Consider the following 288,358-nt stretch of genomic DNA (forward strand, 5'->3'; position numbering starts at 1 on the left):
GGCAAAAGCAAGCCCTACCAAATCTACCATGTGAATTTATTGAGGCCCTGGAAAGACAGAGTCCCTTATGGTCCAAGTGCCCTAGGCCATGACTGCCGCAGGTTCTTCTTCAGTACCAGGGGTAGAAATCGCTGAGGCACTGTCAATAAGTCAAAAACAAGAGACCAAGGAATTTCTGCCAATAAATAGAGAGTTATTTTCTGATTTACCAGGGTTAACTTCAATGATAAAGCATGATATTGTGACCGAGTCAGGGGTGAAAATTAACCTAAAACCCTATTGCATCCCAGAAGTTCAAAGGAGATAAGTAGGATATTGGATCTTGATGTAATAGAAGAATCAAATAGTGAGTGGTGTAGTTCAATCTTCCTTATTCGCAAGCCGGACGGCAGCATCCAATTTTATAACGATTTCCGAAAGCTAAATGAGGTGTCAAAATTTGACACTTATCCAATGCCCAAGGTAGATGAGCTAATTGAGTGTCTAGGACATGCTTGTCATATCACCACCCTGGACCTTACGAAGAGGTATTGGCAAATACCACTTACAGAACACGCTAAAGATAAGACAGCCTTCTCTGCTCCTGAGGGGTACTGGCAGTATAAGAGGATGCCATTTGGCCTACATGGAGCACCAGCCACTTTTCAGCGGATGATGGATTGCATCCTTAAACCCCATGAGCCTTTGCATCTGCAAATCAATCAAATAGTAAGTGGTGTAGTTCAATCTTCCTTATTCGCAAGCCGGATGGCAGCATCCGATTTTATAACGATTTCCGAAAGCTAAATGAGGTGTCAAAATTTGACACTTATCCAATGCCCAGGGTAGATGAGCTAATTGAGTGTCTAGGACATGCTTGTCATATCACCACCCTGGACCTTACGAAGAGGTATTGGCAAATACCACTTACAGAACACGCTAAAGATAAGACAGCCTTCTCTACTCCTGAGGGGTACTGGCAGTATAAGAGGATGCCATTTGGCCTACATGGGGCACCAGCCACTTTTCAGCGGATGATGGATTGCATCCTTAAACCCCATGAGCCTTTGCATCTGAATATTTAGTTGAGGTGGTAATTTTTAGTGCAGACTGGGAGAGCCACTTGCCTAACGTGCAGGCTGTGGTTAATGCCCTCAGTATTGAAGGTCTGAGAAGTGTGCTGTGGGATTAGAGGAGGTCCCATATATGAGGTACATTATTGCCAGGGGGATAGTAAAACCCCAGGTTGCAAAAATCCATGCAACTGCCAAGTTTGCAAAGACCTCTTAATAGAAAACAGGTGATAGCCTTTTTGGGGTTAATAGGCTATTATAGAAGGTTTATCCCCAATTTTGATACGTTGGCTGCTCCCCTTACAGATCTTACCAAGGGGGGAAGTCCCCAGTGACAACTTGGACCCCAGAAGCTGAGAAAGCTTTCCAGAACATAAAGACAGCCCTGTCTTAATTACCCTGGATTTTACACAGGAATTTGTGGTGCAAACAGATGTGTCGGATGTGGGATTAGGTGCAGTGTTGTCCCAAATTGTGAATGGGGAGAAAAACCCCATAGCATTCCTAAGCAGAAAACTGACCCCCATTGAACGAAGATACACTTTTGTAGAAGAGGAATGTCTAGCCATCAAATGGGCTCTTTAGAGATTAAAATACTATCTGTTGGGGTGACAGTTTAGGCTCTTAACTGACCATGCCCCTCTCAAGTGGATGACCCAAAATAAGGAGTAAAATGCAAGAGTTACCAGATGGTTCTTGGCTCTACAGAATTTCAAATTTATAGTAGAACATAGACCTGGTAGCCAACAAGCTAACGCTGATGCCATCTCCAGAGTTTACAGTTTGTTTGCCCAAGGTGCTCAACCCCACGGGTTTGAGCAGCGCAGGGGGATATGAAGAGGTGAAGTGAACAATGGTATATATGTTCCTCCACGGATTGTTAGATTTGCAATATAAGGTAGCAGCAATGATTTCATAGTAAAGAAAGATAGTTCTTTCCCCTATGTTAGTAAAGCCTGTTCTGGGGCTTGTTTTACTGGGAGTCTGATAGAGCTCTGGGAGGGACAGGCGCTCAGTTCTGTGGACCGCATGTTTTCTGCCTAGGTCTTGATTAAGGCAGATGGTCCAAGCTCTGGGGGTGGTGGGTGAGGCAACTAGGAGCATGGCCGCTTAAAACTGAACTCGGCTGTAATTGTTTGCTTTGTAAAGGACACTTACCTTTAACCAAGGACTTTATCAGACCACAGATACAGTAAGGCATAGTAGAGCAGAAGTTTACTTTCTTATAAGTTATGACAAGAGGACTTTTCCTTCTGTTTTTGACTATCCTTTGGATTAAACATGAAACTGTGAGTGTGTCCCTACCTTGAGCCTGATTCCCTACAAAGCGTATAAATGTTAGGCATTAAAATCTGCAGTAAACTGTACACACCCTGTCTATTACTGAAAGTGCTGGGAGCTCATTAGTTAAAGCCCAGGGACTGTAACCATTGGAAAGGGGGTGGACTTTATAATGTCGTAACTGTTTAGTTAAGTTACTAATACAATTCATTTGGCGAGATGAATAAAAATCCCTTCTTTGAAATGCTGTGAGTTTAGTACTAACTACAAATCTTGGAGCTAAAAACAGGTGTACATAGAAAGGTCAGTCTTATTAACAATGCTGTTTTTTATCTTCATGTATTAACAGATGTTATGCATGCTTGATTGTTTATAATATTCCAAACTTTATTTTAAATATATTCTAAGAAGTAAATGTGTAGTTCACAATAACATGCAGTGACTGTTATCAACGTTTTGTTTAGTACTTAAACTGACTTTTATAACTATATAAAATAGAGAAAAAATAATTGTAAGATGTAAAAATGTAGTTGGAAAATAGATCCACAGTAGTAATTCTTGCACAAATAAGAAAATTGTTCTGACAAAAAAAAAACGATTCTGGATGTACAAGTTTTTGATATAACATGGTTCTGCCTAGAGAAAATGAATCTAAAGTGTTTTCGTCATTGTGACCATTTGCATACAAGGGTTGACAATAGGATAAGGAACTAGGTGTTTAATTAGGTATAGTCAGTTTGGTGCTTTTGCATCCTGTGGTGTCTTTACGTGAAAGCTGCCTAGTATCCAAGCCCAGTAGGATGTGTATACTTTAAAGGGAATGTATATATTTTTTGCATATGGCCAGTATTTATTATGTTGAGGACTGAACGATATACAGTATATATATTGTACATTTTGTTTTTAGTCAAGTAGACTTTCTATGCATTTTAAAATTTCATAAAGACATTACCTGCCAGTTTGTGAAGCTGTTCACATGTTTAGCTAGATCAAAATATAACTCAATAGAATAATCCTTGTCTGCTCTGTAAGGCTTTATGCAAAAAAATGTTCTTTGAAATTTTCACATCAATATGTTCAAAAACGAACATCAATTTGACCCCACTAAAGAAAAAAAACAAACAATTTAACAGAAAGTATATGGTGTTCTTACTGAGTTCTGAAGGAAGGCTTTCATGGTAGACACATTTACAGAGCCCTTATGCTTTAAATCAGGGGTCTTCAAACTTTTCAAATAAAGGGGCAGTTCATTGTCCTTAGATTTTTGGGGGGCTGGATTATGACCAGTGGGAGTAGAAAATGTTCGGTCATCAGTGGGAGTGAAAAAAATTGTGTCATTGGTGTCAATGGAAGGAATAGTGCCCCATCCTTGGTATAACTGGGGGGAATAGTGCCCTATCAGTGGTGTCAATGGGAGAAATTATGCCCCACAGTTGGTGTCAGTTGAAGGAATGGTGCCTCATAGTTGGCGTCTGTAGGAGGAATAGTGCCTCATATCATTGGGAGGAATGGTGTCCAAATGCCTGGATAAAGGCAAGCAAAGGGCTGCATAATGCCTGTGGGTTACAGTTTGGAGATCACTGCTTCAAATATGACAGAAATGTCAAACATTACAGTTTCTAAGAAAAGAATATACATTTAGCATTAGTCTTTCCCATACTCCACTTATTAATTCCTTTTTATTACCTTCTATTACAGGTAACATTTCTACTACTGCAACAATGGCTGCAATCACTCCTGTGCCACGTGACAGTAATCTGTACTGGTATAAAGGCTTCTGTTTCTTGAAGGAAATTATGTCACCAGAGTTTATAGACTCCCTACATGATTTTAAAATAAGAGATGATGATGTTTTCTTGATTACATATCCAAAATCAGGTGGGTTTACCATTGCTTGCAGAAATTCTAGAAATTAGTTCAGAAATAGTCAAATATAATTGATTGTATTCAAACTTTCTCTCTGACATGAATGTGTGGATTGCAGAAAGCAGAACCTATTAAAGTGCTTGTAAATCTTTATTATTATTATTTTTTGTTTAATAAAAAATAAAGTAAAAATGTCATACTTGCCTGCACTGTGTAATGGTGTTGCACAGTGCAACCCCAATCTTCTCCTTCTGGGGCCCTCTGCAGACATACTGTATCTAGCTCCTTCCCTTCGGCAAGTGCCCCCATAGAAAACTACTTTCTATGGGCGCACTCTTGCAGGCTCAATCCTAAGCTGTGCTGCTTGTGTCTATAGACACAAAAAGCGTGGCTTGTCCCTGCCCCCCGCTCCGTCGTCATAGAATTTGATTGACTATCAATCTACCCTGTAAGGAGGAGGAGAACGGAGTGGGCTATAGCTCTTGGGTAGAGCACTGGATTGAAATTGGGCTCCAGGAGTTTTGGAAGGGGGGCTGAGGGTGATCCTATGGCACAGAAAGTTTTTTACCTTACGTCTTTAGAACCACTTTAAAAGTCCATTCTATTAACACTGTTTTCAGAAGGACCCTCAGATAATTGTGTTGCGTTATTGTGATACAATTCTCTTTTTGCCATCTCTACTTGCAAGGTGAAATGGAGCCCTGCCTTACAGTGTAACTTCACTATATTTGCAGTTACTCATTTAAAGTACCTTGGCCCACCCCCAGTCCCCCTGCAAGTCTTATACTTTTTTGTCACTCTTCCAGTCAACAATGCCACTGAGCCACTTGTCAGAATATTCATATGGATTGCTACATTTTCCATTCAGTCCTAAGGAGTCTCTGTGCTTCTTTTTTTGACTTTTTGGATTAAACCCAAATATTTCAAATGGGCATGTTGTTTAACTAAATAAAGGAATGTGTTGTGAAATAGAACCAGTTTTCACTGGCTTGTTTAATCAGATATCTGAACAGAGTCCACACTTTGATAAAATTCTGACACACATAGACTTGTTAAAGCAAATAAAAAGGATTAGAAGAATTTACAATATTTTTTTTCTTAAATTTCTATCAAATTAGTGATAGTTACATTATAAGTGATACTGCATAGCAAATTGTTATAACAACATTTCTTGAGTCTAACTTTAGGTAAAATTAAAATAAAAAAGTTAGCACAAGGGACAGTACTTACATTTAATGAGAAGTATCCCTAGTTCTGATGCTGGCTGTCCTAGCTGAAATTCAAAGTTTTCTGCCTCCTCCATTCCCCTGTAGCCATAATCTTCCGGGCTGTGAGAGGTAATGCAAGTGCTTGACCTATCACAGGCAGTGGATGATTTTTTTTTCCCCATCTGTGTCCCATTGCAGAGATTTTTCTTCACCTCCTGTCCCATAGCCAAACAGGAAGTGAGAGAAAATCCCTACAAATCAAGAGAATTCCCTGGGGACACCCAGGTCACTAGAACTAGTGTCCCCATTGGAAGATTTCCCCTCTATTACTTTTCAGGGGACAACCCAAAATGTGGGATTTTCTTTTACTTTCCCTTTCAATGATCATGGTAAACAGGACAAATGGAGAGGGTGAATCTCCTTAATGGGGGCACAGACAGCAATGAATACTGACAAACCTTCTTCTCCCTCTCCCCTCTATCCAAAACTACAAAAAAAAAGTTTTGCCTTTAGTTATATTTTAACCTCTGCAACATTGGAAGTTTATGGCTGCAGGGGTATGGGATGGAGGCAGGGGCTTCAGATTTCAAGTAGGACAGCCAGCATCAGCACAAGGGACTCATCTCATTAAAGTGATATTAAATCTTCATAATTTATTTAATATTTATGTTCGTTCACAATAGCCTTTATTAAAAAGTCTCACCTATTTTTTAAAATATATTTCTTTATACTAATTTTCTTACTTTGTTTGTCCCATTTCCTGTAGTTTCATCAGTTAAGTGCCCCTTTAACAGTGGCAATCTGATGGAGAAGCCCATGCATGTGCGCTCCCACAGTCACAGGACTACATTCCTGCGTCGGCACACTACTTGTACCCACAAGCATGGGTATCCAGGCATTGGAGAACGCAGAGGACTCTGCACGTCGTCGAGTTATCTCTTGCACAAGCAAGGAGATGCACATGCGCATGATGGGACTAGAGATGGTTTACGTCAAAACTCTTAAATATCGCAAAAGTTCTGACCCAAATGATGAACCCCATTGAAGTCTATGGGACCCGAACTTGAAAAAACAAAAGTCCCTATTTTGAAGGCTTATATGCAACTTATTGACCATAAAAAGGGTATGGGGGCAAGGCTACTGCCTTGGGGGACATGTCCAAATGCAAAAAAAACTTTTAAAAAAGATTGTTTTTAAAGGAGCAGTGATTTTAATGATGCTTAAAGTGAAATGATAAACATCAAAAATTCCTTTAAATATATTGCCTGGGGGTCCACTTAGTCTGCCTGTAAAGTGGCGCATCTGTACCATTTATAGAACCTGCTGCAACAAAACTGACATTTATAAAGAAAAAAAAGATATTTAAATTAATTTTCCCTGCAAGCTTTCTTTATTTTGTAAACAATAGCTTGGGGAGCCAGTCTGTATGAAGAGGCCACAATTTAATGCACTTGGAACGAGATTTTTTTTAATAAATTCTGGTGGCAGACTTTGGATGGAAATAACACATTTTTGCACCACAGTGAGCAAGTCTTATGTGAAGAAGCCATATTAGTACACTCAGGCCAAGATTAACAATTTTTTTTTTAACTTTTGCAGACTTTGGATAGAAGTAACAGGTGTGAAAAAATTGAGCTTTAGGTGTTGGTGGTGCCTTCACACCGTAAACCTATAGAGGTACTCTTGATGAAAGCAAGAATTGGCCTTTCTATAAAAAATTTAAATTTGATGCCCCTGTCAAACAGTTGCAGAAAAATTGGTCTCTGGGTGTTGGTGGTGCCTTCACCCTGTAACCTTCTAGAGGTACGCCTGATGAAAGCAAGAATTGGCCTTGCTGCAAAAAATTGAAATTTGATGCCCCTGTCACACAGTTGCAGACAAATTGGTCTTTGGGTGTTGGTGGTGCCTTCACCCCATAACTTTATAGAGGTATTATTGATGAAAGCAAGAATTGGCTTTGCTGTAAAAAATTTAGATTTGATGCCCCTGTCACACAGTTGCAGGCAAATTGGTCTTTGGGTGTTGGTGGTGTCTTCACCCCATAACTGGTATTATTGATGAAAGCAAGAATTGGCCTTACTGTAAAAAATTAAATTTGACATCCCTGTCACACATTTGCTGAAATATTAGTCTTTGGGTGTTGGTGTTGCCTTCACCCCGTAACCTTCTAGAGGTACTCTTGATGAAAGCAAAAATTAGCCTTGCTGTAATAAATTGAAATGTAACTCCCCTGTCAAACAGGTGTGGAAAAATTGGTCCTTGGGTGTTATTATGTCCATGAAACCTATGAAACCCATGAAAAACTACTTCAAGATAAAATCATTGTGCATGTGCTAGTGTTGCAAACCTCACTAGGTTGCCAAATAAACTAGATATAAATAAATGTTTAGAAGTGATACAAAAAAACGTGATATTACAATAACAAAAATATAGGTTTATGAAAATAAATAAATAAATCAAATAAAAATCAAATAAAAATAATATATAGTTCCAAAAATGTAAGACAAATATAAAATATTAAAAAATAGTTGAAATTATATGAAACAACCCCAAAAATTTAGCGTGCCAAGTCCAAAAAATACATTAAAAAAATCAATCCAACCAAAGTCTTATGTGATAGGTGCTTGGTGACGATACACAGGAACAAAATCCAGGGGACTTTTAAGTGCACCCCCTCTTGGGTCCCCATTCACCAGCTCCAGTAACCCCTACAGGGGTATCTCGCATAGCATATAGGCTTGATGCACCGATTATGCAGCCGGGCTCCAACTTTACCAACCAGTATCCAGCTCCTATGGACCTTCCAAGGATATCCTGCAGCTGGATCGAATTGTGTGTGCAAAAGATCCTTCTCCAAGCCCAAATCAACCAGCTGTACTCCTCTCCTAATGCTCTCTCCAATATCCAGTATAGGTAAGGTTTTGATGCAAGAAATGAGATATGGGCTCCGATAGTGTAGTATTTAAATAAGGAAATGTTTTTATTCCAAAGTTAAAACAATAAAAAAAGAAAGACAAAAAAAGTAAAAATAAGAAATAAAAACAAATGTTCCATACTATGGAAACTCCTTACAAAGTCTTACAACTACAGGAGAAATGACAGCTTCAGACCCATGGTGTGTCTCGCTTGCAGCGTGCGCTCCAGCTGCGTTCCACAGGCTCACTGACCGCTATCACACCCGGAAATTATGTCAGTGCGTGACTCCGCCTTACGCACATTTCATTATCATACGTCTTCTGAGGCACTGCCTCAGAAGACGTATGATAATGAAACGTTCATCTTCAATTCACCTTTATACGGGCCTTATTGAGCCTTGCCACTGACCGCGCCAGGTGCCAAGTCGTCCGGGCCACAATGTCAGACCACAATACCAGCATGTCAGGAAAGGCCGTGCGGAGCCACAGGAAATCAAACTTGACATCTATAATTAGCTCTCGAATGGAACGAACCCTCAAATCGTTCCTGCCAACATGGAGTACCAAAATGTCAGGCGGCCGATCCCGGGTATCCCCAACCAGGGAATACACACTTCCCTCCTAGAAATACCCAGCTGCCTACCATCGGGTCTAACGTCAGCTTGTCTGGCCCCCCAAAAAGCATATGAGTGGCCCATAATCCGGACGAGGCGTAGTTGCACACCATCTGAAAGAAAAGAACAAAAACACCACAGGATAGCACCAAGACAAACAATGAACACACACCACACATGAAAAACACATAAAGACTTGCACCCCACTACAACCCCTCCCCCTCCATCAACGGCTATTCCAACAACAACTGTGGGTGAATGTAGGTACAGAATCTCTTGGATTCCCATCTACCAATCTGTTTTACAGCCGCCACGTCCAGCACGTACCGGGCGTCCTCCATGGCCGCCCTGATGCGAGGCATATTGTGTGTGATCCAAACCCACTGCCCCAAGACTCTTCCAAAAAACTGACACCAATTGAAACTTAGATAAAGGAGTCGCATCCCCATGTAACAAGAACTAACGCCTAGCATGCTGGCGCTTGGGTAGCTTCCGATACCCCTTTAAAGCCTGATCGACCCAAAAATCCTTTGTAAAATTCGCCATGCCCTGTAATTTGAAGAAAAAGGCCAAGCCAGCCAGTTTCCGCTCAATGGCAGACACCGACCCACCTCACTCCATGTTCCTGGAAACAAAGTAAAGAACCAGCAGCCTGACCTCCAGCCTGTCCTGTTCAACCCCGGCTTGCATAACCATCCCCAACCATTCCTGCCATACCTTGGCATAGGCCACCCACTTGGACTCACTCACCACTTCAAGGCAATCTCCCATAGCCATCCGGGACAAGGAACCCCCTCCTTCTTGGCCGCCGGAGCCAGCTCTCTGAACCTTTACCACTGAAACTGAGACAAGGAGTCAGCCAAAGTATTGTCGACACCAGGAATGTGGACAGCGTATAGAAAAATGTTCAGCTGCAAGCAACGCAGCACCGTGTGGCACAGCAGCTGTATTACTGGCTGTGACGACGCTGAGATGTGGTTGATGACTTGAACCCCTCCCATGTTGTCACAATTTAACTGTATTTTCAAGTTCCGACAAGACTCACCCCAGATTTCCATAGCCAGCATCACCTGAAAAAGTTCCAGGAGAACCAGGTTACGTAGAAAGCCCGCGTCTACCCAGGAACGTGGCCAAGGTTCCGCGCTCCAGTGACCCTGATAGAAAGCCCCATCACCTGTTGCGGCTGCGTCCGAAAACAGCTCCAAGTCGAAGTTACTCACCAGACTGGACATCCAAACCGATCGACCATTATAAGATTCCAAAAACGTGCCACACCCTCAAGTCCTTTCAATGTTCTTTATTGAGATGGATAAAATGGGTCAGGGCCTTAACCCCTGCTGTAGCTGCCAACAGCCGTCGGCAAAACACCCTACCCATGGGAATAATGCGACATACAAAATTTAACTTACCCAGCAGCGATTGTAGCTTCCGAAGCTGAATCTTGTGCTGTCTCAAAATCCCCCGAATCTCCATCTTGAGCGCCACCAATTTATCCTCCGGCAGGCGGCACTCCATAGCGACTGAGTCTAGAACTATGCCCAAAAAACTGATTACGGTAGTCGGGCCTTATGTCTTATCTGCAGCCAACGGAATACCGAATCTACCCGCAATGTGCTGCAATGTGGACAGAAGTATCGCACACACCCATGCAAAGGAAATCATCCAAATAATGAATGACGGAATTCAGACGTGATACGTCTCTAACTACCCATTCCACAAAAGAGCTGAACGTCTCGAACAAGGTGCAGGAAATGAAGCAGCTCATGGGCAGGCATCGATCCACATAAAATTCCTCTTGCCAGTAGAGGAAGCTGTTCCGATGGACTGGAGGCAAACGAAAAGCGGATTCAATGTCGGATTTTGCCATCAGCGCCCCTTTTCCATATAAGCGAACCCACCCAACAGCTGCGTCAAAGGAAGTATAAGACACCGTACATGCTTCAGGATCTATAGAATCATTGACTGAACCTCCCTTGGGGAAAGCGAGGTGGTGAATAAGGTGAAACTTATGCGGTTCCTTCTTAGGCACCCCCCCAGAGGCAAAATCACTAAGTCCTGCAAAGGCTTAACAGAGAATGGCCTGCCCATACGACCCAGTTCCACTTCCTTAGCCAACTTCTCGGAAACCACCCCAGGATGCTGAAATACAGAACGCAAATTCCGCGCCATAGGCGGGGACTGCAGCCAAAGAACATGGGATCCTAAAACCCTCCAAAAATCCTGCGCCCAATAGCCTTGCCGAGTCCCGGTCCAGGTACCTATTTAGGAAAGGTTACAACCTTCCCCCCTCACCTCTTATTAGAAAACTCTCCGGCGCGGCCCTTACCTTTGTTGAAGCAGTGGGACATGGGATGTGAACCTCCACATCCAGAACACCGGTGCTTAAAATGGCAGGAACCCCCAAACTTACATGATCCCTCATTGTATTACCAGCAGGGACCCCATTTTTTACCGGCCAGTTGCAGGGCCGGACTGGGAATAAAATCCAGCCCTAGAAAAAATTTCAAACCAGTCCCACAGCATTATTATACCAGCGCAACAGCATAATGTCATTATTTTCTTGTTCATGAAAGGGAAAACCATACATTTTAAAGCACATTTGAAGAGTGTATTATATAAAGATAAGACAGATATGAAATCACATAGGGCTTTATATATATATCTATATATATATATATATATATATATATATATATATATATAAGCAAATTCCAGTTAAAAGTGGTAAGTGGTCAATCATGAAGGGGGACCCCAGGAACTCAGAACGTGGGGGGGGGGGACCACCTTCCGCAGAAAGAATACACTAAGCTAAGGGGGGGTGGGTTACTGATATAAGGGGGAAACCCTTTATATCAGTGCCCCCTTAAATTTTCGTATTCACTCCCCCCTTACATCAGTGACCCCCCCTTCAGACTGGCCTGGTGGTGCTGTCACTGACCTCCTCTCAGGTGCACTGTGCAGGGCTCAGTCAGTCGGCTCCAGCTCGGTGGCTCTGGTTTTATCCTATTGTCTCCTCTCCACAGTCCACACACGTCTGACTTCTCCCATGACCCCCATCCTGGTGGTGCTCCCACTCTTGGCTCCTCTCCAGACTCCCTCAGAGACTGCAGACATGATACAGGAGCTCAATGCAGCCTCACCAGTGCCCATCAAATGCAGCCTCATCAGTGCCAATCAAATGCAGCCTCACTGTGCCCATCAATGCAGCCTCACTGTGCCCACCAATGCAGCCTCACTGTGCTCATCAAATGCACCTTTACTCTGCCCATGAATGCAGTCTCACTGTGCCCATGAATGCAGCCTCACTGTGCCCATCATTGCAGCCCCTCCTGTGCCCCATGTCCCAGTCTGCAGTCCCTGTCTGTGGGAAGGTGTGTTGTTGATGCTCGGTACGGTACCTTGCATGCCAGCAGGATATCCATGATGGCCAGCAGCAGGCAGGGTCTGTTCTTGTTTTGGATGGGGACAGTGCTCCTTCCAGAGGATCTATTTGCTGTGAGATGGAGTGGTCCCTGGCTACCTGCACCTTCAGCCGTCCTCATTTTCTGGCCCCAGTCAGCCTGTCCTCTGGTCCTGGGGAAGTAGAGAGCACTGGGTGGGAGCTGGAGAGAAGGGGGAGCAGAGAGTACTGGCAAGGTTGGAGAGCACATGCGTGGGGGCGAAGAGCAGGGGGGAGTGGAGATCACAGGGGTGGGGAGTGGAGAGTGCTGGGGGGGACTTGAGAGCACTGGAGGGGCCAAAAAGAACAGGGATGGAGAGCACGGGAGGCTGAGAGCACTGGGGGTACAAAGAGCAGGGGTGAGTGGAGAGCAATGGGGGGGATCTTGAGAGCAGGGGTGGGCTGGGCCAGGGGGCAGGGTGGCAATTTCCCCCCAGGCCGTTCCAACTTATATGCAAAACGGCCAGCGGCCGCCTGCTGCCCACTGATGATTTTTTTTTCTCTGAGGAAGTCGGCGGCCGCATCCACCGATGCCCAGTCTGTAGATCCGGCCACCACTGCTGCCCACAGCCAGTGAGGTGCCTGACCAGTGGCGGAGTGATCTGCAGCCTTGTGTGCTGCACCAGGGTCTGGGAGCCAGGATGTGTCACACAAGGGGAAATCCCACCCCCTGCCTGACCATGCAGCACGACATGCTGCCCAGACTCTGGAGAGGGGCGGCCAGGAGCCGAGGACACCATTGTAGGGGGAGAGTGTGGAGGAGTGTATGGCAGCCAAGGAGTGAGTGTCGGGGGTGGAAGGCTGTCCAGTCTCCTCATGCTGTGTGTGGAGGACTGGTGGCAGCCCGCTCTGCTGGGACTTGTAGTGCCCTCTGTGGGGGGCTGAGATATGGAAGCCTCCTATGCTGGGACTTGTAGTGCCCTAGACTGTGGTGGGACTGAGGATTCCTCAGTCCCAGAGAGGGCACTAAAAGTCCCATCAGAGTGGGCTGCCATTCTTCAGTCCCCTGTAGTGTAGGGCACTACAAGTCCCAGCATATCAGTCTGCTCTTACAGAACAGGAGAAGGAGCTGGGGGGAGGGGGGTTGTTCTGGGAGGGAAGAGAAGGAGGCACAGGTTCAAGATCGGGTGTATTTTTGCTGAGAGGGGGGATTTCTGCTGGGAGGGAGAGATGGGGGAGTATTTTTGCTAAGAGGGGGGATTTATTTTTGGAGAGTGAGATGGGAGAGTATTTGTGATGAGAGGGGGGTCTATGTTGGGAGGGGAATATGGGGGAGAATTTTTTCTAAGGGGGGGATTTATGCTGGGAGGGGGAATGTATGCTGGGAAGTGAGACGGGAGAGGATTTATGCTGGGAGGGGGAAATGGGGGAGGATTTGTTCTGAGAGGGGGATTTATGCTGGGAGGGAAAGATGGGGGAAGATTTCTGCTAAGGGGGGATTTGAGCTGGGAAAGGAGGTGGAGGCAGTGGTTTGTACTGAGAAGGGGGATTTGTACTGGAAGGGGTTATGTGAGGGTAAGGATTTATGCTGAAAGGGGGGATTTTTGCTGCTAGAGGGGGGAGATGGAGGGGGCGGGGGTCTATGCTTAGAGGAGAGGGGGGATTGGGAGCAAAATAATTTGTGAATTAAGGGGTTTTAGGGGGATTTATGTTGTAAGGGGGATATGGGGAGTAGGAGAGAAAAAGGGGGGGAGAAAAAAGATGGTCCGCTCAAGAACAGGCTGTTATAAACCTAAATAATTTTATTGTGTCATATTTACTACAGTGCAACTATCCACAAAACCATGTATTAAAAATAGGGCAACAGTCCTATTATGTGCAGGTGGCCACCATGAACATTCCACATTCATCCGTCACTCATGCACTCGCACCCTTATGAATCATGTTAGGGGAGACCCGGGTCTATACAGTTTCCTCAAAGTCCTGAGCAGGATAATTTATGTAATGCTGAACCTACGGTCTTTTCTCAATAAAGTGCAGGTGCTGGTGATGGATGAGAAGCCATTCAGATGTGATCCCGATGAACCAGATAAAGATACATATGTCAATACGACAAAAATAAGGAACTAAAAAGTCCCAATTTGATCAGTTAGATAGCGGCAGAAAAATGGGGAGTGAGGATTTGTGCTGAGAGGGGGGATTTGTGCTAGAAGGGGGTATATGGGGGTGAAGAGTTTGCCCTGGGCACTGGAAGATCTTTTCCCAGCATTGGCGCACTCTACAAATTGCAAGGGCGGAGCTGTGAAGAGAGAAAGCTGGGTGCAGACGTGAGGACTGGATTGGAAGCTGCTCCAGCCTGTACTGACGCGGTGGCCACTGTGGCGGCCGGGAATAGCAGACTTGTGAGTACCTGGTGGCCCTGCCGAGTGGAGTGGCACACACACGTGTTTCTTTGGTAAGAGAGCCCCCCAGCTAGTTCAGGTGTATAGAGTGGCAGTGTGAGTACCTGAGTCTTGGCCCTGCTGAGTGGAGTGGCGCACATGTTTCTTCGATAAGGAAGATGCCCCAGCCCAGGTGTACATAGTGGGAGTACCTGGGTCCTGGTCCTGATGATTGGAGTCACTCAGCAGGGCCAGGACCCAGGTACTCCCTATTTAACATTACCACATTCTGAACTATGTAAGTCATCTCAGGATCCACACCCCTTTAAGCCACGCCCAAAATTTAGTGAAACTTAAACCATGCCCACTTTTTGCAACAGCGCACTTTGCCTTTCACACTGCATAGGGGGGGGGCCCACTTTGGATCTCACACAGGGGCCCATTGATTTCATGATACGCCCCTGGTTGTAGTCCATGCGCGCTCAAGATCCCGGTGGGTGGAGAACTGTGAGCAGCGCAACACAGCCAGGAAACTACAACTCCCAGATCTTGGAGGCAGGCAAAGGCAGCAGGGAGCGCCATGGAGTCGGGACCTACGTGACTGGCTCAGGCTGCAAGTTTATTTGACCCCAGGACAGCAGCATCGTGCCCCCAGGACCAGAGGAGGCCATGCAAGGACCTGCTGAGCTGACACGGGCAGCTGCCATCGCTGAGGTGAGAGACCCTGACAACTGCAGCTAAACCCCACACCCCATCTACCCCCCCATACACCCTATTTACCCTGCCTAGGCCAGTGCTCACCCAGTAACCTCAAAATAGCCCTCAACACTGTGGGCCTGCTGGGAGCTGGCCATGGCCTGTTGATCCTGCTAGAAGCTGGCCATGGCCAGCAGGACCCACAGCCCATGGCCAGCTCCCAGCAGGACCCATAGGTCAGTGGCCAGTAGAACCTACAGGTCAGCAGGACCCACAGGTTAGTGGCCATAGCCTGTGGGGCCTACGGGCCACTAGCCTAGGGTGACCAGATGTCTCTGGTCTCCTGGGGCAGTCCCCGGACTGAGGACACTGTCCCTGGATTAAGTCTGTCCCCGGTTTTGTCCCCGCTGTGCAGGGCCAATCCAGGGAGGGTGCACCGCAATCTGGGGCATTGAGAGGGCGCCCAGGCCCGACCCTACCATGGATCCTGTTGGGCCCATTGGGCTGCCTCAGAGGGGGGGACGAGCACCGCCATATTACGCAGAGCGGGTATCTCCTGCATACCTGGCAGCTGCTATCATACGAAGTCTCACCTCATGGAGTGGCTCCTATGATAGACAACACACTGATGGCGTCTATCATAGGAGCCAGTCCAGGAGGTGGGACTTCGTGTGACATCAGCCATGCTGGGTAAGTGGGAGATCTCTATTCTGTGTAATCCAGCGGCTTTCCTCTCTCTAATCCCCATGCACTGAACAGACTGCATTGATGGGCACTGCACACACTGCATTGATGGGCGCTGATGAGGCTGAGCTGATGGGCACTGGTGAGGCTGCACTGATGGGCACTGGTGAGGCTGTGCTAATGGGCACTGGTGAGGCTGTGCTGAGGGGCACTGGTGAGGCTGTATTGATGGGCACTGGTGATGGTGAGCTAATTCCATAGTTCAATGGGCCACTTGACTGGAGTTGCCCCCCAGGCCTAAGGCTGCCAGCCCTCCCCTGCTTGAGTGCACCAGTGGGGGCCATAAAGAACAGGGGTGGAAAGCACGGGGGACTGGAGAGCATTATGGGGGGTGGAGAGCACTGGCGGGGTTGAAGAGCACATGGGTGGGGGCAAAATGCAGGGGGAAGTGTAGAGTACAGGAGTGGGGAGCGGAGAGTGCTGGGGGGGAGCTTGAGAGCACTGGTGGGGGAGCCAAAAAGAACAGGGGTGGAGAGCACGGGGGCAGAGTGCACTGGGGGGGGCAGAGAGAACAGTGGTGGAGAGAACTGGGGGGGGGACGGGGGGGAGCCAGGGAGCACAAGGAGAACTGGGAGGGGGCAGTAAAAGAAGTTGGATAGGAGGATCGGCAGGGGGGCCGCATATAGAGGAAATGAGCTTTCTATATTCCTCCATGCAGCCGCTGAATGCTTGATTCTCCTCCTCTCCCTCCTGCAAGCATTCAGCATCTACATGGAGGAATATAGAAAGCTCATTTCCTCTATATGCGGCCCCCCTGCCGATCCTCCTATCCAGGCACACAGGGCGGGCTGTACGGGCGGGCATTTCCTCCTGTGGATTACAAGAGCTGGCTGGGTCTGTGTTCGGCGGCGGTGGCGCTGTAACACGGCCCCGCCCCCTAGACTGGCTCATGTGATAGGCGGAACATTGATTCTATCTACTATCACATGAGCCGATCTAGGGGGGCGAGAACGTGTTACAGTGCCGCCGCCGAACACAGACCCAGCCAGCTCTATGATACACAGGAGCAGGAGAGAAGGGAGCACTGCAGCCGCAACTCAAAGCAGGCCCGAGGGCAGGCGGCCTCCCGAGAAATCTCCCGGTATCCAAGTAGGCCAGTCCGGCCCTGGACAGTTGTCTTGGAGAAGGTGCACCCCCGGCCCCCCCTGGAAAAAACTGACTCGGGGCCCGAGCTGAGGACATCAGACGCATACAGAGGCTAATGTCTTTGTGATCCCAGTGAAGAGACAGACGGATGGACGGCCCTGCGCTGCCAGAACTGCTCATCGTACCTTAGCCATGCTGATCCCCCTTAGACTTGGTGAGCCTCTCCGATGGTGCCCATGTAACAAGAAAGAGCTGAACAGTGTTCAGGGCTCTTCTCCCCTATAACGCTTGGCATTATGGCGAACGCCTGTAGCCAGTTAGCGAATGTCCATGGAATCAATCTGTACCTCCGCTTCTCCTCATCCTCCTTCTTGGAGTCGTCAGGCTTAAGCCTATCTAAGTTAGATTTCTCTAGGGGTAGTAAAGAGAAGATCTCCACATACCCTTGCAAATTTTTTCCCGGACTTCCTGTTTCAAATGTGCCCCCAAAGGCCCCTCAAAGCACACGTACACCTCACATTTTGCTGCATAAGCAATCCTAACCACATCCGTCCTACCCGTGACCTCCTGCAATGCTCTGGCCTTCTCCCCTGCCTTCGTACCTACCGACACCATGGCCGGGGGCGCTACAGTAAGCTCCGTAGGGGCCAGTGTGATACCTGTGATGGGGGTGGGGGGCCACTCTGTTCAAGCCCATCCCCCCGCCATCCACCATAGCCCCGCCAACTGACTGGACCCACGGTGACACCTGCCGGGGCTGGTCTCCTTTTCCTCTTGCAAATCGCTGCACTAAATCCCGAAGACCCTCCAGCAAGTCTTGTAGCTGCGCCTCTGTCTCGGAAGTGGCAGGCGGAGTGCCCGCCACTTGTGGGCCAGCCACCGCGGCCACAGATGCCTGTGGCACGGCTCTGGCAGGCACTGCAGCAACCCCATCCACTACACCCAACAACCCACACAGTGCAACATTAAAACAATTAGTAGATAATGCAGAGGACTTACTAGGCTGACCAGGAGTGCCCCCAACAGCCACCGCTCCAGAATCCATCGGTGCCGCGCGACCCTGCGCATCCTCTTCCTCCGAGCAGGAAAGCTCTCCTTCTGACCACTCATCTGGAGCTTGTTGGTCCGCCATCTGCAACATCCCATGCAAGGAGCGCCTGGATGCCGTGGATCCTTGCCATTTTTGCCCCGCCCACCAGCACCGGATGCGCCCTCCGCTGCGCAAGCCCCCTCGATTTGGGCCATGTTCAGCAGCCCACAATCGTCTGCCGCCTCTCTGCCCCCTGTGCCTCACTGCGGGAGGACCCAGCACATCAGTGAAGCCGCCAGCCTTGTCTAGTAATGGCCGGGCGGGCAAGCGGCCGTGGTTGCGCTTCTCCCTCACCGGGACTCCCCACACGCAGGCACCGCTGAGGGGGAGGAGTCTGCTGGCTCCTGACATGTGCGACGATGAGGAGGGGAGAGGCGTGGTCTTGGCCCGTAGCCCCGCCCACCAAGCTCTGCCGATTGCTGATGGGCGCTTCACCGGTGGGCCTGACGGGTCCCATGTGGGGCTCCTACCGGGGCGCAAAGTTCTGGGGGAGGGTCCCGGTGAGAAACACTCCGGAGGCCTAGACCTCCGATCCCGTTGAGACTCCTGTCCCCCTGCTGCTGACCCTTATGCCTGATCCTCGGAGCAGGGAGGACACTTGGCAGTGCAGCCACTCCGGTCCACAGGTCGCGGCAGCTGCCTGCAGCTGAGCCAGGATCAAATCTACGTCGGCCATTGCATTGACGTCCAGCAGCGTGGAAACTGCTTCCTAACCTTCTGCCCCTGCCACTTCTGCCCTGGAGCCCCGTCTCCCCCTTAAATAAACATAACCCCTCCCACTCTGTTCATTTTCACCAATCCTTATACTCCACTTCCTTGCAACAAATTCCCTGCTTTTAACCCTGTGTTGCCTCCCCTTTACACACTTTCATGCCCGGCCCTTCACTATTTGTCTCTTCTTTTCCTTTCGCTTCGGGCCTAGCTTTATCACTGGTAGTTTAGCACTAAAAGAAGATTGCGCAGAGGATACCTATTGACTATTTTTTCCAGTGGCTTCTGCAGTGCTAGAGCTCAGGGGCAATTCTAGCTCAGACCAATGTTACTAGGTTTATACTGTATCTGATCACCCACCCCCCCCCACTTGGAAGCTGGAAATCACTGTAGTAGGCATTGCTACTCCATTTTTTTCTGGGTCCTGCACTGAGTGGCTGCCTTGCTGCATTGACATCACCATCCCACCTCCCTACACTGTCCAAGAGAATGCTTTGCATTACACTGTGATTGCCTTTACAGTGATGAACACTGTAACAGCAATCGTTTGAATTGTCATGAATGTGTTTCCATTCATAACAGCTTGCTTTCTGTTGACATGATGTGATTTGCTACAGTTAATCACATGGTACAGGGTGCTGTAATTGACCCAGGTATCATGTGATAGCTGTGGGCCAATCACAGCACCTCAGCACAGCTGTTATGGCTGAAACTCATTCTTAACAGTAGTGTACACATTGTGATCATGCTCATAACAGCCGCGTACCCGGAACCGTAATGCACCATGTCCGCATGCACATGAGCTTATATACATTGCTGAGCCTGGCTGTCTGTTTACTTTTTTACTATTACTACCAGTGTTTTACTTTTGTTTCTCTTTAGTCTTGATAACTACAGCACTCTTAAGGCTCATACACACTATAAAAAAATCGGGCGAACATTTTCGTTCCAAGAATTTTTTTATGATTTTCGTATAGTATGTATACAACTTTCGATTGTATATATGTATATAGTATGTATTACAATTTTCGTATGAAAATTCCCAAAGGAACAAACTTTATGTTTATTGTGTACCGATTTTGTATGATTTTTGTACAAGAAAATCATAAAAGAAAGACTATGCATTATCAGAAACAATAAACAGCAAAAAAAAAAGCCTTATGTCATATGAGAATTTTCATACGCATTTTCGTTCATCGGTTGTGATTTGCTGTGAAACATCGAGGAAAATCGGAACATCGTTCGTCCGATTTTCTTATAGTGTGTACCCCACTTAAAGCTGGTTATAGATGGATCAAAATTCCCTGCTGAACTGGCTGAATTAAGATCCATCTATGGCTGTAGCCACTTGGCAGAAAAAGGATTCTTGAATGTTCTTCCCCGTCCCCCATCCCATCGGTCCCCATCTACCCAGGCTTTGTTTTCCTGTTGCTCTTTTTATACTGTTAATGATTACCATACATTAATTCTATGCTCCCCTTTTAAGAATTGAGATACTGACTTTTTTTTTTGTTTAAAAATTAAAGGGGTTGTAAAGGTAAATGTATTTTTTCTTTAAAATAACAAACATGTTATACTTACCTTCACTGTGCAGCTCGTTCTGCACAGAGTGGCCCCGAACCTGCTCTTCTGGGGTCCCTGGGCGGCTGTCTCAGCTCCTCCCCGCAATAACTAACCACCTTAAGGCGAGCTCTCTCGCATGGTGGTTAGTTATTGCGGGCGCGCTCCCGTGATACAGCCGGCGGCTATAGCCACTCGCTGTATCACTCGGCCCCGCCCCCGGCGCGCCGCGTCATTGGCTGTGATTGACAGCAGCGCGAGCCAATGGCTGCGCTGCTTTTAATCCATCCACTATAGCCAATCAGCTACCAGACTGATCGGCTGAATGGAGGTCGGGAGCGAGTGGCCGAGTTTCGAGGTGTCAGGTAAGTAAAACGGGGGGGCTGGGGGCGGCGGTATTTTCAAAAGTTTTTTCACCTTAATGCATAGAATGCATTAAGGTGAAAAAATTGATACCTTTACAACCCCTTTAAGCTTTTTCTTGCTCACACACTAACCCTTTTTTTATACATAAGATTGTATCAATTTTTCTTCATATATGACAATATCCCATGTTTTATATATGATTATATTCTGTTTATATACAGTATATGGTTTAAATGTAATCACATATTTGGATGTTGGTCCGTTGGTCGTTATAGTCCCACGGCCATGGACCTTGTGCTCCTCTATTTAAAAGAGAAGTATGGTTTTTCTTTTTATACAACTTTCGACAGTCGATTCCGACTTTTCGTATGAAAGTTCCCAAAGGAACAAACTTTATGTTTATTGTGTACCGATTTTGTATGATTTTCGTAAAAGAAAATCAGTAAAGAAAGACTATGCATGATCAGAAACAATAAACAGCAAAAAAAAAAGCCTTTGTCATACGAGAATTTTCATACGCATTTTCGTTCATCGGTTCCGATTTGCTGTGAAACATCGAGGAAAATCGGAAGATCGTTCGCCCAACTTTCTTATAGTGTGTACCCCACTTAAAGCTGGTTATAGATTGGATCAAAATCCCCTGCTGAACTGGCTGAATTGCGATCCATTTATGGCTGTAGCCACTTGGCAGAAATTGGTCTAACAATCAACTTCTGTCAAACGGGAATTTTGCAAAGCTTTTCTCGATCAGTCGGCTGCAGCCAATTGGCTGATTAGTGTATTCTGACAGAAGAGGAGTCCCGCTGTCAAAACACAATGGCATAGTGGGGAGGATTCCTCCATCCACCTTGCGTGGATCAGGTAATCCATTTGTTTCATTTTTTCGATCATCCCACTGGCTGAAAAAAAGTTAACTATCTATGGCCAGCTAAAAGTTGGCCATAGATGGATTGAAACTTGACAGTTCAGCAGGGACTGGCTGGATTTCGATCCATGTGTAGCCACTCCTGCTCATCAGAAGTTGATCTAACAAATTATCTTATCAGGCTGGATTCACACCTACGCATTTTTTGTGCTTTTTGCATTTTGCAGATTTGCACTACAGATCGTGTTCCATAGGAAACCATGTTAAATAGACTCTAGTGCAGATCTGCAAAATGCAAAAAGCACTAAAACTGCATAGGTGTGAATCCAGCCTCAAATGGGAATGTTAGAAATTTTTGTTGATCAGTGGCTGTAGCCGCTGATCAGGGTCCCTGCTGTCAGAATACAGTGGGGTTGATTTACTAAAGGCAAATAGACTGTGCACTTTGCAAAGTGCAGTTGCACTCTGAAGGTGCATTTGCTCCAGAGCTTAGTAAATGAGGTAAAACTTCACTTTGCAAAGAATATCCAAACGTGCAAGGAAAATGGAAATGTATGCATTTTTACTTGCACGTGATTGGATGATGGACTTCTGCTCTATACTAAGCTCTGGAGCAACTGCTCTTGTAGTGTGCAACTGCATTTTGCAAAGAGCACAGTCTATTTGCCTTTAGTAAATCAACCCCAGTCTCTCAGCAAGGAGGACTCCTTTATCCACCTCACTTGGATGGAGGAATATATTCATTTTTCATGCATCAGCTCACTGGCTGAGTAATCTATGGCCAGTGGACTGCTCTTTTTTATAGAATGTTGCAGATTCGACTGACAGGCATTCAGGAGGCTATACTAGCACCTCTTAAATGCCTGTTTTGTTTTTGACAGCTGGAGGGGCTTTTTGAATGGAAATAGTGCATCACAACTGCAAGCCTATGATTGGCTCGCTGTTGCAGAATGGCCCCATTCACTTGAATCAATCATTTTCAGCAGTGATACTGCTCACTGAATGCAACAGTGGGGATTATTTTTGCCGCTTAAGAGGGAGTGGTTGGGGCAGTAAAAATGTTTAATATGTAATTAAAGTATGGCGTTAGGTTAACAATATGACTCTTGTAAAACCACACCCATTTTAAATGAATGCCCTTCCCCTAATTAGAGTACATCCTCCACCTACAATGGCTTGCTGGACACACAGCAAAAATAGGTGTCTCTGGAAATTGTTTTGAAATGTTGGCAACTATGCACCCTATCATAGAGCATCCTGGAGAGATACAGCTAAGGCCATGTTATTGCATGTGTACAAATTAATGCATTTATTTCCTTTTCACACTAAAAGGAACCATCTGGTCTCAGCAAATATTAAGCTTAATATGCAGCGAAGGGCACCGAAATGGTACTGAAAAGATTGAAACTTCTGAAAGAGTGAAATGGTTTGAGTTCCGAACACTAAATCCGGATGTAGATTACAACAGTTGTCCTTCACCTCGTTTGTTTGTATCCCATTTGTCAGAAACTTTAGTACCCCGAGGACTGAAAAATACAAAGGCAAAAGTAAGTTGCATCATTTTGGGCTGATAATGTTACTGCAATGTATTAGCTAATGTTTATAGACCAAACTAAATAATTAAATAAATAGATTTTATTTGTCCCAAAGTAAAAATGAGAACCCTCTGACTATAGCAACCCTTTTCAAAGCCAGTTGGCACACATGTTCTGGAGAAACATGCCACTCTAGACATGTGCAATTTGTTTTGGTCCAAATATAAATTCTGACAAATTTTTGGTTATTCGAAGATTCGGATGTATCCGAATCTCCGAATGAAGTAGTAACGAATTTTGTTGAAATTTGTTAAATTTCATTTCATATATTAGTTTTCCAATGTATTCCAAATTTTCAGAACGATTCAAATTCGGATCAGTCGAAAAATTATTGACTGATTCAGATTCTGTATGAAGACTAGCTGGTTAAGGTGCGGGCCAGGAAGCAGGCCGCCACGTCCTTAACAACCGATGACTCATCATCTGTCAGCGGGCTTCCCCACTGACAGCAGAAATGTAATGAAAAATTCAGAAAAAAAACTGAATGGGGTTCCCCCCCATGCCAACAGGTTTTGAGGGGAACCCCATGCTAAAATGTATTTTAAAAATGGCTTAGGGTCCCCCTAAAACCCATACCAGACCCTTATAGAGCATGCAGCCTGGCAGGCCAGGAAAGGGGGGTGAGCGATCGTGCCCCCCCGAGCCATACCAGGCCACATGCCCCCCCTTCATCCCAAAGTACCTTGTCCCTTGTCATGTTGATGGGGGCAAGAACCTTTTCCCCACAACTCTGATCGGTGATTGTGGGGGTGTGTTGGCGGGAGGATTATCAGAATCTGTAAGATCCCAGCCCCCCCCATGTGAATGAGTATGGGGTGCATAGTACCCCTACCCATTCACCAAAAAAAATTAAAAAGTAAGTAAAGATAAAACAAGTTTTTGACAAATCCTTTATTAAAAAATAGAAAAAATGTCCCCCAGTGTAGATCCATCATCAATCACGACGCCCACCGCACTGCTGGACCTGAAAAAAAGAAGAGAAAAACCCTCTGGTCTTGTCGAAGGCTCCCGCCATCTGCCTGGTCCGCGTCTGGCATTTCTTAAAGTGTAGTTCCACCCAAAAATGGAACTTCCACTTTTTGGATTCCTCCCCCCCTCCAGTGTCACATTTGGCACCTTTCAGGGGGGAGGAGGGAGCAGATACCTGTCTAATACAGGTATTTGCTCCCACTTCCTGGCATAGATCACCGCGGAGCTTGCGGTGATCTATGCCACTTCCGGCGCCTCCCCCGTCCTCCCCCGCTGTATTCTGGGTGACACACAGGTCCCAAAACACAGCAGGGACCTGAGAGGAACGCGCAGCGTGACTCGCGCATGCGCAGTAGGGAACCAGGAAGTGAAGCCGCATGGCTTCATTTCCTTATTCCCTTACCGAGGATGGCAGCGGCAGCAGCCGAGAGCCGAAGGATGGATCGGCTTCGGCTGCCGACATCGCGGGCTCCCTGGACAGGTAAGTGTCCATATATTAAAATTCAGCAGCTGCAGTATTTGTAGCTGCTGGCTTTTAATTTTTTTTTTCAGTGGACCTCCTCTTTAAATAGTTAAGGGGTGGGGCTACCCAGCGATGTCACTGAGTGGCCCCGCCTTCTTGTGATGTCATCGACCGAGACATGCTAGGGCCATCCCAAACTGAAGCAGGGACCCCAAAAAGGATTCTTGAATGTTCTTCCCTGTCCCCCATCCCATCGGTCCCCATCTACCCAGGCTTTGTATTCCTGTTGCTCTTTTTATACTGTTAATGATTACCATACATTAATTCTCTGCTCCCCTTTTAAGAATTGAGATACTGACTTTTTTTTTGTTTCAAAATTAAGCTTTTTCTTGCTCAAACACTGACCCTTTTTTATACATAAGATTGTATTAATTTTTTTCATATATGACAATATCCCATGTTTTATATATGATTATATTCTGTTTATATACAGTATATGGTTTAAATGTAATCACATATTTGGATGTTGGTCCGTTGGCCGTTATAGTCCCACGGCCATGGACCTTGTGCTCCTCTATTTAAAAGAGAAGTGTGTTTTTTTTTTTTTTTTTTTATATTCATACTTAGCTAGGTGGATGCAGCATCAGACTGATGCTGCTTCTGTCCCCCACAGTCTCTGCACTGAGAACAGAGCCACCGAACATCACCAGTGGCTCAGTTCTCTCAACTCCCTGAGCGGAGAGATGCTGACTGTCAGTCAGCATCTCTCCTCTCTGCTCCTCCACGCTCATTGGAGTGCTAAGCTGTGGAGGGGCGGGTAGCGGCTGTCTCAGTGGCTCGCTGAGACTGGCATCAGTCAAGGCAGCTGGCGGATCCAGACTTGGGAAGTCGGGATGACACGCTGTCTCGACTGATGCCAGTGACGTCAGCATAGAGTGGACTTCGGACTGCTCTCCGCTGAAAACGGGTCACAGGAGTGCAAAACTAATTTCACTCCTGTGACCCATAGGAGAAGCCCAGCCTAAAAAGCTCAGGCTGTACTTCTCCTTTAAAGAGGTGTTCCAGCCTGGGGAGAAAAAATAAAAGTCAGCAGTTACAAATGCTGTAGCTGCTGGCTTTTATTATATGGATACTTACCTGTCCAGCGAGCCCTCGATGTTGGCACCCCAGCCGATCCTTAGATCGGCTGTCGGGTGCTGCTGCCACCATCTCCACTAAGGGAAACTGGCAGTGAAGTTTTTTGGCTTCACAGATGGTTCCCTACTGCGCATGCACTTTCTAATTGGCCTGGCGGCGTAGGAAGAAGGAGGGGGCCCGAACTTCCAAAGGACGGCGCCGCTGCACCATTTCCCGGAAGTGGGGACAGGGACCTGTCAAAAACAGGTACCCGTTCAACCCCCTTCCCCCCTAAAAGGTGCCAAATGTGGCACCGGAAGGGGGAGGAAGAAAATAAGGGAAAGTTCCAGTCTTGAGTGGAACTCCACTTTAAACTGCATTAGGCCAGTAGAAGGAGCTATGAGCTCTGAACGCATAGCCTGCAATTTCCAGTTCCAGCCCTGAGCTCCTTCCCTTCCAGTGATGTAATCTCCACCTGTGTGTTCCACCCTGGTCAACGTGAGACTTCCTAGACTTAAGCCCCGTACACACGGTCGGACATTGATCGGACATTCCGACAACAAAATCCTAGGATTTTTTCCGATGAATGTTGGCTCAAACTTGTCTTGCATACACACGGTCACACAAAGTTGTCAGAAAATCCGATGGAAAAAGTCCAATGGAGCCCACACACGGTCGGAATGTCCGTCAACACGCTCCGATCGCACATTTTCCATCGGAAAATCTGACCGTGTGTACGGGGCATTACAGTGGTGCCTTGTGCTTCTACTCTACTCCTTACAGTAAACGGTGACAACAACTTGCGGACCTCTCATGGCTGAGTACTTCATGATGAGCACAGTTACTTATTTCTTGTGAGTGTTTTTAATCCTATGATTATTAAAGTCCTACATTAATACTACACTCAGGTGGAACCTCCTCCCCCTATTCTTCCTTACAAACAAAAAAATATAAATGCACATTTTTTTACCTGCTAAAACATTTGCATTTATTATTTTTTTGCAAGGTGAACTTTTCTGTTAATGCTTTGGAAACTGTGTGCTTAATGCTGCAGTATAAATAAAGACCCTGCAGTTGGGAAGACCAATCCAGGCTGCAGCGAGCAGTGCAATCTGAGGAGAGACTGTCCTGCGTACAGAGCTATGTGGATTGTGAACTCCACAGAGAGGAAGGCCCAAGGATCCACCTGACACAGACTTGAGAAGAACCCCACTTATGGTGTTACCTCTTGCCTCCAAGGAAAAGGCCATTGACCCTTGGACAACTGAATGGCATTGGCGGTGACAGGCCTCTTTGTACTGACCTTGCTACTAGTTGCTTAGAGACTTTGCTGCTATGTGGAGAGTTGTACTGGGAGTTTTGGGGAATTCTCATTTGTATAATAGGTACTCTCTCTCTCTCTCACTCGCTTTCTCCCGAGAGAGAAAGAGAGAGTGCTCTTCATGGGCCCCAACGCAAGCAGACCCCCACAAGCCTTTGGTATAGTTAGGGGCTCAGAATTTTAAAAAAGGCAATATTGTTGTCCCTTAAATCCAGTTATAACTGTGTTTGTTTCTGAAACTATTATTTGTGGAGCTGTATTACACCCAAAAATAAAACTTTATTATATTGGAGCTCACCAGTTCTTAGATGTGGTGAGTGCATTTGTTTTCTTTTTAAGCCATGCTTCCTTTGATTTTAAGTTACTTTAATGGACCAAGCTATCCAGACAAAGTAGTCATAGCTCCCAACTGTCCCTGATTTCAAGGGACTGTCCCTGATTTGGAACAATGTCCCACTGTACCAATGTCCCAATGTACCTCATTCATCCTCATTTGTCCCTCATTTTGATCTGATCTATATAGTTGTATATAAAATGCACGTTTTAACTTTCAAAACGTGTTTTTACAGTGCTAAACCTTTCATCGGATTTCTAAATTGCTGCATTTGCAAATGTCAAAAGCCAATATAAAGAAATAGTAGTAAAAAAAGCACTAGTGGGTTTAACTATTTTTTTTTTTAGTATACTTCTCCTTTAAGGGGTCATGACAGGGGGTGTGTCCTATGCCTACATATGTTTGCTAATAGGTGTCCCTCACTTCTATCTCAAAAAGTTGGGAGGTATGAAAGTAGCCGTTAGAGGATTGAGGCAAACCATTTATCAATGCAGGGGATACTTATAGTGGTCAGCTTTTATTCATTTATGCAAAATCTTTATGCTAAAAAGAAAAAAACAGTTTGCTGTAACTGTTCATAAAGTGTTAGCTTGAGTGCAGCTTCAATTTGTTAGTCAAGTCCATCTCAATGTGTTAGTCTAACACTACCCTCTGCCCAGACTATGTGCTGTCTATGATTCATTGTCCGACTCACACTTTGCCTCACATGTTAAAACTATATAACACTTAAAGTGACATAAAAAGTTCATTCTAAAAAAAAGTAACAAAAATGTTATATTTACCTGATCTGTGCAGTGGTTTTGCACAGAGCAGCCCCGATCCTCCTCTTTTCGGGTACCCTGCTGGCACTCCTGGCTCCTCCTCTTTAGCCAGTACCCCCAATAGCAAGCCACTTGCTTTGGGGACACTGCTCACTCCTGAACCCCACTCTATGCGTTCATAAGACACACAGAGCTGCAGTTTGGCCCCACCCCACTCTCTACACATTGGCTCACTGGCTGTGATTGACAGTAGCAGGAACCAAGGCGGGGGGGAGGGGGGCATTGCACACAGAGGTTTTTTCATTCTATGCCTGAAGGTAAAACACCTTGAGCTTTTAAAGCCACTTTAAGGCAGGATTCCAGGTATATACAGATATACACTTTTAAACCCAGGTATCAATCATTCAAAACAATTATCAATAATTAGTGTAGACAACTGAAAAAATAACTTTAAACATCCCATTACACTCTGCCCCTACTGTGAGATATTCATGATCTGTTAAATTTTGCATTGTTGTCTTGCTGACATATTTCTGGCACTGTGAGCCTGGGTGAGAAAGGATCGGATAAAGAGAAGAGTAAAGGAAATACCTCACTAGTTGTTCTATATGTAGCACCATCGAGTTATATAGGTTCTAGAGGTTAGATTTTTTCATTGAGTAGGAAAATTTAGGCAGGCCTAGCTGGTGGCTAGGCCTGTTTGTTTTCATTCTGGGCTGGGAGTGGCTCAGGGCAGTGCTGGGTGACTCAAAGGTAGCATCACTGTCACCTCCCTCTTCTTTCTAGAAGGTACTAGAAAGAGAGAATGAGAGGAGAGGTGGAGCTCCCTGGGGTATTCTAAGGAGCCTTGACCAATCCCTAATTTGGTTTTACAGGGGGCAGGCCTCCTTAAATACTTAAGGTCAGCCCAGCTGGGGGGAGTTGTCGGGTGGAAAAGCTGGAGTGAGAGAATGTGGAGGCTGTCTGGGCCCACAGGGAACTCCCCAGTCTGGGGGGGTGACCTTGGGCCTGGGCTTGGGTGCAGCCAGGAGGAGAAGAGATCCTGGAGGAGAGGCACATGAGAAAGCAAGGAGAGGACAGTGAGAGAGAGAGCACTGCTAAAAGACTCCAGGGAGGACAATTGGTTGCAGCCAGGAGGGCTGGTGGCTGAACTACAGACAGGAGGACTGCGAAGGCACGCCTGAGAGAACTGGTAGTTTGCAGTTTGAGATGGGTGCAGAACCAGAAATGTGGAATGTGGGATGGGCAGTGGAAAGAGGAGGCTGCAGTCAATAGGGCTGGCAGGGCCTAGGCCAGATTTCAGCTGTGCATAATATATTGTATTGTTTTTATTCTATACATATATGGAATAACTGATGAGGTTTTTCCTTTGCTCTCCTCCTCAGCAAGTCCTTTCCCTACCCAGCTCACAGTACCATAAATATGTCAACATGACAACACTGTAAACTTTAACACATTATGAATATCTCACAATAGGAGCAGAATGTAATAGGATGTAATAGGATTGTGTAAAGTTATATTTCAGTTGACTACAGTAGTTATTGATTTTAAAATGAATGATAGCTGGGCTAAAAAGTATATGTTTATACATACCTGGAGTCTCAGTTTTAAACAAGTGAGTCAAAATTAAAAGTCAGACAATAGGTGAGTCATAGACAGCACATGCATCAGATTTAAAAAGTAATGTGAGTTTTGTCATTTTTAGTAGTTACCCCTAGTGTCTAGGCACAGTAGTATTACAAAAAGAAAGCAACTAAGTTACCTATTTAGAAAAAAAAAAGGAAGGCACGTGGCCTGATGCATAAATCATAATAAAGAGTTTATTATAATAAACAAATGAGTTAATACAGGGGTAGATACTACGTATTCAAAATTAAAATAGTAATAATAACTAACGACAATGTTGTCACTAGATGGACTGACATAAAAAGATACCCATACAAGGGATAAAATGAAATGAATACTTGGCTAACGCATTTTAAGGATTTTCGTCTTCATCAGAGCCTTGGTCTTGCTTGTTATAATTGAGAGACAACTGGATGGGTGGTATAATTCTAGTTGATGTAACCATGAGTGGAATATCCTTCACTGTAGGGATTTATCCTTCCACATCGCAGTGTTCTTATCACCATGGGGGAATAAACTCAAATGCAATTGTCTGTAATTTGTTTTTATTGGTCAGGAAGACCTAGTGATTAGTTCAGGTGTCTCAGCCAGGGATCCGTGCCTGGAAGTCCAAGTCTTTTCCTGTCTATTGTGGCAATTCATCTATCTAGGTGCTGTGCAGAGTCCACTGCTAAGTTGCAGCTGTGCAGCACTCAGTGTCGTTAGCTTGGACTCCAGGTTGTTAAGGAGCGGGACCAGGAAGCTGTCTGCTGCGTCCCTAACAAGGATGAGTTATCAGCTGTCAATGGGCTTCCCAGCTGACAGCTGAATAAAAAAATAAATCATTTCCGGCAATAAAAAAGTGAAAAAAAGGCATGGGGGTTCCCCCTCCCCCAATCCATACCAGGCTCTTTGGGTCTGGTATGGATTTTAAGGGGAACCAAATGGCAAAATTTTAACGAAAAAGATGCTTGGGCTCCCTCCCTAGAATCCATACCAGACCATTATCTGAGCATGCGACCTTGCAAGCCAGGAAAGGGGGGGTGAGCAAGCACCCCCCTTCCTAAACCATACCAGGTGACATGCCCTCAACATGGGGGGTGGGTGCTTTGGGGCAGAGGGGTATCTGCCACCCCTACCTCAAAGCACCTTGTGGGGACAAGGGCCTCCTCCCCACAACCCTGGCCGGTGGTTGTGGTGGTCTGTGGGCATGTGGCTTATCAGGGCTTGTTAAAGGGGGCTTCCAGATTCTGATAAGCCCCCTGCCTGCATACCCCCACAACCACAGGCCAGGGTTGTGGGGATGAGGCCCTTGTCCCCATCAACATGGGGACAAGGTGCTTTCTGGCAGGACACAGAGCCCCCCTATCCCAATGCACCTACCCCCCATTTTGAGGGCATGTGGCCTCATTTGGTTTAGGAGGGAGGCTTTTGCTCGCCCCCCCCTTTCCTGGCCTGCCAGGCTGCATAAGATAAGGGTCTGGTATGGATTTTTGGGGGGGACCCCATGTCATTTTAATCTCTTTTTACCTTGGTGTGGGGTTCCCCTTAAAATCCATACCAGGCCAGAAGGGGGGGACCCCACACCATTTTTTTTACATTTTTCTATTGCTGACAATAGTATTTTATTGCCCAAAATTTAAAAGTTTTTTTTTCTTTTTTCTTTTTGTCAGTTTTGACAAAAGTCAGGTTCTATATGCGGTACAGATGTGCCACTTTACAGGCAGACTAAGAGGACCCCCCAGGTACTATAAAGGTATTTTTCATTATTATTGTTGCACTATAAGCATCATTAAAATCACTGCACCTGAAAAAACAATCTTTTAAAAAAAAAAATGTCATTGATACATGCCTACCAGGGCAGTACCTGGTCCCTCATACCCTTTTTTGGCCGAAAACTTGCATATAAGTCTTCAAAATGGGGACTTTTGATTTTTCAGGTTTGTGTCCCATAGACTTTAAAAAGGGTTCGCTGTTCGGGTCAGAACTTTTTCTCTGTTTGGGAGTTCTGGTGCGAACTGAACAGGGGGCTGTTCGGTCCATTTCTAAATAAGAATAATTTATCCAGTATTGAATAGAGAGAAAAAAAACCCCACAGAAAATACCCAGAAACATTGTTCAGTCAATGCACAGTTTGTAAGCAACTTTAATAGGCTTGTTTGGCTAAACTCTCACAGCATAAAGAATATTTACTAAGTTCTCCCTATTAGAAATGTTAACAACTACACCAATTACAACATTAAAAAACAGTATGCTGGCTGTTTTCTCTTTTTTTTTCTTTAAGTAATCCATTGCTATGCAATTTATGCAACATTTTTTCTCTTATTTGAGGTTATTTACGTGATGAGGAATCCAAAGGATGTTATGAATTCATTTTATCATTTTCAAAAGATTGCTGTTTTATCGGAGAAGTCACCAGATTTTCAGCACTTTTTTGAGAAATTCTTGGATGGAGAAGGTAACTGTATTTCCTATGATAAATATGAATACTAATGCGCAAACCAAAATGTAGAGGTCACTGAGTGGCTGCCAACATGAAATGGTGTTCCCACACAATAGCAAATAAAAGCAATGTATAAATGTGGTGCTTACTCAATATAAACAGTATAAAGTGAAACAGCTTCCAAAGTGACAATGTAATAATATTGAATAATAAATGTGTATAATATATAAATGCTGGTATATTCAAAAAATGTGATCAATCCCAAAATAAAGTGTTAATAGAAAAAACGCGATCAGTCCAAAAAAACAAAAAAAACAAAAAAAAAACAAAAAAAACAAGGATGGATAATAAAATGCTTGTGTATATGTATATATAAATATGTATATTCAAATGTGACATCAGTGCAAAATTCAGTTCATATAGTGATCAGTTTCCATCCGTGCACCAATGATAAGCCCCAGCCTCTCACCTCAAATAAGACCCCTACAGGTCTAGTAGCGCTTCTGTTGTTGAATATCTTGAATATCCAGGCTCTTTTCCTTGGAGCATCCAGCCAGATCGAGTATGTTTTGAAAAGGAAACTCCAATGCAAATGTTATCCTCCTTAATATCCTCCACTCTCCTCCATTAAAGGCTCACATGGAATATAAAGGGATCTCCATAGTGCAGTATTCCAATAAAATGTAATTATTATAGCAGCAGCAAACTTACATATAAAAACAAGACAATCAGCTTCACATGACTTCCGCGACCGGAGGTGTCATCACCCAGCTCCTCCTGACGAGTTGTGTCACCTGTAGGAGTCTTAATTTGAGGTGAGAGGCTGGGGCTCATCATTGGTGCACGGATGGTGGAAGTCTTTTTTTTTTTTTTTTTTTTGGACTGATCACATTTTTGTTTTTGTATTAACACTTTATTTTGGGATTGATCATGTTTTTTGGATACACCAGCATTTATATATTCTTCACATTTATTATTCAATATTATTCAATATTATTGCATTGTCACTTTGGAAGCTGTTGCAAATTGAGTAAGGCCCCTTTCACACTGGGGCGGTGGGGGCGTCGGCGGTACAATAGCGCTATTTTTAGTGCTGCTGTACCGTCGTTCTTGCAGCTGTATTCGGCCGCTAGCGGTGCGGTTTTAACCCCCGCTGGTGGCCGAAAAAGGGTTAAAATCACTCGTACAGTGCGGCTATAGCCGCGGTATTGCCGCGGTATAGCCGCGCTGTCCCATTGATTTCAATGGGCAGGAGCGGTTTAGGAGCGGTGAATACACCGCTCCTTCACCGCTCCAAAGAAGCGGTTTATATATATATATATATATATATATATATATATATATATATATATATATATATATATATATATATATATATTTAAAATCACCTGATGGTGATTGAGTATTTGCAAGACAGAAAAGTTGTTTACAGACAGCTTACAAACGCCATCTTTTCTGAATCATAGGTTGAGATGTTAAAGGATAAGTTCACCTTTTTAGAGCATGTTACATATTACATCTGTATTAAGGGTATAACACGTTACTATGCAGCAGCTCAGCTCAGATTGTTTCTCTTACAGACAGCCTTCTATCTGCACACTGTGTAGCTGCCTGCTATGCTTCAGTTCTGACCTGTGAAGGTCCCAGATAAGTACAGCTGTGCAGCATAACATTTAGTAGATAGAGTCTGCCTGTAAGGGAATCGATCTAATCTGTCTGTTGTGTAAAAGGAGAAGGGGAAGGGGGAGCTTTGCTGCCTGTACTGCACTTGTTTACTGTTCAGGTGTGTGCCTGTTCAGTAGGTATGGCCACATCCCCCACTGGAGAAGGGCCTGAGAGAGGGAATGGTTTGCTGAAGTTGTAACCGCCCTCTCTAAACTTTCAAACAGCAAACGGACCGTTACAGGGACCTACATGATAGATTAAGGGCCCCTGTTGGAAAAACAGGAAATAAATAAATAACAGCTTTTTCATGATTATGGTAAGATTTGACAATTATTTAGCCTATTCCATACTGCTCCTTTAACCGTGTTCCACCCAGCCACTGTACATAAATGACTGGGTGGGACAAGTGCTGCACCGACTGCAGATACCTGTATGTCCTGTCAGAATGTGTGGTACGATCCAGTAATGGCTGTGTCCCTCAGACACAACTTATCACAGATCAGGATATGGGCTCTCTGATTGGCCTTCCAGATCATGTGATGGCTGTGTCCAATCACAGCCGTCACACAATGTAAACAGAGACACATGCCTCTGTGTCGGCAATCCTCCTGAGCTCAGTGAGTGGGATGGCTGCAGCCTGTCAGTGATCTCTGTGTAGCTGCTGATTTTACTGTTAAGCTACGCACAGATCATGCAGACTGCAGCCATCTCACACCAGTGCACCAAGCACCATCTGTCTATGTCCACAGTGCACATCAACATCTCTCAGAGTGTACAGTGCACAAAAATATCTGTCACAGTGTACCAAATAAAAAACATTTTTAAAGAAATATTGTAAAAATAAAATAAATATTTTTTTTAAAACACCCCATGCTCACGTGCAAAGGCGCACATGGTAATCACACCACACATGTCAGGTATTGCTGCTAACGTGGGAGCAAGAGCAATAATTCTATCACAAGATCTTCTCTGAAACTTTGGGGTGTGTCAGGAAAGGTTTCACCTGCTGGTGGCGCTGTCAGATCTTTGGGTCGTAGTACTGATGTCCACCAGCGGGTATCTCCTGGCAGACTGGAGCCCTTAAGCCCTAAACTGTGTTTGCTATCCTGAAACCTGTATGCCTGTGTACTGTACCTTGTGTCCTGTGTTCCTGAACCCTGCATCCATCCCTGGAGTCCTGTCTTGCAGACTGATCCCTTCCTTCTGTTGTCCTCTCCCTGTCCCATCCTGCTCCCTGTTCTATCTGATTTATCTCCCGTGTATGACCCTGGCTTGATTACGTTTATGAACATATTTTACTCCTGCATACACGTTTGATTTATTGTGTGTCACCGTGGTTGTTTGCTGGTTTGCTTTATTGTTTATGACTTATCCTTTTAATAAATCATACTATTATCACTTTAAATGTGTTTGGTCTTCCCTATTGCAGTCCACGCATCGGTTTATGACATAATATCAAGGCCAGTTCTGCTTAGGGAAGCCATTGTGGTTGTGTTATTTTTACTAAAATGCATGCGGAAGTAGTTGTCTACCTTTCTGTACTGGTGACAGAGGATAATAATTATTGCCGTCGGATATTGAAGGAGTGGGCCAAAGATCAACTTTCAGAGTGTATCCGTGTCAGGACTGGGCTCAGCCCTTCCTTCTCTGAGCTGGCCGCTCAGCTAATTGCCAGCTCCCATCTCTCTCCACAGTTACCCAACTCACTTGATCTCTGCCTTTGCCTTTGTCAACATCACAGAGACTTTCTCCTGTGTTCCTGTTGAAGACTTGCTCAGCTGACGTCCCTTCTGGCACCTGATCCTGCTTGCTGTACTACTACGTTCATCTCTGGCTCTCTGACTTTGGCTTGGCTGACTACCCGATCCGGTTACTGAACTCTGGCTTGTTTTGACCATGCTTACTCCGTTTACCTTTTTATTATTATTTTTATTAAACAAGTGTGATTTAACTATACTTCTGTCTCGGTCTGATTCATGGTTCCTGATAGTAGGCGAAGGCCATGAATTCAGAAGATACAGTCAATCCACTTGTTGGAAATATTTTTTCCAGATTGGATGAGCAAGATCACGCATGGATCAGTTTGCCATAGCATTACAAACGCTCCTGAGTCACACGGCTCACCTGGAATCTCCCACTGTGGCTGCTCCAGTACAACCTGAGTTGCAGGCCGTCCCTGCTGCTGCACCAGTCTCTGTGCAGGCACCCGCCTCGAATAATACCCCTATAAGAGGTATGTCTGGTTCCGCTCCACTTCCCCATCGATTTGGGGGCGATCCAGTTCACTGCAGAGGGTTTCTCAACTAGGCTGAGATATACTTTGAGATGCTACACAGGCGTTTCCCATGGTCAGAAGTAAAGTAGGTTTTGTGATATCTTTGCTTTCAGAGAGAGCCTTGGCCTGGGCAAACACTCTATGGGAGACGCAAAAACCTGTTGTCTTGAGTTACCCTGAGTTTGTGGCCTCCTTTAAAAGGGTATTTGACGTTCCTGCATGCTCTGCTTCTGCTGCCAAGTGCCTCATGTCCATCTAACAGAGTACAAGAACTGTTGCCGACTACGCCATTGAATTCCATACTCTGGCAGCAAAGGTTGCTTGGAACAATGAGGCCCTCATGGCTGCTTTTTCTCATGGTCTCTCAGATTCCATCAAAGATGAGATAGCAGCCCGAGATATACCCACTGAGCTGAAGAGGTTGATCACATTTGCCATCCTCATTGACTCCAGACTCAAAGAAAGACTCTCTTTTAAGGAGCGCTTGCGGAAGCCTCCTGTACGTTTGCCTTCGAGCTTTGCAGTCCCACCTGTGCCTCCCTCACCTCCCATGCCTCCTGGTACTGAGTTGGTCAGTGAAGATGAACCCACTGACTTGGGCTTCACGCATCTCTCTGCGGATGAGAGAACCTTTAGGAGGAGGGAGAGATTGTGCCTTTATTGTGGCCAGGCAGGTCACTTTTTGAAGTCTTGTCCTACCCGTCCAGGGAACACCCGAACCTTGAGGTCCTGTCATGGACAGACCTTAGGTGGCGTTATTTTGTCCCCAGTTATCCAGAAGGATAAGCCCCTGGTTTTGGTCACCCTTTCTTGGGCTGAGTCATCCATCGAGATACAGGCTCTAATCGACTCTGTGGCTGCAGGCCTGTTCATTGATGCTGCCTTTGTATCGCAGCACTCGATTCCGCTGCAGCTGCATGACACACCACTTGCCATTGAGGCTCTTGACGGGAGACCTCTACCACCTGCCCATGTGACTCATGAGATGGTTCCATTGTCCATGGCCATAGGAGCTCTTCACAATGAGATAATCCAATTCCAAGTTATTTCCTCACCTAGGTTTCCGCTGGTTATTGGTTATCCTTGGTTACAGAGGCACAACCCCTCTTTTGATTGGCTCCATGCTGAGGTTCTCTCCTGGTCACCACAATGCAGTGAGACATGCTTCCAGAAGGTAGCCAAGATCCCGTGCACCTCTTCACTCTCCTCCCTGCTGGAGGAGTACCACAATTTTAGCAATGTCTTTGACAAAGGTCAAGCCGGTAGTTTGCCTCCAAACCGGCCTTATGATTGCTCAATTGACCTTCAACCTGGTGCCATACTCCCTCGTGGCCGGGTTTACCCTTTGTCGGTCTTGGAGGATAAGGCCATGGAGGAGTATGTTGCATACGCACTTTCTCGAGGTTTCATCCGCAAACCCTTGTCTCCTGCTGGTGCTGGTTTCTTCTTTGTGAAGAAGAAGACCTTGTATTGATTATAGGGGTCTCAATCGTTTCACGTTTAAGAATGCCTACCCGATTCTGTTGATTACAGAGTTATTTGACCGCCTCAAAGGAGCAACGGTTTTCACGAAGCTTGATTTGAGAGGGGCATACAATCTCATGCGGATTAAGGAGGGCGACGAGTGGAAAATTGCATTTAATACCAGAACAGGCCATTATGAGTACCTCGTAATGCCTTTTGGCCTTTGTAATGTCCGGGCAGTTTTCCAGGAATTTATTAACGATGTCCTCTGAAATTTGTTGCAGTTATGTGTGGTGGTTTATCTCAATGATATCCTGGATAGTCCCTGGAGAGCCACCACACAGATGTCTGTCATGTGTTTCAGAAACTAAGAGAAAACAATCTCTATTGTAAACTGGAGAAGTGCGAGTTCCATCATGAACAGGTTAAATTCCTGGGCCTGTCATTTCCACTGCTGGTTTTTCAATGGACCCAGAGAAACTTTCGGCAGTTCTACAGTGGCCCCAACCCGTGGGTTTACGTCCTCTGCATCGTTTCCTGGGCTTTGCAAACTATTATCGGAAGTTTATTCGTAACTTCTCGTCTCTGGTCAAGCCCCTGACTGATATGACCAGAAAGGACGGTAACCCACAGAGTTGGTCTCCAGAGTCCATTAAGGCCTTTGAGAGTCTCAAGGCTGCCTTTGTTTCTGCTCCTGTGTTGGCCCATCCTGATCCTATGTTGCCTTTTATCCAAGAAGTTGATACTTCTGAGACTGGAGTTGGTGTCCTTCTGTCTCAACGTCCTAACTCTGAGAGCGATATGCATCTGTATGGCTACTTTTCCCAGAAATTGTCACCTGCAAAGTGCAATTACAAGACTGGTGACAGAGAGCTGTTGGCGATCATTTTAGCACTGAAAGAATGGAGACATCTCCTTGAAGGTAGCACTGTGCTGGTTCTCATTCTTCCTGACCATAAGAATCTCACATTCTTGTCTGAGGCTGAGCGCCTCTCTCCCAGAAGGGCGCGATGGGCTCTTTTCTTGTCGAGTTTTAATTACATTGTCTCGTTTTTACCCGCTACTAAGAATGTAAGGGCTGGCGCCTTGTCACGACAATTTTCCTCCACTTCCAAGTTGGAGTCGGTTCCGGTGATTTCTCCTGATCTTATTCTGGCTACGGTTCACACCAGTCTCACTTCTCCTTTGGGTGACAAAATTCTTGCTACTCAGGTCCATGCACCTCCTGAGAAACCTTGTGACCGCTGCTTTGTCCTAGAGAGTCTCCGTACTGCCGTGCTCCAGACTTACTATTCTCCCAAGGCAGCTGGCCACCCTGGGAAGAATCAACTCGTTTGGGCCATTTCCCAACAATTCTGGTGGCCTAGTCTACGGGCTGGTGTAACTGCCTTCGTAGCTGCCTGTTCTCTGTGTGCTCAGAGTAAGACTCCACGACACCTTCCAGTGGGCCTCTTACAACCCATACCCAATGGAGAGAGGCCCTGGACCCACCTGTCTATGGATTTCATTGTGGAGTTACCCAACTCCCAAGGCAACACTGTTATCCTTATTGTGGTTGACCGGTTCTCAAAGATGTCATTGTATTCCACTTAAGAAGTTACCCACTTCTAAGGAACTGGCTTCCATTTTTGCTCAGGAGATCTTTCGCTTACATGGGCTACCCAAAGTGATTGTCTCGGACAGGGGTAGTCAGTTTGTCTCCCGGTTCTGCCGAGCCTTTTGTGCACAGTTGGGAATTCAGCTTGCTTTCTCCTCTACGTATCACCTGTAGTCTAATGGGGCCACAGAACGAGCCAATCAGTCCTTGGAGCAATTCCTACGTTTCTATATTTCTGACCATCATAACAACTGGTCAGACCTATTACCATGGGCAGAGTTTGCTCACAACAGTGCCTTGAATTCTGCTTCCCTATTGTCCCCGTTTATGGTGAATTATGGTTTCCAACCTTACAAGTTGCCTGACTCATTTGTTCCGCAAAGTTTTCCTGCATTATCGGAGCATCTCTGTGGTCTTCGTTCCACTTGGGCACAAGTTCAGGAGGCTTTGCAACATGCTAACGATAGGTACAGACTCCATGCTGACCACAGACGCCTGCCTGCGCCCTTCCTACCAGATTGGGGACAGAGTCTGGCTGTCGTCTCGCAACCTCCGAATTCATGTTCCTTCTTTGAAGTTCGCACCTCCGTTTATTGGGCCTTTCCGTATCCTTCGCAGGATTAACCCAGTGGCTTACACCTTGGACCTTCCTCCTAGTATGCGCATCCCAAATGTGTTTCATGTCTCCTTATTGAAACCTTTGGTCTGCAACCGCTTTACCACCTCGGTGCCACGATCTCACCCTATACAGGTTGAGAACCATGAGGAGTATGAAGTGCAATCCATTGTTGACTCCCGTAGGTTCCATGGGCGCGTACAGTACCTGGTGCATTGGAAGGGGTACGGTCCGGAGGAATGCTCTTGGGTCTCATCCTGGGATGTACATGCCCCTGTCCTCCTCCATTATTTCCATAGATGTTTTCCCCTCAAGCCTGGTAGTCCTCCGAGGGGGAGGGGTAATTGAGGAGGGGGTACTGTCAGGGCTGGGCTCAGCCCTTCCTTCTCTGAGCTGGCCGCTCAGCTGCCGGCTAATTGCCAGCTCCCATCTCTCTCCACAGTTACCCAGCTGTTGATTCTGCTCGTCAGTCCTGCCTACTTAAAGCCGTCCAGCTCACTTGATCTCTGCCTTCGCCTTTGCCAACATCACAGAGACTTTCTCCTGCATTCCTGTTGAAGACTTGCTCAAGTGATATCCCTTCTGGCTCCTGATGCTGCTTGCTGTACTACTACGTTCATCTCTGGCTCTCTGACATTGGCTTGGCTGACTACCCGATCCGGTTACTGAACTCTGGCTTGTTTTGACCAGGCTTACTCTGTTTACCTTTTTATTATTATTATTAAACAAGTGTGATTTAACTATACTTCTGTCTCGGTCTGATTCATGGTTCCTGATAATCCGTTTTGCTTATTCTCTAGTTCAGTGGTCATCAACCCCGTCCTCAGGGCCCACTAACAGGCCAGGTTTTATGTATTACCTTGGGGAGATGCAGACTAGAATACTGCAATCACTGATCAACAAATGATATCACCTGTGATGTATTTCAGTTATCTTGCAAACCTGGCCTGTTAGTGGGCCCCGAGGACAGGGTTGATGACCACTGCTCTAGTTGATCAGGGCAGTATGCTGTTTGAAAATGTTCAGCCTTTGATTCAGGTGTGTGCAGAGCTAGCTTTGTCCAGTATTCCTAAAGGCAGTGATGACTTTTCTCCTCCTTTTCAGCATGGCTCAGGTAGAATCATTAGTGTGGCTTTTGGAGGATGACTCAGCTTATTTCTTTGAGCACTATTCAGCATGTTCCCAACAGGTGCTAGTGGAGTGTGTTAATGCAGTGCAGTCTCTTGTCAGACAGGCAGCATGTAAACTGAATTTTGTTCAGCCATTACTACAGGCATGGTCAGATATATTGCACTCAGCCTCACTCAGCTTGCAGCAACCCATCCCTGCTGCCAGACACCTGCCTACTCAAATTTCTCTCTCTCCATCACCCATGGCAACCACAGTATCAGCCCAATATACCCTGTTACCAACCAAGTATCAGTACCCTGTTTCCACTTGCTGCACCTACCCTGCCTTTAACCCATCTGCCTCTTCTCTGTTGCCTGCAACAATCCCACAAAATCCCCCTTAGCCACTGCTCCCTCTTCTTTACTGTACTCCAGTTTTTCTCTTCAGTTCACTGCACCCCCTATTTATAGCCCTGCAGTCACTTGCAGAACTTCAGTGGCTAAACCAAAGAAGAAACAGAAGTTTTTCCCAAACCATACAATCTTGCATTGCTCCAGCCTGCTTCCATGTCAGCAGATCTGCTCCAGTCTGCCTCCACGCAGCTGATCTGCTCCAGCCTGCCTCCACGCCAGCCGATCTGCTCCAGCCTGCTCCACTATTTGCTGTTCATCCTGATGTTCTGGTGCCCATGTTCCAGCCTGATGTTCCACTGCCCACGGTCCAGCCTGAAGTTCCAGCTCCCGCCACCCAGCCTGAAGTTCCGGCGCCCATCACCCAGCCCAGCCTTGTGAGCCAGTGCCCATCGCCCAGCCTGCTGAGCCGGTGCCCATCACCCGGCCTGCTGAGCTGGTGCCCGTCACCCGGCCTGCTGGGCCAGTGCATGTCAACCTTCTTGCTGAGCCAGTGCCCTTCACCCTTCTTGCTGAGCCGGTGCCTGTTACCCAGCCTACTGGGCCGTTGCCCATTAACCAGCCTATTGAGCCTGCGCCCGTTACCCAGCCTGCTGATACGGTGCTTGCTGAATCGGTTCCTGACGCCCAGCTCGCCGCTGCCCAGCCTTTTGTTCCAGTGCCCGCTGTTCAGCCTGTTGCTCCAGTGCCCACTGCCCGGCCTGATGTTCCAGTGTCTGCTGTCCAGTCTGATGACCTGATGCCCAGCTCGAAGATCCAGTTCCTGATGCTTGGCCTGATGTTCCAGTGCCCGTTGTCTGGCCTGATGATCCAATGCCCGATGTCTGGCTTGATGATCAAGTTCCTGATGTCCGGCCTAATGTTCTAGTGCCCGATGCTTGGCCTGATGTTCCAGTGCCTGCTCTCCAGTCTGATGCTCAGATGCTTGATGATCCAGTTCCTGATGTCCGGCCTGATGTTCCAGTGCCCGCTGCCTGGTCTGATGTTCCAGTGCCTGCGGTCCAGTCTGATGATCTGATGCCCAATGCCCAGCTTGAGGATCCAGTTCCTGATGCCCGGCCTCATGTTCCAGTGTCTGCTGTCTGGCCTACTGTTCCAGTGCCCTCTGCCCGGCCTGATGTTGCTATACCAGCTGTCCAGTCTGATGATCCGATGTCCAGCCAGATGATCCAGTTCCTGATGCCCGGCCTGATGTTCCAGCACCTGCTCTCCATTTGGATGTGCTGCTGCCCAGCTTGATGTGCCTCTGCCTGCTGCCCAGCTTGATGTGCCTCTGCCCGCTGCCCAGCTTAGCTTAATGTGCCACTGCCCAGTGTGATGTGCCTCTGCCTAGTTTGATGTGTCTCTGCCCACTGCCCAGCTTGATGTGCCTCTGCCCACTGCCCAGCTTGATCTGCCTCTGCCCGCTGTCCAGCTTGATGTGCCTCTGCCCGCTTCCCAGCTTGATGTGCCTCTGCCCGCTGCCTAGCTTGATGTGCCTCTGCCCACTGCCCAGCGTTTTGTGAAATTTTATTCAATTTCTTGATTTTTCCAAATAAGTCCCAGTCAACTTCAAAGTCACACGACTTTTGCGCCATCATTCCAGCATGACTTCGGCACGACTTGCATGCAACTTCTTAAACAGAAGTCAATGCAAGTCATGCCGAAGTCAGACCAAAAGTAGTGCAGGAACCTTTTTCTAAGTCCGAGCGACTCAAGTCGCTCCTATTAGAATGGTTCCACTGAATGGGGTGCGACTTGTCATGCGACATCTGCTCTTAAAGTCACAGTGCATGTCTCACCAATGTGAACCAGGCCTAAGTGCGTGCAAAAATTACAACTTCAAAAAACTCACCAAGCCTCTTACTATATACCTCAGACTATCTAATTTCCCAAAAGGGGTAATTTGGGGGGTATATGTACTGTTCTGTAGGGATGGGCGAACGGTTCGGCCCAAGCATAATTTCAGGCCGGATTTCCGTTGTTTGGTGATAAAAATAAGTGTAACCTTTTTTTTGGATATGTGTGACTGAATAAATTGTGAGCTGCTAACCCCCAAACTAGATAGGAATTCTAGTGCAAGTGGAAGAGTATATGTGGTGGGGAGCGCTGAAACTATATATACAGTGGGCTAAATAGCATCTAGATATTTATGCTCAAACAAACTGAATGTGAACATTGCAATGTACCATACACAAAAAAATATAAAATAAAAATATATGTATCAAACTTGCATATTACAAGAGAATGACTACCATCCAATCTCTGCAAACATAGCACAATATTATTTTTGTGAAATACAATAAGAAAATTCAAATGCTGAAAAAATACTAAAATAAAGTCCACATGCAATTTAAAAATGGTGCACATCAATATGCATGAATCTTCCGCTCTATCAAAATAACACAAGATGAATGAATATAAGTGAGTCTTCCTCCGTGTGAATAAGCGACCTTCACCAGCTGAATAACACACCCTATGTGCTCTGTAAGTGGATGTCCGCTTACCAGAAGATGTTGACCTTTTTAATTAAAAAGAGGTCAATTATAGCTTTTAGCAAGAAAATGGCTTGCTACCATGATGTGGATAAGCCTTGTGGGTAGGGATGAGCTTCGTGTTCGAGTCGAACCCATGTTCGACTCGAACATCGTCTGTTCGCCCGTTCGCCGAATTGCGAACGATATGGGCCGTTCGTGCCAAATTTGTGTGCCGCGTCACAGCCCATAATTCACTGCGACATTGCAGTGCATTGCTGACTGATGATTGGTCAAGCATGCACTATGACCCGCATGCTTGGCCAATCATAGCGCCGTCTGAACAGAGAGCCGTAATTGGCCAAAGCCAAGGAGGCTTTGGCCAATTATGGCTCAGGGGATTTAGTACATGCCCCACACTATATAAGGCCGCCTGCACAGCGGCTCTGTGTAGTGTGTGTTCCGGCGTTGAAAGAGATAGACAGAGAGACAGTGTCATTTGATTTAAGTTAGATAGATTAGGCAGGACAGTCAGTGAGTTAGCTGCACTTACAGTGTATTGTGTATATATATATATGCATCCCAGGTGTTGTGTGTATATATATATATATATATATATATATATATATATATATATATATATACTGTATTCAGTATAGCTAGATCCGTTCCTGTTATCTTCCTACTGACAGGCAGGCTTGTCTTGTTACAGTATTTACATCTACCTGAAGAAAATTGCTGCTGTTCTTTTGATCCTATTAGTACCACAGTCAGGCAGCTAGACTATTTACAGTTAGTGTAGTGCGTCCTCCTCACAGTGTTCAGCTAAAGCTACAAGTTAGTTTAGTGTGACCTCTGCACAGTGTTCAGCTAAAGCTACAAGTTAGGGTAGTGCATCCTCCTCACAGTGTTCAGCTAAAGCTACAAGTTAGTGTAGTGCGTCCTCCTCACAGTGTTCAGCTAAAACTACAAGTTAGTGTAGTGCGACCTCTACACAGTGTTCAGCTAAAACTACAAGTTAGTGTAGTGTGACCTCTGCACAGTGTTCAGCTAAAGCTAAAAGTTAGTGTAGTGCGTCCTCTGAACAGTGTTCAGCTAAAACTACAAGTTAGTGTAGTGCAACCTCTGCACAGTGTTCAGCTAAAGCTACAAGTTAGTGTAGTGCGTCCTCCTCACAGTGTTCAGCTAAAACTACAAGTTAGTGTATTGCGACCTCTGCACAGTGTTCAGCTAAAGCTACAAGTTAGTGTAGTGCGTCTTCTGAACAGTGTTCAGCTAAAGCTACAAGTTAGTGTAGTGCAACCTCCTTACAGTGTTCAGCTAAAACTAAAAGTTAGTGTAGTGTGAGCTCTGCACAGTGTTCAGCTAAAGCTACCTGTAGAAGGTTGGTGGTGTTTTCCTGATCCTATTACTACTGCAGGCAGCTAAATAAGCTACAAGTTAGTTTTTTGCGAGCTCTGCACAGTGTTCAGCTAAAGCTATCTGTAGAAGGTTGGTGGTGTTTTCCTGATCCTATCACTACCGCAGGCAGCTAAATAAACTACAAGTTAGTTTTTTGCGAGCTCTGCACAGTGTTCACCTAAAGCTACCTGTAGAAGGTTGGTGGTGTTTTCCTGATCTTATCACTACCGCAGGCAGCTAAATAAGCTACAAGTTAGTTTTTTGCGAGTTCTGCACAGTGTTCAGCTAAAGCTACCTGTAGAAGGTTGGTGGTGTTCTCATACTACAGGCAGGCAGTTGATTTTGCTAGCTGCAGTATATACCTGTGTGTATATATATATATATATATATATATATATATATATATATATATATATATATATATATAAATATATATATATCCCAGCTTAGTGCAGCTACAGGCCATTAGTATGTCTGGAACAAGGAGAGGCAGACAGTCACAAGCCAATAAAAGAGGGCAAGCAGGCTCTGTGTCTAGAGGCAACAGTGCTGGTCATGGAGACAGTGCATCCTCATCAGCACGTGGCCGTAGGATACGCTTGGCCTTTTTTTTAAGGCAGCTGGCTGTGTTGAGCCGCAACATGCGGGAGACTTGGTCGAGTGGATGACCAAGCCGTCCTCATCCTCCTCATCCTCTCTCACTCATGCTCAGGGTACTTTGTCTGGCAAAGCAGCTGCCAGCGCAGCCTCTTCCCTCTGCTCAATGGCATCAGTGACTCCTTCCCTAGCCCCACCATGTCCTCCTGAGGACTCCCTTGAACTGTTTGACCACAGTGTTGGGTACATGCTCCAGGAGGATGCCCAGTGTTTAGAAGGCTCTGATGATGATACTGAGCTAGATGAAGGCAGTAACGTGAGCACGGACAGAGGGGGTGCCCAAGAAGGACAGTAATCTGGCAGTCATGCTCCCCCTGTTGCAGCATACTGCCAGGTTTGCTCCAGTGATGAGGAGGGAGGGGATGATGAGGTCACTGACTCAACTTGGGTGCTTGATAGGAGAGAGGAGGAGGAGGAGGAGGCACATCACCAACAAGGCAGAATGCCCTCCAGGGGCCAGCCTAAGGGCAGCACACTGACTGCATCACACCCCAAAGCTCCGCATGTGCAGGGCGCTGCTGTCTCTGCGCGTTATTCCAAAGGTTCTTTGGTGTGGGCTTTTTTGAGATGAGTGCATCAGATCGCACCGCTGCTATTTGCAACATATGTCTCAAGCGTATCTTGCGTGGCCAAAACGTCTCCCGCTTGGGCACCACATGCTTGACCAGACATATGTTGACCTGCCATGCAGTTCGTTGGCAAGCGTATCTAAAAGACCCACACCAAAGAACAAAGAGGACCTCTCCTTGCTCCTCATCAGCTGAGATCTCCAACCCCACTATACCTTCAGTCCTCTCTGAGACCTGCACTGAGAGGAATGAAGGTGTAGAATTAGGTGTGTCACAGCCTAGTACTTGTGGGCAATCTGCTTTCGGTACACCGACGTCAGATTGTACCAGGCAAATTTCCCTGCCCCAGCTGCTGCACCACTGAAAGAAGTTCGCTCCCAGCCATCCACATGCCCAGCTGTTGAATGCTAGCTTGGCAAAATTGCTAGCACTTCAACTTCTGCCTTTTCAGTTGGTAGACTCTGCCCCCTTCCGTGAGTTTGTGGAATGTGCGGTTCCTCAGTGGCAGGTACCCAAACGCCACTTTTTCTCACGGAAGGCGATTCCGGCTCTCTACCGGCATGTGGAAGGCAATGTCCATGCCTCGCTGGACAGGGCGGTCGCGGTAAGGTGAATATTACCGCTGACTGATGGTCCAGCAGACATGGACAGGGACGTTACCTAAGTTTCACCGCGCATTGGGTAACTCTGCTGGCAGCTGGGAAGGATGCAGGACAAGGTGCAGTAGTGTTGGAGGTTGTTCCGCCACCACGCCTCCAAAATGCCGCTACTAATGATTGTGACACACCTCTCTCCTCCACCCCCTCCTCTTCTTCTTCCTCCATGGCCTCTTCCTGTGCTTTGTCCTCAGAACCAGCGGTGCTCCGTAGCCGTCAAGGGGCTACGCCAGTATGCAGGCCAAAAGATGCCATGCGGTGCTTGAGCTGGTGTGCTTGGAGGACAGGAGCCACACTGGGGCAGAGGTTCTTTCAGCGCTGCAGGGGCAGGTTCAGAGGTGGTTGAAGCCACGCCAACTTAAGGCAGAAATGGTGGTTTGCGACAATGGCACCAACCTTCTCTCTGCCCTCTGACAGGGACAAATGACCCATGTGCCCTGTTTGGCTCACGTCCTTAACTTGGTGGTGCAGCGGTTCTTGGGCGGGTACCCGGGCTTACAGGATGTCCTGAGGCAGGCCAGGAAAGTCTGTGTGCATTTCCGCCGGTCATATAATGCCAGTGCTCGGCTGGCAGACCTCCAAAAGGAGTTTAACCTGCCCAAGAACCGCCTAATCTGTGACATGCCCATCAGGTGAAACTCAACATTGGCCATGCTGCAGCAGCTGCACACGCAGCAGAGGGCCATCAATGAGTACCTGTGCGACTATGGCACCAGGACAGGGTCAGGGGAGCTTGTTTTTTTTTCCCCATGCCAGTGGGCCATGATCAGGGATACATGCACTGTCCTGTCACCATTTGAGGAGGCCACGAGGATGGTGAGCAGTGACAGTGCATGCATCAGTGTCACTGTCCCCCTTGGCCACGTGTTGGAGCACACGCTGCGTGGAATAATGGAAAGGGCACTTGAGGCAGAACAGAGGCAGGAAGAGAAGGACTTCCTTAGCTCTCAAGGCCCCCTTTATCCAGACAGTGTTCCTGCGTGCCCGCCGATCACACAGGAAGAGGAGGAGGAGGAGGATTGTGTCAGTGTGGAGGTGGAGCCTGGCACTCAGCATCAGCAGCAGTCTTTAAGGGATCAGTCAAAAGAAACACATGGACTTATACGTGGCTGGGAGGAGGTGGCTGCGGACCATATCGTTCTTAGTGACCCAGAGGACTCCGGACCGAATGCCTCAGCAAACCTATGCTGCATGGCCTCCCTGATCCTGCAAAGCCTGTGTAAGGATCCTCATATTCGTGGTATCAAGGAGAAGGACCAATACTGGCTGGCAACCCTCCTTGATCCACGTTACAAGGGTAAGGTTGTGGACCTTATCTTGTCATCGCAGAGGGAGCAGAGAATGAAACATCTTCGAGAGGCCTTGCAGAAAGGTCTGTGCAACACGTTCCCAGAGACTGGGAGGTTACAAACTCCTGTTTCTGGACAACGTGTTGCTGAGGCTTTGGTCAGTCAAAGAAGAAGCAGTGGAGAAGGTGGCCGTCTGACCGATGCGTTCAGACAATTTTTTAGTCCGCAGCCCCAAGGTATGATCGGTTCCAGCAACCATCGCCAGCGTCTGTTTTACATGGTGCAGGAATACCTAGGGGCAAGATCTGACTTGGACACCTTTCCCACTGAAAATCCTCTGGGTTACTGGGTCTTGAGGATGGATCACTGGCCAGAGCTTGTATGCAATTGAGCTACTGGCCTGTCCTGCATCCAGCGTTCTTTCGGAACACACATTCAGTGCTGCTGGAGGCTTTGTAACAGGCTTTGATCACAGGGGGCGTCTGTCCACCGACTCGGTCGATCGACTGACCTTCATAAAAATGAATCAGTCTTGGATCACCACCAGCTACCAAGCACCTGATGCTGATGTAACCGAATAATTTTTTTTGAAATCTCAGATCCCTTCAAAGACTGCCTATGCTGATGCTGAGTGACTATCCTGAGTAATTATCCTCTTCCTCCTCAATGATCAAGCTGATAGCTTGTAAGAACCTTTTTGGTTCTCGGTGCCACCACCAGTGCCTAAGGCCCAATTTTTCAGCCCCTGTTTAACAGGGGCATGTAATTACAATTTTTGATGCAATACTTTGCAGCAGGGCTCATTCCTGCGTTCCAACTAGAGTATCTGTGAGGGGTTGCAGTGTTGTGGCACCAGCACCAGTGCCTAAGGCCCAATTTTTCATCCCCTGTTTAACAGGGGCATGTAATTACAATTTTTGATGCAATACTTTGCAGCAGGGCTCGTTCCTGCATTCCAACTAGAGTATCTGTGAGGGGTTGCAGTGTTGTCGCACCAGCACCAGTGCCTAAGGCCCAATTTTTCAGCCCCTGTTCAACAGGGGCATGTAATTACAATTCTTGATCTAATATTTCACAGCAGGGCCCATTTCTGCGCCCACCAAGAGCGAGTGAGGACTTACAGTGTTGTGGCACCAGCACCACCACCAAAGGCCCAATTTTTCAGCCCCTGTTTAACAGGGGCATGTAATTACAATTTTTGATGCAATACTTTGCAGCAGGGCTCGTTCCTGCATTCCAACTAGAGTATCTGTGAGGGGTTGCAGTGTTGTGGCACCAGCACCAGTGCCTAAGGCCCAATTTTTCAGCCCCTGTTCAACAGGGGCATATAATTACAATTCTTGATCTAATATTTCACAGCCGGGCCCGTTTCTGCGCCCACCAAGAGCGAGTGAGGACTTACAGTGTTGTGGCACCAGCACCACCACCACCACCACCAAAGGCCCAGTTTTTCTGCCCCTGTTCAACAGGGGCATGAAATTATAATTCTTGATCTAATATTTCACAGCAGGGCCCTGTGAAGGCTTACAGTGTTGTGGCCACAAAAACACCTGAGGCCCAAATTTCTGCTGAGTATATAGGGCAGGCCCCTACTTTCAAACATCCAACTTACAAACGACTCCTACTTGCAAACGGAAGGAGACAACAGGAAGTGAGATGAAATCTACCCCTAGGAAGGGAAATTCTATCCTGTAAAAGTTAATATGGGAAAAACATTTCTCCTTTCCACTGATGCTTTATCACCAATCCTTGTTTCACAAAAAACCCCAAATTTTCAAAAAACATTTGTCATTGGGACAAAAAGTGAGGTGAAATCTTCTGAAGAGGAGCACAGACAGCAAAACAAATGTCACAGGGGTGATAACCCTTCCCTATGTTTTCCAAAAAGCTTAAAATAGATTTTTTGGCTGGAGCTAAACACGTTAAAAATGTACCAGTTCAAAATTACAAACAGATTCTACTTAACAACAAACCTACAGTCCCTGTCCTGTTTGCACCGCCTGTATACTGCTGTTCAGAGTACAGAGCCTGTATACTGCTGTTTCCTTTTTTAATTTGAGTGCGGGGTTCCCTTTAATATCCATACAAGACTCAAAGGGCCTGGTAATGGACTGGGGGGTACCCATGACGTTTGTCTCACTGATTTTTATCCATATTGCCAGGACCCGACACTACTTTAAGGCCGCAAGCAGTTTTAAATTACTTTTTTTCCTTTAAAAATGACATTTTGTGCAGGGACTGTTCTAAGCACGGGAAACAAGCGCCACTTTACAGGCATACTATAGACACCCCCCCAGTTACGATATTTAAAGGAATATTTCACTTTTTTTTTCTTTTACTTTAAGCATCATTAAAATCACTGCTCCCGAAAAAACGGACGTTTTTAAAAGTTTTTTTTGCATTGATACATGTCCCCTGGGACAGGACCCGGGTTCCCAAACCCTTTTTAGGACAATACCATGCAAATTAGCCTTTAAAATGAGCACTTTTGATTTCGAACGTTCGAGTTCCATAGACGTCAAAGGGGTTCTAACGTTCGTGCCAATTTTCGGTCCGTTCGCAGGTTCTGGTGCGAACCGAACTGGGGGGTGTTCGGCTCATCCCTACTTGTGGGTAACCTCTTCCTCTTCCCCAGTAGAACGTCAGGCAATATATAGAAGGATACAAGAAAGTCCAATTTTGAGGCGTGCTTGGTCACACAATCTTCATCCCTTTCCGGTCCCTATGGTTGTCGGCAGCTGAGGGTGAAGCGTACGCCAGTTTCCACACGCAGAGCGGAGCTTTCATATTAGATGAGCGGTATAGCCTCAGTGCCGGGCGAGGGCACCTCCTAATGTAAGCAGCCATTTGGCTTTCTTGTTTTTAATAATTTTAATAAATGGGATTACACTATTTTGGACTTTCTTGTATCCCTCTATATATTGCCTGACGTTCTACTGGGGGAGAGGAAGAGGTTACCCACAAGGCTTATCCACATCATGGTAGCAAGCCATTTCTTGCTAAAAGCTATAATTGACCTCTTTTTAATTAAAAAGGTCGACATCTTCTGGTAAGCGGACATCCACTTACAGAGCACATAGGGTGTGTTATGCAGCTGGTAAAGGTCATTTATTCACACAGAGTAAGGGCTCCTTCACACGGACGTGTCCGTGTACGGAGCGCGCTCTGCTTAGTGGGGGATCGCTCCGCCGATCCCCGCTGAGCAGGCAGATGACAGGTCTGTCTCTGCACACTGTGCAGCGACGGACCTGTCAGAGTGCCGCTCTCCCCTATGGGGGATCGGATGATGACGGACCGTAGAGTCCGTCGTCACCCGATCCGATCCGAAAACGGATGGAAAAGTAGATTTTTCCTCCGTTACACTTTTTCAGATCGGAGCAGGTTGGATGTCAGCGGACATGTCACCGCTGACATCTGACGCTCCATAGAGATCTATGGAGGGTCCGTTCAGGTCCGCCTAAAAAACTGACAGGCGGACCCGAACAGATCGTCAGTGTGAAAGAGGCCGAAGACTCACTTATATTCATTCATCTTGTGTTATTTTGATACAGCAGAGGATTAAAGCATATTCGACTTCGAGGCTGCCTAGCTTTAAGGGTGTTCAATCATTTCATCTGGAAGAATGTTTTTGGTATAGGTTTCATGGGCACAATTAATACCCAAAGACCAATTTTTCAGCATCTGTTTGACAGGTGCATATGATTGCAATTTTTTTTGCCTTTATCAAGAGCACCTCTATAGGGTTAGGGTAGGAAGGCACACCAGACACACAAAGAGTAATTTTTCTGCACCTGTTTGACGGGTGCATATCATTGCAATTTTTTACAGCAAGGCCAATTCTTGCTTTTATCAAGATTACCTCTATAGGGTTACGGTGGGAAGGCGCCCCCGACACCCAAAGACCAATTTTTACGCACCCGTTATTTCTATCCAAAGTCAAAGTGACACCAGAATGTATCCAAAAAATCTCTAATCTTGTTCCCAGTGCACTACATTGTGGCCTCACCAGACACAGTGGCCCCCCAGCTGTTGCTGAGCAAAATAAAGGCAGCTTGCAGGGAAAATTGCATTTTTTTTGCTTTATAAATGCAATTATTGCTGCAGCAGATTCTAGAAATGGCACAGATCTGCCACTTTACAGGTAGACTAAGCCCCCCTCCCCCCCCAAGCACTATATTGGAAGGAATTTTTCATTTTTATGCTTTTACTTTAAAAATCAAAAAATCACTGCTCATTTAAAAATTACATTTTTCACAAACTTTTTTTTTATTGATACATGTCCCCAAGGGCAGGACCCGGACCCCTATAATTTTCACAAACTTTTTTTTTATTGATACATGTCCCCAAGGGCAGGACCCGGACCCCTATAACCATTGTATGCCCAATTACTTGCATATGAGCCTTCAAAACGGGGTCCGAACTTTCGCAGTGTTCGAAAGTTCTGGTGTGAACCAAACAGGGGTCCGTTCGGCCCATCCCTACTGTTCTGTCATGTTAGGGCCTCAAGAAATTAGATGTCTGTGCATCAGGTGTAATACATTTTCAATGATGGTACCATAGCTTGTAAACTCTATAACTTTCACACAGACCAAATAATATACACTGATTTGGGTTATTTTTACCAAAGCAATGTTGCAGTATAAATTTTGGTCTGAATTTATGAAGAAAAATAACTTAAATATAAAAAAACCCGGTGCTGATTAAATACCACCAAAAGAAAGCTCTATTTGTGTGACAAAAATGATAAAAATGCCATATGGGTATAGTGTTGCATGACTGAGTAATTATCATTTAAATTGTGACAGCTCTGAAAGCTGAAAATTGGTCTGGGCAGGAAGGGGGTGAAAAGTGCCCAGTATTGAGGTGATTTAATATTGCTTCATTTTCTGACTGATTGCCAGAATTGTTAGAAAAAACAGCATGGACAGCAGTTTTTTTACAGCACATATGTCAGATATAGTTTAGCCATGGAACTCATCATCATCTAGAATCATCTAAGTAATTTTGTTGCTTGATATCTGATATGTAATGTGATTTGTTATGTCTGCAGTTTATGGAGGCAAATGGTTTGATCACTTACAAGGATGGTACAATCATAAGGATGCATACAATATCCTTTTCTTAAAATATGAAGACATGATAAAGGTACAGTAAAGGATCTGAGATTAATTTTAATGCTAAATATGAAAGCAATAGTTTACATATGATTTTTATGATATTACAGTAATTGATAACCTAGGGTCGATGATCATAAATGAATGCTTATGAAATGGACATTTCTATTCAAATAGTGACATTCAGGGTAGATACTGTAACTTGCAAACAGACCATACAAAATGCAGTCACAGAGGAGAATTTACTAAGCCTGCAGCAGACAGAATTTTATCTTTTTTCCTTGTCAAAAGAAGTTTATTGAGTATACAATGTTATAAAGATACATAAAGTAAGTTTACAAGGATCTATAAAGTAAGCTCATTGTTTTACAGTAGGGTTTATATAGGTAAATATCATGAAATTTCAAATATTAAACATTGGGTTCACGTAAACCTAAATTAAAGATATATATCATTTCCTTAGTTACTTTTGTAGGTATTTAAATGATTTATACCTACTATACATATTGTTTACAAGTAGAGTGTATATAGGTCAAATAAATTCTGATAATGAGCTTTAATCGTAAGGTGGAGAAAAGGAAAGAGAAAGAAGAAAAAGGGTTGAAAGGTAGAGGTATGGTCCACAAGGTTGTCCCGCTCGTCAGTTTATTATTCTTTTTAGTTCTCTTTGAAGCCTTAGAATGGGTGTCTCTGTAAGTCATTTAATCTGTTACCATGGCAACAGGACAGAGTCATTGAAGTTTGACAGGAACTGTTGTTTTATCCAAGGATGCCAAAGTTTTTCAAATTTTGGAATTTGATTTTGATCGATGGCTACCATCTTAGCATGGGACATTGTATTATTCATTCTGTGAATTGTTTCTGCTAGTACCAATGTAGGAGATTTCCATGCCTTGGCCACTGTTTGTTTTGCAGCCGTTATTAGTTGGATCATAAGTTTGAATTGAGAGAGTGTTAACCATTCCGGTTTTAGATTAAGTAAAGTTAAATATGGATCTGGTTGTATTATTTTTTTAAATATTTTAGATGCAATCAAGAAGACTTCCTTCCAGAAGGTTTGGATTACTGGGCACGTCCACCATATGTGTAAATATGTGCCTATTTCTGGGCATCCTCGAAAACAAAGAGCTGAGGTATTAGGTGAATATTTTGCCACTCTAGCGGGTACAAGGTACCAGCGAGTTAGGACTTTATAATTTGTTTCCAGTGCTAAGATGTTGGGTGAAGATGACTTAGATGTGAGCCATATGTTAGACCAGTCCGTGTCTTCTAAAGTTCGTCCCAGGTCCTCCTCCCACCTCTGAACGTAAGAGGGTCTATTAAGAATTTTATCTTTTTTCAAAGCTTAACTGAACAAACTGAAGCAGAGGTGTAACTAGAATCTTCAGGGCCCGGGTGCAAGAAACCATGAAGGGCCCCCACCAGGGGCTTTGCTGGGTCTACAAAAGATCTCGGGCTAGAGCCCATAGCAGCGGGCATACACATGTATATAATACACGTGTGTGTGTGTGTATATATATATATATATATATATATATATATATATATATATATAGAGAGAGAGAGAGAGAGAGAGAGAGAGAGAGAGAGACCCCTTACATCAGTGTCCCCAGAGAGCCTGCACTTTACATCAGGGTCCCCAGAGAGCCCCTCCTTAAATCAGGGTCCCAAGAGAGCCTCCCTACTTATATTAGGGTCCCCAGAGTCCCCCTCATTACATCTGGGTCCCCAGAGAGGTACCCCTCCTTACATCAGGATCAGGGTCCCCAGAGAGCCCCCCTTACATCAGTGTCCCCAGAGAGCCTCCCCTTTACATCAGGGTCCCCAGAGAGCCCCTTCCTTACATCAGTGTCCCCAGAGAGCCCCCCCTTACATCAGTGTCCCCAGAGAGCCCCTTCCTTACATCAGTGTTCCCAGAGAACCCCCCTTACATCAGTGTCCCCAGAGAGCCCCTCTTACATTAGTGTCCTCAAAGAGCCCCCCATTACATCAGGGTCCCAAGAGGGCCTACCATTTGCATCAGGGTCCCCAGAGAGCCCCCCTTACATCAGTGTCCCCATAGAGTCCCCCTTACATCAGTGTCCCCAGAGAGCCTCCTCCCCTCACATCAGTGTCCCCAGAGAGCCCCCCCTTACATTAGTGTCCCCAGAGAGCCCCCCTTACATTAGTGTCCCCAGAGAGCCCCCCCTTACATTAGTGTCCCCAGAGAGCCCCCCCTTACATTAGTGTCCCCAGAGAGCCCCCCCTTACATTAGTGTCCCCAGAGAGCCCCCCCTTACATCAGAGTTCCAAGAGAGCCTCCCCTTTACATCAGTGCCCCCAGAGAGCCCCCTTACACCAGTTTCCCAAGAGAGCCCCCCTTTACATTCGTGTCCCCAGACAGCCTCCCCCCTTACATTCGTGTCCCCAGAGAGGCCCCCCTTACATTAGTGTCCCCAGAGGGCCCCCCTCTTACATCAGTGTCCCCAGAGCGCCCCTTCCTTACATCAGTGTCCCCAGAAAGCCCCCCCCTTACATCAGGGTCTCCAGACAGCCGCCTTACCCCCTTCCAGAGGTTCCCCTGTACCTGGCTGGTCTCTGCTGTCTGTCCACCTCCAACCCCCAGAACGTCTCAGAGGTGGGAGGTGGCGATTGGCAGCTCTATGGTGTCCACAGGTGGCGGGATCCCCCTGGGGCTTCCCCAGTGTATACAGTGGAGAGGGGAGGGGAGGGGCTTCTAACCCGAGCATGTATCAGCAAGAGTGTACAAGCAGAGCGACTTACTTGTACAGTGAAGAGTGAAACTGATACCTGCCTGGGTCAGAGGCCCCTCCCCTCTCCACTGTATACACTGACACTCAGTAAGAGAACTACAAGCCCCAGGGAGATCTTGCTGCCCACGGGCAACATAGAGCTGCCAATCGTCGCCTCCCACCTCTCCCCACTGCATTCTAAATGGACAGCCAGAGGTGCAGGGGGAGATGCCAGGTCTTGGGGCCCCCCCACAGCGGCAGAATGGCAGGGCCCAGTTGCAAGTGCGACTGCTGCGATCGTGAAAGTTCTGCCACTGAGCTGAAGATAGATGCTGATTGGCTGTCATGCACAGCTGCTCCAGAGCCTGTCTGCTCCAGTTTTGATCAATTCCCCATATAGTGTCAGTGTTTCAAAGCTGCTGTGTGCAGAGGCAGCTCTAGGCTTTGTGAGGCATACATACACACACACACGATCGGATTTTCCGACGGAAATGTGTGATGACAGGCTGTTGGCAGAAAATCCGACCATGTGTATGCTCCATCGGACAATTGTTGTCGGATTTTCCACGGACAGATGTTGGATAGCAGGCTTTAAAATTTTCTGCGGACAAATGTCTGTTGGATTTTACGAGCATGTGTACACAAGTCCGTTGGACAAAAGTCCAAAGTACAAACACACACACATGCTCGGAAGCAAGGATGAGCCAGAAGCGGTCAATCTTGTAAACTAGCGATCGTAATGGAGAATTAACATTTGTGACGTGGCAAATTATGAAATGTTGAAATGCAGCGCATATTCTCTTCTTCTTTAATGGGATAATAATGAAGCTGCTTTGATGGTGATACTGATGGAGTTCTGCCAAATGTATTTAAAAAGGCTTTTTTTTTTCTAGTGATATCAAGAATAATATTATTATGGTTTTTTTTTTTTTTGGTCAAGTTACCACAACACCATTATCCCGTCGTTTTTATATCAATGAAACAAATATGTTTGTGTCCCTTGTTAATTTTACATTGTATTTTTTTAAATGTACCTGCCTACTCCCAAACTGTCATTTGAAGTAAAACACATAGCCAAGTATTATTCGCCACAATTTTTTTTATTGTGCATTAAAAAAATAAAACAAATAAAAAAAGATAAGCTATCTGCCAAAAAGTGCATTCTATGCATCCATAAATATAGAAAATATAACAATTCAAGTCATTATTTAACCAAAAAATAAAATAAAAGCCTCATGCATGCGTCCTGCTTCTTAATATAGGGGGTCAATGATGCCAAGAGTTGGTGAAAGCAGGGGTCCGTCATCCGGAGATAATTCTGAAAATCATCCGGATTATTCTCCTGGAGCTCCCGCAGCAAAGGCATATGACATAATTGGTCACAATTAATAAAGCAACCAATTTTTGGTCCAAGAAATCCTGTTCCTGGACTGGACTTGGGTCAAAGCAATAACTCCAAGGCCAGTAATAAATAACACGTTATCTCCTCCGATTCCGCAACATGGCTGGTTGACGAACGGCTGTTCAGAAACAAACTGATAAGCACAAAATGAAAAGCGCTAAATGAAAAGAGCTAAATGAAAAGCACGAAATGAAAAGCGTGAATCAACACTCACCAAACTTCTACTAACATGAAATTAGCAGAAGGAGCCCAAAGGGTGGTGTTAAAGAGCTGAAAAACCACATAGTACGTCACTACGTTCGTGATTGTTGGCCAACAATTGTGTGCCGTGTGTATGCAAGACAAGTTTGGGCCAATGCCCTTCGGACAAAAGTCCACGGTTTTGTTGGCCAACAATCCAATCGTGTGTACGAGGCTTTAGACATGAGGCCCCACTCATGCCCAAAATGGGAAAAAGAATTAAAGCGATATAAATTAACTGTATAAATTGCATTTATTAAGAGCCTTAAATCCTATGAACTACCGTATTAATTCAGTTTCTGGAATTTTCTCTAACCAATTACTCTTCAATCAAAAATCATTAAACATATATATATATATATATATATATATATATATATATATATATATATATATATATATATATATATATATATATATATATATATCACGCACGCAAAAATAGATAACATTTATGCAGCTGCTACTAGCAATCTGGTTAAGTTATACCAAAAATCAAAACCATATTTCTGAAGGTCAGGTTAATATAACCCAGCACAGAGTTTCCCTTACATCAGAGTCTGCAGGATTCCTCCTTACAGTGCAAGGGGACGTTTGATGTAAAGGGGAATGCTGTGTATCATGATGTAAAGGGCAATGCTGCAGATTTTGGTGTAAATGGGAACTCTTATGCAAGGGGGGGGGGGCTCTGGTGACCAGAGCTCAGTCAGACAGTCTCCTCTGGGCTCCAGCTTGGTGGCTCTGTTTCCATCCAATATTATCCTCTCCACAGTCCACACACGTCTCGTCTGAATACTCCCATGATTCCCATCCTAGCAGCGATCCCACTCTTGACTCCTCTGAAGGCTTCCCCCAGAGACTGCAGACATGATACAGGAGATGGTCAGAATGTGCGCCCATAATACAAGAGATGGTCAGAGACTGCAGACATGATACAGGAGATGGTCAGAGACTGAAGACATGATACAGGAGATGGTCAGAGACTGCAGACATGATACAGGAGATGGTCAGAGACTGCGGACATGATATAGGAGATGGTCAGAGACTGCAGACATGATACAGGAAATGGGCAGAGACTGCAGACATAATACTAGAGATGGTCAGAGACTGTGGACATGATACTAGAGATGGTCAGAGACTGCAGACATGATACAGGAGATGGTCAGAGACTGCAGACATGATACAGGAAATGGTCAGAGACTGCAGACATAATACTAGAGATGGCCAGAGACTGTGAACATGATACTAGATGTTGGTCAGAGACTGCAGACATGATACAAGAGATGGTCAGAGACTACAAACATGATGCAAAGGATGGTCAGAGACTGTGCAGACATGATACAAGAGATGGTCTTATGGTAATGACAAGCCACAGCCAGGGTGCAGGCAGATGATCCTTCTATACACTCTTCTGTCCCCTACTACAAGCAGGAGAAACAGACACATTTGATTTGAGCGCCCTGCAGTGCATTCTGGGAGGTGTAGTCTATGCAAACCACAGGCAACGGCTAGTGTGTGGTGTAGAGAACTACAACTCCTGCCTTGCAATGTGGTGCCGGCTTTGGGAGAAGGCTAGGACAGTGGTAGAGATTGCTATTGGCTACAGCTGATGAGATGTTCTCCCTCTTAGGGGAGTGTTACAGCTGGCCCACTCACCCCAGCAGCCTGGGGACACCCAGGGCTGTCTTTAATATTGATTGGACCCTGCCCCCCACCCCTAGAAAGTTTGCTTTCCACCCCAACATCCCAAAAAACAAACACGTACATAGACTTATCTAAAAAAAATATTATGTAAACGTAAAGATCTGGTTCACACTCACTGACTGCTCCAAACTTACTGATTGGTTGCTAGAGGTTACTGCACAACATTCCTGCTCACTGATTCGTTGCTAGAGGTTACTGCACATCATTACCACTCACTCATTGGTTGCTAGAGGTTACTCCACAATATTACCACTCAATGGTTGCTAGAGGTTACTGCACATCATTACCGCTCATTGATTGGTTGCTAGAGGTTACTGCACATCATTACCACTCACTAATTGGTTGCTAGAGATTACTGCACATCATTACCACTCACTCATTGGTTGCTAGAGGCTACTGCAGATTATTACCACTGACTCATTGGTTGCTAGAAGTTAATGCACATTATTACTGCTCACTGATTCTTTGCTAGAGGTTACAGCACATCATTACCTTTCACTGGGTGACAGGGCCATATTGTGGTGTGTGATGCAACTGTTAGGGTACAGTTGGTTGGATGATAGGATGCAGTTTGGGGTGATGGTGGCAGCATTGGTGTGAGAGGCTGAAATCATGTCTCCCCTATAATAATTGAGGGTAGGGAGAGGTGGGGTACAGGAGGGGTGAGGATGTTAATGACAGGAGGCAGGGTGGTAGAATGCCAGAGGTGGGGTAGAGAGGGTTGATGAGGAAGTTGAAAATGAGTGGGGTGGTAGGATGTCAGCAGAGGGGGGTGATGATGAGAGTGGGTGGGGTTGTAGTAAGCTGGCAGTGGGGTACAGAGGGGATGAAGATAAGAATGATGATTATGGGGGTAGGATGGTTGGATGCTAGAGTTGGGATACAGGGGGATGATGGGAATGTTGATGACAGGGGTCAGGGCGGTAGGATGTCAGAGGTGGGATATGGGATGATGATAGTGGGTGGAGTGGTAGGAAGCTGGCAATGGGGTACAGGAGGATGAAGATGACAAGGGGTGGTGTGGTAGGAAGCTGGCAGAGAGGTGCGGGGAGGAGGAAGATGACAGGGGGTCGGGTGGTGGTATGCCAGGAACAAGGAGATTATGATGAGGATGGAGATGATGGTGACAGGGGGTGGGGTGGTGGGATGCCAGGGACAGGGGGGTGATGAGGATGGAGATGATGGTGACAGGCGGTGGGATGCCAGGGACCAGGGGATGATGAGGATGGAGATGATGGTGACAGGCGGTGGGGTGGTAGGATGCCAGGAACAGGGAGATTATGATGAGGATGGAGATGATGGTGACGGGGGCGAGGTGGTGGGATGTCAGGGACAGGGGGATGATGAGGATGGAGATGATGGTGTCAGGGGGTGGGATGCCAGGGACAGGGGGATGATGAGGATGGAGATGATGGTGACAGGCGGTGGGGTGGTGGGATGCCAGGAACAGGGAGATTATGATGAGGATGGAGATGATGGTGACAGGGGGTGGGGTGGTGGGATGCCAGGAATAGAGCTATTATGATGTGGATGGAGATGGTGACAGGGGATGGGGTGGTGGGATGCCAGGGACAGGGGGATGATGAGGATGGAGATGATGGTGACAGGCGGTGGGGTGGTGGGATGCCAGGAACAGGAAGATTATGATGTGGATGGAGATGATGGGGACGGGGGTGAGGTGTTGAGATGCCAGGAACAGGGGGATTATGATGAGGATGGAGATGATGGTGACACGTGGTGAGGTGGTGGGATACCAGGAACAAGGAGATTATGATGAGGATGAAGATGATGGTGACACGGGATGGGGTGGTGAGGTGCCAGGGACAGGCGGATGATGAGGATGGAGATGATGGTGACACCGGACGGGGTAGTGGGATGCCAGGGACAGGGGGATGATGAGGATGGAGATGATGGTGACAGGCAGTGGGGTGGTGGGATGCCAGGAACAGGGAGATTATGATGAGGATGGAGATGATGGGGACAGGGGGTGAGGTGGTGGGATGCCAGGAACAGGGAGATTATGATGAGGATGGAGATGATGGTGACAGGGGGTGGGGTGGTGGGATGCCAGGGACAGGGGGATGATGAGGATGGAGATGATGGTGACAGGGGGTGGGGTGGTGGGATGCCAGGAACAGAGAGATTATGATGAGGATGGAGATGATGGTGACAGGGGGTGGGGTGGCGGTTTTTCCAGGGACAGGGGACTGATGAGGATGGAGATGATGGTGACAGGTGTGGGGTGGTGGGATGCCAGGAACAGGGGGATTATGATGAGGATGGATATGATGGTGATGGTGGTGGGGTGGTGGGATGCTAGGAAAAGGGGGATTATGATGAGGATGGAGATGATGGTGACAGGGGGTGGAGTGGTGCGATGCCAGGGACAGGGGGATGATGAGGATAGAGATGATGGTGACAGACGGTGGGGTGGTGGGATGCAAGGAACAGGGAGATTATGATGAGGATGGAGATGATGGTGACAGGGGGTGGGGTGGTGGGATGCCAGGGACAGGGGGATGATGAGGATGGAGATGATGGCGACAGGGGGTGGGGTGGTGGGATGCCAGGAACAGGGAGATTATGATGAGAATGAAGATGATGGTGACAGAGGGTGGGGTGGCGGTTTTTCCAGGGACAGGTTGATGATGAGGATGGAGATGATGGTGACAGGCATGGGGTGGTGGGATGCCAGGAACAGGGGGATTATGATGAGGATGGATATGATGGTGATGGTGGTGGGGTGGTGTGATGCCAGGAACAGGGGGATTATGATGAGGATGGATATGATGGTGATGGTGGTGGGGTGGTGGGATACCAGGAAAAGGGGGATTATGATGAGGATGGAGATGATGGTGACAGAGGATGGGGTGGTGGGATGCCAGGGACAGGGAGCTGATGAGGATGGAGATGATGGTGACAGGCAGTGGGGTGGTGGGATGCCAGGAACAGGGGGATTTTAAGTTTGACTGTAGTGTACCTTTAATAAAATAATACTTTTGTACAAATGTAATCTTATGCAAGCCAGAAAAGCTGGATTGTAACAGGCTGGTGGGACAAGCCTCGTCCACTGTACTACAGAGAAAAGGAACAAAAGACTATTAGCCCCTCTGGCTCCTTCCCGGGTGGACACTTTGTGCAACGCATACACTGACCGCTGTCATCCTGGTACTCTGGCCGACTGGCTCCTCGATGATTGCCAGGCAGCGGCACCAGCTCTGGCAGGTCCATCCTGGAGAGGAGATCAGGGAGCTGCTTGGCTGCTACAGCTATCTGTGTTCTGCACATGGCAGAGAAAGAGCCAGAGACCAGTAGGTTGTGTTTTTGGTTCCATAGACATCAATGGATCAAAAATGTGTATCGAAAAATGCAAAATGCACCCAGAATATGCATCAGCTGCAACCTGCATAGGCGTTAACCTGTCCTTAGTAAGCTGTGCTTTACTTCTGTGAATTGCAAAGGTGAGGTACACTGCCTAGTGTACCTCCTCATTGTTCACATTTTTTTAACCCAAAAGTGCTTATTAAAGGGTAACTCTTCCTGCAGCTTTATGTCTGTACTGAGGTATAGACTTTCAATTAAAGAGCTGAAGAAAGTGTCAATGGACTTAAAGTGCGATTGCACAATAGTGGCTGAGACTTGTAGTTCATCCTTTCATAGATCTCTGGGAATGAATGATGCAGCTCTACGGGCAGAGCCCCACCACTTCTAGGTCTGACAGGGGGAGAAGAACCCCTGCATGCTGTCAGAGCAGAATCCGTTTTGTATCATGCAACATGGTCCTAAATTTGGGCATAGCCTTTAAGCCTGTTCTCATTAACCACTTCAGCCCCGGAAGGTTTTACCCCCTTCCTGACCAGAGTACGTTTTACAATTTGGCACTGTGTCGATTTAACTGCTAATTGCGCGGTCATGCAATGCTGTACCCAAACTAAATTTGCGTCCTTTTTTCCCACAAATAGAGCTTTCTTTTGATGGTATTTTATCACCTCTGGGGTTTTTATTTTTTGTGCTGTAAACGGAAAAAGACCGAAAATTTTGAAAAAAATTGATATTTTCTACTTTAAAAAAAAAAAAAAAATCCAATCAACTCAATTTTAGTAATACATTTAAGCCAAAATGTCTTTGGTAAAAAAAAGTCAATAAGCGTATATTTATTGGTTTGCGCAAAAGTTATAGCGTCTACAAACTAGCCTCCCTGGCGGTATGATTATTTCGGATTTTAGGTGCTGAAAGCGGTACAATTATTTTGCATGGAAATTTGGCGTTTTATATTGTAGGTCTGTAAATCTTAACAATAACACACTTAAATCTGTCCAAACCAGAGTCTAGTAGATATCCCGGGTATGATAAAGTTTGAAACACAAAAACATAATTTATAATATAATAAATAAAAATAAATAATTAAAAAATAAATAAATAAATAGTAATAAAATAAATTTCCACACGATTCACTATCGCTCAATTCTGCAAGTGTTCTAATTTAATATCGCTGTTTTCTAGCTGGTCTAAAGCCACTTTTGACGTAAAGGGACACTTTTTGGTTGCTATGGACAATCTCCAGTTTCCAGGCAGAAAGAACAGTATATATCACATAAAACTGCATGCAGGGCATGGGCCAAAGCACTGGGGACAAAAGGGATGTGAAATCATTTCATACAATACTGTAATCTGTAAGATTACAGTACTGTATGTGTTATGATTTTGAAATTTTTTTGAATTTGCCGCCAGGCTCCGCCCCCGTGCGTCGCGACGCTCGCAGGGAACGGAGCCTGGCATGGAGAGGCTTCAGAGGAGGATGGAGCCCTCGGACACTGCGGGGGACATCGCAGGATCCCGGGGACAAGGTAAGTAAGGAGGCACCAGGATCCTGCGATGTAATCCCGAGTGTGGCTCGGGGTTACCGCTAATGGTCCTGAATTTTAACCCCAAGCCACACTCGGGAAAACCGCCAGGGAGGCTACGGTACATTTTCTGGAATTTACACAGCTTTTAGTTTATGACTGCCTATCTCATTTCTCAAGGTGCTAAAATGGCAGGGCAGTACAACCCCCCCAAATTACCCCATTTTAGAAAGTAGACACCCCAAGAAAATTGCTGAGAGGCATGTTGAGCCCATTGAATATGTAATTTTTTTGTCCCAAGTGATTGAATAATGACAAAAAAAAAATATTTTACAAAAAGTTGTCACTAAATGATATATTGCTCAAACATGCCATGGGCATATGTGGAATTACACCCCAAAATACATTCTGCTGCTTCTCCTGAGTACGGGGATACCACATGTGTGGGACTTTTTTGGAGCCTAGCTGCGTGTGGGGCCCCAAAAACCAATCACCGTCTTCAGGATTTCTAAGGGCGTAAATTTTTGATTTCACTCCTCACTACCTATCACAGTTTCGAAGGCCATAAAATACCAAGATGGCACAAACCCCCCCAAATGACCACATTTTGGAAAGTAGACACCCAAAGCTATTTGCTAAGAGGCATGGTGAGTATTTTGCAGCTCTCATTTGTTTTTGAAAATGAAGAAAGAAAAAATTTTTTTTTTCTTTTTTCAATTTTCAAAACTTTGTCACAAAAAGTGATATCTGCAAAATACTCACCATACCTCTCAGCAAATAGCTTGGGGTGTCTACTTTCCAAAATGGGGTCATTTGGGGGGGGGGTTGTGCCATCTGGGCATTCCATGGCCTCCGAAACTGTGATAGGCAGTGAGGAGTGAAATCAAAAATTTACACCCTTAGAAACCCTGAAGGTGGTTCTTGGTTTTTCGGGGCTAGGCTCCCAAAAAGTCTCACACATGTGGTATCCCTGTACTCAGGAGAAGCAACAGAATGTATTTTGGGATGTAATTTTACATATGCCCATGGCATGTTTGAGCAATATAACATTTAGTGACATCTTTGTGCAAAAAAAAAAATTTCTTTTTCCCGCAACTTGTGTCACAATATAAAATATTCCATGGATTCGACATGCCTCTCAGCAAATAGCTTGGGGTGTCTACTTTCCAAAATGGGGTCAGTTTTGAACTGTCCTGGCATTTTATGCACAACATTTAGAAACTTATGTCACACATCACCCACTCTTCTAACCACTTGAAGACAAAGCCCTTTCTGACACTTTTTGTTGCATGAAAAAATATTTTTTTTTGCAAGAAAATTACTTTGAACCCCCAAACATTATATATTTTTTTAAAGCAAAGGCCCTAAAGATTTAAATGGTGCATGTTTCATTGTTTTTTTTTTTCATACAGTATTTGCACAGCGATTTTTCAAACACATTTTTTTAGGGAAAAAACACACTTTTTTAAAATTTTAATGCACTAAAACACACTATATTGCCCAAATGTTTGATGAAATAAAGATGATCTTAGGCATCGATACTAATCACGACATGCTTTGAAACTGCGCACAAATGTACAGTGGCGACAAACTACATACATTTTTAAAAGCCTTTAAAAGCCTTTACAGGTTACCACTTTAGATTTACAGAGGAGATCTACTGCTAAAATTACTGCCCTCGATCTGACCTTCGTGGTGATACCTCACATGCATGGTGTAATTGCTGTTTACATTTGACGCCAGACCGACGCTTGCGTTCGCCTTTGCATGAAAGCAGGGGGGAGACAGGGGTGCTTTTTTTTTTTTCTTTTTTACTTTTTTTTTTTTTTTTTTTGCTTTTTCATCTTATTTTTAAACTGTTCCTTTCATTTTTTTTTAAATCATTTTTATTGTTATCTCAGGGAATGTAAATATCCCCTATGATAGCAATAGGTAGTGACAGGCACTCTTTTTTGAAAAAATTGTGGTCTATTAGACCCTAGATCTCTCCTCTGCCCTCAAAGCACATGACCACACCAAGATCGGTGTGATAAAATGCTTTTCCAATTTCCCAATGGCGCTGTTTACATCCGGCGAAATCTAAGTCATGAAATGCCCGTAGCTTCTGGTTTCTTAGGCCATAGAAATGATTGGATATATATATATATATATATATATATATATATATATATATATATATATGCCGAAGCATGGGGGCATCCACCCGCAAAAGGTAGGAGCAAATCGCTCCTCCGCCCCTGCTGCCCCTATGATTCGGCATATATGCTCTTTTTTTTAACTGTGGTGGTGAAATCACCTCCGACAGCGCTGGAGTCATGGCTTTATGTATCGTGGGAGCAAACGCTGTTACTGTCAAGATAAATAAATCCGCGCTGCAACTGAATGGCGTACCTGCTAAGCAAATGATGGTTAACAATAAAACAAAGTAACATTACAGTATAACAGTAAGACATATCATACCTGCAAAGCAAATACAAAAAAAAATAGTAAAAAAAAAAACATTTTTTAACACAACCTGTGCCTAAAATATATATATGCCGAAGCATGGGGGCATCCACCCGCAAAAGGTATGAGCAAATCGCTCCTCCGCCCCTGCTGCCCCCATGCTTCGGCATATATGCTATTTTTTTTAACTGTGGTGGTGAAATCACCTCCGACAGCGCTAGAGTCATGGCTTTATATATCGTGGGAGCAAACACTGTTGCTGTCAAGATAAATAAATCCCCACTGCAGCTGAATGGCGTACCTGAAAACAAAAAAATGGTTAACAATAAAACACAGTAAACAGTAAAGTATAAAAAAATTACATACCTGAAAAGCAAACATGATAAAACACAATAACAATAAATCATTGCAGAATAGAATACAGTAAAAAAGAGCAAAAGAATAGAGAGAGAATAGAGAGAGAGAGAACAATAAAACGACAACTATTTTTGTTTTTTTTATTCCATATTTTTTTTGTGTATTTTTTTTTACACTTTTTTTGTATCTGTAACTTTTGTAACTGTAACCGGTTCCAGGTTCGGGTTTCTCAAAATGCGATGGCATCTTGGGAGATCCTGTGAAAGTGTGCCTAGTCTGTGCAATGCTGTACCCTACGCTAAAACTCAACTAGTGTATGGTAGTGCTCAAAACATTCACCAATGCAAATACCAGGATTGTCAGGACAGGAGGGACAATAATAATGGGTGTCACGCCTATATCGCTTTCTACAGACACGACATTTTCTTTGGGGGGCTCGTTGGGTAGTGGTACTCGGGAGGAAAATGCCTCTCATGCAGCCGGCTTACTGCATTTGGATTGGGAAGGTGAGGTGGAGCTCCCTCTAGAAACAGAAGGGCTCTGACGATCTCTTCCTGGAATTTAAGGAAGGATCCAGTCCGTCCTGAAGCTCTATATAGCACATGAGCGTTCAGCAAAGCCAATTGAAATAAGTATACAGACACTTTTTTATACCAGCATCTGGCCTTATGGGCAACTAGGTACGGCGCCAACAACTGGTCATTGAGGTCCACCCCTCCCATATTTTGGTTATATTCGTGGACACAGAGGGGTTTCTCCACAACACCAGTCGCCGTAGTAATTTGGACAGTCGTGCCTGCATGAAGTGAGGTAAGAACGAAAATATTGTTATCTCTCCACTTCATAGCGAGCAAGTTATTACACTTCAAGCAGGCTCTCTGCCCCAGCCTAAGACAGGAGTCTACAAGCCCCTGAGGAAAGCCCCAGTGATTAGATCGCACGGTGCCACATGCTCCAATCTGATGATTAAATAAGTGACTAAAAAATGGCACGCTCGTGTAATAATTGTCCACGTACAAGTGGTACCCCTTTCCGAATAAGGGTGACACCAAGTCCCACATAATCTTGCCAGCGCTTCCTATGTAGTCAGGGCAGTTTGTCAGCTCTACGTGACTATCTCTTCCCTCGTAAACCATAAAACTACATGTGTGGCCTTGTCACAGAGCTTATACATCTTTACCCTGTATCTGGCACGCTTGCTGGGAAGGTACTGTTTGAATGACAAGTGGCCAGAAAACATAATCAGGGACTCATCAACGCAGACAACTTGATGGGTAGTAAACAAATCTGCAAAACATTGGTTGAAGTGGTTTACGAGGGGTCGAATTTTGTAGAGCCGATCGTATCCAGGGTCTCCATGAGGATGACAGAGTTCATTGTTGTTGAAGTACATGAACCGCAAAATCTGCTCGTATTGTGCCCTGGCCATGGAAGCAGAGAACACGGGCATATGGTGAATTGGGTCAGTAGATCAATATGACCGCGACTCACTCTTTTTGGTTATGCCCATGAGGGCTAGGCCCAGAAAGATCTTAAATTCGGAAACCGTAATTGGCTTCCAATCTCTGGCAAGGGAGGACTAGGGAATAGTGGCGATGTGTTGACCAGCATACAAATTGCTTTGGTCCACAATAGATCTATAGAGATCTTCAGTGAAAAACAGTGAATAAAAATCAAGTGACGTAAAATCAACTGTTGACACCTGAATGCCGGGTTGGCCAGTGAATGGGGGAAGTACAGGTGTTGCAGAAGTGGTGGGTTCCCAATTAGTACTGGCGAATGCAGCAGGCACGACGGGCCTGTGTTTGTTTTCTTGGTGGCAGCAGGACCCACTTTGTGCTTGCCACCTCGCCAGCTTGAACTGCACTTATGGGACTCGCCACATCACCAAGTGTTACTGCAGTGCTGGATTTATGACCAGGGTGTACTAGGCCGCTGGTGTTTGCCAGTTCACCAGAAGGAATAGCAGCGCTAGTACTTCTCTGCTCTATACGAGAGCCCTGTGGTTCTTGCACCTCAACAGCAGAAGAAGATAGGGCTCTGGTATGCCTGAGCTTGGCAGGGACCACTACTCCGTCGTCAGAGCTATCTGTCATGGAGCCGCTGCTGTCTACAGGATCGTATTCTGAGCCTAAATCTGACAGATGAGTGACTTCCTTTTCACTATCTGTCATGCTCAGAAACGTGTAGGCCTCTTCACTACTGTACCTTCGATTTGCCATTTTGGGCTCTAAATTTAGTGGTACAGTAGTGAAACTCACAGGTAAAAAGCTCCTGATTGTTAGCGACTGTATCAAAATGCTGCCAAAAAAACGGTTAGCGAACACAGGGATCAGGGCTGACTCTGCGAACGCTGCAGTTATGTGTTTAGTGTTTTGTAAGTGACAGTGATTGATCAATACTGCACTTGGGTGGGCTGGGCTGGGCTGGGCTGGGCAGAGGTACAAAACGCAGGTGCTAGCAGGTATCTGGGCTGATCCCACTAACACTGCGTTTTTGGGAACCCTAAACTGCTGGGGACGCTAGTATAGATCTGATCAGATCAGATATTGATCCGTTCAGATACTATACCACTAAGGGAGGTGTATGCTGCGTGCGTGGGTGTTAGCGGTACTGGCACTAACCTGACGCTGCCTGGGGCGACGCAGACCCTATCTGACCCTAAAACTTATATCACCCGCCGGGCGATCAGGGGGTTAAACCTTTATTAGGTAATAAACGGCGGGTGCCCTGACACTATAAAAAACAAACTAACCAGCGTCACCCGTAACAGTTATACGGTGATCACTGGTGAAAGGGTTAACTGGGGGCAATCAGGGGGTTAAAACCTTTACTAGGTAGTATATGGGGGTACCTGATGCTATAAAAACCTGACAAACCTAAATACTTACCTACCTAACTAGCGTCACCTGTGAAACTAATACAGCGATCAGATAAACGATCGCTTAGTGACACTGGTGATGGGGGGTGATCAAGGGGTTAAAACTTTATTAGAGGGGGTTAGGGGGGTACCCTAGACCTAAAGGGGCCTACCACTAACTGCCCTACCACTTATAACTGTCACAAATGACACCAATGCAATAATCAGTAAAAAAAAAAAAAAATGCTATGGTGTCACTGTGACAGGAGGTGCAGGGGGGTGATCGGGGGGTGATTGGGTCGTGAAAAGTGTGCCTAGAGTGTTCTATTGTACATGTAGTGTTGGTGTAAACCTACATGATGTCTTCTCTCCTCGGAAGCTGGAAAGAAAAGGCTTCACAAGGAGAGATGATATCACTTGCTCTGCCGCTGTTTACTTTACAGCAGCAGAGGAAGATTATCATTCGCCAGGAGCAATCGTGAGGGGGTGGCCATGAATCAGTGGATTCCCCCGCAGCACGGATCGCTCCTGGAGCTAATCCGACCACCGCAGGCACCGGGGGGGGGGTCCAATCGGACCCCCCATCCACAGGCAGGCAGGGGCGTACAGGTAAGCCCTTATGCCTGCCCATGCTATTGTGCCGACGTACATCGGCATGCGGCAGTTGGCAACTGGTTAATAAAAAACTGTTCTACCACTTGCCAATTTCTTTCAAACCATACCTGAGGGCTTACACCCCAAAACTTTTGGTTAAAATAAAGATATTTCTTCACTAACAATGTCAAATTGTGGAGCCATTGGACAATTTTTATCAACCCATACCTGAGGGCTTTAGTTCTCATTTTTTAGAAAGACACTTCTGTCCCTTCCCACTCTGTATTTAGATCTGTTGTGACTGTTACTTCTAGCCTTCAAAATAAGCCTAGTAATAATTGATGAAAAACATGTGTCTCTGCTAACATCTGGAAAAAGCAATTTTTTACTTATATAATTTAAATAATAGATGATTTTGATATAGACGCTGCTGTCTTCAAGCAAAGCTATTTGTTAAAGTGAAAAAAATAGGAATGTAAGGGTACGCTGTCACTGATGCTGTCCCTGAATATCATACTGTTTTGTAACATCACATTCAGTTTTGAGGCATTTTCCAAACCTGTAATTCAGCACATTAGTGTATTTTCCATGTTGCTTTGCAATGCAATTCGCTCAAAAGTTCAGATTCGCTGAGCATTTTGGGGGATTGGCCAAACTTTGGACAAATCAAATCTTGCAAGGTTTTGTTTATCACTAATCTAATGGTGTTATTCCATTTTACCGCACTAGAAGTGATGGAAAATGATAATGTTTGCTCACTTACTAATAATAACCAGAATACCTCTTGACTCAAAATGATTTTCTCTGTATGGCAATAAGCTGTTTTTAAAGTGATTCCTGTTTTTAAGAGATAACAACTGGCTCTGCAAATCATTTATCCAAGTTGCCAAAACTATTTTAAACTATCAAATATTGATAATTATTATTATTTGCTAAAATTGTTTTTCTCATGTTTGTAGGACTTGCAGTCTGTAGCTAAGGAAATCTCCACATTTCTAGGAATAAAATTAGATGATAAGGCGATGGATATTGTGATAAAAAAAGCATCTTTCAAAGAGATGAAAACAGATCCTCTTGCAAATAAAGAATACGTGCCTGAGAATATTATAGATAAAAAATGTGGGTCATTTATGCGTAAAGGTAACGTATTTTAACTATACTGTAAAATGATTTAGTTCTTACATGTAGGGTTATATTTACTGTATATGCTTTAATGCTTCTGATAGATAGATAGATAGATAGATAGATAGATAGATAGATAGATAGATAGATAGATAGATAGATAGATAGATAGATAGATAGATAGATAGATAGATAGATAGATGCAGTATCTCACAAAAGTGAGTAAACACATTTTTGTAATTTTTTTATTATATCTTTTCATGTGACAAGACTGAAAAAATTACACTTTTCTACAATGGAAAGTAGTGGGTGTAAACTATGTATAACAGTGTAAATTTACTGTCCCCTCAAAATAACTCAACACACAGCCATTATTGTCTAAACCGCTGGCAACAAAAGTGAGTTCACCCCTAAATGAAAATGTCCAAATTGGGCCCAAAGTGTCAATATTTTGTGGACCACCATTATTTTCTGGCACTGCCTTAACCCTCTTGGGCATGGAGTTCACCAGAGCTTCAAAGGTTGCCACTGGAGTCCTCTTCCATTCCTTCATTATCATGGAGCTGGTGGATGTTAGAGACCTTGCGCTCCTCCGCCTTCCGTTTGAGGATGCCCCACAGATGCTCAAAGGGGTTTAGGTCTGGAGACATGCTTGGCCAGTCCATCACCTTTACCCTCGGCTTCTTTAGCAAGGCAGTGGTCCTGTTTGGGGTCGTTATCATGTTGGAATACTGCCCTGCGGCCCAGTCTCCGAAAGGGAGGGGATCATGCTTGACTTCAGTATGGCACAGTATATGTTGACCTTCATGGTTCCCTCAATGAACTGTAGCTTCCCACTGCCTGCAGCACTCATGCAGCCCCAGACCATGACACTCCTGAGCATGTGCACTCAACTGCTTTGGTCAACCATGGCGAGGCCTGTTTTTAGTGGAACTTTTCCTGTTAAACCGCTGTATGGTCTTGGCCACCATGCTGCAGCTCAGTTTCAGGATCTTGGCAATCTTCTTATAGTCTAGGCCATCTTTATGTAGAGCAACAATTCTTTTTTTCAGATCTTCAGAGAGTTCTTTGCCATGAGGTGTCATGTTGAACTTCCAGTGACCAGTATGAGAGAATAAGAGCAATAACAACAAATTTAATACACCTGCTCCCCATTCACACCCGAGACCTTGTAACACTAACAAGTCATATGACACCGGGGAGGGAAAATGGCTAATTGGGCCCAATTTGGACATTTTCACTTAGGGGTGTGCTCACTTTTGTTGCCAGCGGTTTAGACATTAATGATGTCTTAATGAAGGAGTGGAAGAGGACTCCAGTGGCAACCTGTGAAGCTCTGGTGAACTCCATGCCCAAGAGGGTTAAGGCAGTGCTGAAAAATAATGGTGGCCCACAAAATATTGACACTTTGGGCCCAATTTGTTTTGTTCCATATATGTTATTGTGTATCAAAACAGCATACATCATATAAAGTAGTAACATTAGAAAAGATTTGGTTTCAAAACCATATAGTATTACACAACTGAAATGAGATGCGTTTAATGTAATCAAAAATGCAATTTTGTAATATAGGGTCGATAACATGTTATACACATAAACATCTTATCTTAGAATAACTATATAAATTCATATTTTTAAAGTTATAATTATCTGTATTTGACTAATTTCTATTAGACTGATATTAAATTTAGGGGGTAAATAATATATGGAGATGAAAAAAAGGGGGGGGGGCAAATGTAATCTATTATTTCCTTCTCTCTCCTTTCCATTATCTTTTCCCTTCTCTTTCCATTTCTCTTATAATGTTATATTGCCGCTTGATGGTATCCAGTTATATCAGGTTGAAGTGAACTTTGAGATATTTTCTTGTGATATGCTGATTTTCTCAGTGTGATTGATTCTACAAAACTATTCTTTTTTTGAAGGAGTATTTTTTGACCACCAATGGTACAGTATACATGTCTTGCGGAATTTATCATAAACATAGGTAAAGATTTGAGATATTGTTTCTTAGATATTTAGTGTGGTGCAAGAGGTATTGCGCCGAAGTATAGCTTACATTTTCTGACGTGGTTGAAATAATTGTGTCGTGGACCATTTCCCAGAATGTCTGGATCATGGGACACGACCACCATGTATGAACCATGGAGCCTTCTTCATTTCCACATCTCCAACATCTATTAGAGACTTGGGGATAGAATTTGTTTAGCAGGGTGGGTGTTCTGTACCAACGTTTAATAATTTTGCATCCGCATTCTTGAGTTGCTACATTAAGAGATCCTTTGTGGGCATACATAAAAATTGTTTCCCATTCTGTTGATGTAAGTTGGATATTGAGGTCTCGTTCCCATGCTTGACATGACGTACTGGTGAAATCATTTAATTCCCAAAAGAAAGATATATATAAGATAGAAATGGTAAGTCTTTGTGGAGTTTTTTGGGAGCAAAGATTTTCTAGAGTAGTGAGAGGTCTTGTCCATGTGTGAGCTGCCTCATGTTTGGTCAAGTAGTGTTTTATTTGTATATAGTTCCATTGCGGTATGACATTCTGGGTAATTTCTATATTAATATCATCTCTTGATTTGAGAATGTTCCCTCTAAAGGAGTGCTTAGTCAGAATGTCTTTATGGGGCCAATCTCTCTAGAGAAAGTTTTGTTCTAGTCCTGGGGGAAATCTGGGTTGCCTTTCAGCTGAGTCAGGGGACCCAACCAAGATGTTGCTGGTTTTTGAAACTTCGCAAAAGATATCTAAAGTGTGACCAATTAGAGGGTGGGATTTAGCCGCCGATGGATGATGTTTTGGATGTATCCAAGGAAGGGTTTTTAAGGGTTGTGGAATTTGTATGTGTTCTATGGAAACCCAATCTTTAACCAGTTTGTGTATATTCCAATCCACAATTCTTGCTAAGTGAGCAGCCTGGTAATAATTTCGTAAGTTAAAAACGTCTGACATATTGGTAGGAATTTGAATTTCAAGATATGTTAAAGCATTTCTGAACCATGTGAAGGGGAAGTTTTTTTGGCATAATGTCATTGAGTCTGGTGTTAAATATTGAGAGTGTTTAATTTGGAATGATTCATTTTTAAATTTGATACCGATTGGTCATGCATGAGATTAGGGAGTGTTATGTGTGGTTCAGGTAGGAATAAGAGCATATCATCTGCAAAAGCTGCCAGTTTATATGTTTGATTGTGTACTTTAAAGCCTTTTATATCTGGATTTTGTCATATTTTATTTAACAAAGGTTCTAACGCAAGGACAACCAATAATGGGGATAGAGGGCAGCCCTGTCTCGTCCCATTGTGCAAATTAAAGGCGTTCGATAGGTGACCATTGACTCATACTCTTGCTGTTGGATTGGAAGATAGCGCACGGACACTTAATCTCATTTGGGGTGGAATGCCTATAGAGCATAACACTGCGTCCATGTAGTCCCAGGCCACTCTGTCGAAGCCTTCTCTGCATCTAGTGAGAGAAAGAAGCCCTGTTTCTTATTTGATGTTAGCCAATGATGAATATTGAGTGCTTTTATTGTGTTGTTCCAGCCTTCTCTTCTGGGAAAGAACCCGACTTGGTCTAATGATATAAGGGATGTAAGCAGTGGTATAAGTCTATTTGCTAGTATTTTGGCATAGATTTTTACGTCCACGTTTATGAGTTAAATTTGACGATAGTTTGTGACCTGAGTTTCATCTTTTCCATCTTTAGGGATTACCGCTATGTGTGCTTCTAAGAGTTGGGATGGTGGGTTTTTTCCTGTCTAAAGTGAGTAGAAGATTGCTAGGAAGCGTGGTTTCAAGATGTTTGAAAATGTTTTGTAATATTTTAAAGGGAAACCATCTGGTACTTGGGCTTTTCCCAGTTTCATGTCCTTAAAGTGACTGCAAAGGCCTTGTTTTTTTTTTTTTTTTTTAAATAACAAACATGTCATACTTACCTCCAGTGTACAGCTCGTTTTGCACAGAGTGACCCCGAACCTGCTCTTCTGGTGTCCCCTGGCGTCTCTCGTGGCTCCTCCCCACATTTGATAACCCTCTCGGAGAAGCGATTCCCCGAGGGGGTTACCTTGTGGGCGCACTCTCGAGTTAAGCTTTTGTGTCTATAGACACAGAATGCCGGACTCGGCCCCGCCCCCCGGCGCCCGCGTCATTGGATTTGATTGACAGCAGCGGAAGCCAATGGCTGTGCTGCTATCAATCTATCCAATCAAGAGCCGGGAGCCCGTGGAGAGAAAGACAGAATGAAGGGGTTCAGGTAAGTAAAATGCGGGGGCTAGGGGGCCGGTGACTGCCAGGTGTTTTTTCACCTTAATGCATACGATGCATTAAGGTGAAAAGACACGAACCTTTACAACCCCTTTAATTGCTTTGTCAAATTCCACATCACAGATAGGAGATTCTAATTCGTGTGTGGTGTCTACTGAGATTGGAGATGGGCTGTATTTTCGTAAAAATTGTCGAATGAGATGTGTCCTTTTCTCTGAATTTTGTGGACATTTGGGGTTGGAAGGAATATTGTATAGGGATTGATAGTATTGTTCAAATTGTTTGGCTATTTCTTCGTTGGATGAGTGAAATTTGTCATGTTTATCTCTAATTTGGTGTATCGTGGTAGCACTTTTTTTGTTTTGTACCACCTTTGCTAACAATTTCCCACTCTTGTTGCCTTGTTCATAATATATTTTATGTCTGAGGATATATTGCCTTTTCGTTTTATATTGAGTTCCTCTTCAAGTTGATCTCTGTCTTGAGTTAGCTCAGTGAGTGTTGAGGTAGCCATAGTGAGTTCATGTCTTTTTTCAAGTTTGTGGATTTGAGATATGAGGATGTTAATTTTAGTTTGGTGTTCTTTTTTTAATTTTGGCAGTCTTGGCTATAAATTCCTCTCTTATAACACACTTTACTATAAAAGGGACTCTGAGAATCTACCTTTGATAAGTATTATCTATAAAATGACTGCATAATCCATGCCTGCAAGTTAATAATATCCCATATATATAGCATTGACTTATTCTGAAAACTCGATCTGGGGTAACCCTTTTCCCAAATATATTTATTTATCCCTTCATAGCCCTACAATCATTTATTTTATCAGTAGTATACTGCCCTCCAGTGGCAGGAGTCATTATTACAGTTGAGCTTAGATTAATCTTAGTAAATTCTATCTAGTTAGTTAAACTTTTTTGTCATTATGAAAAATTTAATCCACCCATTAGTACAGGTAAACATATTAAATTTTGTTTGTATAAATGATTTAGAACAAAACCAACTAAGAAAGCCATAGAGCTAACATATTTATATGCGATCCATTCTGCTGGTCATGAGGGGTTTGATTCCCTGGATAAAAATTGTGTTAGCCTGACAATTTTTGGTATTGTAGTGTTTCACAGATGGAGGTGCAAATATCTCCATATGTGAAATGAATTGGGGATGACATAGATCATATCAGCAAAGTGATCATTTTATAGATTAGTCGACCACCAGGAGGGCATCGTTAGTTTATGTTTTCTATTAAGCAGAGTATTATAGAACATACATATAATGACCACTATTATAAGTAGGCCACACATACACCTTTATATGTATAGCCTAGGTATAGACAAAGAGGAGCAGTTCAGTATTATAAATGTATACATCTCTTGTGACTAGTATAATTGCTTCATCAATTCTGGGCATGGTATTATGTAAGATGAAGGATTTCGGAGTTTATGATTAAAAAAAGACTCCTCGTATGTTGAGATTTGTACGTCATACACATAGTACTCACGAGTATCCTATGATCGAATACTACAAGCGCATAAGACTTATAGATGTCCAGACTTCCCTTCCTTCTTCAGGGCAGTTCATCTGATATGCGCTGTGGATATGAAAAGCGAGAAGAAAACAAATAAGCATAAACAATTAATAAAAAATGGAGGCTGTTAGCTGCGGAGTGGTATTGGTGAAATCAGTGTATATTTGAGAGTAGACAGTTCCATCGGAGACAGCTGTTAAGGTGTCAGTGTTTCAGTTACTGGTTTAAAGGTGGAATATAAGGTATGATGGAGATATTGTCTTTAAAGTTATTCGGGTGTCTATCTGGTCAGCGTGATCCATACGATCCCTGCGGTGTGAAGGGGACAATCCAGGACTGTCCTGGCCTTCTCCTCTCCTATTTAGTTGGGCTGATGGTGATCTACAACGATGATCCCTGTGTCTTTGGGCTCTTGTTTTTAGTAACTTCGATCCACGTGTCTTTGAGCGAAAAATAATTATACCATTCGTGAACCACTAAGTAGGAATGTTTTGTGAATCGCAGATTGCTTGGAGGTCATCTGGAGTGTGTAATAGGGCAGTATAGCCTCTCCATGTGGCTGATAGGCAAAACGGAAATTTCCATCTGTATGGAATGCTTCTGGTACGCAGTAGATCTAGCAGCTGGCGTAATGCTCTGCGTTGCTGCAATGTTATATTTGAGAGGTCTTGGTACAGTTTTATTTAGTTACCATTGAAAATCACACGTTTTTTTTCTCCCTGGCCTTTTTCAGGATAGCTTCTTTTAGAGGAAAGTTGACTAAACAACATATACTAACTCTTGGGGGATCATTGTCATGTCCTCTTGGTCTGAGGGCTCTGTGAATTCTCTCATATTCTATGGGAGAGTCTGGTGGCCTGTCTAATCAGGGCCATCTTTTCGCATGGGCATGCTGGGCAGTTGCCTGGGGGCTTCACTTGCCTGGGGGGCCCCACCTGCCCAGCGACCCAGGGTCGTCTTACCCAGGGGCTCCAAGTACTCATGGGGTCCCATCAGGGCTGGCTCCGATCTAGGGGGATGCAGTACTCGCTCTCGGCTCAACTGCGCATGTGCAGTTCCCGGATGGAGCCGGCAGAGACCGAGAGTCTCCCATCATCTATCTGAGTGAGTGAATCTATTTGTATCCCCCCTTTCTTTCAGCGCACCTTATTCAAGTTGCTCACAGGAGAAGCTGAGAGGGGAGGAGTGGAGCCAGTCTGCAGTGGAGGACGGAGTTCAGCCTAGCCTAAGGTAAGCTAGCTGAACAACATGCAGTCCTGTCGGTGGCTTATCTTAGTGGGCAGGAGAAGGGGGAGAGGATGGGCTCTGTATAGCAGGCTCCTATCTCATGCTGTTACACTAGATCGTTTTTGTGTGTGGCTGTGAACTGCTCTGTTTCTAAAGGGAGCACGTTTTCTGAGATCTCCCCCCAATCTCTATTACACCTCCCTGTCCTTATCCATTATCTGCTCACCAGGCACAGCCTCCTCTCCTGTATGACCACCTCATGCGTCAGGCTGTGGCACCACAAATGCCAGCATGCCAGGAGAGGGGAGGCAGCAGCAATATCACAGATCAGGCTGGTTTTGTAGATGAAAAGTGCTGGTGTTGTATAGTGTGTTTTTTAAAACATATGATCATTATACATTTGATTATTGTGCTTGATGGTCCTAAGGTGTTTATTATTCATATTTTTTTTAGTAAGTAGTAAGTTAGTGTGAAAGCGCACTGGAGTATTTTTATTTGTTTATAATGGAAAGAGAGTAGTAATGATGGGGGAGATGGATGGACAGAGAGATGGAAAGAGTGAGGAGTGAGTTAGGCCCCTTTCACACATACACGTTCAGGTCTGTCTGTCAGTTTTTTTAGGTGGACCTGATCGGACGCTCCATTCACCTCTATTTAGCGACGGATGTCAGCGGTGACCTGTCTGCTGGCATCCAATCTGCTAATCCAGATGGATGGAAACCCTATTGTCCATCCCTCTGGCAGATGGGATGAAAACGTACAGGCAGATCTGTTTTCATCCGATCCCCCATAGAGGAGAGTGGAGCTCTGACAGGTCCGTCTCTCCACAGTGAACAGAGACGGACCTGTTATCCGTTGGCTCAGCGGAGCGATCCCTGCTGAGCAAGCGGAGTCCGTGAAAACGGACATGTGTGTGAAAGAGCCCTAAAGAATGGAGGTATAGACTGGGTGACAGAGAGATGGATGATGGGATAGAGCAAGGCATAGAGGGATGTGAGTGAGACAGAGAAATGGAATGATGAAGCAAAGGTTGGAGGGATGGAGTTATGGAAAGAAAGAGGGAGAGACAGAATACTAGAGGGATGAAAGTGATGGAGGATAGAAAAGGTGGAGGGATATAAGGCACAAGGAGTTGTGGAAAGATAATGAAGGGAGGGATAGAGTAACAGAGGGATGGAAGTGATGCAGGGTGAAGAGGTTGGAGGGACCCGCAATAGAGGGAGGGATGGAGACAGGAGGTCTTTAGAACTGGGGACATACATTCTTGTGATCCTGGTTGCTACCTGGGATTGGGTTGCGTTTGGTGAGCAGTAGTGCAGGCTTGTGGGGGCCCCAATGCATTACTTTGCCCAGGGGCCCACAATGCTATTAGGATGGCACTGTGTCTAATAGGTCATTAAAGATGGTTGAGGCTGTTTTTTCCAGAGGATCCTGATCGGTAGGCTCTGGGACTCGTCTTATGCGTATATTGTGGCGACAGCCGCGATTATCGAGATCCTCTAGGTGCCTGTGTAATTCTATGATATGTGACAGGTGCATGTCTGAGGATTTTTGTGCTTGCCTAATTGCATCCATATGGCTTGCTGAGGCCTGTTCCACTGACCCCATCCTGGTTGCAATAGACTGTATGTCCGTTTTGAGATCTGTGATCGCCACAGTCAGTGTGGATTTAATGTCCATAGCCACCATTTGTAAGTCAGCATCACGCTGTGTGCTGTTTCACTCAGGAGACCGTAGCTGCAGGGCAGCATGCATTTCTGCTCTGAGCTGTGTGGCCTTCTCCAGCAGAGATTCTAAACATTGCGGGGATGTTTCCTGGCGGCTGTGAACCCGGTTCGAGTTGCGGGTGGCTGAGGAGCTTCGCTCATCCTTTCCTATGTCTGGTACGCTCTTTGATATCCCTGTGGCTCGTTTTTACTGCTCCGGTGTGTGGGAGAACAGGAGTCAGGCATCCATGTTAGAACGGCTCCAGACCACGCCCCCCCAAATTTTCACTTAGGGGTGTACTCACTTTTGTTGCCAGTGGTTTAGACATAGATAGATAGATGTAGATATCTATCTATTTATCTCTAGATAGATAGATAGATAGATAGATAGATAGATAGATAGATAGATAGATAGATAGATAGATAGATAGATATGTATATTTTTTTTATATAGATAAATGATGAAATGCAGCATGGACCTTCTAGTCACCTGTAGCTTTGTTGCCAACATTGTAAAAATATTTTTAGGGACACTTTTGGCTGTAGGCGCATTATAATTAGGGGACGGGGCATGCATTTGTAGGCGTGGCATAGCTAAAATAAAAAATGTGGTGCGTCGATAAATGGGCGCACCACAATGGGCTCGTCATTTACGAGTTCAGGTTTTAAAGTGATGAAAGAGCTGGGTCTCATAGTAAATCCACACACATTGGAGGGCCAAAGTCTACACTGTCTGGTGCATAATTACCCAAAATATAGATTTATCTGATAAAATGGCCACAGAACCCTGTTTGTTAGTCAGTGATGAACTACCCATTGGGTGCCTATTGTTCAGCAAAAAATATGACCAATTATTCAAAGGTCTGAAGACCATTCCCATCTTGACGCACCTGCTTTTACCTGAATCAGCTTACTAAGGCACTTAAAGGAGAAGTATAGTCAAAGCTAGTTTGGCTGTACTTCTTCTGTGGATCACAGAAGTTCAGTTTGTTCTGCACTCCTGTGACCCATTTTTAGCAGACAGCGGGCTGAATTCACAGAGCCAGTCTAGTCTTTGGAAAGATTGTGACGGTATGGTCGGGACCAGCCCATATGCCTTGAGTGGCAACCGGCTCAGGATTTTAGCGAGCCACTGAGAGCCTGAGCTGGCCGCTCCTGTCCAGTGGGCAGTGGGGTGGGGCAGAGCAGAGAGCCGGTGACTGACAGGCACCTGCTCTCCGCCAAAGCGATCAGTGGTGTTGGATCACTCGGTTCTCAGTCTTAGAGCCGGCAGGGGACATTTTAAAAGAGAAGTGTAGGAATGTTTGTTTTTTTCTTTTTAATCATACTTACTTAGGTGGACCTAAGTAAGTATGATAAAAAAAAAAAAAAAACGTTCCCATACTCCTCTTTTAAAATCTGAAGAAGAATTTAAAAGTAAACAGTGAACAGTCCCAAAGATCAACTCACCAACCAGTCTGCCAACTGACCAAATAGACCTGTCCAACAGTCTGCTTTAAAAACAGGGGTTTAGTTAGCACACATTTGCAAACGCATGCATAAGCTGCAAGGCCTCTTCACTACACCCTGTGTATGTTTGCAGTCCTAATGCTACTGAATTTATAAGCATCTCCACAATGGAAACTCATGCATTGAATGGATAGATAAGGGGCAGGTGGATTGGAGGCAGCCCAATCCCCCTTAAAAGAACAGGAGCACACTGGACACCCAGCAAGAGCACAGTGGCAGCAAAGGTGTACAGTGTGTCCCCAGTAAGGATGAGCTCCGGGGTGTTCGCACAGCCCACATGCAGGGCCCGCCAGGAAGTTGGCACGGTGCTGCGCTAATCACAGGCAGTGAGACATTTTCCCGATGTGCGGCTGCAGAGATCGGGAAATGTCTCACTGCCTGTGATTAGCGCAGTGCAGTGAGACTTCCTGGCGGGCTCTGCATGTGGGCTGTGCGAATACACCAGTAACAAACAAATGGCCCCTGCCCCCACCTATAACTGGCCTTCAGAGCAAGGAGCACATGGAAGGTCAATCACATGAAAGACAAAAACAGAACATTCCATAGCTCAACTCACCAACCAGTCTGCAACTGACCAAATTAACCTGTCCAACAGTCTGTGTTAAAAACAGGGGTATAGTTAGCACACATTTGCAAACGCATGCATAAGCTGCAAGGCCTCTTTACGGCACCCTGTGTATGCTTGCAGTCCTAACGCTGCTGAATTTATAAGCGTTTCCACAATGGAAGCACATGCATTAAATGGATAGGTGAGGGACAGGTGGGCCTGGAGGCAGCCCGATCCCCCTTAAAGGAACTGTGAAATCTGCTTCCATTTTGGGGACACTTATAAATTCAGTAGCATTAGGACTGCAAGCATACACAGGGTGCAGTGAAGAGGCCTTGCAGCTTATGCAAGCCTTTGCAAATGCGTAGCAACTAAACCCGTGTTTTTAACGCAGGCTGTCATGTCAATTAATGTCATCAGGCTTTCTCTTCCTTAGCTTCATAAGAAAACTATATATATATATATATATATATATATATATATATATATATATATATATATATATATATATATATGATTTAAAAATGCAAGGTCACTGGGAAAATAAAGTTAATTAAATGACAGACGTAAGGTAGGTGCCAAAAAACTAAACTCTAGAACTTTCAGAGAGTTTCACACTACACAAGAGTCCTTTTCATATTCATCATCAGTGACTCTAATCTTATAGTAGTGAGCTATAATCTTATAGTAGTGAGCGCTAATCTTATAGTAGTGAGCTATAATCTTATAGTAGTGAGCTCTAATTTTATAGTAGCTCATTCGGCAGTTCATATATTCCAGCATGCTACAACAAGGCATCGTCAAGAAGCAGTCCTGATATCATTATTCATTTTTTATATTTATAGCAAGAAGCCATATGCAAATGTACCCCTTTTCTCTCACAGGGCCTCCAAGTAGGAATCTCAAATACCTTGCAAGAATCAACATCTTTAATGGCTTCATGCTCCAATCTCAGTGTGTATTTGTCAGTCTCATAATTATTTGCTTCATTCTCTTTGTCATAGTAATGCTTCCTGCTCTTCCCATATTAACCTTAAACTTCTAGGCTGTATATTGTACCAGGAAGAGTAAAGAAAACGTGCAGTTTGCCAGCAGTGTGACTGTTATTGGTGTTATTTGCTCACTCATTGCTCATAAAAGTTGAACACGAGGGATTTATTTGTATCATAGTCCAGATTTAGGGTTATACCAGGACAAATTACACTCATAATACACCTTCTTTCTATCTCATATTCTTTTAATGAACACGATGCTCCTACTCTGTTCTCCATCAGGAAATATTTCAGTTGGGCCAACTTGACTGGTTCTGTCAATAACAGTAATTACAAAGATGCTTTGCTTCCCCAAGACAAAATATATGGCACTAGCCAGGACCAGATTAAAAGCATCATGGGCCTGGGGCTGAGGATTTAGGTGGGCCTCAGATCTACAGCAACTGCACTTTCAGTGCAATTTCAAATGCACTTTGCACTTGTAGTTTGCACTTGTAGTGCAAAGTGTATTTGCCTTTAGTAAATAACCCCCTATGTATTTTTTATATAGTGACAGCGAGTTCAGGGAGAAGATTCTACTCTTGCTGTCACTAGATCCAGTGGATAGGGGAGATGCTGCAGTGGGAATTGGGAACATGTCACATGTTCCCAAAGGTGAACTTATCCTTTAACCACTTTCCTACGGGCACTTTTACCCCCTTCCTGCCCAGGCCAATTTTCAGCTTTCAGCGCTGTCACACTTTGAATGACAATTGTGCGGTCATGCAACCCTGTACCCATATGTCATTTTTTTCTTTTTTTTACACAAATAGAGCTTTGTTTTGGTGGTATTTAAACATCACTGGGGGGTTTTATTTTTTGCTAAACATGAAAAAAGACAGACATTTAAAGAAAAAAAAATTTTTTTTTCTTAGTTTGTTATAAAATGTTGCCATAAGTAATTTATCTTCTTCACTGATGGGCACTGATTATGCTACACTGATAGGTGGCACTGATAACCACCAATGACATGAGGCACCACTGATGGTGATGGGCATCGATTAGGCGGCACTGATGAGGCAGCACTGATAGGCACTGATGGGCACCAATGAGGCAGCACCGATGGGCATTGATAAGGCGGCGCTGATGAGGCTGCACTGATCGGCTCTGAAGAGCTGCACTGATAGGCAGCACTGATGGGCAATGATAGGTGGCACTGGCAATGATGAGTTGCATTAATTGGAACTGATGAGCTGCACTAATGGGCAGCACTGATGGGCTCTGATAGACGGCACTGACAGAAAGCACGTATGGGCACTGATAAGGCGGCACTGATGAGGCAGCACTATTATGCGGCACTAATGGCCTGCACTGATGGGCACTTATAGGCAGCACTGATGGGTGGCACTGATGAGATGCACTGATTGGTGGCACTGATGAGATGCACTGATAGGCAGCACTGATGGGCAATGATAGGTGGCACTGGCACTGATGAGCTGCACTAATGGGCACTGATGAGCTGCACTAATGGGCACTGATTGCAGCACTGATGGGCTCTGATAGGCGACACTGACAGGCAGCACTTATGGGCACTGATAAGGCGGCACTGATGAGGCAGCACTATTATGCAGCACTGATGGGCATTTATAGGCAGCATTGATGGGTGGCACTGGCACTGATGAGCTGCACTGATAGGCAGAACTGATGGTCAATGATAGGTGGCACTGATGAGCTGCATTAATAGGTACTGACAGGCAGCACTCATGGGCTCTGATAAGGTGGCACTGATGAGGCTGCACTATTATGCGGCACTGATGGCCTGCACTGATGGGCACTTATAGGCAGCACTGATGGGTGTAGTGATTTAATAATATATTTTGGGTGGATATTGTATAGTGGTATCGTGGGTATGAGAATTAATTAGTAAGTACTCTTCCGCAGCAACCCAATTCTTCCAGAGAGATGCACTTTATTGACTTCCAACACAGAACAAAGTCCAAAGTCCACAGATGACAAAAAAATCCGACAGAGTATATAATTCAGAGACCCATTTCCTAGGTCTGTTTGTGCATACACAGACAAGCCTAACTTAAACTAAATGCCAGCTTGAATGTCCTCTATGAAATACTAGTCCACTAGGAGGGAGTTTCTGCTAGGTCAACCCAAAATACTCTTTGATCTTATTGTTACCCCCTCAAGTCTAATTACCATCAATAAATACTTCTTCTATGGTCCTTTAAACAATGTACCCTTTGAAATGTTCAATTAGGTTTCCAGACCATACCTCACCTCACACACCTAGGTAGACTTGCCTAAGATCAACACATCAAAGAGTCTTCAGCTGTCCCCTTGATATGTTAAAATTCAGTTGACTTGGACAATTCTACTGAATTTCTGGTCAACATGGCACTCCAATACAATATTATACATAAATCGGCCAACATATTACAACAATGGGCACTGATTGGTGGCACTGAGAGGTGGCACTGGCTAGCTGCACTAATGGGCACTGATAGGTGGCACTGATGAGCTGCACTGATAGGTGACACTGGCATTGATTGGATGGCACTGATAGAGGGCACTGGCACTGAAAGGTGGCACTGATGAGATGCACTAATGGGCACTGATAGGTGGCACTGAGCTGCACTGATAGGTGGCACTGATAGAGGGCACTGGCACTGAACGGTGGCACTGAGATGCACTACTGGGCACTGATAGAGGGCACTGGCACTGAAAGATGGCACTCATGAGAAGCACTAATGGACATTGATGGGCTGGCTGCCTGCACTGATATAGCCATGCCCCCCCCCCCCCCCCCCAAAAAAGAAAGTTAACCATTTCAGCCAGTATTGGTACACACTTCTTCTGCACAACAATTAGGACTTATCTGTCTGACAGTGACTTCCCCAGCGGGCCAGCGCTCATGGCTTACTTACTTGAAGTTTTGTAGATCCTTTCTTCTCCTGGCCCTCACAGCACCGCCCGCACAGCACTCCTTTTGCAATCGAGCCTCATGAGACACCGGAGACAGCCTCTGGATGACGTCACGCCGGCCGGGACATCAAGCTACACCTACAGGGGAGGAGCACGCTCAGCCTTGGCGCACTGGCAACGCCCACGCCGCAAGAGGCTCTACTCTGCATGATAGCCACAGCCCGGCGCCCATGATTAAATGTTGTTCAGCTGACTGACTCAATGGGCCTACAAATAATGCAGCTGCCTGCTGGACAATGTCAATGTATTATATAGCGGCCGATGGTTGGCGGCCGATGGCCGGGCCCTGGCAAGAGAGTTTGGGCCTATATTATGATGGGGGCCTGGAGCTACAGCTCCAATAGCCCCTATGCTAATCCGGGCCTGGCACTAGCTTCTAACAAATCTTCATACTTAATGGTGAAAATATTCAAACTCACCACTTCCTCATGCTCTTATTCTGAAAACTATTCTTCAGAGGTGTAGAAATAAATAAAGAAACTCACAAAAGTGAGTACACCACTCACATTTTTGTAAATATTTTATTATATCTTTTCATGTTACAACACTGAAGAAATTACACTTTACTACGATGTAAAGTAGTGAGTTTACAGCTTGTATAACAGTGTCAAATTGATATCCCCTCAAAATAACTCAACACAGTCATTAATGCCTACATTTCTGGCAAAAAAGTGAGTACACCCCTAAGTGAAAATGTCCAAATTGGGCCCAATTATCCATTTTCTCTCCCCTGGTGTCATGTGACTTGTTAGTGTTACAAGGTCTCAAGTGTGAATGGGGATCAGGTGTGTTAAATTTGGTGTTATCACTCTCACGCTCTCATACTGGTCACTGGAAGTTCAACATGGCACCTCATGGCACAGAACTCTCTGAGGATCTGAAAAAAAGAAATATGACGTCAGAGGAAGGTGGGGTAGCCCATTTACGTCACTGAGTGGCCCCGCTCTCAGCTATAGAACAGCTGTCAGGAGAAGAAGCGTCACTCGGCTGGAGCCTCCCATGGAGGTGGAGCTGTTGCGGCTTTTTTTTTTCTTTTTTGGGCTCGTCTGCGGCGTGAAATGGATTTACATTGCGGAACATTTTTATTATTTATCTTTTAATAAAGGACTTGTCCCAAAGTATCTCCTGTCTTTTTTACTATTTTTTACACTTTTTGGTGTGAAATGGTAGGGGTAGAATGTACCCGTTACCAATTCACATAGGGGGGGAGGCCGGGATATGGGGGTCCCCTTGTTAAAGGGGGCTTCCAGGTTCCGATAAGCCCCCCACCCACAGACCCCCACAACCAACGGGCAAGGGTTGTGGGGTTGAGGCTCTTGTCCCCATCAACATGGGGATAAGGTGCTTTGGGGATGACTCCAAAGCATCCCCCCATGTTGAGGGCATGTGGCCTGGTACAGTTCAGGAGGAGGTGCTCTCTCGTCCCCCCCTCTTTTCCTGCGGCCTGCCAGGTTGCGTGCTCGGATAAGGGTCTGGTATGGATTTTGGGGGGACCCCTACGCCATTTTTAAAAAATTTTGGTGCAGGGTTCCCCTTAAAATCCATACCAGACCTGAAGGGACTGGTATGAATTTTGGGGGGGGACCCTTATATAAAAAAAAAATCGGTGCAGGGACCCCCCCCCCACACAATTTTTTTTTTAATTTTTGGTTCGGGTTCCCCTTAATATTCTTAACAGACCCAATGGACTGGGGAGGGACCCATGCCATTTTTAAAAATGATTTTCATCTATATTGCCAGGTCCTGACAATTCATTACAGCCGCGAGCTGTTTTAGATGACTTTTTTTCCTTTAGAAATGTCATTTTGCTTTGGTACTGTTCTAAACACGGGAAAACTGCACCGCTTTACAGGCATACTATAGACACCTCCAGGCACGATATTTAAAGGAATATTTCATTTTTAGTGTTTCACTTTAAGCATTATTAAAATCACCGCTCTCGAAAAAAAAAAAAAAAAACTGCCATTTTTAAACATTTTTTTGCATTGATATAGGTCCCCTGGGGCAGGACCCAGGTCCCCAAACAGTTTTTATGGCAATAAATTGCATATAAGCCTCTTAGGATTAGCACTTTTGGTTTTTCATGTTAATGTCCCATAGACTTTAACGGTGTTCCGCAGCTTTTGATTTTGCTGAGAACACCACATAATGTTTGCTGCTCAACTCGAACATCGGGCTCATCCCTACTTACCTCGGTGGATGGAACATTAGACCAATGCTGCGGCTGTCCCCCACTGTCTCTGCACTGGGAACTGAGCCACCGAACATCGCCGATGGCTCGGTTCTCACAGATCCACGAGAGGAAAGCTGCTGACTGTCAGTCAGCGTCTCTCCTCTCTGCTTTATTCACGATCACTGGAGTGCTGAGCTGTGGAGGGGCGGGGAGAGGCTGTCTCAGTGGCTCAGGGGCTTGCTGAGACGCTGAGACTGCCATCAATCAAGGCAGCTGGTGGATCCAGAATTGGAAGTCGGGATTACACGCTGCCTCGTCGACTGGTGGCAGTGATGTCAGCGGAGAGTGGACTTCAGAACGCTCTCCCCTGAAAACGGGTCACAGGAGTGCAAAACGAATTGCACTCCTGTGACCCATAGGAGAAGCCCAGCCTAAAAAGCTCAGGCTGGACCTCTCCTTTAAGTTTTTTAAGTCTAATTCTAATTCTGTCCTCTGTTAGCCATGAGGGTGCTTTCTGTGATATGTCATGAGGATAAACATTGCAGTTTTGGTTACTGAAGCCCCCCAATTCCCTTGTGAAGACTGAGGAGAAGAAAAAATTAAATACCTTTGCCATCTCTCGATCCTTGGTAACCAGATTCCCTTCATCATTCTTTATGGGACCAATATGATCTGACCTCCCTTTCTTACTATTTATGTACTTAAAGAATTTCTTGGGATTTTTTTTACTCTCCTCCGCTATGTGCCTTTTGTGTTCTATCTTAGCCTTAGTGATGATTCCCCGGGCTTGAATTTATTGAAAGCCTTCTCCTTTGCTTTTATATGTATTTTTATGTTGGAGTTAAGCCACCCAGGACTTTTATTAGCTCTTTTAAATTTATTTCCCATTGGGATGCACTGGCTAATGCCCTTTTTTAATATGCTCTTAAAGCATACCCATTTTTCCTCTGTGTTCTTTGTTCCTAAGATTTGCTCCCAATTATTATCTTCTAGCAAGGATCGTAGTTTAGGGAAGTTGGCTCTTTTGAAATTCAGTGTCTTTGTATTCCCCTTATGTTTCCTATTTGTGTGATTTATACTAAAAAAAATTGACCTGTGATTGATGTTTCCTAAATTACCCCGTATTTCCACATCCGTGATCAGGTCTGTATTGTTGGTAATCAGTAGGTCTAGTAACACTTTGCTTCTAGTTGGTGCACTTACCATCTGTAGCATGAAATTGTCCTGCAAGACATTTAGGAACTGGCGAGCCTTAGATGAATGTGCGGCTCCTTCCACCTAGTCTATGTCTGGATAAATAAAATCCCCCATTATTATGACACCTCCCATTCTTGCCGCTAATCTAGATTGTGATAGGAGGTCTGCCTCTGCCTCTTCCCTCTGGTTAGGGGGCCTATAGCATACTCCCAGTATTACTTTCCCCTTAGTTTCCTCCCTTTGTAGCTCTACCCATTAGGATTCCACCTCCTCCCTTGCTCCCTTAGTGATGTCATCTGTCACATTCACTTGTACATCAATTTTGATATACAGGTATACCCCTCCCCCTTTTTTACCCTCTTTATCCCTGCGATATAGGGAATACCCTTGAATGGTTGCCAGCCAATCATGAGAGCTGTCGAACCACGTCTCTGTTATTACTACACAATCAAAATCCTCCATGTACAACAGTAGTTCTAGTTCTCCCATCTTGTCCGCCAGACTACTGGCATTGGTGAACATGCCACGTAGTTTAGACTGGTCGCATACTATCTCCCTATTGGGTACTCTGGGGTTGCAAATAGGACTTGTTACTATATATACCTCGGGTTTAGGTGCTTTAAGCAACCTACCACTAATGCCCCCAATACTACCCTCTGGATAGGGATGAGCCCGATGTTCGAGTCGAACATAAGTTCAACTCAAATATCGGGTGTTTGCCTGTTCGCCTAACAGCGAACATTATGCGGTGTTCGCAGCAAATTCGAAAGCCGCAGAACACCGTTAAAGTCTATGGGACATTAGCATGAAAAACCAAAAGTGCTTATTCTAAAGGCTTATATGTATTGCCATAAAGTATTTAGGGACCTGGGTCCTGCCCCAGGGGACATGTATCAATGCAAAAAAAAGTTTTAAAAATGGATGTTTTTTTTCTGGAGCAGTGATTTTAATAATGCTTAAAGTAAAACAATAAAAATGAAATATTCCTTTGTTTAGAACAGTACCACTTACATTTCTAAAGGAAAAAAAAGTAATTTAAAACTGCTTGCGGCTGTAATGACTGCTTGCGGCCACTCGGTGACGTAAACGGGCGACCCCGCCATTCTCTGACGTCACGTCGCGTCAGGGGGTTGGCCCCACCCTCAGCTTTATAACAGCTGTCACCGAGAAGACGCGTCACTCAGCGGTAGCCTCCCATGGAGAAGGAGCTGTTGCGGCTTTTTTTTTTTTTTTTTTTCGGCTAGTCGACGGCGTGAGATGGATTTACATCGCAGGACATTTTTATTTTTTTATCTTTTAATAAAGGACTTGTTCCAAAGTGTATTCTGTCTTTTTTACTATTTTTTTGTGAAATGGTAGGGGTACTATCTCTGTTACCAATTCACATGGGGGGAGGCCTGGGATCTGGGGGTCCCCTTGTTAAAGAGGGCTTCCAGATTCCGATAAGCCCCCCGCCCGCATACCCCCACAACCACCGGGCAAGGGTTGTGGGGATTAGGCCCTTGTCCCCATCAACATGGGGACAAGGTGCTTTGGGAACCCCAAAGTATCCTCCCTATGTTGAGGGCATGTGGCCTAGTACGGTTCAGGAGGGGGGGCGGTCTCTCGTGCCCCCCTCTTTTCTTGCAGCCTGCCAGGTTGTGTGCTTGGATAAGGGTCTGGTATAGATTTTGGGGGGACCCCTACACCATTTTTTTTTTAAATTTGCCACAGGGTTCCCCTTAAAATCCATACCAGACACTTCGGGGCCCCTACGCCATTTTTGAAGGACCTGGTATGGATTTTGAGGGGTCCCCCAAGCAATTTTTTTTTTTTTAAATTGGTTCGAGGTTCCCCTTAATATTCATACCAGACCCAAAGGGCCTGGTAATGGACTGGGGCGGGGAACCCATGACATTTTTTTCAATGAGTTTTATCTATATTGCTGACAATTCATTACAGCCGCGATCAGTTTTAAATGAATTTTAGAAATGTCATTTTGCTGTGGTACTGTTCTAAACACGGGAAAACTGCGCCACTTTACAGGCATACTATAGACACCCCCCCAGGCACGATATTTACAGAAATATTTCATTTTTATTGTTCCACTTTAAGCATTATTAAAATCACTGCTCCAGAAAAAAATGTCCGTTTTTAAAACTTTTTTTTGCATTGATACATGTCCCCTGGGGCAGGACCCAGGTCCCCAAACACTTTTTATGACAATAAATTGCATATAAGCCTTTAAAATGAGCACTTTAGATTTTTCATGTTCATGTCCCATAGACTTTAACGGTGTTCGGCCAAATTTTTTGCATGTGCGAACCGAACCAGGGGGTGGTAGGCTCAGCCTTACCTCTGGAATATGTTCTGCGCTGACTATCTCTACCTCTGGTCCCTCCCCCCGTTGCCTAGTTTAAAAGCCCCTCTAACTTTTTGGCCATCTTCACTCCCAGCAGATCTGCACCTTCCCCATTTAGGGGCAGTCCGTTCCTTCTATAGAGCTGGTAACTGACTGAGAAGTCACCCCAGTTCTCCAGGAACCTAAACCCCTCCTTTCTACACAAGCTTCTCAGCCACTTGTTTACTTCCCTAATCTCCCTTTCTGGTGTAGCTCCAGGTACCTGCAGTATTTCTGAGAATACTACCTTGGAGGTCCTTTTCCTCAATTTAGCTCCTAAGTCCTTAAAATCATTTTTTTAAGACACTCCATCTTCCTCTCACTTTGTCATTGGTGCCAACGTGTCTTCTTCAGCCCCTCCCAGTAATCTGTCCACCAGATCCGTGATGTGCTGAACCCAAGCACCCGGTAGACAACATACAGTTCGGCGCTTCAGGTCTTTGTGACAGACTGCCCTCTCTGTCCTTCTAAGAATTGAGTCCCCTACCACCAGAATCTGTCTTTCCTTTCCCTTGGCTTTACTCCCGACCTCACTGGAGGAGTTATCCCCTGGCAGCTAGGGGAGTGACTCAGCTCCAGCAGTGCTGGTCCCTGACTGGTTTCACCAATGTCACTCAATGGGGCGCACTTATTGGGATGTTTCAGCCCAGGACCGGCCTCCCTGACTCTTTCCCCTATATCCTTCCTGACTGTCACTCATCTACTCTGCTTTGGTGCCTGCCCCTCTTTATCTCCACCCGCCTCTGTGCTGGCCCCTGCCAACACCTACCTGGTACGATCCCAACTCTCCTTTAGTATGGAGGGACTTCTCATTGTTGATAGTTGCTTCTCTGGATTCAGAACCTGGGCTTCCAGGGAAACAATGAGCTTACATTGTACACAGCAGTATTCGCCCTTGATCAGATGATCAAGGAATGCATACATGCCGCAAGATGTACACCAAGTTGAATCTCCACACCCGCCAGGCATCGTACCCATAATTTAATGGGGATTGGGGATTATACTCTGTCCAAATTAATTAACAGCTAGCTTCCTGACACTAATACTCAACAATACACAGGTTCTCAACAAGACAATACACAGGTACTCGCAAAACACGTGCACTCACAGCCCACGTGCACTCATAGTCCACGTGCTCTCACAGTCTCTTCATGTTTTAGACAGGTTTTGATTACTGCCTGAAGAATCATTGAGGAGATTTTTCCTCACTTTCTGACCCTGTGACAATTTGGTCACAGTAGGGCTAGGTTTACATTTGAGGGTGTGCGGGAAATCATGTAATCGGACACCTTCCCACACCCACAGAGAAAAACATCCCCCTGCTTAGGAGATGTGTGGGGGCACCATTAACCCTAATGGCACCCCATGCACTGAAAACTGTAGCATGGTTTCCCAGTGGCCACATTTTTGTAAATGGTGCAGGGACCTTTTCTCTATGTTTTCAGGAGGTACAGCATATTCAAATGAATGGGCTGCTTTTGCTGGGCAAATGCAGCCACTGGAAACCACAGAGATGTGAACCTGGGGGTAAGTGAGAGAAAATCTTCAAAGGGTACACAGGCAGAAATAAAATTATGATGCAGGGTTTTAGCCTTCCCCTATGCATTTTGTGGTCTCTGTATTCAAAATGCTGGATAAATTAGTTGTTTTCAAGTTGTGTAGGTCATATATTTAATTTCAGGCAAGCTGAAAACAATTCCCTTACATCATAGTAGGCTACTGTTCCTAAATAAATACTTTATTGTAATCAGTCTTAGAAGCATTTTGAAGGCATTATATGCAAAGGATCCATTTTTCATGTTCTTTTTTAAAAAAGTTTTTTTTTTTACAATTTTCCTCATTTTTGGCTATAATGTGTCACTATTTATGTATAATTTTTAATGTATGTATTACTATCATCTATTAAATGTATCTATCACTTATAAAACTCTCAACAGGTATTAAATATAAGAGTACCAGTTGTCATGAACTGAGCATAGACCGAGATAATGTCTGTCATCTGTAGGCATCACATGATACAACTAATCAATCGATAACCATGATTATGTCTAATGAAATCCGACCAAGCAGAGGGTTTTTTTTGCCTCATTTAAAAGCCTGTAAGATTAATATTTATTTTATAATGTATATAAATATTGTAACTTGGATTTGTGTTATTTTATCTTCAGGTCAAGTTGGAGACTGGAAAAACATAATGACTGTGGCACAGAGTGAAACATTTGATAAACTATTGCAGGAGAAAATGGGAAATTTATCACTAAATTTTACCTGGGAATTCTCAGAATGAACAAGAATAGCCTTCAGTTTTCTCTCATTTCACTTTCTTATCTCATGTCATGACAAAAATACAAATGCATTTTCCTTGATTTAAAGCAAGTGGTAAATATATAATCATAATGTATGTTATTATTAAAAAAATAGTAAATCAGAATTTGAATCTTTTCTAAACATGATAACCATTGTCTGTTTTCATTTATTGCATGTAACCAGAAATTCTGTAACTCCTAAATTCCTGGAGGCACATAGGAATTGGTGAAAATCTTACATTATACAATGGTCATACATTAGACAATTTTCTTGTACAATTTTCCTTTAGGCTTACCAAAATCATATAATTTGAGGTCAAACCTAAACAACTTAATTTTTTTTTTTTAAACATTCAAAGTTTATTAAATTTCAACAGCAGAATAGAAATGTATACAAACTTACATTGAAGATGTACCTTACACATAGATATATACGGTCTTTTGCATATGGTAACGAGTGATATTATATAACGTATCTAAACCTGTGCAATAGAGGTCGATATAAAGCGTCATACATACGTTTCTTGACTATCTGACATCTGTTATTGGTTCATTATCTTGGTAATTTGTAAATGAAATCTTTAACTCTGTTTCATTGAGAACCTATACAGGCACAATTAATTTTTAATCGGAATCATTCTATACCAATATATTTTTGTTTATAAAGATAAAGATTATAAAGTGATGAAAAGAGAAAAGATTAGGGTAGGATCAGGGGAGGGTATCAGATACGGGTTGCATGGTCTTTTAACTAGAGCATGCAATTCCAGAGGTAGTCAAGTGTTCTGTATCAAGAGAAGTAATTTAAGGATTTGCTCAACATCCTCTTAAGTCTCTATATGCATCAGAGTAGCGGAATTCAAACCAGGGAGTCCATGTTTTATGAAACCTGTCCACCCCTTCTGAGGCCTGTGCCAAAGTATCTTCCATTTCACAAATCTCTGATACTCTTGTTAACCACTGTGAGATGGTGGGGGTCCATGTGGTTCTCCAGAGGGAAGGAATGAATGTTTTTGCCGCGTTTAGCAGATGTTTGGTTAGTGAATGTTTGTATCTCTTTAATGGGAATGAGGTGATGTGGAGAAGACAGCATCCAATACGATCTTAGTTTCAGTAATTAATTTAATAGTGTCTCTGACCTGCTGACAAAACTTGGTCAAACAGGGACAATGCCACCAAATATGTATTAGCGTTGCGCCTCTACTCCCACATTTCCAGCAAATATTAGGGATCTGTGTGCACCAAGTGTGAAGTTTAGCCGGGGTAACATACCAGTTTGTAAGTAATTTGTAGGATGTTTCTTGTGTCTTTGTGCTTATAGAGCACCTATGCACAAGAATGCATGCTTTTGTCCATTGCCTGTTAGTGATTGTGTGATCTAGCGCCTGAGACCAATGCGTTTTGAATCTGTCATCTGTTTCAGTGATTGAGTTTTGCAGCCATTTGTATGTGATAGAGGTTGTTTTTGTCATCCGTTCACCCTCCCCACATACTTTTTCTAAATCAGTTAGCTGTCTAGAAAAGTGTCCTCGTCTAGATTTATCATTCACATAACTGATGTATTTGGAAATAAGTCCAGAGTGGCATGTTGTGTATCCCACTGTCTTTCTTTGAGGTCAAGTGATCTTTGAATTTCCCGTTTCCCGAAAACAGTCTCCTGCTTGTAATGTCTTGTTGGTGAGAGGTTTCCAGAGTAGTTTGCTGTTCACTCCGGGTGGGAAGTCCAGGTTATCAGTTAAGGGGGTAAGGGGGCTCAGCAGGGATGTCAATATGAGGTGTTTGTCTATTTTTTTGCATAAGGCTAGTGTGATAAGCTGTAATGATTGTTGTTGAATCTTAGCAAGTCTTTGCAGTCCAGGATTCCATGGAGAAAAAAGAAGTGGATAGGAGCTTAGTTTTTTTTCAAGTTCAACCCAGTCCTTGTCTCCCCCGTGACAGTGCCAGTCAACCACCCTCGTAAGGTGAGCTGCTTGATGATATTTTTTGTAATCTGGAAGTCCCATTTCTCCCATCTCCTTGGGTCTGGTCATAAGTGAGAATTTGATCCTAGCTTTTTTATGTGCCCAGAGGAAGTTTAGTGAGGTAGTGTGTAGTCTTCCGTAGATGTTTTGAGGTAGACTGACCGGCAGTGCCCGCAAAAGGTACAGGAGCCTGGGGAGTATTACCATTTTTAAAATGGCAGCCCTTTCAAACCACGAAAAGTATCTTGCATTCCAAAGTTTCAGATCCCTTTCTATTTTAAGTAGCAGGGGGGGAAAGTTAGCCTTGAATAGCATAGATACCTTAGGAGTCAGCCAAACTCCCAAGTATTTTAAGGCCTTCAGTTCCCATTTGAATGGGCAATTGGCTTGTGTCAATGCAGGGTAGAAGGTGATAAATTGATATTCATGGCCTCTGATTTTGTGAGATTTATTTTAAGGTTAGAGAGATAACCATAATGTGTGAAAGCTTTCATGAGATTTGGTAGTGTGGTGTGTGGGTTTGTTATAAAAAATAGTAGATCGTCAGCATATGCTGCTGTCTTGTATGTCTTGTCTTGTATGGTGATACCCTGAATTGATTCATCTTTCTTAATTGTTCTTATGAATGGTTCCAGCGAGAGGATGAACAGCAGCGGGGACAGGGGACATCCCTGCCTTGTGCCGTTCATCATCCCTACTTTTTCTGACAAGGAGCCGTTGACCTTTATCCTCGCTGACGGTGTCTGGTATAGTGTTGTGATCCATGCCATCATATTTGATTTTAAGCCCACATGTGCGCAAGTCGCAAACATAAAATCCCATGCCACCCTGTCGAAAGCCTTCTCTTTGTCGGTTGACAGGAGAAGACTTTCGACTTGCAGGGAGTGTGAAGCTTGTGTAAGAAGGAGCGCCTTGGTAATATTGTCCTTTGCTTCCCTGCCTGGCATGAAGCCTACCTGTTCAGGACCAATCATCTCCGCTAGCAGTGGTCGAAGTCTGTTTGCTAGGATTTTGGCTAGTAACTTTATGTCGATATTCAATAGGGAAATGGGTCTATAGCTCGAGCAATTTGTCGGGCTTGGGTATTACCGTAATGTGTGCGGCGAGTACATCTGATGGAATGGGTCTGGTGTCAGTCAAGGAGTTAAAGGCTCTTAGCAGAGGGTCCAGCAGAATGTCAATAAAAGTCTTATAGTATATGGTGGTGTAATTATCCGGTCCTGGGCTCTTCCTGGGCTTGAGTGCTTTGATAGCTTGCTGCAATTCCATTGGTGTAATTTGAGCATCTAGTTGAATTACATCTTCTGTTTTTAGTTGGGGTAATCCACTCTGTTTCACATACTCTTGTATGGCCTGTGTTCTGTCAGCTGAGACATCCGGGGGTCTCTGTTGGGTCGGCAGGTTATATAATTCTGTGTAATATGTCTGGAAGTGTCTAGCTATGTCTTCTGTTGTAACATCTATGGATCCGTTTGCATTTCTAATTCCCGAAATGTGTTTAGAGTTGTGTGGTTCTCGTAAGGCCCTAGCCAAAAGTTTGCCTGATTTATCTCCTGCCTCATAGTATACCTTTTTCCGGAAAAAAAGAAGGCTTTTTTTTAGTGTTCATAATTTGTTGTAAATTTTTTCTAGCCTCCACAAGGCTACTGGCAGAGGCTTCAGATAAAGATTGCTTGTGTTTTGTTTCAAGTGAGGTAATCTGTCTTAACAGTTTTTTGATTTCGGCCTCCTGTAGTCTCTTACGATGTGCCCCCATGCGAATCAAGTCACCTCTCAAGGAACATTTATGGGCTCCCCATATCAATAGGGGGTCTGCTCCGGGCATTTCATTCAGTTGGAAGAATTCTTTAAGTTTATTCTTAATTTTGGGTAGTAGTTCTACGTCGGTCAAGAGGGATGCATTAAGTCTCCGGGAGGCCGAATTAGTATTGGTTGGATTCTCTACTAACGTCAAAGATATGGGGGCGTGGTCTGATAGGGACTGAATTCCTATTTTGGCCTCTGTCACTCTAGTGAGGTCTCTTTGTGAAATGTATAAGTGATCTATACGGGAATATCGGTTGTGTGGGATGGAATGAAAGGTAAAATCTTTATCTGTTGGGTGTAAAAACCGCCACGTATCAATTAAGTTTAATGAGTTTAACATGAGCTTAATTTTCTTGAGTATTTTATAGGTTATGCAAGTCTTCCCTGTTGACGTGTCCAAAAGTGGGTTGAGTGGAATGTTAAAGTCCCCCCCCCAATATTAGACAACCCGTTGCAAAATCCGATAACGCCCATATCATACGGTGACAGAAAGTCACATGTGATGAATTGGGGAAATATACGTTTGCAAGGGTGATCGGGGAACCTGCATAAGTGCCCTTCAGGAAGACGTATCTTCCTTCCGGGTCTATCAGTTTGTCTGTCAAATTGAACAGAGCTTCCTTACTGATCAAGATTGATAATCCTTTGGTTTTGGCCACTGAGTTTGTAGCATGTATTGCTTCTACAAAATAAGGGGCGGTCATTTTTGGTATTTTGTTTGTTTGGAAATGGGTTTCCTGCAGGAAAACAAAGTGCGGCCTACCTTTCTTTAATTCTCTTGTCAGCGTGGATCATTTTTCCAGGATGTTCAGCCCTTTCACACTGTGTGATATGACCATTGGTCTGCAACCTAAGGAGGAGTAAGCCATCTGGAGAACCCACGGACACCAGTTCCTACGAAGAATCTGTAATGAAGGCTCAAAGTTGATCAAAACACTTTTGAGTGGTAGGGGTGGGAGGGGGAGGGGAGGTAATAGAAAGAAGAAGAAGAAGAAAAGGTGATAGAAAAAAAAGAAATATTCTACGGAGAGTAATCAGTTCACCTCAGAACGTAACTGTCGTCCTATGGCATGTAATTAGTGAGCCAGAGACTGCGTTTAGCCTCCAAAATCACTTTGAGGTAACGTAGCTAGGCTACTTCCAGGCAGCAGGGGTTGCCACTTAAACCCTTTAACTAGTCAATTTATAAAATCAATGAGATATACTAACAGTGACAACCAAATTTCACGTATTGTAAATAGCACAGCCAAAAAGTGAAAAAAAACGGAACCCGGCCTATAAAGTTACGTGAGATGTCTCACCCGCCGCGCCCAACAGGCACCACGCATGAGGCACCGCACAAAAAGAAAAATAAAGAAACCTTACAGTTGGTTTCAAATTGCAACTATAACAGTAGTAAATCTCCAGTTGCCCTCTAGGATTGTAATGAGCCCCTAGAGGCGACATTAGTGTATTCCATTGGTAGCAATCCACCAACCCTCCCAAATAGCGTTGCATAGCTTCATATAGTCTGTCAGACTCAAAGGCTGTTTCATGCACCTGATGAGTTGCGAGATCAGTGTCTCGATGTCTATGTCCTTCTACGTTTGGAGAGAAAGTAAAACAAAATAAACCCCAACGAAAAAGGTTGAATAAAGTGAAAATGAAAAATGAAAACCTTTGTCAGACTCAATTAGTGGCTCATTGTTAGATAGGTAAGTTAAAAAATTCCTCCGCCACCAGTGTGCCAATATTGGCAAGATGAGATGAGCCAACCTTCCTTATAAATCCCGAAATTTAAGAGAGGCATAAATTTATGACACAAACAGTGCCTGAGTGTCATTTCCAAAGGCATGTAGATCCCATGAAGTGGTAATATCCCTTGTTGTGTGCCATGGGAATCCTGGCAAAGAGTAGTGTTACAGCTCACCAGTCATTTGGGTCGGCTTGATCCTCCTCTAAGGCTTTTGGAGCAGCCTGTCTGGGGTTGGGTGTGCCGCCATGAGATCCAGATCCTCTGTTGTGTCTTGTCTTTTTGGACAGCCTCTTATCTGGTGAGGAAAGAGGTGATCTGTGTGGGCTCCCCTCAATTCTTGGAAGAAGAAATTCCTGATACCACTCGGGTAGTGCCACAGGTTCCATGTGCAGTGATTCAAAGAAATCGGGCAAATCAGAGGGGGTGCGTAAAACATGCTGCTTGCCTGCTTGTGTTACAGTTAGGGCAAAAGGAAATCGCCACGTGTATCTCAAATCACTCACCCTCAATTTGTCAAGGAGGGGTCGCAGGGCCCTGCGATTACGTAGAGTAATTTGGGACAAGTCGTGGAACAGCATAATAGTCTCTCCATTGAATACAATGCTGTCATTGCCTCTGGCTTTATTCATGATGGATTCCTTTAGAGGAAAGCTCTGTAAGCAACAGATTATATCCCTTGGGGGAGCGGTGTCAGGTCCTTTGGGTCTGAGAGCTCTGTGTGCCCGTACAAAGTCAATGGCGGTGTCTTCCTGTCTTTCAAGGAGAGTGTTGAAGACTCTCTGTAGGGCTGGTATTATCTGTGAAAAAAAAGGCAAGAAGCGCCAATCTAAGTGCAGTATCATTAGAAATTTAATTAGGTTATATAAAAACAACAGCTAAATGGCTACTCACAAAGAAAGGGTTAATAAAAGCAAGGACATATGGTGGGTCCAGGGACGTCCTCCTCAGATGTTGTAAAAGTGCATAGTGCAGGTTCACGTGGAAGCGCTGTCAGCGCTGTGATGTAGGGGTGGTCCGTGGGGTCTCTGCTGTGGGTGCTGGGCTGCCCCTTCTCTGGTGTACCAGTTATCACTGCATCTGAGGTAAGTGAATACAAGATAGTCCTACAATGGTAACAGAGCACTGCTTGTTGAGATCCTGTCAGGGCTGGGCTCCTGCTATTTACTAGCAGCTCTTTCTTTCAGTGCACAGAGGCTGCTCAGCTGTCAATTAATTACCAGCAATTAATTGACAGCTGAGCAGCCTCTGTACACTGAAAGAAAGAGCTGCTAGTAAATAGCAGGAGCCCAGCCCTGACAGGATCTCAACAAGCAGTGCTCTGTTACCATTGTAGGACTATCTTGTATTCACTTACATCAGATGCAGTGATAACTGGTACACCAGAGAAGGGGCAGCCCAGCACCCACAGCAGAGACCCCACGGACCACCCCTACATCACAGCGCTGACAGCGCTTCCACGTGAACCTGCACTATGCACTTTTACAACATCTGAGGAGGACGTCCCTGGACCCACCATATGTCCTTGCTTTTATTAACCCTTTCTTTGTGAGTAGCCACTTGACTGTTGTTTTTATATAACCTAATTCAATTTCTAATGATACTGCACTTAGATTGGCGCTTCTTGCCTTTTTTTCACATTATCTTTCAGAGTTGTTTGCTTCCACTCTCAAGTGAGCTGCCGCTGGTGTATAGTATCAGATTCCTGTGATCTAAATATTTTCATTGACTATTATATATACATATATTTTTTATTGACTATTATTTTCATTCTCTGGACAGTTGTGGCAGAGTCCTTATATATTTTTACTATTTTGATCTTGCATATTCAGGTTTTTTAGTCACATTCCCTGTTTTATCCTGGACTTTTTATGTTAATGTGAATTATTTCATTCAAGCTTGATGTATGTTCTTGCGCCATTTATCCTTTTTGTTTCTGGTATTATCTGTGCTGTGTCTACAGATTCGGAGATACCTCTCACTCTGATATTGCACCTTCTGCCCCTATTATCTAAGTCCTCGAGATGTCTATTCATTTTGATTAGGTGAGAGGAATGAGAGACTGCCACGCTTTCCAATCTATCCATCCGCCTGTCTCTGTGTTTCCCGTTGGCTTCTGCTGTAGCCAGCTTGTCAGTTAAAACTAGCAAGTTAGACTTCAGGTCGGTAATGGCGGCAGAGAACATGGAATTTATGTCCGCTGCAAAGCCCGACATATCGGCGTAGGTCAGGGGTTGGTTTGTCTGGGAGTAGCCCCTACCTGAATCGCCTGCTGTGGATAGGGAGTCCTCGCTGGAGTCTTCCTCCGTTCGCTGCGTCCGCTCCATTTTGTGCCCCACCATGCTGCCGCGGGAGATCTCTTGGTTTTTGAAGAGATCCGGGATGTTTCTAACTTGGGAGGCAGCGGTGCTACGTTTAGGGCGAGTCTGGGGGGTCTGGTATAGCTTTCTGCCCATAGCTGTGTCGCTGGAAGTAAGGTGTCTGGCTGCAGGCCGGGTTCCTTCACGGAGCTCTGCTAGTGTGCGTCCGTCGCCATCAAGCGCCAAGCCACGCCCCCAAACAACTTAATTTTTATGCAACAAAGGCCCTTGGACTACATAGTTGGAGGTAAATCTAAATAAAATATAATAAGAAAATTGTATAATGTATGGCCAGCTTTAGACAAACAGAATAACTGCTGCCTACAGAGGGTAGGGACATTAGCAAACAACAAAGTGTTGAGCCAGTCACCTGCATAATCCTGGAACTAAAGAAAAACACACCACTCCAGGCAATATTCAGGTGCAAAATTGATATCAGGTACAGACCTCGGCTCACCACCGTCCAACGCAAATAAGACTAATACCGCGTACACACGAGCGGACTTTCCGGCATAGTTGGTCCAGCGGACCAGAGTCCCGGCGTCCGGTTGGTTCTTCTCCGCTCCCTCTGGCCTCTTCTCCCGGTGTTCCAGTTCTTCTGCCGGCTCCTCCGCTGTCTTCATGCCGCTTTTTTGCCAGCGGAAGTCCGGACTTTTTGGGGGCATGGTCAACATCGCCCGGTGACCACGCCCCAAAAAACGTCACAGTCCCAGCATGCCCAGGGACTGCGACGTCACAAGGGGGCTGGGTCTCCACCTATATAAGTCACAACGGAGCGCTCAGAGAGCAGTCCAGCCGGAGAGAGCGTTGTGTCAACATCTGGAGAAGAGAAGAGGGAAGAAGACAAGAAGCCCAGAAGTCCGGACCTCCGCTGGCAAAAGAGCAGCATGAAGACAGCGGAGGAGCCAGCAGAAGAACTGGAACACCGGGAGAAGAGGCCAGAGGGAGTGGAGAAGAACCAACCGGACGCCGGGAGAAGAGGAACCAGAGGGACCCCCGAAGCCGGAAGAAGACCCCCGAAGCTGGAGGAAGACCCCCCGGAGCTGTTTAATAAATTATTTTAAAAACCTGTGTAGTGTGTTTTATTATTGACACTTTTTCCCTAGGTGAATGGGTAGGGGTACCATGTACCCCATACTCATTCACATAGGGTGGGGGGCCGGGATCTGGGGGCCCTCTTATAGGGGGCTCCCGGATTCCGATAAGCCCCCGCCCGCAGACCCCGACAATCAATGGCCAAGGTTGTCGGAAGAGGCCCTTGTCCTCATCAACATGGGGACAAGGTGCTTTGGGGTGGGGGGGCCCCGCAGGGCGCCCCCTCCCCCAAAGCACCCACCCCGCATGTTGAGGGCATGAGGCCTGGTACTATTCAGGAGGGGGGGCCGCTCGCTTGTCCCCACCCCCTTTCCTGACCGGCCGGGCTGCGTGCTCAGATCGGGGGCTGGTATGGATTTTAGGGGGGACCCCACACCGTTTTTTCAGCGTAGGGGGTTCCCTTTATAACCCATACCAGACCTAAGGGCCTGGTATGACCCGCGACGGCGCTCGCAATGTGTCAATCTCGCCGATAAAAGCGGCAAGATTGACTTCCTTTTCTAGTCCCGTCGTACCTGAGTCACGTTCAAAATGAACAAACTTGTCCATGTGTGGGCAAGTCCGTTCATTCTGAAAGTCCGCCGTAACTCTGGTGAAAGTCCGTCAGAAAGATGGGCAGACCTAGCCCGCCGGAAAGTCCGGTCGTGTGTGGGCAAGTCTGTCCATTTTAAAGTCCGGCGCACCTGGCGGACAAAGTCCGTCGGAAAGTGTGCCGGACCAAGTATGCCAGAAAGTCCGATCGTGTGTATGCGGCATTAGAAATGGTCACACTCTGAGATTTCCAAGACTTGCTTGATGTTACCTTTATTGTCACAAGTGCATCAGACAAACACAGGACAAGCAGTTGATGCGTTTCACAAGTGATAGCTTGCTTGTTCACAACAGCCTGTATAATCCTACCTCCAACAATTATGCTGTATCAGCAAGCAGGACAATAATATAGTTGGGTGGGACTTGCGTACTTCAATAAAAAGCCACTGAAAAAGCCATCCAATATGGAAATCTTACTGTATATATATATATATATTGTACAGGAAAAACTGACCAAGTAGCAAATTCAACAGCAGCAGAAAATAGAATATTTGTCCAATAGCAAAAAGTTATTTGGAGGGCTACAAAAAAAGGCCTAAGCCTAGTGTGCCTAAAACTTGAGTTCAGGGAATGAAAGGTTTGATAGACATAATATGTTCAGTCGAAAGGAGGAAGTAGAAAAATGAGAACAGAGTGTATATTAAGAACATCTAAGGGTGTTCTGAAATGTGGTAGACACACCACAAACCTATCTTCAAAGCAAGCTGCCTTCAAAATAACAGAGAAGGATTCCAGAATCCTCCATTTTATACCTTAAATGTTAAAACCTGTGCTGAGGAGTAAAGGGTAATAACCCTATAGATACCACTAGGAAGATTCATGTAAAGGTAGAACGGAAGAATCTATGGCAGGGGTAGGCAACCTTTCCAGGACAGTGTGCCGAAAAATGTTTTCAAAGAAATTGAGTGTGACGATTTTATAACAAAAAAATTTAAACTTCACACTCTCAATCACGTAAAGGATTTTTTATAAAGTAAATGCTGCAAACTACTTTAGTAGTGAGAAATTAACATCCTGAACACTCATGCCTCAGATCAGCCCCAATTCCTGCAACACCACACCTCAGATCAGCCCCAATTCATGCACCTTCACACCTCAGATCACTGTCCCCCCTGCACATCTGCCCCACCACTGTACTCAGAGGCATAACTAGAACCTTCAGGGCCCAGGTGCAAGAAACCATAAAGGGCCCCCCTGACCACCAGCCAGGGCGAACCCATGGTGCCAGAATGCCAGAGCTTAGTTGCAAGTGCGAACTTTGGGAACCTGGTAATACCACCACTGGTGTCAGAATTTTTTTTCTATTTTAGTTATTTTATTTGTTACCATTTTATTTATTTATTTATTTTTTCACAATTTTTTTATTTTTTACAATTTTTAGGAGCCCTTTGGGGGTGGGTCTTGGGTGAGATATCATATGTAGATATTCACCAGCACACCAAGGATCCTTAGTTTTATCCAAACTTTTTTTATTCAAGAAAGCTCACATCACAAAACAATGTAGTGCAACTTTTTGGAGCCACACAGGACCGCTTTGTCAGGCATGTGATAAGACATGCCTGACAAAGGTGTCCTGCATGGCTCTGAAACATTGCACTACATCGTTTTGTGATGTGATCTTTCTTGAATAAAAAAAATTTGGATGAAATTGATGATCCTTGGTGTGCTGGTCAATATCTACATATCGCACAGGTTCCAGTATCCAGCTGGCGGTCACTACAGCATCCAGTACCTTAAGAGCTCATTCCAGGAATGTGTGCAATTGGAATATGGATTGTGGGTGTGATATCAGGGGTCTAATCAGGGGTCTGATGTTTCATCTTTAAAACAGAGAAATGAGATTGAGGACACAGGCCACAATCTCTATCTCTGCAGCCTCAGCTGCACAGAATGAATGGACAGAAGTTGCTCCATACAGAGATTCCTGTTCATTCACAAACTGAATCATGGTAAACACAGTTTACTATGCCTCAGTTATAAATGAACTGGGCCAGTGATCCCTGCGGATCACTGACTCTATTCATTAAGACAAGGGAGGAGCCGGTAAATTACACATTTGCCAGCCCCTTCCCCACTCTCCATCCAGAAAGCATCCTCTGCAACAGCCGGGAAGGAGAGGGGAGGGGGGAACCCAGCAGCACTGTGGGGGCTGGGGGGGGAAAGAGTACACAGGAGCTTGGGGCAGCAGGTGGTGGATAGCAGGGGGGTGGCATATAGAGGAACCGTTTCCCTTCATTTTCCTCCTGCAGCAGCTGAAAGGCTGCAGGAAGAAAATTAGGGGGATTGGTTCCTCTATATGCCACCCCTCCTATTCAGGTCTACAGGGGGCTGCACAGGAAACCTGGAGCATGCAATTGTGACCCCTGCAACTCCTGTAGATACGCCCCTGCTGGTGGGATAGGATGAGTAACAGTGTTGGGAGGGGGAGTGACAGTGCTAGGGGGATGAGTGGTAGTGGGGGGGGATGAGTGGCAGTGGTGGGGGGGAGGGATAAGTGGCAGTGCTAGGGGGGTGGGATGGAATCAGTGGTGGTGGTGGTGGGGACTGGGTTCATTGGCAGCGCTGGGTGCCAGGATCAGAGACACTTACTTGCTGTCAATGTCCACTCGGTTTCCCCTGCATTGCTCCATGTCTCTCTCGGCTCCCTCCGCTCCACGTGTCTCTACTTACATCTGTTAGGAGATGGGGTCTCCTCACACAGCGGCCGTGACCTCCTGCAGCTCCTCCCCCATCACTGTACTGGGTCAGCTGGCACTCTTCTAGATTCAGCTCCCCAACTGCACACCCACAGAATTGTTGACATTTTTGCAGATTTATTAAAAAAGAAAAACTGAAATATCACATGGTCAGACCCTTTGCTGTGACACTCATATATTTAACTCAGGTGCTGTCCATTTCTTCTGATCATTCTTGAGATGGTTCTACACCTTCATTTGAGTCCAGCTGTGTTTGATTATACTGATTGGACTTGATTAGGATAGCCACACACCTGTCTATATAAGACCTTACAGCTCACAGTGCATGTCAGAGCAAATGAGAATCATGAGGTCAAAGGAACTACCTGACGAGCTCAGAGACAGAATTGTGGCAAGGCACAGACCTGGCCAAAGTTATAAAAAAAATTCTGCTGCACTTAAGGTTCCTAAGAGCACAGGGGCCTCCATAATCCTTAAATGGAAGACGTTTGGGACGACCACAACCCTTCCTAGAGCTGGCCGTCCAGCCAAACTGAGCTATCAGGGGAGAAGAGCCTTGGTGAGAGAGGTAAAGAAGAACCCAAAGATCACTGTGGCTGAGCTCCAGAGATGCAGTCAGGAGATGGGAGAAAGTTGTAGAAAGTCAACCATCACTGCATCCCTCCACCAGTCGGGGCTTTATGGCAGAGTGGCCCAACGGAAGCCTCTCCTCAGTGCAAGACACATGAAAGCCCGCATGGAGTTTGCTAAAAAAACACCTGAAGGACTCCAAGATAGTGAGAAATAAGATTCTCTGGTCTGATGAGACCGAGATAGAACTTTTTGGCCTTAATCCTAAGTGGTATGTGTGGAGAAAACCAGGCGCTGCTCATCATCTGTCCAATACAGTCCCAACAGTGAAGCATGGTGGTGGCAGCATCATGCTGTGGGGGTGTTTCTCAGCTGCAGGGACAGGACGACTGGTTGCAATTGAGGGAAAGATGAATGCGGCCAAGTACAGGGATATCCTGGAGAAAACCTTCTCCAGAGTGCTCAGGACCTCAGACTGGGACGGAGGTTTACCTTCCAACAAGACAGTGACCCTAAGCACACAGCTAAAATAATGAAGAAGTGGCTTCACAACAACTCCGTGACTGATCTTGAATGTCCCAGCCAGAGCCCTGACTTAAACCCAATTGAGCATCTCTGGAGAGACCTAAAAATGGCTGTCCACCAACATTTACCATCCAACCTGACAGAACTGGAGAGGATCTGCAAGGAGGAATGGCAGAGGATCCCCAAATCCAGGTGTGAAAAACTTGTTGCATCTTTCCCAAAAAGACTCATGGCTGTATTAGATCAAAAGGGTGCTTCTACTAAATACTAAGCAAAGGGTGTGAATACTTAGGACCATGTGATATTTCAGTTTTTCTTTTTTAATAAATCTGCAAAAATGTCAACAATTCTGTGTTTTTCTGTCAATATAGGGTGCTGTGTGTATATTAATGAGGAAAAAAATTAACTTAAATGATTGTAGCAAATGGCTGCAATATAACAGAGTGAAAAATTTAAGGGGGTCTGAATACTTTCTGTCCCACTGTATACATGTAGCCACCCTGTCATAATAGGTGTCTAGATAATTTGTATTTCTTATCACTTGGTTTCTTCATTAGGTTGAGGATTGCTGCAGTTACCCACTACCACAACCGGGACACAGGACAATAGTTATGGGGGGTGACAATCTTGTGCTTTGGAGCATTTATATCCCTTCTGGGAACCACTGGGAGGTTCAGGTCACAAAAGCTTGAGGAGTGGCCTGGAAAGATCTCTTCCCCCCCTACAGAGTAGGCCTGGAACCTGTTTGGAGCCCAGAAAAAGCAGTCTTTAAACTGCCCTGACTGGTCAAGGAGGGTACAGCTTTCAGAGTGAAAGAGCCAAAGGATGGGAATCCTTCTGAAGGGGGACTAAAGTCCAGAGGAACCTGGCAATCCCTTGGGTAGAAGACAAGTCTGGAGGAGTTTGAAGCCCTGTTGTACACTAAAGTGTTCTCTTCATTGTTTTGACTTGTTTTGACTTCACTTCACTGTGGCCATGGATCCACCCTGGAGTAATGCTATTCTTGTGCTGGAGTTGGTCATAAGAAATGTTCTGATGTAGGAAAACCTCAGGATTCTATTTAAAAAGTTGTTCCTGAATTTTCAGTAACAGGTTAGACTGATGGTGCAAGATACAGTTAAAAGACAATAACCAATAAAAATTAAAGATGTGTATGGTGTCATTCAGGAACTTAGCTCACAAATAGAGCAGTTGGAGTTAAATAGGACCTCCTTAGGAGCAGTAAACAACGACCTTGGAAACGTCTCATGGCATAATAACCTCAAAATATGAAGATTTTCTGACTCTATACTAGTCCAGGAACCAGCATCTCTGGTGAAATGAATTTTAAAATTGACCTGGAATGGAACTCTACTAAAATATTGGATATTAAAAGAGTTCATGAAATCAATAGAATGTTAGCCAGCAGATTAGGTCCTGAAAAGGAAATCATATGTACGGCAAATTTCTTTAGTTTCAAGGGAGAAATTATAAGTAAAGCTATAGAAGGGGGAGGGATATCATATACAAACTTGATGGTGTATCTCAAAGAACAATTATTCATATAATTTTATTTCCAATTACAAATCTGCTGCAAGGAAAGCATAACCCATACAGAAGGGCACTATAAAATGTATGCTGTATATTGTATACGAGATACCTATGCTTGTGGACCTATTTAATGTTTCTCAAATTAACAAAAAAAAAAGAAAAGAAAATAGCTGCAGCCCACCACATGTACCCTTGTACATGAATATGACTAAACTATAGCAGGAAAGAGCTGCACTTTCAAAAAAATAAAGTGCAACTCAACTTAAGTGCTCTGTGCTCAAAACTTTTCTAGTAAAGTACTAAATAAAAAAATAAAATAAATTATGATGTGTCATACAGAGTGTTGAAAAGGTATATAGAATGCAGTTTACAATCCAGAATGCAAACAAAGATAGTGACCCCTTAATATACTGTATGCACTCCAATTTTCATATGTTAAAGTATGGGGCTTCCCCAGGAACATTGGGCTGAGGTCCTTGCCCCCTTTTTGACTGGAGACCCATAGAGTGCTGCTGAGGCGCAGCAATACCGCAGTCTCAAAACAGAGATTCTGGCTTGTTTTGGGGTAACAATGGCCTTGAGAGACCAGCATGTCCATGCTTGGTAGTTTAAGGTGGACCAGCCTGTAAGGGCCCAGATGTATGACCTCATTCACCTCACATGGACGTGGTTACCGATGGAGATTGCCACTCCAGCTCAGATCATGGAGAGAGTCGTAGTGGACCACTTTTTAAGAGCCCTTCCAATCCCTATACAGCGGTTTGTTGGTAGAGCTGATCCTAAAGATGTCAATGAGTTGGTGGCCTTCGTGGAACAATACTCTTGTACTGAGGACTTTCTTGCAGTACCCAAAGAATCATTCTCTAAGAGCCAGAAGCCCACAGCTTGGGGAAAAATGCACCCGCAATAAAGTGGGGAAAAAGGGAGGCTAATGCAGTTGGGAACCTTGATGCACAAGGCGTGAAGAGACCTGCATTTTACAAGGCCCAATCGCCAAAGGGAGACCCAAAAGGACCAGGGACCTATAGTGTGCTGGCCGCCAGTTGTCCACTAAACCAGTAACCTATGGATTTCAGTATGACCCAGCAAAACTATTTTGTTGATACCCCAGAAGGCTCCCAACAGCAGCCAGACAGCACCCAGAAACAGATTTGTGTTATTAAAGTGGATGGTTGCAAGAGAAAACCTTGCTGGATTCCGGCAGTCTAGTCACTTTAGAACACGCCAGTTTGGTGAACCCTCACAAATTGCAGCGACAGCTAATGGAGGTTGTTTGTATTCATGGGGATACCAAGTGCTACCCCACTGCTAATGTGTCTATCGAATCTGCCTGTGACACCAGGGACCATGAGTGGTCCCAAATCTAATGTATAACACTGTCATTGGGTGAGGATTTCCTTTTTTCTGGGAATTATGGGGAAATGTCAAATGATCAAGGCCCCAAGCTGGATCAGACTCCTGCTGCCTAGAACTACTGGAGGAGCAGTATGAGAAGAAAGAGTCTGCAAATTTTCCCTTGAGGTCCTTGCAGGGGACACAGAGGACAAACCTCTGGAGATAGACCTACCGGACCTGCCCATAAGTTTGGTATGACACAGCTTACTTTAACCCGGGCAAGAAAACAGGTAAAAGTGGTAAATGGGGTGCCCCAAGAGCCAGGGGTGGAGGCTATATTCTCTCATTTTGCTGTGGAAAATGACCTGTTATACAGAGTGGATTAAAAACAGGGAGAGAGAGTGGAACAGTTGCTACAGTTGCTAGTACCACAACCCTATAGAGACATGGTACTAGACTTGGCAAATGCTCGTGTACTTGGGGGATATCTGGGGGTGGATAAGACTAAAGAAAGAATATTGGAACGGTTTTATTGGCCAGGCTTACACAAAGATGTAAATTTGTATTGTGAGTCATGCCCAGTTTGTCAGCTCACTGCTCCGATCTCCCATTTCCGGAGTCCACTGGTATGTTTACCCATCATTGAGGTGGCCTGTGACAGGCTTGCCGTGGATATCATGGGTCCCTTGGTTAAGTCCACTAGGGGGTACCAGTATATCTTAGTTGTCTTGGATATGCCACCAGGTACTCAGAGGCAATCCTGTTAGGTAATCCCTCAGCCAAGAGTATTGGTAAAGAGCTTTCTCTTATATTTTGATGCATGGGTATTCCTCGGGAGCTGTTAATTGATCAGGGAGGGCCCTTCATGTCGAAAGTTACTAAAAAATTGTGTATCGAAGGGACTGGGACTGCCTTTTGCCCTACCTCATGCTTGTTGTACGGGAGGTAAACCCGACTCAAAAGCATAATGGAGTATATTGTTCAAATGCAGGAGCGGATCGGAAAATTGATGCCCATTGTTAAATCACACTTACAACAGACTCAGCAGGCTCAGGCTAGAGTGAATAACCATTCAGCCAAGATCTGAACATTTAACCTCAGTGACAGAGTACTCATGCAGGTACCTACAGTGGAACGTACATTTCTAGTGAAATGGCAAGGGCTATATGAAGTTGTAGAACGGGTGGGGGAAATTAACTATAAAGTATATCAGCCTGGCAAAAGCAATCCCTACCAAATCTACCATGCGAATTTATTGAAGCCCTGGAAAGACAGAGTCCCTTATGGTCCAAGTTCCCTTGGCCATGACTGCCGCAGATTCTTCTTCAGTACCAGGGGTAGAAATCACTGAGGCACTGTCAATAAGTCAAAAACAAGAGACCAAGGAATTTCTGCTAATAAATAGAGAGTTATTTTCTGATTTACCAGGGTTAACTTCAATGATAAAGCATGATATTGTGACCGAGTCAGGGGTGAAAGTTAACCTAAAACCCTATCGCATCCCAGAAATTCAAAAGAGATAAGTAGGATATTGGATCTTGATGTAATAGAAGAATCAAACAGTGAGTGGTATAGTTCAATCTTCCTTATTCGCAAGCCGGATGGCAGCATCCAATTTTATAATGATTTCCGAAAGCTAAATGAGGTGTCAAAATTTGACACTTATCCAATGCCCAGGGTAGATGAGCCAATTGAGCGTCTAAGGACATGCTCGTTATATCACCACCCTGGACCTTACGAAGAGGTATTGACAAATACCACTTACAGAACATGCTAAAGATAAGACAGCCTTCTCTACTCCTGAGGGGTACTGGCAGTATAAGAGGATGCCATTTGGCCTACATGGGGCACCAGCCACTTTTCAGCGGATGATGGATTGCGTCCTTAAACCCCATGAGCCTTTGCATCTGCATATTCAGTTTAGGTGGTAATTTTTAGTGCTGACTGGGAGAGCCACTTGCCTAAGGTGCAGGCTGTGGTTAATGCCCTCCGTATAGAGAGTCTGACTGCTAATCCTAAGAAGTGTGCTGTGGGATTAGAGGAGGCCCCATATATGAGGTACATTATTGACAGGGAGATAGTAAAACCCCAGGTCACAAAAATCCATGCACTGCCAAGTTTGCCAAGACCTCTTAATAGAAAACAGGTGAGAGTGTTTTGGGGTTAATAGGCTATTATAGAAGGTTTTTTGATACGTTGGCTGCTCCCCTTACAGATCTTATCAAGGGGGGAAGTCCTCAGTGACAACTTGGATCCCAGAAGCTGAGAAAGCTTTCCAGAACCTAAAAACAGCCCTGTCTTAATTACCCTGGATTTTACACAGGAATTTGTGTTGCAAACAGATGTGGGATTAGGTGCAGTGTTGTCCCGAGTTGTGAATGGGGAGAAACACCCCATAGCATTCCTAAGCAGAAAACTGACCCCCGTTGAACGAAGATACACTTTTGTAGAAGAGGAATGTCTAGCCATCAAATGGGCTCTTTAGAGATTAAAATACTATCTGTTGGGGTGGTAGTTTAGGCTCTCAACTAACCATGCCCCTCTCAAGTGGATGGCCCAAAATAAGGATTAAAATGTAAGGGTTACCAGATGGTTCTTGGCTCTACAGAATTTCAAATTTATAGTAGAACATAGACCAGGTAGGCAACAAGCTAACGCTGATGCCATCTCCAGAGTTTACAGTTTGTTTGCCCAAGGTGCTCAACCCCACGGGTTTGAGCAGCGCGGGGGGATATGAAGCGGTGAAGTGAACAATGGTATATATGTTCCTCCACGGATTGTTAGATTTGCAATATAAGGTAGCAGCATTGATTTCATGGTAAAGAAAGATAGTTCTTTATCCTATGTTAGTAAAGCCTGTTCCGGGGCCTGTTTTACTGGGAGTCTGAGAGAGCTCTGGGAGGGACAGACGCTCAATTCTGTGGACCGCATGTTTTCTGCCTAGGTCTTGATCAAGGCAGATGGTCCTAGCTCTGGGGGTGAGAGTGTCTCCATGGATGAGGCAACTAGGAGCATGGCCGCTTAAAGCTGAACTTGGCTGTAATTGTTTGTTTTGTAAAGGACACTTACCTTTAACCAAGGACTTTGTCAGACCACAGATACAGTAATGCCCTGTACACACGGTCGGACATCGATCGGACATTCCGACAACAAAATCCATGGATTTTTTCCCACGGATGTTGGCTCAAACTTGTCTTGCATACACATGGTCATACAAAGTTGTCGGAAAATCCGATCGTTCTAAACGCGGTGACGTAAAACACATACGTCGGGACTATAAACGTGGCAGTAGCCAATAGCTTTTGTCTCTTAATTTATTCTGAGCATGCAAGGCACTTTGTGCATCGGATTTGTGTACACACGATCGGAATTTCCAACAATGGATTTTGTTGTCGGAAAATTTTATAGGAAGCTCTCAAACTTTGTGTGTCAGAAATTCCGATGGAAAATGTGCGATGGAGCCCCCACACGGTCGGAATTTCCGCCAACAAAGTCCTATCACATATTTTCCGTCGGAAAATCCGACCGTGTGTACAGGGCATAAGGCACAGTAGAGCAGAAGTTTACTTTCTTATAAGCAGGGCTCTTTTTCAGCGGGAATGCGTGGGAACGCAGTTCTGGCACCTCCAGCACTGAATGTATGTAATAGCATGGGGTGTGGGGTGTGCTGGAGGGTCTATTGATGTAGGCTGCTGGGGGATCTATTGTCACTGGTGGAGATCTGATCTTGTGTGAGGGCCTATTGTTGCTGATGGGGAATCTATTGTTGCTGGGAGGTCTTATGTTGCTGGAAGGGATCTACTATTGAGGGGGAGGTCTATTTTTACTGGTTGCTGGAGGATCTATTGATGCTAGCTGCTGGGAGATCTGTTGTTGCTGCTGGGGGGGGGGGCGTCTAATGTTGCTTGGGTGGATATTTTGTTACTGGGTGTGATATTTTGTTGTGGGTGGTTCACTGTTGCTGCAGGTAATCTATTGTTGTTGAGGTAGAGTCCATTGTTGCTGGGGGAGTCTATTGTTGTGTGGCGATCTATTGCTAGGATTCTATTGTTGCTGGCTGCAGGGGATATATTTTACTGCTTTTCTTTTTATCATTAACATGTTCCATACAAATGATTTAGCACCACAAAATGATACTTGGTTCTCTATTCTCTAAAAGGGGCAGTACTGGTAGGTGGGTAGGGGGTGGAATCAAGAGATGGAGGTCAGAGGTGGGTAGGGGGCAGAGACAGGGGGTGACTCAGACTGGGGGAGTTCCTGCACCTATTCTCAGAGAAAAAAAGCCCTGCTTGTAAGTTATGACAAGAGGACTTTTCCTTCTGTTTTTGACTATCCTTTGGATTACACATGACACTTTTGTTAAAGAAACTGTGAGTGTGTCCCTACCTTGAGCCTGATTCCCTACAAAGCATATAAATGTTAGGCATTAAAATCTGCAGTAAACTGTACACACCCTGTCTACTACTGAAAGTGCTGGGAGCTCATTAGTTAAAGCCCAGGGACTGTAACCATGGGAAAGGGGGTGGACTTTAGAATGTCGTAACTGTTTAGTTAAGTTATTAATACAATTCATTTGGCGAGATGAATAAAAATCGCATCTTTGAAATGCTGTGAGTTTAGTACAAACTACAAATCTTGGAGCTAAAAACAGGATTACATAGAAAGGTCAGTCTTATTAACAATGCTGTTTTTTATCTTCATGTATTAACAGATGTTATGCATGCTTGATTGTTTATAATATTCCAAACTTTATTTTAAATATATTCTAAGAAGTAAACAGGTAGTTCACAATAACATGCAGTGACTGTTATCAACGTTATGTTTAGTACGTAAACTGACTTTTATAACTATATAAAATAGAGAAAAAATAATTGTAAGATGTAAAAATGTAGTTGGAAAATAGATCCACATTAGTATTTTTTGCCAAAAAGGGAAAATTGTTCTGACAAAAAAAATTATTCTGGATGTACAAGTTTTTGATATAACATGGTTCTGCCTAGAGAAAAGAAATGTCATTGTGACCGTTTGCATACAAGGGTTGACAATAGGATAAGGAACTAGGTGTTTAATTAGGTATAGTCAGTTTGGTGCTTTTGCATCCTGTGATGTTTTTACGTGAAAGCTGCCTAGTATCCAAGCCCAGTAGGATGTATATTTTAAAGGGAATGTATATATTTTTTACATATGTCCAGTATTTATTATGTTGAAGACTGAACGATATACAAAATATATACTGTACATTTTGTTTTTAGTCAAGTAGGCTTTCTTTGCATTTTAAAATTTCATAAAGACATTACCTGCCAGTGGGTGAAGCTGTTCACATGTTTAGCAGGAGCAAAATATAACTCAATAGACTAATCCTTGTCTGCTCTGTAATGCCCTGTACACACGGCCGGATTTTCCAATGGAAAGAGTGCGATCGGATTGTGTTGTAGGAAATTCCGATCGTGTGTGGGCTCCATCTGACTTTTTTCGTTAGAATTTCCGACACACAAAGTTTGAGAGCAGGATATAAAATTTTCCAACAACAAAATCCGATCGTTTAAATTCCGATCGTGTGTATACAAATCAGACTCACAAAGAATGCTCAGAATAAATGAAGAGACTAAAGCTATTGGCTACTGCCCCATTTATAGTCCCGACGTACGTGTTTTACGTCACCACGTTCAGAATGATCGGATTTTCCGACAACTTTGTGTGACCGTGTGTATGCAAGAAAAGTTTGGCCCAAAATCCGTCGGAAAAAATCTGACGGATTTTGTCATCGGAATGTCCGATCAATGTCCGATCGTGTGTACAGGGCATAAGACTTTATGCAAAATTGCAATCAGAGACAAAAAAAAATCTGGTAAAAACAGCTTCTACTGTGCTGTCTCTTTAAAAAACTATAATGTATAATGACACCAGTGTCATGAGTGCACCTAATAATAAATGTTTATTTGTATAAATAATGGTTTTACACAGGGCTTTTTTTCTGAGAACATAGGTGTGTAGGTACTGCCCCCTTATGAGTCACACCTTGTCTCTGCCCCCTACCCATCTTCGAGCGCCATCCCTCAGTCTCACCCCCTACCCAACTCCCAGTACAGACCCATTTAGAGAATACAGAACTATGTATCATTTTGAGATGCTAAGTAATTTGTATGGAATTTGTTCATGATAGCAAGAAATACAGTAAAGTATATCCCCTGCAGCCAGCAACAGTAGACCTGCCTACGGCAACAAAAGACCCCCTCCAGCAATCTCCTAGCAATGCTAAATCCCCCATAGCAACAATATACCCCCTTCCCAAAACAAAGTACCCCCCGTAACAGTAGATCCCCTCTGCAACAATTACCCCCCCATCAACAATAGATCCCCTACAAACAACAATAGGCCTCCCCAGCAACAATAGACCCCCCCCCCCTGCAAAAATAGATCTCCACCTCCCCCCACCAATGACAACAGACCCTCCAGCACGCCAGCATCCTTGCCATTACATAAATAAAGTGCTGGAGAGCTGGAACTGCATTCCCCTGTGTTTCTCCTGAAAAAAAGTCCTGGTTTTACATACTGTACATGGTAGGAAAAAAGTCATAAAAGAATTTAAAACCTATAAATTTAAAAATAAAATAAATTGACAAAAAATGTTTTCCCATTATATGTGTCTTGCACAAGACAGATTCTGCTATGGAGTATAATATGTGCCCACCAGTCAATACACTGAGGAGCTAATGGGGACTGATATTATTTGTTACAGTACTTTCTGTTACCACCCTGCTCTGAATTTAGCTGAAAAGGAATGCAAGGTGCAGCATGCTTAAGTTAACCATACACTAGTAGCCATTCAAGAAAAAATTTCCATCCTGCTCTCTGCAATTTTCACATCAATATGTTCAAAAACGAACATCAATTTGACCCAACTAAAGAAAAAAACAAACAATTTAACAGAGAGTTAAATGGGCCTATGGTGTTCTTACTGAGTTCTGAAGGAGGGCTTTCATGGAAGACACATTTACAAAGCCCTTATCCTTTAAATCAGTAGTCTTAAAACTTTTCAAATAAAGGGACAGTTCATTGTTCTTAGATTTTTGGGGGGCTGGATTATGACCAGTGGGAGTGAAAAAAATTGTGTCATTGGTGTCAACGGATGGAATAGTGCCCCATCCTTGGTATCACTGGGGGGAATAATGCTCCATCAGTGGTGTCAATGGGAGAAATTATGCTCCACAGTTGGTGTCAGTTGAAGGAATGGTGCCTCATAGTTGGTGTCAGTAGGAGGAATAGTGCCTCATATCAGTGGGAGGAATGGTGCTCCAATGCCTGGATAAAGGCAAGCAAAGGGCTGCACAATGCCTGTGGGTTACCATTTGGAGATCACTGCTTTAAATATGACAGAAATGTCAAACATTACGGTTTCTAAGAAAAGAATATACATTTAGCATTAGTCTTTCCAATACTCCACTTATTAATTCCTTTCTATTACAGGTAACATTTCTACTACTGCAACAATGGCTGCAATCACTCCTGTGCCACGTGACAGTAATCTGTACTGTTATAAAGGCTTCTGTTTCTTGAAGGAAATTATGTCACCAGAGTTTATAGATTCCCTACAGGATTTTAAAATAAGAGATGATGATGTTTTCTTGATTACATATCCAAAATCAGGTGGGTTTACCATTGCTTGCAGAAATTCTAGAAATTAGTTCAGAAATAGTCAAATATAATTCATTGTATTCAAAATTTCTCTCTGACATGAATGTGTGGATTGCAGAAAGCAGAACCTATTAAAGTGATTGTAAATCTTTATTATTATTATTTTTTGTTTAATAAAAAATAAAGTAAAAATGTCATACTTGCCTGCACTGTGCAATGGTGTTGCACAGTGCAACCCCAATCTTCTGCTTCTGGGGTCTTCTGCGGACATACAGTGGGGACAGAAATTATTCAGACCCCCTTAAATTTTTCACTCTTTGTTATATTGCAGCCATTTTCTAAAATCATTTAAGTGCATTTTTTTCCTCATTAATGTACACACTGCACCCCATATTGACAGAAAAACACAGAATTGCTTACATTTTTGCAGATTTATTAAAAAAGAAAAAGTGAAATATCACATGGTCCTAAGTATTCAGACCCTTTGCTGTGACACTCATATATTTAACTCAGGTGCTGTCCATTTCTTCTGATCATCCTTGAGATGGTTCTACACCTTCATTTGAGTCCAGCTGTGTTTGATTATACTGATTGGACTTGATTAGGAAAGCCACACCCCTGTCTATATAAGACCTTACAGCTCACAGTGCATGTCAGAGCAAATGAGAATCATGAGGTCAAAGGAACTGCCTGAAGAGCTCAGAGACAGAATTGTGGCAAGGCACAGATCTGGCCAAGGTTACAAAAAAAAATTCTGCTACACTTAAGGTTCCTAAGAGCACAGTGGCCTCCATAATCCTTAAATGGAAGATATTTGGGATGACCAGAACCCTTCCTAGAGCTGGCCGTCCGGCCAAACTGAGCTATCGGGGGAGAAGAGCCTTGGTGAGAGAGATAAAGAAGAACCCAAAGATCACTGTGGCTGAGCTCCAGAGATGCAGTCAGGAGATGGGAGAGAGTTGTAGAAAGTCAACCATCACTGCAGCCCTCCACCAGTCGGGGCTTTATGGCAGAGTGGCCCAACGAAAGCCTTTCCTCAGTGCAAGACACATGAAAGCCCGCATGGAGTTTGCTAAAAAACACCTGAAGGACTCCAAGATAGTGAGAAATAAGATTCTCTGGTCTGATGAGACCAAGATAGAACTTTTTGGCCTTAATTCTAAGCGGTATGTGGGGAGAAAACCAGGCACTGCTCATCACCTGTCTAATACAGTCCTAACAGTGAAGCATGGTGGTGGCAGCATCATGCTGTAGGGGTGTTTTTCAGCTGCCGGGACAGGACGACTGGTTGCAATCGAGGGACCCTAAGCACACAGCTAAAATAACAAAGGAGTGGCTTCACAACAACTCCGTGACTGTTCTTGAATGGCCTCGGCCAGAGCCCTGACTTAAACCAAATTGAGCATCTCTGGAGAGACCTAAAAATGGCTGTCCACCAACGTTTACCATCCAACCTGACAGAACTGGAGAGGATCTGCAAGGAGGAATGGCAGAGGATCCCCAAATCCAGGTGTGAAAAACTTGTTGCATCTTTCCCAAAAAGACTCATGGCTGTATTAGATCAAAAGGGTGCTTCTACTAAATACTGAGCAAAGAGTCTGAATACTTAGGACCATGTGATATTTCAGTTTTTCTTTTTTAATAAATCTGCAAAAATGTCAACAATTCTGTGTTTTTCTGTCAATATGGGGTGCTGTGTATACATTAATGAGGAAAAAAATAAACTTAAATCATTTTTGCAAATGGCTGCAATATAACAAAGAGTGAAAAATTTAAGAGGGGCTGAATACTTTCCGTCCCCACTGTATCTGGCTCCTTCCCTTCGGGCAAGTGCCTCCATAGAAAGCTACTTTCTATGGGGGCACTCTTGCAGTCTCAATCCCAAGCTGTGCTGCTTGTGTCTATAGACACAAAAAGCGTGCCTTGTCCCTGCCCCCCGCTCCATCGTCATAGAATTTGATTGACTATCAATCTGCCCCGTAAGGAGGAGGAGAACAGGGAGGGCTACAGCTCTTGCGTAGAGCACTGGATTGAAATTGGGCTCCAGGAGTTTTGGGAGGGGGGCCGAGGGTGATCCTATGGCACAGAAAGTTTTTTTACCTTACGTCTTTAGAACCACTTTAAAAGTCCATTTAATTAACACTGTTTTCAGAAGGACCCTCAGATAAGTGTGTTGTGTTATTGTGATACAATTCTCTTTTTGCCATCTCTACTTGCAAGGTGAAATGGAGGCCTGCCTTACAGTGTAACTTCACTATATTTGCAGTTACTCATTTAAAGTACCTTGGCCCACCCCCAGTCCCCCTGAAAGTCTTATACTTGTTTGTCACTGATCCAGTCAACAATGCCACTGAGCCACTTGTCAAAATATTCATATGGATTGCTACATTTCCCATTCAGTCCTAAGAAGTCTCTGTGCTTTGTTCTTCTTACTTTGACTTTTTGGATTAAACCCAAATATTTCAAATGAATATGTTGTTTACCTAAATAAAGGAATGTGTTGTGAAATAGAACCAGTTTTCACTGGCTTGTTTAATCAGATATCTGAACAGAGTCCACACTTTGATAAAATTCTGACACACATAGACTCGTTAAAGCAAATAAAAATGATTAGAAGAATTTACAATATATATATTTTTTAATTTCTATCAAATTAGTGATAGTTACATTATAAGTGATACTGCATATCAAATTGTTATGACAACATTTCCTGAGTTTAACTTTAGGTAAAATTAAAATAAAAAAGTTAGCACAAGGGACAGTACTTACATTTAATGAGAATTATCCCTAGTTCTGATGCTGGCTGTCCTAGCTGAAATCCAAAGTCTTCTGCCTCCTCCATACCCCCGTAGCCATAATTTTCTGGGCTGCGAGAGGTAATGCAAGTGCTTGACCTATCACAGGAACTGGATGATTTTTTTTTTCCCCATCTGTGTCTCATTGCAGAGATTTTTCTTCACTTCTTGTCCCATAGCCAAACAGGATGTGAGAGAAAATCCCTAAAAATCAAGAGAATTCCCTGGGGACACCCAGGTCACTAGAACTAGTGTCCCCATTGGAAGATTTACCCTCTATTACTTTTCTGGGGACATCCCAAAATGTGGGATTTTCTTTTACTTTTACTTTCATTGATCATGGTAAACAGGACAAATAGAGAGGGTGAATCTCTTTAATGGGGGCACAGACAGCAATGAATACTGACAAACTTTCTTCTCCCTCTCCCCTCTATCCAAAACTACAAAAAAAAGTTTTGTCTTTAGTTATATTTTAATCTCTGCAACATTGGGAGTTTATGGCTGCAGGGGTATGGGATGGAGGCAGGGGCTTCAGATTTCAGATGGCCAACATCAGCACAAGGGACTCATCTCATTAAAGAGATATTAAATCTTCATAGTTTATTTAATATTTATGTTCATTCACAATAGCCTTTATTAAAAAGTCTCACCTATTTTTTAAAAAATATTTCTTTATACTAATTTTCTTACTTTGTTTGTCCCATTTCCTGTAGTTTCATCAGTTAAGTGCCCTTTTAACAATGGCAATCTGATGGAGAAGCCCATGCATGTGTGCTCCCACAGTCACAGGACTACATTCCTGCGTCGGCACACTGCTTGTGCCCACAAGCATGGGTACCCAGTCATTCGAGAATGCAGAGGACTCTGCACGTCGTCGAGTTATCTCTTGCACAAGCAAGGAGATTCACATGCGCATGATGGGACTAGAGATGGGCCAAACACTCCCCAGTTCGGTTCACGTCAAAACTCTTAAACATCGCAAATGTTCTGACCCAAATGATGAACCCCATTGAAGTCTATGGCACCCGAACTTGAAAAATCAAAAGTCCCCATTTTGAAGGCTTATATGCAAGTTATTGACCATAAAAAGGGTATGAGGGCCAGGCTACTGCCTTGGGGGACATGTACCAATGCAAAAAAAACTTTTAAAAAAGATTGTTTTTAAGGGAGCAGTGATTTTAATGATGCTTAAAGTGAAACGATAAACATGAAAAATTCCTTTAAATATATTGCCTGGGGGGTCCCTTTAGTCTGCCTGTAAAGTGGCGCATCTGTACCATTTATAAAACCTGCTGCAACAAAACTAACATTTATAAAGAAATGCTGTAAAAAAATTTAATTTGAGGCCCCTGCCACACAGTTGCAGACAAATTGGTCTTTGGGTGTTGGTGGTGCCTTCACCCCATAACTTTATAGAGGTATTATTGATGAAAGCAAGAATTGGCTTTGTTGTAAAAAAATTTAAATTTGACGCCCCTGTCACACAGTTGCAGACAAATTGGTCTTTGGGTGTTGGTAGTGCCTTCACCCCATAACTTTATAGAGGTATTATTGATGAAAGCAAGAATTGGCCTTGCTGTAAAAAATGTAAATTTGACTTCCCTGTCACACAGTTGCAGAAATATTAGTCTTTGGGTGTTGGTGTTGCCTTCACCCCGTGACCTTCTAGAGGTACTCTTGATGAAAGCAAAAATTAGCCTTGTTGTAATAAATTTAAATGTAACTCCCCTGTCAAACAGGTGTGGAAAAATTGGTCATTGGGTGTTCATTATGCCCATGAAACCTACACCAAAAAACTACTTCAAGATAAAATCAATGTGCATGTGCTAGTGTTGCAAACCTCACTAGGTTGCCAAATAAACTAGATATAAATAAATGTTTAGAAGTGATACCAAAAATGTGATACTACAAAAACAAAAATACAGGTGTATGAAAATAAATAAATAAATAAATCAAATAAAAATCAAATAAAAATAATATATAGTCCCAAAAATGTAAGACAAATATAAAATATTAAAAAATAGTTGAAATTATATGAAACGACCCCAAAAAATTAGCATGCCAAGTCCAACAAATACATCAAAAATATCAATCCAACCAAAGTCTTATGTGATAGTTAGGTGCTTGGTGACGATACACAGGAACAAAATCCAGGTGAATTTTAAGTGCTCCCCCTCTTGGGTCCCCACTCACCAGCTCCAGTAACCCCTACAGGGGTATCTACCATAGCATATAGGCTTGATGCACCGATCATGCAGCCAGGCTCCAACTTTACAAACCGGTATCCAGCTCCTATGGATCTTCCAAGGATATCCCGCAGCTGGATCGAATTGTGTGTGCAAAAGATCCTTCTCCAAGCCCAAATCAACCAGCTGTACTCCTCTCCTAATGCTCTCTCCAATATCCAGTATAGGTAAAGTTTTCATGCAAGAAATTAGATATGGGCTCCCATAGTGTAGTATTTAAATAAGGAAATGTTTTTATTCCAAAGTTAAAACAATAAAAAAAGAAAGACAAAAAAAGTAAAAATAAGAAATAAAAACAAATGTTCCATACTATGGAAACTCCTCACAAAGTCCTACAACTACAGCAGAAATGACAGCTTCAGACTTGTGGTGTGTCTCGCTTGCAGCGTGCGCTCCAGTTGCGTTCCACAGGCTCACTGACCGCTATCACACCCAGAAATAACGTCAGTGCGTTACTCCGCCTTACGCACGTTTCGTTATCAAACATCTTCTGAGGCACTGCCTCAGAAAACGTTTGATAACGAAACGTTCACCTTTAATTTACCTTTATACAGACCTTATTGAGCCTTGCCACTGACCGCGCCAGGCGCCAAGTCGACCGAGCCACAATGTCAGACCACAATACCAGTATGTCAGGAAAGGCCGTGCGGAGCCGCAGGAAATCAAACTTGACATCCATAATTAGCTCTCAAATGGAACGAACCCCCAAATTGTTCCCGCCAACATGGAGTACCAAAATGTCAGGTGGCCGATCCCGGGTATCCCCAACCAGGGAATACACGCTTCCCTCCTAGAAATACCCAGCTGCCTACCATCGGGTCTAATGTCTGCTCGCCTGGCCCACCAAAAAGCATGAGTGGCCCATAATCAAGACGAGGCGTAGTTACATACCATCTGAAAGAAAAGAACGAAAACACCACGGGATAGCACCAAGACAAACGATGAACACACACCACACATGAAAAACACATAAAGACATGCATCCCACTACAACCCCTCCCCCTCCATCAACGGCTATTCCAACAACTGCAGGCGAATGTAGGTACGGAATCTCTTGGATTCCCATCTACCAATCTATTTTACACCCCCCTCGTCCAGCACGCACCTCCATGGCCGCCCTGATGCGGAAGGAGTGCGAGGCACATTGTGTGTGATCCAAACCCACTGCCCCAAGACTCTTCCAGAAAACTGACACCAATTGAAACTTAGATAAAGGAGACGCATCCCCATGTAACAAGAACGGCTCCTCCATGACTGGACGAACCGCCAAGAACTCCCTTACCGCCCCCACCGGGCAAACCGGGGAAGCCGGCAGTGGAAACAGCTGCACCCTCGCACTCTTGCCCACCTGGTCCATCTTGGACCTGCGCAACATTAACAGAACCCTGTCCTCACTACAAATCACGTCCTGCACCAAAAACCCACCCAGAACCCTCTTAGAGGAGCTGACCAATTCACTGATCTGAAATGCTCCAAAAAAGGCTAAAGAAAATGCTGCTTTAAATAAGGAGACCTTGTAACTCCACGTACACAAAGACCCCAGTTGAACAAAAATGGCTTGCAAATTTGAAAAGGATACGGGCCGCCTAGCATCCTTGCTCTTGTGTAGCTTCCGATACCTCTTTAAAGCCTGATGGACCCAAAAATCCTTTGTAAAATCCGCCATGCCCCGTAATTTGAAGAAAAAGGCCAAGCCAGCCAGTTTCCGCTCAATGGCAGACACTGACCCACCTTGTTCCATGTTCCTGGAAACGAAGTAAAGAACCAGCAGCCTGACCTCCAGACTGTCCTGTTCAACTCCGGCTTGCATAACCATCCCCAACCATTCCTGCCATACCTTAGCATAGGCCGCCCACTTGGACTCACTCACCAACCGTCTGATCCATCCAGCGATAACTCCAAGGCAATCTCCCATAGCCATCCAGGACAAGGAACCCCCTCTCCCGGAGCCAGCTCTCTGAACCTGTCCCACTGAAACTGAGACAAGGAGTCAGCCAAAGTATTGTCGACACCAGGAATGTGGACAGCGTATAGAAAAATGTTCAGCTGCCAGCAAGGCAGCACCATGTGGCACAGCAGCCGTATTACTGGTTGTGACGACGCTGAGATGCGTTGATGACTTTAACACCTTCTATGTTGTCACAGTTTAACCGTATTTTCAAGTTCCGACAAAACTCCCAGATTTCCATAGCCAGCATGACTGGAAAAAGTTCCAGGAGAACCAAGTTACGTAGAAACCCTGCGTCTACCCAGGAACGCGGCCAAGGTTCCACGCTCCAGTGATTCTGATAGAAAGCCCCATAACCTGTTGACCCGGCTGTGTCCGCAAACAGCTCCAAGTCAAAGTTACTCACCGGACTGGACATCCAAACCGATCGACCATTATAAGATTCCAAAAACATGCCACACCCTCAAGTCCTTTCAATGTTCCTTATTGAGATGGATAAAATGGGTCGGGGCCTTAAGCCCTGCTGTAGCTGCCGATAGCCGTGGGCAAAACAACTATGCCCAAAAAACTGATCACGGTTTTATCCAACTGAACACTGAATCTACCTGCAATGTGCTGCAATGTGGACAGAAGTATCGCACACACATTAGAGGAAGGCGGCCCCATGCAAAGGAGATCATCCAAATAATGAATGACGTGATACGTCTCTAACTACCCATTCCACAAAAGAGCTGAACGTCTCGAACAAGGTGCAGGAAATGGAGCAGCTCATGGGCAGGCATCGATCCACATAAAATTCCTCTTGCCAGCAGCACCCAAGCAGCCGCAAGCTGTCTGAATGGACTGGAGGCAAGCGAAAAGCGAATTCAATGTCGGATTTTGCCATCAGCGTCCCTTTTCCATATCGCCAAACCCACCCAACAGCTGCGTCAAAGGAGGTATAAGACACCGTACATGCTTCAGGATCTATAGCATTGTTGACTGAACCTCCCTTGGGGAAAGACAGGTGGTGAATAAGGTGAAACTTATGCAGTTCCTTCTTAGGCATCCCCCCCAGAGGCAAAATCACTAAGTCCTGCAAAGGCTTAATAGAGAATGGCCCGCCCATGCGACCCAGTGCCACTTCCTTAGCCAACTTCTCCGAAACCACCCCAGGATGCTGCAATACAGAACGCAAATTCTGCGCCATAGGCGGGACTGCAGCCAAAGAACATGGGATCCTAAAACCCTCCAAAAATCCCGCGCCCAATAGCCTTGCCGCGTCCCGGTCCAGGTAATTATTTAGGAAAGGTTACATCCTTTCCCCCCTCACCGGCATCATCCATCTTATTAGAAAACTCTCCAGTGTGGCCCTTACCTTTCTTGAAGCAGTGGGACATGGGATGTGAACCTCCACATCCGGAGCACTCGTGCTTAAAATGGCAGGAACCCCCAAACTTACATGATCCCTCATTGTATTGCCAGCAAAGAACCCGTTTTTTTACTGGCCAGTTGTCCTGGGGAAGGTGCACCCCCGGCCCCCCCTGGAAAAAACTGACTCGGGGCCCGAGCCGAGGACATCAGACGCATCCAGAGGCTAATGTCTTTGTGATCACAGTGAAGAGACAGAAGGATGGACGGCCCTGCGCTGCCGGAACTGCTTGTCGTACCTTAGCCATGCCGATCCCCCGTAGACTCGGTGAGCCTCTCCGATGGCGCCCATGTAACAAAAAAGAGCTGAACAGTGTTCAGGGCTCTTCTCCCCTATAACACTTGGCATTATGGCGAACGCCTGTAGCCAGTTAGCGAACGTCCGTGGAATCAATCTGTACCTCCGATTCTCCTCATCCTCCTTCTTGGAGTCGTTGGGCTTGAGCCTATCTAAGTTAAATTTCTCTAGGGGTAGTAAAGAGAAGATCTCCACATACCCTTGCAAATTTTTTCCCAGACTTCCTGTTTCAAATGTGCCCCCAAACGGCCCCTCAAAGCCTTCGTACTTACCGACACCGTGGCCGGGGACACTACAGTAAGCTCCGTAGGGGCCGATGTGATACCTGTGACCAGGGAGGGGGCGGGAGGGCCACTCTGTTCAAGCCCGTCCCCCCGCCATCCGCCATAGCCCTGCCAACTGACTGTACCCATGGTGATACCTGCAGGGGCTGGTCTCCTCTTCTTCCCGCAAATCGCTGCACCAAATCCCGCAGACCCCCCAGCAAGTCTTGTAGCTGCGCCTTTGTCCCGGAAGTGGCAGGCGGAGCACCCGCCACTTGTGGGCCAGCCACCGCAGCTGGAGATGCCTGCGGCGGCGGCTCTGGCAGGCACTGCAGCAACCCCATCCACTACACCCAACAACCCACACAGTGCAACATTAAAACAATTATTAGATAATGCAGAGGACTCACTAGCCTGACCAGGAGTGCCCCCAACAGCTGCCGCTCCAGAATCCATCGGTGCTGTGCGACCCTGCGCATCCTCCTCCTCCAAGCAGGAAAGCTCTCCTTCTGACCACTCGTCCGGAGCTGGTTGGTCCACCATCTGCAACATCCCATGCAAGGAGGGCCTGGATGCCGTGGATCCTTGCCGTTTTTGGCCCCGCCCACCAACCCCCGGATCCGCCCTCCGCTGCGTGAGCCCCCTCGATTTGGGCCATGTTCAGCAGCCCACAATAGTCTGCCCCCTCTCTGCCCCCTGTCCATCACCGCGGGAGGACCCGGCACATCAGTGGAGCCGCCGGCCGTGTCTGGTATTGGCCGGGCGGCCGTGGCTGTGCTTCTCCCTCACCGAGACTCCCCAGTCTCTCAGCAAGGAGGATTCCTTCATCCACCTCACTTGTGTGGATGGAGGAATATATTCATTTTTCATGCATCAGCTCACTGGCTGAGTAATTTATGGCCAGTGGACCACTCTTTTTAGAGAATGTTGCAGACTTGACTGACAGGCATTCTGGAGGCTATACTAGCATCTCTTAAATGCTTTTTTTTTTGTTTTTAGCAGCTGAAGGGGCTTTTTGAATGAAAATAGTACATCACAACTGCAAGCCTATAATTGGCTCACTGTTGCAGAATGGCCCCATTCACTTGAATCAGTCATTTTCAGCAGTGATACTGCTCACTGAATGCAACAGGGGGGGTTATTTTGCTGCTTAAGGGGGAGTGGTTGGGACAGTAAAAATGTTTAATAATTAATTAAAGTAGGTTAACAATATTACACTTTTAAAACCACACCCATTTTAAATGAATGCCCCTCCCCTAGTTAGGGTACATCCTCCACCTACAATGGCTTGCTGGACACACAGAAAAAATAGGTGTCTCTGGAAATTGTTTTGAAATGTTGGCAACTATGCACCCTATTAAGAGCATCCTGGAGAGATACAGCTAAGGCCATGTTATTGCATGTGTACGAATTAATGCATTTATTTCCTTTTCACACTAAAAGGAACCATCTGGTCTCAGCAAATATTAAGCTTAATATGCAGCGAAGGGCACCGAAATGGTACTGAAAAGATTGAAACTTCTGAAAGAGTGAAATGGTTTGAGTTCCGAGCACTAAATCCGGATGTAGATTACAACAGTTGTCCTTCACCTCGTTTGTTTGTATCCCATTTGTCAGAAACTTTAGTACCCCGAGGACTGAAAAATACAAAGGCAAAAGTAAGTTGCATCATTTTGGGCTGATAATGTTACTGCAATGTATTAGCTAATGTTTATAGACCAAACTAAATAATTAAATACATAGACGTTATTTGTCCCAAAGTAAAAATGAGAACCCTCTGCCTATAGCAACCTTTTTCAGGCTGGGTTCACACTGGTGCGACACGACAGCCGTCCTACTTTGGATCCGACTTTGCCCTGCGACATGAAGCCGGCATGTGTCCGACTTTCAATGAACGGGGATCCGACTTGGATCCCCGCCAATGCCGGCACTGTGTTTGGTATGAATCTTTAGGGGGGAACTCCGCGCCAAATTTTAAATAAAAAACCGGCATGGGTTCCCCCTCCAGAGGCATACCAGGCCCTTGGGTCTGGTATGGACCTTGAGGGGAACCCCCTACGCCGAAAAAAACGGCGTGGGGGGTCGCCCCCAATCCATACCAGACCCTTATCCGAGCACGCAGCCCGGCCGGACAGGAATGGGGGTGGGGACGAGCGAGCGCCCCCCCCCTCCTGAACCGTACCAGGCCGCATGCCCTCAACATGGGGGCTGGTGCCTTGGGGGAGGGGGCGCGCTGCGGCCCCCCCACCCCAAAGCACCTTGTCCCCATGTTGATGAGGACAAGGGCCTCTTCCCGACAACCCTGGCCGTTGGTTGTCGGGGTCTGCGGGCGGGGGGCTTATCGGAATCCGGGAGCCCCCTTTAATAAGGGAGCCCCCAGATCCCGGCCCCCCACCCTATGTGAATGAGTATGGGGTACAGCGTACCCCTACCCATTCACCTAGGAAAAAAGTGTCAATTTAAAAAAAAACACTACACAGATTTTTAAAGCATTTTATTAGACAGCTCCGGGGGTCTTCTTCCGACTTCGGGGGTCTCTCCGGTTCTTCTCCACGCTCTCCGGATCTTCTGCCGGGCTCCTCCGCTCTCTTCTGCTCTTTTGCCGCTCTTTTGCTAAAGCGGAGGAGCCTGGTCTTCAATCTTCTGCCTTCTGCCCTATTCTCCTGATGTTGACACGACGCTCTCCCCGGCTGGAATGCTCTCTGTGCGCTCTGCTCTGACTTATATAGGCGGTGACCCCGCCCCCTTATGCCGTCACAGTCCCTGGGCATGCTGGGACTGTGACGGCATAAGGGGGCGTGGTCATCGGGTGATGACCACGCCCCCTAAAACGTCACAGTCCCAGCATGCCCAGGGACTGTGACGGCATAAGGGGGCGGGGTCACCGCCTATATAAGTCAGAGCAGAGCGCACAGAGAGCATTCCAGCCGGGGAGAGCGTCGTGTCAACATCAGGAGAAGAGGGCAGAAGGCAGAAGGCAGAAGATTGAAGACCGGGCTCCTCCGCTTTAGCAAAAGAGCGGCAAAAGAGCAGAAGAGAGCGGAGGAGCCCGGCAGAAGATCCGGAGAGCGTGGAGAAGAACCGGAGAGACCCCCGAAGTCGGAAGAAGACCCCCGGAGCTGTCTAATAAAATGCTTTAAAAATCTGTGTAGTGTTTTTTTTTAAATTGACACTTTTCCTAGGTGAATGGGTAGGGGTACGCTGTACCCCATACTCATTCACATAGGGTGGGGGGCCGGGATCTGGGGGCTCCCTTATTAAAGGGGGCTCCCGGATTCCGATAAGCCCCCCGCCCGCAGACCCCGACAACCAACGGCCAGGGTTGTCGGGAAGAGGCCCTTGTCCTCATCAACATGGGGACAAGGTGCTTTGGGGTGGGGGGCCGCAGCGCGCCCCCTCCCCCAAAGCACCAACCCCCCATGTTGAGGGCATGCGGCCTGGTACGGTTCAGGAGGGGGGGGCGCTCGCTCGTCCCCACCCCCATTCCTGTCCGGCCGGGCTGCTTGCTCGGATAAGGGTCTGGTATGGATTGGGGGGGACCCCCACGCCGCCTTTATCGGCGTAGGGGGTTCCCCTCAAGATCCATACCAGACCCAAGGGCCTGGTATGCTCTTGGAGGGGGAACCCATGCCGGTTTTTTATTTAAAATTTGGCGCGGAGTTCCCCCTCAAGAACATCTGAGCACAAGTCGCGTGCTAAAGTCGGATCATGCAAGACGGCAATCCGACTTTGATCCGACTTCAATGATAGTCAATAGGCTGAAGTAGGATCAAAGTCGGACCAAAGTAGTACAGGGAGCATTTCTAAAGTCGGAACGACTTGTGTCGGACCAGTTAGGACGGCTCCCATAGGGAAACATTAAATTTCACACGTCATGCGACATGAGCTCCCAATGTCGGAGCGTTTGTCGGACCAGTGTGAACCCAGCCTCAAACCCAGTTGGCACACATGTTCTGGGGAAACATGCCACTCTAGACATGTGCAATTTGTTTTGGTTCAAATATAAATTCTGACAAATTTTTGGTTATTCGAAGATTCGGCTGTATGAATGAAATAGTCACGAATTTTGTTGAAATTTGTTTAATTTCATATATTAATTCCAAATTTTCAGAACGATTCAAATTCGGATCGGTCGAAAAATTATTGACTGATTTGGATTCTGTGTGAAGAATAGCTGGTTAAGGTGCGGGCCAGGAAGCAGGCCGCCACGTCCTTAACAAGCGATGACTCATCATCTGTCAGAGGGCTTCCCCACTGACAGCAGAAATGTAAACAAAAGAATGCCGGTAATGAAAAATTCAGAAAAAAAAACTTAATAGAGTTCCCCCCATGCCAACAGGTTTTGAGGGGAACCCCACGTCATGTTGATGGGGGCAAGGACCTTTTCTCCACAACCCTGATCGGTGCTTGTGGGTGTGTGTGGGTGGGAGGATTATCAGAATCTGTAAGATCCCAGCCCCCCCCATGTGAATGAGTATGGGGTGCATAGTACCCCTACCCATTCACCAAAAAAATTTAAAAAGTGAGTAAAGACACAAAACAAGTTTTTGACAAATCCTTTATTAAAACATTTTAAAAATGTCCCCCAGTGTAGATCCATCATTAATTATGATGCCCACCGCACTGCTGGACCTGAAAAAAATAAAAGATAAACCCTCTGGTCTCGTCGAAGGCTCCCGCCATCTGCCTTGTCCGCTGTCTGGCATTTATTAAATAGCTAAGGGGTGGGGCCACCCAGCGATGTCACTGAGTGGCCCCACCTTCTTGTGATGTCATCGACCGAGACATGCTGGGACCATTCCAAACCGAAGCAGGGACCCCAAAAAGGATTCTTGAATGTTCTTCCCCGTCCCCCATCCCATCGGTCCCCATCTACCCAGGCTTTGTATTCCTGTTGCTCTTTTTATACTGTTAATGATTACCATACATTAATTCTATGCTCCCCTTTTAAGAATTGAGATACTGACTTTTTTTTTTGTTTCAAAATTAAAAATTTTCTTGCTCAAATACTGATCCTTTTTTATACATAAGATTGTGTCAATTTTTTTTATATATGACTATATCCCATGTTTTATCACACATATATATATATATATATATATATATATATATATATATATATATATATATATATATATATATTATTTATAAATATATTCTGTTTATATACAGTATATGGTTTAAATGTAATCACATATTTGGATGTTGGTCCATTCGCCGTTATAGTCCCACGGCCATGGACCTTGTGCTCCTTTATTTAAAAGAGAAGTATGTTTTGTTTTTTTTATTTGAGATTCATACTTACCTAGGTGGATGCAGCATCAGATTGATGCTGCTTTTGTCCCCCACCATCTCTGCACTGAGAATCGAGCCACCGAACATCGCCAATGGCTCAGTTCTCTCACCTCCCTGAGCGGAGAGATGCTGACTGTCAGTCAGCATCTCTCCTCTCTGCTCCTCCACGCTCATTGGAGCACTAAGCTGTGGAGGGGCGGGGAGTGGCCATCTCAGCGGCTCGCTGAGACTGCCATCAGTCAAGGCAGCTTTGAAAGTCGGGATGACACGCTGCCTCGACTAATGGCAGTGACATCAGTGGAGAGTGGACTTCAGACCGCTCTCCGCTGAAAACGGGTCACAGGAGTGCAAAACTAATTTCACTCCTGTGACCCATAGGAGAAGCCCAGCCTAAAAAACTCAGGTTGGACTTCTCCTTTAAAGAGGTGTTCCAGCCTGGGGAAAAAAATTAAAAGTCGGCAGTTACAAATACTGTAGCTGCTGACTTTTATTATGTGGATGCTTACCTGTCCAGCGAGCCTGCCATGTTGGCACCCCAGTCGATCTTCAGATCAGCTGTCAGGTGCTGCCGCCCGCCACCATCCTCACTAAGGGAAACTGGCAGTGAAGTCTTTTGGCTTCACAGACGGTTCCTTACTGCGCATGCACTTTCTAATTGGCCCGGCGGCGTAGGAAGAAGGAGGGGGCCCGAACTTTCAAAGGACGGCGCCGCTGCACCATTTCCCGAAAGTGGGGACAGGGACCTGTCAAAAACAGGTACCCGTTCAACCCACTCCCCCCTGAAAGGTGCCAAATGTGGCACTAGAGGGGGGGAGGAAGAAAATAAAGGGGAAGTTCCAGTCTTGAGTGGAACTCCACTTTAAACTGCATTAGGCCATAGAAGGAGCTATGAGCTCTGAACGCGTAGCCTGCAATTACCAGTTCAAGCCCTGAGCTGCTTCCCTTCCACTGATGTGATCTCCGCCTGTGTGTTCCACCCTGGTCAGCGTGAGACTTCCTAGACTTACAGTGGTGTCTTGTGCTTCTACTCCACTCCTTACAGTGAACAGTGACAACAACTTGCGGAGCCTGCAGGACCGCGGGACCTCTCAGGGCTGGGTACTTCATGATGAGCACAGTTACTTATTTCTTGTGAGTGTTTTTAATCCTATGTTTATTAAAGTCCTACATTAATACTACACTCAGATGGAACCCCCTCCCCCTATTCTTCCTTACAAACAAAATTTATAAATGCACATTTTTTTACCTGCTAAAACATTTGCATTTATTATTTTTTGGCAAAGGTGAACTTTTCTGTTAATGCTTTGGGAACTGTGTGCTTAATGCTGCAGTAGAAACAAAGACCTTGCAGTTGGGAAGACCAATCTAGGCTGCAGTGAGCAGTGCAATCTGACTTCAGAGCTGTGCTCATAGCAGAGACAGGGCAGTCGGGAGAGCCACAAAGGATTGCTGTGTTCTATGAGAGGAGAGACTGTCCTGCATACAGAGATATGTGGATTGTGAACACCACAGAGAGGAAGGCCCAAGGATCCACCTGACACAGACTTGAGAGGAACCCCACTTATGGTGTTACCTCTTGCCTCCAAGGAAAAGGTCATTGACCCTTGGACAACTGAATGACGTTGGCGGTGACAGGCCTCTTTGTACTGACCTTGCTACTAGTTGCTTAGAGACTTTGCTGCTATGTGGAGAGTTGTACTGGGAGTTTTGGGGTATTCTCGTTTGGATAATAGGTACTCTCTCTCTCACTCGCTTTCTCCCGAGAGAGAAAGAGAGAGTGGGAATTCAGGGGCCCCAATGCAAGCAGATCCCCACAAGCCTTCGGTATAGTTAGGGGCTCAGTTTTAGGCAATATTGTTGTCCCTTACATCCAGTTATAACTGTGTTTGTTTCTGAAACTATTATTTGTAAAGCTGTATTACACCCAAAAATAAAACTTTATTATATTGGAGCTCACCAGTTCTTAGATGTGGTGGGTGCATTTGTTTTCTTTTTAAGCCATGCTTCCTTTGATTTTAAGTTACTTTAACAGACCAAGCTATCCAGACAAAGTAGCCATAGCTCCCAATTGTTCCTGATTTTGAGGGACTGTCCCTGATTTGGAACAATGTCCCACTGTACCTCATTCGTCCTTATCTGTCCCTCATTTTGCTCTGATCTGTATAGTTGTATGTAAAATGCACTTTTTATCTTTCAAAAAGTGTTTTTACAGTGCTAAACCTTTCATCTGATTTCTAAATTGCTGCATTTGCAAATGTCAAAAGCCAATATAAAGAAATAGTAGTGGTAGAAAAAAAGCACTAGTGGGTTTAACTATTTATTTTTTTAGTATACTTCTCCTTTAAGGGTTCATGACAGGGGGTGTGTCCTATGCCTACATATGTTTGCTAATAGGTGTCTCTCATTCCTATCTTAAAAAGTTGGGAGATATGAAAGTAGCGGTTAGAGGATTGAGGCAAACCATTTATCACTGCTGGGGATAATTATAGTGGTCAGCTTTTATTTATTTATGCAAAATCTTTATGCTAAAAAGAAAAAAACAGTTTGCTGTAACTGTTTATAAAGTGTTAACTTGAGTGCAGCTTCAATTTGTTAGTCAAGTCCATCTCAATCCCCAGACTATGGTATGTGCTGTCTATGACTCATTGTCCGACTCACACTTTGCCTCACATGTTAAAACTATATGACACTTAAAGTGACATAAAAAGTTCATTCTAAAATAAAAAGTAACAAAAATGTTATACTTACCTGATCTGTGCAGTTGTTTTGCACTGAGCAGCCCCGATCCTCCTCTTTTCGGGTCCCATGCTGGCACTTCTGGCTCCTCCTCTTTAGCCAGTGCCCCCAATAGCAAGCCGCTTGCTTTGGGGACACTGCTCACTCCTGAACCCCGCTCTATGCGTTCATAAGACACACTCTCCTCATTGGCTCACTGGCTGTGATTGACAGTAGCAGGAGCCAATGGCTCCCGCTGCTGTCTCAGCCAATGAGGAATGAGAGACCCAGGGGAAGCTCAGATCTCGTACACATCACTGGATTGAGAGGAAGCTCAGGTGAGGCTGGGGGTGGAGGGGTGGGGGGCATTGCACACAGAGGGTTTTTTTTACCTTCAGGCATAGAATGGTGAAGTCTTCTCTTGATTGTTGACTTTGACACACATACTACCTCCTGGAGAGTGTTCTTGATCTGGCCAACTGTTGTGAAGGATGTTTTCTTCACCAGGGAAAGAATTCTTCGGTCATCCACCACAGTTGTTTTCCGTGGTCTTCCGGGTCTTTTGGTGTTGCTGAGCTCACCGGTACGTTCTTTCCTTTTAAGGATGTTCCAAACAGTTGATTTGGCCACACCTAATGGTTTTGTTATCTCTCTGATGGGTTTGTTTTGTTTTTTCAGCCTAATGATGGCTTGCTTCACTGATAGTGACAGCTCTTTGGATCTCATATTGAGAGTTGACAGCAACAGATTCCAAATGCAAATAGCACACTTGAAATTAATTCTGGACCTTTTATCTGCTCCTTGTAAGTGGGATAATGAGGGAACAACACGCCTGGCCATAGAACAGCTGAGCAGCCAATTGTCCCATTACTTTTGGTCCCTTAAAAAGTGGAAGGCACATATACAAACTGTTGTAATTCCTACACCGTTCACCTGATTTGGATGTAAATATCCTCAAATTAAAGCTGAAGTCTGCAGTTAAAGCAGATCTTGTTTGTTTCATTTCAAATCCATTGTGGTGGTGTATAGAGCCAAAAAGATTAGAATTGTGTTCATGTCCCAATATTTATGGACCTGACTGTATTTCTGGCACTGTGAGCCTGGGTGAGAAAGGATCAGGTAAAGAGAAGAGTAAAGGAAATACCTCACTAGTTCTATATGTAGCACCATCAAGTTATATAGGTGCTAGAGGTTAGTTTTTTTCATAGAGTAGAAAAATGTAGGCAGCCTGTTTGTTTTCATTCTGGGCTGGGAGTGGCTCAGGACCATGCTGGGTGACTCAAAGGTAGCATCACTGTGACCTCCCTCTTCTTTCTAGACTGTACTAGAAAGAGAGGAGGAGAGGAGAGGTGGAGCTGCCTCGGGTATTCTGAGGAGCCTTGACCAATCCCCAATTTGGTTTGGCAGGGTGCAGGCCTCCTTAAATACTCAGGGTCAGCCCAGCTGGGGGGAGTTGTCGGATGGAAAAGCTGGAGTGAGAGAATGTGGAGGCTGTCTGGGCACACAGGAAGCTCCCCAGTCTGAGGGGGGTGACCTTGGGCCTGGGCTCGGGTGCAGCCAGGAGGAGAAGAGCTCTATTAAGAGACTCCAGGGAGGACAACTGGTTGCAGTCAGGAGGGCTGGTGAGTGAAGTACAGTCAGATGGACTGGGAAGGCACACCTGAGAGAACTGGTAGTTTGCAGTTTGAGATCGATGCAGAACCAGAAGAGTGGACTGTGGGATGGGCAGTGGAAAGAGGCAGCTGCAACCAACAGGGCTGGCAGGGCCAAAAGAGGGTTTACTGGGATCAGTAACCAAGTTGAGGACAGTTATCACCAAACTATTTCTACATCATAGGGGCCCAAGACCCTTGCCCTCAAAAGGCAATTCACTGGAGCCTGGCTGGGTTTTTTTAAATCTCAAAACAAGTTTTTATTAACCATGCATAGTACACCCATTACTGGCTTCAGAGCAATACATTTTGTTATAAATTCACAGACCTTAGTTCCACATCATAGGGTCCCAAGACCCTTGCCCACAAAAGGCAATTTACTGGAGCCTGGCTGAGTTTTTTTTTTTTATCTCAAAAAGTTTTTATTAACCATGCATAGTACACCCATTACTGGCTTCAGAGCAATACACTTTGTTATAAATTCAATCCTATAGTTCCACATAGGATACTGAAAGTTTTAATCGAACATGTACAGTGTATACATCTACACATTAGAAGCAATAAACAGCATCAAGTGACATATGTGCAGAGATCTAATTCGGATCCATACAAAGTTGTACAAGTATCATGGCTCAGCGCCCCCCCTTTCCCGTTGAGCATGAGCTAGGGGCGCAGAAATTGGTATTGCCGTGGCAAAGTGATTATAGAAAATGGTCCAATACAAGTTCCTCCAGGGCCAACCCGGGCACGTTCAGCCACGGTTCCCATAGCTTGACAAACTTTGCTGTACTGCCCCTATGTTGGTAGATATATTTTTCTAGCCTTAAAGTGTTACCCATTTGCGCTATCCACTCCCGCACTGTAGCTGGTTGTGTCGATTTCCAGTGCTGTAATTGCCTGCCTAGTGGCCTCCTCCATCAAGCTATTGTCTATAATACTTAACAGACATTGTTTGGGATCCTTTTTAATCTGAACCTGGAAAGCTTGGTTAATAACCCCTATAACCTCCGTCCAGTAAACATGTCATTTGGGGCAACGCCACAGAAGATGTATCAGATCGCCATGGTCCCGCACACAGCGAGTACATGAGGGATCATCGTGCACTCCCATTTTAACCAACTTGGCAGGAGTATAATGGGCCTGCAGAAGTATATACAACTGGGACAGGTGCTGAGCAACGTTTAAAGAACACTGTGAAACCACCAATAGCGCCTCCTCCCATTGTCCCTCCTGAAAGGGCCCAACATCCCTGGGATGTCACCTTTTGGGTAGAATCTGGCAAGAACAGATTAAGTAGCATAGCGTAACTGCAGGATATGAAGCCCTTATAAGACGATACCTCTGACATGTAATTAAAAATAGGTGTAGTGTTTTGTACCCATGCATCCACATCATTTTGGGCTTTTATCACGTGCTGGAGTTGGAAGTAGTAGAACTGCATGGACATGGGGAGCTGAAATTCCGCCTGAAGAGCAGCAAAGGCATCCAGCTCTCCATTATGGAATATTTTATATAAGTAATTAATCCCGTATTGCTGCCATTTTTACCATATTGCAATTTCCCTATCTCAATGTACCAGTCATTTTGCCTTATAGGGCTAAACTTAGTAAACCCAGTGACCTGTTGTAGTGTTCTGACCTTATTCCAAATTTTTTTGCATTAAGTTATACATGGGGTATAATTTATTTGATTTACTGAACTGCAAGGCTTCCAATCCCTCAGCGACCCCCGTCCCAATTGTGAACCTAAGGAGTTTAGTTGTGGAATCCGTTAAGTTCATCTCCGGGGCAGGGGCTGAGGTAATCGCTCTGGCTAGGTGTTGTAGCTGGGAGGCCAGGTAGCACAGCCATGGATTTGGCAGTGCCAACCCACATGCTTCCTTAGGCCGCTGAAGCTGTTCCAGTCTCACTCTGTCCGTAGAGGAGTGCTATATTAGAGATTGAAACATAGAGTTAATAATTCGGAACTGTTTCAGTGGGATAACCAGTGGTGAATTATGTACACGTATAGAATTTGGGACATAGAAATCATTTTTATAAGGTTGATCCTACCTACTGGTGATATTTTCAACCTGGACCACAACTTAATCCTATCAGGACTATGATTAAGTAAGGGGTGGGATTTAACCTCAGATAGTCTAAAGGGTCTGGAGTGACCTAAATATTTGATGTTCCTAGATACTGGAATATCAAGGATCGTTGTTAGTTGATGGTCCGGGCTTTCATCAAGAAACATGAGTGAGGATTTAGTCCAGTTTACTACCAACCCAGAATAATGACCAAATGTTTGTACCACCCTCATAGCTTCATTTTGCGATGTTTTGGTATCCCCCAAAAGCAGCATGGTATCATCCGCATATAACATTAACTTTTCCTATAGTTCCCCATACTGAAAGCCTTGGATATCCAGGTTGGAGCGGATGAGAACCGCTAGGGGCTCAATGGCCAGAGCAAACAAGAGTGGGGACAAAGGACATCCAAGACTAGTGCCCCTGTACAAACTGAAATCTGAGGACACTCTACCTGCCTCTCTAATGGCAGCCTTGGGGGCATGGTATAGCAATTAGACCCAAGAAATAAATTCCTCTCCAAACCCAAATTTTTTCAATATGACCCACAAGCATGTCGACTCAATACTGTCAAACGCCTTGTGGGCGTCTAAAGATAATAGCGCTCTACCCCCCCTGTTGTCAGTCTTTGACTGTATATTGAGAAAGAGTCTACGCAGATTTATTGCCGTGGATTTCTGGGGCATAAACCCTGCCTGATTGGAATGTATATTAGAGGATATCACCCCGTTCAGTTGCACTGTCAAGACCTTTGCCAGGATCTTTACATCTTTCTGCAAGAGGGATATGGGCCTGTACAAACCTGGATCCAGAGGATCCTTACCTGATTTTAATAAAGTACTATAATAGTTTTGGTCATGGACAAGGGGAGGCTTTTGTTCTCCTTAGCTTCTTTGAACAGGGCCAATAGCTTTGGTAACATACTGCTAGCATATTGCTTGTATACCTCAATTGGATTACCATCCTCCCCGGAGCTTTAGAGTTAGGAAACATTTTGGTCACCTTCTGAAGCTCCTTCAAAGTAAGTGGAGCATTCAGTTGATTCCTAGCAGTAACAGATAAAGTAGGAAGGTCCACTGTCTCAAGGTAAGTCTGCAGGGAGTCTGCTGAGTAAGACTGTTTATATTGATATAGAGGGGAGTAGTAGGAGACCAACTCAGACATAATAAGGTCAGGTGCATTGATCACTGCTCCCGCCTGATTCCTTATTGCACTAACGGAAGGTGATTTCTGTTGTGAATGGGAAATTTTGGCTAACAAGCGACCGGTCTGTTCTACCTCCTTATAGTAAGCCAGTTTATTAAAGAAGCGTTTCCGCTCTTCCGCTAAGGTAGCAGGACGACTAAGTGCAGGTAGCCATGAGTCTTTGTGTTCCTCTGTGGGATCAGATATAAATTTTGCCTCCAGCTCACTCACCAGTTGCTCCAAACCCTCCCTTTGGGCACAAGTGGCCTGCTTAATCATGTGGATCTCCCTGATAAATGTACCTTGAAGGAAGGCCTTAAAGGTCTCCCACACATTCTCCATCCTAGAATGTTCCCCATGTACTAGTCAGAATTCCCCAATTTTGATTACTATCTGCGCATGAGATGAAAACAAGTTAAGCCAGAAGGCGTTTAGGCCCTAGACATAGTTGAGTTCGTTCTCACCTCCAGGCTAGTAATTACTGGCGAGTGATCAGAGATGCTGAGGATGGCGTAGGTAATCTCCGATACGTGTTTGGAGGCTTCAGCTGAGCAAATACTGAGATCTATTCGGGCTAGGGACATGTATGATTTAGAGAAGCAGGAGAAATGTTTTTCCCCTGGGTGTTTATAGTGCCAGAGATCAGTCCAGCCCACTTCCTCAATACATTTTTTCAAGGGCGTACGGTAAGAGCCAAGTGCCGTGCTCATTGGGGGATGCTTATCTAGTGCAGGGTCCAAAAAACAGTTAAAATCTCCTATGATGTATAGGGGAATATCCTGGTGGCACAACTGATATTCTAATACTACCTTGAGCACCTGGTGATTGTATGAAGACGGAACGTATACAAATGCAAGAATATATTTCACAGCAAATATATGACCTACCAATATTACATATCTCCCCTCTGCATCCAGCACACAATCTATCTCCTGGTAATCTAAAGAGTTGTGTATCATAACATGTGAAGGACAGATAACTCCAGTTTTCCCCAACCTATTCAACCATAACCTCCAAACCTCCCAAATACCCGATTAATGATGTGACAAGGTTTTGGAGTAAAATGGCCTTATGGCCTTTTATTTGACAAATAACATAACTTAAATAAATGACATTTAAAATAACCATCAACCAAAAACTTCTCTATACCTTGGTGGTCTTTGAGGGCAATGACACACAACTTGGTCACTGCGACAAATTTCTTTTAAAACTTAGGCCTCCAGTAGCAAGACACTGACTCGGAGACGGTACTCGACATCAGCAGTGACCTACATTTTTTACCCCTTCCTGGTTAAACCCCTCATTAACCACAGATGGGTCCCAACCATATTATATTCCAGCCTTCTTCTCTTCCTCCAAAGACCCACCACTGCCACAGCACGTGAGGGATAAAACCTTACCCTTGCGTGCCCCTCCACACCCTCAATGATCTCTGGATTCCTTCCTGCAACCCCAGGGCCCACAGATCGATTCCTACAGCATTAAGGTGCACCCCATCACTCCGAAGATACCTCTAGGTATCTACTTCCAACTCCCTATGCTGCATAGTCAGTCCCCCATTCCGAATCACAAACCTATGCACCTCTTTGTTTACTTTTAAGTGGGCCCTGTCAACCTTTTTAACCGACCAAGCCCACCTCCAAGACGTCCTGCCCACCATGTCAGACCACACTATAAACATCCCAGGGAAAGCCGTACCATATGTAGCCGCAGGAAATCAAATTTCACATTGCGTATAAGTTCGCGCATAGACCTGGCTCCCATATCATTCCCCCCCATGTGCAGCACCAAAATATCTGGTGCCCTGTCAAGATGGGAGAACCTGTGTACCTCTGGAATCACCCTGCTCCACAGCATACCTGGCACCCCAATCCACTGGACCTGGGCTTCCTGTCTAGGGATACCAAGCTGCCTACCGTTAGGCTGTACAGCTGCTCATCTGGCCCCCCAGAACACGTAGGAATGCCCCAGAATTCACACTAGACCGACCTCTTCACCTGTAAACAAGGAAATACAACACAAAACAGTAAGATCCCCCCACTCTACATACAGAAACAGATAACAGAACAAAAACCCACGCGCAACCTTACTCATGCAGCAAATGCGGGCGAATGTAGAGCTTAAATCTGTCAGAATCCCACCGGCCAATGCGATTGACTGCTTCATCGTTCAGGCCCATCCGGGCAGCCTCTGTGTCCGCCCCTATGTGGAAGGAGTGGGAGGCGTAAACCTTGGGATCGTAACCCACCACCGTTAAACACCTGCAGAATACAGCGATGAACTGAAACCTAGACAGGGCTGACCCATCCCCATGCATAAGAAACAAACCCTCCAACTCCGGTCGTAAGATCAGGAAGAATTCCACTGCCGGACATATGGTTGAATCTGGAATGTGAAACACATCAATTTGCGTGCCCATGCCGCCCTGGTCGGTTTTGGACTGTCGTACCCATAAGCTGACCGAGTCCCTTAAATAGTCTACCTCCTGGACCAGCAGGCTCCCCTGTGCCTGTTTGGAAGAGCTAACTAGCTCACTGATCCTCAACACCCCAAAGAAGGCAAGTGTAAAGGCTGCTCGGAATAAGGAACATTCGTAGTCCAAGCTACAAATGGAACTCAAGTGCATAAATAAATCATGCAACGTAAAAAAAAAAAACGGGCGCGGCCCGTCCCTGCTATTATGAGCTCTCCTGTACCCTTTAACTGCCTGTTTCACCCAAAATTCCTTCGTATAGTCCCCGCAACCCTGTAACTTAAAAAGGAAGGCCAAACCTGCCAACTTACGATTGATGGCGGATGCCGAGATCTTCCTCTCTAGTCCCATATTAAGCAAATAAAGGACTGCGTGGTCCACCTCTTGACCATCGGGGGCGATCCCCAGCCTGTGCAAAAATGCTAACCATTCCCGCCATACCTTAGAATAGGCGGTCCAAGTAGCTGTACTCACTGAGCATTGAATCCACTGTGCTGTGTTTCCAAAGCAATGTTCCACATCCAGTCGGGACAGGCGATCCCATGTTGCTCCGCGTCTGGTGTCAACTCCCAGAACCTGTCCCACTGAAATCGAGACAAAGCATCAGCCAGTGTTTTCAACCCCTGGAAGGTGTACAGCATAAATGAAAGCATTCAATCGCAAACAGAGCAGGACCAAATGACGCAGCAACTGAACCACTGGCTTAGAGGCCACTGACACACGGTTAACCACATGGGCAACACCAAGGTTGTCACAATTGAAGCGCATCTTCAAGTTGCAGAAGACATCACCCCATAGTTCCATTGCTACCACAATCGGGAAAAGTTTGAGGAGTACCAGGTTCTTCAAGAAACCAGCCTCCCCCCACGCTGGAGGCCAAGGTGCTGCACTCCATTTTCCAAAGAAAGCCCCATAGCCCGTCAGGCCTGCTGCATCTGTGAACAGCTCCAATTCAAAATTGCTGATGGGTCCAGACATCCATAAAGTCATGTCACACCTGCAAATCCTCTCTGTGTTCCCTATTCAGACTCACAAAATGAGTCGGCGCTTTAACCCCAGCCATCACTGCAGACAGCCGATGGCAAAAAACCCTACCCATAGGAATTATGTGGCAAGCAAAATTTAACTTACCTAACAATGACTGTAAATGTCGTAACTGAATCTTGCGCTTCCCAATAGTCCCTCGCACCTCTGACTGAAGAGCCTCAAGCTTGTCCATAGGCAACCGAAATTGAATCCTTATTGAATCCACAACAATGCCCAAGAAAACAATGGTTGACGTGGGGCCCTCTGTTTTTTCAGGAGCCAACGGAACTCCAAAGGAGCAGATTTTTGAAGCTGGTGGGCCAAAACATAAGAAGTCATCCAGATAATGAATGACAGTGTTGAGCCCCAAGACATCCCGTACCACCCATTCCAGAAAGGGGCTGAAGGTTTACAAACAAAGCACAGGAGTTCGAGTGGCCCATAGGGAGGCAACGATCAACATAGTATGCCCCATTCCATGTACAGCCCAGAAGACAAAAGCTGTCTGGACGTACCGGCAACAGCCAGAAGGCAGATTCGATATCTGCCTTTGCCATAAGTGCACCACACGCATAACGGCGAACTCAAAAGAAGTGTATGTCACAGTACACTCCTCTGGTGCTATCGCATCACTGACTGAACCTCCCTTCGGAAAGGAAAGGTGATGAATCAACCTAAACTTGCGTGGCTCTTTCTTAGGAACTACACCCAAAGGAGAGACTACCAAGTCCCGCAGCTGAAACGTAGGAAAGGGGCCAGACATACGACCTAATTTTACCTCCTTCAGTAGTTTCTCTGAGACTACTGAAGGATGCAGCAAGGCGGAATGCAAGTTCCTCACTATGGTCGGGACAGCTGATGGTGAAACCCGATTCCAACAACCTTGACGCGTGCCGGTCAAGTTACCTACTGAGGAAAGGAAGCATCCTTTCCACCCTCACTGGCATCATCCCTCTTACCCGCAGACTCTCCGCCATGGCCCTTCCCTCTTCTGAAGCACTTTGACAGCGCATGGGAACAGGCGTGCTTGAAGCGGCAATTTGCACCGAACTTACATGTACCTTCATTAAATTGCCAGCAGAAGCCCCATCTTTTTTTGGTCAGTTGTCCTGAGGTCGAGGTACCTCCGACCCCTCCCTGAAAAAACTGGTTGGGCACCCGCATCAAAGTCCTAATCTTCATCCACAAGTTGATGTCCTTGTGTTCTCAGCGCAGAGATGGTCGGATGGCCATCTGTTGTCTAAACTGTTCATCGTAGCCTAGCCATGCTACGTCGCCATACGTCCAGTGAGCCTCACTAATGGCTTCCAGGTAAACGAACAATGCCGAACAGTGCTCAGGGGTCTTCTCTCCTATAACACTCGCCAGGATGGCGAAAGCCTGTAACCAATTAGCAAAAGTAAGAGAAATTAGCCGATATCTGCCTTTTTCCTCATCCTCCCTCTTGCTCTCCTCTGGCTTCAATCTATCCAGATTGAACTTTTCAAGTGGCAGTAATGTGAAGATCTCCACATACTCCCCCTTCCAAATTTTTTCTTTAATGTCCGCTTATAGATGAGCGCCCAAGGGGCCCTCAAAACAGACATAGACTTTGCATTTTGCGGAGTCCGCCAGCCTAACCGACTCTGCTTTCTTATCCCCCGCTTTCTCCTGGCTATCCAATGCTGCAACACTAGCCGGAAACCCCTCCTGAAACCACCCCAGCTGATGTCGCCGGGCAAACCGCCCGAAACACTAGACACGCCGGCTGTCAGTTGGGGGACCGTATCGACCTGCTCCCTTTCTTGCTGAGGAGCCCACGCCGTCGTCGGCGATGTCCTGGTCCCATCGCCCGGCTCAAACCACTGGACCAAGTCACCCAAGCCCGTCAGTAAGTCCTGAAGGCCCACCCCACCTGTCTTGTGTACCGCATCTGCTGTCTGTTCTGCGGGGGACCCGTTACCTTCCACCCCTGCTGACCTACCCACCACGGGGCCCCCCCGCTACCCTGACCCAGCAAATCCTGCAATAACGAACATATAGATAAGGAAGAAACACACACACCGGGCTGCCCAGGACTGGGCCCACCAGCCACCATTTTGGAATCCCTTAGTGCCGAATGTCCCTGGTCCTCGTACACCTCCAACCCGGACAGTTCTCCTTCTGACCTGTCGCCACTCCCCACTGGCTGAACGATCACTGACTGCACCCCAGAAGGTACTGCCCTGGTTGCCGAGCGTCCGTGTTGCTGTTCCCTTCTGCTTCTCCATTCTGGAACACCAGACCTGCTCACTGCCCATACGGATGGACTCCTGATTCACCCCCTGGCATGGGCATCCACTGCGTGACCTCTGCCGTCATTCACCTCAGCCACAGTGTTCCTCAGGTTCCACCATCTGGTCACTGCAGGACCACTGGCTGCCCCAAAAGCCTAGCCAGCATCCCGAGCCACAGCTCTCCCTCGCCAAGCCGACTGACTCCTCTGGCCCTCTCCTGTAGCCATGGCCAGACACCCGCGATGAGCAGGGGGAGGAGCCATGTGCAGCGCTCGTCTCCCCCACCACTGAGCTCCGTCCTTGGCATGGATTCCTCCCAGCCTCACCTCTCACTGAAGCCAGTGTATGCTGGCTTGAGGGGGTCGGAGGGTCCCTGTCAGGCCTTCGGGGGTGACGCAGAGCTCTGGGGGAGGGGTCCGGACTAAATCTCTCCAGCGGCCGAGACCGCCAAGCTCATGGGATCACCTGCCCCCCTTCCCTCTCTCCCATGATCGCTGCTACCTGTGCTTGGAGCCAGTCAGCTCCTCGGGTGGCCGCCGTTGCTCGCAGCCGCGTGATTAACTGCTGTATGTCGGCTATGTGTGGAGTCTGTATGCTGCAGCAGGGCCGTCTAAGCTTCTCTACTCTCTGCTCACGACTGACCCAACTACTTCCTCCTTCCCACTAAACTTCCCCAGGGCCCCTCCCAGCACTTAACCACCCCCTTTCCTTAAAGGGGCAACAATTCCTAAACTACCCCTGCCTGTCCTACTGTTCACCTATGTCATGCCGTCCCTCAGCCCATTCTTTTCTATTCTTTTACTCTGGGACTCCCTGTACACTCACACCCCTTGAGTAAGAAGTGTGAGTGGAATGATAGGACTACCCCACCCATGACAGTCTCAAACAAGAAACTGAATCAGGAGTCAGGTGAGTCTCTTGCAATGAGCAAATGGCAGGCAAGTATTTGCGTAAGTAGGTAAATACCATGGTGTGCTTCAGGGAGTCATGTACCCCTCTAACATTCCATGATATCACCGGAACCGTGGCCATTTTAGATCCATTTGGGTAAACATAGCAAGGTAAGTATTAAGCACAATGTCCCATATCAAATCATCATGTAGATGCACAGATGCAAATGTTAACTTTGGGAAAATGTCCTGTAAAAAAGGTAAAGCTCTGAAGAGATGTACTAAAAAGAACAAAACGGAAAAGTGGCATGCCACTACAAACTCAGGTAGTTCAGTACAGGGAATGTGCCCAAAGGGCAGACCAAGAATCAGAGGCTGCCATTCACTGGCCCCCAGTCTGGTCCAGTGGGCCCAGCGATCGGTACCTGTTACAGTTCTAGGCACGTCCCATCTTCTGGTTGGACAACCGGTCCTTTTCTTCATATGCTGAGTAGGGATGAGCCGAACACCCCCCGGTTTGGTTCGCAGCAGAACACGCGAACAGGCAGAAAATTTGTTTGAACACGCGAACACCGTTAAAATCTATGGGACACGAACATGAATAATCAAAAGTGCTCATTTTAAAGGCTTATATGCAAGTTATTATCATAAAAAGTGTTTGGGCACCTGGGTCCTGCCCCAGGGGACATGTATCAATGCAAAACATTTTTTAAAAATGGCTGTTTTTTCCGGGAGCAGTGATTTTAATAATGCTTAAAGTGAAACAATAAAAGCAAAATATTCCTTTAAATTTTGTACCTGGGGGGTGTCTATAGTATACCTGTAAAGTGGCGCATGTTTCCCGTGTTTAGAACAGTCCAAGAGCAAAATTACATTTCTAAAGTAAAAAAAGTAATTGAAAAGTACTCGCAGCTATAATGAATTGTCGGTCCCGGCAATACATATAAAAGTCATTGAAAAAAACGTCATTCCCCCACAGTCCATTACCAGGCCCTTTGGGTCTGGTATGAATATTAAAGGGAACCTTGAACCAAAATTTTAAAAAAAATTGCGTGGGGGTCCCCCCAAATTCCATACCAGGCCCTTCAGGTCTGGTATGGATATTAAGGGGAACCCATTAATAACCATTTTTTTTTTAAAATAGCGTAGGGGTCCCCCTCAAAATCCATACTAGACCTGATTTTAAAGGGAACCCCGTGCCAAAATGTAAAAAAAATGGCGTGGGGGTCCCTCCAAAAATCCATACCAGACTCTTATCTGAGCACGCAACCTGGCAGGCTGCAGGAAAAGAGGGGGGACGAGAGTGCCCCCCCTCCTGAACCGTACGAGGCCACATGACTTCAACATGGGGAGGTTCATCCCCACAACCCTTGCCCGGTGGTTGTGGGGGCATGAGGGCGGGGGCTTATCGGAATCTGGAAGCCCCCTTTAACAAGGAGACCCCCAGATCCCAGATGGTATGTACCCCTACCATTTCACAAAAAAGTGTCAAAAATCAAAAAAGACAATGGCTGTTTTTTGACAATTCCTTCATTAATGTCTTCTTCTTTCCCCGCTTCTTCTTTCATCTTCTTCTGGTCTTCCTTCGGTTTTCTACTTCTTCCTCCATCTTGTTCTTCCCCCGCTTCTTCCTCTATCTTCCTCTGCTTCTTCCTCTGGTCCTTTGCTTCTTCCTCCGGTCTTCTCCTCCGGCATCTTCCTTTGGCTTCTCCTCCCCCGCTTCGTCCTCCAGACGATCTGCCTCAATGGGAGTCTCCCACTGTGTGACGCTTCTGTTCTTGTGACAGCTCTTACATAACTGAGGGCGGGGCCACCACTCTGACGCACGGGGACATCCCTATGGGGATAGACTTTTAAAGGGTGTTCCGCTGCTTTCAAATCTGCCGCAAACACCCCAAATTGTTCGCTATTCAGCGAACGGGCGAACAGCCAATGTTCGAGACGAACTCATGTTCGACCCGAACATAAAGCTTATCCCTAATGTTGAGTAGGATCCAACAGGGACCCAATTCCCACCATAACGATGAGTAGAAAAAAAACAAGGAAAACATTCCACTCGATAGAAAACTTTTACACTCTTTGTGGACAAAGGGTATGTATGTTCCTGTCCCATCACGCAGGCACATAAGTATCACAGGGTGCTGGGGCCTAACAAGCCTTCATGTGGATCTCCAAGGTGCATAAAGTGGGCTCAGTCGTCTTCCGCTGCCTACCTCCTGGCCCGATTGAAAGCATTTGCATTGGCATCCAACAATGCTGATGCATCCGATGCATTTTCAAAGAAATGTGCTTGCCCCCGTGCTGTGATGTGGAGCCTAGCAGGGTAAAGCATAGCGTATGGGGCCTGCAATTTTTGTAGATGCCTTTTGACTTCGGTAAAGTGGGCCCTGCGTTTCTGCACATCCGAAGAGAAGTCAGGATAAAAGGAGATCTGTACTCCATTAAACTGGATGTTTTGCTTTTCCCGGGCCAGTTGCAGAATAATCTCCCTGTCCCTGTAGTGTAATAGACGAGCCAACATTGGTCTTGGTGGATGGCCAGGTTGAAGGGGCTGCAGGGGCACCCTATGTGCTCTTTCAATGGCATACAGCGTGGTAAAGGCCTTCTTCCCAAATATCTCAATTAGCCACTGCTCCACAAAATCTGTGGGGTCTCTACTCTCCACTTTCTCAGGGAGACCCACAATGCACACATTGTTATTGTAATCTCATTCTATTTTCAAGGTGGTCAGCCCGCATAGCAACCATTTTAATCAACCTGGTGTTAGCTTGTGTTTCCCTGATTAGAGGAGGGAGTTTGTCCTCCAAGTCACTGATCCTGCTTTCAGCCGCTGTTGTTCTTTCCCTGATTTTTTGCAGGTCTTGTCTGATCAGGGGCACTTCCTCTTTCAGGCCGCCAAAATGATCTTGTAAAGTCGGCTAGTCGGTCTCCTCATCTCCCTCTATCTCCTCATCCTCAACCTCAGAGATGTGTGTCTCATGCTGCGTTGAAGTGGCTGCCTGTGCAAGGTCCCCTTCCACCTCCTTCTGCACTCTGTCCTCCCACTTGGCCGAAGCCTCCGGCTCTGCTATATCAGCCATGTCTGCCAGCCTGGAGAGTTTCTGGGCATAATACCTCATGTCCCTGGGTTGGTCACCAGCGGCTGTTTTAGGGGGTTTGGGCGGCTTACTCACTGTGTCCTTCTTCTCCGTGCCGCGCAAACCAAGCTGCTGAGGGGTCGTGGCGGCGCCATGTTGGATTTCGGACCGCTCGGTTACCTCCTTGTTTTTATGGGTAACCATCATTCCGGCAGGACTCCAAACAGATCTGGTAGGTCAGTGGGAGATCCAGAACCCTCAGGTACCAAAGAATCAGTCCTGCAGAGCAAGGAACAGGATCAAATACGGGTGACTGGTGGGAGCTCTGTCAAAAACTGCTGCTCAAATGCCATTCCTGGCCATGCCCCTTGGTGCCTGGCTGAGTTAGTATCAGGCCTAACTATGTGGTGCTAGCTGGTCCGGGAATCTGAAGCAAGTGATATGCTGGAGGAGTAATGGTCTGCAGCAATTGAAGTGCTGGAGGAGTAATGGTCTGCAGCTAGTGAAGTGCTGGAAGAGTAACGGTCTGCAGCACGTGAAGTGCTGGAGAAGTAATGGTCTGCAGCAAGTGAAGTGCTGCAGGAGTAAGGAAAAGGGTCTTAAGCAAGAGTTGTACTGGAGAGAAGACTGGAGTTAGGGATGAGCCGAACAACCGCCCGGTTCGGTTTGCACCAGAACCTGCGAACGGATCAAATGTTCGCGCAAACTTTAGAACCCTATTAAAGTCTATGGGACTCGAATGTTCGAAATCAAAAGTGCCTGTTTAAAGGCTAATATGCAAATTATTGTCCTAAAAAGGGTTTGGGGACGCGGGTCCTGCCCCAGGAGACATGTATCAATGCAAAAAAAAGTTTTAAAAACGGCCATTTTTTCGGCAGCAGTGAAGTGAAATATTCCTTTAAATATTGTACCTGGGGGTGTCTATAGTATGCCTGTAAAGTGGCGCGTGTTTCCCGTGCTTAGAACAGTCCCTGCACAAAATTACATTTTTAAAGGAATAAAGGTCATTTAAAACTGCTTGCGGCTTTAGACCCCTTTCACACTGGGACGGTTTGCAGGCGGTATTGCGCTAAAAATACCGCCTGCAAACCGCCCCTAAACAGCCTCCGCTGTTTGTTCAGTGTGAAAGCCCGAGGGTTTCACACAGTGCTTTCACACTGAAGCGGTGCGCAGGCAGGGCGGTGAAAAAAGTCATGCAAACCGCTTTTTTGGAGCGGTGAAGGAGCGGTGTATTCACCGCTCCTTCACCGCTCCTGCCCATTGAAATCAATGGGACAGCGCGGCTATACCGCGGCAATACCGCGGCTATAGCCGCGCTGTACGAGGGATTTTAACCCTTTTTCGGCCGCCAGCGGGGGTTAAAACCACCCCGCTAGCGGCCGAATACCGCTGCAAGAACGACGGTACAGCAGCGCTAAAAATAGCGCTGTTGTACCGCCGACTCCCCCACCGCCCCAGTGTGAAAGGGGCCTTAATGTATTGTCGGGTCCCGGCAATATAGATGAAAATCAGTGAGACAAACGGCATGGGTACCCGCCCCCAGTCCATTACCAGGCCCTTTGGGTCTTGTATGGATATTAAGGGGAACCCCGCACCCAAATTAAAAAAAAGAAAGGTGTGGGGCCCCCAGGCCCTATATACTCTGAATAGCAGTATACAGGCAGTGCAAATAAGACAGGGAGTGTAGGTTTGTTGTTAAGTAGAATCTTTATGTAATTTTGAACTGGTACATTTTTAAAGTGTAGCTCCAGCCAAAAAATCTATTTTTAAGCTTTTTGGAAAACATAGGGAAGAGTTATAACCCTGTAACATTGGTTTTGCTGTCTGTGCACCTCTTCAGAAGATTTCACCTCACTTTCTGTGCCAATGACATTTTTTTTTTGAAAATTTGGGGTTTTTAGTGAAACAAGGATTGGTGGTAAAGCATCAGTGAAGAGGAGACACGTTTTCCCATATTAACTCTTACAGGAGAGAATTTCCCTTCCTAGGGGTAGATTTCATCTCACTTCCTGTTGTCTCCTTTCGTTTGCAAGTAGGAGTCGTTTGTTGGATGTTTGAAAGTAGGGGCCTGCCCTATATGCTCTGAAGAAGTTGGGGCCTTAGGTGTTGGTGTTGATTGTAATTACATGGCATTGTTGAACAATGGTAGAAAAATTGGGCCTTTGGTGGTAGTGGTGTTGGTGCTGGTGCCACAACACTGTAAGTCCTCACAGTTACTCTTGGTGGGCACTGGGACGGGCCCTGCTGTGAAATATTATATCAAGAATTGTATTTACATGTACCTGTTGAACAGGGGCAGAAAAATTGGGCCTTTGGTGGTGGTGGTGGTGGTGTTGCCACAACACTATAAGCCCTCACAGTTACTCTTGGTGGGCGCAGGAATGGGCCCTGCTGTGAAATATTAGATCAAGAATTGTAATTACATGTCCCTGTTGAACAGGGGCAAAAAAATTGGGCCTTAGGCACTGGTGCCACAACACTGCAACCCCTCACAGATGCTATAGTTGGAACGCAGGAATGAGCCCTGCTGCAAAGTATTGCATCAAAAATTGTAATTATACGCCCTTGTTAAACAGGGGTTGAAAATTTGGGCCTTGGGCACTGGTGCTGGTGCCACAACACTGCAACCCCTCACAGATGCTATAGTTGGAGCGCAGGAATGAGCCCTGCTGCAAAGTATTGCATCAAAAATTGTAATTATAAGACCCTGTTAAACAGGGGCTGAAAAATTGGACCTTGGGCACTGGTGCTGGTGCCACAATACGGCAACCCCTCACAGATACTATAGTTGGAGCGCAGGAATGAGCCCTGATGCACAGTATTGCATCAAAATTGTAATTATACGCCCCTGTTAAACAGGGGCTGAAAAATTGGGCATTGGGCACTGGTGCTGGTGCCACAACACTGCAACCCCTCACAGATACTATAGTTGGAGCGCAGGAATTAACCCTGCTGCAAAGTATTGCATCAAAAATTGTAATTACACACTCCTGTTAAACAGGGGCAGAAAAATTGGGCCTTGGCCACTGGTGGCAGTGCCCAGAACCAAAAATGTTGATACAAGCTATCAGCATGAAAATTGAGGAGGAAGAGGATTGTGACTCAGCATAACAGGATAGTCACTCAGCATCAGCATAGGCAGTCTTGAAGGGATCTCACATTAAAAAAAAATCAATCGGTTACATCAGCATCAGGTGCTTGGTAGCTGGTGATCCAAGACTGATTAATTTTTATGAAGGTCAGCCGATCGACCGATTCGGTGGACAGGCGCACCCTGTGAACGGTTACAAAGCCTCCAGCAACACTGAATGTGCGTTCCAAAAAGAACGCTGGATGCAGGACAGGCCAGTAGCTCAATTGCATAAAGTGCAAGCTCTGGCCAGTGATCCATCCTCAAGACCCAGTAACCCAGAGGATTTTCGGTGGGAAAGGTGTCCAAGTCTGATCTTGGCCTAGGTAATCCTGCATCATGTGAATCAGACGCTGACAATGGTTGCTGGAACCGATCAGACCTTGGGGCTGCGGACTAAAAAATTGTCTGAACGCATTGGTCAGACGGCCACCTTCTCCACCGCTCCTTCTGTGACTGACCGAAGCCTCAGCAACAGGAGGACCAGGAAATTGTAACCTCCCAGGCTCTTGAAACGCGTTGCACAAACCTTTCTGTACGGCCTCCCGAAGATGTTTCATCCTCTGCTCCTTCTGTGACAACAAGATAAGGTCTGCAACCTTACCCTTGTAACGTGGATCAAGGAGGGTTGCCAGCCAGTAATCATCCCTCCCCTTGATACCACGAATACGAGGATCCTTCCGCAGGCTTTGCAGGATCAGGGAGGCCATGCAGCGTAGGTTTGCTGAGGCATTCGGTCCAGAGTCCTCTGGGTCACTAAGGACGACATGATCCGCAGCCACCTCCTCCGAGCCACGTACAAGTCCATGGGTTTCTTTGGACTGTAAATGATCCCTTGAAGACTGCTGCTGATGCTGAGTGCCAGGCTCCACCTCCATGCTGACACAATCCTCCTCGTCCTCCTCGTCCTCTTCCTGTGTGATCAGCGGGCACACAGGAACACTGTCTGGATAAAGGGGGCCTTGAGAGGTAAGGAAGTCCTCCTCTTCCTCCCTCTGTTTTGCCTCAAGTGCCCTGTCCATTATTCCAGGCAGCATGTGCTCCAACAGGTGGACAAGAGGGACAGTGTCACTGATGCATGCACTGTCACTGCTCACCATCCTCGTGGCCTCCTCAAATGGCGACAGGACAGTGCATGCATCCCTGATCATAGCCCACTGGCGTGGGGAAAAAAAAAACAAGCTCCCCTGACCCTGTCCTGGTGCCATAGTCGCATAGGTACTCATTGTGGCCCTCTGCTGCGCGTGCAGCTGCTGCAGCATGGCCAACGTTGAGTTCCACCTGGTGGGCATGTCACAGATTAGGCGGTTCTTGGGCAGGTTAAATTCCTTTTGGAGGTCAGCCAGCCGAGCACTGGCATTATATGACCTGCGGAAATGTACACAGACTTTCCTGGCCTGACTCAGGACATCCTGTAAGCCGGGGTACCTGCCCAAGAACCGCTGCACCACCAAGTTAAGGACGTGAGCCAAACAGGGCACATGGGTCAGTTATCCCTGTCGGAGGGCGGAGAGGAGGTTGGTGCCATTGTCGCAAACCACCATACCTGCCTTAAGCTGGCGTGGCATCAATCACCTCTGAACCTGCCCCTGCAGAGTTGACAGAATCTCTAACCCAGTGTGGCTCCTGTCCCCCAAGCACACCAGCTCAAGCACCGCATGGCATCTTTTTGCCTGCGTGCTTGTGTAGCCACTGAGGAACCGCACATTCCACAAACTCACGGAAGGGGGCAGTGTCTACCAACTGAAAAGGCAGCATTTGAAGTGCTAGCAATTTAGCCAAGCTAGCATTCAACCGCTGGGCATGTGGATGGCTGAGAGCGAACTTCTTTCGGTAGTGCAGCAGCTGGGGCAGGGAAATTTGCCTGGTACAATCTGACGTTGGTGTACCGATAGCAGGTTGCCCGCAAGTACTTGGCTGTGACACACCTAATTCTATACCTTCATTCCTCTCAGTGCAGGTTTCAGAGAGAACTGAAGGTATAGTGGGGTTGGAGATCCCAGCTGATGAGGAGCAAGGAGAGGTCTGCTTTGTTCTTTGGTGTGGGTCTTTTAGGTACGCTTGCCAAAGAACTGCATGGCAGGTCGACATATGTCTGGTCAAGCATGTGGTGCCCAAGCGGGTGATATTTTGGCCACGCGAGATACGCTTGAGACATATGTTGCAAATAGCAGTGGTGGGATCTGATGCACTCGTCTCAAAAAAGGCACACACCAAAGAACTTTTGGAATAACGTGCAGAGACAGCAGAGCTCTGCGGTGTGATGCAGTCGGTGTGCTGCCCTTAAGCTGGCCCCTGGAGGGCATCCTGCCTCATTGGAGATGTGCCTCCTCCTCCTCTCTCCTATCAGGCACCCACGTGGAGTCAGTGACCTCATCATCTCCTCCCTCCTCATCACTGGAGCAAAGCTGGCAGTATGCTGCAGCTGGGGGAACATGACTGCCAGATTGCTGTCCTTTTTGGGCACCCCCTCTCTCTGGGCTCACGTTACTGCCTTCCTCTAGGTAGGTACCATCATCGGAGCCTTCAAAACGGTGGGCATCCTCCTGGAGCATGTACCCAACACTGTTGTCGAACAGTTCGGGGGACTCCTCAGGAGGACATGGTGGGGCTAGGGAAGCAGTGACTGATGCCATTGAGCCAAGGGAAGAGGCTGCGTTAGCAGCTGCTTCGCCAGACAAAGTACCCTGAGCCTGGGTGAGAGAGAATGAGGAGGATGAGGGCGGCTTGGTCATCCACTCTACCAAGTCTTCCGGCCAGCTGCTGAAAAAAGGACAAGTGTGTCCCACGGCCATGTGCTGATGAGGATGCACCATCTCCACGACCAACACTGTCACCCTGGCTTTGGCCAATTACGGCTCTCTGTACAGACGGCTCATGCACTATGACCCGCATACTTGGCCAATCATCAGCCAGCAATGCACTGTGATGCCGCAGTGAATTATGGGCCGTGACGTGCCACTCGAATTTGGCGCGAATTGCCCATATCGTTCACAATTCGTTGAACATGGGTTCAACTCAAACTCGAAGCTCATCCCTAACTGGAGTGTATATACAGGATATGTAGTAGTCCCAAGCAAGTTAAACTGAATCTTTCTGGGCATCCCATTAATTTTCTTTCCCCATTCAAGTTCGATCCCCTCAAAAAAAAAAAAACGAAAGCTTATGGACTGTTCTACGTCTCAGAGTGTCTGAGAGATGGATGCCGGGCTGGGCAGGGTGACAGGTGAACCACAATATTCAGCAACCCCTATGGGGGCATGGCTACATTTGGGGGCTCTTCCGGGACCACCTGTTCATGGTTAACCTGCCAGCCATTGCCCCTAGCAACCGAAGTTGATCAAGCCGAGGGGAACTGTGCTTTGTTCTGCTACAAGTTGGGAAATTAAACTTTGAGGAAGGACTTATATGTACTTTGTCTGCTATTCAGTGCTATAGTAACAAGTGCCGTTGTCTATAGCAACCGGCGGGAGCTGCCTTCAGGTTCAATTCTATTGCTGCCTGCTCTCCCAGTTGCCCCAACCGTGCCTGGGATGGACACCTTTGCTAAAAACCTGCAACTCAGGAACCGTGTTACCATGTGCTGTCACCCGTGGAACCACCAGCGATCACGTCCATGGATTACTGCAGCTGCGGACATCCCAGAAGGCCAGAGCGGGCCTGGAGTTATCCCTGAAAGGCAGGGTAGAGTTTGAGCCTGGTGACTCCCCTGCGAAGACAACTGACATAGGAGAAGAGGAGTCTGCTGTGGCTTGTAGCCTGGTCGGGGGCCTGGTAAATGTAAGTACTGCCATGCAGGAGCCAGATGTCCCTGAAATGCTGGCTGCTACTATGCCCCTTGCTATGATTCGAAAGAGCCAGTGTTGGAGGGGGCTCTGCCCTCAGGTGATCTGGAAAGGGAATGCAGGGGCAGGGCCTTAGATTGGGGATCCCCCAGACTGCAAGCAGAGTTCGGTTCCCTGGAGAGATTAGCAGAATGGTCATCTCCTGACAGCTGCTCGGAGGAGGAATAGGAGACAGGAGGTTCCCAGGTCCTGGAAGTACCGTCCGAGAGGAGCCAGACTTTGCTGGGGAATCCGAAATGAGCTATAGGAACCTCCATCAGTAGCAGACAACTGTTTGTCCGAAGACCCTCCACCAAATAGACCAGAGCGCCCACTTAAAGGCAGTGGGTGAAGAGGTCCCCTGATAGCTGTATCCTGTCCAGGTATGGAAAACCTAGAGAGCTGCTCAGGTTTTCCCAGTTTCAGCGGGAAGATCAACGGAGAGTAATAAAATTCTTCCGAACCTCAATCAACCCAAAGCCTGATAGTTATCACTAACCAGCTGCAAGCATTACACACGTCTCATAAGCTTGTGCACATAGACAAAAATAGTAAATTGTACGCTGCGCTTTAGAATATTACACAATAAATGCGTGCTGAAGATTAAAACAAACACGTGTAGTGTTAATGTGACGTAAGTGACATATGTGACATAGATGGAATATGACCAAAATAAAAACAATAAATATGTTAATTAAAACATTAATAATAAAGCGATCATGTGGATCCAAGTGCTTTGTAACACAGATATAAGTGTATGCTTCCTCCTAGGCAGATAGACTGCCTGTCGTACAGAGGAAGCATAAACCATTCCAAAACCAGCCCCTGTAATATTTCATGGCATACACAGAGTGGTGCACGGACGCACCTGGTACATGTGAGTACCCCATTGGGGGATTGTTCTTATTTGTTTACTAAAACGCTTAAAGCGATTTCACACTATCGAGGCTTTTTATTCCCCATTATTCCCGAGATACTGCGTGGGAAGCCCAGGATCCTGTTACCATTTTAGAACCCAGGGGTGGTTCACAAGCGTGTTTTGACTGAGTGAGCGTAATTGCTAAGTCACACGCTCCAAGGTGAGCATTTAATACCTAGGGGGTCACTGGAATGAGAACACCAATGCATGATCTGCAACACCTGTCAATCATTTTTAGACGCATGGATTTATAAGCATGTCAGCAGTGCTATTACTGGATACCACACATATGCACTTTTTTCAACAGGGCTATCACAGCATTGTTTTATAAAAAGACTTGTTTTTGCACAATAGCACTTTTTGCTATTTAAAGTGGGACTAGTGTTGTTCCCTATATACCACCGGATACATATCTGTGTTACAAAGCACTTGGATGCACATGAGCACTTTATTATTAATGTTTTAATTGACATATTTATCATTTTTATTTTGGTCATATTCCATCTATGTCACATATGTCACTTACGTCACATTAACACTACACGTGTTTGTTTTAATCTTCAGCACGCATTTATTGTGTAATATTCTAAAGCGCAGCGCATAATTTACTATTAAGATCAATGGAGAGTTGCTCTGGAGTGGGGTCTTGACTTTACCTTTGTCCCTCCCGAAACCATGGACATCATCGAGAACTCACGGGGAGAGTGAGAGGATGACCTGGTTTGGGAGTACCTTCATGTCCCTAAGCCGTTGCGGGCGCCAGAGTGTGAGGGGCCTGGGCCAGCTTTGAGGACATTCGGAAGGAATGGCGGCTGGGGAGGTCTATCTACAAGGACAAAATGATGGTGGCCAGGATGGGACGGCCTACAAATAGTCACGCTGTCTCCATCAGGGAGGAAGGGGCTGGTACTAAGAGGTTGCCTGACCCATACTTTTATGCTTGAGAGGGATTGTTTGAGGTACAGCTGTTATAAATGTGCCCGCATGGACTGCTGAGGAGTTGCAGTGAGAATGTGTTCTTCTTCCCTGACTTTGCAGGATCAGACTGGCCTGCCACCCTGTTGTGCCCAATAGATGGATCCTTTCCTGTTGCAAGGACACTGAGGTGAGGTCTGTTTCCTAAGCCAATCCTTTTAGGAGCCTGCTTGCTCGGGGAGGGGCCCCTCACATCAGAAACTTCAAAAAGAAACTTTTGTTTGCTGAGCAATGTGTTTCTTCCCCAATGTTCTATGTATATAGGCCTATAACCCCCTTCTGACAGAACCACAGGTGAAAGATTTATTTTGAAGTGAACCATGTGTTTGGTTGGGATGTTATTTCTGTCAGAAGGCCTATAACCCCCTTCTGACAGAAATTTTGCAAAGTGTACCAGTAGTTGATAAGATGTTGTTTGTCTGTTTTGCAGGACCCTTCAGGATGGGATAGCTGTCTATCTCCAGCTGGCGCTGCGGATCCTGTGGACAGAGGGTTTCCCTTGAGGGGGAAATGCTCTGGACCTATGTATCTGCATAATTGTATGTAGTGGTAGGGCTTGCAGTTACAGTATCTCACAAAAGTGAGTACACCCCTCACATTTTTGTAAATATTTTATTATATCTTTTCATGTGATAACACTGAAGAAATTACACAGCTTGTACAACAGTGTCAATTTCCTGTCCCCTCAAAATAACTCACAGCCATTAATGTCTAAACCTCTGGCAACAAAAGTGAGTACACCCCTAAGTGAAAATGTCCAAATTGAGCCCATTTGGTCATTTTCCCTCCCCGGTGTCATGTGACTTGTTAGTGTTACAAGGTCACAGGTGTAAATAGAGAGCAGGTGTGTTAAATTTGGTGTTATTGCTATCACTCTATCATACTGGTCACTGGAAGTTCAACATGGTAACTCATGACAAAGAACTCTGAGGATCTGAAAAAAAGAATTGTTGCTCTACATAAAGATGGCCTAAGCTATAAGAAGATTGCCAAGACCCTGAAACTGAGCTGCAGCATGGTGACCAAAACCATACAGCGATTTAACAGGACAGGTTCCACTCAGAACAGGCCTCGCCATGATCAACCATGGTTGACCAAAGGAGTTGAATGCACATGCTCAGCATTATATCCAGAGGTTGTCTTTGGGAAATAGAGTATGAGTGATGCCAGCATTCCTGCAAGGGGTGGGAGGTCAGCCTGTCGGTGCTCATAACATACGCCACACAATGCATTAAATTGGTCTGCATGGCTGTCGTCCCAGAAGGAAGCCTCTTCTAAAGATGATGCACAAGAAAGCCCACAAACAGTTTGCTGAAGACAAACAGATTAAGGACATGTATTACTGGAACCATGTCTTGTGGTCTGATGAGACCAAGATAAACTTATTTGGTTCAGATGGTGTCAACTGTGTGTGGCGGCAACCAGCTGAGGAGTACAAAGACAAGTGTGCCTACAGTCAAACATGGTGGTGGGAGTGTCATGGTCTGGGGCTGCATGAGTGCTATCGGCACTGGTGAGCTACAGTTCATTGAGGGAAGCATGAATGCCAACATTTACTGTGACTTACTGAAGCAGAGCATGATTCCCCTCCCTTTCAGAGAATTGGCCGCAGGGCAGTATTCCAACATGATAAGGACCCCAAACACAACTCCAAGAGGACCACTGCCTTGCTAAAGAAGCTGAGGGTAAAAGTGATGGATTGGCCAAGCATGTCTCCAGACCTAAACCCTATTGAGCATCTGTGAGGCACCCTCAAACGGAAGGTGGAGGAGCGCAAGCTCTCTAACATCCACCAGCTCTGTTATGTCATCATGGAGGAGTGGAAGAGGACTCCAGTGGCAACATGTGAAGCTCTGGTGAACTCCATGCTCAAAAGGGTTAAGGCAGAGCTGGAAAATAATGGTGAACGCACAAAATATTGACACTTTGGGCACAATTTGGACATTTTCACTTAGGGGTGTACTCACTTTTGTTGCCAGCGGTTTAGACATTAATGTCTGTGTGTTGAGTTATTTTGAGGGGACAGCAAATTTACACTGTTATACAAGCTGTACACTCACTACTTTACATTGTAGCAAAGTGTAATTTCTTCAGTGTTGTCACATGAAAAGATATAATAAAATATTTACAAAAATGTGAGAGGTGTACTCACTTTTGTGAGATACTGTAGGTATGTCATGTATATGGTTAATACTATATGAAAAAAATACTGAACAGAATAATATATTATATTTTTAATGCATATTTATTTGAATATATGTCCCCCATCTAAGTTTGTTCCCTTTTTCCCTTTCCAATTTATTTTATGGGATGTCTTTGCTCCTGGGCTCAGGAGCTATATTTTCTAAATTTCCCCAGCCAGGTGCTGGCTGAATTTTGGTGGGTGGTGAGTGTAGCACCCTCTAGTTAGGTAAGTGCTAGAGGTTAGATTTTGTCATAGAGTAGGAAAATGTAGGCAGGCCTAACTGGTGGCTAGGCCTGTTTGTTTTCATTATGGGCTGGGAGTGGCTCAGGGCAGGGCTGGGTGACTCACAGGTAGCATCACTGTCACCTCCCTCATCTTTCTAGAAGGTACTAGAAAGAGAGGAGAAGAGGAGAGGTAGAGATGCCTGGGGTATTCTGAGGATCCTTGACCAATTCCCAATTTGGATTGGCAGGGGGCAGGCCTCCTTAAATACTCAGGGTCAGCCCTGCTGGTAGGGTTGCCACCTCATCTCTTTAAACCCAAACACATATTAATTACACAGGTTCTGTGGCTGATTGCGGTGGTAATTAAACTCACTTGGTGCCTTATCTGCATTTAATTAGCCTCAGAACCTGTGTAATTCAAAGGTGTTTGGGTTTAAAGGGATGAGGTAGCAACTCTACCTGCTGGGGGGAGCTGTCGGGTGGAAAAGCTGGAGTGAGAGAGTGTGGAGGCCACAGGGAGCTCCCCAGACTGGGGGGGTGACCTTGGGCCTGGCCTCGGGTGCAGCCAGGAGGAGAAGAGATGCTGAAGGAGAGGCACATGAGACAGCAAGGAGAGGACAGTGATAGAGAGAGCACTGATAAGAGACTCCAGGGAGGACAGCTGGTTGAATTCAGGAGGGCTGGTAAATGAAGTACAGTCAGGAGGACTGAGAGAACTGGTAGTTTTCAGTTTGAGATGGGTGCACAACCAGAATAGTGGACTGCGGGATGGGCAGTGGAAAAAGGCAGCTGCAGCCAAGAGGGCTTCCAGGGCCTGAAGAGGGTTTACTGGAATCAGTAGCAGACCAAAGAACAGTTAGCACCACAACAATTTCTACCTGCCCACAAAAGGTAATTCACTGAGGCCTGACTAAGTTAGTGTCAGGCTTAACCACATGGTGCTAGCTGGTCCAGGAATCTGCAGCAAGTGAAGTGCTGGAGGAGTAACGGTCTGCAGCAAGTGAAGTGCTGGAGGAGTAATGGTCTGCAGCAAGTGAAGTGCTGGAGGAGTAAGGAAAAGAGGTCTTAAGCAAGAGTTGTGCTGGAGAGAAGACTGGCCTGTATATACAGGAGTGTACTGTATATAGTTTTCCCAAGCAAGTTAAACTGAATCATTCTGGGCATCCCATAAATTTCCTTTCTCCATCCAAGTTCAATCCCTTCAATAATATAAAACAAAAAAACATAACTTATGGACTGTTCTATGTCTCTGAGTGTCACAGAGATGGATGCCGGGCTGGGTAGGGTAACAGGTGAACAACAGTATTCAGCAACCCCTACTGGGGCATGGCTACACATATGTATAGTATTTGTAATATAAAATCAACTGTACTTTGATACTACTATTTATACTAGTAAGAATCTTTGGATCATTTTTACCATTTTTTACTGTATATACAGTATATGCATTGACAATGAAGTCTTGTATACAATCTGGGATATAGATATATTTATATAGATATCCATTTTAATATCAATTTTATTTTATTCTATGTAGATTGTATACTATTCAGTTACCATTTACCATTATTTGGTAGTCATTGACTTTTGGGTACCCCTTGTAGTGATGCACATGTATGTATATATATATATATATATATATATATATATATATATATATATATATATATATATATACACAGTGGGGACGGAAAGTATTCAGACCCCCTTAAATTTTTCACTCTTTGTTATATTGCAGCCATTTGCTAAAATAATTTAAGTTAATTTTTTCCTCATTAATGTACATACAGCACCAGATATTGACAGAAAAACACAGAATTGTTGACATTATTGCAGATTTATTAAAAAAGAAAAACTGAAATATCACATGGTCCTAAGTATTCAGACCCTTTGCTTTGACACTCATATATTTAACTCAGGGGCTGTCCATTTCTTCTGATCATCCTTGAGATGGTTCTACACCTTCAATTGAGTCCAGCTGTGTTTGATTATACTGATTGGACTTGATTAGGAAAGCCACACACCTGTCTATATAAGACCTTACAGCTCACAGTGCATGTCAGAGCAAATGAGAATCATGAGGTCAAAGGAACTGCCTGAAGAGCTCAGAGACATAATTGTGGCAAGGCACAGATCTGGCCAAGGTTACAAAAAAATTCTGCTGCACTTAAGGTTCCTAAGAGAACAGTGGCCTCCATAATCCTTAAATGGAAGACATTCGGGACTACCAGAACCCTTCCTAGAGCTCGCCTCCGGCCAAACTGAGCTATCGGGGGAGAAGAGCCTTGGTGAGAGAGGTAAAGAAGAACCCAAAGATCACTGTGGCTGAGCTTCAGAGATGCATTCTGGAGATGGGAGAAAGTTGTAGAAACCATCACTGCAGCCCTCCACCAGGCGGGGCTTTATGGCAGAGTAGCCCGACGGAAGCCTCACCTCAGTGCAAGACACATGAAAGCCCGCATGGAGTTTGCTAAAAAACACCTGAAGGACTCCAAGATGGTGAGAAATGAGATTCTCTGGTCTGATGAGACCAAGATAGAACTTTTTGGCCTTAATTCTAAGCGGTATGTGTGGAGAAAGCCAGGCACTGCTCATCACCTGTCCAATACAGTCCCAACAGTGAAGCATGGTGGTGGCAGCATCACGCTGTGGGGGTGTTTTTCAGCTGCAGGGACAGGACGACTGGTTTAAATCGAGGGAAAGATGAATGCGGCCAAGTACAGGGATATCCTGGACGAAAACCTTCTCCAGAGTGCTCAGGACCTCAGACTGGGCCGAAGGTTTACCTTCCAACAAGACAATGACCCTAAGCACTCAGCTAAAATAACGAAGGAGTGGCCCTGACTTAAACCTAATTGAGCATCTCTGGAGAGACCTAAAAGTGGCTGTTCACCAATGTTTACCATCCAACCTGTCAGAACTGGAGAGGATCTGCAAGGAGGAATGGCAGAGGATCCCCAAATCCAGGTGCGAAAAACTTGTTGCATCTTTCCAAAAAAAGACTCATGCCTGTATAAGATCAAACGGGTGCTTCTACTAAATACTGAGCAAAGGGTCTGAATACTTAGGACCATGTGATATTTCAGTTTTTCTTTTGTAATAAATATGCAAAAATGTCAACAATTCTGTTTTTCAGTCAATATGGGTGCTGTGTGTACATTAATGAGGAAAAAAAAGGAACTTAAATAATTTTAGCAAATGGCTGCAATATAAAAAAGAGTGAAACATTTAAGGGGGTCCGAATACTTTCCATCCCCACTGTATATTATAGAAAGTTACATTCACCCTGCAAAAGTCAATAAATAGAAACTGACATTCACACATTACAAACATTACAGGTGTTATATGTGACTTTTGTTTGAATGCTGAGACATTTGCAAATAATTTTTTCTACATAGATCAAAACGTCAAAACGTCAGAACAAAATGTACAGAATTAATGCTCACTTTAGTAAGCTGCAATTTCAGAGAAGAAGACTGAGCTGAGCTGGTTTTAATCAATCAAATAATATAATACATTTGGTAAACGTGTGCTTGCTATATTTACTTAAAGGGGTTGTAAGTCCTTGAGGTTCTTCACCTTAATGCATTATATGCTAACCAGTGATACAGGAGCCAGAGGCAGGTGTGAGTCCTGCTGTCTGTCTTAATGGACCACAGAAAGCAGCTTCAGTGGGGGCACTCCAGAAGAGGAGGAGCCAGGAGCACCACTGGGGGACCCCAGAAGAGGGGGATCGGGGCCGCTCTGTGCAAAACCCTTACCTTGCACAGAGCAGGTAAGTATAACATGTTTGTTATTTAAAAAAAAAGAATAACCTTTACATTCACTTTAAGCTGCTGGATGCCAAAATAGTCCACAGCAAACCTTATGAGTTAGCTTTTATATTAGCCTATTAGATACATCAACAAACTACACCAATTACAAAATAAGTATAGGGTATGCTTGGTGTTTTAGTAAAACTGATAGACATCCATAAATCCATCTTTATACAATTAATAGTTTATCCCTTATTTCAGGTTATCTACGTGATGAGGAATCCAAAGGATGTGATGAACTCATTTTATCGTTTTCAAGACATTTCTGTTTTAACAGCGAAGTCACAAGATTTCCATCAGTTTTTTGAAAAGTTTTTGGATGGAGAAGGTAACCATGTGTGTCCTAACTGTTCATGTTATTGCTGATTCAGTAAAAAAGTAGTTTTCACTAGATTTGCAGAAACCTTTGTTTGTTTCGAATAAGTCTTTGGGCTCACAACAAATGTTATTTTTTTTTCAAATCACCTGATATTGATTGGGTATTTGCAACACAGAAAATATAGTAACAAGGTAAAGGATATGAACATTGTTTTACCTTCCTTAGCACAGTTTAACTAGGTTAGCCATGCAGCTTCATTTTATAGGAGTGCCATGTCTCCCAAAGTACTATAGCATCAAGACATCAATAATGAGTGGGACTTTAAAGGCACCACAGAAAAATGCTCACAATTTAAAATAAGTAAACTTTATTGTACAAAAATTGGAAACCTTCCATTAGTAATGGAACCCTTTGTTTAGTTTGAAATTTTGTACAATAAAATATACGTATTTTCATTTGTGAACATTTTCTGAGGTGTCTTAAAATCCCAACTATTATTTAGGTCTTTATGCTCCCTAAGCACAGTTGTTTACAGACAGCTTACAAAGGTTACCTTTCTGAGTCATACAGTAGTTTGAGATATTAATTTGTATTCACGTAAGACATAATTCTAATAATGCATTTTCCTAGGTTCATTTCCTTTACTTAGGGATGAAGGATGGTTGAAATTACAAAATGCAATTGTATTGCATTAACACAATCTCTCTCTGCCTTGGATGTCTATCCATGTATAAAAAATATTAATTCCCTATGATGAGCACATTGTTTTTGATAATCAGGGTAGTTGCATATGCTGTGTGACTGCATTAGCTGTACCCGCTAAGTTTCACAAAACATTTATTTCAGGACTTCTGGGCTTGAAAATGTATTTTGTTTGGCCGAACTTCCACAGCATTTCACATAATTGCACAGTTCCCCCAATAGGAGAATCATCGTCTTAGTTCTTGAGATTTCCTTAAAATCTAGGGGTCCTTTTAACCTTTTCATTGACTTCTCCAGGTCCAACATACACAGCCCTTTGCAGTTCAAATGCACATAGATTACCACCAGCAAAACCTCCCCTAATGCACCTCCTTTACCATGCAGTCCACTTGTTTGACCAGACACTGGCACTCTAACCTGCATTCTTGACAATATTTATCAATGCACTCACTGGAATGCACAGCATATCACATACAAAAAGCCCTCTTTGCTCTCACAGCTACTGATAGAAAATATGTATAATTTACTCTATATAACTATATAATTTGCTATCTTTCACTATCGATGTGTTAATCACGAAGTGATATTAAAGTTTTTTTTTGCTAAAATATGTTATACTTACCTACTTTGTGTAATGATATTGCACAGTGCTGCCCCTTAACTCCTCTTTTAGAGTCCCCCTGTCGGTGCTCTGCACTACGTTTTCCTCAGGGTGTCCCCATTAGCAAGCCTTATGGGGGCACCCATACTGGCATGTTTCCGAGCTAGGCTACATGTAGCCGTAGTCACACACAGTGTGGCTTGTCCACAACCCCCGCTTCCTCCTTACATGATGTGACTGGTAGCAGCAGGAGCCTATGGCTCCCACTGCTCTCAGAGTCTCCTGTGATACCAGGAAGAGAGAGCAGCAGCGCTGCAACCAGAACATCACTGGAGAGCATGAGTGGATTTGTTAAGGATTGGGGGGATAGGCTTGGAAGGTTTTTTTACCTAAGTGCAGAGAATGCATTAAGGTAAATAAAAACCTTTTGAGTCTAGAACCACTTTAACCACGTAAAAAAAAAAAAACATACACACTCATCTCTACGGCTGCAGAATTGCTGTGATGCTGCAGCTGTCCCTTGCCAGCTCTAAGCTAGAGAACTGAGCAATTACATGACAGCCAACCATTGTGTGTATTGTGAGTACCTGTGTATTGTGAGTACCGGAGTATTGGGATGGGCGAACGGTTCGGCCTGAGCATAAGTTCGTGCTGCAATTTGGTTGTTCGGATGTTCTGCGAACACCGAACAATATGCGGTTTTGGGGCAAATTCGAAAGCTGCTGGAACACCGTTAAAGTCTATAGGACACTAACATGAAAAATCAAAAGTGCTAATTTTAAAGGCTTATATGCAAGTTATTGTCATAAAACATGTTTGGGGACCTGGGTCCTGCCCCAGGGGACATGTATCAATGTACATTTTTTTTTTTTTAAACGGACGTTTTTTCGGGAGCAGTGATTTTTTTAATGCTTAAAGTGAAACAATAAAAATGAAATATTCCTTTAAATTTCGTGCCTGGGGGGTGTCTATAGTATGCCTGTAAAGTGGTGCATTTTTCCCATGTTTAGAACAGTGACACTGCAAAATTACATTTCTAAAGGAAAAATTGTCATTCAAAACTGATCACGGCTGTAATGAATTGTCGGGTCTCGGAAATATAGATAAAACTCATTGAAAAAAATAACATGGGACCCCCCCAGTCCATTACCAGGCCCTTTGGGTCTTTTTATGACAATAACTTGCATATAAGCCTTTAAAATTAGCACTTTTGATTTTTCATGTTCGTGTCCCATAAACTTTAACGGTGTTCGTGTGTTTTGACGAATATTTTGCATGTTCGGTATGTTCTGGTACGAACCAAACTGGGGGATGTTCAGCCCATTCCTACCGGAGTATTGTGTGTATTGTGAGTACCCATGTATTGCATGTATTGTGAGTATTGTGAGTACCTGTGTATTGTGAGTATCTTTGTATTGTGAGTATTGTGAGTACCTGTGTATTGTGAGTACCTGTGTTTTGTGTGTATCGCGAGTACCGGAGTATTGTGAGTACCTGTGTATTGTAAGTACCCAAGTATTGTATGTATTGTGAGTACTTGTGTATTGTGAGTACCTGTGTATTGTGAGTACCGGAGTATTGTGAGTATTGTGAGTACTTGTGTATTGTGAGTAGGGATGAGCTGAATACCCCCCCGGTTCGGTTCGCACCAGAACAGACAAAAAATTTGTGCGAACATGCGAACACCGTTAAAGTCTATGGGACACGAACATGAAAAATCAAGTGTTCATTTTAAAGACTTATATGCATGTTATTGCCATGAAAAGTGTTTGGGGACCCGGGTACTGCCCCAGGAGACATGTATCAATGCAAAAAAGGTTTTTAGAACTACTGTTTTTTCAGGAGCAGTGATTTTAATAATGCTTAAAGTGAAACAATAAAAATGAAATATTCCTTTAAATATCGTACCTGGGGGTCCCCTTAGTCTGCCTGTAAAGTGGCGCATCTGTCTCGTGTGTTCTACTGTGCCACAGCAAAATGACATTTCTAAAAGAAAAAAAGTCATCTAAAATTGCTTGCGGCTGTAATGTAATTGCCGGATCCCATATAGATTAAAAAATGAGAAAAAAATCACCCCCCCAGGCCCAGGCCCTTTGGGTCTAGTATGGATTTTAAGGAGAACTCCATGTCAAAATAAAATAAAAATGGCGTAGTGTCCCCCCCAAAATACATACCAGACCCTGATCTGAGCAAAAAGTCTGGCAGGCCAGGAAAGGGGGGGCGAGCGAGGGGTCCCCCCTCTGATGGCACATGATGTCAGAAGGTGCAGGGTCACTCGGTTGCATCATCGGGTGGCCCTGCTCTTGCCTATATAACAGCTGTCATCATGAAAAGACAGCAGTCGGGGGGACGCCTCCCATGGAGGTGGAGTTTTTTTTTTCTATTTGTCGGGCCCGTCGGCGCCATGATTGAAGATGGATGGACATTGCGGGAATTGTCAAAAACTGTGGGTTTTTACTCTTTGACACTTTTATTGGTGAATGGGTAGGGGTATAATGTACCCCATACCCATTCACATGGGGGATGGGATCTGGGGGCCCCCTTGTTAAAGGGGATTTCAGATTCCAATAAGTCCCCCGCCCGCAGACCCCCACAACCTCTGGGAAAGGGTTGTGGGGACGAGGCCTTTGTCCCCATCAACATGAGGACAAAGTGCTATGGGGGGACCCCAAAGCACCCTCCCCGTGTTAAGGGGAAGCGGCCTGGTATGGTTCAGGAGGGGGGGGGCGCTCGCTATTCCCCCCCTATCCTGGCCTGCAAGGCTGCTTGCTTTGATAAGGGTCTGGTTTGGCTATTGAGGGCGTGGAGTTCCCCTTAAAATCTATGCCAGACACAAAGGGCCTGGTATGAATTTTGGGGATGTCCCCCACGCCGTTTTTTTTTCAATTTTGGCATGGAGCTCTCCTTAAAATCTATACCAGACCCAAAGGGCCTGGTATGGACTGGGGGGACTCATGCCAATTTTTTCTTAATTCTGTCATAGGGTGTCTCCACTTCAATACACTGCATTATATATATATTTATATATACACTAAACTGCCTGCACACCACTAACTAACTTGCCTCTAGCTAACTTATCTCATTCATAAATACTATATACGGCTGCCGTGTAAGCAGCCTTATATAGTGTGGGGCGTGGACTTAGCCCCCTGAGCCATGATTGGCTTAAAGCACCCTGCCTTTGGTCAATCATGGCTCTCACAGGAGAGCGCGCTGTGATTGGCCAAAGCATGCAGGTCAGGTGCATGCTTTGGCCAATCATCAACATTATGGGGCATTCTGCGGCGCTATAAAATTTGCTGTGAATGCCCCATAATGTTCGAGATTCACCAAACTGGTGAACACCCAATGTTCGAGTTGAACTTACGTTTGGCTCAAACATCGGACTCATCCCTAATTCTGAGTACCTGTGTGCTGAGAGTATTGTGAGCATCTGTGTATGGTGAGTATCTGTGTATTGTAAGTACCTGTGTGTTGTGAGTACCCGTGTGCTGTGAGTACCCGAGTGATGTGAGTACACGAGTGCTGTGAGTACCTGTGTGCTGTGAGTGCACGAGTGATGTGAGTACATGAGTACTGTGAGTGCAGGAGTACTGTGAGTGCAGGTGTGCTGTGAGTACAGGTGTGCTGTGAGTACCCGAGTGATGTGAGTACACAAGTGCTGTGAGTACCCAAGTGATGTGAGTACATGAGTGCTGTGAGCGCACGCGTGCTGTGAGTACATGAGTGCTGTAAGTGTACATGTGCTGTGAGCGCACGAGTGCTGTGAGTGCACATGTGCTATGAGTACACGAGTGCTGTGAGTGCATTGTATTGTTGAGTACCGGTGTATTGTATTGTTGAGTGCCCGTGTATTGTTGGGTATTAGTGTCAGGAAGCTAGGTGTTAGTTAATTTGGATGGAGTATAATTCTCAATCCCCATTAAATTAGTGGGTACGATGCCAGGTGGGTGTGGAGATGTGACTCGGTGTACATCTTGCAGCATGTATGTGTTTTTTGATCATCCGATCCAGGGCGAATACTGCTGTGCAAAATATAAGCACATTGTTTCCCTGGAAGCCCAGGATCTGAATCTAGGGAAGCAACTGTCAACACCGAGAAGACTCTCCATACTAGAGGAGAGTTGGGATCATACCTGGCAGATGCCGGCAGGGGCCAGCACAGAGGTGAGTGGAGATAAAGAGGCGCAGGCACTGGAGCAGAGTAGATGGGTGACAGTCAGGAAGGATAGAGGGGAAAGTGCCAGGGAGGCCGGTCCTGGGCTGGAGCATCCCAATAAGTACGCCCCATTGCGTGACATTGGTGAAACCAGCAGAGACCAGCATTGCTGGAGCTGAGTGACTCCCCTAGCTGCCGGGGGAATAACTTCTCCAGTGAGGGTGGGAGTAAAGCCAAGGGAAAGGAAAGACAGATTTTGGTGGTAGGGGACTCAATTCTTAGAAGAACAGAGAGGGCAATCTGTCTGTCACGCCAATACCGAGGCCGAGATGCCGAGAGCGGCACCCGAACCCCCGAGGGTGATACAGGGGATCAGAGGCACACGGAGGCACAGGCTTTGGTAGTTGCAGGATATAGGAAGGTTTGACTAGGAGTCACAGTAGGTATTGGAAGGCACCGGCGGGTACCGTGCAGGACCGGGAGACTGAGAGCAGGAAGTCCGTAGGGCAGGCAGAGGTTAGAACCGGGGTATCCGGCAGGCGGAGAAATCTTTAAACAAGCAGAGGTCAGAGGTATCGGGCAGGCAGGTAGAGTGTCTCTTTAACAAGCAAGGTCAGGGGTATCAAGCAGGCAAATAGAATAGTCCGTTTAACAAGCAGAGATCAGGGGTATCAGGCAGGCAGGTAGAATAGTCCGTTTTAACAAGCAGAGGTCAGGGGTATCAGGCAGGCAAATAGAATAGTCCGTTTAACAAGCAGAGATCAGGGGTATCAGGCAGGCAGGTAGAATAGTCCGTTTTAACAAGCAGAGGTCAGGGGTATCAGGCAGGCAAATAGAATAGTCCGTTTAACAAGCAGAGATCAGGGGTATCAGGCAGGCAGGTAGAATAGTCCGTTTAACAAGCAGAGGTCAGGGGTATCAGGCAAACAGGCAGAGTAATCCTTATGGTGAGCAGTGGTCAGGGGTATCAGGCAGACAGGAACAAGGAACTTCTCAGGACTCAGGTACACAGGAGCAGCTGACGACAAACCAGCAACCCGACTGGGCGCTGGAGTCGTCTGAAGTAACCTCCCGGCGAGCGCGTCAGCATGACGCGCTACCGGGCACCCGCACGTGCGACGGCGCGCACACGGGGACCGCCGTGCACCCGCGCACGCCGCACCATCGGGCCGCGAATGGGTGCACGTCTCAACACTAGCCTGCTGCGCATGTGCCCCGCAGCCCGGCGGACGGAGGCGACCTGCGTCTCCTGACACTGTCACAAAGACCTGAAGCGCCGAACTGTATGTTGTCTAACGGTCACGCGTGTTCGGTACATCATGGATCTGTTGGACAGATTACTGGGAGGGGCTAGGGAAGACCCGGCTGTCATGGTGCACGTTGGCACCAATGACAAAGTCAGAGGAAGATGGAGAGTCCTAGAAAACGATTTTAGGGACTTAGGAGCTAAATTGAGGAAAAGGACCTCCAAGGTAGCATTTTCAGAAAATTACCGGTACCTCGTGCCACACCAGAAAGGCAGTGGGAGATTAGGGAAGTAAACAAGTGGCTGAGGAGCTGCTGTAGAAAGGAGGGGTTTGAGTTCCTGGAGAACTGGGCCGACTTCTCAGTCGGTTACCAGCTCTTTAGCAGGGACGGACTGCACCTAAATGGGGAAGGTGCAGATTGGCCGGCAACCATTCAAGAGTATTCCCTACATCACAGGGATAGAGAGGGTAAAAAAGGGGGAGGGGCATGCCTGTATATCAAAATGATGTACAAGTGAATGTGAGGGACGACACCACTAATGGAGCAAGGGAGGAGGCAGAATCCTTATGGGAGCTATAGGAGGAAACTAAGGGGAAAGTAATACTGGGAGTATGCTACAGGCCCCCTAACCAGAGGGAGGAGGGGGAGGAGGACCTCCTATCACAGTTTGAATTAGCGGCAAGGATGGGAAGTGTCATTATAATGGGGGACTTTAATTATCCAGACAGACTGGGCGGAAGGATCCATGCATTCATCTAAAGCTCGCCATTTCCTAAATGTTTTGCAGGACAATTTCATGGGTCAGATGGTAAATGCACCAACAAGAAACAAAGCGTTATTAGACTGTTTACCAACAATACAGGCTTGATCACGGATGTGGAAATACGGGGTAATTTAGGAAACAGCGATCACAGGTCAATTTGTTTCAGTATAAATCACACAAATAGGAAACATAGGGGGAATACAAAGACACTGAATTTCAAAAGAGCCAACTTTCTTAAACTACGATCCTTGCTAAATGATTCTAAATGGGATAAAATCCTAGGAACAAAGAACACGGAGAAAAAATAGGAGTGCTTTAAGAGCATATTAAATAAGGGTATTAGCTAGTGCATCCCAATGGGAAATAAATTTTAAATAGCTAATAAAAGTCCCGGGTGGCTTAACTCCAATGTAATGCATATAAAAGCAAAGGAGAAGGCCTTCAAAAAATACAAGGCTAAGGGTTCATCATCAGCATTCCAACTTTACAAAGAATGCAACAAGAAATGTAAGGGTGCAATCAGGGCAGCTAAGATAGAGCACGGAAGGCACATAGCGGAGGAGAGTAAAACAAAATAACAAGAAATTCTTTAAGTATATACAGCTGTGCTCATGAGTTTACATACCCTGGCAGAATTTATGATTTCTTGGCCATTTTTCAGAGAATATGAGTGATAACATAAAAATTTTTCTTTCACGCATGGTTAGTGTTTGGCTGAAGCCATTTATTATCAATCAACTGTGTTTACTCTTTTTAAATCATAATGACAATAGAAACTAGCCAAATGACCCTGATCAAAAGTTTACATACCCTGGTGATTTTGGCCTGATAACATGCACACAAGTTCACACAAAGGGGTTGGAATGGCTATCAAAGTTAACCATCCTCACCTGTGATCTATTTGCTTAGATCACAGATGTTTTGGGGATGTGTGAGCTACAAAGGCACAGGAAATTTGGTCAAAATTGATGGCAGGATGAATGCAGTATGTTATCAAAAAATACTGGAGGAACATTTGCATTCATCAGCTAGAAAGCTGTGCATGGGACTAAGCGCACGTGAAGTGTGTGAAACGCGTCTACCCAGCATTCTGATTCTTGTAGTTTTGGGATGTCCAAATAAAAAGGATTTTGATCTACAGTGGTGTGCGGCCATTTCTTTTATTCTCATTGTGTGCAGAGGCGAGTTGAGGCGAGCACTTACTGGATCATTAGGCTTCCTGGTCTCACCTTGTTCCATTGTGCATGGGACGTACTTGGACATTCCAACATGACAATGATCCAAAACACAAGGCCAAGTCAACCTGTCATTGGCTACAGCAGAATAAAGTGAAGGTTCTGGAGTGGCCATCTCAATCTCCTGACCTCAATATCATTGAGCCACTCTGGGGAGATCTCAAACGTGCAGTTCATGCAAGACAGCCCAAGAACTGGAGGCTTTTTGCCAAGAGGAATGGGCAGCTTTACAATCTGAGAAGATAAAGAGCCTCATCCATAAATCCCACAAAAGACTCAAGCTGTTATTGATGTTAAAGGGGGCAATATACGGTATTAACCACTTGACCACTGGGCACTTAAACCCCCTTCCTAACCAGACCAAATTTCAGCTTTCGGTGCTCTCACATTTTGAATGACAATTACTCAGTCATGCAACACTGTACCTATATGAAATTTTTGTCCTTTTTCACACAAATAGAGCTTTCTTTTGGTGGTATTTAGTCGCCACTGGGTTTTTTATTTTTTGCTATAAAAGAAAAAAGACAGAAAATTCTGTAAGAAAATGCATTTTACTTCGTTTCTGTTATAAAATGTTGCAAATTAGTAATTGTTCTTCATATATTTTGGCCAAAATTTATACCACTTCATATCTTTGGTAAAAATAACCCAAATCGGTGTATATTATTTGGTCTTTGTGAAAGTTATAGAGTCCACAAGCTATGATGCCAATCTCTGATGCCAATCTCTGAAAATTGATCACACCTGAAGTACTGACGGCCTATCTCATTTTTTGAGACCCTAACAAGCCAGGAAAGTACAAATACCCCCCAAATGACCCCTTTTTGTAGACATTCCAAGGTATTTAGTAAGAGGCATGGTGAGTTTTTTGAAGTTGTAATTTTTTCCCACAATTCTTTGCAAAATTAAGATTTTTTTTCTTTTTTTTTTTTTCACAAAATTGTTATATTAGCAGGTTATTTCTCACACACAGCATATGCATAACACAAATTACACCCCAAAACACATTCTGCTACTCCTGAGTATGGTGATACCACATGTGTGAGACTTTTACACAGCGTGTCCACATACAGAGGCCCAACATGCAGGGAGCGCCATCAGGCGTTCTTGGAGCATAAATTACACATATAATTTCTTGACTACCTCTTACACTTTTGAAGGCTCTGGAGAACCAGGACAATGGAAACGCCCCAAAAATTACCCCATTTTGGAAAGAAAGCAACCCAATGTATAATCTGTGAGGCATAATGAGTCTTTTGAACATGTCATTTTTTTCTACAAGTTTTTGGAAAATGCGTAAAGAAAATGAAAACCCATTTTTTTTTTTTTTACACAACATTGTCCATTTACACAATATTTCTAACACATAGCATGTACATACCAAAGATTACACCCCAAAATAGAGTCTCCTACTCCTCCTGAGTACAGCGATACCACATGTGTGAGACTTTTCCACAGCCTGGCCACATACAGAGGACCAACATGCAGGGAGCACCATCAGGTGTTCTAGGGACATAAGTTTCAAATCTAATTTGACTAACTATTACACTTTTGTGAGGCAATGTAGTGGCATGGATGTGGCATGGATGATAACTGATGTGGCATGGATGAGCATGGATGGGGATGGTTGAGCATGAAAGAGTATGGCTAGGTATGGTTGAGTACGGATGGGTATGGCTGAGTATGGCTGGGTATAGATGGAATGCCCGGGTATGGCTGAGTACAGATGGGTACGGCTGAGTATGGCTGGGTATAGATGGTACGGCTGGGTACGGCTGAGTATGGCTGGGTACGACTGAGTACAGCTGTGTATGGCTGAGTATGGCTGGGTACGGCTGGGTATGGCTGGGTATGGCTGAATATTGCTGGGTATGGCTGAGTATGGCTGCGTACAGCTGGGTATGGCTGGGTACGGCTGAGTACAGCTGGGTAAGACTGAGTACAGCTGGGTATGGCTGAGTACGGCTGGGTATGGTTGGGTATGGCTGAGTATGGATGAGTATGGATAATTATGGATGAGGGTGGATGGGATGGCTGAGCATGGATGGATGGATAAGTATGCTGAGTATGGATGGGTGAGCATGGATGAATGGATGAGTATGCTGAGTATGGATGGATATGCAGAGTATGGATGGGTATACAGGGTATGGATGGGTATGCTGAGTATGGATGGATGGATGAGTATGGATGGGTATGCTGAGTATGGATGGGTATGTAGAGTGTGGATAGGTATGCAGAGTATGGATGGGAATGCCGAGTATGGATGGGAATGCCGAGTATGGATGGGTATGCCGAGTATGGATGGGTATGCCGAGTATGGATGGGTATGCCGAGTACGGATGGGTTTGCCGAGTATGGATGGGTTTGCCGAGTATTGATGGGTAAGCCGAGTATGGATAGATGGATTGGTATGCAGGGTATAGATGAGTATGCAGGGTATAGATGAGTATGCAGAGTATAGATGAGTATACCGAGTATGGATGGCTTTGCCGAGTATGGATGGGTTTGCCGAGTATGGATGGGTATGCCGAGTATGGATGGATGGATGGATATGCAGAGTATGGATGAGTATGCAGAGTATGGATGGGTATGCTGAGTATGGATGGATGGATGGGTATGCAGAGTATGGATGGGTATGCTGAGTATGGATGGAAGGGTATGCAGAGTATGGATGAGTATGCAGAGTATGGATGGGAATGCATGGCTGAGTATGTAGAGTATGGATGGGTATGCATGGCTGAGTATGCAAAGTATGGATGGGTATGCATGGCTGAGAATGAATGGATGTATTTGTCACTGAGCAGCGCTATGGGCACTACACATCCAGCCCACAGTGCTGCTGCCACCGATCTCTCCCCCCTCCACTCACACTGGACGGAGAGGGGAAAGAGGAACCAGATATCACGCAGGTTTGTTTACATATGATCGCTCTGTCATTTGGACGTCATTTGGACGGAGCGATCACATGGTAAATGGCTGCTATCAGTGGCTGTTTACCGTGATCCGTGATGCGCCGCGTCCTCTGGACCCAACGGTCACGGATGTGTTCAAGTGTGCACCCCAGGGGGCATGCGAGAGCGGGATTCTGGGAGGACGTCACTGTACGCCCTCCCAGAGTTATGAAACTGCCCTGTAGCCGTCATTTGGCTATGGGCCGGTTGTTAAGTGGTTAAAGCCACGATGTCGTCACTCCCGCGCATGCGCGCGGGAGACTTCTGCCCGGCAAGCTCTGGAGTTTGCCGGGCTGTCAGCCGAGAGTCCCCTGTGCGCATGCGCCGCTGCAGTCAGCGGCTCATTGCGAGGGGAATATCTCCTAAACCTTACAGGTTTAGGAGATATTTTTTTTACCTACAGGTAAGCCTTATTATAGGCTTACCTGTAGGTAAAAGTTACAAATAAAGGTATACAACCACTTTAAGAACTGGGGTATGTAAACTTTTGATCAGGGTCATTTGGGTCATTTCTGTTGTCATTATGATTTAAAAAGAGTAAACACAGTTGATTGATAATAAATGGCTTCAGCCAAATACTAACCATGAGTGAAAGAAAAGTTTTTGTGTTATCATTCATATTCTCTGAAAAAGAAATCATAAATTCTGCCAGGATATGTAAACTTATGAGCACAACTGTAAATAGTAAGAAAGGGAGGTCAGATTATATTGGTCCCATAAAGAATGATGAAGAGAATCTGGCTACTAAGGATGATGAGATGGCGAAGGTATTTCATTTATTCTTCTCCTAAGTAAGGATGAGCCAAACACCCCCCCCCCCTTTTGGTTCGCACCAGAACTTAAAGTCTATGGGACACAAACCTGAAATGGGGACATGTATCAATGCAAAAAAAAAAGTTTTAAAACCGGCCGTTTTTTCGGGAGCAGTGATTTTAATAATGCTGGAGGGTCTCCTTGGTATGCCTGTAAATTGGCACAGTTTTCCCATGTACCACAGCAAAATTAAATTTCTAAAGGAAAAAGTAATTTAAAACTGATTGTGGCTTTAATTAATTGTCGGGTCTCGACAATATAGATAAAACTCATTGAAAATAATGGCATAGGTTCCCCCCCTCAGTCCATTACCAGGCCCTTTGGGTCTGGTATGAATATTAAGGGGAACCCTGAACCAAAATTTAAAAAAAAATTGCGTGGGGACACCACCAAAATCCATACCAGGCCCTTCAGGTCTGGTATGGATATTAAGGGGAAGCCTGCGCCAAATTTATAAAAAAAAAGGCATAGGGGTCCCCCCAAAATCCATACCAGACCGTTTAGGTCTGGTTTAATTTTTAAGGGGAACCCTGTGCCAACATTTTAAAAAAAAATGGCGTAGGGGTCCCCCTCCCGAAATCCATACCAGACCCTTATCCAAGCATGCAACCTGGCAGGCCGCAGGAAAAGAGGGGGGATGAGAGAGCACCCCCCTCCTGAACTGTACCAGGCCACATGCCCTCAACATGGGGAGGGTGCTTTGGAGTTGCCCCCCAAAGCACCTTGTCCCCATGTTGATGGGGACAAGGGCCTCATCCCCACAACCCTTGCCTGGTCGTTGTGGGGGTCTGCGGGCAGAGGACTAATCAGAATCTGGAAGCTCCTTTTTAACAAGGGGACCCCCAGACCCCGGCCTCCCCCCCATGTGAATTGGTAATGGGTACATTGTACCCCTACCATGTCACAAAAAAGTGTCAAAAGTAGTAAAAAAAGACAGGAGACACTTTGGGACAAGTCCTGTTAAAAAATAAAGGAATAAAAATTTCCAGCGATGTCTATTCATCTTTTATCACGCCGCCCGACGAACCGAAAAAAGAAAAAAAGAAAAGACACAACATCTCCACCTCCATGGGAGTGACACTTCTTCTCTGTTATATAGCCGAGGGCGGGGTCACCCGTTTACGTCACCGTGACATCAGAGGAATGTGGGGTGACCCACCAATGTAGCATCAATATTTAAAAAAGGGCCAAGATACATCCCTGGGAATTACAGGCTAGTTAGCCTAACATCATTAGTATGCAAGCTCTTGGAGGGGATGATATGGAAAGTTATACAAGATTTTAGTAAAGAAAACTGTATCATTAACAGTAATCAGCATGGATTCATGAAGAATCGTTCTTGCCAAACCAGTCTATTAACCTTCTATGAGGAGGTGAGCTGCCATCTAGATAAAGGAAAGCCCGTAGACGCGGTGTATCTGGATTTTGCAAAAGCATTTGACACAGTTCCCCATAAACGTTTACTGTACAAACTAAGGTCTGTTGGCATGGACAAAGGGTGAGTACATGGTTTGAAAACTGGCTACAGGGGTGAGTACAGAGGGTGGTGATAAATAGGGAGTACTCGGAATGGTCCTGTGTGGAAAGCGGGGTCCCCCAGGGTTCTGTGCTGGGACCAATCCTATTTAATTTATTCATAAACAACATGGAAGATGGGATAAACAGCTCAATCTCAGTATTTGTGGACGATACTAAGCAAAGCAGGGCAATAATTTCTCCACAGGATGTGTAAATCTTGCAAGAAGATCTGAACAAATTAATGTAGTGGGCAACTACATGGCAAATGAAGTTTAATGTAGAAAAATGTAAAATAATGCATTTTGGTGGCAAAAATATGAATGCAATCTACTCACTAGGGGGAGAACCTCTGGGGGAATCTAGGATGGAAAAGGACCTGGGGGTCCTAGTAGATGACAGGCTCAGGAATGGCATGAAATGCCAAGCTGCAAGATAAGCCAACATAATATTGGCATGCATTAAAAAGGGGATTATCTCCAGAGATAAAACGATAATTCTCCAACTCTACAAAACTCTGGTCCAGTCGCACCTGGAGTATGCTGTACACTCTCTGCTCTGAACAGAGAGGTGACTTTTACAGTTCACAACAATCCCAGCAGGAAGACTTCCCAACCAGGTGCACTCATGGTTACAACAATGTGAACAAGGCGGGTTTCTGCCAGAATGACAGCGTTTGTAGAGAGCAGCAGAATGCAGCCTGGCTGTCTCATGCCTGATTGGAAAGATGTCCAGAACAGATATGATCCTCTACTTTCCCTCCTTGTGAGGAACCTTTCCCTACTGTCCCTAACAGACGAGGTACTTTTCCCTGTACCACCCACTTGCATAAAGTGAGCCAATTCTGGGGAATCCAACCAGATGTCTTCCCCAGTGAACCAGAACACCATAGAGGAACCAAGTTTCTCCTAACTTCCTCTCCAGCTGCGGAGCTGCTGCAGTTAAGCGCCACCTGCAGTGGAGGAAACAATCTGCACTTTTTTTCTGTGGTAATATTCCTTCTTGAAAAAGACTAATGCCCCGTACACACGGTTGGATTTTCTGATGGAAAATGTCCGATCGGTGCGTGTTATCGGAAATTCCGACCGTGTGTGGGCTCCATCAGACATTTTCCATCGGATTTTCCAACACACAAAGTTTGAGAGCAGGATATAAAATTTTCCGACAACAAAATTCCGATCGTGTGTACACAAATCTGACGGACAAAGTGCCACGCATGCTCATAATAAATAAAGAGATGAAAGCTATTGGCCACTGCCCCGTTTATAGTCCCGACGTAGATGTTTTACGTCACCGCGTTTAGAACGATCGGATTTTCCGACAACTTTGTGTGACCGTGTGTATGCAAGACAAGTTTGAGCCAACATCCGTCGGAAAAAATCCATGGATTTTGTTGTCGGAATGTCCGAACAAAGTCCGACCGTGTGTACGGGCATAAGAGTGCCTAAATAACAGTACACACGTATGGGATAGGCTCCGCCCCTCACCCAATCAGAACTGGTTATACTATATTTAAGTAAGTTGCCTCCCCCCAGGTGCCATTCTCATAACTATACTCAAAAGCAAAGCCCACAAGGGAGGGACCTGTATGCTGTCATGCTTATGCATCAGGAAAGGAAAATTACCATCAGGTAAGTATAAAATTTTCAGTTTTCCTGACCCAAGCATGACAGCATACACGTATGAGATGTAGCATGCCCACAAAAACACAAGGGAGGGTATGCTGAAGTAATTTTTATTAATTAGCCACTCCGAACAGTACAGAATGACCAAACTCTACAGTCGTTAAGGCTGCCGGATCTACTTTAAAATGAGTCAAGAATGCTTTATATGTTGACCATGTTGTGGCTCTGTAAATTATTTCTGGGAATACACCCCTGAACTCTGCCAATGATGCTGCCAGGCTTCTTGTTGAGTGCGCTCTCACATTTGATGGAGGCTCCAGGCCTCTTGCTTCATAAGCTCTCTTAATGATCTTAACCAGCCACAATACCAGTGACACTGCTAGCCCTTTTCTTATCCCAGCTGAGATGATGAACAGGTTCTCCGCTCTTCTGAAAGAGCCTGTCCTTTGTATGTATGCTTCCAGAATAGTTCCGACATCTTATGCAGGGTACACACGGTCGGACTTTTCGATCGGACTTGTCAGATGGACGCCGACGGACCAAATCTGGCGGACAGTCCGATCGTGTGTGGGCTTCACCGGACCTGATTGGCCAAGCATGCACTATGACCTGCATGGTTGGCCAATCACAGCGCCGTCTGTACAGAGAGCCATAATTGGCCAAAGCTAGCATGGCGGCCTTGTGTAGTGTGTTGCGGCGGCGGAGAGATAGACAGAGAGACAGTGTCATTTGATTTAAGTTATATAGAGTAGGCAGGCGAGTCAGTTAGCTGCACTTACAGTATATTTTGTATCTATATGCATCCTAGGTGTTGTGTGTGTGTGTGTATGTATATATATATATATATATATATATATATATATATATATATATATATATATATATATATATATATATATATATATATATATATATATATATATATATACACACACTATATTCAGTTTAGATAGATAAGTTCCTGTTATTCTCTTCCTACTGACAGGCAGGCAGGTGTTTTTACAGTATTTACAGCTACCTGAAGAAAATTGGTGGTGTTCTTCTGATCCTATTAGTCCTATTAGCTAGAGTATTTACAGTTAGTGTACTGCGTCCTCTGCACAGTGTGCACCTAAAGCTACCTGAAGACAATTGGTGGTGTTCTTCTGATCCTATTAGTACCACAGGCAGGCAGCTGCAGTATCTACAGTTAGTGTACTGCATCCTCTGCACAGTGTGCACCTAAAGCTACCTGAAGACAATTGCTGTTGTTCTGATCCTATTAAAAACACAGGCAGGCAGCTACAGTATTTACAGTTAGTGTACTACGTCCTCTGCACAGTGTGCACCTAAAGCTACCTGAAGACAATTGCTGTTGTTCTGCTCCTATTAATACCACAGGCAGGCAGCTACAGTATTTATAGTTAGTGTACTGTGTCCTCTGCATAGTGTGAACCTAAAGCTACCTGAAGACAATTGCTGTTGTTCTGTGCCTATTAATACCACAGGCAGGCAGCTACAGTATTTACAGTTAGTGTACTGTGTCCTCTGCACAGTGTGCACCTAAAGCTACCTGAAGAAAATTGGTGGTGTTCTTCTGATCCTATTAGTATGACAGGCAGGTAGCTGCAGTATTTACAGTTAGTGTACTGCGTCCTCGACACAGTGTTCACCTAAAGCTACCTGAAGACAATTGCTGCTGTTCTGCTCCTATTAATACCACAGGCAGGCAGCTACAGTATTTACAGTTAGTGCACTGTGTCCTTTGCACAGTGTGCACCTAAAACTACCTGAAGACAATTGCTGGTGTTCTCATACTAATAATATTACAGGCAGGCAGTTGATTCTGCTATCTGCAGTATCAGTATATATATACATCCCAGCTTTGTGAAGCTACATCTCCTGCAGGCCATTAGTATGTCTGGAAGGCCAACAAGGAGAGGCAGACAGTCACAAGCCAATAAAAGAGGGCAAACAGGCTCTGTGTCTATAGGTTACAGTGCTGGTCGTGGAGACGGTGCATCCTCATCAGCACATGGCCATGGGACATGCTTGTCCTTTTTTTTGGCAGCTGGCCGTGTTGAGCCACAGCATGCTGAAGACTTGGTAGAGTGGATGACCAAGCCGTCCTCATCCTCCTTATCCTCTCTCACCCAGGCTCAGGGTACTTTGTCTGGCAAAGCAGCTGCCAACGCGTCCTCTTCCCTCAGCTCAATGGCATCAGTCACTCCTTCCTTAGCCCCACCATGTCCTCCTGAGGAGTCCCCAGAACTGTGTTGGGTACATGCTCCAGGAGGATGCCCAGCGTTTTGAAGGCTTCGATGATGGTACCCAGCTAGAGGAAGGCAGTAACATGAGCCCAGAGAGAGGGGGAGCCAAGAAGGACAGCAATCTCGCAGTCCTGTTCCCCAGCTGCAGCATACTGCCAGCTTTGCTCCAGTGATGAGGAGGGAGGGGAAGATGAGGTCACTGACTCCACGTGGGTGCCTGATAGGAGAGAGGAGGAGGAAGCACATCTCCAATGAGGCAGGATGTCCTCCAAGGGCCAGCTTAAGCGCAGCACACTGACTGCATCACACCGCAGAGCTCCGCATGTGCAGGGCGCTGCTGTCTCTGGGCATTATTCCAAAAGTTCTTTGGTGTGGGCCTCTTTTGAGATGAGTGCACCAGATCCCACTGCTGCTATTTGCAACATATGTCTCAAGCATATCTCGCGTGGCCAAAACATCACCCGCTTGGGCACCACATGCTTTACCAGACATATGTCGACCTGATATGCAGTTCGTTGGCAAGCTTAACTAAAAGATCCACACCAAAGAACAAAGCAGACCTCTCCTTGCTCCTCATCAGCTGGGATCTCCAACCCCACTATACCTTCAGTCCTCTCTGAAACCTGCACTGAGAGGAATGAAGGTGTAGAATTAGGTGTGTCACAGCCAAGTACTTGCGGGCAACCTGCTATCGGTACACCGACATCAGATTGTACTAGGCAATTTCCCTGCCCCAGCTGCTGCACCGCTGAAAGAAGTTCACTCCCAGTCATCCACATGCCCAGCGGTTGAATGCTAGCTTGGCTAAATTGCTAGCACTTCAACTGCTGCCTTTTCAGTTGGTAGACTCTGCCCCCTTCCATGAGTTTGTGGAATGTTCGGTTCCTCAGTGGCATGTTCCCAAATGCCACTTTTTCTCACAGAAGGCAATTCCTCACTGGACAGGGCGGTCAGCGGTAAGGTGCATATTACCGCTGACTCATGGTCCAGCAGGCATGGACAGGGACGTTACCTATCTTTCACCGTGCACTGGGTGACTCTTCTGGCAGCTGGGAAGGATGCAGGACAGGGTCCAGTAGTGTTGGAGGTTGTTCCGCCACCACGCCTCCAAAATTCTATTAGTGGTGATTCTGCCACACCTCTCTCCTCCACCTCCTCTTCTTCTTCTTCCTCCATGGCCTCTTCCTGCTCCGTAGGTGTTCAAGGGGCTACGCAAGCATGCAGCCAAAAAGATGCTTGAACTGGTGTGCTTGGGGGACAGGGGGGCAGAGATTCTGTCAGCTCTGCAGGGGCAGGTTCAGAGGTGGTTGACGCCATGCCAGCTTATGCCAGGTATGGTGGTTTACGACAATGGCACCAACCTCCTCTCCACCCTCCGACAGGGACAACTGACCCATGTGCCCTGTTTGGCTCATGTCCTTAATTTGGTGGTGCAGTGGTTCTTGGGCAGGTACCTGGGCTTACAGGATGTCCTGAGGCAGGCCAGGAAAGTCTGTGTGCATTTCCGAAGGTCATCTAATGCCAGTGCTTGGCTGGCTGAACTCCAAAAGGAATTTAACCTGCCCAAGAACTGCCTAATCTGTGACATGCCCACCAGGTGGAACTCAACGTTGGCCATGCTGCAGCACCTGCACATGCAGCAGAGGGCCATCAATGAGTACCTATGCGACTATGGCACCAGGACAGGGTCAGGGGATCTTGTTTTTTTCCCCACGCCAGTGGGCTATGATCAGGGATGCATGCACTGTCCTGTCACCATTTGAGGAGACCACAAGGATGGTGAGCAGTGACAGTGCATGCATCAGTGACACCGTCCCTCTTGTCCACCTGTTGGAGCACATGCTGCCTGGAATAATGGACAGGGCACTTGAGGCAAAACAGAGCGATGAAGAGGAGGACTCCCTTACCTCTCAAGGCCCCCTTTATCCAGACAGTGTTCCTGCGTGCCCGCCGATCACACAGGAAGAGGAGAAGGAGGAGGAGGATTGTGTCCGCATGGAGGTGGAGCCTGGCACTCAGCATCAGCAGCAGTCTTCAAGGGATCATTTACAGTCCGAAGAAACCCATGGACTTGGCTGGGAGGAGGTGACTGCGGATCATGTCGTCCTTAGTGACCCAGAGGACTCTGGACCGAATGCCTCAGCAAACCTACGCTGCATGGCCTCCCTGATCCTACAAAGCCTGCGGAAGGATCCTCATATTTGTGGTATCAAGGGGAGGGATGATTACTGGCTGGCAACCCTCCTTCATCCACGTTACAAGGGTAAGGTTGCAGACCTTATCTTGTCATCGCAGAGGGAGCAGAGGATGAAACATCTTCGGGAGGCCTTGCAGAAAGGTTTGTGCAACGCGTTTCCAGAGCTTGGGAGATTACAATTTCCTGGTCTTCCTGGACAATGTGTTGCTGAGGCTTCAGTCAGTCATAGAAGGAGTCGTGGAGAAGGTGGCCGTCTGATCGATGCATTCAGACAATTTTTTAATCCGCAGCCCCAAGGTCTGATCGGTTCCAGCAACCACCACCAGCATCTGATTCACATGGTGCAGGATTACCTAGGGGCAAGATCAGACTTGGACACCTTTCCCAAAATCCTCTGGGTTACTGGGTCTTGCGGATGGATCACTGGCCAGAGCTTGCACACTATGCAATTGAGCTACTGGCCTGTCTTGCATCCAGCGTTCTTTCGGAATGCACATTCAGTGCTGCTGGTGGCTTTGTAACTGATCACAGGATGCGTCTGTCCACCGAATCGGTCTTGGATTACCAGCTACCAAGCACCTGATGCTGATGTAAACGATTGATTTTTTTTTTAATGTGAGATCCCTTCAAGACTGCCTATGCTGATGCTGAGTGACTATCCTGTTATGCTGAGTCACAATCCTCTTCCTCTTCAATTTTCATGCTGATAGCTTGTAAGAACATTTTTTGTTCTGGACACTGCCACCAGTGGCCAAGGGCCAATTTTTCTGCCCCTGTTTAACAGGGGCGTGTAATTACAATTTTTGATGCAATACTTTGCAGCAGGGCTCATTCCTGCGCTCCAACTATAGTATCTGTGAGGGGTTGCAGTGTTGTGGCACCAGCACCAGTGCCCAAGGCCCAATTTTTCAGCCCCTGTTTATCTGTGAGGGGTTGCAGTGTTGTGGCACCAGCACCAGTGGCCAAGGGCCAATTTTTCTGCCCCTGTTTAACAGGGGCGTGTAATTACAATTTTTGATGCAATACTTTGCAGCAGGGCTCATTCCTGCACTCCAACTATAGTAACTGTGAGGGATTGCAGTGTTGTGGCACCAGCACCAGTGCCCAAGGCCCAATTTTTCAGCCCCTGTTTAACAGGGGTGTATAATTACAATTTTTGATGCAATACTTTGCAGCAGGGCTCATTCCTGCACTCCAACTATAGCATCTGTGAAGGGTTGCAGTGTTGTGGCAATTTTTCTGCCCCTGTTTAACAGGGGCGTGTAATTACAATTTTTGATGCAATACTTTACAGCAGGGCTCATTCCTGCGCTCCAACTAGAGTATTTGTGAGGGGTTTCAGTGTTGTGGCACCAGCACCAGTGCCCAAGGCCCAAATTTTCAGCCCCTGTTTAACTGGGGGGCATATAATTACAATTTTTGATGCAATACTTTGCAGCAGGGCTCATTCCTGCGCTCCAACTATAGCATCTGTGAGGGGTTGCAGTGTTGTGGCACCAGTGCCTAAGGCCCAATTTTTCTGCCCCTGTTCAACAGGGACATGTAATTACAATTCTTGATATAATATTTCACAGCAGAGCCCGATCCAGCACCCACCAAGAGTAACTGTGAGGACTAACAGTGTTGTGGCACCAGCACCACCACCGAAGGCCCAATTTTTCTACCACTATTCAACAATGGCATTTAATTACAATTCTTGATCTAATATTTCACAAAACGGCCCGTTCCTGCGCCCACCAAGAGTAACTGTGAGGACTTACAGTGTTGTGGCAACACCAAAACCTAAGGCCCCAATTTTCTGCAGAGTATATAGGACAGGCCCCTACTTTCAAACGACTCCTACTTACAAACAGAAGGAGACAACAGAAAGTGAGATGAAATCTACCCCTAGGAAGGGAAATTCTCTCCTGTAAGAGTTAATATGGGAAAAACATGTCTCCTCTTGACTGATGCTTTATCACCAATCCTTGTTTCTCTAAAAACCCCAAATTTAAAAAAAAAAATTGCCATTGGGACAGAAAGTGAGGTGAAATCTTCTGAAGAGGTGCCTGGTAATGGACTGGGAGGTGGGAGGTACCCATGCCGTTTGTCTCACTGATTTTCATCCATATTGCCGGGACTCGACATTACATTAAAGCCGCAAGCAGTTTTAAATGACTTTTATTCCTTTAAAAATGTTTGTGCAGGGACTGTTCTAAGCACGGGAAACACGCGCCACTTTACAGGCATACTATAGACACCCCCCAGGTACGATATTTAAAGGAATATTTCACTTTTTTTTTCACTTTAAGCATCATTAAAATCACTGCTCCCGAAAAAATGTCAATTTTTAAAACTTTTTTTTGCATTGATACATGTCCCCTGGGGCAGGACCCGGGTCCCCAAACCCTTTTTAGGACAATAATTGCATATTAGCCTTTAAAATTAGCACTTTTGATTTCAAATGTTCGAGTCCTATAGACTTTAATAGGGCTCTAAAGTTTGCGCGAACTTTCAGTCCATTCGCAGGTTCTGGTGCGAACTGAACCGGGGGTTGTTTGGCTCATCCTTAGTCCTTAATACCACCCTGTCTGGTAGGTGGCAACAATAAGGGGGTTTGTATCCTAAGGCTTGAATATCTAATATTTTTCTACCTGATGTGATGGCAGTGAGAAAAACTGCTTTCATCATTAGATTCCATAACGAGGTTGCTTGCGTCCCTGAAAAAGAAGATTGGGACAACATCTTCAGTACTATCTCTAAGTCCCACGGAGGGTCAAATGACCTTGTTTAAGGTCGTACTCTGTCGCAGGCCTTCAAGAACTGTTGTACTAACTGCTGGGTAGCCCATCTTACCCTTGTCAATGGAGTGCTGAGATTTGCACACTGAGTGCTTTTGTATGTAGACCCATCTCCAGGCCTGCTTGTAGGAATTCCAACACCTGTGCTTCCCGCAGTACTAAAAAATGTAATCCCCTGGATCCATCGAAGGCGGCAGACTTTTTCCATACTTTTGAATAGGTTTTGTTTGTCATTGCTGCTCTTGCCTTGAGTAAGGTTTCAATGACTTAGGCCAAACAACCTGCTTTTCCTAGCCTTTGCCTCTCAATCTCCAGGCTGCCAGATAGAGCTTGGCAGGGTTTGTGTGCCACAGCTGAACTTGTTGGCGGAAGTTCAGTATCTCTGGCAGTAGGATCGGGGGTTCCACTGCCAAGGCCTGTAGTAATGGGAACCATGGTCTGTGCAGCCACACAGGCATGATTGCTATTACTACCCCCGGATGTTTGCGTATTTTGTTCAGCAACCTGGGAATTATAGCTATTGATGGAAATACATATGCTAGAGTGCAGATCCATTTCGAGCTGAGTGTATCCACTGCTTCTGCTTGCAGGAACTTCACCCTAATGGCCAGGGATGTCATTAAGTCTAGGTGTGGCTGATCCGCTTATCACAAATTCACTGGAAAACTGACTGGTTTAATGCCCATTTATTGTTGTTGTCCAATGTCTTGCGGCTCAGTGTGTCTGCTAAGTAATTTTGTGGGGCTGGAATGTTGTTAAATACATCGAATTCTGTTGAGCCCAGTTCATAATTGGCGAGACTCCTGCTAGGAGTATTCGACTCCGTGTTCCTCCTTGATGGCATACATAGGCGACTGCCGCCCTGTTGTCCTTGTTGTCCATGCGTTCCGTTGGCCCCCTTGATTTGGTCCTGGAATACCTTCAATGCCTGGAAGGCTGCTTTTAGTTCTATTATATTGGAGACTTCTCACTGTTTGCTCTCCCATCGGCCCTTGTTGACTTCTCTGAAGGGAGTTCCACCGTGTTCTTGCCAGTATCCAGAATGCCTCCCAAGAATTACATTCTCTGCGAGGGTACCGGTTAACTCTTCTGCTAACTGATTATCCAACCTATATTCAATATGGATTTGACTAGGATCTCCCGGTGTTCCGTTAGAATTTGAAGCCTTCGGGCCACTAGGAGGACATTGTCCAAGTAGTGGAACATTTGCAGGCCCTGTTTATGTGTAACATGGCTATGACCGGGAGTAGAACCTTGGAGAATGTTCCGGGGATGTTGATAGGCCGTACGGCAAGCAAACTAATTGAAAATGGTATTCCATTATCTATAACAGACAGTGCAGTGCTAAAAAAATTAATCTAGCAACTATAAATAATAAAAGTCCATATAAAACATGTGAGGAAAAAACACAAATGTAATTGGAAAGCCGGAGACATCAACGGTGGTAAAGGGTGCTTCATGCAAATTCCGCAGTGCTCCTTAATCCGTGCTCACACCACTTGCTAGCCAAACCGCTCACCTTACGGAATGGACCCCTGAGCTAACAGGAAGGTCACACAGGCATTTGCCACCAATGGTGGTTAAGGTTAAACTTTTGGATGGAAGGCTGGGCACCTCTTTTGCTCCGTAGCTTAGAATGTTTATTTCCCGTGATCACATGAAATGCAAAAAAAAATGATATAGTGCTCTCTGTATGGCTAGAACTAGATCCTTTATTATAAAAGACAGGTACTCACATAAGCGGCACTAAACCTAGTGCTAGGATGACAGGTACAAAATGAATGGTAACAGCAAATGATAAGGTGGCTGCAGTGACGCCCAGGGATACTCCCGCACGCGTATCGTCCAACAGGACTTCCTCAGCGGTGATGGAGACCCATAACGTCAGTTAGTTATTGTTTGTTTAATGTAGTTGCCATAGTGATCCCGGCGTTGTGACGACACGACGGCAGATCACGTGATAATCCACGTCAGAGGGTGCCTCCCACCTAGGATGGAGGATAAACCCAAAACAACTGACGTAGAGTGACGCTCAGTCACTTGATGTGATCCCAGCGTCATGACAACACGGCGGCGGATCACATGATACTCGACGTCAGAGGGTGCCGCCCACACAGAATGGAGGCTGAACACAAGACGACTGACGTGGGATGCCACTACGTCACTTAATGTGAATCAGATCTCGTCAGCTGTGTAGTGAGACGCATCCAGTCGGAGAGGCAATATACCTCACACCCAACCCTCGCCATCAGACACAAGTGTCTTTCTCTCCAATGCTCGAACGGTCTCAATATGTCTATCAATATCAGATTTGTTATATCCTTTTTGTACAAACCGTGCAGATAAAACTTCAGATTGCTCAAGATAATCATGCTCATGTGTACAGTTCCACCTAATGCGTACAAATTGACCCTTCGGAATGTTGCACAACCATTGAAGATGGTAGCAACTTCCAAGGGGAATGTACGCATTACGGTCCGTAGGCTTAAATTGATGTTTTAACTCTAACTGATTGCCTTTCAAGGAAATATCCAGATCCAGGAAGGTGACATGATCGTTGCCTACATTCCAGGAAAGGACGATGTTTCTGTTGTTCTCAACTAGTTTCTGCATGAATGCATCAAGATTAGATTTGTCACCCTTCCAAATCATGATAATGTCATCGATATACCGTTGGTAACAGATGAGTTCAGGGGGTGTGTTTTTATAGATCAGGACAGCTTTCTGGAGTGTTACCCAGGTGGAGATCACAGAAGCCGGCAGGCAAATGCAACAAGCCTTTTAGATCTCTATAATCTGAGATCCAACAGATTCGGCCTAGGAGGAAGAGAGCGTACCTGGGCTTCATACTCGATTGGCTGTCACTCGTAGTACAGCGCGAGGAGGAAAGTACCGGTGGACTAGCTGACTGCTCTATGCGCCCATAATGTTTTAAATCCAATGTGAGTGTACTCAGTTTTCTTCCAACTAATAGCATTTACCATATTGCGCAATTAATTTTTTCTATTTATATTACAATATTGAGAAACAATATTGAAGATAAAAAGTAGTGGATCCCCAACACACAAGAGAACCAATTGAGAGTGCAACTGCATATGAAACACCATCTGCAAGGGGGTAGTCATTTGTCCTGAGCTGCAGCTGATTGCACTCCATACCATACCCCATACCTGTATGCATATTTAGCAAGCAGACTTGTCATGTTTTAAAGTACACTGCTATAGTGTCCCATGGATCTATATGTACCATAACCTAGGAATTTGAAATATATGTATATATCTATTCTTTATACGTTATAAGTTATTCACTTAATTTTTCTAAACACTAATCACTCAGCACGAGCATCTAGAGTATAAGCGCACTTTTAAATCTATATGTATAATTTTTATAGATCATCTCTTCCTCCCAGTGTGCCATAAATAGATTGGCAACACTGGGAGCGAACCGGGCCCCCATCGCAACACCCCTAGTTTGGAGGAAAAAACGTCTATTATACCAAAAGTAGTTTTTGGATAAGCAGAACTTCAGACAGTCCAGAATGTAATTTTTGTGTCTTCTGGTAAGGTCTGATGATCCAAAAGCCCATCGGACAGAAGTTAGCACATCTTCGTGGCTAATGATCATGTATAGGGAACTAACGTCCGCCGTTATTAGCAAACACGAAGAAGAGAAGGAAAGGGATTCTAGAGTTTGAATAATGTGTTTAGTGTCCTTTAAAAAGGAACGAGTTTTCATGACCATAGGTTGGAGAAAAAAGTCAATGTATTGGCCCAGTCTAGATGAGACTGAGTCAATCCCATTGACTATTGGGCGGCCAGGTGGGTTGGTACTATTTTCATGCAAAAAATATATGATTGGGGTACGGCAGAAAAATAGATCTAAATACAAAGCTTCTTTAGCATTAAGGACTCCAATGTGTTTACCTCTTTCGATGAGAAAATGTAACTCTTCTTTAAACTGAAACATCAGGTCCTTAGTGAGTAAGACATACGTGTTATAGTCACTAAGCATGTTTTCCATTTCATTGTTGTAATAAGTTTTACTTAGAACAACTAAGCCACCCCCCTTGTCGGCTGGGCGTATCACAAGATCTTTCCGCTCCATCAGTGACTCAATGCCCTTTTTGATAAATATTGGATCATGCACCTTCCGAATTTTAAGTGTATCAAGGTCTTTAACCACCATATTTTTGAAAACTTCAGCGTGTTTGGTATCACGATTGGGGGGATTAAAGACCAATTTATTGAGGAGGGTCAAATGAATACCCAATGGTTTCAGATTATTCGATTGAGTGAGTATTATAGTGTTAGAAAGGTGATATTTCTTAATGTTTAAACTTCTGATAATTTTTTGTAAACCAATATAAGTCTGAAACTTATTTAGGTTGCGAGTAGGGGCATATTTAAGGCCCTTATCCAGAACCTTAATCTCATCCTCACTCAAGGACGAGCCACTAAGGTTATAGATACCGGCCCCTAATGGGGTTTGACTCTTGTGAGTTCGCCTGCCTCCTTTCCTTCCTCTCTGATTTTTCTTTTTCTTATTCCGTTGTCCAAATTGGCAGGGGGCGGGACGAAATCCACCCTCCCTCCTGGGTTTGTAAAAATCCCCTCCCCTCCTGGCTCCAGAGTTCTGTAATGGCGCAAACCTTATCTGGATATGTGTCGGGTTTCCATAGGACTGAAATCCTCTCCCTCTATTATAAGGGTTATTGTGAGATTTAGGAGGATACAGATTATCATTTGGACGACCAAATGGCACACTGGGAGGAAGAGGTGATCTATAAAAACACACCCCCTGAACTCATCTGTTACTAACGGTATATTGATGACATTATCATGATTTGGAAGGGTGGCAAATCTAATCTTGATGCATTCATGCAGAAACTAGATGAGAACAGTAGAAACATCGTCCTTTCCTGGAATGTAGGCAACGATCATGTCACCTTCCTAGATCTGGATATTTCCTTGAAAGGCAATCAATTAGAGTTAAAAAAATCATTCTAAGCCTACGGACCATAATGCGTACATTCCCCTTGGAAGTTGCCACCATCTTCAATGGTTGTGCAACATTCCGAAGGGTCAATTTGTATGCATTAGGCGGAACTGTACACATGAGCATGATTATCTTGAGCAATCTGAAGTTTTATCTGCCCGGTTTGTACAAAAAGGATATAACAAATCTGATATTGATAGACATATTGAGACTGTTCGAGCATTGGAGAGAAAAACACTTGTGTCTAATGGCCCTAGGGTCAAACAAGACGGATCTGGGAACATCAGAATTATCTTGGACTATAATGTCCAAAATAAAAAATTTGAAAAGATCATTCGCAAGTATTGGCCCATTCTTAAACAGGACAAAACATTGGGTCCTGTGCTCCCTGAACATCCCCAGTTTGTTTACAAGGGGGCGCCGTCTTTAAGAGATAAGCTGGCCCCTGGGTTAACTGACCCACCACTTTCGTTTGAAAACAGGATATCAAATATCCTGACAGGTTTTTATGCTTGTGGACGTTGCCCACCATGTAAACAAGCCAAGGGTTATATTAAAAAACGTAAAGAGTTTACAGCTACAGCTACGAAGAAGTTCTATCAAATTAAAGATTTCATTACATGTTCCACATCGGGGGTGGTGTACATCATGGAGTGCGAATGTGGCCTTCAATATGTGGGGAGAACATCTAGACCCCTGCATATTTGTATCGGTGAACATATTACGAATATTAAGAAAGGTCTTGATTCACATATTGTCTCCAAACATTTCAAACTTTTCCACAAACGTAGTCCTGCTAAATTAAAGTTCTGGGGAGTAGAAAAAGTAACACCCCATTGGAGGGGTGGAAACTTTATACAACAATTGAGCCGCCGTGAGTCTTTCTGGGTTTACGAAACACATGTGGGAGTACCCACGGGGCTCAATGTCGAGTTCGATTTGAACTGTTTTATTTCTGATTGGTAGTTAGCAGTTCATTTTATTATCTATCCTGTTTGTTATATTATTTCGGTTCAGGTCTTTTGTTGTGTATCAATTGGTGACTATATCTTTCAGGTATTGTGAAAAGTGGCTGCAGTGATTGTCTTTTAGCATTTTACATTAGTAGATGATGTTCGTGATTGACATCATTACTTTTATTACTATTGGTCGTTTTATATACTTTTTATTTAATCTTTGGTATTTTAGATTATCATATGGTGATCCCTTCCCATTTAAGGTTTATTCCTGAATGTTGAAGTTTATTACTGCTATTATATATATGACGCTCGTTCTAGTGAATTATTCTTCTGCAGAGTTTACAGCTATAAAGGGAGTTTACAGCTATGGAGAGAATGCTTACAAGCAGGTTGCTTATTAGCACCCTGTTCCCATAGCAACCTCTCTATAACGAGGGTTGGGTGTGAGGTATGTTGCCTCTCCGACTAGATGAATCTCACTACACAGCTGACGAGATCTGATTCACATTAAGTGACGTAGCATCCCACGTCAGTCGTCTTGTGTTCAGCCTCCATTCTGTGTGGGCGGCACCCTCCGACGTCGAGTATCATGTGATCTGCCGCCACGTTGTCACGACGCTGGGATCACATCAAGTAACTAAGCGTCACTCTACGTCAGTTGTTTTGGGTTTATCCTCCATCCTAGGTGGGAGGCACCCTCTGACGTGGATTTTCACCTGATCTGCTGTCCTGTCGTCACAACGCCGGGATCACTATGGCAACTACATTAAACAAACACTTCCTATCTCCGAGCGGTGTGTTCTGATTGGACGTTCGCCGCTCTTTTTTTAAATACACAGATGATTTGGATAAGGTGCTCTCTATAAATAACTAACGCCGGGATCACTATGGCAACTACATTAAACAAACAATAACTAACTGACGTTATGGGTCTCCATCACCGCTGAGGAAGTCCTGTTGGACGATACGTGTGCGGGAGTATCCCTGGGCATCACTGCAGCCACCTTATCATTTGCTGTTACCATTCATTTTATACCTGTCATCCTAGCACTAGGTTTAGTGCCGCTTATGTAAGTACCTGTCTTTTATAATAAAGGATCTAGTTCTAGCCATACAGAGAGCACTATATCATTTTTTTTGCATTTCATGTGATCACGGGAGATAAACATTCTAAGCTACGGAGCGAAAGAGGTGCCCGGCCTTCCATCCAAAAGTTTAACCTTAACCACCATTGGTGGCGAATGCCTGTGTGACCTTCCTGTTAGCTCAGGGGTCCATTCCGTAAGGTGAGCGGTTTGGCTAGCAAGTGGTGTGAGCACAGATTAAGGAGCACTGCAGAATTTGCATGAAGCACCCTTTACCACCATTGTTGTCTCCGGCTTTCCAATTACATTTGTTTTTTTTCCTCACATGTTTTATATGGACTTTTATTATTTATAGTTGCTAGATTAATTTTTTTAGCACTGCACTGTCTGTTATAGTTAAAGCGGGAGTCCTGCGAAAATTCTTATTTTAATTGTCAGCAACTGCAAATACTGCAGCTGCTGACTTTTAAAATAAGGTCACTCACCTGTCCCGGGGTCCAGCGATGTCGGCACCCGAGACCGAACCGTCCCTCGATCCTCGGGTGCTGCCGCCGTCATTCTCAGTGAGGGAATCAGGAAGTGAAGCGTTGCGGCTTCACTTCCCAATTCCCTACTGCGCATGCGCGAGTCACGCTGCACTTTCTCAATGGTCCCCGCTATCTTCTGGGACCTGTATCTTTCCCAGGAGACAGCGGGGAAGTGCGGGAGGGGGCGTGACTCCCGCGGGAGTCTATTCCCGGAAGTAGGTGCCGATACCTGTCTTAGACAGGTATCTGCACCCCCCTCCCCCCTGAAAGGTGCCAACTGTGACACCGGAGGGGGGGGGAATCCAATGAGCGGAAGTTCCACTTTTGGGTGGAACTCTGCTTTAAGCTTAAAAGGGTTTATATATTTGCCTTTAGTGTTCAGAGGCTTTTAGCTGTTATTAGGTTTTGCGCTGATTGTTTGCTTTTGATGGTACTCCATTATCGCAAAGCATAAATATTTGTGACACTGCTGATGGACTGGGACATGTAAATAAACATCTTTCAAGTCTAAGGATAACATCCACTCCTCCTGTCCAATGGTTTGTAATACCGACTGTAATGACTCCATCTGGAACTTCTCTACCCGTATGTACCTGTTCAACACCCGAAGGTCTAATACTGGTCTTATGCCCCGTACACACAATCGGAAATGCCGCCAGCAAAAATCCGATGAGAGCTTTTGGTCGGAAATTTCAACCGTGTGTATGCTCTATTGGACTTTTGCTGGCGGAATTCCCGCCAGCAAAAGATTGAGAGCAGGTTCTCTATTTTTCGGTCGGAAAAAGTTCCTATCTGAAAATGCGTTCTGATGCGCAAAAAAACCCACGCATGCTCGGAAACAATTTGACGCATGCTCTGAAGCATTGAACTAAATTTTCTCGGCTCGTCGTAATGTTGTACGTCACCGCGTTCTTGGCGGTCGAAAGTCCAGAGAACTTTGGTGTGAACGTGTGCATGCAAGGCAAGCTTGAGCGGAATTGGCTGTTCCATCAAAGGGAATATGGCACCAGTTGGATTTTGATGAACCAATTGCTCAAAGTCACCCTGACGCATCTTGGTTCACCTCCAACAGCCGGAAATCTGCCAGGCGCCATATTAGATAGGCAGCCCGCAGTATGACCGCCGGAAGTCACCCGGCACCATTTTGGAAGTGGGGGCCGCCCTGGATACTGTGTCCACACTGTCTGCTTTGGCTTTTGTCCATCCAGAGGGAGCCCACGGTCACCTGCAGCCTACAGGGGTGACTTGCAGTCATGAAGAGCAGTGCCAGGAAGGGAGGAAAGCCCATCCTGCCTGTGAGTGTGGGGGGGGTTGTGTCCTACCTGCATCCAGAGACCAGTACTCTGCCCCCCAATGCCCGGACATGGGGGAGGTTTCCCTCTTATGGAAGTTTTACAACCAAATGGAGGGAACTTCTTCAGAGGCAAGGCTGAACCTTTGCAGCTGGCCAGATTAATCCAGCAAGGTAAGGGCAAAAAAAAATCTTCCTCCTGTAGTTATAACCATCTGAGCATTTGAGGAACAAAAAGAGAATGCTGCCTGAGGGGAGGCGACTTATTTAAATATAGTATAACCAGTCCTGATTGGGTGAGGGGCGGAGACTATCCCATACCTGTATACTGTTATCTTTGTGTCAGGAAATGTTATGTTCAAAGCAGCAAATCTAACTTGATGCCTGTAAAACATACTCAGATACTAGAACAGGCCTGGAACAAGGGGCAGCTTGCCCCCTCTCTCCAGCCACCCCTTCTATGTAGAATGGATGGATTCATGCATAGCATAATTCTATCCATGGCCGCCACCCCCTAGTCAGGCGTCCACCCCCTTTTCAGACACCGGACGCCTGAAGTACAGCGGCGGGGGTGTTTTTTTAAGCACCTGATTAGAGCATAGGCTCTAATAGGCTTCAAAAAAGGTGGACTCGGAGCGCAGAGCACTGCACTTGGAGCCCACACAGGTGTGTTAGAAAAGCAAATTAATATTTGCTTTTCTAACACTGAACCGCCTCTTCGCCAATCAGGTAGCGTGTGTCTGATACCTATCACCTGATTGGCTAAAAGGACAGGCGCTGCTATTGGACACCTAGCAGGAAGCAAGAAGAGACACCTGGAGGACACAGCTCGCCGCTGCCTGACCCGCCACCAAGATGGGGTAATGCCGCCATGCAGTGGCGATGTTTGATAGCACAGTGGTGACATTTGATGACACAGTGGCGGCAATTGATAGCACAATGGCTGCAATTGATGGCACAGTGGCTGCATTTGATGGCACAGTTGCTGCAATTGATGGGCACAGTGGCTGAATTTGATGGGTACAGTGACTGCATTTGATGGCACAGTGGCTGCATTTGATGGGGCACAGTGGCTGCATTTGATGGGGCACAGTGGCTGCATTTGATGGGGCACAGTGGCTGCAATTGATGGGCATAGCGGCTGCAATTGATAGCATAGTGGCTGCATTTGACGGGCACAGTGTGGCTGCAATTGATACGTTTTTTCAGTATTTTTTAGAATTTTTCAGTTTGTTTGCGCCCCCCAAACATTTTGAGCACCAGCCGCCACTGTATTTGATGGGCACAGTGGCGCCATTTGATGGCACAGTGGCTGCGTTTGATGGCACAGTGGCTGCAATTGATGGGCACAGTGGCTGCATTTGATGGGTACAGTGGCTGCATTTGATGGCACAGTTGCTGTATTTGATAGGGCACAGTGGATGCAATTGATGGGCACAGAGAGGCTGCAATTGATGTTTTTTTTTTCAGTATTTTTCAGAATTTTTCAGTTTGTTTGCGCCCCCCCCAAAAAATTTTGAGCACCAGCCGCCACTGCCTGGAGCCTCAAAATTTACAGATTACAGAGGTAAAATTATGATGGTAGTTGGTAGAGGATTCCTCAGCAAAGAACCTCAGGAAACCTAAGGTCTACCTGGGTAAAGTTCATGCTTCAATAGTGATATACAAGTTTAGTTTGTGGGATATTGCATATTCAGTTTAGCCATATAACTATCACCATCTATCATTATCTAAGATGCATTAGAAATTTTTTTTTAATAATTATGCTGCTTGATATGTTATGTGTATTGTGATTTATTTTCACAGTTTTTGCAGGCAAATGGTTTGATCACGTTCGAGGATGGTACAATCATAAGGATGCATACAATATCCTTTTCTTAAAATATGAAGACATGATAAAGGTAAAGGATCTGAGTTTTAATATGAAAAAATGAAAACAATTGTTTATAGAGGTTTTTTTTAGGTGATTAAATAATTAGATAACCTAGGCATGATAATCACGAATGGTTATAAGATTGTGCTTTGTGCTTTGGGTGCTTTTCTCTTCAAGTAGTGAAATTCATAGTGGATTCTGCAACTTGCATATAAACAATACAACTTGCAACCATAGAAGTTGAATTACTAAAACTGGAAAGTGCAAAATATGGTGCAGTTCTGCATAGAAACCAATCAGCTTCCATGATTTTTTTTGTCAAAGTTTAATTGAACAAGCTGAAATTAGAAGCTAGATCCAAAAAAAACAGGTTTTGCACTCTCCAGTAAATCAACCCCATAGTGTCAGTATATCAAAGCTGCTAGAACAGTGGTTCTCAATCTCAGTACTCAATTACCCCCAACAGGCCATGTTTGCAGGTTTTCCTTTATCTTGCACAGGTGCTTTAACCACTTCATCCCCGGAAGGATTTACCCACTTCCTGACCAGGACATTTTTTTGCGATACAGCACTGTGTCGCTTTAACTGACAATTGCGTGGCCGTGCAACGTTGTACCCAAACTAAATTGATGTGCTTTTTTTTCCACAAATAGAGCTTTCTTTTGGTGGTACATGATCACCTCTGTTTTTTTTTGTGCTATAAACAAAAAAAAAAGAGCGACAATTTTGAAAAAAAACTTTTTTTTTTACTTTTTGCTATAATAAATATCCAAAAAAAAAAAAAAATTTCTTCATCAGTTTAGGCTAATATGTATTCTTCTACATATTTTTGGTAAAAAAAAAATTCGCAATAAGCGTATATTGATTGGTTTGCGCAAAAGTTATAGCGTCTACAAAATAGGGGATATATTTATGGCATGTTTATTACTCATTTTTTACACTTTTGACACTTTTTTGGGACCACTGACATTCATTCAGCGAGCAGAGATAAAAATAACCACTGATTACTGTATAACAGTCACTGGCAGGGAAGGGGTTAACATTGGGGGGCAATCAATGGGTTAAGTGTTCCCTAGGGAGGTGTTTCTAACTGTGGGTGGAGTGGACTGACAGGGAGTAGAGAGAGATCGTTGTTCCTGATCACTAGGAATAGCAGATCTCTCTCTACTTCCCTGACAGAATGGGGATCTGTCTGTTTACATTGACAGATTCCCGTTCTGGCTCTCTGAGGAGCGATCGCAGGTTGTCGGCAGACATTGCGGCTGCCAGCCACGCGCAACGGCTCCGGCATCACGCCGTGGCAGCGCACGCGCCCCCTATAGCTCTTAAAGTGGCTGTGGTGGTTTGCGTGACCTTGTCAACCTGCCGTAGTATAATAACGGCAGTTGGTCGGGAGACAGTTAAATCAGAGTCAATGGCTTGGTATTTTGGACAGCTATTTTATCTAAGAGAAATTCCCAAAACGTGGCCTGTTGGGGGTACTTGAGGACTAAGGTTGAGAACCACTGCTGCAGAAAAATTATAGGGAGAGCCCACCTCACACTGTAGTTTACTTCTGTGAATTGCAGTGATGAGGTACATTGCTTTGCTTGACCCCCCCCAGTTTTTCTTTAACCCAAAAGCATCGCGACTGTGGATTGCAGGTGCAATTCTAGGCTTTTGTAGACTATATCTCCAGCTCTATGCCCAAACTGAGGTATGGATTTTCAGTTAAAAAGCTGCAGAAAGTGTCAACAGACGAGGGCAGTGATAATTGCACTTGTGCTTGTAGTCCATTGAGAACTGCCACTGTGGCAGACAGGACCTGTAGTAGATTTATTCACAGATCTCTGTGAATGAATGATGCCACTGTGTGCACAGCCACACCAATTTCAAATCTGACAGCTGCGGCAGGGAAAAGAATCCCAGAAACCTTTCAGAAGGGTATACATTTTGTAACATGGCTCTAAAGGTGGAATTTATCTTTAATAGTAGATTTAGATGTGCGTCTAAATCTACTTCTCCTCTGAAGCCTGATTCATGTTCAGATTGTGCTTCAGTGGCTATTGACAGGCAGTGAGGAAGCAATGTGACTCCTCCTCTCTGCCCCATTTTTGCCAACATTGTACGTGGTTTCTGAGTATTTGCTGCGCTTCCCTGTTTGACTGAATGTGTTATGTTTGGTGGGCTTGCATGGCTGCTAAATGATACATATCGGGTAGACTTTGCTATGGCCGCAACGTGAAGCATGTGCCCCCCAACCATACGCCCAAACTTAAACTAAGCCTGTTCTAGTGGATGTAAAACTGTCCTACCACTGTTCAATTACTTTTAAACCATACCTGGGGGCTGAAGCTCTAAATCATTTGATTAAAATAAGAATATGGGAATAAGTGGGTGCAGAGAATGGGAGATGGTGGTGCAAAGAGTTTTTACATTGTTTTTACCCTCACTATGTTAAACTGTGGTGTAATTGGCTAATTTTTATCCACCTTTACTTGAGGGCTTTTACTGTGCAGGTCAGAGTAAAACTAGTACTGCTTGATCAAAGCACAATGTCACTGCTAACACTTCATGGAAAAAGACTTTTTTAACTGATATTATTCAAATAAAAGAGGATTGTGATGCTTCTGCTCTCTGGCAGTAAATCTTACTGATAAACAAAAAATATATGAATTACGGAGGCACATATTCACTGCCAAGTTACGCTGCCACTGAGACTGTCCCTGAAAACGTATACTATTCTGTAACACCACGTGCAGTATTAAAGTGGTTCTAAAGCAGAAGGTTTTTTTTTTTATCTTAATGTGTTCTCTTTATTACTGTAAAACTGTGATCAGGATTCCCCCCCCCCAGACCCCTTAAATACTTATCTGAGCCCAATCTTGATCCAGTACTGTGCTTGGAAGCAGCGGCTCTCTCCTCTCTCTTCTCACAGGACAGAGAGGCAGCAGTCAAATCCTGTGATGAGGGAGCAGGATGTGGGGCTGAGCCTCACTGTCTGTGTACATGGATCAAGCATGCATGAGTGCCCCCATAGAAAGGAGCTTGCTATGGTGGCATTTTCTGAAGAGGAGGAGCCAGGAGCGCATGTTACTGCACTGGAAGTGATGGAAAATAATAATGGTTACCCCCTAATTATAATCAGAATATTTCCTGCCTCAAAATAAATGTTTCTAAAGTATATGGCAGTAATATATATATATATATATATATATATATATATATAGCATCTTTTGAAGAGATAAAAACTAGTTCCGCAAAGTATTTTTCAAAGCTGCCAAAACTATTTTATCAGATAATATTAACTGTAATTTTTTTTCTTTTGCTAAAATTAGTTTTCTTATGTTTGTAGGACCTTCGGTCTGTTGTCAAGCAAATCTCCACATTTTTAGCACTAAAATTAGATGATGAGGCAATGGATATTGTGGTAAAAAAAGCATCGTTCAAACAGATGAAAAATGATCCTCTTGCAAATAAAGAAACTCTACCTGAGAATATTATAGATAAAAGATTTGGGTCATTTATGCGTAAAGGTAAATATTTCTTTTTTTTTTTTTTTTCCCTTGTCAAAAGAAGTTTATTGAGTATACAATGTTATAAAGATACATAAAGTAAGTTTACAAGGATCTATAAAGTAAGCTCATTGTTTTACAGTAGGGTTTATATAGGTAAATATCATGAAATTTCAAATATTAAACATTGGGTTCACGTAAACCTAAATTAAAGATATATATCATTTCCTTAGTTACTTTTGTAGGTATTTAAATGATTTATACCTACTATACATATTGTTTACAAGTAGAGTGTATATAGGTCAAATAAATTCTGATAATGAGCTTTAATCGTAAGGTGGAGAAAAGGAAAGAGAAAGAAGAAAAAGGTAAATATTTCAGTTATATGGTAAATGTGTTTAGTTGTTACATATAGTGTGCTTCAATATTTATCATATTGTATCCTGTTTACTATTAGTTATTTGTCAGATATATACAGTATCTCACAAAAAAAAAAAAAAAACCCTCACATTTTTGTAAATATTTTATTATATCTTTTTATGTGACAACACTGAAGAAAGGACACTTTGCTACAATGTAAAGTAGTGAGTGTACAGCTTGTATAACAGTGTAAATTTGCTGTCCCCTCAAAATAACTTAACACACAGCCATTAATGTCTAAACCGCTGGCAACAAAAGTGAGTACACCTCTAAGAGAAAATGTTTAAATTGGGCCCAATTAGCTATTTTCCCTCCCTGGTGTCATGTAACTCATTAGTGTTGCAAGGTCGCAGGTGTAAATGGGGAGCAGGTGTCTTACATTACAGTGTTATCGCTCTCACTCTCTCATACTGGTCACTGGAAGTTCAACATGACACCTCATGGCAACTCTCTTAGGATCTGAAAAAAAGAATTGTTGCCTTCCATAAAGATGGCCTAGGCCATGGGTGCTCAACCTGTGGCCCTCCAGCTGTTGCAGAACTACAAGTCCCATCATGCTTCTGCCTGTGGGAGTCATGCTTGTAACTGTCAGCTTTGCAATGCCTCATGGGACATGTAGTTCTGCAGCAGCAGGAGGACCGCAGGTTGAGCACTGCTGGCCTAGGCTATAAGATTGCCAAGACCCTGAAAATGAGCTGCAGCATGGTGGCCAAGACCATACAGCAGTTTAACAGGACAGGTTCCCTTTTAGAACAGGCCTTGCCATGGTCGACCAAAAAAGTTGAGGTGCATGTGCTCAGCGTCATATCCAGAGGTTATCTTTGGGAAATAGACTTATGATTGCTGCCAGCATTGCTGCAGAGGTTAAAGGGGTGGGAGGTCATCCAGAGGTTGTCTTTGGAAAATAAACTTATGAGTGCTGCCAGCATTTCTGCAGACGTTGAAGGGGTGGGGGGTCAGCCTGTCAGTGCTTAGAACATACACTGCACACTGCATCAAACTGGTCTGCATGGCTGTCATCCCAGAGGGAAGCCTCTTCTAAAGACGATGTACAAGAAAGCCCGCAAACAATTTGCTAAAGACAAGCAGATTAAGGACATGGATTACTGGAACCATGTCCTGTGGTCTGATGAGACCAAGATAAATTTATTTGGTTCAGATGGTGTCAAGCGTGTGTGGCAGCAACCAGATGAGGAGTACAAGGACAAGTGTGTCTTGCCTACAGTCAAGCATGGTGGTGGGAGTGTCATGGTCTGGGGCTGCATGAGTGCAGCCTGCACAAGAGAGTTACAGTTCATTGAGGGAACCATGAATGCCAACATGTACTGTGACATACTGAAGCAGAGCATGATCCCCTACCTTCAGAGACTGGGCCACAGGGCAGTATTTCAAAATTATAACGACCCTAAACACACTTCCAAGATGACCACTGCCTTGCTAAAGAAGCTAAGGGTAAAGTTGATGGACTGGCAAAGCATTTCTCCAGACCTAAACCCTATTGAGCATCTGTGGGGCATCCTCAAACAGAAGGTGAAGGAGCGCAAGGTCTCTAACATCCACCAGCTCCATGATGTCATCATGGTGAAGTGGAAGAGTACTTCAGTGGCAACCTGTGAAGCTCTGGTGAACTCCATGCCCAAGAGGGTTTAGGGCAGTGCTGGAAAATAATGGTGGCCACACAAAATATTGACACTTTGGGCCCAATTTGGACATTTTCACTTAGGGGTGTATTCACTTTTGTTGCCCGTGGTTTAGACATTAAAGGCTGTGTGTTGAGTTATTTTGAGGGGGCAGCAAATTTAGAGCCAACTTCCTTACTAGAGGGCATAAATTGGGATAAAATCTTAGTGTCAGGAAAGGCTTGCTGAGGACAGTGGTTCCGTGCACGCGCCTGTGCGCGCGTCCGCTCGCGTACGGCCATTGGCGCAAGAAGCGCTACTTAAACACTGTCATGACAGGGGAATCTTGCTGCCAGATCTACAGCGTTCCCTGTGAGTTTCCTGTGTTCCTGATCCGTTCCTGTGACTACTTGCTTGCCTTGTGACTATCCTTGCCTTCCGCCTGCACCTGACCCCGGCCTGTCCACGACCTCGCTCCTGCCTGATCCTTTGGCTTATCCGTACCAGTTTGTTGCCAACCCGGCTTGCCTAGTGACCTTCCTTCAAGCCTTCTGCATCTGTTCCAGTTCTGCTCTCCAATGTACAACCCGGCCTGTCTGACCCTCCTCTTTCTCTTTCCTTGTGAGTGCCTGCTCTCCTGCTTCAGCTTCCAGTCTGCTGCATTCCACCTGCTGTTCCTGCTGTCTCAGCTTCGTCCGGAGCATCAGATCTGCATACCAGCTGTTGATCCTGCCAGGCACTTGTGCTGTCCTGCACTCCTGGGCCTCCTGTCAGCTCTATCAGGGGCCGTGAGTCAGGATCGTAAGGGAGGCCTCCCTCTGCAAATCGGGCTCAATAACCAGGTACGTGACAGTATCTGGCAGTCATGTCTGAGCCCAAGCGGGGATCCTCACCTATGGACAATCTGTGCTTACACCTTGCTGGCCTGACTCAGGCTGTAAAGATTCTCCAGGAAAGCTATAACTGTCTGGAAGAGCGTGTACAGGCGCTCTCACCTTCAGCTGCTCCTCAAGGGACTTCTCAAGCCTCAGCTAGCTCCTCTTCCTCACCTACAGTGGTGATTTTACCCCTGGGGCCTCGTGTACCCACACCTGAGAGATTCTCTGGAGACCGTCGCAAGTTCAGGGCCTTCCGTAACTCCTGTGAGCTTTTCTTCACTCTTCAGCCTCGCACCTTCTCTTTGGAGACCACCAAAGTAGGCTTCGTGATTTCCCTGCTGCAGGCGAACCCCAATCCTGGGCACATTGTCTCCTAGAACAGAAGGACGTGATCCTGACTAACCTAACAACATTTCTGGATGTCATGGCACAGCTGTACGAGGATCCACAATTATCGGCAACTGCGGAAGCAGCACTCCACTCCCTACAGCAAGGCCGCAGAGCTGTAGGGGACTACGTTGCCGAATTCAGGCGTTGGGCCGCTGACACCAACTGGAACTAAGTGGCCCTCCACTATCAGTTCCGTATGGGACTGTCAGATCCTTTTAAGGATGAACTGGCTAGGGTAGGGGTACCACAGACCCTGGACGGCCTCATAACCTTGTCCATACAAATTGACTGATATCTGCGAGAACACAGGTCGGAAAGAACCATGAGACAATCCCGACCTACCTGGATGCTACCAAGGGTTTCTAGCCCCTCTTAACCTGCTCCTTCAGGACAGCCTGCCCCAACTCCAGACACTTCTGAACCCATGCAACTGGGCGTGCTCTGTACTTCTCTCACTGGAGAAGAATGTCAATGCAGACACATGAATAATCTATGCATGTACTGTGGGGAACCAGGACACTTTGTAAGAACCTGCCCAGTTAAGTCCAATGAGTGCCTCTTAAGTTCCACTAATCAAGTCTCTGCTGCGGTCAATGCCTCCTCTCACCTCTCTGTTCCTGTTTTGTTGCAACTGTCTGGAAAGGACCTTCAAGTAACCGCCATTATTGATTCAGGGCATTCAGTTGCTTCATGGACTCCTCCTTTGCAGCCAGACATTCCATTCCTCTGCTACCCAAAACTCAAGGACTTCTCCTGCACCTTGCTGATGGGTCAGCCATCAAATCAGGAACTGTCACACAGGAAACAGCCCCACTGTTGGCCACAGTTGCCAGTTGCCATCAGGAGCTTTTACGCCTTGACATTATCACCTCACCTTTGTTTCCATTCATCTTGGGCATGCCCTGGCTGCGGGCACACAACCCCCACATTAATTGGACTACCAGAGAAGTTACTTTTTCATCTCCTTATTGCCATCAATACTGTCTTCCCAATAACTCCTCCTCCTTACTATGCCTGGACTCTAAAATCCACCAGTTAGTCCCTTAGGAGTTTCACGACTTTCTGGATGTATTAAGTAAGAAGGGCGCAGAGACATTACCACCACAGCGAGTGTACGATTGCCCTATTGAGCTCCTCCCTGGGGCCGAGATTCCCTTTGGAAGAATCTTCCCTCTCACTGAACAAGAGCTAGTTACTCTCAAGGAATACATTGGCGAGAACTTGAGAAAGGGATTTATCCGCCCATCCACCTCTCCGGCAGGAGCCAGCATCTTCTTTGTAGAAAAGAAGGACCATACTCTTCGACCCTGCATTGATTACCGCAAACTCAACAAAATCACCATCAAAAATTGCTATCCTCTCCCCCTGGTGCCTGAACTCTTCCAGAGGTTGGGGGCTGCAACCATCTTTACTAAACTTGACCTTCAAGGAGCCTATAACCTGTGTGGGATATAAGTGTAGCGCTATAGAAAAAGCATAATTAGAGAGTCCATAAAAAGAATTTTCAAGTTCTTTGAAGCAGTCAGAAATAATTCACAGCAAATCTCTGTAGATATAGAGGGAGAAGAAGCCCATCACCATCACCCAAACACACTGACCCTTACCGTCAGCAGGTGGGTTATATAGCATAACATTATTGGATGTTTCTTGAGCCAACTGGAGTGTGTGGAAATCCCTTTTTGCTTGGCTGTTGCCGTACTCAAATTAAGATGGTGACCCCTACTACTGCGCCAGAAGAATGACACCACTTTCGCAGTGTAGCACCAACCTCGAAGGAGCTGCTGGAATTTAGGCCTATTTCCACCACTCAGCACCAACAGCCAAGCAAAAGGGATTTCCACACATTCCAGTTGGCTCAAGAAACATCCAATAATGTTATGCTATATAACCCACCTACTGACGGTAAGGGTCAGTGTGTTTGGGTGATGGTGATGGACTTCTTCTCCCTCTATATCTACAGAGATTTGCTGTGAATTATTTCTGACTGCTTCAGAGAACTTGAAAATTCTTTTTATGGGCTCTCTAATTATGCTTTTTCTATAGCGCTACACCTATATCCCACATATCTTTTGTATCCAACAATATTGTGTTAGCCGCTTATTCTTATTGTCTCTATTATAGTGCAACAAACTCAATCTATATATTGAGCCTATAACCTGGTCCGCATCAGAGAGGGTGACAAGTGGAAAACGGCATTTCGCACTCAATTCGGACACTTTGAGTATCTGGTGATGCCGTTCGGGTTGTGCAATGCTCCGGCCACTTTTCAGCACTTTGTTAATGATATTTTCCATGACTACTTAGACCTGTTCGTTATAATTTATCTGGATGACATTCTGATTTTCTCCTCCTCCATTGACAGTCACCATAAGCACGTCAAGTGCGTTCTGAGTCGCCTTCGTCAACACGGCTTATATGCCAAGGCTGAAAAATGTGAATTCAAGAAACAGAGTATACAATTTCTAGGACTAATTATTTCCATTGAGGGCATCAAGATAGATCCTCAAAAAATCTCAGCCATTTTGGATTGGCCGCCTCCTACTGACAAGAAGGGGATCCAGCTGTTTGATGGATTTGCAAACTTTTACCGTAAATTCATTAAGGGGTTTTCTGCCATTATCTCACCTATCACTCAGCTTACCAAACAAGGAACCCATTTTCACTGGACCCCTGAAGCCCAAGCAGCCTTCGATTCCCTCAAGAGTCTGTTCACCTGACGCTTCTGAAATCGCTGTCGGTGCCGTGCTCTCACAACGTCAGGGTCCTAAGTGCCTTTTGTTTCCTGTTGCCTTCTTTTCCCGTAAGCTATCTGCTCCGGAAAGGAACTATGATGTCGGGTATCGAGAACTTTTGGCGATTAAAGCTGTGCTAGAGGAGTGGCGTTATCTGCTGGAAGGGGCAGCTCATCCGATTCTAGTATACACAGATCACAAGAATCTAGAGTACCTGAGAACTGCAAAATGTTTAAAACCTCGTCAAGCCAGATGGGCACAATTTTTCTCTAGATTCTCCTTCCACGTGACATACCGGCCCGGCTCAAAAAACACAAAACCAGATGCCTTATCCCGTATGTTCAGCGACTCTGGAACAGCTGCCTCCTCAGACACCATCCTACCTATGGAAAATTTTCTTCTGGTACAGGAAGATCTATTTGCCTGGGTCAAACAGGCTTTTGTTAATATTCCTAGCTCGCTAGAAACAAAGTTGTTGGCAAAAGATGGTCTGCTGTGGTGCAATAATAAAATTTTCATATCCGAGAGTCTCCAGGTCACCATACTCGAACTCTGTCATGACCATGCCCTAGCGGGGCACTTTGTGTTTCCAAGACAGCAGATTTAGTACAGCACATTTTCTGGTGGCCCCAGGTTGCCAAGGACTGTAAGGACTATGTGGAGTCGTGCCCTATCTGTGCCCGGAGCAAGTGCAACCGAACTAAGGCTTGGGGTCTGCTTAAACCCTTACCCGTTCCAGATAGGCCCTGGAAATCTATTTCCATGGATTTCATGGTGGAGTTCCCTCCCGTAGAAGGCTATTCTGCTATATTTGTAGTTGTTGACTGGCTATCCAAGATGGCACACTTCATCCCGTTGAAAGGAACACCATCTGTCCCTGAAACGGCACGAGTTTTCATCAGGGAGATTGTCCAGCTTCACGGAGTTCCTGTAAACATCACTTCAGATAGGGGTGTACAGTTCACCTCCAGGTTTTGGAAAGCATTGTGCAAGACCCTTGGCATCGAATTGTCCTTTGCCTCTGCCTACTATCCACAGACTAACGGGCATACGGAGAGGACCAACCAGACTCTTGAGCAGTACCTGCGATGTTTTTCTTCGTTTTCCCAGGACAACTGGTTGTCCCTAGTGCCACTGGCTGAGTTTGCTTACAATAACTCTACTCATTCTTCCATAAAGCAAACTCCAACTACGGATACCACCCATCATTCTTACCCAACTCCCTTCCAGAATGTCCGGTGCCAGCTGCTTTCGAAACTTTAAATTTTTTCAATTCAAATAACAAATTGTTACAGGAAACCATGGCCAAGGTGCAGGAACGCAACAAAGAAATCTTTGACAGAAAGAGATGGGGAGAACTAGTCCTGAAACCTGGAGATCGGGTGTGGCTATCCACGATGAACCTAAGGCTTGCTTGCCCCTCTAAAAAGTTGGGTCCTAGGTTCGCAGGCCCCTTTTCAGTGAAAAGAAGGATCAATGAGGTGGCCTATGAGCTAGAACTGCCGGAGTCCTTTCGGGTACACCCCGTTTTCCATGTCTCTCTACTTAAGCCCGCTGTGGCTAATCCTTTTCCTGGACGAAGTTCTGACCCCCATGAACCTGTGATTGTTAATGGGGAAGAAGAATATGAGGTGGAGGCAATCATGGACTGTCGGAAGAGGAATGATGAGGAACATGAGTGATCCAATTCTTGGTGAAGTGGAAGGGTTACGGCCCGGAAGAAAATTCCTGGGAACCGGAAATAACATCCATGCCAAGAGATTAATCCTGTCCTTCAAAAGAACTCACCCTGAAAAGTTGGCCCGATTGGGCATCCGAAGGCTGCCCCTTGGAGGGGGGCAATGTCAGGAAAGGCTTGCTGAGGACAGTGGTTCTGAGCGCGCGCCTGTGTGCGTGCGCGAACGGCCATTGGCGCCAGAAGCGCTACTTAAACCCTGTCATGACAGGGGAATCTTGCTGCCAGATCTACAGCATTCCCTGTGAGTTGCCTGTGTTCCTGATCTGTTCCTGTGATTACCTGCTTGCCTTGTAACTATCCTTGCCTTCTGCCTGCACCTGACCCTGGCCTGTCCACGACCTCGCTCCTGTCTGATCCTTTGGCTTATCCGTACCAGTTTGTTGCCGACCCAGCTTGCCTAGTGAACTTCCTTTAAGCCTTCTGCATCTGTTCCAGTTCTGCTCTCCAATGTATGACCCGGCCTGTCTGACCCTCCTGTGTCTCTTTCCTTGGGACCATCCACCTGAATCCTGTGAGTGCCTGCTCTCCTGCTTCAGCTTCCAGTCTGCTGCATTCCACCTGCTGTTCCTGCTGTCCCAGCTTCGTCCGGAGCATCAGATCTGCATACCAGCTGTTGATCCTGTCAGGCACTTGTGCTGTTCTTCACTCCTGTGCCTCCTGTCAGCTCTATCAGGGGCCGCGAGTCAGGATTGTAAGAGAGGCCTCCCTCTGCATATTGGGCTCAATAACCAGGTACGTGACACTTAGGAACAAACATGGGTTTGCTTTAAGAGCATATTAAATAAGGGCATTGGCCAATGCATCCCATTGGGTAATAAATTTAAAAGAGCGAACAAAAGTCCTGGATGGCTTTACTCCAATGTAAAAATGCATAAAAAGGAAGGGAGAAGGCCTTCAAAAAATACAAAGTTGAGGGATCATCATCAGCATTCAGACTTTATAAGGAATGCAACAAGAAATGTAAGGGTGCAATTAGGGCAGCTAAGATAGAACACGAAGGACACATAGCAGAGGAAAGCAAAAAAAATCCCAAGAAATTCTTTAAGTATGTAAACAGTAAAAAAGGGAGGACAGACTATATTGGCCCCATAAAGAATGAGGACGGTCATCTGGTTACAAAGGATATGGAGATGGTGAAGGTATTGAATTTATTCTTCTCCTTGGTCTTCACAAGGGAATCGGGGGGCTTCAGTAACCAAAACTACAGTGTTTATCCTAATGACACATCACAGGAAGCACCTCCATGGTTAACAGAGGACAGAATTAAAATTAGACTTGGGAAACTTAATATTAATAAACCACCGGGACCAGATGGCTTGCACCCAAGGGTATTTAGGGAACTCAGCCAAGTGGTTGCCAGACCATTGTTCCTAATTTTTACTGGCAGTCTACTGATTGGAATGGTACCAGCTGATTGGAGAAAAGCCAATGTAGCACCAATATTTAAAGCGGAGTTCCGCTTAAAAAAATTAAAAGTCAGCAGCTACAAATACTGCAGCTGCTGACTTTTAATAATCGGACACTTATCTGTCCCAGGGTCCAGCGATGCGGGGGATTGAAGCCCCGCTCGGTGGCACCGGCATTTTAACTGTGCACCCACTGTGCATGCGCGAGCCGTGCCGCGCGCCGTGACTGGCCATGCAATCATCTTGGACCTGAAAAGCAAAATTACAAAGACTAATGCGCAAAAACCACAACCTCCTATATAAAATAGAACCTAAGCAAAGATAGTAAATGATGGTACCAGATAGACAGCAGCCAACATAGATGGGTGCACTCAACACCACAGTAAATAGATACTAAAACAAAATAATATGTGGCGCTACTCTATCCTCCCGTACCAGACTGCAGAGAAACAAGATTAACACTAATTTGTCAATCACCATCCGGGTGAACCTCCTATTACAAGTAACAGGTGTGTGGCAGTAAGTCTTAGCCACTAAACCGATATTCCTAATAGATAACCTGCATGTCAAAATAAATAAATAAATAAAACGACTTGTGCAAAGATGCAATCCCTGGTGCAATAACCAAACTCCACAATGTATTGAATAATCAAAAATAATCCTAATAAATAGAATTATGGAAAAAAATCCTGCGAGCCACAATTATCCAGTGCCTTAATGGAAATTCAACCAAACAGCTACCCGGCTGCAGGCGCAGATCACGTATTCATGACCGTGCGATAAATGATATATGAAAAAAATGCGCCGCGCCTAGGGGTGTAACTGAATAACTGTAAATCTAAGTACAAATCATAGATAATAAAGAGTGCAAATCAAATAGAGCCTAAAGCTCTGATCACTTACTAAGATCACCTGCTGTGTGAATCCTAAAGCTCTGATCACTTACTAAGATCACCTGCTGTGTGAATCCTATGAACAAACACACTAACAAATAACTAGTGCAATAAAACACAAAGTGCAATGTGCATAGAAAAACGTAATAAGATAAATATACAATCCACAGTGATTAAAATATAATCATTCCTAATAAGGTATATATGCTAAAAAATGTTACACATATGTAGATCCACTGTGATTAAAATGAAAAAGAAAAAAAAAAAAAAAAAAAAATTAAATAAAACAATATATATATTCGTAAAGCACAAACAGAGTAAATCAATCACATGCATGGGCGAATTGAAACTATAATCGCCCTAATAAAGGTGTTCAAATCACATCCGTGAAAGAATCTTCCAATCCAGTAACATAAAGTGACCAAGTTCAAATAAAAGTCAGTGTAATGGTGATGGTTCAAAGAAAAAGTTCCGGTTTTGAATCAAACGTGCCCAAGAAAAACATGCTGTGAAGTGCCTTAGTGACCCCCAATGTGATTGCGCTCACCTTGGAGCGTGTGACACAGGTTTTAATTGTGTCAATACACGCTTTTGGAGCCACCCCTGGGCTCAGTATTAGGTACAGCTGATTCCCACACTAGATTCTTTATGGCTCCACTCACATCAGACCATATAAAAGAAAAAGGCTAATATAGTATAATACCGTAGGATACTTTTATTAAAATCACATCCAATCCCCACATGGGGTACTCACATTTATAAGGTGCTCATGTGCACCAAACATAACATAGGAAAAAACGGCTGTGCGGCGTGCTGCAGGGTGTGAGAGCTCCACAACCCAGCTCTGTGCTGATCGCTCCGTCCTGGCCCCTCCCCTACGCGTCTTCGACACAGGGAGTCACGTGTCTTCATCAGGGGGATATGATTGGACGGGCGCTCTACAGTTTAAATACCCTACCGGCGGCCATTTTGCGTAAGACCGCGGACATTAATATGCTGGGCTCCACTCCTCCTAGTGAATTTAAAGCCATTAACAGTGGCCATTTTACGTGGGACCGCAGACATATATACAATGGGCTCCGCTTTGAATACTCACAGCACAAAAATAATGCATCTATACGAATTCCAAATATAACTATATCCTGTAATAAAAATATCCTGTAATAAAAATACCCAGGACGGAGCTAGGAAGGGATTGGAAACTCACACCGCTCAGCATACCCTCAAACTAAATAAATACTAGTAAACATGGAAATGACTGTAATGATGATTAATAAATAATATGCAGGCATAGTGCAGACATGGTGATTAAATGTATAAATGTATAACCTACCCTTTAGATAAACTCCATAAGAATATATGCTGGGAAACAACTACCCGTATCATCATAATAAAAACAATAAAAAAATCTTTAATAAAATAAAATTGGGTTTTAGGGCAAACAAAAAAAAAAAAATTGGGTTTTATGGCAAGCTGATAAACGCCCTTTAATCGCATGATCTGCGAGTTGAATGTCATAATCGCATGGCATATGAATATAGATCAACATAGAAAACTAATTTTAAAACCTAGGTCAGGTTTATACATGCCCCACAATCGCACAACATGCGACCAAATAATATTTAATCGCATGGTGTGAAATATAATATAAAACATCAATAATTAATTAAAAACAAACGAAAAAGAGCTGATTTGATTAAGTCTAAGGTCAAGTTCGTGTGTGACCATCGATCGCACAACTTACAACTAGGTGTATAAAATCGCATGGTGTGTAGATACAGTAAAAAATCTCAAAAATTACTTAGAAAACATATCCTCAAACTAAGTAAATACTAGTAAACATGGAAATGACTGTAATGATGATTAATAAATAATATGCAGGCATAGTGCAGACATGGTGATTAAATGTATAAATGTATAACCTACCCTTTAGATAAACTCCATAAGAATATATACTGGGAAACAACTACCCGTATCATCATAATAAAAGCAATAAAAATTCTTTAAAATAAAATTGGGTTTTAGGGCAAACAAACAAAAAAAAAAAAAAAAAAAAAAAAATTGGGTTTTATGGCAAGCTGATAAACGCCCTTTAATCGCATGATCTGCGAGTTGAATGCCATAATCGCATGGTATATGAATATAAATCAACATTAAAAACTAATTTTAAAACCTAGGTCAGGTTTATACATGCCCCACAATCGCACAACATGCGACTAAATAATATTTAATCGCATGGTGTGAAATATAATATAAAACATCAATAATTGATTAAAAACAAACGAAAAGGAGCCGAAAAGTCTAAGGTCAAGTACGTGTGTGACCATCGATCGCACAACTTGCAATTAGATGTATAAAATCGCATGGTGTGTAAATACAGTAAAAAATATCAAAAATTACTTAGAAAACATGCGAGATCAAATTCCTTGTTCAACCCACCAGGCGACAAGGAGCCAAGTTGGTATATCCACCATGACTCGCGTTTGCTAATGTCCCTGGTATAGTTAGAGCCTCTCCAATTACGTTTTGGGGCCTCCAATCCCCAAAAACTCATACCCTGCGTGCTCTGATTATGCACATTCTTAAAATGTACGTATAAAAAATGGCTATCAGATCCATTCCGTATGTTCCTAACGTGCTCCTCCATACGGTCTTTTAAAGCCCTAATAGTACGGCCAACATAGAACAAATTGCAAGGGCACTGGATTACATATACCACTCCAATGGTGTCACAAGAAACAAAATCATCTATCTTGTATATTTGTCCATTACGGGGGTTATGGAATTCTTTAACTCTCTTAGTGTTAGATGGTACTCTGATACAACTATAACATCTCCCACATCCAAAAAAGCCCTTTAAATCCCAGAACATCTTCGGTTTTGGTAGGGGAGGTTCTACTACATTGTGTACTAATCGGTCACGTAGACAGGGTGCTCTTTTATAAACAATCTTAGGACTGTCAGGTATCAATTCTCTTAAATGACAGTCCTGTTTGAGTACATTCCAGTACTTTTTTAAAATCTTCTCTACGTCCTTACTTTGTAGACAATAATCCAAAACTATACAAGTTCCATCATATTCATCATCACCCACAGTAATATCTTTATCTTTCAGTAAATCATCCCTCTTATAATTCTTCACCAAACTTTTCTCTTTTTCTAAAAATTCTTCCTTGTAACCTTTATCCAGAAACATCTTTTTTAATCTATCCGCTTGGGAATCAAAGTCATCATCTTGCGTACAGTTTCTCCTCATTCTTGTGAACTGTCCTCTGGGGATATTGCTAAGCCACGGTTTGTGATGGCAACTAGTAGTAGGAATGTAGGAGTTGCGATCAGTAGTTTTAAAAAAAGACCTCGTAATAACACCATGGGTTGTGGTCACAATCTCTAAGTCAAGAAAGTGTATGTGGTCCCTACTAATCTCCCAAGTCAGAGAGATACCTCGATCGTTATTATTCATAGACTCCAACAATTCCGTTAGTGATTCTGCACTCCCCTTCCATATGATCAAAAGATCATCTATAAATCTTCTGTACAGTAATAAGTCTCCATATTGCTCAATTTGCACTGACTCCTCTTCCCATTTGGCCATGTACAAGTTTGCTACACTCGGGGCGAATTTCGCGCCCATGGCCACACCCCTTATTTGTAGGAAGAACCTATTATCATACCAAAAAAAGTTATGGTGTAAACAAAAATTTAAACACTTTAAAATGAACCCGCATAGGCCCCTATCAAAATCTTCTTCCTTACTTAAGGCCCATTCCACGGCTTCCAAGGCCCCTTCATGATTAATGTTGGTATATAATGAAGCTACATCACCCGTAGCCATTATTATATTGCCATCCGTGACGTATTCATCCAACAATTGAAGGGTATGCTTAGTATCCTTCAAATAAGCACGTGTTTTCTTTACTAGGGGTTGTAGATGAAGGTCAATGTACTCCCCCAATCTAGAAGTGAGGGACTCAATCCCACTCACAATGGGCCGTCCTGGTGGGTTCACACTATCTTTATGAATTTTGGGAAGATAATATATTACTGGGATCCTACTAACTGTGGGAATTAAGTATTTAGCTTCTTGATTATTAAGGAATTCATTATCCACCCCGTATTTTATAATCAAATCTAGTTCCTTCCTGAAATCCCTAGAGGGATCAGTACTTAATGCTTGGTATGTGCTCTCATCATTCAATATCCTATTCATCTCATCCTTGTATTGCTGTAATGAGAGTACCACGATACCCCCCCCCTTGTCCGCCGGTCTGATGACAATATCTGTTCTTTTTTCCAACGACTCCAGTCCCTTTTTGAAATTCCTATGTTCATGCACTTTTTTAATAGGCAGCTGTTCAAGTTCTGTGTTGACCAATTTTTTAAAAAGGTCCACATACTTATTATTAGCCACAAAAGGGTTGAAGACAGAATTATTTCTCAACCCCGTAAATTTCTCATTAATAGCTGTTTTTTCTACCGGATTTAAAGCGAAATACTTTTTAATATTAAGCTTCCTAATGAACTTCTGCACTCCTACATATGTATCAAATTTATTAAGACCCTTTTTAGGTGCAAACTTTATCCCCTTATCAAGTATTGAGATCTCTTCCCTTGATAAGTCCTTGCCACTCAAATTGAAGATTCCTTCACCTAATCTTCCCGCCTTCTTTTTCTGCTGTAACCTTCGTCCGGATCTTCTTCCCCTCTTCCTGGATTTCTTCCTTCGCGGGTAAATCCATCCCGGTTCTTCCCTAAAAAAGACTCATCAGAATATCGATCACTATTGTCTGCAAGTGGTTGGTAGCTGTTATATACTGGAACCCCATATTGATCTTGCGTGTGTCTATCATAACGTGTCCTCTGGGGTTTAGGTGAATAATAAACTCCATTTCTTTGGGGTTCATCCCTATATTGAGGGAACCGTCCATAACCTTGAGGTGGGGGTGGTGGAGGTGCTGGAGGACCCCCATATGGTGGACGTCGATCACCCCTCATCGGTGTCCCTTGTTGGTAACCTTGATTTCTATTATATTGTGGTCCATAGGAACGATTTTCACTATGTTGTGCACCCCTCCTATTTGGTGTATGGTAGGATTGATGTCCTCTGCCATATTGATTTCCACCGTAGTAGGGTTTAAAACCATTTCCCCTATGATGCGGTGCCCCATAACCCCAATTTCCTTGGTTAGTAGGGGGACCCTGATATGGGTTATCATATCTTCTTCCGTTCAACCCTTGATGTGTGTCATAATCCATCTGCGCCCTTCTTAGGGGTTGCTGAAGAGGTGTATAAGGTTGCTTATCCTCATATTGATGTGGTGGATGTCCTCTATTAGGTGGTCTTCCATCCTGCTGTTGTTGATTTGGTGGATAGGGTGCTCTAGCACCTACATTTTGGTCACCCGTATTATCTATCTGTGAATTATTGGCAACATTATTTTCCAACGTTGCTTGCCATCTGTAAACTCGTTTATTCTGGTAATCATCCAGATCTCTCTGGTATTTTTTCTTTTTTCCATTTCTGTTCTCTAAATCCTTTTTCTGCATATTTTTCTGCAGTTCACCCATGTGCTTATTATATTCCGGTGTATCTTTAAAAGGAGAGATTTTATCCCTAATTTCCTTAATCTGATTCTCCAAAGATTTCAATTTGCGTTGTTTCCTTTTAATCAGAAATTCCATAATCTCTCTCCCTTTACTTTCAAAGAACGAGTACCATTCATCTATATCCTCATTTCCCAATAAACCATCATTGATTGGGACATCCCATCTGAGTTTTCTGGGGATTAAGTTATCTTTCAAATATTTTTCCATCGTGGATTGGTCCCACCAGATATTACTCTTTTTATCCATACAGTGGCCTAACTTCCTAAACAAATGTGCAATATCATCATCTCTGGGTTTCTTATCTGAGAATAGATCCTCCAGATCCAATTCTCTATTATCAAAAAAGGCAAACGGATCCATAGGCTACAAACAAGTATATGAATTAAAAGACAGAATTATGGAAAAAAATCCTGCGAGCCACAATTATCCAGTGCCTTAATGGAAATTCAACCAAACAGCTACCCGGCTGCAGGCGCAGATCACGTATTCATGACCGTGCGATAAATGATATATGAAAAAAATGCGCCGCGCCTAGGGGTGTAACTGAATAACTGTAAATCTAAGTACAAATCATAGATAATAAAGAGTGCAAATCAAATAGAGCCTAAAGCTCTGATCACTTACTAAGATCACCTGCTGTGTGAATCCTAAAGCTCTGATCACTTACTAAGATCACCTGCTGTGTGAATCCTATGAACAAACACACTAACAAATAACTAGTGCAATAAAACACAAAGTGCAATGTGCATAGAAAAACGTAATAAGATAAATATACAATCCACAGTGATTAAAATATAATCATTCCTAATAAGGTATATATGCTAAAAAATGTTACACATATGTAGATCCACTGTGATTAAAATGAAAAAGAAAAAAAAAAAAAAAAAAAAAAAATTAAATAAAACAATATATATATTCGTAAAGCACAAACAGAGTAAATCAATCACATGCATGGGCGAATTGAAACTATAATCGCCCTAATAAAGGTGTTCAAATCACATCCGTGAAAGAATCTTCCAATCCAGTAACATAAAGTGACCAAGTTCAAATAAAAGTCAGTGTAATGGTGATGGTTCAAAGAAAAAGTTCCGGTTTTGAATCAAACGTGCCCAAGAAAAACATGCTGTGAAGTGCCTTAGTGACCCCCAATGTGATTGCGCTCACCTTGGAGCGTGTGACACAGGTTTTAATTGTGTCAATACACGCTTTTGGAGCCACCCCTGGGCTCAGTATTAGGTACAGCTGATTCCCACACTAGATTCTTTATGGCTCCACTCACATCAGACCATATAAAAGAAAAAGGCTAATATAGTATAATACCGTAGGATACTTTTATTAAAATCACATCCAATCCCCACATGGGGTACTCACATTTATAAGGTGCTCATGTGCACCAAACATAACATAGGAAAAAACGGCTGTGCGGCGTGCTGCAGGGTGTGAGAGCTCCACAACCCAGCTCTGTGCTGATCGCTCCGTCCTGGCCCCTCCCCTACGCGTCTTCGACACAGGGAGTCACGTGTCTTCATCAGGGGGATATGATTGGACGGGCGCTCTACAGTTTAAATACCCTACCGGCGGCCATTTTGCGTAAGACCGCGGACATTAATATGCTGGGCTCCACTCCTCCTAGTGAATTTAAAGCCATTAACAGTGGCCATTTTACGTGGGACCGCAGACATATATACAATGGGCTCCGCTTTGAATACTCACAGCACAAAAATAATGCATCTATACGAATTCCAAATATAACTATATCCTGTAATAAAAATATCCTGTAATAAAAATACCCAGAACGGAGCTAGGAAGGGATTGGAAACTCACACCGCTCAGCATACCCTCAAACTAAATAAATACTAGTAAACATGGAAATGACTGTAATGATGATTAATAAATAATATGCAGGCATAGTGCAGACATGGTGATTAAATGTATAAATGTATAACCTACCCTTTAGATAAACTCCATAAGAATATATGCTGGGAAACAACTACCCGTATCATCATAATAAAAACAATAAAAAAATCTTTAATAAAATAAAATTGGGTTTTAGGGCAAACAAAAAAAAAAAAAATTGGGTTTTATGGCAAGCTGATAAACGCCCTTTAATCGCATGATCTGCGAGTTGAATGTCATAATCGCATGGCATATGAATATAGATCAACATAGAAAACTAATTTTAAAACCTAGGTCAGGTTTATACATGCCCCACAATCGCACAACATGCGACCAAATAATATTTAATCGCATGGTGTGAAATATAATATAAAACATCAATAATTAATTAAAAACAAACGAAAAAGAGCTGATTTGATTAAGTCTAAGGTCAAGTTCGTGTGTGACCATCGATCGCACAACTTACAACTAGGTGTATAAAATCGCATGGTGTGTAGATACAGTAAAAAATCTCAAAAATTACTTAGAAAACATATCCTCAAACTAAGTAAATACTAGTAAACATGGAAATGACTGTAATGATGATTAATAAATAATATGCAGGCATAGTGCAGACATGGTGATTAAATGTATAAATGTATAACCTACCCTTTAGATAAACTCCATAAGAATATATACTGGGAAACAACTACCCGTATCATCATAATAAAAGCAATAAAAATTCTTTAAAATAAAATTGGGTTTTAGGGCAAACAAACACCACCCCCACCTCAAGGTTATGGACGGTTCCCTCAATATAGGGATGAACCCCAAAGAAATGGAGTTTATTATTCACCTAAACCCCAGAGGACACGTTATGATAGACACACACAAGATCAATATGGGGTTCCAGTATATAACAGCTACCAACCACTTGCAGACAATAGTGATCGATATTCTGATGAGTCTTTTTTAGGGAAGAACCGGGATGGATTTACCCGCGAAGGAAGAAATCCAGGAAGAGGGGAAGAAGATCCGGACGAAGGTTACAGCAGAAAAAGAAGGCGGGAAGATTAGGTGAAGGAATCTTCAATTTGAGTGGCAAGGACTTATCAAGGGAAGAGATCTCAATACTTGATAAGGGGATAAAGTTTGCACCTAAAAAGGGTCTTAATAAATTTGATACATATGTAGGAGTGCAGAAGTTCATTAGGAAGCTTAATATTAAAAAGTATTTCGCTTTAAATCCGGTAGAAAAAACAGCTATTAATGAGAAATTTACGGGGTTGAGAAATAATTCTGTCTTCAACCCTTTTGTGGCTAATAATAAGTATGTGGACCTTTTTAAAAAATTGGTCAACACAGAACTTGAACAGCTGCCTATTAAAAAAGTGCATGAACATAGGAATTTCAAAAAGGGACTGGAGTCGTTGGAAAAAAGAACAGATATTGTCATCAGACCGGCGGACAAGGGGGGGGGTATCGTGGTACTCTCATTACAGCAATACAAGGATGAGATGAATAGGATATTGAATGATGAGAGCACATACCAAGCATTAAGTACTGATCCCTCTAGGGATTTCAGGAAGGAACTAGATTTGATTATAAAATACGGGGTGGATAATGAATTCCTTAATAATCAAGAAGCTAAATACTTAATTCCCACAGTTAGTAGGATCCCAGTAATATATTATCTTCCCAAAATTCATAAAGATAGTGTGAACCCACCAGGACGGCCCATTGTGAGTGGGATTGAGTCCCTCACTTCTAGATTGGGGGAGTACATTGACCTTCATCTACAACCCCTAGTAAAGAAAACACGTGCTTATTTGAAGGATACTAAGCATACCCTTCAATTGTTGGATGAATACGTCACGGATGGCAATATAATAATGGCTACGGGTGATGTAGCTTCATTATATACCAACATTAATCATGAAGGGGCCTTGGAAGCCGTGGAATGGGCCTTAAGTAAGGAAGAAGATTTTGATAGGGGCCTATGCGGGTTCATTTTAAAGTGTTTAAATTTTTGTTTACACCATAACTTTTTTTGGTATGATAATAGGTTCTTCCTACAAATAAGGGGTGTGGCCATGGGCGCGAAATTCGCCCCGAGTGTAGCAAACTTGTACATGGCCAAATGGGAAGAGGAGTCAGTGCAAATTGAGCAATATGGAGACTTACTACTGTACAGAAGATTTATAGATGATCTTTTGATCATATGGAAGGGGAGTGCAGAATCACTAACGGAATTGTTGGAGTCTATGAATAATAACGATCGAGGTATCTCTCTGACTTGGGAGATTAGTAGGGACCACATACACTTTCTTGACTTAGAGATTGTGACCACAACCCATGGTGTTATTACGAGGTCTTTTTTTAAAACTACTGATCGCAACTCCTACATTCCTACTACTAGTTGCCATCACAAACCGTGGCTTAGCAATATCCCCAGAGGACAGTTCACAAGAATGAGGAGAAACTGTACGCAAGATGATGACTTTGATTCCCAAGCGGATAGATTAAAAAAGATGTTTCTGGATAAAGGTTACAAGGAAGAATTTTTAGAAAAAGAGAAAAGTTTGGTGAAGAATTATAAGAGGGATGATTTACTGAAAGATAAAGATATTACTGTGGGTGATGATGAATATGATGGAACTTGTATAGTTTTGGATTATTGTCTACAAAGTAAGGACGTAGAGAAGATTTTAAAAAAGTACTGGAATGTACTCAAACAGGACTGTCATTTAAGAGAATTGATACCTGACAGTCCTAAGATTGTTTATAAAAGAGCACCCTGTCTACGTGACCGATTAGTACACAATGTAGTAGAACCTCCCCTACCAAAACCGAAGATGTTCTGGGATTTAAAGGGCTTTTTTGGATGTGGGAGATGTTATAGTTGTATCAGAGTACCATCTAACACTAAGAGAGTTAAAGAATTCCATAACCCCCGTAATGGACAAATATACAAGATAGATGATTTTGTTTCTTGTGACACCATTGGAGTGGTATATGTAATCCAGTGCCCTTGCAATTTGTTCTATGTTGGCCGTACTATTAGGGCTTTAAAAGACCGTATGGAGGAGCACGTTAGGAACATACGGAATGGATCTGATAGCCATTTTTTATACGTACATTTTAAGAATGTGCATAATCAGAGCACGCAGGGTATGAGTTTTTGGGGATTGGAGGCCCCAAAACGTAATTGGAGAGGCTCTAACTATACCAGGGACATTAGCAAACGCGAGTCATGGTGGATATACCAACTTGGCTCCTTGTCGCCTGGTGGGTTGAACAAGGAATTTGATCTCGCATGTTTTCTAAGTAATTTTTGATATTTTTTACTGTATTTACACACCATGCGATTTTATACATCTAATTGCAAGTTGTGCGATCGATGGTCACACACGTACTTGACCTTAGACTTTTCGGCTCCTTTTTGTTTGTTTTTAATCAATTATTGATGTTTTATATTATATTTCACACCATGCGATTAAATATTATTTAGTCGCATGTTGTGCGATTGTGGGGCATGTATAAACCTGACCTAGGTTTTAAAATTAGTTTTTAATGTTGATTTATATTCATATACCATGCGATTATGGCATTCAACTCGCAGATCATGCGATTAAAGGGCGTTTATCAGCTTGCCATAAAACCCAATTTTTTTTTTTTTTTTTTTTGTTTGTTTGCCCTAAAACCCAATTTTATTTTAAAGAATTTTTATTGCTTTTATTATGATGATACGGGTAGTTGTTTCCCAGTATATATTCTTATGGAGTTTATCTAAAGGGTAGGTTATACATTTATACATTTAATCACCATGTCTGCACTATGCCTGCATATTATTTATTAATCATCATTACAGTCATTTCCATGTTTACTAGTATTTACTTAGTTTGAGGATATGTTTTCTAAGTAATTTTTGAGATTTTTTACTGTATCTACACACCATGCGATTTTATACACCTAGTTGTAAGTTGTGCGATCGATGGTCACACACGAACTTGACCTTAGACTTAATCAAATCAGCTCTTTTTCGTTTGTTTTTAATTAATTATTGATGTTTTATATTATATTTCACACCATGCGATTAAATATTATTTGGTCGCATGTTGTGCGATTGTGGGGCATGTATAAACCTGACCTAGGTTTTAAAATTAGTTTTCTATGTTGATCTATATTCATATGCCATGCGATTATGACATTCAACTCGCAGATCATGCGATTAAAGGGCGTTTATCAGCTTGCCATAAAACCCAATTTTTTTTTTTTTTGTTTGCCCTAAAACCCAATTTTATTTTATTAAAGATTTTTTTATTGTTTTTATTATGATGATACGGGTAGTTGTTTCCCAGCATATATTCTTATGGAGTTTATCTAAAGGGTAGGTTATACATTTATACATTTAATCACCATGTCTGCACTATGCCTGCATATTATTTATTAATCATCATTACAGTCATTTCCATGTTTACTAGTATTTATTTAGTTTGAGGGTATGCTGAGCGGTGTGAGTTTCCAATCCCTTCCTAGCTCCGTCCTGGGTATTTTTATTACAGGATATTTTTATTACAGGATATAGTTATATTTGGAATTCGTATAGATGCATTATTTTTGTGCTGTGAGTATTCAAAGCGGAGCCCATTGTATATATGTCTGCGGTCCCACGTAAAATGGCCACTGTTAATGGCTTTAAATTCACTAGGAGGAGTGGAGCCCAGCATATTAATGTCCGCGGTCTTACGCAAAATGGCCGCCGGTAGGGTATTTAAACTGTAGAGCGCCCGTCCAATCATATCCCCCTGATGAAGACACGTGACTCCCTGTGTCGAAGACGCGTAGGGGAGGGGCCAGGACGGAGCGATCAGCACAGAGCTGGGTTGTGGAGCTCTCACACCCTGCAGCACGCCGCACAGCCGTTTTTTCCTATGTTATGTTTGGTGCACATGAGCACCTTATAAATGTGAGTACCCCATGTGGGGATTGGATGTGATTGTAATAAAAGTATCCTACGGTATTATACTATATTAGCCTTTTTCTTTTATATGGTCTGATGTGAGTGGAGCCATAAAGAATCTAGTGTGGGAATCAGCTGTACCTAATACTGAGCCCAGGGGTGGCTCCAAAAGCGTGTATTGACACAATTAAAACCTGTGTCACACGCTCCAAGGTGAGCGCAATCACATTGGAGGTCACTAAGGCACTTCACAGCATGTTTTTCTTGGGCACGTTTGATTCAAAACCGGAACTTTTTCTTTGAACCATCACCATTACACTGACTTTTATTTGAACTTGGTCACTTTATGTTACTGGATTGGAAGATTCTTTCACGGATGTGATTTGAACACCTTTATTAGGGCGATTATAGTTTCAATTCGCCCATGCATGTGATTGATTTACTCTGTTTGTGCTTTACGAATATATATATTGTTTTATTTAATTTTTTTTTTTTTTTTTCTTTTTCATTTTAATCACAGTGGATCTACATATGTGTAACATTTTTTAGCATATATACCTTATTAGGAATGATTATATTTTAATCACTGTGGATTGTATATTTATCTTATTACGTTTTTCTATGCACATTGCACTTTGTGTTTTATTGCACTAGTTATTTGTTAGTGTGTTTGTTCATAGGATTCACACAGCAGGTGATCTTAGTAAGTGATCAGAGCTTTAGGATTCACACAGCAGGTGATCTTAGTAAGTGATCAGAGCTTTAGGCTCTATTTGATTTGCACTCTTTATTATCTATGATTTGTACTTAGATTTATATTATCCCTTAAGTATGAGATGCAAACAAACCACAAAAAAAAAAATAGGAAAATGAAAAATATATATATAGTGTAGTCCAAAAATGTGACAATGGTGCAATGCAATCCACACCAATATCATGCAATCTGTGACTTCAAGTGTTCCAAAAGTCTATTAAAGACGTGCAGATAACAGTGACTTGTGCTGTTCTTTGCTTCTGGTGCACACACGATTATTCCCCCCAGCCTCTCACCTCCAGTAGCGGCCCCCAGTGGGCTGAGTCAAGCAGATGGATAGTGTTATTATCCAGGGGATGTGTTTTCCTGCAGCAGCAGCATCAACATTCACCTTCCCTGCGGGGTGTCCGTAGGTCTGGCCCTCCGCTTCACCTCCCGCCACTCACAGTGGTCCCGGGACAATGGTCAGGAAAAAAGGAATAGCTCCCATAGTGTAGTAGTTAAAATTCAAGTTTATTGTAGCATATGTAGTAACTTACATTAAAATTCAAAGCGAGCAGTAAGAACAGTGTAAGTCTTCCGGGTCCTCGAGAAGCGTCGGCACCTGGCTCCTCCTTACCTGACGCGTTGCTTCACACCACGTGACTTTATCAAAGAGATGAGGAGTCCGGTGCCCACTAGCCAGTTTAAATAGACGCCGCTGTCATGGCAACGACTTACACAAACATTACAAGCAATCCTCCGTATATACTAACAACACTAGGCGGAAGGCATAAATAATATATTGATACATGGTTCTTCTTACAAGATCAAAGATACTTATTTCTCATTTATGGGTAAGACTGTAAAGGGAGTGAAAATCAACAACTGAAAATAGATAATCCAATATCCAATTTGTAACTATATTTTCTGCAACTAATACACCGCCTGCGCCATCTGGTGGTGTTAAAATAACTCCCATGATATTAGAAACCAATAATTAGAAACAGGCAGGAAAAAAAGGGGGAAGGAAAAATTCAAGTCTAAAAACACATTAGTCCACCCACCAGGACACAGCAGAGCTAATTCGAATGCTCATATGCTTAATCCAGGGCATATTAAAAATAAAAATACAATTGAAAGTAAAAATAAAATTCATATAAAAAATATATATACAAAAAATAGTAAAATAAGCCTTTACTCTTATCCAATCATTAAAATATAAAATACATATCAAAGTCGGAAATATTAGGGCAGGGGGCACAATCTACCCATTACTCACTGGTGTGGGAATAAAGGAATCAGAAGTATATAAAAAAATTATATAAAAAATATTCAGATCTGAGTACAAAAAAATTTTTATATAAAAATGTGTAGTATCTTCCCATTAAAAATTAGAGATAAAACAGTTTAAATCGAATTCCACGTTGTGTCCCGAAGGCGATAAAGTTCGTAGTTCGTGGATCCATCTGGACTCTGCCTGACTGATTCTAATAATTTTATTATCGCCCCTCCAATGAGGTTTGTACTTTTCTATTCCACATACTCTCAGTGATGAAGGATCACTGTTATGGTACTCTGCATAGTGTGTAGATAAACTATGCTTATCGAAGCTTTTTTTAATATTGCGTACATGTTCTTTTAATCTCATCCACAAGGCCCTCTTGGTTCTGCCGACATATTGAATACGGCAGGGACACTCCAAAAGGTAAACGACTCCTTCAGTCCTGCATGAGATAAAGTCTTCTATCTCATCATTTTGTGCCATAACAGTGGACGTGAAGCTAAGTTTTTTCTTTTTATCTTCTCTTGTATGTCTGCAGGTATAACAGTTTTTACATGGATAGAACCCCTTGCCTTCAAAGAAGGAGAATTGTTTCTTTTTTGGGGGGTCTAAGACATTTTTTGCCAGACGGTCTCTTAATGTCGGAGCTCTCCTATACACAAATTTTGGTAAGTTAGATAAGCAAGGCCCTAGATGACGATCCGTTTTGATAATGTCCCAATATTTTTTAACAATTTTTTCTATTTGCTTGTATTGGATGTTGTAGTCCATAATAATGGGTACATTCTCTTGCTGAACTAGATTTTTTTCCCCATCCTGTATTAGTTTTTCTCTATCCATTGATGAGACATCATTAATTTTTTCTTCAATGAATTTGGCATCATATCCCTTCTGGACAAACCTTTCACCAATCATTTTAGCTTGTTCCAGAAATGTCTCTTTCTTAGTGCAGTTTCGCCTAAGTCTAACCAGCTGGCCCTTTGGTATGTTGTCCAACCATAAAGAATGGTGGCAACTATCCAAAGGTAAATAATTATTCCTGTCTACCGCTTTAAAATACGTCTGGGTGCATAGCTTCAGTCCTTCTTTTTTAATTTGGAGATCTAGAAAATGTATTTTTTCGTCACTGATCTCCCAGGTCAATTTTATATTCTTATTGTTAGAATTAGGATAAAAACAGAAATCAATGAGGCTTTCTCTATTTCCACTCCAGATAATAAAAATATCATCAATAAAACGTTTAAAAATCATCAATTGTTGTGGTCGATTACTGTACAGGACCTCTTCTTCCCATTCCAACATATAAAGGTTCGCCACACTGGGCGCATACTTAGCGCCCATTGCGATCCCACATATTTGTTTAAAATACTTATTATTGTGCCAGAAGTAATTGGAATCCAAACTGTATTTCAGGCAATCTAAAAGAAATCTTCTTTGCTTACATTTCAAGCTGCTGAACTTCCTCAGGGCCCATTTAGTTGCCTGTATCGCTTCATCGTGGTTAATGATTGTGTACAGGGACGAGACATCAGCCGTTGCTAGATATACCGTACACAATCATTAACCATGATGAAGCGATACAGGCAACTAAATGGGCCCTGAGGAAGTTCAGCAGCTTGAAATGTAAGCAAGAACCCCTTGCCTTCTTTGAAGGCAAGGGGTTCTATCCATGTAAAAACTGTTATACCTGCAGACATACAAGAGAAGATAAAAAGAAAAAACTTAGCTTCACGTCCACTGTTACGGCACAAAATTATGAGATAGAAGACTTTATCTCATGCAGGACTGAAGGAGTCATTTACCTTTTGGAGTGTCCCTGCCGTATTCAATATGTCGGCAGAACCAAGAGGGCCTTGTGGATGAGATTAAAAGAACATGTACGCAATATTAAAAAAAGCTTCGATAAGCATAGTTTATCTAAACACTATGCAGAGTACCATAACAGTGATCCTTCATCACTGAGAGTATGTGGAATAGAAAAGTACAAACCTCATTGGAGGGGCGATAATAAAATTATTAGAATCAGTCAGGCAGAGTCCAGATGGATCCACGAACTACGAACTTTATCGCCTTCAGGACACAACGTGGAATTCGATTTGAACTGTTTTATCTCTAATTTTTAATAGGAAGATACTACACATTTTTATATAAATTTTTTTTTGTACTCAGATCTGAATATTTTTTATATAATTTTTTTATATACTTCTGATTCCTTTATTCCCACACCAGTGAGGTAGATTGTGCCCCCTGCCCTAATATTTCTGACTTTGATACGTATTTTATATTTTAATGATTGGATAAGAGTAAAGGCTTATTTTACTATATTTTGTATATATATTTTTTATATGAATTTTATTTTTACTTTCAATTGTATTTTTATTTTTAATATGCCCTGGATTAAGCATATGAGCATTCAAATTAGCTCTGCTGTGTCCTGGTGGGTGGACTAATGTGTTTTTAGACTTGAATTTTTCCTTCCCCCTTTTTTTCCTGCCTGTTTCTGATTATTGGTTTCTAATATCATGGGAGTTATTTTAACACCACCAGATGGCGCAGGCAGTGTATTAGTTGCAGAAAATATAGTTACAAATTGGATATTGGATTATCTATTTTCAGTTGTTGATTTTCACTCCCTTTACAGTCTTACCCATAAATGAGAAATAAATATCTTTGATCTTGTAAGAAGAACCATGTATCAATATATTATTTATGCCTTCCGCCTAGTGTTGTTAGTATATACGGAGAATCGCATGTAATGTTTGTGTAAGTCGTTGCCATGACAGCGGCATCTATTTAAACTGGCTAGTGGGCACCGGACTCCTCATCCCTTTGATAAAGTCACGTGGTGTGACGCAACGCGTCATGTAAGGAGGAGCCAGGTGCCGACGCTTCTCGAGGACGGCCGAACCCGGAAGCCTTACACTGTTCTTACTGCTCACTTTGAATTTTAATGTAAGTTACTACATATGCTGCAATAAACTTGAATTTTAACTACTACACTATGGGAGCTATTCCTTTTTTCCTGACCATTGTCCCAGGACCACTGTGAGTGGCGGGAGGTGAAGCGGAGCGCCAGACCTACGGACACCCCGCAGGGAAGGTGAATGTTGATGCTGCTGCTGCAGGAAAACACATCCCCTGGATAATAACACTATCCATCTGCTTGACTCGGCCCACTGGGGGCCGCTACTGGAGGTGAGAGGCTGGGGGGAATAATCGTGTGTGCACCAGAAGCAAAGAACAGCACAAGTCACTGTTATCTGCACGTCTTTAATAGACTTTTAGAACACTTGAAGTCACAGATTGCATGATATTGGTGTGGATTGCATTGCACCATTGTCACATTTTTGGACTACACTATATATATATTTTTCATTTTCCTATTTTTTGTTTGTGGTTTGTTTGCATCTCATACTTAAGGGATGCGTGTATAATATTGTGTATTGCACTCATGTCACCATTTGCTCAGTCTATGCCTATTTTGTATTGTTGCGGAGCATTTTTTCGCATCCGTAGTTGCATCTTATTATTCAGGATTTTTTCACATTGGTTTATTCGATATACTTTAGAGAAGACAAGGCCACGCATCTTATGTTAGAGCACATAGAATTTATTATTAATATTTTTTGCACATGTATGCATAATTTGCACTTTTACAATTTTTGGACTGCATTTAGAGTCATTATTATGTCATTTTGATTATTGATTACACTGTTGAGTTTGGTCATTGCACCAGGGACTGCACTTTTGCACAAGTCACTTTATTTATTAATTTATTTGACATGCAGGTTATTTATTATAATTACTTTTGATTATTCAATACATTGTGGAGTTTGGTTATTGCACCAAGGATTGCATCTTTGCACAAGTCGTTTTATTTATTTATTTATTTTGACATGCAGGTTATCTATTAGGAATATTGGTTTAGTGGCTAAGACTTACTGCCACACACCTGTTACTTGTAATAGGAGGTTCACCCGGATGGTGATTGACAAATTTGTGTTAATCTTGTTTCTCTGCAGTCTGGTATGGGAGGATAGAGAGGCGCCACATATTATTTTGTTTTAATCATCTGGGACCTGTAACGTGTCCCAGATGATTGCCTAGAGGGAGGGGGGAGAGGTGATCTCTATTCCTGCGCCGAGGGAAGTGACGTCAGGAGCCCAGGCACTGAAGGAGGCAGATTTCAAGGGACCACATAGCAACAGGCATTATAAGGTAAGTAAAAAAAAAATTTTTTTCAGAATTTTTTTTTTTATTTTTTTCAAGCACGTTAATGAAATTTTTTTTTGGGGTGGAACTCCACTTTAAAAAGGGCCAAAAATGCATCCCTGGGAATTACAGACCTGTTAGCCTAACATCAATAGTATGAAAGCTCTTGGAGGGGATGATAAGGAACTATATACATGATTTTAGTAATGAGAACGGTTTTATTAGCAGTAATCAGCATGAATCATGAAGAATCGTGCTTGCCAAACAAATCTATTAACCTTCTATGAGGAGGTAAGTTGCCATCTAGATAAAGGAAGGCCCATAGACGTGGTGTATCTGGTTTTTGCAAAAGCATTTGACACAGTTCCCCATAAACGTTTACTGTACAAAATAAGGTCGGTTGGCATGGACCATAGGGTGAGTACATGGATTGAAAACTGGCTACAAGGGCGAGTTCAGAGGGTGGTGATAAATGGGGAGTACTCGGAATGGTCAGGGGTGGGTACTGGGGTCCCCCAGGGTTCTGTGCTGGGGCAAATACTATTTAATTTGTTCCTAAATGACCTGGAGGATGGGGTAAACAGTTCAATCCCTGTATTTGTGGAAGATACTAAGCTAAGCAGGGCAATAACTTTTCCACAGGATGTGGAAACCTTGCAAGAAGATCTGAACACATTAATAGGGTGGGCAACTACATGGCAAATGAGGTTTAATGTAGAAAAATGTAAAATAGTTGTCAGAAACCAGGAAATCAGACCGAGACAGAAGTACAGTTAAATCACACTTGTTTAATAATAAAAGTAAAAAGAACAAGCGTATTCAAAACATAGCCAAAGTTCAGTAACCGGAACGGATAGTCAGCCAAGCCAGAAGTCAGGGACCAATATAATGGAACAGCAAGCAGGATCTGGAGCCAGAAGGGATGTCAGCAAAGCCAGTCTTTAAACAGGAATGCAGGAAATAGTTTCTTGTGATGTGACCAAAGCGAAGGCAGAGCTCCTCTCAACTGGACGGCATAAGTAGGCAGGACTGACGAGCAGGATCAACAGCTGAGTAACTGTGGAGAGAGATGGGAGCTGGCAGTTAGCCGACAGCTGAGCGGCCAGCTCAGAGAAGGAAGGGCAGAGCCTAGCCCTGACTGTACCCCCTCCTCAACTACCCCCCCCCTGGAGGACCACCAGGCTTGAGGGGAAAATGTCTATGGAAATCACAGAGGAGGACAGGGGCATGTACGTCAAAGGATGAGACCCAAGAGCGCTCCTCTGGACCGTACCCTTTCCAATGCACCAGGTACTGTATGCGCCCACGGAACCTACGGGAGTTAACAATGGATTGTACTTCATACTCCTCATGGTTCTCAACCTGTACAGGGTGAGGATGTGGCACTGAGGTGGTAAAGCGGTTGCAGACCAAAGGTATTAGAAGGAAGGTCTAATGCGTAAGCCACTGGTTTAATCCTGAATACGGAAAGGCCCAATAAACAGAGGTGTGAACTTCAGTGAGGGAATACAAAGTCGGAGGTTGCGAGATGACAGCCAGACCTGGAAGGTGCAGGCAGGCATCTGTGGTCAGCATGGAGTCTGTACCTAACATTAGCATGACGCAAAGCCTCCTGGACTTGTGCCCAAGTGGAACGAAGACTACAGAGATGCTCTTCTAATGCAGGAATGCTCTGCGGAACAAATGAGTCAGGCAACATGGAAGGTTGGAAACCATAATCTGCCATAAACGGAGACAATCGGGTAGCAGAATTCAAGGCACTGTTGTAAGCAAACTCTGCCCACGGTAATAGGTCTAACCAGTTGTTATGATGGTCAGAAATATAGCAATGTAGGACTGATTGGCTCGTTCTGCAGCCCCATTACACTGCGGGTGATACGCAGAGGAGAAAGCAAGCTGAATTCCCAACTGTGCACAAAAGGCTCGCCAGAACCGGGACACAAACTGACTACCCCTGTCTGAGACAGCCCATGTAAGCGAAAGATCTCCCGAGCAAAAATGGAAGCCAGTTCCTTAGAAGTGGGAAACTTCTTAAGTGGAATACAATGACAAATCTTTGAGAACCGGTCAACCACCATATAACTTGGAATAACTTGGAATTGGATTATCTCATAGTGAAGGGCCCCTACGGCCATGAACAACGGAACCGTCTCATGAGTCACATGGGCAGGCTGTAGAGGTCTCCCATCAAGAGCCTCAATGACAAGTGGAGTGTCACGCAGCTGCAGCGGAATCGAGTGGTTCGATACAAAGGCTGCATCAATAAACAGGCCTGCAGCCCCAGAGTCGATTAGAGCCTGTATCTTGATGGATGACTCAGCCCAAGAAAGGCTGACCGAAACCAAGGGCTTATCCTTCTGGATACCTGGGGAAGAAACAATGCCACCTAAGGTCTGTCCGTGATAGGACCTCAAGGTTCGGGCATTGCCTGGACGGGTAGGACAAGACTTCAAAAAGTGACCTGCCTGGCCACAATAAAGGCATAATCTCTCCCTCCTCCTAAAGGTTCTCTCATCCGCAGAGAGACCCGTGAAGCCCAAGTGCATGGGTTCATCTTCACTGACTCTGTACCAGGAGGCATGGGAGGTGAGGGAGGCACGGGTTGGACTGCAAGGCTCGGAGGCAAACGCACAGGAGGCATCCTGCAAGCGCTCCTTAAAAGAGACTCTTTCTCTGAGTCTGGAGTCAATGAGGATCAACTTCTCCAGCTCAGTGGGTATATCTTGGGCTGCTATCTAATCCTTGAGGGAATCTGAGTGACCATGAGAAAAGGCAGCCACAAGGGCCTCATTGTTCCAAGCAACCTCTGCTGCTAGAGTACAGAATTCAATGGTGTAGTCGGCAACAGTTGTCATACTCTGATGGACATGAGGCACTTGGCAGCAGAAGCGGAGCATGCGGGAACGTCAAATATCCTTTTAAAGGAGGCCACAAACTCAGGGTAACTCAAGACAACAGGTTTTTGTGTCTCCCATAGAGGGTTTGCCCAGGCCAAGGCTCTCTCAGAAAGCAAAGATATAACGAAACCTACTTTGGTTCTGTCTGTGGGAAACGCCTGGGGCAGCATCTCAAAGTATATCTCAACCTGGTTGAGAAACCCTCTGCATTGAACTGGATTGCCCCCCATATCGCTGGGGAAGAAAAGCTGAACCAGACATACCTCTTATAGAGGTTACCTCTGCACAGAGACTGGCGCAGCAGCAAGGACGGCCTGCAACACAGGTTGTACTGGAGCAGCCATAGTGGGAGATTCCAGGTAAGCTGTGTGACTCAGGGGCGTTTGTAACGCTATGGCAAACTGATGCATGCGGTGATCTTGCTTTGCCTACTGCGTTTACATTGAGAAGGCTTCGTTCCAGCCCTCCCACAGGCGCCGGAGGCAGCCGATTGGACACCGGGCCTCCCGATCGCACGGGAGGCCCAAAAAGAGCGGCGGGAGGCGGCGGGTTGGGGGGATGTCCCCTCCCGCTCCTCCGGTATAACAGCCGAGAGGCTTTTAGCCGCATCGGTTGTTATATACGGGTAGCCGATCGCCCGCTCAAAACAACAGTACTGGGATGATGCCTGCAGCTGCGGGCATCATCCCGGTATAACCCCGGAAAGCCGAGTACGCACATATGCGTACGGTCGACGGGAAGGGGATAAAAGTAAAAAGAACAAACGTAGTCAAAATAAAGCCAAAGTTCAGTAACTGGAATGGATAGTCAGCCAAGCCAGGAGTCAGGCATCAAAGTAGTGAAACAGCAAGCAGGATCTGGAGCCAGAAGGGATGTCAGCAAAGCCAGTCTTTAAACAGGAATGCAGGAGATAGTTTCTTGTGATGTGGCCAAGGCGAAGGCAGAGCTCCTCTGGACTGGATGGCTTAAGTAGGCAGGACTGACAAGCAGGATCATCAACAGCTGAGTAACTGTGAAGAGAGATGGGAGCTGACAATTAGCCGACAGCTGAGAGGCCAACTCAGAGAAGGAAGGGCTGAGCCAAGCCCTGACAATAATGCATTTGGGTGGCAAAAATATGAATGTAATCTATACACTGGGGGGAGAATCTCTGGGGGAATCTAGGATGGAAAAGGACCTGGGGGCCCTAGTAGATGATAGGCTCAGCAATGGCATGCAATGCCAAGCTGTTGCTAACAAAGCAAACAGAATATTGGCATGCATTTAAAGGGGATCAACTCCAGAGATAACACGATAATTCTCCCTCTTTACAAGACTCTGATCCGGCCACACCTAGAGTATGCTGTCCAGTTCTGGGCACCAGTCCTCAGGAAGGATGTACTAGAAATGGAGCGAGTACAAAGAAGTGCAACAAAGCTAATAAAGGGTCTGGAGGATGCTAGTTATGATGAAAGGTTGCGAGCACTGAAATTACTCTCTCTGGAGACGCTTGAGAGGGGATATGATTTCAATGTACAAATACTGTACTGGTGACCCCACAATAGGCATAAAAATTTTCCGAAGAGAGTTTAACAAGGCACGTGGCCACACATTAAAATTAGAAGAGAGGTTTAACCTTAAACTACGTAGAGGGTTCTTTACTTTAAGAGCGGCAAGGATGTGGAATTCCCTTCCACAGGCGGTGGTATCATCGTGGAGCATCGATAGTTTCAAAAAAACTATTAGATAAGAACCTGAACGAACACAACATACAGGGATATACAATGTAATACTGACATATAATCACACACATAGGTTGGACTTGATGTCTTTTTTTCAACCTCACCTATTATGTAACTGTGTAACTATTGTAGTACGACTGAAAAAACATTTCTGCAATCAATCTTCCAAACATTTGGAAGACATTTTGCTGTCTATGCTGCTTGTATCAGGAAGTGATAGGGATCAATTTTTAAATTGTATCTTTAAAAAATTATTTTATATATAAAAATTTTTATGAACAACCTGCATCATTGTCTATAATATGAATCAATCTATGTACCTGTTTATGTATAATGTTAGATTTTATATTTATCACTATCATCTATCAAATGTATCTATCACCTAGAAAACTCTCAAGTAGTATTACTGTAAATATAAATAAGAGTACCAGTCTTCATAGACTGAGGATAGACTTGAGGATAGACCCAGATAACGTTATCATTATGTGGGCATCACTTGATAACAACTAATCTATTGACATTTTCTTTCACTCACTTAAAAGCCATTAAAATTCTCAATTACTTTATAATGTACAGTATATGAGCTAAATAATGTAAGGTGGATTTGTGTTATTTTCTCTTCAGGCCAAGTCGGAGACTGGAAAAACGTAATGACTGTGGCAGAGAGTGAAATATTTGACAAACTATTCCATGAGAAAATGGGAGATTTATCATTAAATTTTACCTGGGAAGTTGATGAATGATCCAGAATAGCCCTCAAGTTTCTCTATTTTAACTTTCAAATCTTAAGCCATGGCAAAAGTACAAATGCATTTAGCTTGATTTAAAACTAGTTGTAAACATAAATAAATAATGTGTATCACATAGTCTTTAAAAATATAATTAATACATCAGTAATTCCATCTTCTCCACCCATGATAAACATTGATTTGCTGTTTGAATTACCTATGCTTAAAGGGTAACTCCACTTTTGTGAAAAAAAATACTAGCAAAGAAAAAAAAAAATATATATCTATATAGATATATATCTATCTATATAGATATATATCTATATAGATATATAGATATATATCTATATAGATAGATATATATATAACATATATAATTACGAAACACGTCATATTGTAATTGAATGTTATTAAAAATTACCTTTCCTTTTTAATCTGCAGTTCTGTACTTTTCTGTAAAATGCAATGCAATATGGCTACCTGGAGGTGTTCTGTACACAGAATATTTACAGAATGCCCCCCAGATATGTAATTTCCTGCGTGTGTGATCTCACTGATTTTCCCAGCACTAAGATACACGTCAGATATGAGGCATCCCCCACAACAAAAATTGCATTTTTGGTGAGATACTCCCTATAGGAAATCAGATCTAAAGAGATGCAGGGTAGGAATCTGCAACAAAGTTTGTCAAAATCCTTGTAATGTACATTGATCACTCAGAGGGAAATGGTGTATTATTGCCAGTGGGGGCAAGAAAATAAAATTTCCTGTGTAACCTCACCTCCAACGATTATGCCATATCACCAAGCAGGTCAATGACATAGAGGGGCAGGACTACTGTTCTGTACTTACTTTAGACAGATTGGACATCAGAATGCAGTCAAACTGAGGGGCAATCAATAGGCAATGAGAGATCTATTCAATGTGGAAATCTTAATATACATAATATAAAGGACAGCAGCAGAAAATAGAAAATGTAGCCAATAGTAAAAAATCATTTGGACAACTACAAAAAGTCTAAAAGTCTAGTTTGCCTAACCCTTGTTCAGGGAACGGATGCCGGGATGGGGGATGGACAGGATATGTCCAGATGAAAGATCAATAAGGGAACTGCTAAGGCTCAGTAGAATATACCTAACCCTTGATTCCAGGGAGTAGAAAATTCATGGGAATAAAGGTTGCTATCCTAAAAAAGGTACACTTGAAAAGAAAAACAACTTTTATTAGTACTACCCCTGAGCCATTTAGAAAGGGAGGGTAGAGTATGCAAAAACCTCTGTATAAAAAGGAGTTAAAGAAAGAAGTAGAAGGATGAGAACATAGAACACCTAAGAGTGTTTTGGAGTGTGGTAGTTACACAGCAAATCTGTCTTTAAAGCAAGTTGCCTATTTATTAATTATATTAATACTAGGATTCCAGAATACTCCAGGCTAAGACCTTGGCTGAGGAGTGGAGGGAACAGCCCTAGAGTTAACATTAGGAAGACTCATATAGAAGTTAGAAGGAAAAAATCTAAGGAGTCTTCCTCAAGGATTGTAGCACAGTACAGTAGAAGAAATTTCTTCTATAAGCATGTCCCACAAAGGGCCTTTGGAATTACCCTGTCCCCTTAGGAGAACCATAGCAGGGTAACAAAATGACATGTCTGTTGGATGTCAGAGAAGTACAGGGTCTGAAATAGATGTATGCTTTCTTGGAATTAAAGGGGTTGTAAAGGTAAAAATTTTTTCACCTTAATGCATTCTATGCATTAAGGTGAAAAAACTTTTGACAGTACCGCCGCCCCCAGGCCCCCCGTTTTACTTACCTGACGCCTCGAATCTTCGCTCCTCGTCCTCGTCAGCTTCATTGCAGCTCAGCCTGGTCGCTGATTGGCTGCAGTGGATGGATTGAAAGCAGCGCAGCCATTGGCTCGCGCTGCTGTCAATCACATCCGATGACGCGGCACGCCGGGGGGCGGGGCCGAGTGATACAGCGAGCGGCTATAGCCGCCGGCTGTATCACGGGAGCGCGCCCGCAAGCACTCACCACCGTGCGAGGGAGCTCGCATGAAGGTGGTAAATGCTTGCGGGGAGGAGCTGAAACAGCCGCCGAGGGACCCCAGAAGACCAGGTTCGGGGCCACTCTGTGCAGAACGAGCTGCACAGTGAAGGTAAGTATAACATGTTTGTTATTTAAAAAAAAAAAAATAAATAACTTTACAACCCCTTTAAGAAAAGGGGTGCACAAATGAAGACCCCTTACTGACTAGAGAGATACTGATCAAAAATGGGAGTGGAAAATATTATCTAGTCCCTATGAAAAAAATGCAGACATGAAGAACATACTGAAGAGAGCCTAAATGAGGAAAATGTTCAGCCTGTGTACTTCTAAAAAAAGTCTTTGGGAAGCAGAACATGCAGGAAAAGTTGAGTTAAAAGAATTTTAGTAAGGATTTTAGTAAGGGCCAACAGTTCAGAGAGAGTGGACTTGTTTTTATACCTCTCATGGGACAGGCTCCTCATATCATGTGAAGTGCAAACATTTCTAGAAGTTTCACACAGATGAAGCCAGTTAAAAAGGGGGCATTTAGGTGGTCATAATTGTCAGTGCTGTAAATAATGTTCAGATCCACTTTAGGAATCAGTATAATCAGTTCCTTGTTCATAAAATAATTAGCAGGAACTGATATTCATAGACACAGTAGGTCAAAAATTCCTCCAGGAATGAGACAGGGCTGAGGGGAAATTAAGTACTGAAAGGAGTGCAATCATCTTTAAAGTGGATGAAAATCTGAAGAACACAAAATAATCTGATCAAATTGAAAAAAGATCACCTGCTCTAAGCATTTGAACTGTGGCAACTCCAGGTCTAGACCAGGTCTAGACCAATTCCCCCTGCTCTTCTAAACAGATTAAAGCTGACACAAGAAAATATATGGAGGCGGCCTTCCCCTTCTCTCGTGAGTAACAGGTTGTGTAGAGGAGACACATACTTGAGTCTCCCAGTAATGCTGTGTGTGTGCTATAAGTGCAGTACAGTAAGCAGAGCTGACACAGCTACTGGCGCCTGTGTATTCCCCTGGATTTAACTGACATGTCAATAGTGATGCTGACATTGGGTAGCTGTGTTGTGCACTCTCCTGAGGTGGCACATGTCTCTTTTGAGGAGGACAGGTATGGCTTGAGGGGATCTTGTGACATAATTTCTCTGTCTCCCAAATCTTCTGTCCTAAGCCACACCCACAGACTGGTGACTTTATGAATGCTGAGAAAAGCTAAAGAAGAATTTTCAAAGGTAAAAAACATGTAGTTTGGGTTATAATAGTATAATCCATTAAAAAGTGCTAGAGAGTTTAGTTGCTTGGATGCAGGTTTACAATAGGGATGGGCCCAATGATAGAGTCGAACATCTGGTGTTCGCCCATTCGCCGAATAGCGAATATTATGGGGCGTTCGCGGCAAATTTGAGCGCTGCGGAAAGCCCCAAAATGCACTGCGAGATTGCAGTGCATTGACATCTGATGATTGGCCAAAGCATGCACCTGACCTACATGCTTTGGCCAATCACAGCATGCTCTGCTGTGAGAGCCATGATTTGCAGGGTGCCTTTAGCCAATCATGGCTCAGGGGGCTAAGTCCATGCCCCACACTATATAAGGATGCTTACACGGCGGCTGTATATAGTGTTATGATTGAGAGAATGTTAGCTAGAGGCAGGTTAGTTAGTGGCATGCAGGGAGTTTAAAATATACATATATATTAATTATTATTATTATTATACACATTTTATATAGCGCCAACAGTTTATGCAGCGCTTTACAATGGAGAGGGGGGACAGCACAATTACAGTACCGCTCAATACAGAAGGGACAGGAGGGCCCTGCTCGTATAGTTTACATTTTAAAGGGAGGGGGTAGTGGTACAAAAGGTAATAGATGCGGTGATGATTTGATGGGGGTGGCTCGGGGACAGTTGTTAGGTGGGTGTGGCATTGGCTTCCCTGAATAAGTGAGTTTTCAGGGATCTACTAAAGGTGGACAGGTTAGGGGCTGATCGGACATACTGGGGCAGGGAGTTCCAGAGGATGGGAGAGGCTCTGGAGAAGTCCTGAAGGCGAGCATGGGAGGAGGTAACAAGGGAGATAGAGAGCAGGAGGTTCTGGGAGGAGCGGAGGGGACAATTTGGGTGATATCTGCAGATGAGGTTGGTGATGTAGCTGGCGGCGATGTTGTGGATGGCCTTGTATGTTGTGGTTAGCATTTTGAATTTTATATGGTGGAGTACGGGAAGCCAGTTAAGGAATTGGCAGAGAGGAGCAGCAGTCATGGATCAGTTTGTGAGGTGTATTAGTCTAGCAGCAGCATTCATAATAGACTGAAGGGGGGATAGCCTGCGTAAGGGTAGGCCATTAAGGAGAGAATTGCAGTAGTCAAGGAGGGAAATATTCAAGGAGTGAATAAGTTGCTTTGTGGTGTCATTAGTCAGGAAGGGTTGAATTCTGGAGATGTTGCAGAGGTTAAGGCGGAAGGATTTAGCCAGCGATTGGATGTGGGGGGGCTGAAGGAGACGTCAGAGTCAAGGATTACACCCAGCACCCTAGCATGTGTGGAGGGACCAATGGTTGTGCTGTTGATCTTAATGGTAAAGTCATGGGGGGGGGCCGGGAAGGAGGAAATATAACAAGCTCAGTTTTAGAAAGATTGAGTTTGAGAAAGTGGTGTGACATCCATACCGATATGTCATTAAGTAAATTTAATATCCGTGAGGAGATTGAGGGGGTGAGTTGAGAAGTGGAGAGATAGATCTGGGTGTCGTCGGAGTAGAGGTGGTATTGGAAGCCATGGGAGGTTATCAACTGGCCCAGGGAAGAGGTATAGAGCGAGAATAGGAGGGGCCCAAGGACAGAGCCTTGGGGTACCCCAACAGAAAGAGGAAGAGGAGCGGAGGAGATGGAGTTGTAAGTGACACTGAAAGTGTGCTGAGATAGGTAGCAGGAAAACCAAGATAAAGCAGAATCACGGAGGCCAAGGAGTGTAGTTTGCCGAGGAGGAGTAGGTGGTCAACTGTGTTGAAGGCGGGGGCGTGGCCTGATGTGATCATGGCAGGACGTGTCTTCTAGGAGTTCCGGTCACCCTCAGTTTATTTATCCTGATTGCAGCTAACTACACAACCGCCGCTGGCTGAAAGTGTTCCTCTGACATGGGGGAGCTGGCTGGGATCACAACAATGCCTTCCTCAGCAGCAAAAGGGCATAAGAGGGAATAAGAAGCATACACAGCCGGCGTCAGATCAGAGACAACTGCGCTCTCAAGACAGCATGGCAGCTAGCTCCTCCCACGTCATCTTGGTTTCGGTCTCTGCTTCACAGCGCGCCAAACCACCGACAAGGAAGATGGCGCAGCAAGCACATACAACTCCTCGGGCACTGGAGGGCTCTCAAAATTTGCCTCAAGAAATAGAGGTGAACACGGAAGCTATAACGGGCCCAATCCTGGAAGCGATAGCGGCTTCAAAGATAGAGCTTGTGGGTCGCATTGACTGCCTGGCATCTGAATGTAACCTTATTAGGCACGATCTTGATAAGATCAGGGGTGGGCTAACTACTGTGGAGGACCGTATCTCAGAAGTGGAGGATACTTCTCACACCCACGGCTCACAAATATCTGAATCAAAGGATATGGTACGATTGCTGCAACATAGAGCAGATGACGCAGAAGACCATCAACGCAGAAATAATGTAAGAGTGGTGGGGCTACCTGAGGGGGCGGAGGGGTCTAACCCATCAACTTTTGCTGAGCAGTTTTTCAAATCGCTACTGGCTTTGGGCGATCTCCCCCCTACATATGTGGCAGAAAAGGCGCATAGAGTCCTCACAGGTGCCAGGCCTTCAGGAGCCCACCCTCGCCCGTTTCTAGTCCGGTTTCTCAATTACAAGGACAGAGATATGTTGCTGACTGAGGAAACATAAGGAATTGAAGTATGAAAATGCCCACATTATGCTATTTCCTGATTTTTCAGCGGAAACGCAGAGAAGGCGTTGCTCATTTACAGATGTAAAAAGAAGGCTTCGCAAAAAGGAGCTGAAATATAGCATGCTGTATCCCAGTCAACTTCGGGTTCAATATAAAGGTGCAGTGAAATTTTTTTAAACACCGCAAGATGCATGTGACTGGCTGGATCAGAACCCATGATAACACACTCTCAAGGTTTTCGTTGGTATGATGTTTAACAGTTACTGGTTCTTTTTTTGCGTCAAAGATTGCCTTAGTGCTGTTTTTTCTGTCTGGTTGGAACTTTTGCCAAGCGGTATCCTTAATTTTTTGTGTTGCTCTAGAGAGGCTACAGCTTTCCCTCATAGCTGAGGGCATGTATTAGCAAAGGAGCACTTTTGCTACAGTGCACAGTATGTGATAAACGCTGGGTATTACAGCCTTTAAACTTCCTACTATTTTCCCACATCCAGCAGATTGTATGTACCCATTCTCCTAGGAATGGTCAGCTGCAAGCTGTTCTTGCACGGACTACCGGTTGAGTCTCCCAAGAAAGTCACGGAACTGTATCCATCTTGCAATGCCGAACTATTGATTCACAGGGTTGAACTCCTGCAGGTTTGTTTGTTACAGGGATCAAGCTGCATACCTGACAATTTCTAATTTTGTTTTTATTTTTAAGTTTTTGTTTTTTTCGGTTTTGTTTGGGTTTTTTTTCAACGGTTCTGTAGTTTCTGGTATAACAGCAAGGGAGGGATTTTTTGACCGATACCATGCGACTAATATTAGATGTGCACATATTTCACTGAGAGTATTTATGTCCTCTTGTGAGGCCTATGCATGTATTTCCTCTTGTTTTCTTATGATTTTGAGGTTGCTAGTCTATTGTAATGTATTCAATGGATAGTAGGATTAAGTTACTGTCCTGGAATATCAGGGGCTTGAACAACAAATTCAAGAAAGCAACAGTTTTTCAATACCTCAAGCAGGTCAAACCACATATCGTCCTCCTCCAAGAGACCCACTTGGAGGGCAGTAAAATTCTATCTCTATGCAAACACTGGATTCAGAGGGCAATCCACTCCACGTACTCCTCATATGCCCATGAAGTTTCTATTCTAATCAGCAAAGCACTTGCATGTACAATCCACCAGGTGATCACAGACCTGGGGGGACAATATGTGGTAGTTCTTTTAGAACCGTTCAATACTAAAATCCTATTGGTGAGCATATACTTACCTCCTCCCTTTCAGGTCAAATTATTGTATGACTTAATGGTGATGTTGGCTCCGTATCTGCATCTTCCGTTGCTTGTTATGGAAGCTTTTAATGTTATTTTGGACTCGGGGCTGGACTCCTCTAATGCTGCTAGACCAGCATCGGCGGACCTCCGCTCCTGGGCAACTATGGCGGATATGACTGAAATATGGAGGTGGAAGCATCCAGATGCCACATCTTATTCCCATATATCTTTCACACACAAATCATCAGCCAGAATTGATTTGGCGCTCGGTAATGCTTCTCTCCTAAAATATGTGTATGAGTCGGAGTACTTGTCCGGTGGAGTCTCAGATCATATTCCGCTTTTGCTCACCCTCAACTTCCCCCTAAGGGGCAGAAGAGGGGGTTGGAAACTGTCACCGAGCTAATTGCTAGAGGACCAGGTAATTACCCATATTCACAGATCCATTGACACATACTGGGAGGTAAATGAAGGTTCATCTGACCCCCTATTGGAGTAGGATGCCTTTAAGGCAGTGATGAGAGGTGAGTGCATCTCTGCTATTAAATCAGCAAAAAAGAATAGGTGTCAGGAGGGCGAGATGCTTTTAGCCAAAGAGAGAGAAGCAAAAACTCATGCAGACTCTCCCACAGAAGTAAACTATACGTCCCTACTGGAAACTAGACGCCTGGTTGCTTTACATTTCTCTAACCTAGCTCACACCGAGATCAGACAAAGGACTGAAACCATGTTTGCAGAGGGGGATAAGAATGGGAAGCTGTTGGCCAACCTAGCTGCTGATCAGAGGACACTTGCTAGTATCCCTGTAGTGAGGGATGGGGGTGGGTCTTAGCTCACTAGCCCGGGAGAAATCTTGCAGGAATTTGTTAGATTTTATTCATTAATATACTCCCCCATACCTACATATGACCCTCTGTAATTAGAGGATTTACTGAGCAACCTATCTATGCCAAAATTGTCGGGCAGATGCCACACTCTTAGATGACCCTATTTCTATATTGGAAATAGAGGAAGCTATGCTTGCTTTCCCTCCACAGAAGGCGCCGGGCCCAGACGGGTTTCCCGCGGATTTCTATAGGGCTTTTAGGTCCCAATTAGCCCCTAGACTAAACAATCTTTACACACATTGTTGGGAACAGGGAGTTTTGCCAGCGTCAATGATGGAGGCCTACATGGTGCGCCTCCTGAAGCCGGGCAAAGATCCTGTAGAGTGTTCCTCGTATCGCCCTATAGCATTACTTAATATGGATCTGAAGATCCTTACTAAGATTTTGGCATCAACAGTGGCTAAGGTTCTTCCAACGGTGGTAGACATTGACCAGATGGGTTTCATGCCTGCAATGTCAACAGACACGAATCTAAGAAGATTGTTCACACATCTCCAACTAGACGTCTCTGAATCACCAGCTAAGGTCATTGTGTCCATCGACATTGAAAAAGCATTGGACCCCGTAGATTGGTAGTACATGCCCAAAGTCCTGGAGGTGATGGGTTTAGGTCCTGGGTTCCGTCGTTGGATTGCGATGCTGTACAGTGTCCCACAAACGGCAATCCGACTGGGCTTAGTGGTCTCAGAATTTTTTACAATTGGGAGGGGCACCCGGCAGGGATGTCCACTGTCCCCTTTTATCTTCGCCCTGATGATGGAACCCACGGCTAGGGCATTAAGGTCTGCGGAGGTAGAAGGGATCCAAGTGAGGACGATTATGGATTGTGTAGCACTTTATGCAGACGACTTGCTGCTGTTCCTTAGAGATCCAGGGCCCTCTCTTAGGGCTGCCCTAGTAATTCTGGATAAGTTTGCCTCCTTTTCGGGCCTTCGTGTGAACTGGAGCAAGTTGTCTATTTTACCATTGGTTCCCAGGGCGCTAGCACAGAAAGATGATGCTTCACAACTTCAATGGGTCTCCTCCTTCACTTATCTTGGTGTGAAAATAACAGCCAATATTCATGACTATATGACACTAAACCTTCTCCCACTGGTCACTAGACTGAAACAAAAAACTCAGGTCTGGAAGAAGCTGCCTCTTTTACTGTTGGGTAAGGTTAGCCTGATAAAAATGGAATTTCTATCTGTAATATTATATTTTTTGCGCCATTTTCCTATATGGATCCCCAAAAACATTTTATTACATGCGTAATGGAATAATAGGATCATTTATATGGTCTCCACAATCACCTCGTATAAGTATTACAACCTTGCAGGAGCCATGGGGACAGGGGGGTTTGGCGCTTCCAGACTGGAAAAAGTATTATCTAGCTGGATAGATGGTGTTTGCTAGGAGATGGCTGACGGAGGATAATGGGGATTCAGTCACAGTTTTGGAGGCAGCTCTCTTGGGATCATATGAGAGCCTAAGATTGGCCCTTTACAGGGGCCCGAAATCAAGTCTACCCTTAACTATTACGATGAAAGACACTATTAGGACCTGGGAGGTTTCTACTACCCTAGTTTCACCCAATTATTTGGGTGTCACGATTTCAGCCCCACTCTGGATGAACCCGAACTTGTCGCATTTTTTCTCCCTCTCGGATCCAGCGTTGTGGGCCGGTTGGGGGGTGCAGGTGTTGGAGGATATCTCCAGGGAAGGGGATCTTATCATGTTCGACCAGCTGAAGGCGAGACATAACTTGCAAAACTCCACTTTTTTCGATACCTGCAGCTGCGACACGCCTTTGGGGCACAGTTCGGTGACCAAAAAGTGGAATATCTTCCCTCAACACTTGAAACGCTACTGAAAGAAGAAAATCTAGCAAAACCATTATCTACAGTATACAAGTCTTTATTTAATAAAACTCCGCAGGGAATAATCAGATGTAAAGAACGGTGGGTGCAGGAAATTCCAGACATTCAGGGGGAGGATTGGGAGGACATGTGGGACCACCCATTTAAACATTTAGTCTCTGCTAGGGACCGTTTAATTCAGTTCAAATTTTTACAACGCATCTATCTCACCCCAGCTAGGCTGGCGCCCATATACCCATCCACCAGCAATCAGTGCTGGAGGTGCACTCACTCCCCAGCAGATTCGGAACACATTTTCTGGAACTGCTCGCAAATACAAAGATTCTGGATAGAAATCACAGTGTATTATGTATATATATGCATCCCAGGTGTTGTGTGTGTGTGTATATATATATATATATATATATATATATATATATATATATATATATATATATATATATACACTGTATTCAGTTTATCTAGATCCATTCCTGTTATTATCTTCCTACTGACAGGCAGGCTTGTGGTGTTACAGTATTTACAGCTACCTGAAGAAAATTGCTGGTGTTCTTCTGATCCTATTAGTACCACAGTCAGGCAGCTAGACTATTTACAGTTAGTGTAGTGCGTCCTCCTCACAGCGTTCAGCTAAAGCTACAAGTTAGTTTAGTGTGACCTCTGCACAGTGTTCAGATAAAGCTACAAGTTAGTGTAGTGCGACCTCTGCACAGTGTTCAGCTAAAGCTACAAGTTAGTGTAGTGCACAGTGTTCAGCTAAAGCTACAAGTTAGTGTAGTGCGTCCTCCTCACAGTGTTCAGCTAAAGCTACAAGTTAGTGTAGTGTGTCCTCCTCACAGTGTTCAGCTAAAGCTACAAGTTATTGTAGTGCGACCTCTGCACAGTGTTCAGCTAAAGCTACAAGTTAGTGTAGTGCGTCCTCTGAACAGTGTTTAGCTAAAGCTACAAGTTAGTGTAGTGCACAGTGTTCAGCTAAAGCTACAAGTTAGTGTAGTGCGTCCTCCTCACAGTGTTCAGCTAAAGCTACAAGTTAGTGTAGTGCGACCTCTGCACAGTGTTCAGCTAAAGCTACAAGTTAGTGTAGTGCGTCCTATGAACAGTGTTCAGCTAAAGCTACAAGTTAGTGTAGTGCACAGTGTTCAGCTAAAGCTACAAGTTAATGTACTGCGTCCTCTGAACAGTGTTCAGCTAAAGCTACAAGTTAGTGTAATGCGACCTCTGCACAGTGTTCAGCTAAAGCTACAAGTTAGTGTAGTGCGTCCTCTGAACAGTGTTCAGCTAAAGCTACAAGTTAGTGTAGTGCGTCCTCTGAACAGTGTTCAGCTAAAGCTACAAGTTAGTGTAGTGCGTCCTCTGAACAGTGTTCAGCTAAAGCTACAAGTTAGTGTAGTGTGACCTCTGCACAGGGTTCAGCTAAAGCTACAAGTTAGTGTAGTGCATCCTCTGAACAGTGTTCAGCTAAAGCTACAAGTTAGTGTAGTGCGACCTCTGCACAGTGTTCAGCTAAAGCTACCTGTAGAAGGTTGGTGGTGTTTTCCTGATCCTATCACTACCACAGGCAGCTACATTATTTTAACTTTAGTGTAGTGCGTCCTCTTCACGGTGTTCAGCTAAAGCTACCTGTAGAAGGTTGATGGTGTTTTCCTGATCCTATCACTACCGCAGGCAGCTACATTATTTTAACGTTAGTGTAGTGCGTCCTCTGCACAGTGTTCAGCTAAAGCTATCTGTAGAAGGTTGGTGGTGTTTTCCTGATCCTATCACTACCGCAGGCAGCTACATTATTTACACGTTAGTGTAGTGCGACCTCTGCACAGTGTTCAGCTAAAGCTACCTGTAGAAGGTCGGTGGTGTTTTCCTGATCCTATCACTACCGCAGGCAGCTACATTATTTTAACGTTAGTGTAGTGCGTCCTCTGCACAGTGTTCAGCTAAAGCTATCTGTAGAATGTTGGTGGTGTTTTCCTGATCCTTTCACTACCGCAGGCAGTTACATTATTTACACGTTAGTGTAGTGCGACCTCTGCACAGTGTTCAGCTAAAGCTACCTGTAGAAGGTTGGTGGTGTTTTCCTGATCCTATCACTACCGCAGGCAGCTACATTATTTACACATTAGTGTAGTGCGACCTCTGCACAGTGTGCAGCTAAAGCTACCTGTAGAAGGTTGGTGGTGTTTTCCTGATCCTATCACTACCGCAGGCAGCTACATTATTTACACGTTAGTCTAGTGCGACCTCTGCACAGTGTTCAGCTAAAGCTATCTGTAGAAGGTTGGTGGTGTTTTCCTGATCCTATCACTACCGCAGGCAGCTACATTATTTACACGTTAGTCTAGTGCGACCTCTGCACAGTGTTCAGCTAAAGCTATCTGTAGAAGGTTGGTGGTGTTTTCCTGATCCTATCACTACCGCAGGCAGCTACATTATTTACACGTTAGTCTAGTGCGACCTCTGCACAGTGTTCAGCTAAAGATACCTGTAGAAGGTTGCTGGTGTTTTCTTGATCCTATCACTACAGCAGGCAACTACATTATTTTAACGTTAGTGTAGTGCGTCCTCTGCACAGTGTTCAGCTAAAGCTACAAGTTAGTGTAGTGCGACCTCTGCACAGTGTTCATCTAAAGCTACCTGTAGAAGATTGGTGGTGTTCTCATACTACAGGCAGGCAGTTGATTTTGCTAGCTTAGTGCAGCTACATCTCACTGCAGGCCATTAGTATGTCTGGAAGGCCAACAAGGAGAGGCAGACAGTCACAAGCCAATAAAAGAGGGCAAGCAGGCTCTGTGTCTAGAGGCAACAGTGCTGGTCGTGGAGACGGTGCATCCTCATCAGCACATGGCTGTGGGACACGCTTGGCCTTTTTTTTGGCAGCTGGCCATGTTGAGCCGCAACATGCGGAAAACTTGGTCGAGTGGATGACCAAGCCGTCCTCATCCTCCTTATCCTCTCTCACCCATGCTCAGGGTACTTTGTCTGGCAAAGCAGCTGCCAACGCGGCCTCTTCCCTTGGCTCAATGGCATCAGTGACTCCTTCCCTAGCCCCACCATGTCCTCCTGAGGAGTCCCTCGAACTGTTTGACCACAGTGTTGGGTACATGCTCCAGGAGGATGCCCAGTGTTTAGAAGGCTCTGATGTTGATACTGAGCTAGATGAAGGCAGTAACATGAGCACGGACAGAGGGGGTGCCCAAGAAGGACAGCAATCTGGCAGTCATGCTCCCCCTGCTGCAGCATACTGCCATTTTTGCTCCAGTGATGAGGAGGGAGGGGATGATGAGGTCACTGACTCAAAGTGGGTGCCTGATAGGAGAGAGGAGGAGGAGGAGGCACATCACCAACGAGGATGCCCTCCAGGGGCCAGCCTAAGGGCAGCACACTGACTGCATCACACCGCAAAGCTCTGCTTGTGCAGAGCGCTGCTGTCTCTGCACGTTATTCCAAAAGTTCTTTGGTGTGGGCCTTTTTTGAGACGAGTGCATCAGATCGCACCGCTGCTATTTGCAACATATGTCTCAAGCGTATCTCGCGTGGCCAAAACATCTCCCGCTTGGGCACCACATGCTTGACCAGACATATGTTGACCTGCCATGCAGTTCGTTGGCAAGCGTATCTAAAAGACCCACACCAAAGAACAAAGAGGACCTCTCCTTGCTCCTCATGAGCTGAGATCTCCATTCCCACTATACCTTCAGTCCTCTCTGAGACCTGCACTGAGAGGAATGAAGGTATAGAATTAGGTGTGCCATAGCCAAGTACTTGTGGGCAATCTGCTTTCGGTACACCGACGTCAGATTGTACCAGGCAAATTTCCCTGCCCCAGCTGCTGCACCGCCGAAAGAGGTTCGATCCCAGCCATCCACATGCCCAGCAGTTGAATGCTAGCTTGGCAAAATTGCTAGCACTTCAACTGCTACCTTTTCAGTTGGTAGACTCTGCCCCCTTCCGTGAGTTTGTGGAATGTGTGGTTCCTCAGTGGCAGGTACCCAAACTCCACTTTTTCTCATGGAAGGTGATTCCGGCTCTCTACCGGCATGTGGAAGGCAATGTCCATGCCTCGCTGGACAGGGTGGTCAGCGGTAAGGTGCATATTACCGCTGACTCATGGTCCAGCAGGCATGGACAGGGACGTTACCTAAGTTTCACGGCGCATTGGGTGACTCTGCTGGCAGCTGGGAAGGATGCAGGACTAGGTGCAGTAGTGTTGGAGGTTGTTCCACCACCACGCCTTAAAAATGCCACTACTAATGATTCTGACACACCTCTCTCCTCTCATCGCCAGAGTCTGTTTTACATGGTGCAGGCATACCTAGGGGCAAGATCTGACTTGGATACCTTTCCCACCGAAAATCCTCTGGGTTACTGGGTCTTAAGGATGGATCACTGGCCAGAGCTTGCACAGTATGCAATTGAGCTACTGGCCTGTCCTGCATCCAGCGTTCTTTCGGAACGCACATTCAGTGCTGCTGGAGGCTTTGTAACCGATCACAGGGTGCGTCTGTCCACCGACTCGGTCGATCGACTGACCTTCATAAAAATGAATCAGTCTTGGATCACCACCAGCTACCAAGCACCTGATGCTGATGTAACCGAATAAATTTTTTTGAAATGTCAGATCCCTTCTAAGACTGCCTATGCTGATGCTGAGTGACTATCCTGTTATACTGAGTAATTATCCTCTTCCTCCTCAATGATCATGATGATAGCTTGTAAGAACATTTTTGGTTCTGGGCGCCGCCAGTCCTGCCACCAGTGCCTAAGGCCCAATTTTTCGCGATGCAGCGTTGTGGCAACAGCACCAGTGCCTAAGGCCCAATTTTTCAGCCCCTGTCTAACAGGGGCATGTAATTACAATTTTTGATGCAATTCTTTGCAGCAGGGCTAGTTCCTGTGCTCTAACTAGAGTATCTGTGAGGGGTTGCAGTGTTGTGGCACCAGCACTAGTGCCTAAGGCATAATTTTTCAGCCCCTGTTTAACAGGGGCGTGGAATTACAATTTTTGATGCAATTCTTTGCAGCAGGGCTAGTTCCTGCGCTCCAACTAGAGTATCTGTGAGGGGTTGCAGTGTTGTGGCACCAGTACCTAAGGCCCAATTTTTCAGCCCCTGTTTAACAGGGGCGTGTAATTACAATTTTTGATGCAATTCTTTGCAGCAGGGCTAGTTCCTGTGCTCTAACTAGAGTATCTGTGAGGGGTTGCAGTGTTGTGGCACCAGCACTAGTGCCTAAGGCATAATTTTTCAGCCCCTGTTTAACAGGGGCGTGGAATTACAATTTTTGATGCAATTCTTTGCAGCAGGGCTAGTTCCTGCGCTCCAACTAGAGTATCTGTGAGGGGTTGCAGTGTTGTGGCACCAGCACCAGTGCCTAAGGCCCAATTTTTCAGCCCCCTGTTCAACAGGGACATGTAAATAGAATTCTTGATCTAATATTTCACAGAAGGGCCTGTTTCTGCACCCACCAAGAGTATCTGTGAGGACTTACAGTGTTGTGGCACCAGCACCACCACCAAAGGCCCAATTTTTCTGCCCCTGTTCAACAGGGGCATGTAATTAAAATTCTTGATCTAATATTTCACAGCAGGGCCCTGTGAGGGCTTACAGTGTTGTGGCTACAACAACACCTAAGGCAGGCCCCTACTTTCAAACATCCAACTTACAAACGACTCCTACTTGCAAACGGAAGGAGACAACAGGAAGTGAGATGAAATCTACCCCTAGGAAGGGAAATTCTCTCCTGTAAGAGTTAATATGGGGAAAACTTTTCTCCTTTCCACTGATGCTTTATCACCAATCCTTGTTTCACAAAAAAAAACCAAATTTTCAAAAAACATTTGTCATTGGGACAAAAAGTGAGGTGAAATCTTCTGAAGAGGAGCACAGACAGCAAAACAAATGTCACAGGGGTGATAACCCTTCCCTAGGTTTTCCAAAAAGCTTAAAATAGATTTTTTGGCTGGAGCTAAACACGTTAAAAATGTACCAGTTCAAAATTACAAACAGATTCTACTTAACAACAAACCTACAGTCCCTGTCTTGTTTGCACCGCCTGTATACTGCTGTTCAGAGTATATAGGGCCTGGGGGCCCCACACCTTTCCTTTTTTAATTTGGGTGCGGGGTTCCCCTTAATATCCATACAAGACCCAAAGGGCCTGGTAATGGACTGGGGGGTACCCATGCCGTTTGTCTCACTGATTTTCATCCATATTGCCAGGACCCGACATTACATTAAAGCCGCAAGCAGTTTTAATTTACTTTTTTCCTTTAAAAATTACATTTTGTGCAGGGACTGTTCTAAGCACGGGAAACACGCGCCACTTTACAGGCATACTATAGACACCCCCCCAGGTACGATATTTAAAAGAATATTTCACTTTTTTTTTTTTTACTTTAACCACTTCAGCCCCAGAAGGATTTACCCCCTTTCTGACCAGAGCACTTTTTACAATTTGGCACTGCGTCGCTTTAACTGCTAATTGCGCGGTCATGCAATGCTGTACCCAAACGAAATTTGTGTCCTTTTCTTCCCACAAATAGAGCTTTCCTTTGATGGTATTTGATCACCTCTGCGGTTTTTATTTTTTGCGCTATAAACAGAAAAAGACCGAAAATTTTGAAAAAAAATTATATTTTCTACTTTTTGTTAAAAAAAAAATCCAATAAACTCAATTTTAGTCATACATTTAGGCCAAACAGTATTCGGCCACATGTCTTTGGTAAAAGAAAAGGTCAATAAGCGTATATTTATTGGTTTGCGCAAAAGTTATAGTGTCTACAAACTAGGGTACATTTTCTGGAATTTATACAGCTTTTAGTTTATGACTGCCTATGTCATTTCTTGAGGTGCTAAAATGGCAGGGCAGTACAAAACCCCCCCAAATGACCCCATTTTGGAAAGTAGACACCCCAAGGAAATTGCTGAGAGGCATGTTGAGCCCATTGAATATTAATTGTTTTTGTCCCAAGTGATTGAATAATGACAAAAAAAAAAAAATTTACAAAAAGTTGTCACTAAATGATATATTGCTCACACAGGCCATGGGCATATGTGGAATTGCACCCCAAAATACATTTAGCTGCTTCTCCTGAGTACGGGGATACCACATGTGTGGGACTTTTTGGGAGCCTAGCCGCGTACGGGGCCCCGAAAACCAATCACTGCCTTTAGGATCTCTGAGGGCGTAAATTTTTGATTTCACTCCTCACTACCTATCACAGTTTTGAAGGCCATAAAATGCCCAGATGGCACAAACGCCCCCCAAATTACCCCATTTTGGAAAGTAGACACCCCAAGCTATTTGCTGAGAGGCATGTTGAGTCCATGGAATATTTTATATTTTGACACAAGTTGTGAGAAAGTGACACATTTTTTTTTTTTTTTTTGCACAAAGTTGTCACTAAATGATATATTGCTCACACAGGCCATGGGCATATGTGGAATTGCACCCCAAAATACATTTAGCTGCTTCTCTTGAGTATGGGGATACCACATGTGTGGGACTTTTTGGGAGCCTAGCCTCGTATGGGGCCCCGAAAACCAATCACCACCTTCAGGATTTCTAAGGGCGTAAATGTTTGATTTCACTCTTCACTGCCTATCACAATTTTGGAGGCCATGGAATACCCAGGTGGCACAACCCCCCCCAAATGACCCCATTTTGGAAAGTAGACACCCCAAGCTATTTGCTGAGAGGCATGGTGAGTATTTTGCAGCTCTCATTTGTTTTTGAAAATGAAGAAAGACAAGAAAAAAAAATTTTTTTCTTTTTTCAATTTTCAAAACTTTGTGACAAAAAGTTAGGTCTGCAAAATACTCACTATTCCTCTCAACAAATAGCTTGGGGTGTCTACTTTCCAAAATAGGGTCATTTGGGGGGGTTCGTGCCACCTGGGCATTCCATGGCCTCCGAAACTGTGATAGGCAGTGAAGAGTGAAATCAAAAATCTATGCCCTTAGAAAGCCTGAAGGTGGTGCTTGGTTTTCGGGGTCCCGTACGCGGCTAGGCTCCCAAAAAGTCTCACACATGTGGTATCCCCGTACTCAGGAGAAGCAACAGAATGTATTTTGGGGTGTAATTTCACATATTTCCATGGCATGTTTGAGCAATATATCATTTAGTGACAACTTTGTGCAAAAAAAAAAATTCGTCTTTTTCCCGCAACTTGTGTCACAATATAAAATATTCCATGGACTCGACATGCCTCTCAGCAAATAGCTTGGGGTGTCTACTTTCCAAAATGGGGTCATTTTGGGGGGTTTTGAACTGTCCTGGCATTTTATGCACAACATTTAGAAGCTTATGTCACACATCACCCACTCATCTAACCACCTGAAAACAAAGCCCTTTCTGACACTTTTTGTTTACATGAAAATTTTTTTTTTTTTTGCAAGAAAATTACTTTGAACCCCCAAACATTATATATTTTTTTAAAGCAAATGCCCTACAGATTAAAATGGTGGGTGTTGCATTTTTTTTTTTCACACAATATTTGCGCAGCGATTTTTCAAACAAATTTTTTTGGGAAAAAAAAATTTTAATGCACTAAAACACACTATATTGCCCAAATGTTTGATGAAATAAAAACATGATCTTAGGCCGAGTACATGGATACCAAACATGACATGCTTTAAAATTGCGCACAAACGTGCAGTGGCGACAAACTAAATACATTTTTAAAAGCCTTTAAAAGCCTTTACAGGTTACCACTTTAGATTTACAGAGGTCTACTGCTAAAATTACTGCCCTCGATCTGACCTTCGCGGTGATACTTCACATGCATGGTGCAATTGCTGTTTACATTTGACGCCAGACCGACGCTTGCGTTCACCTTAGCGCGAGAGCATGGGGGGGGGGGACAGGGGTGCTTTTTTTTTTCTTTATTTTTTTTTGCTTTTTTATCTTATTTTTAAACTGTTCCTTTCATTTTTTTTAATCATTTTTTTATTGTTATCTCAGGGAATGTAAATATCCCCTATGATAGCAATAGGTAGTGACAGGTACTCTTTTTTGAAAAAATTGGGGTCTATTAGACTCTAGATCTCTCCTCTGCCCTCAAAGCATCTGACCACACCAAGATCGGTGTGATAAAATGCTTTCCCAATTTCCCAATGGCGCTGTTTACATCCGGCGAAATCTAAGTCATGAAATGCTCGTAGCTTCTGGTTTCTTAGGCCATAGAGATGTTTGGAGCCACTCTGGTCTCTGATCAGCTCTATGGTCAGCTGGCTGAATCACCGGCTGCATTCTCAGGTTCCCTGTTGAGACAGGAGAGCCAGAGAAAAACACGGAAGACGGTGGGGGGGGGCATTCCCTCCCACTGCTTGTAAGAGCAGTCTAGAGGCTAATTAGCCACTAGGATTGCTTTTACATGAAAGCCGACCGCTGGCTGAAAAGAATGATACCAAGATGATACTTAAACCAGCAGGCATCATTCTGGTATAACCACTCAAATTAGTGAATGGCGTACCTGAAGACAAAAAAATGGTTAACAATAAAACACAGTAAACGGTAAAGTATAAAAAATTGCATACCTGAAGAGTAAACATGATAAAACATAACAACAATAAAACATTGCAGAATAGCATAGTTGCCAACTGTCCCGGATTTCCCGGGACATTCCCGGGACTTACACTACATTCCCGAATTTTTGTTGTCCCGGGAAATGTCCCGAAAAATCCGGTTTTTGATTTTCGCCGCCGCCCGCCGCCTCCCGCCGCCACTAGAGGTCTGCGGCCGGCGAAGACATTGTCTCCGCCGGCCGCCATCTTGAAGAAGCTCAGGAAGATGGCTGGGGGGCTAGACGGAGCTCCTCCGTCGCCGCCCACCCTCCGCCCACCCTCCGCCCCGCCTCACCCCGCCTCACCCCGCCCACCCCTGCCCCGCTGCCAGTCTGTTATGGAAAGGGGCGGGGGTTTTGCCATGCGGGATAAGAGTGACACCGGTGGACACCTCTGAGGTAGGGGAGGGGGGGCGCACCGCTGTGGGATTTTGTAAGGGGGCTCCACTGGGGACACACCTGATGTAAGGGGGAGCTCCACTGGGGACACACCTGATGTAAGGGGGAGCTCCACTGGGGACACCTGATGTGAGGGGGGGCTCTGCCAGGGACACCTGATGTGAGAGGGGGCTCTGCCGGGGACACCTGATGTGAGGGGGGCTCTGCCGGGACACCTGATGTGAGGGGGGGCTCCGACAGGGACACCTGATGTGAGGGGGGGCTCCGCCAGTGACACCTAATGTGAGGGGGGGCTCTGTCAGGGACACTGATGTGAGGAGGGCTCTCCCAGGGACACCTGATGTGAGGGGGGCTCTCCCAGGGACACCTGATGTGAGGGGGGCTCTCCCAGGGACACCCGATGTGAGGGGGGGCTCTGCCGGGGACACCCGATGTGAGGGGGGCTCTGCCGGGGACACCCGATGTGAGGGGGGGCTCTGCCGGGGACACCTGATGTGAGGGGGGACTCTGCTGGGGGCACCTGATGCAAGGACGGATGGCTGGTGGCAGGCGACGTGGCAGGTGACACACTCGGGGCTCCCACCAATTTTGCATTATGGTGAGTTGAATGATTTCATTTTATATTACAATGTAATAATAGAAATAATGCACTTCAATCATCCTGACACCGTAACAACCATGGTGCCGGGATGATTGAAGTGCTAACACCAGGTGTTTAGAGTATCTTTATCTGCTGATTGTTAAACTTTCTATAATACACATATTTCTATTGTGTAGGATCTGGGGCTGCTGTCCCGTCATTTCCCTCTCCCCCTTTCCCTCTCCCCCTCTCCATCCCTCATTCATCTCAGACTCTAACCACACCCTCTTGAGCCACGCCCATTTAAGCCACGCCCACTATGACACGTAAACTACGCCCATTTTTCGGCGCAATGCGCTTCGCGCGCCGCACTTGTGTATTTTCCCTAAGACACGCCTACAAACAAATGCCCCGCCCCCTAATTATTGTACGGCTCCGCCTACAGCCACAAAAGTGTCCCACTTTTTTTTTTTACAATGTTGGCAACTATGGAATAGAATACAGTAAAAAAGAGCAGAAAAATAGAGAGAGAATAGAGAGAGAGAGAACAATAAAACGACAACTATTTTTTTTTTATTTTATATATTTTTTTGTGTTTTTTTTTTTTTTTTACACTTTTTTTGTAATTAACTTTTATAACTGTAACTGGTTCCAGGTTCGGGTCTCTCAAAATGCGATGGCATCTTGGGAGACCCTGTGAAAGTGTGCCTAGTCTGTGCAATGCTGTACGCTACGCTAATACTCAACTAGTGAATGGTAGCGTTCAAAACATTCACTAATGTAAAGACCAGGATTGTCAGGACAGGAGGGAAAATAATAACGGGTGTCACGCCTATATCCGTGCTTGCTGCAGACACGACATCTTTTTTGGGGGGGTTCGTTGGGTAGGGGTACTCGGGAGGACATAAAGAAAATGCCTCTCATGCAGCCGACTGCATTTGGTTGGGGATGTGAATGGGGGAAGTACGGGCGCTGCAGAAGTGGTGGGTTCCCAATTATTAGGATTGGTGAATGCAGCAGGAAGGGCATTATGGGCATGACGGGCCTGTGTTTGTCTTCTTCTTGGTGGCAACGAGACACTACTTGTGCTTGCCACCTCACCAGCTCGAACTGCACTTATGGGACTCGCCACGTCACCAAGTGTTACTGCAGCGCTGGTTTGACTACGGCTGGGGTGTACTAGGCCGCTGGTGCTTGCCAGTTAGCTAAAACGCTACCAAAAAACTGTTAGCGATCGCAGGGATCAGGACTGACTCTGCGAACGCTGCAGTTATGTGTTTAGTGTTTTGTAAGTGACAGTGATCGATCGATACTGCACTTGGGTGGGCTGAGCTGGGCTGGGCTTGGTGGAGGGGCAAAACGCTGGTGCTAGCAGGTATCTGGGCTGATCCCGCTAACACTGCGTTTTTGGGAACCCTAAACTGCTGGGGGCGCTAGAATAGATCTGATCGGATCAGATATTGATCCGTTCAGATACTATACCACTAAGGGAGGCGTATGCTGCGTGCGTGGGTGTTAGCGGTACTGGCGCTAACCTGACGCTGCCTGGGGTGACGCATATCACCGCCAGGCGATCAGGGGGCTAAACCTTTATTCGGTAATAAACGGCGGGTGCCCTGACACTATAAAAAATAAACTAACTAACCAGCTTCACCCGTAACACTTATACGGTGATCACTGGTGAAAGGGTTAACTAGGGGGCAATCAAGGGGTTAAAAACTTTATTAGGTAGTATATGGGGGTCCCTGACGCTATAAAACGCTGACGGCGAACCTAAATATTTACCTCCCTAACTAGCGTCACCAGTGACACTAATACAGCGATTAGAAAAATTATCGCTTAGTGACACTGGCGACAGGGGGGGGGGGGTGATCAAGCGGTTAAAACTTTATTAGGGGGGTTAGAGGGGTACCCTAGACCTAAAGGGGGCTAACACTAACTGCCCTACCACACTAACTGTCACAAACTGACACCAATGCAGTAATCAGAAAAAAAAACTGCTTGGTGTCAGTGTGACGGGGGGGAGGGGTGATTAGGGGGTGATCGGGGGGTAATGGGGGGTGTAATGTGTGCCTGGCATGTTCTACTGTGTGTGTGTGTGTTGTGCAGTCATTCGGATGTCGTCGCGCCGGAACGGAAAATACAGAGCTGAGGAGAGATGACATCACTTCTTACGATACAGCAGCAGAGGAATGATTCCATTGGCCGGGAGCAATCGGGAGGGGGGGCACGAATGGATGGCCTCCCCCTCACCTCCTATCGCCAGGTGACAAATGCCGACCGCCTCGGGCACCAGGGGGGGTCCGATCGGACCCCCCGCCCACGGGAGGCAGATCACGTACAGGTACGTGATTCTGCCTGCCCGTGCCATTCTGCCGACGTATATCGTCGTGAGGCAGTCGGCAACTGGTTAAGCATCATTAAAATCACTGCTCCCGAAAAAAATGGCCGTTTGATTTAGAACGTTCGAGTCCCATAGACGACAATGGGGTGCGAACCGAATCGGGGCTCATCCCTACTTATAGGATTAATGGAAGAGGTGATACCTTTGCTGGCACACTGCACTTTGCTCAATATAGGTTTGTTTTACGGTAGAAAAGCTATTCTGCTGAAGTGGAAAAAGTCCGAAGCACCCACTTTGTCATTCTGGAAGGGTTTGATAAATTCAGTGATACCCCTCTACAACGCCACTTATAGGGTTAGAGGATGTCCAAAAAAGTTTCATAAAGTATGGCAGGCATGGCTTGACTCATCAACAACAGTAGGTTAATTAACTAACTAAAGAGAAGGTTTAGAAATGAAGGTTGATTTGGTCTTAAGGGAATAAGCATCAAGAGATTTTGTGATTAATTAAATCTCCTCTTACCGTATTTATTGGCATATAACACGCACAGGCGTATAACACGCAGTTTCATTTTAGGAGGGAAGTTTCTGGAAAAAAAACTAAAATTTTAAATAAAGAACTTTGAAGCAAAATAAGAGTCAGTGCCCATCGATGCAGCCTCACCATTGCCCATCTGCAGCCTAATCAATGCCACATGCAGCCCGATCAATGTCATCTGCAGCCTCCCAATTGCCCATCAATGCAGCCTGATCAGTGCCCATCTGCAGCTTGCTCAATGCCCATCTGCAGCTTGATCAATGCCCATCTGCAGCCTGATCAATGCCCATATGCAGCCTCACCATGGCCATGAATGCAGCCTGATCAATGCCCATCTGCAGCCTCACATCAGATTACTGTTGCCTCGGAGGGGACAGGGAGGGGGGCGGGATTACATTTTAGATTCAGATTACATACAGCGAGAATCTCCTGTTTACTCGTCGGCCTCTTTAATACAAAGTCCCGCCTCCTGGACCGGCTTCTATGATAGACAGAACACTGGTCCAATGCCGGCCCAGGAGACGGGACTTCCTATTACAGAGGCCGCTGAGTAAACAGGAGATTCTCGTTGTATGTAATATGATGTTGCTCGTCCCGTCCCTCTCCCCGTTCCCTCCGAGGCAGCCTACATTGCAATATCAGCGTATAACACGCACACACTATTTGCACCCAATTTTCAGGGTGAAAAAGTGAGTGTTATACGCCAATAAATACAGTATATTGTTTAAACTGTTTAAATTATGTATTGAGGATAACGGCCTACAGGGGAAGTATGTATATTACACAGGGTCTGATGTTGCACACTGATGAGAATCTGACTTGTGGTTATTGGTCGGGGTAAGGGGAGAGGGGAGAGGGGAGGGGGGTAAGGGAGGGTTTAATTGGAGCGGTACGCGGTCACATGTCCAGATTCATCCTACCAACTTCCGGATTATCTGGTTAGCTAGACGTACGGGGTGGAACGCACGGCGCATGTACGATGTGATGCGAAGGGTTTGGACACCATTCACCCTGACATGCAAGCAGTCCCAGTGCCGGGTAGGCACCGATTAATGTAAGAGGCCATTTGGCTATTTTATTGTTCTTCTTTTTTACTTATTAAACGATTTTACACTATGGAGATTCCCTTTTGTTTCTCATATTTCCTATCCTGAATGAATGGGACGGGAGGGATCTATGCCTAAAGTACCACCCAGCCTTCCAGCCTTCATGTGAACAGGCACAATCCTGTACAAGCGCTAATGACTCTCTTTTTAGTTAAAGGAGTCATTGGTATCTGGTAAGCAGATATCTATTATCCTCAGGTGATTTTTCCTCTTTGGTGACGGAACCTTTATATCATCGCAAGATTTGTTGCATCTTTGAAGATTTATGTGTCTGCTGTGATGTTGTTTTTCAACTAACTGTTTGCTCTGATCTCTTCAATGGATTGGGACAATCAACCATTACGAATATATCTATCTCACTTGCACTAAGAACTTTTTTGATCTTAATATCACTTTTCACTTTTATTTTTATTTGTATGTTTATTTTTACCATATATTATGTATTTGGTATATTTTCACTTTAGCACAAGCAGTACTTTATAACTCACTGCGGTTGATGTGGATTGTGTGTGTATCTAGCGACAGACACATATGGTTTCAGGTCTCTAGCGCCCCCTATTGTATACCATTTAATTGGATTATGTTTAATCCACAGTTTTTTTAGGCCCTGCGTAGCCCGTCTCCGGATGGGTATGTTGCCCTTTCGGAGTAATGTTGTATGTCGTATATGTTATATGAAAAAACTCAATAAAAAGATTGTTTAAAAAAAAAAACTATCTCTACCTCTGGAATCTCCCCCCGTTGCCTAGTTAAAAAGCCCCTCTATCTATTTGGCCATCTTCACTCCCAGTCGATCTGCACCCTCCTCATTTAGGTGCGGTCCGTCCCTTCTATAGTACTGGTGATCGACTGAGAAGTCGGCCCAGTTCTCCAGGAACCCAAACCCAAATGTTGACGTGGAGTTCCCCTAAAAATCGATACCAGACCCGCAGGGCCTGGTATCGATCTTGGGGGGGGGCATGCTGTTTTTTTTTTTTTTCATTTTGGCGTGGAGTTCCCCTTAATATCCATACCAGACCCGAAGGGTCTGGTATGGACGGGGGGGGGGGACCCATGCCAATTTTCTCCTTGATTTTTATCTATATTGCCGGAAGCCAGCAATACATTACAGCCTCGAGCAATTTTAAATGACATTTTTTCCTTTAGAAATGTAATTTTGCTGCTGCACTGTAAAACACATCAGACAGATGCGCCACTTTACAGGCAGACTAAGGGGACCCCCAGGTACGATATTAAAAGGAATATTTCATTTTTATTGTTTCACTTTCAGTATTATTAAAATCACTGCTCCTGAAAAAATGGTTGTTTTAAAAACTTTCTTTTGCATTAATATATGTCCCCTAGGGCAATACCCGGGTCCCCATATACTTTTTTTGGCAATAACTTGCATATAAGCCTTTAAAATGAGCACTTTTGATTTTTCATTTTCATGTCCCATAGACTTATAGGGTTTGCTTGTTCGCACAGATTTTTTGCCTGTTCGTATGTTCTGGTGCGAACCACCTGGGGGGGTGTTCGGCCCATCCCTAGTTTACAATCAGAACAAGAGTGAGAGCAAGAGTTAGATAGTTTTCCCAAGGATAGGCTCAGAATAACCTCAGAAGAGCAAGAAAAGGCAACTAAACAAGATGCCTGATTACAGGGTATAGAGTAGAAGCTAGAACAGACTGTCTGAACATCCAAACTAAGAGAAAGTAGTTTGCAGAGGAAATAATAGAAGGAACAAATAAGAACTCTCTGGGACACATAGGGATATACCTTCAAGAGGCCTCTAGCTTTGGGATTTGTGGTGTCATTGGGAGGTAGACTCTGATCCTCTACAACAAACTACTGCTGTGAAGATGAAGATTGGGAGACTTCTGCCCCAAATACAGATTCTCAGCTTTAAAATAGGCATGGAGTACAGGCACTAGCAGGACTGGAAATGCCATGACTGAAGATATATCTTCCCTCAAATGGTAAGTGAATAAAGAGTTATTTAAATGTATCCACTATAACCTATGAACACAGTCAAAGCACTCTACACATTAGATCAGACATCATCCCCATGCAAGAGACAAACCCGAGTTATGAACAGGTTAGGGACTGCCTGTTTGTTCTTAAGTCGGATTTGTTCGTAAGTTGGAAGCGCATGCGCAGAACGGCAGAGACGTCGTTTGCCGTTGTTTTCCATGTTTTCCATGTTTTCTGCTGTTTTCCACTGTTTTCCGACATTGTTTTCTGATGTTCTCCACGGTTTTCCGCTGTTTCCGATGTTGTTTTCTGATGTTTTACAATGTTTTCCGCTGTTTTCTGATGTGCCCACCGCCGCCTCCCGTTCGTAAGTAGGAGTCGTTCGCAAGTCGGAGGTTCGTAACTCAGGGACCTCCTGTAAAAGGCCACTGCATTAGGGCTCAAGATATATGCCCAGAAATTTCCAAGACACAAAAGCCTGGCCTAGGGTTGGAAGCATCCCCTTTAGGGGTTTTGATACATTGTGGCATGTTTTACAAATCAAGGTCACCGCCAACAGGGTACAGACAACAATAACAACAATAGAGAGCTATCTGTTTGTGAAATCCATAAAGGTAAGAACATTGGGACCATTTAGCAGTAAATTCCTTAGCGAAGAGAAAAATCTGCATGACATTGTCAGGAGGAAGCCAAAAGAGCATGGACATTTTTAATACTGAGTGTATTGGGAATATCTTTACAGCAGCACAAGCCCTAAAATAACCTATAACTGGTACAGCAGGTTAATTCGTGTAAGGAGAGACCACGTCTCTGCTGCAATAGAGTTCTTAGGCTCACTCGGTATGACTAAAGAAGCTACAAAGGAGGATGAGCCTATAGAAATAGGAGCCCCTAGATTCAGATCACATGTATTGGCTCTTTCTGTGGATACTACTGGTGAATCTTCTCCAGAAACAGTAGAGGGCTATGGGTCAAAGTTACCCATTGCAGGGGGCTTTCCTCTGAGCAACTTTGAAAAGACATGTTACAGGAAAAAACAATTATGCCCAAAGTGAGGCAAGGTCACACATACTTACAAATCCAAGTAATTGGTACTTATGAGGGTAAGCAGTAGTAATAGGTGATCAAGTCACTGTAGACGGACAGTGTAACAAGACCATGGGTTGGATTATCCATGATGTGTAGGGATGAGCCGAACACCCTGTCAGGGCTGGGCTCAGCCCTTCTTTCTCTGAGCTTGCTGCTCAGTTGTCGGCTAATTGCCAGCTCCCATCTCTCTCCACAGTTACTCAGCTGTTGATGATCCTGCTCGTCAGTCCTGCCTATTTAAACCATCCAGTCCAGAGGAGTTCTGCCTTCGCTTTGGTCACATCACAAGAAACTATCTCCTGCGTTCCTGTTTAAAGACTGGCTTTGCTGACATCCCTTCTGGCTCCAGATCCTGCTTGCTGTTCCACTACTTTGATCCCTGACTTCTGGCTTGGCTGACTATCCATTCCGGTTACTGAACTTTGGCTATGTTTTGACTACGTTTGTTCTTTTTACTGTTATTATTAAACAAGTGTGATTTAACTTCTGTCTCGGTCTGATTTCATGGTTTCTGACACACCCCCCGCGAACAGACAAAAAATTTGTGCAAACTTGCAAACACCATTAAAGTCTATGGGACACGAGTGTGAAAAATCAAAAGTGTTAAATTTAAAGGCTTATATGCAATTTATTGCCATAAAAGGTATTTGGGGACCCGGGGACTGCACTAGGAGACATGTATCAATGCAAAAAAAAGTTTTTAAAATGGACGTTTTTTCAGGAGCAGCAATTTTAATAATGCTTAAAGTGAAACAATAAAAATGAAATATTCCTTTAAATATCGTGCCTGGGGGGTCCCCTTAGTCTGCCTGTAAAATGGCGCATCTTTCTCATGTGTTTTACTGTGCCACAGCAAAATTACATTTCCAAAGGGAAAAAATGTAATTTAAAATTGCTTGCAGCTGTAATGTATTTCCGGATCCCGGCAATATAGATAAAAATCTATGAAAAAATTGGCGTGGGTTCCCCCCCGGTCCATACCAGGCCCTTCAGGTCTGTGGGGCATCTTCAAACGGAAGGTGGAGGAACACAAGGTCCCTAACATCCACCAGATCTGTGATGTCATCATGGAGGAGTGGAAGAGGACTCCAGTGGCAACCTGTGAAGCTCTGGTGAACTCCATGACCAAGAGGGTTAAGGCAGTGATGGAAAATAATGGTGGCCACACAAAATATAACACTTTGGGCCCAATTTGGGCATTTTTACTTAGGGGTGTACTCACTTTTGTTGCCAGCGGTTTAGACATTAATGGCTGTGTACACTTGATGGTTCACAAGCTAATGCCCTACATCCTGTGATAACTCCACTGCGCTTCTGAGTAAGTGAAAAAAGGTATAATTTAAATAAACTATAGCTGCCACTTAATATGTAACAAATACGTGACTGAATTTAAACCTCTAGAGATAAGTGGAATAAATAGTAGCGCTCAAATAAATAAAAAATGAAAAAATAAAAATGTGCTAATGAAAGCAATGATCAATCTAAATGAGCAGTAAAAGTATATATGCTTGAATATTGACAATAATACCCTCATTGAAAATCAGTCACAATATGAATGTGATCTGACAAAAAAAGTTATTGGTGAACACTGTGAGCAAACACATCCTATCACATAATGTTCAAAACAACACGCCCTGTGGCAGATGTGAAAATGATAAATGAAATCTTAACATAAAATTCATATCATGTGAATACCGTATTTATCGGCATATAACACGCACAGGCGTATAACAAGCACATTCATTTTCAGAGGGAAGTTTCAGGAAAAAAACTTAAATTTTTAATAAGGAACTTTGAAGCAAAATAAGGGTCAGTGCCCATTTGCACTGCCATCAATGCAGCAGCCTCACCACTGACTCAATGCAGCCTGATCGATGCCCATCTGCAGCCTAGAGGGGACAGGGAGGGGGGCGGGACAAGCACCGACAGATTACATACAGTGAGAATCTCCTATGATAGACAGAACAGTGGCCCAATGGCGGCCCAGGAGACGGGACTTTCTATTACAGAGGCCGCCGAGTAAACAGGAGATTCTCACTGTATTTAATCTGATGGCGCTAAAATTGAAGTATTGGCGTATAACACGCACACGCTATTTGCACCCGATTTTCATGGTGAAAAAGTGAGTGTTATACGCCAATAAATACAGTATATTCTAACAAAAAAAGTTATTGGTGAACACTGTGAGCAAACACATCCTATCACATAACGTTCAAAACAACACAACCTTTGGCAGTTGTGAAGATGATAAATGAAGTCTTAACATAAAGTTCATATCATGTGAATATATTCTAACAAAAAAAGTTATTGGTGAACACTGTGAGCAAACACATCATATCACATAAAAATCAAAACAACACACCCTGTGACAGATGTGAAAATAATGAATAAAGTGTTGGCATAAAGTTCATAAATTATGAATATTCCGATGAATGGTCTGAAAAAATCTATGAATGAAAGCTCTTGGTTGCTCTTTGTGATGTTCCACCACACCTCAGTGTTTGTGCTTCCACTCCCACTTAAAGATTTGCACTCACCAGCTACAATAGCCTCCCACTCTCGTGTTTAGCATAACTCGCCTCAACCCACACTTATTGGGGGTTAAAATGTGATCTCCAGATTCCAAACGTGATCTCCAAATAGCGAGCGTAAATGCAACGAATCCTTTTCCTCAAGAAGTGATTGCTCCACATGAAAATGAAAAAATGCTGTAAATAGTGTGATAAAGTACAGCAAATTTATTAAAAATTCAAACCATCACACACCATTGCACTCACATGTGTGAAAACCAAAGCAGGCCAAAAAAAACACTCCAAAGGAAATCGTAACATAAACTCCATGCACTGGCAAAGCGATCTATAGTAGTCACAGCGGACCCAGGATAGGATTCCCATGAATAAGTCGGTTGCAACTAAACATGTCGGGCGTGGCTATACGGCAAGCATCTGAAGGGTGGCGCAAGACGTTTCAGATGCTTGCCGTATAGCCACGCCGGACATGTTTCATCGCAACCGACTTATTCATGGGATTCCCATGAATAAGTTGGTTGCGATTAAACATGTCGGGCGTGGCTATACGGCAAGCATCTGAAGCGTGACGCAAGACGTTGTGACGTGACACGCTGCATCGAATGGTGGAGGCTTGAGACTAGAAGTGGGTGAGACTGCACAGCTGACACACTATCCTGGGTCCACTGTGACCACTATAGATCGCTTTACCAGTGCATGGAGTTTATGTTACGATTTCCTTTAGAGTGTTTTTTTGGTCTGCTTTGGTTTTCACACATGTGAGTGCAATGGTGTGCGATGGTTTGAATTTTTAATAAATTTGCTGTACTTTATCACATTATTTGGAGCATTTTTTCATTTTCATGTGGAGCAATCACTTCTTGAGGAAAAGGATTTGTTGGATTTATGCTCGCTATTTGGAGATCACATTTGGAATCTGGAGATCATATTTTAACCCCCAATAAGTGTGGGTTGAGGTGAGTTATGCCAAACACGAGAGTGGAAGGCTATTGTAGCTGGTGAGTGCAAATCTTTAAGTGGGAGTGGGAGTGGAAGCACAAACACTGAGGTGTGGTGGAAGATCACAAAGAACAACCAAGAGTTTTCATTTATAGATTTTTTCAGACCATTCATCGGAATATTCATAATTTATGAACTTTATGTCAACACTTTATTCATTATTTTCACATCTGTCACAGGGTGTGTTGTTTTGATTTTTATGTGATATGATGTGTTTGCTCACAGTGTTCACCAATAACTTTTTTGTTAGAATATATTCACATGATATGAACTTTATGTTAAGACTTAATTTATCATCTTCACAACTGCCAAAGGTTGTGTTGTTTTGAACGTTATGTGATAGGATGTGTTTGCTCACAGTGTTCACCAATAACTTTTTTTGTTAGAATATATTCACATGATATGAATTTTATGTTAAGATTTCATTTATCATTTTCACATCTGCCACAGGGTATGTTGTTTTGAACATTATGTGATAGGATGTGTTTGCTCACAGTATTCACCAATAACTTTTTTGTCAGATCACATTCATATTGTGACTGATTTTGAATGAGGGTATTATTGTCAATATTCACACATATATACTTTTACTGCTCATTTAGATTGATCATTGCTTTCATTAGCACATTTTTATTTTTTATTTTTCATTTTTATTTTTTCATTTTTTATTTATTTGAGCTCTACTATTAATTCCACTTATCTCTAGAGATTCAAATTCAGTCACATATTAATGGCTGTGTGTTGAGTTATTTTGAGGGGACAGAAAATTTACAGTTATACAAGCTACACACTCACTACTTTACATTGTAGCAAAGTGTCATTTCTTCAGTGTTGTCACATGAAAAGATATAATAAAATATTTACAAAAATGTGAGGGGTGTACTCACTTTTGTGAGCTACTGTATATTAAATACACTGCCACTAACTAACTAACCTGCCTGCCTAATCTAGCTCAATCTATCTTCGTCCACAGTCACACACTATACACGGCCGCTATGTAAGCAGCCTTATATAGTGTGGGGCATAGACTTAGTCCCCCTGAGCCATGATTGGCCTAAGGCACCCTGCATTTGGCTAATTATGGCTCTTGCAGCAGAGCGCGCTGTGATTGGCCAAAGCATGCAGTTCAGGTGCATGCTTTGGCCAATCATCAGACATCAATGCACTGTGATCTTGTAGTGCAATATGGAGCCTTCCTCAAATTTGCAGCGAACACCCCATAATGTTTGCTGTTCGACAAACGGGCGAACACCCGATGTTCAAGTCGAACTTACGTTTGACTTGAGCATCGAGCTCATCCCTAATGATGTGATAAAAAACAGTAGCAGTGTGATAGTGCTTTGTCCAACAAATCTTCATCTTCCAGGATCATGTCCTTGATGCAAAATGTGTTCCTTTATTGAACCCAAGACATACAAAATACATGGTACAAAATCAACAAAAATGGAAATAATCAAATTAGCATAATGCACATTGACAATGACAAAGGTAGCAGAGTTTATTCAACATATTTGAATACAGACAACACGAAGAAAACTGAATAAAATGACAGTGTTCAGTCCATAGTACACCCATATCATAAGGGTTAAATATCGCAGCCTTCACAGACAACCAAAATTACCTAGGAGGGGAAAACCACCTCCACTAGGCTGTCCATGGCTGCCATACCATTTCAAACGTTTTAGGGCAGTTTCTGTTAATATAGGTTAACTTATATATAGGAAGAGCAGCATTAATAGATTTTTCCCATAAATCTACAGAGGGAGAGAACGGGAATCCCATTTGAGAATAATTTATTTCTTGGCATAATAAAACAGATAGTAAATTAGCAATTTAGTGTATCTAGGCCTCTGCTTATCATCTTGGATCCCATAGTAATATCAGCTCTGATGAGACCAGGAGAGACAGCTGAAGGCGGACATTGATTAGTTCAACTACCGCAAACATATGTAGGTATGTGCCTATATCATCCCCACAGCGTGTACAGTTCTGTGACCTCTGAGGATATATTCTATGTAGCCTCTAGGGGGTAGACTCTGTGTAAGAACTTCGTCTGGATAAGTTTATCCCGGGAAGAGATCAACAGTCTGGTACTATCATCCAAACAGTCGTCCCAATCTTCCCAATCGAGATCAGGTAAGTCAGCCTCCCATAACTCCCATAGCCTTTCCATTTTAGGAGAATCAACACTAAGCAGGGCTAGTTAAAGAGCAGACAAGGGTCTGTCAACGATTCTTGTGCAAGGAGTTTCTCAATAGGGTCCATGGCAAGGCTCGGAGGGGTGGGGAACTGATCGTGGGTCGCATGGCTTAGTTGGAAAAAGCAGAAGAGCATCCACCCCGGGAATTTAAATTTGGCCCTTAGATTAGGGAAGGGAAGTAGTTTCCCCACTGAAAGCACATCGCACAGGGTTTTAACCTTGTATCTGACCCAAAACTGAGGGTCAGGTAGGGGCAGAAGTGTGAGAGTTTGGGATTCCGCCAAAGTGGGCAGAATGGTGACCACCTATGAGATTAATGAAATCTATGCCTACTCGCAGCCCATACCCTGAGTGTCATCCTAGTGGGGTGCGGTAGGTCAGAGTTTGCCCACGGGCCTCTGTAAGCCAGATTCCCCAGCTCTTGGAGGGAGCCCAAAGCAGCAGCTTCCAGACACACAGTTGCATTGGCCCGAGGGGGCACAAACCACCAATGGATGGTTACAAGGGTAGCTGCCCAGTAATATGTCTAGTAGCCTGGTAATGCCAAGCCCCCACAATGCACCAGAAAAAGCAGAGTCGACTTTGCCAGTGGAGGAAGGGCACCTCCCCAGATAAATGTCCCAACACAGCGGTCAATTTCCCTGAAAAAGAAATTAGGTATCCAGGTAGGGCAGTTCCGGAAAAACAAAGAAATTTGGGGAGGAAAATTTCATTTTAGATTAATATGTCCCATGAGGTTCAATGATTAGGAAGCCCAAGAGTTACATTTCGACCAGAGTTGAGTAAGCAATGGGACTATATTGAGATCAGAGAAACGTATAATATCCGGCCGTACCTGTATACCCAAATACCGAAAATGATCAACCCAGACCAAGGGATAACCATTGCATCTGACCAGGCCTGGGGGTCCAAGGGGAGGATCTTCGACTTGGACCAATTAATACATATCCCTGAGAACCGTCCAAACTTAAAGAGATCAAGGGCAGCCTGCAGGGTTGAGGATGCATTAAGTAGCTGCAGAAGGACGTCATAGGCATAAAGAGAAATCTTCTCTTCTAGGAAGCTGCTTTGCATACCCTTAACTAGAGGAGATCCCCTGATAAGAATAGCCAACGGCTCAAGGGTCCAAGGGATAGAGCGGGGGGGACAAGGGGCATCCTTGTCGAGTACCTCTCTGTAGTGGAAAGGACACAGATAATCTATCATTAGTCCAAACACTAGCCCTGAGAACTAGGTATAGCATTCTAACCCACTGGAGAAATTTAGGCCTGAATCCGAAACAATGCAACACCTCCCACAAGAACCCCCATTCCACCAAATCAAATGCCTTCTCTGCATACAGAGAGGCTATGACTCTACGTCCGCTGTTAGCATGGTCAATAGAAAGATTCAGGAATAAGCGTCAGAGTTTGATGTTGGTCCCCTTCCCAGCATAAACCAGTTTTTTTAAAGTGAATCAGCTCCTCAAGGACCGTGGATAAGTGATTAGCTAATATTTTTGCCAAGATCTTAGCATAAATGTTAAGCAAAGAAATTGGCCTATACGAGGAGCATTCCTCAGGATTTCTCCCTGGTTTGAGCACCAACACCACCACCGCCTCACTCATAGAATCAGGCGGGAGGGAAAGGGAGCCAAATGTGAAGAACTGTTCAAGAAGAGAGGTAAGTCTAGGGTCAAGCAGATCTAAATGTTGCGAATAAAATTCCGTCTGTAACCCGTCTGGTCCAGGAGTCTTACCAGATTGAAGCTGGCCCATAGCCAATTGGACCTCCTCTAATGTAATGTCCAAGTCCAGTCAGGATCTGGCCTCTAAGTCGAGCGTAGGGAAGTTAACAAGATCAAGGTAGGAGGACAGTTCAGAGCGAGTATAATCTACCTGGGATAATTACAGATGCTGGTAATATTGCAGGAATCTATTGTTCACAGTACCTGGCGAGTTCAGTAGTTCTCCAGCAGAGTCCCTTATACTGCTGCTATGTGTGGAAGCAAACTGACCCTTAGCTAACCACACCGGCAATCTGATTTCTTGTTACCATATTCAAAGACCCGCTGAGCTATATTGAGAGGGGACTTCTGAGTAATTTCTACACGTAGTAAGGAAACTTCTCATAGTGCAAATTGGCAAGCCCCATAATTACTCTGGTCAGAGTTATCAACATAGGTAGCCTCTTTAAGTCTAGCTTCCTCCTCCAGCCTTTCCAGCGATTGTGCGGACTTTCTACATGCAGCCATAATGCGGGAAACATACCCCCTCTGGACCCAAGTCTTAAATGCATCCCAGACAACCGTGGGGGTAGTGGATCCCGCATTAGTCAACCAGTACCGGCAGACCCCTTCCTGAATGGCCTCTTGAATGTTAGGATCCTCTACCCAGTATCTGGACAGCCTCGATAACCTCTCCCCAGGAGGGGTCAATGACAACGTCACCAGTAAAGGGGCATCAGAAATGCCCCTGGGCAAAATGTTAGCCACAGAGACTCTCTGAAGTGTGGACTGACTGGCATAGGCCAAATCAATGCGAGATAGTGTTTGAAAAGAGGCCAAATGGCACGTGAACTCTTTGACCGTAGGATGGAAATGCTGCCATACATCGAACATGTTCAAGAGAACGTGTTCACCCAGTGAGCTAAGCCAGAGACCAACTTGATGTAGAATGGAGTCGGTCCAGGTCTGAGGAAGGTGTCAGGTTAAAATCCCCCACTATCAACAATCCTCAACATCATAATTAATTACTAACTGCATAATAGAGGAGAGTACAGAGACATCCACCGGAGGCGGTAAATACAGCCCAACTAGGACAAGTTTAAAATCGGCTGTCATAGCATGCAACACAATATAGTGGCCTCCTGGGTCTGTCCTGATATCCAGAAGCCTAAATGGAAGCAATCTGTGTACCAGGATGCTGACCCCCCCCTAGAGTAGCTGGAGTACGTTGCGTGATAGTGGGAACCCACCCAGGCCCACTTAAGCCCTAATACGTGAGAACCCAGGAGATGGGTCTCCTGCAATATGCAAATCTGGGGAGAACATTTTTGTAAATAAGGGAAAACCAGAGATCTTTTAACCACAGAATTTAGGCCTCGTACATTCCAGGATACTACTGAGATCTGAGTCATCATAGCAAGAGGAAATAAGTGACTGTATATCAGAGACAGAGGATGAGCACTCCAGCTCTCTAGGGGCCACCACACCCCCAGAGCATTGTCATATTGTACATTAAAAAGGTAGCCATACCATGCCAGAAAGGAACATTTATCAAAAACATATAGTAAAAAACAAAAAAACTAATAACTGAGAAGAAAGTCCAACAGTTGTCAGCAATGGCCGACTTCCCATTTCCCCCACCCCGCAGGACCGACATAGTGTGAGACCGCTTAAGTCCCAAGCAACCTGCCTGTAGGCAAGAGCAGAATGAACTGTTTCACCAGAATAAAGACCACGGGTGGGGGTCAGATGGGCCCCGTATTACTGTACTGAACAGGAGTTCACAGTCAACAGTGAAAGTGCAGTAGAAAGGGCAGTAAAGGCCACAGATGGAAGGGTAAGTATCCAATGAGGAGGACAACCGATTCATTCCAGCGGGGGAAGAGACTCCAGCCATGAAGCAGCATCCTTGAAGAACCTGATCATTTCTCCATCCACCACCCTCAGCTTGGCAGGAAAGAGGATGCTATACTTAATCCCCTTTGCACAAAGAACAACCTTGATGGAGTCAAAGGATCGTCTTAGCTTTTGGGTGTCCAAATAGTCGGGAAACAGCATCAAAGGATTATTGCGATAAAGGAGCTTGCCCGCCATTCTGGCAGCCCGCAGTATTTTATTATGATCTCGGAAGTTGAGAAGCTGCAGGATGAATGTGCAGGGAGGGGCCCCCTGCAGCCCCAGCTGCGGAGGCATGCAATGGGCTCTTTCCACAGTAAAGTGCAGGGATAACTTGACCGCAGACAGGTGGGACTTTAACAGCTCCTCTACAAAGGTAGTAGGGTTCTTTCCTTCAGCCACCTCCACTAGGCCAATAATACGGATGTTGTTGCGCCAACATATATTTTCAGCATCCTCTGACCGATATTCCAGCACCTTTACTTTAGTTTGCAGGGTGCAAACCGCCACCGTATGCTCTGCAATAGTGTCCTCCACATGCCCCACTCTTACCTAAGCCGTGGTCAGTCGGGTAAGAACCTTATCCAAATCCTGTCTGATCAGTCCAATGTCTAGTTGTACAGCCTCAGTTTTATTAGTGAGCGCTGCCTGACAGGAAGCTATAGCAGCCATCACCTTGGGGATCCCCAGCCCACACACCACAGCCTCTTCCGGCAGATCAGTTTGCAACACCATATTGGCACGTGGCGATGGGCCTCCTTCCACCCAAGGCTCCAGGCTGGGTTTAGCGGGAATAACTGGGGGAAAACTTAATTTCTTACCCCCTTTTCCACGCCCGGAGGACTTGTAAGGCATCTGCAGCCCAGATTTAAACTCAGGAGGAAGCCGATAGCCCAGAAAAGGGGTAATGTTGAGGATTCCTCCAGCAAAGCTCCAAGATGAACGTCCAGTCAGTCCGCCATCTTGGACATGCCCCATGCAAAATATGTTTAAATAGTTTCCAATGACTCCTCTGTTTTCAAGCAATTTCATAAATTGCTCACTATGGTGCACAAGTTATTGCCTAGTACACATAATGAGAAAATCGGATTAAAAACACCGCTTTTGGAGTGATCATTTGATAATCTGATCATTGGTACACAGCTTTTGAGTGCTGATCACTACAGTTCATACAAAGTTATCCAAAGGGACAAGCACAAAAATGTTTCTCGTACCATAACAGATGAACGATTTTTGCCAGTATTCGTCCATAGCAAATCGAGTGACCAAGGCTGTGCATGCTCGAAAACAAAAGAATACATTACAATACAATACAATACATTACATCATCGCAGGAAGTTGTATTCTGTCTTATAAGAATTTTCGTAACTCTAGTAACCTATTTGTTTTTCATATGAGACTAGCATGCAAAAACAAAAAACGGCCTATCCTTAGAGTATTATCTACATTAAGCAGGAGTATTTTTTAATATTGTTTTATAAAAAACAAAATATAGTGTAAGGTTAATTATATATATATGAATAAGATACATTTTAAATGTTTATGAGGTTTCTTCCATTGGAGGTATCAGATTATGTTGGGAGATTGAGGGGTAACAGGAAAGAAGAGGTCTTTATTTTTGTAAATAATGTTGCTCAGATGACAGCACAGATGAAACCTGTTGAATGGGATCGGTCTGTGATATCCTCACATTCATCAGGATAATGGATAATGACCCCACTCCTGATGCATAGGGGTGGAGGTGTCCAGTACGGAGTTTGTTAACTAGTGTTGTATAGCACATGGAATGTGATTCTTTTTTAAGTTTTAAAAGGTTTTATGCTAAAGAGAGAGTGGAACTAGCTAAAACATGGATAAGTGGTCAACACTATCTGGTAAGTGGTTATCCCTTAGGTTGTGCACTGTGGAGAGCAATTCATGAAATGTGTTGAACACACAGAGGAGTCTTTGGAAACAGTGTAAACCGATTTTGCACCAAGCACATTATTTCCAAGAACATGGTCCTAGAAGATAAAGGATTGTTTTAGAGTGGACTCACATAGTGTGAGACCGCTTAAGTCCCCAGCAACCTGCCTGTAGGCAACAATTAAATGGGAGGCGTACAGTCAGATGTGGAGTGTTCACTGACCCATCACAGACTATATCCCTGGAATCCTACATTTAAAAGGGTAGAACGAACAAAATCCCCAATAGGAGATGCTGGCACATAAGCAGAATTACTGTCTGGGTAATCCCCTGGACACAGCCAGGGGCACTAATCTTAAGATCCTGGTATAAGTAAATTCAACTATACCAAAGAAAATGCAGAAAAACTTGCGAGTATCCAAAAACTGAGGAAAACAAGAGCAGAATAAACTGTTTCACCAGAATAAAGACCCCGGGTGGGAGTCAGATGGGCCCTGTATTACTGTACTGAGCAGGAGTTCACAGTCAACAGTGAAAGTGCAGTAGATAAGGCAGAAAAAGGCCACGGATGGAAGGGTAAGTATCCAATGAGGAGGACAACCGATTCATCCCAGCGGGGGAAGAGACTATAGCCATGAAGCAGCATCCTTCGGAGAGGTGAAGAACCTGATCGTTTCATCCACCACACTCACCTTTGCACGAAGAACAGCCTTGATAGAGTCAAAGGATCGTCTGAGCTTTCATCAGCTCCATGATGTCATCATGGAGGAGTGGAAGAGGACTCCAGTGGCAACCTGTGAAGCTCTGGTGAACTCCATGCCCAAGAGGGTTTAGGCAGTGCTGGAAAATAAAATGGTGGCCACACCATTGACACTTTGGCCGCAATTCGGACATTTTAACTTAGGGGTGTACTCAGTATTGTTGCCAGCAGTTTAGACATTAATGGCTGTGTGTTGAGTTATTTTGAGGGGACAGCAAATTTACACTGTTATACAAGCTGTACACTCACTACTTTACATTGTAGCAAAGTGCATTTTCTTCAGTGTTGTCATATGAAAAGATATGATAAAATATTTACAAAAATGTGAGTACTCACTTTTGTGAGATACTGTATATACTGTATATAAGTACTATAAGAGAACATTATAAAATAGCCGTGCGACTGAAGAATTGCAGAAGAGTTCTAGTCTAATTGTAATCCCAACAATATTGGTTAACATTAGCTATTTACAAGCAGTCCCCGAGTTACGAACTCAGTAAGGACTGTAGGTTTGTTCATAAGTGGAATTCGTTCGTAAGTCGGAACACTGCATTTGTAAGTGTAACTTCCGCCTGTGCATGGATGTAGGATGTTCTGGGCATGCAGTTATGTTATCTGGGGCTCTTCTGGCCATGCAGTACATGTAGTACTGCAGTGTGGAATGTGTCCGGAGGTGCTCAGAGGTATCCAGGACCAACGTGGAGCACAAGCGACCAGCATTTGAGGCCGTTCACAAGTAGGAGTCGTTCGTAACTCGGGTGTGTGTAACTTGGGGACTGCCTGTACTTGTAATAATCAAGTAGATTACACATATGACAAAAAGGATAAAATACACGATGCAAAAAAAAGCATAAACAGCTAGATAAATGTAACTTTTTTTGCATGCCTTGGTTACATTTTGTAATTCACACTGGAACATTTTTTATATTCAAGGGTATATTATCCTAATTTATACTGGGCCAAATATGAATTTAGGTTAGCATATACTATAGTCATTTAAATTATGCACAGCTTTTGCAAGTACGTTGTAAATATATGGTTACCTTAAACGTAATTTAGTGTTTTGTTTCATGTGATTTCTGTTATCTACCTCTAGATGTCAGACAAAGCCATGAGTTACAGAAAAAAAGCAGACTGACTAAATACGCCAGGTTATGGAACACGGGAGGGCATTAAAAAAATACATGTTGCATCCTTTAATTGAAAGCAAACCTAGGCAATTCCGTCTGGGTATGAATAAAATGCTTATACAAAGATTAATTTCAATGAAAACTACCTTTAAGAGATCCTGAAATATTGGCAGCTGAATCTGCATGCAAATCTTTTTAGTTTTTCTCTAAAAGCCATATTTACAAGTCTATATCAATTGGTCTTCTAATGTTAAAATTGGTCTCGCTATCCAATTGGAATCAGGGCCAAGCTTGAACTACAAAAAAAGTTAAGATTTTCATTTATATTCAGCTGTCAGTGTTCCTGGATCGACTGATTATTTTTCCATGCATTTTTTACAGAAAATATCCTCTGCTCATTAATGTTCTTTCCATGTGCTTATTCAGACTTGTGACAAATTTACATTGGTCAACATTGCAAAGAGCAATATGCAAAGTGCCGTAACTCTCAGCTATTGTGTTCTGATTGTGCATTGTGATTGATGCATAATGAAAGTAGGAAACAAGGCTACAGCAGTGGCAGTATGGTAGTGCAAGTTTGGGACACTAGGTTACAGCAGAGGGGGTTTGGAGTGATTTGGTAGTGTCAGATTAGGGCACAAGGTCACAGCACAGGGACATGGGAGTAGTGGGACTAAATTACCCTGATTTCTGGGGACAGTCCCTAATTTAAGGAGACTGTCTCCAAATAAAAAGTGTCCTAATTTTGTCACCATTTTTACAAATGGCATCCTCAGCTCAGGAACTGCAAAGTGATCTACCTAGCAACAATTCTCAATTGGCTGCTTGTGCCTGAAGGAGAATGTGATCAGGGTAGGCACACCCAGTGGGGGTTGAAAATTTCACCAATGCGGGGTGTTATATTTTACTGCCACAACACTAATGTGGAAGGTAAAAAACTCACACCCATCTGGGGTTAAATATTTTACTGCTACTGACACCAGCGTGGGGGTAAAAATGTCACTGCCACTGACACCAAGGTGGGGGTTAAATTTCACTGTCACTAATACCAATGTGCAGGTTAAAAAATGTAACTGCCACAAATGTGGGGTTTATTACTGTGGTCGCTAAAATCCATGTGGGGTTTATTACTGCAGTCACTGACATCAATGTGGGTCTTATTACTGTGTTCAATGCCAGCAATGTATGTTGTTGTATGTTGTTGCAGTCACTGACATAGTTTCTTAGTTGGTAAGGTTGAATAAAGGCCAAGGATTTATCCTTGGCCTTGTTTATATCTTATGTCACCCTCCAATGCTGCTTACTGCGATGGCCAGTTATAGATGGGGCAGGGCTTTTTTTGTATCACTGCGCATTGGTCAGGCAACGCACTGACACCTTCGCAGCCATTGAGCCAAATGCTGGGTGCTCAGTGTGCTCCTGTACCTTTAAGAAGGGGTGGGCTCCCCTTCAGTCCACCTGCCCTCCATCAGAATGAATGTGCTTCCACTGTGGAGACACTTATAATTTAGTGTTAGGGACCATAGATACACATCCAAGAGTCTTTTAAAACCGCTTCTCCTTCAATCTCATTGTGTGGCCTTGTGTCTTCTGTTTTTTTTTTTTTTTTCTATCACTGACACCAATGTGGGGTTTATTATTACTGTCACTTACACCAATGTGGGGTTTATTACTGCATTCACTTACACCAGGGATCCTCAAACTACGACCCTCTAGCTGTTGCAGAACTACACGTCCCATGAGGCATTGTAAAGCTCTGACATTCACAGACATGGCTAGGCATGATGGGAATTGTAGTTCCTGAACAACTGGAGGGCCGTAGTTTGAAGATCCCTGACTTACACCAACATGTTACTATTGTGATCAGTGGCACCAATGTGGGGGTTATTGTGGTCAATGACACCAATTTATGGTTTATCATTGCAGTGATAGACAGCAATTTCTGACCAAGCATTTTTTAATATGGTATGTCTAATAAGTGCTGGGCTTATTTTACTCACACGCTACAAGCCATGCACAGTAAAAGTGGCACCCACCTTATTAGCCATGCCTCCAGCTGTTTAATAGGCAGTATGCCATATTTTTTTGTTACCTTCAAGGTGCCCCTATTAACTATGCATGCATATCTTAGTGCCTCCTATTTGAAATCTCTTTTTTTTTATTATTTTAATACCTTGACTGGCAGGCTTCTTGTCCCAAAAGATTGTGAACAATTGTTTGAGGGCATGTTAAAAAGAAGGGCATTTGTTGTTACAAATGGAGCATGATTTTATGAGTGTGTGTACAAATGGGGGTGTTATTTTGTGGGTGTGGGTGTAGGGTGTCCTCAGATTTCATTTTAAAAGTCTGGTCACCTTATTGTGGAGTGATTTGGTTGTGCCAGGTTGGTTACTGGGAGTGTGGAGTGAGTTGGTAATACAAGACTGGGGCACTATATTGCAGTAGAGCCAGTATGAAGTTACATAGTTACATAGTAAGGTTGAATAAAGCTACCAGTCCATCCAGTTCAACCTGAACCTTAATTGATTTAGGAGTAACAGGTTGGGAATAAAGTTCAAGTGCTAAAGTGCTAGCAGTGTGGTTTGTTTGGTTGTGAAACCTGGAGCGCTAGGTTGCAGTATAGGTAGTGTGGAATGATTTGGTAGTGCAAGGATGGGGCACTAGGTTCCAGTAGAGGTAGTGTGGAGTGTTTCTGTAGTACCAGAATAAAGCGCTAGGTTGCAGTATAGTTAATGTGAAGTGATTTTATAGTGCTAGGATGATGAACTAGGTTGTGGTTGTTGTGGTTATCAGCAGTGGCAGTGAGTTGAGTGAAGTTACATTTCATGATTCAGACCTTGTCTTGTACCACTCATTGGTGCAGCAGGAGTGTAACTAGGGGAAAACTGGTTGACACAAATGTAGGACATTGCCCCTTCTGTTATCATTAATCCCAACTTACCCTTGCTGTTATCAATCCCTCTTCAGAACTTGCACAGAACCGTGGCAACTTTGCTATATTAAGCCAATGGAAAGGTAGGCATTTTCACCTAATATAAATCTAAATGGGGCCTTGTGATATACCGGCTTCAGAACTGGGCCAAGCATCAGAGAACGTTCTAGCTGAAGCCTGAGTTGAAACCTATGAAACATACAGTCTAATTACAGGCTGCAAGGTAAAAAATGCTTTTTCTGTTAAAAATATATGTATACTCGTACACTCTATAGATACTGGAGCATCCACTCACCCTCGTACTTCCCACTGCTGATCACTGGAAGCCTTCAGGGAGAGACCGAAGGGGCCTCCCCTTCTACAGCAAGACGTCACTGCAGTATCCTGGTAAAACTGGGACTGGTAAAAGGGCTATTCATCCTTTGCTGATACTGCTACCAGGGACTGAGCTACTGAGAGCAGGACACCAAGTGTATCCATACTGCTCCCACACTGCACTCTGTACCACACTAAACCCCCGCACACATGGGCCAAATGTCGGGAGACAACAGCCAGATCAAAAAAAATCTGTGTATGTCGGTGTGTCTGAAAAGAATATAACAAGTGTTTGGCGCAAAGGTTAAAAGCAATAATCCACATAAATGACAATATTATGCATATAAATTATGAACTGGAACAAGGGATAAGAAAAGATAATAGTAGTCCATGATGGTGTGCATAAAGTCGATGATGAGGTATAAAGCCCACATTCACGGCAGCCTTCCAATGGGCATGGAAACCATATTCCCAAAAAGCACTGTAAGAAACAAATAAAGGAGGCGCCTCTGGGTGCAGACTTAAAAACAATTTTAATAAAAAGAGCAGCAACAGAGATTGCACTCACATTTTCATTCTCAACATAAAAAGATGGAGAGGATCCTGCTGAAACATTTGGACATTCTTCAGCAGGACCCTCACCTCAAATCCATCCTCCCCACACACCCACGTGTCACTTACCGCAGGGCTCCAAACCTTAAAAACAAAATTGCTCCTAGCAAATTGAAAACCACCCCTACCTTCCCGCCCATCACTCTGCTCATTCCTTTGGTAGGGATGTACCAATGCCGCAAGAAAATTTGCAAAACGTGCCATTTTGTTTAGCACGGTCAAAAATCTTTCTCCACCAAAGGCCACACTTAATTTCTGAAAGATTTTTTCAATTGTTCATCGGATCATGTGGTATATGGTCTGACCTGCCTCTGTGGCCTCATATACATGGGCCGCACCATTCGGCCCCTCAGACAGCGCTTTGGGGAGCATAGGAGGTACATTGAGGGTGGTACAGACCCCCACAGTGTGCCCAGACATTTTACCACAGTTCACAAGGGTTCCACTCTGGGGTTCTCCCCCCTACTCCATACAGCTTCCTTTCATGACCACTCCCCTCACTTCCTCCCATATATTCTCTCAACTAGTCCCATAGTAACTAGCCTTTTTTTTTCTCACACGTCCTTCATTGCTGACACTACTCCATACAGCTTCCTCTCATGACCACTTCCCCCTACTCCATACAGCTTCTTCTCATGACCACTCCCCTCACTTTCTCCCATATATTCTCTGCATTAGTCCCATAGTAACTAGCTTGACAAAGGAGTGCAGCCGTCATGCCATTCACGGCTTGCTGACTCAGGAAACGCGTCACATGTGTGTGATGTCATCGCCCCTCACCTGGATTGCTGTGTGCCTTCCAAGTCTCATTCTGGTATTCCTCCATCATTCCTCCATTGGCCGGTGGACACAGTGCATCTGAAAGACCAGTCTGATTACACATCCATGGCAGGGATGATCGACCTCACGGACCCCTCCAGTTACATCTGGGACTCTCATATGCCTTTTTAACCAGGGCCGGACTGGCCTACTGGAATACCGGGAGATTTCCCAGTAGGCCGCCTGCTGTGAGGCCGCTTTGAGTTGCGGCTGCAGTGCTCCCCTCTCTCCTGCTCCTGTGTGTCATGGAGCTGGCTGGGTCTGTGTTCAGCAGCGGCGCTGTAACATGGTCCCGCCCCCCTAGACCGGCTTGTGTGATAGTAGATAGAATCAGTGTTCCGCCTATCACACGAGCCGGTCTAGGGGGGCGGGACCATGTTACAGCGCCGCCGCCGAACACAGACCCAGCCAGCTCTGTGATCCACAGGAGGAGATGCCCGCCCGTACAGTCCACCCTGTGTGCCTGGATAGGAGGATCGGCGGGGGGCCGCATATAGAGGAAATGAGCTTTCTATATTCCTCCATGCAGCCGCTGAATACTTGCAGGAGGGAGAGGAAGAGAATCAAGCATTCAGCGGCTGCATAGAGGAATATAGAAAGCTAATTTCCTCTATATGCGGCCCCCCGCCGATCCTCCTATCCAACTTCTTTTACTGGCCCCCCCAGTTCTCCTTGTGCTTCCTGGCTCCCCCCCATGCTCTCCTCCCCTCACCACACTCTCCAGCCCCCCCCTCACAGTTCTCTCCACCCCTGTTTTTTCTGCCCCCCCCTGCTCTCCAGCTCTCCCCATACTTCTCTTGCCACCATCCCAGTGCTCTTCACTCCCCCAGTGCTCTCCAGCCATATTCTTTCTCCCCCCCAGTGCTCTCCAGCTGTCCCCATCACTCTCCAGCCCCCACCCCAGTGCTCTCCACCCCCCACAGTGCTCTCCAGCCCTCCATTCTCCGCACCCCTGTTCTTTCGGTCCCCCCCGGTGCTCTCAAGCTCAACCCATCGCTCTCCAGCCCCCCCCCCAGTGCTCTTTGCCCCATGCTCTCCACCCCTGTTTTTTTTGGCTCCCCCTCCAGTGCTCTCAAGCTTCCCCCCCAGCACTCTCCGCTCCCCACCCCTGTACTCTCCACTCCCCCCTGCATTTTGCCCCCACCCATGTGCTCTCCAACCCCCGCCAGTGCTCTCCAGTCCCCCGTGCTTTCCACCCCTGTTCTTTCTGGCCCCCACTGGTGCTTTCAAGCTCCCCCATTGCTCTCCACTCCCCCTGCTCTTTGTACCCCCCAGTGCTCTCCACCCCTGTTTTTCTGCCCCTCCCCCAGTGCTCTTCGCCACCCCACACTCTTAGCCCCCACAGTGCTCTCCACCTCTGTTCTTTTTGGACCCCCAGTGCTCTCAAGTCCCCCCCCAGCGCTCTCCGCTCCCCATCCCTGTGATCTCCACTCCCCCTGCTCTTTGCCCCCACCCATGTGCTCTCCAACCCCGCCAGTACTCTCTGCTCCCCCTTCTTTCCAGCTCCCACCCAGTGCTCTCCACTTCCCCAGGACCAGAGGACAGGCTGACTGGGGCCGGAAAATGAGGATGGCTGAAGGGGCAGGTGGCCAGGGACCACTCCATCTCACAGCAAACAGATCCTCTGGAAGGAGCACTGTCCCCATCCAAAACGAGAACAGACCCTGCCTGCTGCTGGCCATCATGGATATCCTGCTGGCATGCAAGGTACCGTACCAAGCATCAACAACACACCTTCCCACAGACAGGGACTGCTGACTGGGCCATGGGGCACAGGAGGGGCTGCAATGATGGGCACAGTGAAGCTGCATTCCTGGGCACAGTGAGACTGCATTCACGGGCACAGTGAGACTGCATTCACGGCACAGTAAAGCTGCATTTGATGGGCACAGTGAGGCTGCATTGATGGGCACAGTGAGGCTGCATTGATGGGCACAGTGAGACTGCAATGATGGGCACAGTGAGGCTGCAATGATGGGCACAGTGAGGCTGCAATGGTGGGCACAGTGAGGCCGCATTCATGGGCACAGTGAGACTGCATTCACAGGCAGAGTAAAGCTGCATTTGATGAGCACAGTGAGGCTGCATTGATGGGCACAGTGAGGCTGCATTGATGGGCACAGTGAGACTGCATTCACGGGCAGAGTAAAGCTGCATTTGATGAGCAGTGAGGCTGCATTTGATGAGCACAGTGAGGCTGCATTGATGGGCACAGTGAGGCTGCATTGATGGGAACAGTGAGGCTGCATTTGATGGGTACTGATGAGGCTGCATTTGATGGGCACTGGTGAGGCTGCATTTGATGGGCACTGGTGAGGCTGCATTGAGCTCCTGTATCATGTCTGCAGTCTCTGACCATCTCCTGTATCATGTCTGCAGTCTCTGAGGGAGTCTGCAGAGGAGTCAAGAGTGGGAGCACCGCCGGAATGGGGGTCATGGGAGAAGTCAGACAAGTGTGGACTGTGGAGAGGAGACTATAGGATAAAACCAGAGCCACTGAGCTGGAGCCGACTGACTGAGCCCTACACGGTGCACCTGAGAGGAGGTCAGTGACAGCACCACTAGGCCAGTCTGAAGGGGGGGTCACTGATGTAAGGGGGGAGTGAATACGATAATGTAAGGGGGCACCGATATAAAACACAGCCTTATATCAGTAACCCACCCACCCTTACCTTAGTGTATTCTTTCTGCGGAAGGTGGTCCCCCCCCTCCCACGTTCTGGGTTCCTGGGGTCCCCCTTGATGATTGATCACTTACCACTTTTAACTGGAATTTGCTTTTATATATAAATATATATATATATATATATATATATATATATATATATATATATACATATAAAGCCCTATGAGATTTCATATCTGTCTTATCTATATATAATACACTCTTCAAATGTGCATTTTATGGTTTTCCCTTTCATGAACAAGAAATCAATGACGTTATGCTGTTGCGCTGGTTTATTAATGCTGTTGCGGTGGTATAATAATGCTGTGGGGCTGGTATGAAATTTTTTCCAGGGCTGGATGTTATTCCCAGTCCGGCCCTGTCTTTAACTCAACACCAATGTGAGTGCAAACCCTGTTAGTGCTCTTTTTATTAAAATTGTTTTTAAGTCTGCACCCAGAGGTGCCTCCTTTCTTTGTTTCTTACAGTGCTTTTTGGGAATATGGTTTCCATTCCCATTGGAAGGCTGCCGTGAATGTGGGCTTTATACCTCATCATCGACTTTATGCACACCATCATGGACTACTATTATCTTTTCTTATCCCTTGTTCCAGTTCATCATTTATATGCATAATATTGTCATTTATGTGGATTATTGCTTTTAACCTTTGCGCCAAACACTTGTTATATTGTTATATGGAACGCTTTTGTGCTGCATATTAATCGCTACATCCATTTTTCTTTTTATATATATATATCGATCAAAGGTACAAGATCCTAGAGAATATTTATTCTGCCTTACACCATGTCACTTTCTCTAAAGAGGCTACACTGACAGGAAAGACCAGACAGCATTTTTGTGGCAAGTTCAAACAATTAGAAAGAATGATACAGACTGCCAACCAACAGTGGTGGGATCAATTCTTCTTGGAACAATATATTAACACTCGGATTTCACCTAGAGGCCTGAGAATCATGAAGGAGAGCCCGTCCTTCTTGAGTGCTGAATACACCAGGGAATGGGCCAGCCTTGCTGAGTTTTGCACTGCCAAGTGGATGGGGATTTTAATCTCCCACAGAAAACACAGGTTTGACAAATTACACGACCAAATACATTCCATTATCAATGACATAAAAAGCTCAGCCACTACTATTCCACATACATGGTTCCAAATACTCCAAAACAATACCAAAAAGGATGAGGAACTCTTGTTAGTATGAAAATGGGCAAATTTAAAAGAGACCTAGATGATTACAACCTTGACAGAATTTTCACATGAAACAAGAAAACCCGGTCCTATCCTGTTGACATACCATCCATTCATGTTTCATATCAGCCAGTACCCCCCACACTTCCCTCTTCTGTCAATCATCCTTTACCTCTCATGAGTTTGCCATCTCTTCCCCCTGCCCCTCGCCCCTTACCTCTCATGAGTATACAACTCAAAAAACCTCAAGGGCGTAACATTTCTCCCAGATCACACAAGACCCGTCCTCCCCTCCCTGCCCACCGTCCATTCCCTTCTGCCACTCATCACTCCTATAATTCGAGGCACAATAGCCAACACTCCAATAAGTATCAATACAAAAGTAGAGAATTAATCACTTCTCTAACTCAATTCTATAATAGGCTCAATCCCACATCCACGTCTCCATCCAACTCAACCGCACCAGCTCATCCCCCCAGGATCATCTCAGATCCTTTATATCCACCCGCTCTTCACACAGTCATACCTTCTCTTGACCCTGAACCTTCATCCATAGGTTCTACCAATAACCTTACTGATCCACCCGCTCCAGTCCCTACAACAATGGAACAACACACTTCTGCTGCTCATATTTCCACATCTCACCATATTCCGGATACTTTTTTAGTGCCCAGTCCTCCTCCGGTCACCATATCATGAAAAATAAAACTCACAGAAGAGGCCACAGAGGGGGATGAACTAGACAATCATTATCACATACAGAACCCAAAAAAACGATAAAAATCTTCAATCTGTCCAATCACACTTTGTCCCCTGCAGACATAGCACTCCTTAGTCGTGGTTTAAACTTTGCCCCCACCAACAGACCCAATCCCTTTCTGCTCTTCAAAGATCTGAATGGTTACATTAGAAATCTGACCCTCAAGAGTCATTTCAACATCCAAAAGGATAGAGACAAACAGCAGACTTTCATCCCACCCACTGCCACCACTTCACCTGTGTCAATTTCGGATGAATCAGATAATGTCTCTGAAATCTATGACTGTGATGACCTCGACATACCCTATACTGAAGATGATCTCTCAAAACTACTGACTCAACATCTAATCACATCCCCACCCATTATTCATTCTGGTCTAAAGCCTAAATCTATATTTTTTCCCACACAGTCTTAGGGTCCCTACATAGAAAGCTTTTACAGAGTGGTCTTCTCAGATATGACCAAACTCTGCAACACCATGTCCACTTCCAAACCCCAAAATCTCACACCACTGGAAATCAGAGCCCTCCAGCAATTTACCAATGCAGAGGACCTCATAATCAAGCCTGCGGACAAAGGAGGTGGCATCATCCTTCAAAATAAAGTAGATTATATCGCAGAGGCAGAACGACTGCTGTCGGACCAGGCCACCTACACTTCCAAAAGACCCCACTAATGACTTTGTCATAGAAGCAGACCTCCAGATCTCGACTGCTCTATCCGACAATGTCATTTCTAAAATTGAGAGTTCCTTTTTTCACAAACCCTTTTATTCCATTCCGTACTTTTATCATTTACCCAAAATACATAAAAATAAAAAAAAAAACCCTGGTAGGCCAATTGTGGCCTCTATGGACAGTATCACCTCAGGTTTCAGCCAATATGTAGATCGTTATCTACAACCGATTGTCCTCCAACTCCAGTCCTATATCCGGAATGGGACACATCTTCTGGAACTCCTCTCACCCTACACTTGGGAACCCTCTTACGCCTGGTTATCGCTAGACGTCAGTTCACTATACACCTCTATTCACCATAATTTTGGCATTATGGCTCTCGAACATTTCCTTTCCACAGATCCACTCATTAACCCCCGCCAGGCTACCTTCATAATAGAAGCTACCAAGTTCTGCTTAACGCATAACTATTTCACATTCAATGGAGACTTCTATTTACAGCTACAAGGCACGGCGATGGGCGCCAACTTTGCCCCCTCGTACGCCAACCTAGCCATGGGGTTCTGGGAAAATCAGTACATTTACCAAAATAATCCTTTTTCCGCCAACATCATTTTTTTTGGCCGATATATTGATGACATTATCATCATTTGGGATGGTCCTTTAGATCTTATCCATCCGTTCATTGCACATTGCAATAATAACACCTATGGATTATCTTTTACACACGAAAGTGATCAGATCTCCCTAGCTTTTCTGGATTTGGAACTTCAAAATGATGACCATGTCATATATGCCAGAAATTATACTAAGCCCACCAGTGGCAACTCATATCTTCATTACAAAAGCTGTCCACCCTGGATCAAAAACATTCCCAAAGGTCAATTTTGTCGACTCAGACAGAATTGCACTAGGGATGTTGACTATATCGAATCCAGTG

At 44.6% G+C, this 288,358-nt stretch overlaps 2 protein-coding genes across 3 annotated transcripts; both read left to right on the forward strand.

The window, feature by feature from the left end:
* Positions 1 to 2,484: 2,484 nt before the first annotated feature.
* LOC141140222 (amine sulfotransferase-like) lies at positions 2,485 to 95,319 on the forward strand. Of its 2 annotated transcripts, none has more exons than XM_073627141.1 (7): positions 2,485 to 2,636; positions 4,032 to 4,211; positions 23,147 to 23,361; positions 32,310 to 32,436; positions 53,634 to 53,728; positions 71,835 to 72,015; positions 94,664 to 95,319. In XM_073627141.1, the coding sequence occupies exons 2-7, from the start codon at positions 4,055 to 4,057 to the stop codon at positions 94,780 to 94,782; spliced, it is 894 nt and encodes a 297-aa protein (XP_073483242.1). In that variant the 5' UTR covers positions 2,485 to 2,636; positions 4,032 to 4,054; the 3' UTR covers positions 94,783 to 95,319. The 2 variants fall into 2 exon arrangements, with proteins under 2 accessions (XP_073483242.1, XP_073483243.1); XM_073627142.1 differs by lacking the exon at positions 94,664 to 95,319 and adding an exon at positions 78,932 to 78,997.
* Positions 95,320 to 115,514: 20,195 nt separating this feature from the next.
* On the forward strand, positions 115,515 to 237,217 carry LOC141140223 (amine sulfotransferase-like). The gene is made up of 7 exons (XM_073627143.1): positions 115,515 to 115,667; positions 118,470 to 118,649; positions 129,041 to 129,255; positions 165,507 to 165,633; positions 199,126 to 199,220; positions 202,527 to 202,707; positions 236,680 to 237,217. Exons 2-7 carry the CDS (start codon positions 118,493 to 118,495, stop codon positions 236,796 to 236,798), a joined length of 894 nt encoding a protein of 297 aa, XP_073483244.1. The 5' UTR covers positions 115,515 to 115,667; positions 118,470 to 118,492; the 3' UTR covers positions 236,799 to 237,217.
* Positions 237,218 to 288,358: the final 51,141 nt, after the last annotated feature.

The sequence above is a fragment of the Aquarana catesbeiana genome, linkage group LG04 (genome assembly GCF_042186555.1).
Source record: "Aquarana catesbeiana isolate 2022-GZ linkage group LG04, ASM4218655v1, whole genome shotgun sequence".
Taxonomy (NCBI): domain Eukaryota; kingdom Metazoa; phylum Chordata; class Amphibia; order Anura; family Ranidae; genus Aquarana; species Aquarana catesbeiana.

Excerpts from the sequence above, each read along its gene's own strand:
- LOC141140222 (XM_073627141.1), top strand. The coding sequence starts at position 4,055 with ATGGCTGCAATCACTCCTGTGCCACGTGACAGTAATCTGTACTGGTAT. Across the intron at positions 23,362-32,309 it reads TGAAAAATACAAAGGCAAAA|GTTATTTACGTGATGAGGAA; the intron begins GTAAGTTGCATC and ends CTCTTATTTGAG. Across the intron at positions 32,437-53,633 it reads GAAATTCTTGGATGGAGAAG|TTTATGGAGGCAAATGGTTT; the intron begins GTAACTGTATTT and ends TTATGTCTGCAG.
- LOC141140223 (XM_073627143.1), top strand. The coding sequence starts at position 118,493 with ATGGCTGCAATCACTCCTGTGCCACGTGACAGTAATCTGTACTGTTAT. Across the intron at positions 118,650-129,040 it reads GATTACATATCCAAAATCAG|GAACCATCTGGTCTCAGCAA; the intron begins GTGGGTTTACCA and ends TCACACTAAAAG. Across the intron at positions 129,256-165,506 it reads TGAAAAATACAAAGGCAAAA|GTTATCTACGTGATGAGGAA; the intron begins GTAAGTTGCATC and ends CCCTTATTTCAG.